This window comes from Phyllostomus hastatus, unplaced genomic scaffold (assembly GCF_019186645.2).
Source record: "Phyllostomus hastatus isolate PE091 unplaced genomic scaffold, TTU_PhHast_1.1 phas_scaffold_93, whole genome shotgun sequence".
Taxonomy (NCBI): domain Eukaryota; kingdom Metazoa; phylum Chordata; class Mammalia; order Chiroptera; family Phyllostomidae; genus Phyllostomus; species Phyllostomus hastatus.
Genome location: NW_025334042.1, coordinates 23,314,838 through 23,535,057, shown reverse-complemented (window position 1 = coordinate 23,535,057; position 220,220 = coordinate 23,314,838). Strand labels below are relative to the sequence as shown.

The window sequence follows — 220,220 nt, the reverse complement described above, 5'->3', positions numbered from 1 at the left end:
CCAGAAATGAAATGAGCAGGGCTGAGACCAGCTGGAGGTGGCGAGGCCCTGAGCAGTCTGCCCCACTCGCTGTGGGAAGATATTGGAGGGGTTGCAGCAGGGAAGCACCATGCTCTGGTTGTTATTTTTAAAGACCACACCAGCTGCTGGGTGGAGAATGGATTGGAGGGGAAAGAACGAGCAGAGGAAGGCCAGTCAGGAGGCTGTGGCAGGGGACGATGGAGGTTTTGGCAGTGGCTGGACTAGGGTGTTGGCAGAGGGATGGAAAGAAAGGACAGGGCAAACCAAACTGTACTTGCTAACAAATTGGAGGCAGGGGGTGAAGCAAAGGGAGGACTTGGTGATGACGCCAAGGTTTGGAGCTGGAGCCCGAGAAAACAGACGTGCCCCAGATGATGATGTCCTGCTGGGTGGTGATTAAGGAGCAGAGAGGAGGAAGCCCTGACAAATCTAATCAGCTGGCATAGAGCTTAGTGGGGGTGACCTTGCCATAGCGTCGTGGGAGAAGAGAGGTGTGCGGAATGTGTCTGCTTGGGGGAACGAGGAAGAAATGTCTTAGGAGGCAAGGTCCCTGGAGGTGGGAGTGAGGAATCTGTCTGAATATTGGTGGGACCCAATTCGAAAGTGATGTCAGAGGGGTTGATAGTTCAGACAGATTAGCTGTATAGGATGTGTTTACATGACCTGAAGTGGAATGAGGAGGGTGTACTGGATAATAAGTTTAGCTACAACAAACAACCCTGAAATCTCAGCAACGCAGCCCAACAAAGGTGCATCTCTCACTCATGTTACCGTCCGATGAGGGTCTGGGGGATGGAGGAGGTAGTTCTGATTCATTTATTCATTCATTCATTCATTCAACATAATTTATCACTGCTGTCTTCAACATGTGGCCTCTGAAGTCCTCACGGAATAGGAAGAAGGAACGGAGGCTATGTGGGAGGTTTCTGTGGACCCAGGAGCCTGGTGATGGTGCACATTGCTTCTGCTTTGACTCCATTGCTCAGAACTTGATCCCATGACCTTGATCTGGCTGCAAGGAATGTGGGAAGTGTTCAAAGTTCAGATTTGGAAGGTCACGTGTCAGAAGAAGAGCTGCTGACGGTGAGCATGAGCAGTCTCTGCTGCAGGCAGGGAACGTGGCTGTCTGTCCTGGAGGGCGGGGCAGGCAGTGGTATCTAGTTTGGGTTGGCATGGGAGTGTGCTTCTGAAAGTACCTTGGAAAAGAAGCTTCTGTGGGAGAAAGTATATAGGGTGCGTGCACACCCATGGGCTCCCAGGTCCATAATGCTTCCATTCTTATCCATTCTCATGGCCTTCCTCCAGGAAAAATCTCAATTAACTCACACCTTACCACTGAAATAACCTTGTGAATGCTCTCTCTGCTACAATTTTCTTTCTCATCAAATCTAACCTGGATACCACAGTCTAACTCATTTTCCCAAGACATGGCTTACATCATGCTACTCCTGCTTAATAATGATGATAGTAACAATTTCAACAACAGCAATAAAATTTTGTTGAGTTACTGTGGTGAGTGGTTTAACTGCAGAAACTCAATATACCTTAACCATTATAACAAGCCTGTGAGGCATCGTCATCATTCTCATTATACAGATGGTGCAACAGGGGCTCTGAGTGGTTCCCGTGCTGAATACAATAGCCACTAGCCATGTGTAGTTATTTTCATTAAAATTAAAAAAAAATTAGCCCTGGCTGGTATAGCTCAGTGGATTGAGTGCAAGCCTGCAAAGGAAAGGGTCGCTGGTTCGATTCCCAGTCAGGGCACATGCCTGAGTTGCAGGCCAGGTCTCTGGTGGGGGGGTGCATGAGAGGCAACCATGTATTGATGTTTCTCTCCCTCTCTTTCTCCTTCCCTTCCCCCCCTCTAAAAATAAATAAATAAAATCTTTAAAACAATTAAAAATTCGGATAGCCACATATCAAATACTCAGTAACCACAGGTGACCACTACCATTTTGGACATCACAGATACAGACAAACTTTTTTCCTGGTAGAAAGTTCTACTGAATTAGGGGCTCAGGGTCACAGAATAAGTGGTAACCCTATCTGATTATGAAATCCTTCAGCAGTTAAGAAAAAGTTCCCACAGTTAAGAAAAAGTTTCAGCGTCCTCTTAACCTTCTTGTACAACCTGGGTCCAAGCTACTGTTACATAATTATTCCCTCGTTATTTTCTTACACAATCTCATGCTCTAGCACCAGTTTGCTCCCTACTCTTCAACACTCCTAATATGTCCATTCATAATATTTTTGCTCTCCTCCTTTCTGTCTGCCAAGCTAATTAATTCCTACCTGACCTTTAAGGTTCAAACAGCTCAAGCATCTCCTGAATCAGCTCCCTTGTCTCCAGTCTCACTGCTTCAGCCTAAAGCACCTTTCAGACCCCCCTCATCATCTCCTGCCACAGCAGCTATTCTGCGGCTACTAATCATACCTGTGGACATTTACTGAGCACCTACTATGTGCGGGGCACTCTTCTAAACATCATGTTTTCATCACACTTGAAGCAGATATCACTGCTGCCCTCACGTTACAGGTGGGGTAACTAAAGCACAGGGAGGTGAAGGACATGTCTCTCTGCTGTCTGGTCTTTCATTTGCCTCTTCGCCCTCACACGATTACTCTGGCCACATTTCTAGAACACAGGACTGCTACTTCCTTCCCTCCCCTGGCTCCACAGGGGGGGGACAGCCTTCTTAGCCGAGTATTCAAAGCCTTTTATGTTGAGAACCTGCCTAATTTCAAAACCCACCGCTCCACCCACAGACCACAAACTACTTACAAATTCCCAACCTGACACGTTATTTCTTGCCTCCGTGCTGTCTGTGCACATGATGTTCCCCCTACCTGCAGTGGAATCCCAGCTGGCCGGCTCTGAAGCCATCCACGGCAGTGCACTCTGTACCTTTGGGCTTGCTCCCACCTCTGAGTGCCCAGCGCTCACTCTCTCCCTCAGCGGCTCCCAGGGAAGGGCTGGGTTCTGACTCACCACATTAAAATCACTTCTATATATATATAAACTGATTAAAATATATATACTTCCAAGATTCAAATGTAATGGACTAGGAACGGAGTCTGGGCTCTTTTCTTTTTTAAGAAGCCCCCAGACCATTCTGAAATGAGGCTAAGGGGGTTTATTTACACTGGTTTATATCACTCCTTTGGCAGTGAATTAATCATGCCCTGCCTAGACTTCATGTGCATGATTGTTATTTAACGTTTACCTTAATTCACTCGCATTCATTTATCAAAAACAAAAACAAAAACATTTATTAATTTACTAAGTGACTACTGTGTGCCCGGCGCTCACTGGGGTGTTGGTGTGGAGGAAAGCAGTACCTTCCTGGCTCGTGGAGATTAGTCCCAGAAGGGCATAGCAGGCAGAATAATGCTCCCCGCCACCCCAGGTGTCCACGTACTCGTCCCCAGAACTTGTGAGTATATTACTTTACATGGCAAAAAAGATTTTGCCGATGTGATTAAGAATTTTGACATGGGAAATTATTTGGGATCATCCAGATTCTTAATCACCAGCGTCCTTCTGAGGGACAAGGGGGAGGGAGCAGAGTCAGTGAGCAAGGCAGAGGTGTGACGCCAGCAGCAGCGGAGGTCCAACAACGTGATGCAGTTAGCTCTAAAGATGAAGGAATGTGGTTGGCTCGAGGCGGTGGGAAAAGGCAAGGAAGCAGCTTTTCCCCTGGAGCATCCAGGGGGGCAGTCCTGCCGTCCTTTTCATATGAGCCCAGGGAGACCCACTTTTGGGTCTACAGAACCATAAGATCATCAACGTGAGTTAGTGTGAGCCATCAAATTCATGATAATTGGTTGTAGCTGCAAAAAGAAATGAACGCACGGAATACTCACAACTTATTCTGTGAGGGTAGGTATGTGATGGGCCCCCACAGCTTAGATTCCAAGTGCTTTGAGGACTCCGTGTCAGATGGGGCTTTCCCTCCCAGCTCCAGGCAGGAAGCTGGACCTTCACCGGGAGCTCAATATATCCCTGCTATAGTTTCCACTCTCTGGAATCATCTGATTCTGAGGGTGGAGGTGATGTGTGGTAGGGGTTTGGGATGGAGGGGGGATGAGGCTTGTGGAAATGAAAGGAAAGGGGAGCTGTCAGTGAGGGTCAGGTATTTAAGGTTAGAAGGTGACGGTGGCAAGGATCCTCAAACTTCAGTGTGAAGTACCTTCTGAGGGTGCTTAACGGAAGTCTGGGAGGGAACCTGGCTGATAGGGACAGGGTGGAAGGAGGAATCATACTCACTGGTACTTTCACGTTTCTTATGTTTTGATTTTTATGTTTTAATTTTTAACAAAAAAATTTAAATCTCAAAGTTTAAACGAGAATGTGTCTCCTATTCAGAGATTAAATTTTAAAAGGAGTCACCGCAGCTGGCTTCTATAAACATGTATTGCCATGCCTCTCCAATGTCCAAATATTCGGATATGGTAGGTCTCAAGGTAAGCCCGGGATCTGCCTTTTTAACCGGTATTCCCCTGCGGATCAGACAGCCCAGCGACCTCGCGGTGCCTAACTCCCGGCGTGCCGTCTGCTGCTCCGGGCGCGGGGCGGCCTCCGGCCGAGAGGGGCGCTGTGCCCGCGGCGCGGGGGGCGGGCCTGGGCGGAGCACCGGGCAGCCGGCGGCTCCCGGCTTCGGCTCCGGATCGTGGCCCTGCACCTGTGACTCTCCGCGGCGCTCGCCCTCTCGCCCAGAGCCCGCAGCCCATGGCCCCGTCTCGCCTGCAGCTCGGCCTCCGCGCCGCCTACTCCGGCCTCAGCTCTGTGGCCGGCTTCTCCATCTTCCTCGTCTGGACGGTAGTCTACAGCCAGCCGGGGACAGCGGCTATGGGCGGACTCGCAGGTACCCAGAGGCGTGGGTAGCGCTGGGGGCCCGGTCGCGGGGGCGTGAGGAAGCGTTCTGCTTCCGAGGCTCCTCACGGGCGGCGCTTCCCCTGGGAGCAGGTGGGGTGTTTACCCAAAAACGTCCATCGGCAGCTCGGGCCTGTCGTGGCCCGAGCATTCTCCAGGTGCCACTGGCACCCGATGCACCCCGAGCCCCGGCACGACCCCGGGTGTGGACGTCCGGTCTCAGAGGTTTGCACACGCCACACCTGCGGGGTCGCAGCCGCCCGCTGCCCTATGACAGCCTCTTCCCTGCGCTAAGTGTGAAACCCCCCAAACACACATACACCTGTTCTGGAGGGTCCCGCCCCTCAAGTGCTTCTTCCTTGGGGGCTAGGTGAGGGCAGAGGAGGGTAAGTGGAAAGGAGGGCTGGGGGTGCCTGGGGAAGCCCACCTGTCTCCTTCTAGTGTGGACCGCACCCCAGCATAGTCCTCAGTGGAGACCTGGAGGAACACTCTAGGGATCTGATGGAAACTGGACATTTTTTTCCCCACCATGTTGGTGTCTCTGCCACCCTTGTGCTGTGGCTCCTCTACCAATCTGCTAAACAACCCGCCTTGCCACCTGCACGCCCCCACCCCGCACCTGGCCCCCCTTTCTGTGCCTCAAGGAGGGAAGAAGGGGAGGCAAGGACCAGAGTGAGAACAGCAGTGCGCAGGTGGGAAGCTAGGTGCTCATCAATGATCTGTACTCGCTGTTCACCGTCTGGACATTTCATTAGCCTCTCTGGGTTGTAGAACTGGTGTGAAGATGGAACACACTCTTTCTGCTTGCTAACTTTTTTTTTAATGCTTTCTATGTGTCAGGCACTGTGTTAAGCAATCTGCTTCCATCCTCATTTAATCCTGACTTTAATCCTATGAAGTTGACATTATTATTGTGCCCAAGTTACATATAAAGCTTAAACTGAGGCTTAGAGTAAATAAATAGCTTGCCAGGTTACACAGCTCCATGAAATAGTATGTGTGGGAAACACACTTTGAGGGAAAAAATGCATGTCAAGATAATGCTTTTACATATGATGATCTTATTCCATAACTAAAATCCTCTGCCCCATGAGCCTTAGATGGACTAATGACATATTTACTCATTGCCCCTGAGCAGCTTACTGAGAGCCGTCCCTGGGTAGAGAAAGAATGGGAGGTCAGTGTTGAGCATTCTGCCTTATAAGGGGGCGTACATAGCCACAGCCTAAGCAGTGCCAAGCGGAGCACCGGGGAGTCACCAAGGAACGGGGAGGGGTGCCCTGGCCGGGCTACTCTTGTGCCTGCCTGGATGTCCCACCACCTGTGGCTATCTGTCCTCTCTGGGGGCAGCCAGGCCCCCTCTGCTCACCCATCCACAGACCCCTGACTCCTCTCCCCCGCCACTCCTGCACCTTCACCGTCTACCGTGTTTCTCCTGGTTCTCTTCTCCTGACAGTTTGTTCCTGTTTCTTGTCCTCCCTGCTGCTGTCCCCTCAGAAAGGTGGTGTCTTCAGGCCAGACCCTGTGTGGTACTGATAAGGCCTGAAATGAGGGGCCGGTTGGAGGGGGGGTGCGAGGGCCGTCCCTGGGATCGGAGTCGGCCAGGCACAGTGAGCCCAAGCTGTCTGTGTGGCCTTGGGCCCTTCAAATCCTCCTGGGCCTCAGTTTCCTTATCTCCAAGGAGTGGGAGGAGATGCCAGTGAAGGAAATGATCTCAGAGACCCTCCCCCCCTTTAGGTATGAAATGTTGCAATTTTGTGTCCTCTCTTATTCATGTCACAGCTGCCTGTTGGAGGGCCATGAAATAGCCCTCTGGCTTGTGCTCCAGGGAGTCCTGGGATTTTCCTATGACCCAAGTTCTGCCCTCTCCATTGCTGCCTCTGAGGCAGGCCAGCTGTGGAGGTGCCTGCAGGGAGAGGCGCTAGAGCAGCAACCAGCTGGGGCAGGGGCCTGGGGCCTCCCTGACACTCTGGTTTTGGACATCCAGGAGGTGGCCATGGAAGAGCCCAAGCTGCCGAGTGGTGGTGGTGGAGGGGGAGGAGGGCAAGGGAGGGCCTGCCAGGCCAGGGCTATGCACGCGCCCTCTCCACCCTGAGTGGGCTCTGAGAGTCTGTAGCCAGTCAGACTTCTTCCTCTTTTGGGGGTGAAACATCAGCAGATTTACTGATTTGTAAGCACCCACTCTGACTTGGCATTTTTTAGCTCAGAAACTGCTGAGTCACCAGAAGGCAGCCCTAGTGTGTTCCTTGTCCCTGAGTACCAGACAGTGGCCGGGGAGGGTGCTGGTTTCTGGGTCAGGGTGAGCCTGCAGCCCCTGGGTCCAGTGGGAAGAGTGTTCACAGGTGGAGTTCTGCTCTCTCCCATCCTAGTGGCATCTGGGAAGAAGAAGCTTGGAGGAAAGGCAGTTGCAGAAGAAATCGTTTTGCTGTGGGAGCCCTGGGGAAACACACAATTTTGATCTACATCTAGCAGACAAGGAAAGAGACAAAGAATAGAAAAGTGGCCCCAGGAGTCTAAATGGCTCTGGGTTCTTCCCACAGGAGCCGAGCAGTGAGCTAGAGGACAGCTGGGGCTCTGGACCCCGCTTTTCTCGGGGGCAGGGATGGAGGGCAGGGTGCAAGAACATAGTAGGGCCCAGGCCCAGCGTCCCACTTGTCTGCATTTCCCTCTGAGCTCCCCGGACACCTCCTGTCTCCTCACCTCCAACTGAGCTGCTGGGGACACTTCCACTTGCCCTTGGCCTATTTATGAGCCCAGAGTGGAGCAGCTGGGAGGCGTGAGGGGTGAGGTCTGGCATGGACATGTGGGGTGGGAGGCCTGGGAACCTGTCCATTCTGTCCTGAATTGCGCAGACCAGGCGTCCTGGTGCCCAGAGTGTCCTAGGGGAGGGCTCAGGCCTGAGAGACAGTTAGTTGCCTCCTGTTTCAGGGGACCAGTGAGCACCTTTGGGTGGACTTAGTGGGGAGGCTTCTCTTCCACGGAAAGTGGTGAGAGCCAGGGTGGGTGAGAACAGGCCTGCCTCCAGACTTGGCTCGTGTTTCTCTGAGGTGCTGCCTACGTGCAGGCGAAGTGAGAGGTAGGGAAGGTTGTGCCTGCTTATTAACGAAGAACTGGGACCTGAAACACCTCATATATCCACCCTCCTCGTCCTCCTGCTCAGCCCTTTTTGGTATGTGGGTGTATGTGGGGTGGGTGTTTTGGGGACACTGCTTTTGGAGTGTGGCCAGCGGACTAAGAGAGGCATTTCCATAGGCCCCTATTTCAGCATTTCCTAGCCCAGAAATTGCTGAGTCACAGAGGAATTGCTCTGACCTCTTTATTTTTCTCCTGAGCTAGCTTCCAGAATCTCTGAGTGGCAAAGGATCTTAGAACTCAGCTACTCTAGTCCCCCTGCCCCCCCATGGCTTATTAAGGAGACAGAGGGTAAGTGAGGCTGTCCCAGACAGATGCCCGGCTGACTGTTCCTCAAAGGCACTCAGTAACAATGTCTCCTTCTTAGGGCCCTTTACAAAACCAGATGTCTCCCCCAGATGAACACTTAGGACGTGTGGGTGGAGATAGGGAAAGACTCTGGGAAGGATGGCTGGCCCATACTCCAGATCCCGCCAGGGACGATGCAGGCTGAAGATGTGGTGTTGCTACCCTGTCCTCCTCTGGCCTGCTCCCACTTTCTGCCTCAGCCGGAATGGAGAGAGGCTTGTTCGGGCTCATCCTGATTTCGGGGGTGGAGGGACCCACGTTCCAGGCTCTCAAACCCTGAGGAAGGCTGGGGTAGACAGGGGCAGAGCTGGGCGAGGGTGGGTGACACGGGGTGGGAGGGAGGCTGCAGGGGTTGGCAGGGCTGCACCCTCACTGGGGTGGAACCCTGAGTCGCCCAGTTTCCATGCTGGCAGGACCCTTGGACTTGCCCCTGTTTAGACTTGAAACAGTAAGGCTCTGAGAGGTCACGAACGGCACAGCAGTGCCAGGCCCCAGGCTTCCTGGCTTGCAGTCTCGTGGTTTGTGTCCCTTGCCAGGCTGCCTGAATTGTGACAACATCTCAGCTGGTAACCAGAGCATAGTTCCGTGACGATGCTCCCCTCTGCCTTTTGTTTTCCCTAACTTAAAAAATTATGAAATATTTTGGGCATGTGAAAAAGGATGGATGATTTAACAAACGCCCTTACACACCCCACCCAGCCTAAGAAATAAAACATCGTAGGTTCATTCGAAGCACTGGTCTCACCCCCACCTCTCTGCCGACTTCCCTTTCTTCTCTTTCTTGCTACAGATAACAAACCACTTTCTCCGACAGATGCCCAGCCTTCCTGTGCGCATGTGCGCAGGTCTCCTGACTGCTCCGACCCCCATCTGTGTGGGCCTCAGCCACTAGGCTGGAAGCTGGCCCGCCGCTGTCCTCATTCCTCTCTTACGGACACCCTGCAGGCCTGTCACACACCCTTGACAGTGGAATTGATATTTGTTCCACTCCTTGGGCTGTGTGGCAGGCACAGCCTGGCACAGAGGGTGCTCATTGTATTGGCTGAGCAGCAGCTGGCCTTGTAGGGGAAGCACCCAGCCAGGCCCAGAGGGTGGGCCCAGGAAAGGCTGGGGATGTCTGGCCTGCCCTTCGCTGCAAACTGGAGGGCGAGACATGGAGTGTGGCCTTGAGCAGGGCGATCTTGAAGCTCCAAGGCTGGGGCTCCGTGGGCCAGGGGGAGGGACATCAGAGTGGGAGGACTGCTCCCCACATGTGCGGCCCTCAGGGTAGATTGAGGGGAGACCCTGGAAGTGAAGGCTGGATTGCAGCAGTCCTCAAACTTCACAATGTCAGGGCCTCCTTACACTCTTGAAAAGTAGTGAAACACCAAGAGAATTTTGTTTATATGGGTTATATCTGTTGATATGTGCCATGTTAGAAATTAAAGCTCAGAACATTTTTAAGCATTTAAAAGTAATATTAAAAATAACATTGATGCTCTGGCTGGTGTGGCTCAGTGGATTGAGTGCCAGCCTGTGAACCAAAGGGTTGCTGGTTTGATTCCCAGTTGGGAATCGAAGGCACATGTCTGGTTGCGGGCCAGGTCCCCAGGACGGGGTGGCACATGAGAGGCAACCACACATTGATGTTTCTCTCTCTTTCTCCCTTCCCTTCTCTCTAAAAATAAATAAAAATTAAAAAAAAAACCATTGCGTTAACACAAGTAACATTGTGTATGTGCAAATAATCATGTTTTCCCAAACCAAAAGTTAGGGAGAATGGCATGGTTCTATATTTTTGCCAGTCTCTTTAATGTGACTTAATAAAAGGCAGATTCTCTTATCTGCTTTTGCATTCAGGTCCTAGTGAGAGAATGAGACTGAAAAGACTGACACTGTCTTAGCATTTTTATGCAAATAGGTCTGGCTGTGGGACCTAAAGGGCCCCGGGTGTCCCTGGGGTCACTGGCTGCAGGCGGGGAGGAGAGGGGAACTGCTGTGTCTCTCCCCCTGACTAAGCCTGTCCTGCAGGTGTGCTGGCGCTGTGGGTACTGGTGACGCACGTGATGTACATGCAGGATTACTGGAGGACCTGGCTCAAGGGGCTGCGTGGCTTTTTCTTCGTGGGTGTCCTCTTCTCGGCTGTCTCCATTGCCACCTTCTGCACCTTCCTTGTGCTGGCCATCACCGGGCACCAGAGTGAGGGCCGCTTCTGGAGGGGAGGGTGCGGGAGGGCCAGTGTGGGGCTCAGGAGTAGACCAGGACTTGGGTCCAGTTCCACAGCTTACATCCAAGGACTGGGCACATCACTTAACCACCTGTGCCTGGGTTTTCTCACTGTTAAAGTATGTTGAATGAGTGTACCCATCCCCTGAGGTTGGAAGGGTTCAAAGAAATGCTTGAAAAGTGCTGAGTACAATGTACCCTGCAGGTTAATTGCAGCACGATGTAGTGGGATGGGACGGCCCCCTGCTGGCTGCAACCAGCAAGGAAAGAAAGACCTGTGTCCCTGCCCCTAGGGAATCTGATTGTAAAGCCTGGGTTTGGTGACAAAAGGAGCATCATAGATGATACACACCTGTGAGTTGCACTGCCTGCTGCCTGCAGACCCTGAAGTGTCACACGGAGTGTCTCTGTAGGATTGGTTCAGCCTCTGTTGGAGGCTGGAGAGGAGTGGCCCCGGGCTTATGGGATTGGGGCTGGGGAAGAGGGCAAGGCCTCTCGAGTCACAGTCTGGCTTCTCTCCCCTGCAGGCCTCACAGACCCCAACAGCTACTACCTGTCCTGCGTCTGGAGCTTCATTGCCTTCAAGTGGGCCTTCCTGCTCAGCCTCTACGCCCACCGCTACCGGGCTGACTTTGCCGACATCAGCATCCTCAGTGACTTCTGACCCAGTGGGTGAGGTCTCTGTACCCTGGGGTCCTCAGGACCTGGACTCAGCTTCTGAGACATCGGGCACTGCCCCACCCCTGGGGGACCCCAGAACCATGGCAGAAAATACACAGCAGGAAGACTTTGGCCTCCCAGGAAGCTGTCCCGTCTACTTTGGGGGAGACCTGGGTGCAGTAGAAAGGGGCTCTGCCATGTTGCTCCTCATTGGCCTGGCTGGAGGGCAGCTTTTCCAAATGGGTCTATTTCCTTAGCACTCAGTGAGGAATCTTTGTAAGCATGGCCAGAGTACCGGTGAAGGAGCCAAGAGACCTTGACCTATGCCTGGGGCCCGGCGCAGGTGGTTTGTCCCCTGACATTCCAGGAATTCTTCCTCGGGCTGGGGCGGGCACCTGGGAAGGTCAGGTCAAGAAAGGGTCTCCGGTAGAGACCTCAAACCCAGCCCCAGCATCCTATCCTCTTGTTCCCCCAAGGGTCTTGGGCACATGGGCAGAGAATCCGGTGTCCCTGCTGCACCCAGAGCTGCCCTCCCACGAGTGTTGCTAGGCTCAGTCATCTCCTCCACCACCCAAGTCCTCCCTCTCACATGCGGCACCCACGCCTCAGAGCAGGACTCCCCAGTGAGGCCAGACTGAGGGTCTCGGGGAAGGTGCTTCCGCCCCCAGAAGGGCTTCAGGAGGGGGCAGCGAGATGTGGGCTGATGGGCCCCTCAGACCTGTGTCTGCGCACCGCCAGCCCTGCACTCCCACTCCCCCTTCTCACGCCTGCCCCTGGCCACACCCAGGTCACCCAGAACAGCCCCGGCCATGAGATGCCCCCCTACCTAGGGTTTATATCTTTTATCCTCTCCCTTCTGAAGGGCAAAATCTGCTCTCTGCCCATACACTAGCCCAAGGGCTCGCCTGACTCAGAGGGAAGGGACTACTGTTATGTGTCTTTTTATGTTAGATTGCCATTTTGCACGGTCTGCCCCTTTCCCACCTGTGTCACCCCCTCAGCTCTTTGCCTTATCTGTGTCACTGTCACTTTAGCAGAAATACAGCGACCATTTGTACCAGACAGCCTCTAGTGGTTTCTTGGGGCGGGGGGAGGGGTGCTCTGAGAGCAGTGGGCAGGAAGGCTGGTGGTACTGTGGTCTCATCACCTCATGACGCCACTTCCTTAGCTCACATTGTGCCCTGGAGGGCAGGGGAGGGTTGGCGTCCCAGGGACTGGAGACCCTCTCCCTCTGGACCTCTCGGCATGGAGGAACCTGCCGGCTGGGCTCTCCTCTGGCTCTCGGCACAGCCCCGGCCGGGGCGAAGATGCTCACAGGCACAGCCTCGGCCACCCCACGGGATTTAGTGTCTGTCACCCCAGAGGCCAGGCCAGATGGGAAGGGGATAAACCCACTTCCCTTCATCCTCTCCCGGGCTGTGTGGGCTTGGGGCCAAGCTGAGGTATGGAGGCTCTGCCCAGCCAGAGGTGCCCGGCCCACCCAGACCCTTGAAGACCGAGGCAGGAAGCCCCGACCTGCTGCCTCCCCTGCCCTCTCTCTGACGTTCAGTGTGCTCTAAAGAAGTCGTGTTTTACAGCAGGAACCAAACACAGTGTCTATTTCTGGGGCCTTGAACTGGTAAACAGAAGCCCCAAGAGGCGACGATGACATACCTGATCTCCCGCCTGGGACTGCAGCCCAGGAAAGTCGGATTGATACTCCTCAGGGTGACTTAGTGAGCAGGGTCTGAGCGACGATGTATCCCTCCCCACCCCCCAGTGGGCCCTCTGTCTATGGACTCAGCCCAAAGCTGCCGCCTCTTTATTACCCCAGGTGGGGCAGGCGGGGGCACTAGTAGGGTGTGTGAGGAACGGATTCTCCCGCAGGGCCGCTGCCACAAAGGACGAGGAGCTAGAGGGGGGCTGGCCCCTTCGCCTCCACGCTGCCTCAGACGCCACACGCCGTGCTGTGGAGCTGCACGCCCACCACACACCCCTCATCGCCGGGGTACCCTATCACATGCACCTTTAAAGCAAATAAAACATTTATTGTTCAGATTTTTTTCCCCATTTTTTTCTTTTTTACAAAAACATGCATACATACACAGGGTATGGTAGTCGTTGGGAAGACAGAGATGCGCACACACAGACACACTCACACTCACACACACACACTCAAATACTTTCCTTCTTGGCCCCAGGCCCGGACCCCAGGAGCCCTGACTTGGCCAGGGCAGCCTCCCCTCCCCCATGTCTTGCATCTACTCTCCCACCCCCTTTCCCCTTAGCCAAGCTAGTCCTATCGGGGCAGGAGTCAGAGCCGGGGCCAGGGAGACCCCGGGAAGAGAGCGTTCCTGGAGTGCAGTGGCCGGGGGAATCCCTGGGGGTCACACTGCGCTTCTGAGGGGAGATGAGGGTTTGGCACCATTGGATCAGGAAGCACAGGACTCCCAAGAGCACCCATCTGCTCCACCAGGGCACTGAGATGGTCGATGCAGAGTGGCCTCTGGCAGGGGCGGGGACCAGAAGGAAGGCCTACCGGTGACTGCCCTTGAGGGACCGTTGTTTCACTGCCCAGTGGTGGTGGCAGGGGACTAGGGGGAGGGGGGTGCCACGCCGCTTCCACAGTCATCTCAGTAAACAGGCAAAAGGAGCGACTCCTCCTACCCCTCCCCCTCTCCCCAGTGCAGCCCTCAGAGCCTAGGGAGGGCTACCCTGGCTGAGGCCAAGTTCACATTTCTATGTGGAGCCTGGGGCTGTGTGCAAAGTCAGGGGTCTGTGGGCCAAGAATAGTGGTCATGGGTGGGCCCAACTGAGCCAGTCCTCCTCTGTGCAGTCCTGAGGAATGGGGACCCAGCAGGGGCCCGGACCCCGCGGGGGCAGGCTCCATTCTTGCGAGAACCCTACTGGGGCCTGGCCGGCTGCCTCGCCTGCCTCCTCAGGGTCCTCTTTGGTCCCTATCAGACCCAGGGGCCTTCTCGGGCTCCTTGGGGCCACTGTCAAGAGGCTGTTCTCTGGCCACAACTACCTGCCCAGAGGATCTCTGAAGACCCCAGGAGCAGGTTCTGTTGCCAGAGGTGAGAAGAGAACCAGGTCTGATGGGTAGGGTGGGCCGGCAGAACCGTTCCAAAGCCTTAGAGATTCATAGGTTCTTCCTCCTCCGCCAGCTGCTCTGAGGGCCTGGGGGAAGAAAAGCCAGGGGCTGCACAAAGGGCCTCTGCACAGCTTCAGGAAGAGTAAGAAGGCTGGCATGGCTGTGCCAGAGTCTGGGACCCACAAGCTGGGAGGGCACAAGGGGCAGAGAGGCTGCTAGCTGGGGGTCTGGCATTACCTCTCTTCCGCCAAGATGCCCACAGAGAGGGATGCCAGTGCGGTCACTGCCTCTACTTCTGCATCGGCTCCTGGCACCCTGGGCACCCAGGACTCTGGACAGGAGGCCAGGCGCTGCATGCAGCCCCAGTATTTACCTGGAATAAGAAGTCGAGTAAGAAAGAGTGGGGAAAACAAGTCCCTCCAGCTGGCCACACCACACCTTCTAGACCAACACTGAGACTGCATGTCTCAGGCCATAGGTCTGAGAGTAGTAGGTGGATCCTCAGTCTGGGACTGGTACTCTCACCTGCCTCTACCCTCAACACAATGCCGTCCTCAGCTCGGCCCCCACAGCCCTGACAAGGGGGACAGAGCAGATTCCGTGTGGCTATGAGGTGGCCTAGAAGGTGCCCAGCCACTCTCCTAGCCCTTTGGCTGAAAGGTGGCCTCTGAACCATACCCGCAGGAGTGGGCTCCCTAGGAGCACCGCAGGGCCCACTTCTCCATGGACAGTCTGAATCGGAGAGACCTCACAGGTCCTGAGCCCTGGCCTCCTGGAGCACAGGGTTCTACTCACATCAGCCCCAAGCGATGGTCAGTCCCGCACACAGGACAGGGGCAGATGGGAGGAGGGAAGGATGCAGCACTGGGAGAGCTGGCTGTCATCACGGCTGCTCTGCATGGCCATCAGCAAACCAGTCGCCCACCCTGGGCTCCCATGTGGACATGCCCACCCTGTCTATTGTGAGAAGTCAAGTCCATGGTGCACACCCACAGCCTGGCCCAGCATGAGGGCTCCGTATAAAGTTCCAGCAGTGTTTTTATGTTACCTGCGTTCCCCTACTGAGCCCCACCCAGATGTGAGGAAATCTAATTTATTCGTTCCCTAGCATAGATCATGGGTCTTTACGTAAAATGCTCCACAGATGCTGAGCTGAGGAAGAAAATTCAAAGTGCTTTCCAAATGTGGGGTTATTCTAAGGGTTGGGGAAAACAAGTCCCTCCAGCCAGCCGCACCACACCTTCTAGACCGACACTGAGACTGCACGTCTCAGGCCAAAGGCCTGAGAGTAGTGGGTGTGGCCCCCAAAGCAGGCAGAGGTCCGGAGATCCTTGCAGCCAGGAATGAAGGTCAAGGTGGGAACCAGCACGTTTAGCAAGCAAGGCCTGGGTGTAGCCGTTCAGCTGGCCCTGGCCCAGGATGTGGCTGGAAATGGGAGGCCAGTCCTGCCTTGAGGAGGCCTCTCTGGTGGTCCCTGCTGGGTCCATCCAGAGGGCTCTGAGGGTGTCCACTCCTGGGGTGGCTGCCCCACCATTCCGGCTAAGGTAACGTTCAGGAAGCCTACTCCTGGCCAGCCCCAGGGCTCCTGGCCTGGCTGGCTCTGGGGCCCTGGTCACTAGGGACAACCCCCCAGAGGTCCTCCCAAGTCTGGGGTCAGTGGGTGACCCCTCCACACACTCACTGTGCACCCGGATCACAGCTTCCAGGGAGCGGATGGCGTTGAGGTTGGGCTTCTGTTTCCAGGCTTCTTCCGAGAGGGGGTCCACCTCCAGGAGAAAAGACTGCATCAGCCACCAGTCTCACGGACCCACAGCCCAGCTCTCTCACCCCAAGGGCCCTGGCTTTCGGGGCACAGATAGGCATGTGCCTAGGCTCTGCCTAGGGCAGGAAGCGCTGGCTCCACGCTTTAACTGGGGAAGAGGCATCCACTCTGTCCCCCTCATTCCAGGCCTGGCCTCCCCCACGCTACTGGTGAGCCCTTAGCGAGGTACCCCGCTTGTCTGCTCTTTGGGGCATACTGGGAGGGCCGGGCTCCTTGTCCCACAGAGGCATGGAGGGGGGCGAGCAGCTCACCTTGTTGCCCAGAAGAGCAGCCACACAGGCCTCAGAGGCATCACAGATGGCTGTGAGGTCATGGCCACCCTCCAAGGCCAGCACCACTGCACCTCCTGCCAAGCTCATCAGCTGCTGCGTCATGTACCCAAAACCTAGATGGGGGGGCAGTGTGGAGGAAGGAGGCAGTGGGGGTGGAGGAGAGGTGCACCCTCTCTACCTGTTATGTTCTGCTTGCTGTTTCCCTTGTAAATAATGACGCAGATGCAAAACTCCACCTTCCCCAGTGCTTTCACGGGAGTCCCATGTGAGACCTATTAGCATGCCTCACTCAGGGCACAGAGGGGCTAAGGGACTTGCACACGGGTCCACAGCCAGCACGTGGCAGGGCTAGGCCTTGAACCAGGGGCATCGACACCAGCTGGATGCCTTTTTCATGGAGCCACACCATCTTCTCTTTCTGTCCTGCAGGCCCTGTGGCCCCGAAGGCTGAGCGGGCTCCTTCCATTCTGAGAACACTGCTCCTCCCTATCCTCCCCCAGGAGAAACTGCCAGCCCAGCCTGGGAATGACAGTGAGGGTGGGGGAGTCCTGCGGCTGAGCTTCCTGTGTCCCCAGAGTGTGACTCAGTCAAGCCTGCCATGGTGAACAGAGCTGGCCATGAGGAAGGGCCCTGGGCTCACTAGGCTAGGAGAACTCAGGGAATTCCAGGGCCAGCCGCCACACTCCAGTCCTCACACTCATCCCCCTGGGCTGGGCCCTCCTTACATTTGGCGGAAACATGGTAGCCACCCAGTGGGGCCGGGTGACCCTCGGCAGCATCAAACCCAGCGGACACCAGGACCAGGTCTGGAGAGAACTCTCGGGCGATGGGCATCACGACTTTCCTGTGAGGGTGTGAGAAGGAGAGCTCACCACACCGTGCGGGAACGCCGGAGACGGAGGCTGAGGGCCTCCAGCAGGTGCCAGCTGCTCCCGCCAACTTTACTGTGGGCACCCTGCCCTCAGGACGCCAAGCTATCCAATCTCCCAGAAGTATCCGTGGAGCCCTTTGACTTCCTTGGCCTTGGCTGGCCACCCAAGGTCCCCAGCACAGCCTAAGGACTCAGCTACCCAGTGCTCTTAACTGGCACAGGCAGGAAGGAGCCAAGGATGGGGAACCACAGGGGATGAAGGGGGAGTAACGTGTGTGCCTGCGGAGTGCAGTGGGCAGGGCTCCAGGAAAGGGACAAGTCACAAAGCCTCAGGGACTGGAAGTGCTTGGTACTTAGCTGCCACCCACTTTGGACTGAGTTGACCACACCTCGCCACTCACCACCCAAGAGCTGACCAGGGTGACCACACTCTGAGACCCTGGCCTGCCCAGACCCACCCTCTCCTCCTCAGCCATTGCCGACAGCTGCCTCCCTCCATCCCTGACCTGCCTCTGGGGTCCGTGCTGGTGTCTTTCAAGGACTGGGCTATGGGCACAGAGTGCCAGGAACCCAGTCCAGGGCTCCTACAGAATTAGCTGTCATGGAGAATAGCTCCAGGAAAGCATTTGCCTACCTACTTCCAAGGTGCCCTTTCCCAAATGGAGTAGAGGGGCCCCCAAGTGAAATGCAGGGCCCGGAAGAAGTAACATCTGCCTGAGTGTGGTTGGTAATGATATGGGTGTAATAATATATACTTTTACTTTGAACATTTCACCTAAAATGCCATATGGTATGCTTGAGTGTAATATTGTTATGTTACAGAACTACATGCTTGTGATTCTGTAATAAAAAGGGGGTGTAATTTGTGCCAGACTCCTATATATAAGGGCTCCCCAAGAGTCCAAAGCTGCTCTCCTAGAATGGCTTTTATTAAGCAACTCCCCCAACATAGGTGTCATCTGCTTTCCCTCTTTCTTCACAACTTAAGTTTCTCATTTTCTATACAAAGCCCACCTCCTCCAGGCAGCTTTTTCTTTGACTAAACTGGCTGTTCTGCTCACTTGCTCCACCCTGCCTATTGCCCAGCACTTAGTTCAACATTGGCTCTTGGTAATGTGTGACTTTATAAAGCACCCTTTGACTTTTTTCATTCTGTTTCCTGTCTTCCCATCGGGACTGAAGGCTACTAGAGGCCAGTGCTGTTCCTTCTGTTTGCCTTGGTTCTGGGGAGGGCTGACAATGTCTGGTCATTAAACAAGGACAGGCTGCCTCCAACCTGGTGCTGTGGGGAAACAGGGCAGGAGAGGGCGGTCTTGATGGGCCGGGCCTCCTCTGGGGCCCCCAGAGCACCTACCTGAAAGCGGTCAGGTACTCAGGATCCCCCATTGGGGGGTCCAGACCTCCGGCCCAGGCGACATTGACATTGAAGCCCTCACCGCTGCCAGCTCCCACCTGGAAAACAGGACACGAGAGAGACGTGAGGGGAGCAGCGCCCCAGGAGAGGAGTGGCAGGATGTCTGTGCTGCAAGACCAGCTCGTGCACCCTCTTCACGTTCAGATGGAGAAACTGAGAATCAGAGAGGCCAAACAATCTACCCAGGACCACGCTGCTAGTTGTGACAGAGGCAGAGTGAGGGTCACGAGGGAGAGTCAACAGGGCTGAAAGGGATAGGCCCGACCCGTGGCTGGCTACCTCATCCACAGCCCCACTGCCTGGGAAGAAGTTGCCATCGTCATGGCGATGCAGGGAGATGTAGAGCACAGTGGGGTCCTGGTAGAAGGTTTGCTGGGTGCCGTTGCCATGGTGAACATCCTGCGTGGGAGATGGGCAGTGGATTAGGGAAGGTCTGAACGCAGGGAGATGGAGACTGGAACAGGTTGTAAGGGTTTGAGGTCAGTGACCATTCTGAAGGTCAGGACCCTAAACTGGGGGTGAGGAAATGGGGGTCCCTAGAGCTAAACTGTCGAGGGGCCCCAAGTAATCCATGGGCCATCTCTGAGCCTCAGTCTCTCTGTGTAAGTGCGGACGTGTGCATAACCTGCTGAAGGGGGGTGGCTATAGCACGAGACCCTGAAGGGGAGGAGCTGTGCCAAGGGCAGGACTGACAGTGAGAGAGTGTGGGGCAGGAGGGGGAACAGTCCAGGGCTGCGCATGTCAGAAATCCTCACGACTGCGTCTTGTCCAAGTGCAGGTGATTAGAGACCAAGCTCAGCTACTGAGGGGCAGGTACATGAGGCCCAGCCCGTCTGTCCTAGGAATAGCTGCAGCCTTGCACTTGGTTACTTCGCAGGACCATGCGTGGGTGCCAGTGTGAAAGCTCCTCCAGAGTGCTCAGCTTCTGCATAGGAATGTCCCATTCACACATGTCAGTGCAGAGTGGGACCGCGTAGTAGTTAGATGCATGTACGCTGCAGCTAACCCCCTGGTTTCAAATCCCAGTCTCCGGACGCATTATGTGCATGGCTGTGTGCAAGTTACTGAAACTCTCTGTGCTCACTTTCCTTATCTGAGGACCAGGTGATAGCCAGGATTAAATACATCGCCTGTGAAAACTCTCAGTGCGATTAGTGGTGTGCAATGCTATCTGCTGTTATTGTTACCGTCAGCCCCTAAAGGGGAAAAGCCAAAATGAGATCTGCAGAGAGAAGCCAAAAGAGGCCAAAAGGCAGCACTCAAATGGGTCTCCCCTCGTGGGGGTCTGTTGTGGCTGAAGGTCCATCCATTCACCATTTTCTCTGGGCGTCCTCACAGCCCCCGGGAGGTGGATGTTATCCTCACCCGCATCTTACACAAAGCGGGAACCGAGGCTCGGGAGGCCAATGCAGAACTAGGACATGAAACGACGTCTCCCGATGCCAGGCTTGGGGCTCTTTCCCCAGGGCTCTCGGGTGTGAGGGGCCTAGGCACCGGCACCTACCCAGTCCACGATGAGGATCCGGCTGGCCTTGCCCTGTTGCTGCAGCTGCCGGCAGGCAATGGCCACCGAGTTGAAGAAGCAGAAGCCCCTGGAAGGAGGGAAGAGAGGTCCTGACAGCACACTCCCTCCCCTGCCTCCACCTCTCCAGCCTCCTCTCTCCACCCACTCCTGGCCTGGTCCAGTCCCAGAAGGCTCACCCCACCCGAGCCTCCTCTGGGCCTTACATGGCTGTGGAATGATCTGCATGGTGTCCTGGGGGCCGAACCACAGCAAAACCGTTCTGGAAATGGAAAGAAGGCTTATCAATCAAACAGCCAGCCCTCTGACCCCATCTCCATGAACCCGTCCCCAGCCCCAGGCTCCTTCCAAGAGGAGGAGCCATAGGAAAACAGCTGACCATGGCCAAGATAGGTCTGCAGTGCCCTGATACTCAGCCCCCAGGCCAGGCAGCCTCTGCTGGCTGGCTGGACAGGAATGCAAAAGCCCCTGCCCTCATGTGTCCTGGCTGTTAGCACTTGGTAATAACAACAGCTGTTTGCTGAGCCGAACCTACGTGCCTGGCACTGTGCTAAACACTTTATAAACACTGGATTTCATCTTTACAACATCTCCCTGGGGTAAATGTTATCTAATCCTCACAGTATCTCCGTAAGATAAACAGTTTTATCTCTAGTTTACAGATGTGAGAAATCTGAAGCTTAGGCAGGTTAAGCAACTTGTGCAAAGCTGCCTGGGGTAAATGGTGGAGCCGGGAGTTTAAACCCGGGGCTGCTCCCTTAACTGTGAAGACCCACCAAGGGGCAATGACACTGAGGACACCGAGACCACCTGGGGCTGAGCTCCTCAACAATGGGGGACAGGGGGATCTCAGGACCAGCCCAGAGCACCAACTCGGTCTACAAAACTTCAGCACTGCAAAGAACCAATCTGCCAGTGCACAGAGGTCCAGAGACGCTCTGCACCTTGCCTACGGTCACACACTGGGCCTGTGTTAAATGATCCTGGATGTTCGTGACCTTGCATCTCTTAAAGATCAAAGGTCCTGGATCACAGTGGCTGGACTCTCCACCAAGTAGTTTGAGCCTGGTTCAAATCTCATTTTGGTTCCCAGAGCTCTCGATTTCCCTTCCAAAACCCTGTGGTCCTATTCCAGAGAAGTGAGATACTCGGGGTTCTGGGTCCGGCCTTCCCTGCTGCCCCATCCTGCTGCCTCTCCTGTGACTTGCCTACCTTCAGCCCAGACCTCCTACCTTTAGCTCGTGGGAAGCCACTTTGAAGGCCAGATCCGTTACGCTGCCAGCGGCCCAGCGGGCTGCATTGGAAGAGTGCAGTTCATTCCAGATGGTGTCAGTGTCCACCTGCGGGGGCCAGAGTCAGGGCCCGCATCATCCAAGGCTTCCCTCAGGAGCTAGGGCCCATGGGCAGTGCCCACCCCACGGCCAGGACCCCAGGGGCAGGGAGCTGGGCAGACAGTGCTGCCTCCCCAGTGCCCCCCCCGCCCCAAGGCAAGGCCTCCTGTATCCCCAGTCCCGGCACGATGTCTCCTTCCCAGCTTCAGTCCACATCACCAGCCCGCATCTGGCCAGCACTCTGCCAGCGGCATCGCGCCTGCCTCCCCGGTCAGAGGAGGGGGCATGGCGTTACCTGGGCGGGACTTGGGGTTTGGGCCGGGAGCGGGTTTTAAGCCCCAGCTGGCTCTGCTCAGGCCCTGCGGGACGGTCGGAGCTCGAGGGGCCGTCTGCACCACTGTCTTCCACTCAGGGCCCCTAGCCCAGGCTGGGAGGCCCCCCAAACCCAGTCCCTGGGCCTCAAGGCTAGGGAGGGGCCGGGGGGCATGATGGGGAGATGGGGAGGGCGAGGCGGACCAAGAGAGGCGAGGAAGGCAGAGAGAGTCTCAAGAGGCTGGAGAAGGAGAGAGAAAGAGAGAGACAGAGGGAGAGGAGGGAGGAGAAAACAGAAGCAAAAACAGTTGGAAAAATCAGAAAGTGGCAAGAAATGGGAAGTTGTGAATAGGGCGCTGACTGGCTCCCAACAGCCCCCCCAGCTACAGTTCCCACTTCCCTCCAGAACAGGCCTCCATCCCCTGCCTCACACACCTGGCTGGGAAACCACTGCAGGGACGTTTTTAGGCAAAGAGAGCACTGCTAGGGAGGCAGGAAGCCCCCCAGGCAGGGTAAGGAGGGAGGGAGGAAAGCTGGTGAGAGGGAGGGAAGCGCCTGAGTCACCAAGGACATTGGAGGCACCTCCACAGTCCCAGCCTAGGCAGCCCTGGCTCTGCCTGGAGGCTCACTCCAGCGGAATGGCCAGTCCCGACCCTTGGGCTCTGGGGTCTCACAAGGGAGAGGACTTTGGCCCTGCTCTTGGAGCCTCACTGGACATTTACCAAGCACAGCCTAAGTGTGAGGCACAAGGCTCCACACTCAGGAGATACTGGTGGGCTGAGGACACACCTGTCCACAAGGAGCACCTAGCCGGCAGAGGGGCATTATGGGAAAGCCCCTGGCCCGCCAGATCTGGCAGAACCACGAGAACAAGCAGGCAGGGGCTGGGCCTGGGGGAATGGAAAGGAGGAGATCTGAGAGCCCGTGCAATGCCCACTCAAGGCCCCCGGGCACACTTACCCCAACCCCACCACAGGGCAGCATCACAAACATCCGCTGTGCCAGGAGCCCTGTGGAGAGAGGCCCAGTGTATATGAGCTGAGTCCTCTCGGCCTCTGGCCTGGCCGGGAGGCAGGGAAGCCCTGAGAAGAGGGCTGGGGCGGGTGCACGGGCAAGGCAGGGTTGGGCAGTGGGGGACGTCGAGGATGCTTGGAGGGGCAGGGTGGGCAGAGCTGAGACGAGAGAGATGGGTTGGGTGGGCTAGGTGAGCCAGGGGAGGTACAGGGGCCCCCGATGCTATTGGGCCCCTACCTGCCAGCTTCCCGTTGTCCAGTTTGAGGCGGCTGAGGGGGTTGGTGCCATAGAGGAGCACGTGCCGCTCGGAGTGCACCGACTGCAGCTCCTCCAGGGAGGCCTTCCGGCCCCGGAGACACTGAGGAAGGGCCCACAGAGCTCCTGAGGCCCTGCTTGCCCCCTTCCCTGATATTACCTCCAGCCAGCCAGTCCCTTCATCGCACGTGGGCTCCAGGGCCTCTCCCTCCTTCCCTTCCATTACTCTCACCTCCTCAGTTCCAGAGCCCCACCCTGCCTCCTCACCTCACACTGGCTTCGGAGCCCGCGCTCCTGCAGCCGGGACCAGATGCTCTGGATGCGGCCCGCATGCTCTGGGTGCCTGCTGTTGTCTCCGCAGGAGCACTGATGCTTCAGCATGACCGAGTCATAGACCAGCCCTGGCGGGAGCAAGGGTCAGAGCTGGGGCCCCAGGGAGTCCCCGATGCCCGCCCCCACCTCCTACTGGAACCAGGCCTGGCACACACACCCCTCACGCCACATCCTATCCTGAACCTTGGCCCTTCACATCAACTCATGCCCCCCGCTGCTCACCAGGCAGCCTCACCACCCCACACAAACACCAACGTGACCGCTACATGGCCACTGCCTCCCTGACACATGGGCCCTCCACAAGTGGCCTAACGCATCCACCATGACCCCAAGAACTCAGGGCCTAGCAGAGGGAGGCCTGATATTGGGCTCTCACCTGGATGTCTTGACTCAAAGGCTACTGAGAAGGAGCAAGAGGAGAAAGAATTCCTCAGAAACCCCAAAACTGGGAGCTGGGAAGCCCACAGTGACACTGGGCCACGTGACAAGACAGATGCAGTTTTGGGGAAGTGACTGTTTCAGCAGGACACCTAGAAGAGGGCTCTGTGCACTGCCAGTGGGACGGTCCCTTTCAGCACGTCTCAGGACATCAGGGATCTTCAAAATGCTCACGCCACTTGACCCTGGGATGCCACTCCTTGAGAGTGACCTTTGGGAAACAGTCCCAGGGGTGAGTGAAGATTTATGGACAAGGGAAATCCAAATGAGGAAAAATGAGTAACCATATAATTGCCCAACCAGAAAGAAATCTTTAAATCAAAATAAAACACTATGGTGAAATACTATAAAAATCTCATTTCTAAATTAATTATGTCATGAAGTGTTCATAATACGTCAACTGAATGAAGCAGGTACAGTGTGTACATGCGGCCGGAACAAAGATGGACCGAATGCAGCAGCACTTAAGAGTGGCTGCCTCTGGCCCGGCTGGTGCGGCTCCGTGGAAGGGGCGCCAGCCTGTGGGCAGAAAGGTCGCTGGTTTCTCAGTCAGGACCCGGGCCTGGGTTGCGGCCCAGGTCCCGGGTTGGGGACATGCGAGAGAGAGAGAGAGAGAGAGAGAGAGAGAGAGAGAGAGAGAGACGGCCAACTGAGGTTTCTCTCGCACATCGATGTTTCTCTCCCTCTCTTTCTCCCTCCCTTCCCCTTTCTCTGAAAATAGGCAAATCTTATTTTAAAAAAAGGGTGGTTGCGTCTGGGTGGTGGAATTGGTGATTTTTATTCTATTTTTATGCTTTTCTGCATTTTTCAAAACTTCTAAAAATGCTTTTGAGCTCTTTTTAACAGGCAGAGCAAAAACAAAGACGACCATTTTTGGAAAGCCTGCACTAGCCGTCAGGAGACCCTGACAGCCCTTGGCCTGGCCTGACTGCCAGCTTGCTATTTGACCACAAGCTTGTCACCTCAGATTTCCTGAGCCCGGTCTTCTCATGTGCAAAATGAGAACCACCCCTGCCTCAGGGACACTGTACGATCTCACGAGACCAAGAGGGCGTTCTGCCACCTCGAAAAACGCCCTGTGTGATACCGTCAGCAGGTGTGCGCTGGTGCCTGAGCATCTGTGTGTGTCCCGCCCCCTTCCTTCTGCCCCACCCTAAGGCAGGTCTTACCTGTGGTGAAGGGCAGGGTCCTGGTGGGGGCCTCTGAGCTGGGCAGGACACGGGCCTGGCTGGCGGGCTCCGGGGTTGGCAGTGAGGCAGGCGCGGCTGGTGATGACTGAGTCCTGGACAGGGGCCGGTGACCGCCCTGGGCCAGGGGAAGCAGCAAAGAGTCTCCAGTGCCTACCCGGGGAAGCCGCCCGGCCAGTCGCTGCTGCTCCCACAGGAACACCTGAGGGACACGAGAGGTCTCAGTCTCCAGGTTCTCAGGATCCTGTTCCATGTGCCCAGAGTCTCAGAAACCTCCACTCAGGCCCCCTTCCGGAAGAGATTCCAGGATGCCTCTCATCTTGCCTCCCAGCCACGTTCTGGCCCCCTCCCTGCCTCACCAGCCCCCCAGGGGTCTTGCACCCTGGACAGACCACCCCGTTCCCCCAGAGCTCCCCGGGCCCTCAGCGTTCCAGGTGTGGGGTCGCAGGCCCAGCTCTGACCACGATCTCGTCTCCAAGGTCTGTGCAACTGCCCAAGGACATGGGACCTGCGTGAGCCACCGCACATTTGGGGACTGTCACATCTTATGGGCCCACTTCACATTTATGAAGGAAACTCTAACCCCCAGTACCTTGGAATGTGACCTGAATCGGGGACAGGGTCTTTACAGAGGCAATCAAGTCAACATGAGGTCATTAGAGGGAGCCTTAAACTAACATGACTCTTGTCCTCACAAACAGGAGGAATTTGGACACAGGTATGTACAGAAGGAAGACAAGGTGAGGACACCTGGAGAAGGCGGCAGCAATCCCCAAGCTGAGGAGAAAGGCCTGGCACGTCTCCTTCCCTCATAGCGCTCAGAGTGAACCAACCCCGCGGACACCTCGATTTCGGACGTCCCTTCTCCGGAACCGAGGCAATGACGTTCTGTTGTGTGAGCCACCCAGTGTGCAGTGCTGGTTACAGCAGCCCCAGCCAACTCTTACCCCAGGCCTGGCTCTCAGGGTGCGAGCGCCCTGGGTGAAGCGCCTGAGCCTGCTCTTCCCCACTTCCTGCCCTGGACACCTTCCCGGAAACAGTGTAACTGGTGAAGTCCCAGGGTAGAAGTGTGTATGGGCCATGAAAGGCTGGCCCCTCGGCTGGATGAGAGACACAGCTTTACCCCGAGTATGCCTGCATGCACCCCTGCCCATATGCACGCATGTGTGTGTTTCTGCACCTTGGCGTGGCTCTGGCGGGACACCCACGGTCTCAGAGCTGGTCCCTGCACTAATGTCCTATCCCCCTCCCTTCTATCTACGCCAGGCCCAGCACCCCCTGACCACACCTTCCGAGGGCTCACATGGGCACTGCCGTACCTGCTGGTGCTGCTGCAGAGCAACAGGGCCTCTGGCTTCATGCAGCCCACGGCCCGGCTCCCTGTGGTCTAGGCTGTCATCCCCCAGCGGCCCCACTCCCCCACCATCCGTCTCCAGGTCCTCGGCCGAGGGTATCTGCCGCAGTCGGGGCTTCTCACTCGGCTTGGCCGGCCTCTGAGGAGGGAAGGTGTCCACTGAGAGGCCACGCCGGAGTGTGGGATGCGGGGTGGGACATGGTGGGCTAGGTGGCTGGGATTCCAGTGGCCGTGCAGCTCTCGGCCCCAGGAGCCACGTCCTCACTCTGGCCTGCCAGGTCCCTGCCCTTCCAAAGCCTCCCTTCTCCTTTCAGCCCCCATGGGCCCAGTTAAGCAACCCCTCGCCACCTCCCCTGCCCAGTTCCCCTCACCTTGATCAGCTGCACGTGAGGTTTGAGCCGCTCCAGGCGGGGCTGCAGGGGGCCCAGTGATGGGGGGGCGGTGGCACTTGGGGGCAAAGGCTCTGAGCGGGTCCGGCTCAGCGGCCGGTGGAGGCCTGACCCGGAGAGCCGCTCGGTGGTCAGTAAGGACTGGGCAAAGTGGAAGGGCAGGGGCCCAAGCCCGGGCACTGGAAAGAACGTGGTGGGAGGGGCATAAGGAGGGAAGCATAGGGAAGAATGGAAAGAAGCAAGGGTGTGGGTGGGGGGGCAGGGATGCAGGGACTCACAGAAAGATGGGGGAGGGGCGGCAGAGGGGACAGGAGGGATGGGACCTGTCCCAAGCTTGGACCCTACCAGGGGGCAGGGATCTAGCCCCTCCCCTGGAGGAGCAGAGGGACTCACCAGTCAGCAGGGGGGTGTGAGAGACTGAGGGGTCCAGGAGGAGAATGGGCTGCAGGCGAGAGGGCAGGGCGCCCCCAGCCTCGGGCTCCAGGCCATGGGGCAGGAAGAGGGGAGCATGGGGGCTCCCTAGGACTGGCCCCCGAGGGCCCAGAGTTGGATGGGTCCTGCGGTCACCATCAACCTGGGGGAGGTGGGGAGAGGAATCACAGGGGAGCAGCTTCCAGCAGAGGGAACGGTGAGGGCGATGGGGTGAGGCAGCAGGAGAAGGGCGTGGAGGAAACTGGGGAGCTTGGCATGGGGGAGGGCACCTCAGCCACTCACCCTGGCAGGGGCGGGCAGCCCCAGTGTGATTGTGGGCAGCAAGGACACTGTCGGCAAGGCGAAAGGGGCCAGAGAGGTCTCCTGCCGCCGCAGCCGCTGGCCCAAGAGCGCCTGCCATGGGGAGCAGGGCAGGGGTCACTGGCCCCAGACCTTCACCCCGGGGCATGCCTTCCCCAGAACACCCAGGAGGCTCAGGTGGGGCTGCCCAGACCCAGCGGCCCCAGCCTGGTCTGGGCCCAGGGGCCATTTGCTGAGAGGACGGCTGAGCCTCAGAACTGCCTCGGGAGAGTCCTGCCAGCAAGGCCTTACCTCGGAGCCCAGGATGGGGTTGGGCCCATGCTCGCTGTCGTTGGGAGAGCTGCACCCTGATGCAGGTGTGCTGCTGCTGCTCGGGGAGGAGTCTAGGGGTTGGGGAGAGAGGGAGGCTCAGTGAGAGGCCAGGTGGCAGCCAGGAGGGCGGCCTCCGATTCCTGCTTTCTTCCCCACAGGGCAGGGGGAAGGCCGGCCACCACTAGCCTTTGGGCACTTTTTTTTAAGGCGCCCTTTCTGGGCAGAAGACAGTTCTACCAACAGAGTAGGGGCTGCCTTTCAGCCCCAACTCCCCGCTGGCAAGTGTGCCGGACATACCCTGTACAGCCAACCACCCACAGTAAGCCTGAGGAAGGGGCCCATCTTGGTGGGACCTGATCCAAAAGGACAAGATCAGTCCTCCCCACCCATTCTGCTGGTCCTCACCTCCAAGGGTCTCTGTAGGACGTCGCCGGAGGCTGGGTGGGGCGCTCTCCTTTCTGAGCAGTGGATTCTTCCTCCGCTCCAGGGACTTCTTGGGCTTGTAGCGCAGCTTCAGGTTGGGCTCAGAGACTGCAGGAGCACCAGTGTTCTCGGCCCCACACCCACCCTCCCCACTGGTGCCAGTTAGCCCTCCCTCCCAGTCATCCCATGTTCAAGGCCCACCCCCTTAACTCCCCAGGAGGGTCCCCACCTGCCTGTGCCACTCACCTGTCTTACGCAGAGGGAAGTGTTCTGGGGGGTCACTGGGCAGGCTGGGAACGGGAGGCAGGAAGTTGCTGAGCATGGAGCGGGCAGCTCCTTCCGTCTCCAAGGGCTCGAGAGTTCTGTGGGGTGAGTGCCAAGGCTGCTTCAGAGGGGTGGGATGCCCAGAGGCCCAGCAGCCACCTCATTCCTCAGGGCCCCTTCCTGAGCACGGACACCCACCAGGGGAGGTGGCAGCCAGCAGGGTGGGCAGTATGGGACTGGCAGGAACAGGGGTCATCTCCTGGTGGCAGCAAGGAGCCACCCACCCTACCAGCATTCCACGTGCAGACCTCTGGCCTTGACAGAGAAGCCAGGGTCCCAGACACATTGGGGACTGTCTCCGGTGGGAGGAATGCACTCTAGGAGCCAGGATATTTTTGTGCTTAGCGGGGACACAAAAAGAGAAGGGACTCATGTGGAAGAAGAAACCAGTGTTGGATGTGTGTGTGAGTGTGCACGCGCACAAGGAGGCAGGGCCTCAGGTAGGGGATGGGGCGAGATGGTGAAAGGAGAGTAGAGGGCAGGTAGCAGCTGGGAGAGGGACTAGAGCAGGTATTACTAAGGGAGGCAAGGCGCACAGATGAGGGGACAGGCAGCTGGGAGGAGGAGGAGGGGTACATGAGTGCTCGCAGGAGGACATATGGGGGGAGAGGGCATGGCAGGGTGCAAGTGAGCAGGAGGGAGAGGAGTTACCTGTACGGAATGCTGGGGCTACTGGGATGGACTGTTCTCTCTAAGGCTGCCTGCTGTTTCTTCAGAATCACCTCTGCCAGCTTCTGCTTGACTACGCTGCTGGCCACAGCACCTGCGGGGGCGGAAAGCCGTGACCAGGTTTTGGGTGGGTGGACAGGTGGCCTCCCTGTACATTCTCTGCCCGTGGCCTTGTCCACACCCCCAGTACAAGGTGTCCCAGGGATTCCTCAAGCAAGAGCCAAGTCCCAAGCCCCACCTCAGACTCCCCTGTGCCATTTCCATCCCCGCCCACATTCACAGGCAGAGCCCGTCGAGCAGAGGGAGACCCATGTTGGCATTGCTCCCACCCCAGCCTTTACATGCCCAGGTGGGCGAGCCATGGACGCTGGGCCAGGGTGGCCTCCATCCTTACTTCGCTTACTCTTGTCCTTGTTGAGAAGCTGCCGCAGCTCTTGCTCCTGTTGCCCCACCGACAACTCGGGCATCGGTGTGTCCATTGAGAGCTGTGGGCAGGGCCAGCCGCCCAGGAAGGGGTAAAGAGTTGAGGACTGAGATAAGGATCTGGGGGGAGGCTACAGGGAGGGAGGAAGTCTGGGGGCTGAGCTCAAGGCTGTCTCCAGGGCAGGGAGCTCTGTCTTTACCCTCATGGACTCCACCGAGCGCTGCTGCTGCAGGCCTGCCAGGAAGAGGTGGTGGTGCAGGTGCTGGGGGTGCTGCAGAGCCAGCAGTGCGGGCTCCGGCGGGGGCTCCACCGGGGGCCGCTGGCCCACCCGCAGGTCCATGGGCTGGGGCTGAGAGCCTGGCGCGTGTGCACGGGGCCTGGGGCAGCCTGAGGACGCACAGAGGGAACAGAGTCAGCTGGAACGTTTGTCCACGGGTGCACGGTTACAACCTCCTCGGCCTCCTTCGGGCTCACGTGACTCAAAATGACAAAACAGGCTCTAGGGTCCTCTTCCTCACTTTATCCTCACCACGGTCCCCTAAGGCACTTGTTTTCAACTCCACTTCACTCCTGAGAAAGGAGGCGAGCTAAACTCCACAAGGTCATAGTCTTTTGCAGGTACTGGATTGAGCCTTCTAACTGAACACACCACTTTGCCACTAAAAATGCTGCCTCTCCAGGCGGAAGGCTAGGGATATGAGGATTTAGAGGTGGACTGAGAGGTCTTCGATGGTACATTCTGAGCCCTGCCCTCTCCTTCCTGTCCGCCCCTCTGGAATGAGGATTTGGCCCAGCTACCCCCAATGAGCTGTGCTCGAAGAGATAGGGCCGGTACACAGTCCCCTTTACTCAGCCTCCTATCCCAAAGAGCCTCGCAGGCCCTCTCGGCCACCACCCTCCCTACCCAGTCCCAGGCCATAGGATCAGGAAGCAGTGCCTCAAACCTACAGCCAAGCCTTGGCTGCCACCCCAGGCCTGCACAGCCTATGTGCCCATGGAGCCTGCTCCTGGGCACCCTCACGCCAGCTTTGGGCCTGCCGTGGTGAGGACACGGTTCAGCTGCCTCTTCTCGAGTGTCCTCTGCATGCATGCCAGCAGCACCCTGCCAAGGCTGTGGGTGCAGGGGCTATTTATAACTAGCTGCCGGACCAGGTTCTCCACCAGCACAGCCAGCTGGGCCAGGCTGGGCTGAGCAGCCGGAGATACTCCCCGAGAAGGGGAGGCAGGTGGGTGTGGGAGCAGGTGCCTTCAGAGGGAGCGCACAAACACCGGAACCTTTCCAGAGAGGCCTCCTTCAGCTCATCCAATGCTGAGCAATCCCCATTAGGGCAGTCCCAGTCTGTCCTCAGGGCCTGAGGCCGAGGGGGACTGGAAGGCACTATGGCAAAGCACCAGCCGGGGAGCCAGGAAAAGCAACCTCTAGGCCCAACTCAACCATTACTAGTCATTATCTTTACATCTGCAGAACACGTGCACATGCGGCTGCAAAACCCTCCAACCTCATCACCCCCGTATGCCCTGGGAAGTACTTGTTACTATTCTGTTGCCCCAAATAAGGAAGCTGAGGCTCAGGTGAAGGCCCCCCAGCTCAGAGCAGATTGAGGGCCTGCCAAGGCCAGTGCTCCAGCTCTGTTTTCCCATTGACTTTCAGGAAGTTGTCTCCCCTCATGGGGGTTTGTGACTGGGCAAAGGGGAGGGGACTACAGTAGGCTGTCGCTCAGGTGCACTGGCTCTCACATTCTCACACTGTGAGACAGAGACAGGAGAAGAGCAGAGCAAGGAGGTGCCCCCACAACTCTCCAGATGCCGGGAGACCAGAGCTGGTGGCTGTGCACCCAGGTGTAGCTCATAGCAGGCAATTCACAGTTTTGACTCCCCGACCCCTTGTTTACACATCCATCCAGGGAACCCAAGGTCACGCTGGCTGAGTCTATGCCCCCAATGCCAACACAGTCCAGCCCCAGGAAGGGTCTCAGTCCTTCCACATCTGGTGTCCTGGCTTCCCGGGTGACTCCCCTGATGATGCCAGAGGGACCTAGAGGAAGCCACAGCAGGCCACCGAACTTGCAGCCAGTGGCTTCAGCTGCACACAGACCGTGAGCGGGCCCACCCCTCACTCCCAGCACTGCCATGGCCTCCAGAGCAGAAGGCTTCTGGGAATGTGGGAATGGCTCCCAGGGAGACTTAGCATGTGGAGGCCTGAACAACCTGGTGCAAACCAGCTTCTCTCAACTTTGTCTCCTACATCTGAACACAAGCCCTCCATCACAGCCATCAGCTCCCATCCTGTCACAGCCCACATGGCTTTTGTCCTCTGAGTTTTGCTCACAACGCCCCCCTCCTGGTGCTGGTGCCGTCCTCAGCCCTCAATTCTACATTTTTTTCCTTTTCCTTTTTTTTAAATCCTCACCCAAGGACATGCTTATAGATTAGAGAGAGGGGAAGGGAGAGGGAGAGAGGGAAACATCAATGTGAGAGAGAACCATCGATCAGTTGTGTCTTGCATGTGCCTCAATGGGGTGGGAGAGGTGGGGGGACTGAACCTGCATTGTAGGCATATGCCCTGACCTGGCATTGAACCGGTGACCTTTTGGTTTATTGGACGACACTCCAACCAACTGAGCCACACTGGCCAGGGCTCAATTCTACTTTTCCAGGTTGTACCCTTTCTTCCAAGCCCTGCTAGTCTTTACATTCCCCCGGACCCAGCCCAGCACCCCATGGATTTGATCACGCTGACAGTTCTGTGTCCCACACACATGGCGCGGGCAGGGACCACACCTGAGCTAAGCTCCAAGGGCAGGGACTTGTTTTTGTTTATTGCACCCTATCCAGCACCTAGAACAGTGCCCAGCACATAACAGGCACCCAACAGATACCGGCCAAATCAATGAATACATCTCTCTATCCCCCCAAAATGCCCAGGGAGGTGCCCTGGCACAGAGACAGGGTTCATTAATGTTTCCATTTTCTTTTCCTAGTTTCTGTATTTAATTTTTAGAAAATTTCACATCTGTGAAGACTAAATAACAATAGGTGGTGAATTTAATGTGTCCTGAATGGATGGATGAACACATGAATCAGCTGTCCGCTCATTTGGCACTGGTCACAAATTGCAGCCTACTATTATTTTTCTTTTTATTTCTGTGTCCCATCTCCCCAGCCTGCCTGTAAGCTTTTAGGCAGCCAGGATGGAAGCAAAGAGGATATCTGGCCTTCATTTCTCCTTGCCATGCGTAACTACTGGGCACCGGGCATGGACCCAGTGGGCCCTCAGTGGATACCGGCTGAAGTTAAGGAGAAGGCAGCCTGCATCCAGCCCCAGCCCCAGGCCGCAGGCCACAGGCCTGTCCTAACTGGAGCAGGAGGCAAGGAAGCTGAGAGAACCGGGAGGAGGGGTCGTCCCCCAACCGTCCGAGCAGCACAAGGCACCCTCCCATCCTGCAAGGGCCGCCGTGCCCACCTTGCAGGGCTGGCATGAGGACAAAGAGTCAACAGTCAAGAACATGAGCCCGATGTGAGACCGGGGCCTGAGTGTAAACATTAGCTTCCTACATGCCTTCCTGTTTCACTGCGTCCAGCAAGGACAAGAGGAGCACCCTGCCTGTCCTCTTCCTGTCACGCTTCCTAGCACTGGGGCCAGCCTGGATCCAGAGTGGCCTCCTTAGCTCCACTCCTCACCCCTTCCCCATGAAACCCCAACTTCACCCTCTCCCCTGCAACCCCAACCTCTTGCCTCTCTGGCTGATCAGCCAGCTCCCCTGCCCAACCACTGCTCAGCTCCTCCAGCTTCCATTGTCCTTTCCACCCTCATCTTCCACATCTCACCACAGTCTCCCTCAGGACCAAGGCTTACCTGTGCCAGGGGGCCTGGGGCAGTGGGCACCCGGGGTCACCTGGGTCCCATCTGTAGAGAGAAGAGAGATGGAGTGAAGGGGCTGTGGGGAGGCGAAGGGGGAGGAGTGAGGGCTAAGCCAGGCAGACACCCTGCCACTGCAGGAGGCCCCCGTCCAGCTGGAGCCCTCCAACACCCAGCACCTGTGCCAGCAGCTAACCGAAAAGAGAAGACTCCACCCCATTCCTTCCCTCCAGTTCCCATGCTGGATGAGAGCAATCCTCAACGCTCTCTTCCTCATCTGATCTGCTAAGCAACTCAGATAGTTCACCCTGCAATGAGGAGCTTAGACCACAGCGGGAACCCAAGGAGACCCCAGTTCACCCGACAATGCCCTCAGTTCTCCCAGTGTGCTCAGATACAACCTTCCCTGGGCCCTGACTCCCACAGCCCAAAGAGAAAGAAGAAGACTGGGAGGTGAGATAGCATGGCTGGTGAGACCTGTGGAGGCCGAGCTAAAGACTCTAGGAGGGAGAGGGAGAGGCAGGCGTGGAGAAGGGGAGCTGAGCCCACAGAGGCTCCACAGTGGGAGAGGGGCCGGGTCATGGCCCAGGGGTCGAGTCAGATCTGGTTGGGAGCTGTGAAGTGGTGGAATGCATAGTCCGAGGACCCCAGAGTAGGTACCCCTTTTCTCCTACTGCTCCATCCTGCGTCCTGCAGCCTGCTCCCCCAGAGAACTGCTCAGTCTTTTTCACAAATAACCTGAAAACAGAAGTGTTTCCTTGTGGAAATGGCCACCTGTCCCAGGCTCCAAAGCCCAGCCCAGTCCCCCCTCCCAACAGAAACCATGAAACCCTACAGTGGGGCCAGAGCTGGTCAACGGCAGAAAGGCGCTGAGGAGTAATGAGACTGGACGGGGTGGGGGAGACACAGATGAGTCCTGAGGCCATCTATCCAAGATGGACACTCTCCAGCCTGCTGTCCCAGCTCAGAGCCCAGGAGACAGGAGGCCAGGAGATTGGAACGCCGCCTGGAGGGGGCACTTGGTGGACACACGGAAACCCTCTTCAGGCAGAAGGAGTATTTTCTGGAGGACAATGGGTGAGGGCTGTGCTTTTGGGTCTGTCTAAGGGGCAGCCCCAGTTCCTCTTCCAGAGCTGAAAAGGAGAACTCCCTGCAGGCAGGCGCTGCTGGGGGAGGGGGCGACTCTCGCACGGAGGGACTCCCACTATCTGCCTGGAGCCGCCAGGGCTCCACGCTTTGAATGGCAGTGTTTGGTAGGGAAATGCCACTCCACCTATTCAAATTCGGCCCATCTTTTGAAGTCCAGTCCAAGCCCACGTCTTCATGAAGCTCACCCTGACCTCTCTTGGCTGGCCAGAGTGCCCATTCTGTGTCTACCATGTGGACACTCCATTAATTATCATCTCTGGGATGTCATTTGTAAGCCATGCCCATCCGCACACAACACCTTGCTGGGCACACAGCAGGCTCTGTTGGAAACTGGTGAATTGAACATAATGACTCTCTCCTGGCCCCCTGCCTAGGACACGGCATGAATATTTCTCAGGGTCTGTGAGCCCCAAGGAATACTGGTGTCAGAGGCAGCCTCTCCACCCCAGGACATGGTAACCTATATCCCAGGTCCCCCTATCCCTTAGGACCTCCTCTTTCTTCTGCAGGACCTGGTCCCCCAAGAGAGGTTTCCGAACCAGGCTCCAGCGTGCACTCTCAGAGGCATGTCAGTCCTAGGGTCCCTGCCTGCAGGGAATTCTCTCCTGCCTCCCTCCGTCCCTGCCTGAGGGCTGGTCAGCAGCATTCACGCTTGGGAACAGAGCCAGGTTCTCTGCGCACCACTCCCCCGGCAACCACGAATTCTGTACACCATGCACTCTCTGCACAAGAGAAAAACTAATGGCCCTGAACTCTGTGGTGTTTGCTACCCGGCCCCAGAGAGATGTTTTGTGGTGCTTATTGGTGGTCTAAATTCTGTTCAGAAAAGTTGCGGGCATGCACGGGAGCCCACACATGCGCATGTGCCCATGGACGTGCTGCCAACAGGGGCTGCCTCCAAAAGCAATTCCTGGAAGAAGTTCTGCTTCTCCCCTGACTCCCTGGCTCTGTGCTGACAACCTTTGAGTTCAGAAGAGCCCAGAGCAACAGAGACAAGACCTGGGGCACAGCTCTCCTGTGTCCCAGAGGGAGGACAGGTATCGAAAGTCACCCAGTCAGTGGCTGAACTGAAACCAGACAGTGAACACCCTGCATCCCAGGTTTGGGGATGCAGTTGGGACCCCTCTTCTCCTCGGCCCCTCTCAGAGCACTGTTACCACTAATTTGGGGTGAAACTGAAATACGACCGGGAGTGAATGGACCTTTCTCTGCACATCCCCTGGCCAGAGTGGAGACCCCTTCTTTTTGGAATCCTGGCAACCCCCCACTTCTAGGGTCTTGGGAAGCAACTGCAGTCAGGCTGAAGAGGCAGTGTACCTGGCACTGAGGGACCGGGCTGACCACGGCAGCTCCCCAAACCGGAATACCTGCTCTCATCCAGAATCAGACAGCCCCAGAAATCCTGCTTCGCAGGTGCACCCCAGCCCTCAGCAACCTCCAGAGCAGACACAAAGGCCACTCTTCTGTCCCCTGGGCACCTGCACGAGCTGGTCTCCCCTCCTACCTTGTTGCCGTGGGCCTTACCTGCCCAGCAGAAACCTGAGCCCTGCCTGACCACCTGCTCTCTCAGGTGTGGCAGGCCCTTTGTCAGGGAGAGGGCTTTGCCACCCAGAAGCCCCCTCCTGACACTTCCAAAGCCATTTTGCAGCTGGTGCACCTGCCTCGTCTCCTGACCACCTCTCAAAGGAGCAGCAGGAAGACCCGGGCCCAGCAGCCAGAGGGGAGCAGGCAGCCGCAGGAGGCCAAGCGCTGGGCTCCGGGCTGACCCCCTTCACACCCCACACGGCAGCTCTGGTTCCGCTTCCCCGACACAGGCGGCATGAAGCCTCACTCCGTACAGGGCTGGCAGAGAAGAGGAAAGCTGGAGGCGCGACAGCTTCAGGAAGATCCAAACACAAATAAACATGAGAAAGGACATCATGGTTGCCAGGCCTCTACGACACAATGAGAGGGCTGAGCACGGAGAAGCTCTTCTAGAAGGCACTCGGGCCTCAGAATCTGAGAACTTGAGGACCTGATAGGGCTTTCAGATTGTTCAGGCCGATGCTCTCGCTTCACAGAGGAGGGCGGAGAGAGGGAAAGGGGCTAGGTCCCAGTCCCCTGGCAGGTCAGCGGTACAGCCAGGCCAGGCCAGTGCTGGGGGAATCCCAAAAAGTCAATCTTGGGCGCAGGTACTAAGTACACCCAGGTGAGGTCACGCATCTGGGAGTTGAAAAGATGGAAATGGCAATGAAACCTGGTTCTCACTTTCAAGGAGTTTGAAATAAAACTCACAATTTTTTTTTAAGAAAAAGTTTGCTACTTACAGATACTAAAAAAAATTCAGAGTCTCAAAACATATGAAACAAAGTTTCTTACTCATCCAACTCCCTTGAACTTTCCTAGAATCAACTCTTTTTTTAACAGTTTCTTGTATCCCCCTTCCAGAAATTCTCTTACTCATTTTCTTGGCACTGAGCTGCTTATTGCTCAGATTTATTCAGAACTCAGGGGGCTGCAAGCTGCCTGGAAACTCTTGCCACATGAAGTGATGGAAGTGAGAGTCCAGAGAATAGAGAACATTGGCTTCCAGGTCAGATGGACCTGGGTTCAAACTCTGACTCCCTCAGTGACCAGCAGGGAGAGCCAGGGACACGATGTAACCTGGCCCAGCTTTAGCTGCCCAAGTAATAAGAGGACAAGAAAATCTGCTTGGAACCAGTCATCTGAGATCAGCAATGCTGTGTGTGAAGCACCTAGCATGTGGTAGGTGCTGCCTTAATGGTTGTGATTCATGCTGCTTGCCCTTGGACTGGTCCGCAGCCTCCATTCTGGCATCAGCATTTCATCCTCCCTCCTCTACCACAATCCACTTTCTCCTAGATGCTGCCCCCAGCCCCATCTCTTACCCCCTGCCTCTCCCACTAGTCTCATCCCTCTTTCTTCCATCTGAACTTGTATAAACTCATACTTGCCTACGTGCTGGAAGTTGTTCTAAGTGCCTTACATGTGCCAATTCATCTAACCCTCATGACAAACCAGTGAAGTGGTTACTGTTTTTATCCCCATTAAAGAGATCAGTCGACTGAGGCCCAGCAGTATTAAATAAATAACTTGTCTGAAGTCAGGTAACCTGGAAGAGGCTCAGCTGGGACCTGGGCCAGGCAATTAAGTTCCAGAATCCATGTTCGCAACCAATGCACCCCACTGCTCCTCCCCGGCACTTCCAGTCCACGGGCCATCACGGAGAGAGCAAAGGCAGGCCCTAGGTGGGCACAGAGGAAGATCGAAAAATCACACAGCCCCACAGAGACCGGTACCAGCAGTAAACCCTGCCCCTGCTGCAGGTCAGAGGGTAGAAGCTGCCTATTTCATCTTTGGGGCCCCATGAAGACAATCCTGAAGAATCACCTTTCTGGACAGCAAGTAACTGTTGGCTTCCCAGGTTTCCATGTCACAGTTTCAGACCTCATGGGGGAACATGAGGCTGGCAACAGGTTGAGGGGTCTTGGAGGAACATCAGTTTCATTTTCCCTGCTCTCAGATAGATGCTCTGCCATATCCCTTCTCTAGAAGCTCCCAAGTCCCTCTGAGGCTCTCTCATTAGCACCCCAAAGCAAGTCCACAGTGCAGGCAGAGGGGCCAGCTGCCCACGGGGACAGAGGCTGGACTCCCAGGTGAGTAGCCTGGGGAGAGGGGCCTGCCTGAACCATGCCTCCTGTCAGCCCAAGGCGAGGGGACTGCAGCTCAGCAGGCTCAGCAGCTGTGCGCCAGCGGGAGGCTGGATGTGAGAGGCACAGAGCTAGCCCTCCGCAGAGCTGGCCCTCTGGCCTTTGGCTTCGCAGCAAGCAGGCCCCTTTACCCCGCACTGGGGCAGGGCGGCAGCTATTTTTAGCTCTTGACACCTGGGTATTTTGCAGCCGCAGGATGTCCGGTTTGGAGTCTCTTTCTGGGAATCCCACATGCGGCTGTTGTAAACAGCCCCACGCAGTGGTGGCCAAGCTGGGAGCCTCGCCCCCCCCTTTCTGGTGTTTGAGATGAATCAAACAGGAAGCAGACGTAACCATGGCAGCGGCAGCTTGAGCTCTCCGGGGGTGGGAAAAGCGTCCTCCTGGCTCCTTGCCCCTGCCCCAAGTCCTCTCTTAGGCTCCCTGCCACTCCTCAGGGATGGAGACCCCTGGACCTCTTAAGGGAGAGGTCCCTCCCCAGGGAGAGCTGGGCCACTCTGACTGTGGGCAGCTGTCAGTTCTTGGGACCAGCACTCTCTGGAGAGCCTCACTGTCCTCTGGCAGAGAAAAACGGGGTTTTCTTCATGTCCTGCCAGCCTCCGGGGGCCTCTCAGACCTACCACTCTGTCCTCCCCTGCCTGCTCTTTGTGAAGGTGTGAGGGGGGGAGCAGAGCAGAGCTCAGGGAGGCCGGTACCCACTTCCTGTCACCCTGGCCTTCTCCTTACAGCAGGGGAGCCTGCCTGCCCCTTCGGGAACTCCTAAGCAGGCAGGCTCCCCCAGTCCCAGCCCCCCCATCCAAACTGCCCCAGGGTTCCTCAGGTCCGGGAAGCATTCCCACTTACTCTCACTCCCTGGCTCCGGAAGCTCCAATCCCTGAGATAGGAGGTTCACTAGGATGTCTAGCCATCTTTCCTACCTTAAAACATCCTGAAGGGTCTAGATGGGGGCCCCATCTATAATATGGGGAGAAGGGTTGAGGTTCTGTCGGCTTCGGCCTTTGTCTCCCCCCTCCCCCACCCCTGGTGCCCCACTTACACCAGCTGCTCCCTCAGTAAACAGGCCCAGCCCTCTTTCTCGAGGGCTAACACTCGCCCTGACAGGAAGAGTACTCGCCGCCCGGGCTGCCTCTCAGAGCCTCTCCTCCCCTCAGAACTCTCGTATTCATTCCCTTGTCCTCCGTGTTGTTCCCTCCGCCTCCAGGCCCTCCTTGGCCGGACCCTGCCTCGCTGTGTGTGCACGCCCCACTCCCACCTGCCGGCCTACTGGCCTCCCCCCACAGCCAAGGGGCCTTCCTTCCACAGCTCCTCTCGCCTGTGTTGCCCATGAGGCCACTGGGCCACTCCAGAGACTGCCAGGGGAAGGCTGAAGTTACTTTACTATATATTAATAATGGTCATAGTATAATTACAAATTCACACCGGTGGTGACTGACAACCGTGTGTGGAACGTGCACTGTGCTCTGCTCGCCGTGCTAGGCGCACCTCTCTCTCAGACTGCCTGATCCCGGCCACCTACCAAGCCTGGTAAGGTAAACACCGCCATCATCCTCTTTTCACAGAGGAGGAAACTGAGGCTCAGAGAGGTTAAGAAAATTGCCGAGGTCACTCAGATGGCAAGTAGGGCTTCTGGGATCCCAGAACCGAAGCTCGTAATCACTACGCTGGTGTGTACAACCGGTTCCACCCACCTCTGTGGAGGGCCCAGCGTCTGCAGGCCTGGGGCTGATTCCCAGTACCAGCGTGTTCCCACAGTGTGCTGGCCCTCCATCCAGAAAGCATCACAACAACAAAAAATAAAAGCAGAGAGAATAATCTCTGCCTGTGTCCCTCACATGTTTTCTTGTCTCCAGGAGGCACTCCGCAGCCCCACCTTCACTTCTGTTTCCATCTTATATTTTCCCTGCTTTTTAATGTACATGTTACCATTTTACTGTTTCCTGTGCACTGCCTCCAGCAGGGCATAACCAACCCAGCGAACCTCCCAGGGCTGCAGGGGAGGATCACAGGCTCTCTGGAAACCGTCAGGCCTGTATAAATGCGGGTTGCGTAACCACAGCAAGTCCCCCATCAGAGTGAGCAAATTCTCCCCGGCAGACACGCTCTCCTGCTCCCTCCCTCTCTTTCTCAGGACACACACACTACACCTGTGGGCAGGTGGAAGGGACGGAGCGCCCAGCAGTGCCGAAGGAACCACCCACCTTCATGGCAGGCTCTGGGGACTAAGAACACAGCCAAAGGGCCGTTGGCACCCTCGCCCCTGGGTGAGGGGAAGGTGGAGGCCACTGCGGGGATCCTGGCTTGCTCCATGGCCTGAAGTGTCATGGGTATGAGTCTAGCCACGAGCCATGGATGAATTCTGGCACTAACAGGGAAGCCGCATTAATATCGATGGCAGTAAATACACCCGAGACCGCCGCCCCACGGAGGCCTTGGTGTCCCCTCATTTTGCCTGTTGTTTTAGCAGATGGCCAAGGTCCACAGGGCCGATTCTGCAGATGATACGATTCCCTTTGGCGGCCAAGGCTGCCCCTGACTGGTGAGCCGTGTTTCCCACGGATCGCACACCCAGCCAGGGAGCTCACACAGCCTTCAGGGAATGTAACAGCCAGAGGCCTGGTCCTGGGAGCCGATTTGGACAAACCAGTTGTGAAGGACAATTTCTTGCCAACTGGGAATTCGGTGAAATGATGAAACAAAAATGCACCTTAGCAGAAGGCGGAGAGCACTGACTGGAGGAATAGCGCACACGGTCCCCTTGTTCTGGAGAAAAGGGCGGTGAGCGCAGGCGCGGCAGGGAGTGGGAAGGCCTGCATGAGGTAAAAGGACGGAGATCTCTGATGGTGGGGCTGTGGTGTTGCTCAGTTTTTGATTTTTGCTTGTCTGCCTCTATAGTGATAAAAACAGAATATATACACAGATGCGCACACACACACAAAGTGGCACGACATGGGTTGCAGGGTCAGGATACGACCTCTGCTTCCCTGGGACCTAGACCACCAGGGCCTTCATCGACTCTACATACCAGCTCTAAGACCACGTATCTCTTGAGGACCTGCGTGATCTACGACCCAGTGTCTTCTGCCTCTCTGAATCATTCAGAGGACCTAGCACAGGGCTGGGCACAAAGTCAGGACTTCATGAATGCCTGCAGGCTGAATAATGCTCATTTCCTGAGAGAAATGCCTTCTGCCTCTTCCAGGGCCGCTGTGCTGGGAATACTCACTGCTGACATCACTGACCTTCCCAGCCCTCCTCTGCCTCATGTTCCTCTTCCCAGCTGCCAGGGAGGGGCTAACATAAAGGTCACCCCAGCAGATGCTGGCAAGGTACTCCACGTCAGGGGCCATCGGGGGCGGTCCCATCCCAGTCCTTCCCCAGTGCCAGCTGGACGTGAGACCCCCAGTTCCCCCGGAGCCCTGCCTCACTGGTAGCAATGAAGTGAAAGAAAGAGGGCGTCCACCCTGTGACTTCTGGCTCCAGACGCCTGCTGCTCCGGGCCCTTATGGGTGGAGGAATCTGGAACAGTGAATTTGGCCTCGTTTTTTTTGTGAACTGGGGCTGGGCCCAGTTTCTGTTCTTCATGTCTTCAGCATTCCCTATCCCTGACCTTCAAAAATATGAAAAATAACATTAATAATGATGACGAATGTTCTGTGTACACTGACTTCACACCAGGCACGATACTAAGGTTACTCTAATGTTTAAAACAACTCCATGAGGCTGAACCCATTATCATTTTCCCATTGCAGGTGAAGAAAACGGAGGCACAGGGAGCCCCTCCGCAGGAGAAAGGAGGGCCCTGCAGAGCTCGGCTGTGCCTCCCTGTGTCTTCACAGGAAGGCCCTCCCGCCAAGCTCTGCAGCGGCACGGCAGACCCGCAGTGCTAATTAACATCTGTCGGGTACTTTAGAATCCACCAAGTGCTTACACATGCATGTGAGAGAATCTCCACTTGAAAGACTAGGAAACCAAGACTTGGAGCTCTTGGCAACCTCGCACCAGTTCCCGCAGCCATCGGGCCGGGATTCAAACCCAGGTCTTTCCTACCCGCCCCCCCCCCCATCCCCCGCATCTGACGTTCCCCCTGGCTCCATTCTCCAGATAGCCCTGAAGGCATGGAAGGAAGAAGCACGTCCTCCTGACCCCGGAGACCGGCCTGCGCCGCGCCCCTCGCACCACCGTTGAGGTGCCAGCACCTCCTCGGAGGCTTCACCGTGACTCACTCCTGGGACCCAGGGGAAACACAGCCCTGCGCTGTGGGCAAACACTGCCTGCCACCCGCCCCGCCTCCAACTCCCCGCCTCCACATTTGCTAACTGAAACCCGGCTGCTGCTATTTTTAACCCTCCAGCTCCCCCTTGCCTGGGGCTCCCCGCCTTCACCCCACCCCCACCGCCGCCCCAACTGGGTGCCACCAGCCTGTCATTCTGAGAGCAGTTCCACAACCTGAACGCCCCAGAGGGCGCAGCGGATGCCCGTGCAGGTTTGTGGGGCAAGCAAAACAAGCCGGTTTCAGCCCAGTCCCGAATTCCCCCACCCCGGGCTCTTTCCGACCCTGTGGCTCCCAGCCTGCCCCAACTTCTCCCTGCCATCCTGGGTGCTTGGGGGAGGGAGGAATGGAACTTTGAGGACTGGGGGTGACTGCAGGGCCAGAACCCTGAAAGGGAATAGGGCACCCCTCATTCTCTCCAGGGCAGGGGCTTGCCCTGAAGGCCCGAGGTCTCTAACCACCAGGGTTCCAATCCCTGCAGGCAACAGGAGGAAAAAAGGAAGTGGCCTGGAGACAGGGTGGGGAGGGTGAATTTAGCCCAGGGCCCTCCTCATTAGGAGAAGTCCCCTCCCCACCCTGCTGTGGGGGTTGTGGAGGGGCTAGGGTCGAGCTAGGCACTCAGCCCACGGGCCGTGCACCAGCAGCCTAAAGGAGGCCCAGGTGGAATGCCAGCAGAGGCGGGGGCAGACGGGCCTCTTCTCTTCCATGAGGGCTCCTCTAATTCTCAGCTAGGGAAAGGGCTGCACCCTCCTGCAGCCAGCAGTTTCTGGGTGCGGCCAGAAGGGGCTGGAGAGGAGAGGGTCTACAGGCTGCTTGCTGATGAGAAAGTGAACTTCCTGAGGGGGGAAAGGGGAGGGCAGCAGGGGGCCAGAGGGGAGCACTGCCTTCTAGCCGATGTCTCAGTCAGTTTGGGGGGCAGATTCCTCCTCACCTGTTCTCTTGCCCTGATGTGTTTGGTCAGCCTCGGCCCCGCCCCAACCCTCCTTAGGGTTCCGGACTCTCTTCCAGGACCTAGGTCCTCTCTCAGCCTTGACCCCCTCCCTCTCTCCTCAGGGATTCTTGAGCCAGGTAAATAAATTCCAGTGGCCACAGAGGCAGCCAGGCTAGACCCAGAGGGGAGGGACTTGGCACAGGAGTTCCCAGGTGGAGAGATGGGGAGGAAGGGAATGAGGTGGGAGGAAGGTGGGGCAGGAACGGGGTGGCACTTGAGAGCTCCTGCAGGGAGGCTGCCACCTTCCAACATCCAAGGTGTTCACGGGGCCCTGGACTCAGCACCATGAAGGGAAGGCTGGTCCCCCAAGCCACCAAGCAAGTGGCCTGGACGTCAGCCCTGTCCCAGCCTTCCCTCTTCTTCTTCCCCTAGACCAGGGGTGTCAAACTCATTTTCACCGGAGGCCACATCAGTCTCCTGGCTGCCTTCAAAAGGGCCGAATGCAATTTTAGGACTGTATAAATGTAACTATCCCTTAACTAGGAGCAGGGAGCTTGGTGCTGCCGCCGGGTAGAAACAAGGTGTAGGGTCAGATAAAACGAGGTAGAGGGCCGGATTCAGCCCGCGGGCCTTGTGTTTGCCACCTGTGCCCTAGGCCAGCCAACCTCTGAGGGCTGCTTGAGGCATGGAGACCCTACTGTATCGCATGCCAAGCAAGAAGCTGGAAGTGCAGGTTCCCTACCTGGACCCAGGCAGGTCCCAAGCCCGCTCTGAACACTCTGAGGGCTCACTTGTAGTCTGGGGAGGTGAGAGAGGGTGTCGGTGTCACCTTCTGAGGCCGGCCTCCCCTGGCCACCCTTCCTAAGGAAGTCTCACATTGTTATTCTCTATTGCTGCACCCAGTTCATTTCCTTCTTAAGGTTTATTACAGTGTGTAGCTGGGTATATGTACTCATTTCTTAACTTGCTTACTTGCTACTGTCTGTCTCCTCCACTAGAGTGGAAGTTCCCCGAGGTCAGACGTTCTGCTTATATCTTCACTGCCTACCTGTGCCCGATGCCTGGCACATGGCAAGGCTCAGCGAGCACCCAGCGAATGGATGAACAGCTGAATGACTGGCTCGGTACATGGGGCCTCCTTGTTGCCAACATAGTGTTGGTGCTCAACAGTTCCAGGATTTCCCTAGGGAGGAGGAAGCAGGATGTAACAGGAAGAGCAAGGTCAGGAAGTCTGGGACCCCCAGGGAGAAGTCAAGGCCCTGTGAGTGTGTGCACCGGCCTCACCTGGTCCCTGCCTCATGCCCGGGTGGACGCGTGCACACCTGCACACACAGTGGGCGTGTGGCTAAACCCTGGACCGGTCTTCAAAGGCTTGAGTTTTGTCTTGCTCTCCCTCTCAAGAACCCTGTCTCCTCCGACAACCCACATACCTTTTTCTGTCATGTATAATACGCACTTTTGCCTACATTTTTAAGGGGAAAATAAGGATGCGCATTATACACAGGTAGTACTAATTCTGTATTTATGTAAATGTTTCTAATTTTTTATTTATGCTTATGTGTTAAAAGTGTAACTGTAGAAAGAAATAACGATATCTGTATGCACAGATAATACCCTGGAATATGGTAATCGGTATTATACATAAGTAAAAAATTAAATTAAATTAAGTAAAACTTAAGACTAAAGATTTGGTTCCTGAAAGTTTGGGCCAAAAATGTAGGTTAGGTGTGCATTATACACAGCAAAATAGGGTACCTTCTAAAAGCCTTGTTCTCTTAAAAAAAAAAAAAAAATGAAGAGATTGGCCCAGTCGATGATCCTCAGGTTCTCAGGTCCTCAAACATGGCTTCGCACCAGAATTGCCTAAAGCACACGTTAAAACCCACTCCCAGGCTCTGCCCCTGCAGATTCCACATCTGTCTGGATGGGGCCTGGAGAACTTTGTTTTTATTTAACACACTCCCGGGTGACTCCAGAACAAATGGTCTGGAAACTGACATCTGAGGACCACGAATGGGATGGTGCTTTCCAGCCCACACCTGGACTTCTATTAAACAGCCATGTCTGCACAGGTCCACATCCCCCTGGAAACATGAGCATATACCCCACACAGGGCCATAACCTGCAAGGGTATACACGATACAGATCACACGCATCTGTACTACACGTGTACATACTCCCAAAAGACCCAGCACAAAGCCACCACATGGATCACAAATTGCCACAGAACTACATCTACAAACACAGCTTGGGCCCCACACACCCAATGTGCACACACACCCATCACATGCTGACCCAAACTACACAGACACTATCCTGAATTTATTTTGCCTCTGGGAACCCGTCCAGGACCAAAGGAGCTGTGCTCCGCTGACGAAAACATCCCTCCCGCCTCTGCCGTCTCCACCCCTACCCCGTGCCCCAGGCAGTGTGCTGTCCACCTCCACTCTGTAGGGGATGCTGCTGGAGGAGCGCAGTGGAGAGAGGGGATGACGGGACGCACAAAGCCCTTCCCGAGGTCCAGCAGCCCCTCTCTTCCCCTTCGCCCCACCCCAAGGAGATGCCAAAGGGCCTCCACCCAACCACCCCTCAGTGCTTGCTCTGCCCACTGGCCCAGATTCGCAGGCCCTGGTCCCAGCAGCCGAAAGGGTTAGGGAGGTGGCCAAATGTAGGGACTCCTCCTAATACTCAGGCCTCTAAGGAAAGGGCTGTCTGGAGGCACCTTCCTGCAGCCCAAAGGCCCAGGTCCCCCAGGGAAGGTTACTACAGAAACGGGGGGAAATATCACAGGGAAACACAATACCCGGCAGGGTCACCTGGTGACCAGGCTTCCTGCCGTGTTGCCCACCGCCCCCCTCATCCCAGTGGCCTCACGGCCTCCTTGTCCAGCCTCTGTTTGGGCCTCCTCTCTGATGCTCTGTCCTGCCTGCCCTGGGGTGGGGGATGCAGCCTTATGCAGCAAGTCTGCCCCTCTGTGGTTCCAAACAACATCCTTGGGGGTGGCCCAGAGCTGAGCCCCCCACTCCCAATCCTACCAAGGCCCCCACCACAGGAAATCAAAGCTTCCTGCCCCAGAGGAAGTGCCCCATCCAGTGAACAAATCCAACACACACACACACACACACACACACACACACACACACACACACACACGTAGTCCTGCAGCCTCAGGGAGGACAGATGCCCTCCCCCCAGCTCCTAGGCCCCCTTTAGGCCCCAGTCTCTAGTCTGCTCTAGTCTGACTATGGACAGGCCAGGGCCGAGCTGTGAGGGGCAGGCATGGGCAGGACCTGAGCCAGGCCAGGGGAGGAGAAGGCCAGGAGAATGGGCACCGGCAGAGTCAGGTCTGGTTCCAGCTCCAGGTCTGGTTCCAGCTCCACGGGGCCTACCATTCCCTACTGTGTGAGCCTGGGCCTTGCATTATTAGCTCATCTTCCCTCAGGTCCCTGCCAACATTTAAATTACCAGCTAGTAATGAAAGGCCAGGAGAGAGAAAACAAAGGGGAGGGAGGGGTTACACAGGCTTCTGCCTTCCAGGTCCTTGGGCAAGCATGCCTGCAGCCAAGAGAAGGCCGTCACCCCCACCACACAGGAGCTTCTCACTCCCATTACCAGGATTAAGGAGGGGATGGAAGAAAGTTCCAACTCCCATTCCCAGAAGCCACCAAGGACGAAAGCTGGGGCCGATCACCCAGAAGGAAGTGGGGAGGTGCATAACAGTCCCCACACTGGACAGCGATCCCTCTCTTTATAGTCAGCCTCTCCCACTCTGTGCTCTGGGAAGCACACCTGAAATTCTCTCCCCATTTTATTTGATGGGGAAACTGAACTTCAGTGTCAAAGCGGACGGACCAGTTTAGGTGCTTGGGAGGGTCTGTGTAACACCTGAATGCCACGTTCCAGCCTCAGGATCCCAGCTTAAGACCTGGTGGCCAGAGAGACACCCATCCACAGGCTCAAGCTAAGAAACACAGAGGCCTCAGGAGAACACTTCCCCAGGCCATTCCAGATGTAACGACAGAGGCAGCTCTAAGCTTGGCCCTGCTGGGAGCCAGGCACATCAGGGGACCAATGGCAGGGGAGGAGTCCCAGCAGGTCCAGGACCTGGTTCCAGTCTCAGTTCACTGTGCACAACAGAGCGGGCCTGCTTTGTGCCTTAGTTTCCCTCAGAAGTGACTGCAGGAAAGAGGAAAATTACTTATTAATTGAGGTGGGTAGAGAGGACAGAGAGCAAAGAAGGAGAAGGAGATGCTAAGCAATGAGGAGCTGTGAGACGGCTTGTAGAAGCTGCAGAAGGAGCCTGGGAAGTCTAAGCAGGTTGGCGTGGGGAGAAAAGTGTATGTGGCAGTTGAAGCCACTTCGCAGACAGGGTCCTGTTGGGGAGAAATGGGCTGCCAAGGTGCCCCATTATGGGGTAGGAAACTGAGTCACAGTCTTCCTTCCCACAGTCTCTCAGCCCAGTGCCTGAGCGGAGATTTGGAGGAAGACCTCTGGGTCCAGGTGCAAATCCCAGCCACAGGCTGGACAGTCCAGATGTTGAGTGTTCAGGGCCACTAAGATCCAATGTCCCATTCGCACTCTGGAAATTGGCAGACCAAGCTGGGCCTCAAGCAGATGTTGAATTGGTGTGTGGAGAGGGATGGGCAGCAGCAAGACAGCCAGTGTTCAGATGCAGGGGAGAGGCTTCTGGGTATGCAGGACTGACAGGAGGGACAAGGGGACGGCCTGGACTCGGTGGGAGGAGCAGCAGTGGTTGGCGAGGTCAGATCCAAATAGGCAGCCAGAGGGAAGGAAATGGGGGTGGCGGGATCTGGGTGGCCTACAGGCCTCAGAGGGGCTCTCTCCCAGCCCACAGGTCTAGAAACTCTGCCTGTCAGAGCCCAGCCCAGCTACCAGATTTTCAGCCTGCTCTAATACTCCCCAGCACTATCTGACTCCAGGCTTGGGGTAGGGTGGGGGGTTGCACATCCTGTCCCCCGCCACTCAAGACAGAGCCTGTGGTCCCCACCTCTGCCGGTCCCTCTGCAACTCACTTGGGCACAGGTGTCTCTTCACCCTAATGGGTGAGCAAGGGTGGGAGGCGGTGCCCAGGCAAACCTCCCAGTTCAGGTCCCTCCATCCAGGGGATCATCTTCCCCCAGCCAAGGGGTCGGTGCAAGGCCATGCGGGGATTCATGAGATGGGGGTACTGAGGTCCAGTGCCGTGAACCCAGCCCCAACTCAGTGGGTCTTGCCCTTTGCCCTCGCGCTTCCAAACCTTCCGCTCCGGAGCACCGCCCCCTCCTGGGGCCGCGGCGGCCGTTCTTTCCTCCCCAGTCCCCTGGTCCGTCCTCCCCAGGAATGGGAGTGATGAGACCCCAGGCTCGAGCATCGGGCGGCCCGGGGCCTCCAACTCCCTCCCTCGGGCCTGTCGCTGCCCCAGGGCGGGCGGATGTGGGCGCCCAGCGGGAGGCCCGAGCCCTCCGGCCCCGGAACAAGCCCCGGCCAGGAGCCTGCCAGAGTCCCGCGGAGCCGGGTGGGGCGGGCGCGGTCGGGGGGCGCACGCTAGACTGGGCCGCGGAGCAACTGGAGCCCAAGCCGGAGCCCAAACGGCAGCCCGAGCCCCAGCCCGAGCCGGGGCGGTTGGTGCTGGGGCGCGCGCAGGGCGGGGCGGGCGGAGCGGGGGGCAGCAGCCCGGTACTCACCAGCGCCGGGACTGTGCATCCAGGGGCCGGGGCCCTCAGAGCGGGGGGCTCATGGCGGGACGGGGGGCTGGGGCGCCGGCCTCACATCCCCCCAGTCGCCGGAGGCTGCAGAGCGACTGTGAGACGGCGAGAGGAAGGGAGGGGGCCGGGAGGGGGAGGGCCCTGGCAGCCCGGCCAGCCGGGTAGGATGACAATGGAAGGAAATGCTTTATCTGAGGCTGAGAGCGGGCCAAGGGGGAGGGGGGGGGAGGGGGCCGGCGCTGGCGGCCCTGGGACACACCACCCCGGCAGACGCTGCACCGCGCGGTGGCGGACAAGCCGCGGCCGGGGAGGCAGCGCGGGACCCGGAACGCGGGACTCGCCCCGATCCACTCGAGGTAGCCGCGCTGCGTGCGGCAGCTGGAGCCGCGGCGCACCGACCCGCGCACAATTCCCGGAAACCCGGCTACCTGAGCTCCTGCTGCCATGCATACACAACATGGACATACATCCATGTTTACACAGGGCTAGAGTCACTTACGCGGACACACTTCAGGGAAAGACCCCCGCGCACACAAGTACAGACAAGTATAGTCCATAGCAGTCACTTAAGGACAGTTGGACACGCGTGGAGTCCCAAGTCCCACGCAAGGAATCTCAGACAGACCCCCTCTTCTTGCACGACTTGCCTGAAAAAGTTCCAGGATTTGATTTGAATCCTGCCCAGCTCTCCCCCTTTACCAACCCCCATCCCAACGCCTGCTGAGGGGAACAGAAGGGTCCAGCCTGTTCCTATTAAAAGAAAAAGGGGATGGGGGCGGTGCGGATTTTAAGTTTCCTTTTTAAAGAAATTTCTCGAGGGATTTCCTTCCCTCCTCTCCTCTTCCTCTCTTCCTCCCATTCCTCTCCCCCCACCCCAACTCTCCCCCCTCCTACCCCCCTCCTGGTCCCTATGAGTCAAACTTCAGCAATGTGCCCAGTGTCTCCCAGTGCATTACAGCGGATCACAGAAATGTTCCAGTCTGTGAGTCGGAATGCAGCCGCCTCCAGCCCTCCCTCAGCTAATAAACTCAGCTCCTGCCGCCGTTGCGCAGCACCCCTCCCTGACTGCCCCCCCCCCACTCCTTTTAGCAGAAGGAGGTCAGATTCAGGGGTCAGAGGCTGAGGACCTCACCACTCTGCTCCCGGCCTAGCCTATCAGTTCTGTCGCCTCTGGCAGTCTGCTGGGTCGGACACCGTGGCTTCTGGGAAAGGGAGAAGTCCACCACGTGGAACACTGGGGCTCTCCTCTCCTGTGAGGCATCACCGCTGGAAGGCAGAATGCAACCTCCATCTCACCCATCCTCTCCTAATCCTAAAAACCCCAAGAGCCTCAGGATTCCACAGAAGGAGAAATTGAGGCCGAGCCAGTGGCAGAACTGTGACAGATAGGAAACAAGAGCCCACAGTGGCCTAGGAGGGCTTGGCCGCTTGGAGGTCCAACTTCTGACCATAGACTCCTAGTTCCCACAAGTGCAGATCCAGCCTCACCTCTTGTTGCTACCTGGGATTTTTAGCAACTGACTGTCTACTTCAGTCCCTTTCCTGTCCCAGCACTCACTCAGCAGGCAGTGAATGCATGTTAACTTATCCTCACAGTTCTCTGCTGGCCTTCAAGCCCTCCTGCTACATGGCACCATACCACACATACCTGTCTTTTTTTCTGCTGTTCTGACCAGTGCCTGCTGGTACTTAGAGCTCTATAACGTTAGTTGCTACTATTACTATTTTTGTGTCAGCCAAAGTGGGCCGCTGGCTGCTCCCCTTCGTGTTCTCATTCTTTCCCAATCCCTCACCTTGGCTCCCTGTGTTCCCTCCAGTCCCTCTCTCCTCCTGTTGAAATCCTTCCAATCCTCAAGTCTGTGCTAACTTCTCCGGGAGCCTTTCCCTGAGTCCCACAGCCAGAGGGCTCTTCCCTTCTGTCATAGGACCCTAACCATGCCGTCAGTCTCTCTACACTGACCTTTATCCACCCAGTCTGTCTACGCGTCTCAACTCTCCTTCTCAAGAATGTTCAAGAGTGGACACCCCTGAGCCCAGCTACTGCCTTTGTCATGGCTGTGTTTCTTGTCGTGTCTTGCTAAGCGCCTCACACAGAATTCAAGTTCCCTATGGGTAATTTGCTGAATTGGGACAGATGTTCAAGGACCCTACCCCAGCTGGGCACCTGTTTCCAATATACCCCTTTCTTCCCCATGAGTCCCCATGCTCACTCTGCGAGACACATGTTCTTCCCCCTCAGGTGTGCTCTTCCCAGCCCTCACTGCCAAACCAGAGCAGTCTCTTTCCAGATCCCTCCTCTGTACCCACAGCCTTCAGAAAAAATGCTTGGTTACGTCAGAGTCTCAGCCTTTCCCCTGCTGTCTCTCTCCTTTTGCCCCCTGATACCCTCTCCTAAACCCCCAGGACTCCTATGGTTATTTCTGGGCTGAATTCGGGCCCTTGTTTGCTCTTTCCTTCCATGTGTATCAATGTATTTATTTGTGAGCCTTTTTTTTTTCTTTTTGGCCTAATCACTGAGTTCTGAGAGATCTGAGCCGAACGGTTATCTCCTGCCACTGTGTCAATCCCTATGGTACCCAGCACGTGGCCTTCTCCTGGTCTCCACCAGGACTCATTGCCCCCAAGATACAGACAGAGAGAAAGACAACATGTGAGGCCTGCATCTGGGAAGCTGGACTGTGCCCCTCCCTCCCTTGCCAGCTTTACTTGCTGCTTCACAACCCCCTCCCCCCATGTCAGAGTCTTAAGCCAGTTTCTAAGTCAGATGTCCCTTGCTGGGACATGTTAGAGAACCTCCAAGTACCCTAAGAGATAGGAGACTGAAAAGTCCAAGCTACCTCTCTCCTCTGCCCCGGTTACCATAAGAAAGTTTTTTTGGGTGTTTTTTTTTTAAGTTCTTGAGCCCAGGCTTCTCACAGACCACGCAGCTCAGCACCAGCCTCCATAGGGCCTGCCTGGACTCTTCCAAGTCTTCTTGGAATCTCCGGCCAGTACGAAGCCTGAAGGTATCCACTTCTGCTTCTTTTTCCTCTCCTTCCCCTCCTTCCCATACTTCACTGTTTTTGTTTGTTTGTTTGTTTGTTTGTTTTGTTTTGTTTCCCTAACTATTCACCATGTAGTAGCCCTATACTATCCCCTTGATGCCCTTGGCAAACATTAGATCATTTATTCTTTTTTTTTTTTAAATAGTAGCCAATTCCTGAGGCATGAGGTATCTTTTTTTAATTTTTTAAAAAGATTTTATTTATTTATTTTTAGAGAGGGAGAAAAAGAGAGAGAAAAACATCAATGTGCGGTTGCTGGGGGCTGTGGCCTGCAACCCAGGCATGTGCCCCGACTGGGAATCGAACCTGCGAAGCTTTGGTTCGCAGCCCACTCTCAATCCACTGAGCTACGCCAGCCAGGGCTTAGATCATTTATTCTAAACAAGAATCCTTGTTATGCTCATGATGAAAGGAGAGCCCACAAGGGTTAAGAAACCTGACCAAAGTTACACAGCTAGTAAGTGATGGGGCCTTTCATTCAACAAATACTGTTGGGTGTCCACCTGGTGCCGGGACACGAAGCTCCAGAAAGTCATCTGGTCCAGACCTCAGGGCTCGAGATCACCCCTGTCCCAGCTTGCTTCCTTCCTTCCTTCCTTTCTTTTTAAATATATATATATATTCTTTTATATATATATAAATATATATAATATATATCCACACACATATATATAGATATATATTCTTTCTTTTTAAATATATATATATATATATTATCTTCACCAGAGGACATGCTTATTGATTCTAGAGAGAAGAGAAGGGAGGGAGAGTAAGGGAGAGAAACACCAATCGATTGATCGGTTGCCTCTCTTAAGCACCCGGACTAGGGACTGAACCTACAGCTTAGGCATGTGCCCTAACCAGGGATCAAACCCATAATCTCCCAGTTTCTGGGACTCCTCTCTAACCAAGTGAGCCACACCAGCCAGGGCACAGCTTTCTTGATACAGTAACAAAGCCACAGTCCATCCCCAGGCCACACTATCACACACTCTCCACAAAGGCAATTCGGAAGCGCTCGGGCCCCAAAGCCCAGTGAGATCTCTGAGGACAGCCATCTCATTGGGCTGGGGTGGGTCTTACATTTCAGTTTCTGAACCTGGTGTCAAATGCCAATACTCAGGGTTTTAGACTTGCAGATTAATAGGGGACATACTTCCCCAACTCCAAGTAAAATGTTTCATGGGACCAGATATAATAAGTTGAAGGCAGGAAGGCAGGCAGGAAGGAAGGAAGAGAAGGAGAGAAGATAATTAGGATTTATTGAGTGTCTCCTTTGTATCATAGGCTGTTCAAGGCCCTTTCACTTACATTTCATCACTATCCCTATTGTTTCAGTAAGCAAACTAAAGCTCAAAAAGACAAAATGATTTGCCCAAGGCCGTAGAGCCAGTAAGTGACTTAATCCTGAATACGTCTGATTCAGAGCCTGTGCAATTTCTTCTAGCAGGTCAAAACAATGGGGAAGCTGCAGCCAGGTCTTCTGCCCCAGCGTAAACCTGGTTATTTGACGTCCCAGCTCACCTATATGTGACATCCTAGATGCCAAATTTTCTCCCTCACTACCCCCAGCCTTGCAGTCTCATCTCTCATTCCCGCCTTTCTCTGTTGTACTGCACAGACAGGATTAGGGAGCTACATAAGTTTTCTGGCTAGGATTGGGCGGGTGGTGGGTGGGGGAGCTCTTGTGTGGCTTTGGGGTGCAGCCAGGCAGACCCCCATCCAGGACTTCAGGATCTGAGACAAGAAGCGATACATCCTCCTAGTCCAGAATTGGATGGATAAATCATGCAGAGGCTGGGGCATGGCCACAAGCCCACACGGCTCTGGTCGGAAGGCCAGATGACCGTGGGGACTGTGGCAGGTGGAGAGAACTAAGCAAGTCCCCTCCCTGTACCCCTCCCTCCCTCCAGTGTCAACGAAGGTGATGTGGTTTCCCCTGTGGTTTGCTGCCCTAGACACCTGCAGTTCTGAGTTTGTTTGTGTGTGTGTGTGTGTGTGTGTGTGTCTATGTGCCAACAGTGCTGTGGGGGGACACAAGGGGAAAGCAGAGGGACAGGATGGGGAGGGGCAGGAAGCCAAAGACAGGCTCTCCTCAACCCTAGGACAAAGAAGGAGTGCTGCATGCACAAGATGGCAGCAATGACCCCCTTGGCAATTCCAGGTGCTCCGTCGGGAGCATCGGGAAAGAGCCTGAAGAGAGGCATTGTGGGTACCAGAGCCCCTGGGCTGGGCCTGGGAGCCAGGGAACCTGAGTTCTGGGCCTGGTTCTGCCATTAACTTCCTGGGTCTCACCTTTCTAGGTCTCGGTTTCCTGCTCTGTAAAGTAACAATAATTTGGCTACCTCCCTCAGTGGGCTGGTCTGAGACCACACAACTAATGCAAAACTTCGGACCACTGTGAGTTTTAGAATTGGTGTCCTTATAGCATAAAAAGTCTTGTAGCTGCTTACTCTAGCCCTGGGCACAGCACACACACACACACACACACACACACACACACATGCCACCGTGGAGATAAAGAACACTAAAGGCAAAAACAAAAACATAGCCTCTGCTCTCACATGGATCACAGAGTATCGAGGGAACAAAACAAACACATAAAATACTTGAGAGTCTTTGGGGAAGCCAACTATTTTAAAAATCTCACTATCTGTGCAATCTCGGCCAAGACATAACTTCTCTGGGCCTCAGTTTTCTCATCTGTCAAATGAGGGAGTTGGCTTAGATCATTTCTACTTATTTTTCTGAGTCTAAGACTGTTTTCTGATTTTGTGACTCCAATAGGTACATAGCAAAGAGGAAAGATTTGAGCAGATCCTGGCTGGAATGAAGCAGGCGAGTGTGGAGCTGGGTTTTACAGGAGCCCAGAAATGTGAGTCAGTGTGGGGGCAGGGGGGTGACATTCCAGGTAGGGAGAAAGGCATGTGCAAGGGCGAGGCAAGGAAGCAGAGGGGTGGCAAACAGATTAACAGGCTCTGGAATGAGGCTGGTGAGGACTGAGGGAGCCTGGGAGGAAGTCGGGACTGGCAGGGAAGAAGGGGCAGTCCCCAGGGCCGAGGCAGCTGAGACAAGAAGGTGGGGAGGAATATCAGTGGGAGGACACTCTCTCAGCCCAGAGGTCAGTGCTGAAGCCCATCCAGCCAAACTCCACCCAGGAGAGAGGGGGAGAAAAGTCCCTTTGCCAAGAGGCCTCACCCACCAGAGAAGGCCCCATTCCTCCCTTCCCTTCTCTCCCAGTCCCACCCCCAGCCTGGAGGTACGTGAGGGCCCCACGAAGCCAGAGCCTCGTGAGTGATGGAAACAGACAGATGAGGGCACTGGCTTGTCCCTCCGTAACAACAGTGCTAGTGCCAGAATAATAACAATCATCATCTACCCCTCACTCGCCCTCTGATAAAACCTCAAAGCACCAAAGCCTCTTGATATGGCCATTCCATTTACTAGAATCTTTGCTCCTAAGAACTGCAAGTGATTTATAAGATTATCTAGTTTATAGGTCCCCCAAACCAGATAATATATCAAAATCTCAGAAGAACCTGCGAAAGCAGATTCTTGGGCCACCTCACAGACCTGATTAGACTCTTTGGGGTGGGGGGTACCCAGTAATCTGCAGTTCTCAGGTAACTCGAAAGTGTGGTTAAGTTTATGACACCCTAACCTAATCCAAACCACCCCTCTTACAGTGAGGAAGCGGAAGACCCAAGGGGAAAATAAGGTGCGGGAGAGGACACGGTCAGTCAGTGAGGAGGAGCAGGCAGAACTCAGGCTTCTCAGCTTCCAGGTCAGCGCTCCTGCCTCTGTCGGCACTGCCCAGCCCTGCAGACGCCTGTGCCAGCAGAGATTATGGTCAGGGAAGCAGCCACCAGGCCATACTCTAATCATGAGCAAGAAGAAATTTGTCTGAGTTGCAGAATGTTTTTCTGTAGCTAGCTCACAATTACTCTGCCCCATGGGTCCTTGCAAGGGACACTGTGGTCCACCCACTGGTGTGCCTGGGGCTTCAGCTTTGCTGTGTGCCCCCAACAGGACCCTCTGGAGCCCCAGTGGCTATTTTGGCTGGAGGGCAGGGCCCCACCTTGTTACAAATTTTAATGGTTCCTCTTAGGAGGCATTTACCTGCAGCCACCAAATCTCCAGGGAAGACCTTGCAGAGGTGCTGGCCTAAGGACACTTTTGGGGTGGGTTTGGACTACACCCCTGCATGTCAGGGGAGTGGAGGCAGGAAAGGAGCACTGAGGTGAGGGTGGAATGGGATAAGGGTGGCTGTGAAGCTGGGGTGGGGTGCAGTGAGCGTCCTTGCCAAGACCTTGAAGCACCCAGCCCCACAGGACCACCACTATGCTCCTAGAACTTTGTTGTTTACTCGGTGCCCGGTTCTTGTGCACAGAGGCGAATGAAGCCGCAGTTCCTGCCATGGAGGAATCCATCATTTCCTGGAAAGCAGGATACAGCCAAAAATAAAAAATTTAAAACAGAGCCTGGAGTGAGAGAACTGTCAGACCAGGGGCTCCAACAACCTGCGTTGCAGAGATGCTGGGCTCGCCAAGTCTCAGAAGTTCCATGTTGGAAGGGACCAGACTGGTCACCAGTCCTTCTGGGCTGTGGCACTGGTCCCACTCGGACCTGCCACACTCTGTGCTGGGACAGTGATTCCATCTCACTTCAGCTTGACCTGAGTGGCTGGGGCTAGGAGGACGAGGGAGGCTGAGAGATGAGGCTACTCTACCCTCGGGCAGACCCTGAGCATGGGTTCCACGCTCCTCCACAGTGAGATTTTCAGGAATCATTAAAAAGCCTGTAGAGGAATGGTAAAGGGAGGCGGTGGTGTATTGTGGTTAAAAGCAATGATTTGAAGTTTGTCTCTTAACCACTGTGTCATCTTAAGCATGAAATCTGACCTCCCGAGGCTCAGTTTCCTCATCTGCAAACCTGAGTGTGGAGTGCCTACCATATTAGGGTTGTTGTGACCACTCCTGAGATCAGGACATGAAGTGCTCAGCACAGAGCCTGACGCATACGGGGCCCTGTTTGGGGATGGAGCTCAATGCTGACATTAGTAACAGAAGACAGTGTCCTGTCTCTCCTGTCCCTCTGAGCTGCAGCTTTCCCCTACAAGTTCATTTTCAATGATACTGACCTAACTCACGCAAAGAAATCCAAGTGGGTCTCTAGCCTAAACTGACCCCTCCGGGGTGTGCAGAGTGAGTTGGCTGGGCTGACGGAATGGGTACACTATTTGGAACCTTCCCCAACCCTCCCAGGGTCCTCTGGTATTGTCCTAGCTGCCTCAGAGTTGAGGGGAGGCAGACAGCTGCAGGGAATGCCCAAACTGACTGTAGACAGAGCCTTGCCTCCTCTCCCCAACCTTGGCAATAGCACATCTGGAGTGATCTGCACATCTGGCTGCATCCCTGGGGCAATAGCCACAGCTGCTGACATTTGAGGGAGGAGAGATCTAGCTCCTCAGCCAGGGCCTGGGGGGCTATAAATAACTAGCTAAGAGGACCAGGGGGATGAGGTTGACCTTTGGGGGGCGGGAGTGGCTGGCGACTTCCCCCACCCCCTTGGGTCCAGAGCCAGGGTTTTAGCAAAACAGGAAGAGGCAGCAGCAGCAGCTGCTGGGAAAGTAGGAGTGGCTCCTCTTCCCCCACTTGCCTGGGGCCTTCGGATCCCAGCCAGGACCTGGGAGAGGTGGAGTCATCTGGGCAGGAGAAGGGGGAGCAGACCCACGCAGACTGTGGCCCCAGCTCCTGGTGCCTTCCAATGCCTCCCACAGGCAAGAGAGAAGGAGGTAGAGAAGGGCAGCTCCGTGGGCTATGCCCTCTGTCCCTGCTCCCTCCTGTTCCCTTTTTGTTGCCCTACCAGGGGGACCACAGGAAGGACAGACAGTAGAAATGGAGCATAAAACACATCTGCTGACCCAGCCAATGTATCTACAGGCCCAGGGCTGTGACGGGCCCAGGGATGTGTCAAGCCTGCCTTCCTCTCTCATCCCCTCCCGGCGCACAGGTGGGCTGAGCCTAAGCCCAAGTGGGTAGGAGACAGGGTGCTACCCTGGAGGAAGGATGCCTCTGGGCTTCTGGAGAGGGGCCCAAGGCCTGGCCCCAGTGAATGATGGAGAACCTCCCCAGGAACTATGGGGCTGAGGGGGTCCAAAGCTCTGGGGTGGCTCTGGGTGACTGTTTGTCTGGAGTCACAGGGCATCCACAGACACAAGCTCTGGAGAGCCAAGCCCCAACTCAGAGGGTCTCGTGAAGTCCAGGGTTACAGGAGTTATCCTGGGAACGTTGCCTTGCCTGCGCCACTGGGCCCCCGGGGCCCCGCGAATCTGTCCTGTGGTATCTCCAGTGAGGTCTGCGCCTGCACCTGTCGTGCACTGTCCTCGCCCCTCATCCTGGAGCCCCGCACTTCGCCTGCAGGGCGGGTCTAGACCAGTAGCGTCCAACGAAACAGAATGTGAGCCACATATGTAACTTTAAATTTTCTTTAAAAAAAGTAAAAGTAAATGGGTGAAGTTCATTTTATAGTCTATTTATTTAACCTAATATATGTAAAATGTTGTCATGTCAGCATATAATCAAAACAAAAGAACTGTTAATATTTTACACCCTTTTTTTCATACTAAGTTTTCAAAGTGTGGTTTGGACCTCACACTGGTGGCCCGGTTCAGCTCTGACTAGCCAAATGGCAAGTGCCCAGCAGCGCCCTGGAGTGACGGGCACAGGCTTTCACAGCTTGTAGCTCAACCTCTTCTTCAGCCTTTCTAGGCCCTTGCTGGGGAAGAGGTTCAAGAAGTGGAAGAGGAGGCCAGTGAGGTCAATGCTGAGAGCTGCTTTGCTCTAGGTCTAGGAGGACAGCCACCTACTTTTCCTTTCAAGCATCTGTCTCTAGACCTGGAACCAGTCCCATTATACAGGCAAGCAGGGAAACTGAATCACAGAGCAGCATCTTACACAACTGGTCTCCTCCTCCTCTTCCCAGGACTCTTCATCTAAGCTAGAGGTTGACAGAATCTCGTTTCCTCTGTCCTGTTTCTCCTTCCAAACACCCACCCAGCCCACAGGTATTGGGCAGCAGAGCGAGGGGAATACAAGAGGAGATGCTAATGGGAGGGAAATGCAGAGTCGAGCTGTGGACACATGGAGTTGAGATGCTGGTGGGACCGTCTGGGGGAGGAGGTGTTGCGTAGACGGTGGCTCTCAGGAGCTCTGAGTGGTGGAGGGAAGAGCAGGACAAATAAAGATTCAGGATCATCAGTGAGGGCTGGACTTGTAGGTAGGAGTGGATGAGACCACCAGGGCGCAGAGAAGAAAGGAGAGGAGGGAAATGAAGGGAACCTGGAAGAAGGCTAAATACAGACACTTGTAAAAACACAGACTCCAGGTGGGCCCAGTTGGAGATTTAAACAAAGCAAGAGGAAGTACCGCGTCCGAATCCAAAGTGGGAGAACATGTAGAGAAGGAGAGTTTGGGCTCAACTGCAATCGACAATGCTTTAGAATCATTCTTATAGCGAGAGCTCACACAAATTGATAAGAAACACTAAAAAAGTGGTAGACTGAAGTTCAAAGCACAGAAACGACTCTTCAGGGAAAGAGGAAACACAGCTAGTCAGCAAAGGTAGGGAAATGTTCAAAGTGCCAATTAAAATAAGATCAAGGTAGAAGCCACTTTCAGACATCACTGAGAATGTGGTGAAATGCGCATGTTGTTTTCGGTGGTGTAACCTCTTTTGAAATCAGTTTGGCAACGTATAGTAAGAGCTATAAAATGTTTTTACCCTTTGGCTCAATCACTCCACCCAATGTACCCAAGCTAGATTTCTATAGCCAAAATTCAGGGAGCAGGGAGTGGAATAAGTGCATAATGGTGTTCACCACCACACTATTTGTAATGTGGAAAATTAGAAACAATTTGAACACCTACAGGTGGAAAATTGTGAAGTAAACTGTATTTCCACTTAATAGAAAATGATGAAGCCGTTAAACAGATGCATATGAATGCAAAATAGTATCACAGGAGAATATAGACTTGTGCACGCCCCGTGATAGCAACTGTATTAAAAAAACCCCATAATCATAGAGAAAAAGATTAAGAAGAAGTTCATGCAATAGGTAATGGTTATGTAAGGTGTATGAGTATACACATTCCTCTGGTTATTTAATAATTGTCAACATTGTAAAGGGCTGTGGAGAGTGGGGAAGAGGGTTGACCAGAAGCCTAGACTTGGCAACAAGGAGGGCCCTAATATCCTCATGGAGGTGGCGAGTTTATTCATTTAGCAGGTATAGGTAGGTACTGGGCTCTGTCCATGAGCCAGGCACTGTCATTGTGGGGATTAACTCAGCCCTGTTCTGATGGAAAAAGCCCAGGTTTTCTGTCTGGGTTCAAGAGTTACTCTGTCCACTGGAAGCTCTGGAAGTTCAACTGGCTTCTGTGCCCCTGCTGCCAGCAAGACCTTGTCCTGGTCCTGGAAGGGCAGCCCCCAGAGGACAGAACCAGGGAAGTCAAGAGCAGGTACTGGGGGGAGGGGACAGCGTGTGTGGGTAGCAGTGGCCCCAGTGAGGTTAGGGGAGGGCTGGGGGGATCACCAAGGAGCGTAGGGGACTGAGGGCTGCTCTGCTCTGGGGAGGGGTTGGCGGGCTGTGGTCGGCCACCTGCCATTTCACATCACCCGGACTGAAGGTGACATGAGATGTAAGTGGGCCATCACCTCCACCACCCCCCACAGGAACTCTACCTGGGCCCCCACCTACTGGCACCATCCGGCCTGGGAAGCATCCTGCTCCTCCCCCCCTCAGTTCTCTTCCTACAATGACAAACCAGGGCCTTGAAATAACACGTCTTTATTTACGCCATCATTTCCACATAATTTGCCTATGATTCATTTGTTGTCAGGAGGTATTAAAACCTCCAGCCCTAGCTCCTAGGCACCCGCCAGTCCCTGGCCCACTCCCTCCTGCGGCCCACCACTCCCCATGCCCAGCTTTCACCCTCAGCCCTGCTTCCTAAACCCAGCATCCCCCAGCCCCTCTTGCACCCCCATCCTGGCTCCTCCCTCTGTGGCCTTTTGTGGGGAGTGGGAGGCAGGGGCTGGGGCTGTGAATGGCCCAGATCACATCCATCTGCTTCCCCAGGCCAGACCCTGGCCAGAGGAAGGCCTCTAGCCCTAGGACTTAAGCTGACCTTATGCAAGCAGGAAGCCCTGGAAACGGGAAGAAGCTTCTCTTTGCCTAGAAGTAGGAAGCTGTGGAACCCCCAGCCCCAGAGGCAGCCTCTTTCTGCAACCCCCCCACCCCCTCACTTCCTCAGGCTGGATTTTCCTCATACCTCAGGGCTGCTGGTCCCTAGGTCCCTCCCCCTCACTCTGTTTCCCACAGGGCACAGGGGTATAAAATTTCCACCGTGTGTGCACGTGTGTGTGTGTGTGTGTGTGTGTGTGTGCGCGCTCGCGTGCATGTGTTGGGGGGTGAGAGGAGTTGTCTTTCACACCCTCATTACCCCAATGAGGCTGTAAGGCTTTGGGGGCCCCCAGTCCTCCCCAGGGGAATCTAGGTGAGCCTGGGGAGCTGTAAAGTGGGGGAGGCGGGGGAGGAAGAGAGCGAGGGGCGAGAAGGGGACTAAGGGGGCTGCTAGAAGTGGGGTTGGGCGAGGGGAGCTGCTGTGGTTGGGTTATCTGATGTGAGGAGCCAGGTGTGCTCTGGGGGTGGGGAAGAGCTGTCTGAGAGAGAGGCAGAAACTGCAGAGTGCCAGAGACACAGAGACAAGAAAGACTGAACTGCACCAAATCAAGAGGGGACGGAGGGAAACCGGATCCCTCCCCCTCAGAGACCAGCTTTCCTCCTCAAGCTCTGGAAACCACCCAGGGGCTGGGGGCAGTGTCCTGGCCACCCTGTTCCTTGGCCCCTCAGCTCCCAGGACACTGGCTCCTCCAGCTCCCCTGCTCCCAAAGGAGCAGGCAGCTCCCCCTCCACACCATGTGATGGTAGAGGTGGGGGTGGCCAGGGGCCGTGTGGGGTGGGGACTGGGGCCCAGCCTTATCCCTGAGAATCAGAGCAGTTGGAGACGGTTGAGGCCTACAATCTCGGTTGGGGGTGGATGGGTGGAGGAGGCTTTGCAGGAGGAGATAATGGGGCAGAGCAGAGCTCTGGCCTAAAAAAGGGGGCCCTAGGGCCAGGAGCCCCTCAACCAGCTCTCCCCCACCAGCACCCGCTGCCTGGAGTGGCTCCTCTCAAGACAGAAGCTGTCCTACTGCACATGGGACTGGGAGGGGCGTGGTGAGCGGGGCTGTGTGCATCGCTGGGTGCCCTCTTGGCCCTTCAACAAGAGGGCCCACCTGTGGGTCCCTGCATCTACCTCCTCCGGCCCCGACTAGGAATGTGCATGTGTTGGGGGGAGGGTGCTTCTTATAAGGAGAAGGATGTCTAGTTAGAGGAGAGGATCCTCAGATCGTGATGAAAATACTAACCAAGGCAAATATTTATCAAACATTTACTACTTGTCAGGCACAATTCTAAACACTGTGTATTAAGTCATTTAGCCCTCACAACACTTACGTATTGGGTGCCACTGTGACCTCTGCTCTGTGGAAGAGGCAGAACAAAGACAGGTTGCCAGCAGCCCCACAGCGAGTTAGATCCTGCTCCCCTCAATGCTGTTTCCGCTGGTCTCGCCTGCTACCCTAGATGTGCCCCGCCAGGCACCACACTGCAAGCCTTCCTTCGTGTTATCTCCACAAAGGCTCTATGTCCCCATTCATAGAAGAGGAAACCGAGGCCCAGGGAGCTCAAGTCATTTCCCCCAACTTACACGGCTAGTGAGAGACAGGATCAGGATTCGGGACGGCCCGTTTGTAAAGTCCATGCTCTTAGTCACTACCGTGGCCACTTTCTTGAGGCTGGGGGTGGCGGGGAGGGAGGGCTGGGGGGAGCCCCTGAGCTCTGTCTACTGTTGCGTTGGGGCCCTCACAGCCGAGCACCTCGCTGGCTTGAGGTAGGAAGAGCTGTGGTCAGCATTGGCTCAGAGAATGAACTAACAACCCAGCAAGCAAACAATGAACGGTCATCTCCCAAGGCCACTGATATCCTGCCCACTGACAGTGTTCCCTCCCCTCCCATCCACTCCTCTACCACCTCAAGGCCTTCCTGTCAACACAGCAGAAGGCCGAGAGCTCCTTGGGGTGGGGTCCCTATCAGAGCGGAAGTGGGGCTGTCTTCTCTGTCACCCCCTTTATCTCCTCTGCCCATCCCCACTTTATCACTCAGGGCTCTTCCATCATCCCCTCCCTGCCACTGCCCAGGGGGCTCCGGGGTGGGAGAGGGGAAGACATTTAAATCAGTGAAACTGGGGGTGGGACTGGGGGTGGTGGGGAAAACAGAGAGACACCAGGAAGGGGTCTCTCTGGCTCTCCGAAGGTGATGCCTGCAGCCCTCCACGCCCAGGGTGGGCTGGCCTTGGTGGCTGAGCCTCTTCTGATGGGCTGCTTGATCAGGTAGGCAAATGGAAAAACAGGAACCAGGCACAGATGCAGTTGGGGCCCCTGTGCCCCCTCACCCTAGCCCCATGCCAGCTGCTGCAGATGTTCACAGGCAGCTACAGGACTTTTAATTAGATGGGGTGGCACAGGCCTTTCCAGATGCCTGTCGGATTCTGAGTGCAAGTGAAGAGGGCAGTGAGGAGGCTCCACGGAGCGAAATAAGGGCTGCCAGGCTGGGCTACATGTCATTTCTCCATCCCTTACCAGGATAGGGATGTCTAGGGAGAGTTCTGCCCACTGCCTGTTGCCTTTCTCCTCTCAGCAGCCAGCATCTAGGAGATTCTGTCTTTCTTCCCAGAGTCCAGCTCAGACAGAATTTGCAGAACAATCCAGCTTGGAATTTGATACTTGATCCACCCCTTCCTGCATCCCCTATATCAGATATCACTGGGACCCTGATCCTTGTCTCAGATATGGTTTAATTCCATGAGGATCTGTCCAGAGTTGGGATGAGACTATTGGGTCCTAACAAGGAGGGAATTGTAGAAGTATTGACAAGTTCCCCGAATTCCCGGCAATGCCTGGGTCTGAGCATCTGTTCCCTTCTGTGACTCAGTCTCTCCTTACACACCCCCTTCCCTGGCTGCCAGTGAGGTCATGAACAGCTGAACCAAAGCGCGCTGCTACCGACCTGCAGGAGGGCCGTAGTCTCTGGCTCTGTATCAGTGAATGCTGTACATGGTCCACAGAACCCAATTTTGGGAGACGCAAGGCCAGCAGAGACAGTCAGAATATTGGATGACAAAATGAAGATTCAAAGATTTGAGCAGGCTACAGTGTGGGATAAATCAAGTTGGACAGATATGAATAGGGGAAAATGCCAATTCTGCATTTTGGTCCAAAAAGAAAATTTGTTCACGTGCAGAAGGAGGGAGATGGGGCAGGTGCTTCAGGGAGAGGTAGTTAGCATGTGGGTGCTGAAGCCACAGGGACTCGACTTCTCAGTTTCCAAAGTTCAGGGGAAGGTGTTTAAATTTGCATAAGTCTGTTTGCATCTCCTTTTCTAGTACAGACCCAAGCAGAATGTTTTAAATTTGACATCTCTTGTGAAGATCAGGTCTTTTAGATGCGACCAGACGTGGGCAGCGTGTGGCCTTGTGTTCACTCCTTCAGCCATTTATTAGGCCACGTTTGTGCACTCCCTCCCTGCTTTGTTCCAGTCTGGAAGGGAGCCCCACGGCAGAACAGAAATTTAAAACCCACTACAGTGTACGCTTCATTCTACAACAGGGTGGCTGCACGAGCCTACTCAGATGTGGCAAGCAGGGGTATGGCACAGTGAAGTTCAGGGCAGAGTTTAGGGGAGGCTTGAAGCCTCAGGAAATGGAAGGAGTAGTGGGGGTTGCCCAGCTGAGAAAACTAGAGGAGACAGAGCCAGCAGAGGGCATGTCAGGCCAAGAAAACGACACGTAAAATGTACTGTAGGGGACTCAAAGTGTAGTCTGGGTCCCTGAACGCCACTTAGGGTTCTGCATGGCTGAACTATTTCCACTTTCCTTTTTACCCTCATTCCCTCACTTGTGTGCAGAGGCATTATCCAGAGGTCCCATGATGTGTGATATCCTAGCAGATGAAATGCAGAACCAGATATGAGAATCTAGCTGCCTTCTAGTAAGCCAGACATTAAAGAGATTCACAAGACTGTAAAACCATCCTCTCTTGTCACTAAATTTGTTCTGCTTTGGGAAAAAGGTTGTTTTAATAAAAATTACATTAACTTATAATATCATTGTAGTAGGTTCATTATTATTATTAAAATATTTTTCAAATTTCTTAATTTAAACTTCTAACATGGTAAATATGGATGAATATAATAACCCACAGAGACAAAAACTCTTTGGGGTCCTTATTTTTTGCTTGAGAACCCCGGCCCATGGAGGGGCTCGGTGGGAGACCTGCAAAGGGTTGGAGGTGTCAGTAGCTTCAGTTTCAATGCCTGGACAGTGACACGTGACCCTGGAGGAGCAAACAGACCCAACCACAGTGGGCTTTGAAGCTTGCCAAAGGAGTGAGGGTCCAGTAAGCATGAAAATGATGACACCACAAATATATGGAGCAAACCGGACCTTTGCAGCTCACTTTCATTCCCACTTCCCACCTGAGAACACAGACGTTTTAATTATAGGTTGGTTCCATGTGCAGGGAAGTCGGGTGGCAGTGGTCACTGAGGGAGCGAAGCTGGCAAAGAAAGACTGTAATTGAAAGAAGTTGTGGACAGTATTAACTAGAGGTCCACATGTTTCAGTTTTATGTGTCTACTTTCCTATCCCTTTCCCATACTTTTCTCTCCAAGCGGGGCTGGTTCAGTTGGGGCTCCTTTGGCTTATAAAATTTCATACCTGCCCCCTGGTGGCCAGAAGGCACAATGGTGCAGTCTACCCGCTGGTCTACCCGCTGGTCTACCTGCTGGGGCAGATATTCATGGAGCAGGAGCTCATAGCTCCAGAGACCTAAGAGATCAGCTGGGGCCAGTCCAGAGGGCCCTGCAAGGATCAGCTTTGAGAGGAGGAGGGCAGTGTCAACTCCCGATGAAAATGCGTCTCTACTCTACAATATTACTCTACAATGTAATAATGATGTTGGCCAGCGTCTGTGATTGATGGCTGCCTCCAGGTAGTGTGATGAATGCTTTACACAGGTTACATCACACAACAAACCTGGGGTTAAGAACTCTTACTGTTGCTGTTGTGGAGATGAAGATTCTGAGGCTCAAAAACATTAAGTAATTTGTCCAAGGTCATACAAGTAACAAGTGGCAGGGCCAGGACAGACACCCAGCAGTTTATGCTGTTAAATGTTATGCTTTGTGGCTTCTGCTTGTTCTGCTTGGTGACGGTCTGTCTTCTGCCACCAGATTGTGCCTTTCTCAGGGGGCAGTGACTGTCTTAGTCATCCCTGCATACCCAGCACTGAGTTCAGTGCTGTGTCTGTGCTTGGAAACACTGGAAGGACTACACAACCAGGCTGGACCTCAGAGGGAACCTAGGGCCAGCATGAAAGGTGCTCAGAGGCCCAGGCACCAGAGCTCAGACTGAGAGGGCACTTGGCTAACGTACATATCAGATGCTTCCCTGGCTATGACTCCAGAGGTGACCTGGAAAGCCAGAGGGCAGGTCCCTTATGCATTCTGCTCAGTTGCCGGTGTGAGGAGAGGTGAACACCACCAAGTGGCTACAGTGTCAGGGACTCCACAGAAGCAGAGAAAGGGCAGAAGTGGGGATGAGAGAGGACAAGCCTCCAGTTCAAACCTGTCCCTATAAGACAGTAGCACCACCTAGTGGTGGAACTCAAGATGATTTAGGAAAAGAACAGTCCAGAACTGGGGAGAAGCTAAAAATACCCCAGACTTCTGATGTTTGTCCCAGGGAGGGGCTTGGAATCCTACCCCAAGGCAGAGCAGCCCATTTGGAAAGGGCCCACCCAGTTGGAAAAAATGTGAAGAAATAATCTTCAGTCCTACTTGCCCTGGGCTGAAAAGAGCCACCTAGCTCAAGGTCACATGAAGGTCACATTCTTCATTGGGACAGCCAACATCCCATGGCTAGCTGATGAAGGAATATAAAAACTGGGCAGGGGCTTCCGGTCAAGATGACGGCGCAGGCAGACATGGCTCGCCTCTTCCCACAACCACATCAAAATTACAACTAAAATACAGAACAACCATCACTTAGGAACGTCAGAAATTGAGCTGCATGGAAGTCTGACAACTATGGAATCAAAGAAACCACATCTATCCAGACTGATAATAGGGGTGCAGACACGGAATGGGCTGGATAAAAATTCGGGAGGGATATCTCGGGAGCAAGGAGTCCAAGATCCACATCAGGCTCCCCAGCCTAGGTTTCTAGTGCCAGGAAGGTAAGTCCCCACAACTTCTTGCTGCAAATATCAGTGGGAATTGAGTTGGTGGAAGAAATTTCTGGAGCCCCAAGCAGTTCCTCATAAAGAATCCACAGACTCACCTACTCAGACTCACTCCCTCTGAGCTCCAACACTGACACAGTAGCTTAAAAGGAACCAGTGATATACAGGGAGACACTGAAGGATCTGGCATCAGGGTAAGCAGAGGCCATTGTCCCTTTGCTGAACCCTCCCCCCACAGAGCTAGCAAGCTGATGCCATGTCTGAGACTCCATCAACCTGGCTAACACTGTTTGCCTTGGAGATCCCCAGAGGCTCTGCCCCACCCAACTTACTGGCCCACCCAAGCTGCTTTTCCATAAAAAATGGTTGGTCTTGGCTCCTAAATCCTATCAAACAAGCAACAGCTGTCTTCAGTGAGCCCTAGTGGCAGCCAGATTAGATTCACAGCTTGGCTCCACCTGGGAATCTCAAGCCCAGCACAAGCAGCAGCCATCTCAGACTGCTTTACAGCTCAGTCAGGGTGGCCCTGGGCAAAACACAGGTTGGGGCTGACCTTGGCTTGCACCACCCAGGAAACGCCAGAGCTAGCACACCTGGTGAACAGCTACAGACCATGTTGGAGCACCAGCACCCTGCCCCTGCACAGCTGATCCTCCACAGATGACAGAAGTTGGTGGTCAGTAGTGACAGCCAGTCCTTGTAGCTGACTGGCCTGGGTAAATCCCTCCCATTGACCTGCCAACAGCAACCAAGGCTCAACTACAAGAGGAAGGTGTACTCAGCCCACGTGGGGGGTGCACCTTGAGCACCCAGCTCGGGTGATAGGAGAGGCTTTGCTACTGGACCCTGCAGTACATCTACTACATTAGGCCACACTACTAAGATAGAGTTAAAGCAGCTCTACCTAATACATAGAAACAAACACAGGGAGGCTGCCAAAATGAAGAGACAAAGAAACATGACCCAAATGAAAGAACAGATCAAAACTCCAGAAAAAGAGCTAAATGAAATAAAGATAAGCAATCTATCAGATGTAGAATTCAAAACACTATTTATAAGGATGTTCAAGGAACTTAGTGAGGACCTCAGCAGCATAAAAAAGACCCAGTCAGAACTGAAGGATACACTAATTGAAACAAAGGACAATTTATAGGAAAATAACAGTAGAGTGGATGAAGCCAAGAATCAAATCAATAAGGAAGCAAAAAACAACCATGAAGAACAACAACAAGTAAAAAGAACCCAAATAAATGAAGATAGTATAAGCAGCCTTTGGGACAACTTCAAGAAATCTGACATTCACATCATAGGGGAGCCAGAAGGAGAAGAGAAAGAGCAAGAAATTGGAAATCTATTTGAAAAAAAATTGTGAAAAAAACTTCTCTAATTTGGTGAAGGAAATAGACATGCAAGCCCAAGAATCACAGAGAGTCCTAATTATGATGGATACAAAGAAGCCCACTCCAATACACATCATAATTAAAAGGCCAAAGGTTAAAGATAAAGAGAGATTCTTAAAAGAAACAAGAGAAAAGAAGTGAGTTATGAGATGGTTGACAGATAGGAGTAGGGACAGGGAGAATGGGTGAAGGGGTGAGGGGATTAAGAAGTACAAATGGGTAGTCACAGAATAGCCATGGGAATGTAAAGTACACCGTAGGAAATCAAGTATCCAAAGAATTTATACGAACGACCCATGGACATGAACACATGGACATGATGGGAAGATTGCCTGAGGGAGTGGGGGGTGCTGGATGGAGGGGAGCAAAGAGGGAAAAATCAGGACAACTGTAATAGTATAATCAATAAAATGTGATTTTAAAAAAGACAAAAAAAAAAACTTGGCAAGGGCCAACCCAGTTTCAGAATTCCCAGTGAGGGTTGGTGGAGACCTCTGTGGAGAAGGCACTGCAGCCCAACTGCTCCCTTTCTACCCGATGCTACTTCCTTCCTTGCCACCGAAGCTGGTGACCTTCTCCCCAGTAACCTTCCTGCACTTCAACCTGCTTTTCAGAGTCAGCTTCCTCGGAACCTGGAGCCCGACTTGCAACATTATCTCATGTATCATGTGTGACATGGCTGAAGAGAAATTCAGAGCAGCTGCCTGCCGCAGGGTCCCCCACCTTCCAAATCCCCCCAGCAGCCACTGCTGCACACCCCACTATGCTTCTTGGTCACTTGGAGCACAGACACCTCCAGGAACCTCACAGGCTTCTTGCCCACATGAGTGCTAATGTCTGATAGGGTGTGGGTGGGCATCCCCTTGGACGCACTGAGAGCGCGAGATGTCACTCATCCCCTTTGGAAGGCTCCACGCTGCACAGACAGCCTCCAAGGAGCTCCAGCAGAAGCTAGAGACACAGTCTTGAGGGCTCTGGCCACTCCAGGCAGGCCTGTTTGCTCGGCCCCAGAATCGGTGTTTCCAGGCACACCACTGACCTGTTTCTGCCCCACAGCCTTGTGAGATGTTTTCCCTCTTCGTCTCTTTTAAGGCACCTGTTCACAGCATCCAGTAGCAGCATCACTTGATGTAAAAGGAGGATATTTGCTATGTTCCTCCTATGTGATGTTGGACAGTTTGGTGACTATCTGCCCAGCAGACCAACAGAAGCGTATGATCCACTATGAGTACCGGGCGAGATCGTGTTGAGCAGACCAGTGCTGTCCAACAGAACTTTTCTACAATGACAGAAATGTTCCGTGCCTGCACTGTTGATTCCGGCAGCCCTGGGGCCACTGAGTAGTGGAATAGGGGCTAGTATGTCTGAAGAGCTAAATGTTTGCTTTTATTTCATTTTAATTCATTGAAAAATCACACCTGGCTACTTTATTGAATAGCACACGTGTAAAACCAGAGCTTGGAATGTGAAAACTTAAAATCACGTCATCCCAACCATAAGGTTTTTGCAGGGGCATTCCTCTCAGGTTATCTGGAAAAGTTTATTGTAACCCACAGGCCTGGAGATTTTGTGTTCTTCCAGATCATCTATAAAACGCCAAATAAGGTTCTCCTAACAGCTTCTAAGAATTTCACCTTCACACTTATCCTGCCGGAGACATGTGCATTTAAGCAGCTGTTTCTAAGTCTGTCTATTTTTTCATGACAAAATGGGCCACAAGCCCTACCCTCAGTTCTTCTGCTCCCACCGCACCCGCAGTGACACACTCGGTTAAAAACCCATGGTTTGAAATCTTTGCAGATACTTCGGAAAAATTAAAGTAAGTCACATCCCCAGTTCCCCAGGCCAATTTACCCTAAATACACCCACGGGCTAGGCATGACTTTGCCACTTGCAGATTACTGTGTGTTTTTGGTGGGTTATTTTTGTGCTGTGTTTAGTGATTCTGCCCTTTATCATAAACCCCACGTCCTTGGGAAACAGAGCTAGGTGAAATGGGTCCGCTGGGTCCCTCAGGAATCCTGCTTATGCACAGAAATCATTTGCAATCCTCCGTCACTGGCACAGCAGCCATTTCAAAGACAAGACACATTTTGTCAAGATTGCTTGGTTTCCCTTCCTGATGGCAGCCAGTACATATGAGTGGATGCTTCCTTGGAGTTGAACACCGATCGATCCAGCCCCTCTGGTTCTCCCACCTCAGGGCCTCCTTTAGGGATGGGAGTCTCCCTTACATGCTCTAGAGTAGACCACTGGCAAGACTGTGACTTGTCAGGTCACTCCACTCAGGAGGAAGCAGCACAGTGCAGCAGTTCATTAAAGGCTTGTGGAGCCAGCTGCCAAGGGTTCAAATCCCATCTCTCCACCAGTGTGGCTTTGGGCAAGTTGTCCCCTCTGACAAATGAGGATGATGGCAGTCCATCTCCCCTGGGGTCCTTATAAGGATAAAGCAAGTTGGTTTGCATAAAGCATTTATTTACAGCAGTACTTGCCACAAAGTAAGTGCTATGTAAATATGATCCATTTTTTTTATCACCATAAGCAAAGCTTTCTTCATTGGTTTATTTCTAGCACACATTTTTTATTCTTTGGAAATAACTCAGGAGGCACTCTTTCAAGTCTGCTTTTCTGCCTCTTCATTCCCAGCTTTCACCGAGTCTCATACATTCCCATCCTCTCCCCTGGCCTCGCTCCGATTCTCCCACTCGTTTCCAGTTAGGCAGCAGAAGGCGCTGTCTCCTGGGATCTTGCTTATTTGGCATTTTGGTGTACACACTTTCCAGGATTTCTAGTAATATTCTTTAAAAGTTTTAGATTTATAAACATCCACCTTCACCTTCTCTCATTCCAAAGCAAAATAAGTGACAATCACATTTCCTACCAATTCAGCCCCATGAAACCTCGCTGTCCCTCTCTTTTGCCCCTCCCAGCTCCTAAACCTCCCTCTGGGAATGGGCGGGGCTTTGGTGGGGCCCGGAGCTGCAGCAGAACTGGCATTCTCCCTGTGTCTGCTCGGGATCCCTGGAGGAGGCGGGGTCAGTCACCAGTTGCCTAGAAGAGCTGGGAAGGTGGAGACATTACGAAGACAGATGCACTTTATTGATAAGGCAACAACATTATACGGGCTGAGACAGAGACCCCACCCATCTGGCCAGGGCCACATTGAGGGGTGGGGGAACTCTGATTCACATTGAGACACAGGCTGAGGTGTCCCCCACCCTCCTAACAGGTCAGTGAGGTGGCAACCCAGGGAAAGAAGGCAGAAGGTTGGGATCTAGACGTGCTCTGTCTAAAATCCAGCACTTTGCCCGAAGACTGGGCTCGGGAGTGGAAAGTGGGGTCTGAGCGCAAGCGCGGTGCAGTGAAAGGAGCCGGGACCACAGGTCCAAAGCCTGGGTCCAGGCCTGGTGCAGCTTCTGGCTAGTTACATGGGTTGGGTGAGTAGCGCCTCCCCGGAGTGTCCATGCTCTTTAAAAATGGGGTTGGATGACTTGAGTGATTTTCAGACCTTTCTCCCACTGAATAGCAAGCTGGACCAATGTATTTTACAGCTCAAATCAAACAAGGGTCTGCCCCTAATTTATAAAATAATGACAACAGCAATAATAATTAATGTACAGAATTTTCACAATATAAGTTCTCCCCCCCATAAATATCTCTTAATCAGTGGTGCATACTACCCGCTATATTAGAATGCAGTACAAAATGGAGTCTGATTCTAAAAACAACTCATATCTAATGAGCATAGGGTTCGGCCACAAGGGTGGTACTCCGTCTTCAGGAGCGTGGCTGTCGGTCGTTCTCCCACCTGGGGGCATGGATGGTTCCTGGGGTTCCCAGGGGACAGAGGAGGCAGGTGGAGGGGCATCCTACTGACACGAACCCCTCTGTGACGAGACATCAAATATGGCCATGTTCCCAAAACTCAAGTAACGATCTGAAGGACCCTCTGGGGCTCCTGGAAGAACCCTCTCAGCGTGGGTCCCACATACCTACAACTCACTCCCCGAGAAACTCCACCCCGGAGTAAACAGACCTAGAGTTTCCACCTCCTAGGGTGGTCTGGCTATGAAGAACATGGAGTTTGAAGTTATATACCCTAACTCCTAGACTGCCCCCAGGGCTCCATCTGACTTTGGGTGGTGGAGAGAGAATAAGGGGACCAGCCCCACGTGACACCACCTCTAAATGCGCTCTGACTAGCCACCGAGGCGAACCCACTCTCCCTGAGGTCCACACCCTGAGGTCTTGGAGCACCAGCTCCTGGGTTTCCAGGGAACAGCTATCTGAGAACTACACCTAGGTGGGCAGGGAGGGTGTGACTTAGGCTGTTGGGGTCTGGAAGTTCATCACCTCCATCCCATCCCACCAGGTGGAAAAGACATGGCCCCACTGGTAAGCAGAGTGGGCACTGCTTCTCCGGACTATGAGGTCGTTGGGAGACTGGGCCAGTCTCTGGGTCACCCTTGGCCATCCTAGAGCAGGGCCCCAAAAGCATCTGTGGCCAGAGTGGGAGGGCTCTGGAGCCTGCGGCAGGTTCTCTTCCTGGGGTGGGAGGTAAGGCACTGTCAGGGGAGGATGAGGGTGGTACCCATTGCTTTTCTGCAACCTGGGGGCAACTCAGTCCTGCCATGTGGACGGCTGGAAGAAATGCTCCTGCCTCAACTCACTCTTAGATCCAGGCTGCGAAGCCATGGGGTTGGTGACAGGGACAGCTGGGGCCACCATCCACCATTCTTCTATGAGGCTGGGGTTGCCTGTCCCCTACCACCTGGGCCCTGCTTTCTTCCCTCCTTGGGTGTCTGAGCAGGTGGGTTCTGGGCTATGGGGGGAAAAACCCCTCACCATAGTTGCTTTAAAGGAGAATGTTACCATGGTGATGGGATGAAGGTGGGCTCTGAGGGGTTAGGCAAGTGCACTTTGGCCAGCAGAAGGTGTGTAAGGGGTGACTTGTGAGCTTAGTCACCCTGGTTTTGGTCATCCTGGGCAGTGAGTTTCCTAGATGCGCCAGGGAGAGGAAGGCAGAGGGGGAAGGACCCATCAAGGCACGCTGCCCTGGAACAGAACACACAGAGTGGAGGCAGGATGAGCTGGGGGTAAAGTGGGGGTGGTGGCCAGTTCTTGATCATGAGTGGAACAAGGGGAGGGAGATCCCCACCAGGGTCTGGACATATGGACCTGAACTGGCGGAGGTATAGGTATCTCTCCCTGAGGAATGGGTGTGTTTTTCCTGCCTACCTAATCCCTGGGCACCAGCCAGCAACTACTTCTGGCATACCCAGGTAAGGCCCCACCTTTGGCCTTTGCCCTCTGCCCTCATTTCAGTCTCTGTCAAATAAACAGCAACTCCTCACAACTGAGGTCTTGAGGGGCTGGGGTCAGCCTGCGGCCTATAGGTAGCAGGGGCCTGGTGTTAGGTTGGGCAGGAAAGAGGACAGACAGGACAGGGAGAAGAGGTGGGAGGGGAGGGGCTATACTCCGGAGTGGGTAGGAAGGGCTGCTGGGCAGCAGCCAGCCCTAGGCCCAGGCACAGGTTCCCAGAGGAGCAGCCCCACCCAGGCACCACCACAGGCTGCTGTAATCAGGAGATCTCATTGCCAAACACCTCCAGCACGAGGGGTGTGAGCTTCATGCTGCACTCAGGCTGCAAGGAGAGGTAGCGGTACTGCTTGGAGTACTCCTCGTTGAGGCTTCGCAGGTCAGCCAGCTTCTGGATCATCTTGGCATAGAGCATGTGGCTGCCTGGGGGCGGGTGGCGGCAGCGGATATAGGTTTGCAGTGTATTGGACAGGCGGTCCTGGATGGCCTCAACCAGCGGAGCATCCTGCACTCCAGGACGGTCTGTGGGCACACGGAAGCAGGAAGAGGAAACACAGGAGCTCTGAGCTGGATCCTTACTGTTCCATGTCCCCACTACCCCTCCATCCACAGAGGCAGACTCCCAACTTCAGCATCCTCCTAAGTCACCCCTGCATGGATGCTGACCTGTGACATCACAGTCCTTCCTAACTACCTCAGCTACCCTCAACTACCATCCATTGCATTTAGGGGCAAGCCTCAAGTCCTTCTATAGACCCATCTGACCCTGTCCCCACCTTATCTCTCTCCCTCTATCTCTAGAGTCCATCTTTCCATTAGTATTCTGATGCAACATGCCCTCTGGCCTCCAGATTCACATTCACGTTCCCTGTGCCTGGAACTCAGCTCTTTGTCTTTGCCTAATTCTTACTGATCATTCAGATAACAGCTTAAAAGACCTTCAAGAAGGCCATTCCTGATGACTTCCTACCTCCATGCCCCAGACTATATCAGGTTCCCTCTTTCTATTATACCCAGCTATAGTATCACATACTTCTTTATTTTTTTAAAGCTCCTATCATATTATAAATTAGTTGTTAAATAGTATTTGTTTAATGTCTCTTCTTACACTTCATAGGGGAGAAGTCCTGTGTGCTGCTGAATTGCTATGCCCAGCACAGTGTCTCATACCTAGTAGGTGCTCAATAAATTATTGCTGGGTATATGTATGAATAAATGAGTGAATGCTGGCTGAAAAGGGAAGGTGAGTCCATGTGCATTCCTTGGTTCCCAAGCCTAGGACAGCATCACTGGGTAGAGCCCACTCACTTTTTCCTGAGTACAGTCCGGGCTAAGTCAGGGCTGCCTTACTTTGGGCCTCATCACTGACATAGCATCCTCAGGACCACAATAACCTCTTCCTCAGCCTGTCTCCCTCTCATCACCCCAAACAAGTAGAAGAGCTCATAGATCACAGCACCCTGCCTCCAAAATTAGTCATGTAAACTGTCTAGGCAGAACCATCCACCAGGCCCCAGGGTCTATTTTAACCTGCCCTCCTCAAGTGTCCTCAAGTGTCAAGGGGACCTCAGGTGTCAAGGAAGTTCAGTCCAGTTCACATAAAAGCACAGCCTGAATATTGGAAATATCCAGGTCTGCCTGTGGCCTGAGAAACCCCATCTATCTGGTTCCTAAGAATCCTACCTATGAATCACCAATGGCCTCAGTACACAGACACCACATGGGCTTTGCAAACCCAGCAAAGAGGGTGTTTCCTGGTCTTTCTGTCCCCTTGCTCACTTATCCCTCAAGATCCCTCCCTGATCCTCAGCAGGGCTTCATTGCTCATACCCCTCATGCCCCAGGCCCCTGGGTTCCTCACCGCTAGGCCTCAGCATACCTGGAGAGACAATGCAGATGGCCATGAGCAGGACATGCTCTTCCTCATGCAAGTTCAGCTTCTTTAGCCCCACCTGGAACTTGACGAGTGGCTCGATCAGCTCCAGGCTGTGTCCGGCTAGGAGACAGAATGGCCAGATGCTGTGGGCAGAACCGAAGAGCCACCCATCGCACCCCACCCCACATCCAACCCCGACTGGGCCTGACCCTTGCCCTTTTTTCCTTGCTGTTGCCTAATCAGGGCCCCTGACCCTAGGATTGGTAGGATCAGAGTCTGGGAGACAGAGAGGGTATAGGTAGAGCCCAGACACACCTTTTGCCACATCACTGATGCGGTATTTGTAGTCCTCACCACCACAGGTCCAGGACATGTCGTCCGTGGTGAAGGACTGGTTGGACCGCAACATGATGACCTCAATGGCACTTGACTTCAGCAGCACAATCTGGTCTTCAGAGGTCAGGTCTCTGCCAGGAAAGGGCAGAAGTGAGGGTCAGGTTATCGGTCAAGACCTTCAAGTCATGCAAATAAGTGTAGTGTTTTGACAGGTCGACACCTGCCAGGTGATCAGTATGTGCCCTGGATCCACCATGGAGGAACGTGAAGCCAGGTTGGAAAGAACAAGGCTGTTTCTTGAGGGAGAACAACTCAAGACTATATGTCAAGGTAAGAAATGAAATAGCTCAGTTACTAAAGACAAGGAAAACCCAGTGACTTACCAGGATCTCCTGGTTCTAAGCAGCCAGAAGTATTTTAGGGACAGGAAGACAGAGCCTGAGGAGGCTCCTAGGGTTATGGCATGAACATGGTGGTCTACAAATGCACGGCCATGGTCATCTTCAACAGCTCCCATGCTTTTCTCCCTCTCTCTCCTCCTGTCCTCCGGTCCCTCCTAGTAGTAAAGCTCAGCCAACTCCGCCTCCAGGATGTCTCTGCAACCCTTGACCTCATTCCCACTCCCACCAGGACTTCTCTGCTTAGAGCCCCATCACCTTTTTGAGTCGCCTCCTACTAGAATCCTGGAGTCAAACCTCTAGGGTCTCTCATTCATCTTTACTGCTGCTGCAGGGAAGTAACGCACTCCTGTGCTCAGAAATCCTCACTGACTATCAAACACCCCAGGATCAAGCTTGCACGCTATAAATTGGCTCCAACCTGTCTTTCCAGCCCCACTTCCCATTGCAAATGCCACCAACCCTTCATTCTAGCAACTACGGACAACTCCACATTCAGGTGCTGTTCTCACATCGTCATGCCTTTGAGCATGAGAGAGCTTTTGGCTGGGAATGCCCTTCTCCTCCACCTCATCTTTCAGACCCTGAACCTGGCGGGGTCTCCTGGGGAGCCCTCCACCCTCTGATTCCCTTCAGTGGAATCAGAGCCATTCCTTTACAACTCACTGTGCATTGCTTTTACTCTTGTTTTCCCCTTTCCACTTTGGCTCTGTTTCTTTTGTAGGCCTGTTTTGGACCTTAACTGTAAGCTACTTGAGGGCCAACACCACCTCTTAATTACATTAATGTTGCCCACACACTGATCACTTAGTCCTGAGCACAAGAGAGGGTCAACAAATATGCCAATGAGTCACACGGCCAATGACTGGTTCCACTATTGCGGTGAGAGGTGATGTGTTTCAGTGTCTTCCCCAGCATTCTTGACACACGGTTCCCACGCAGCCTCCACAGGGTTCCCCCGGTGCCAGCCATGAAGCTGTTTATTCTTCGTTAACAGCCTCTTATTCTATTGATCTATAACTCCCATGACGACACGCTCACCCGCTGCTCGCACTTCTACTTCTGTCTTCTCAAGGAACACAGAGTCAGACCTCTCCACTAGCCATGGGTTCCCTTTGTCCGTTTAAAAAAGCTGTCGTGCACCCCTTGCATCTTCCCCAGGACGGACAACCCCGACGACACGGCGCCTGGACACCCCGCCTTCCTTGTCACTGTTCTCTGGATGCTCAGTCCACATTTAAAAAAATAAAAACTCACACCACCCCCACTTGGGTTTTAGTTCATTATACAAGGTAAGCATAGTCATCGTTACATCTTTGGAAAATACAGAAAAAATAAATAAAAGCAAATAAAAACTACTCATAACCACAATGAACATTTTGGTACATTTCCTTATCTTTTTTTCTATGCAAATATCTTTTTTACTCCAGTTCATAGTAGTTCTGTGTCCCACTTCTTATATCACTAAAGTTTCTGTAGCCCAGTTCATAGAGGGTTGCATAATGTTACATTATATCAACACTATAAGTTGTTTAATCAGTCTCCTATCCACCTAATTTGGGACATTTTGGTCACTTCTAATTTTTTGATATTATACGTCCCTTTGTGGTGATTATCTCAGCACATAGCCCTCTGTTCAATGGCCCACTGAAAATGAATGCCTGAAGGGGTCACACATCCCGCGAGAGTTTAGCCAGAGAGACGGCAGGGGGACCACTGTCTGTTGTGATCTGGACATGCTACTTCTGTGAAAGCAAGTCTAGAATGACCTAGAATTACCACCCATGGTCTGGAGATGCAGGGCATTTCTAAGTGCAGCTCACAGCCAGGCTGAAGCTGATGGCGGGTGGAGGCAGAGGTGGGGAAATCCTTAAAAAAACTTGTTCCTGCTACGTAGACACCAGCATGGGCTCTGTCCTCTTCCCCAGACCTGTGTCACATTGATACCCAGATCGGTTCCATACCTGGGGCTGCTTCTGGGCACCTGGGTGGTGCCCTGGAAACATGTCTCCCTCTCGGCTTCTCCAGCCCCCAGGCAGAGTCCAGCCCCTCCCGCTGTATTCCCATGGTCCCTCCAGTGGGCCTCTCTAGAGCTCTTATCTTTTCCCAGCAGTTGTTCACGTGTCTATCTCTTCCATCAGCCACCCAGCCCCAGGGAGGACAGACTGTCCTTGTCAACTTTAATCCCTCAGTTTATGTAAGAAAGCAGTTGGTTGGATAGATGAACACGTGAATACAGAGCAAAGGGCATAGGAAGTACTATGACCCCCAGGTCTCAGGCCCAGGCAGGAGACCCTGGGAATGGAAATGACAGTGAGGTTGAAGACATTTAGCCACAGGGCTGGGCTCCAGCTGATCCGGCCTGGTCGCCCTTGCCCATCTCTTGGCAGGGAAGCCTGTGGTCCTTGGTTCTCCCACCCAGGACTGCTCCTGGGCCCACTTCCTCCGTGCATTTCTTTTGCAACAGTGAGGGAGGGAGATTTGTGGGGTGCAGACTGAGAGTCAGAGAGGGGAGTAGGAATTAGGAGCAGAGCCTGGGATCACCACACAGTGCAGTTTGCACCCAACACAGCCCATCCAGTCCTACCCCACTTAGGTCCTGTGCCCGCATTGGAGTCTCATCATGCACCCCCCCACTCCCAACTCACCCACACGGAAGTCCAATCCAGCCCTCTACACACCCTCCACCCTTGCCTGCAGGCAAGAAGATCAAAGCCACCAGGCACTAGCCGCTGTTCTTTCACTTCTTGGAAAAACAGAACCCCTCAGTGCAGAAACCGGCAGAACCAGAGAGCTAGTGGGCTGGCTCCACCTGGGCCCCACTGGAACCTGGGCCCTGGCCCCAGTCCAGCCGCAACAGCACCTCTGTCCAGTCACAGAGAGCACCCACATCAGTGTGCCCCCAAGAGCTCTTGCCAGGGCCTGCTCCATTTCTGTTAGAACACATTCTGCACCAGGACTTCTCAAGTCAGGCTGAAGAGAGAGAAGCCAATCCGAGCAGGTTCAGGACCAACCAAAGTGGCTTTGCATCAGTGACTGGACAGCTCCTGTACCCGCCCATGTGCATGTCACCTTGGCCTCAACTGCAGGGCTCGCTGAAGGAACTCTGGAAAATGAGGCTTGAAAGGGAAGGAACGGGGCAGACTTCAGCTCATCCTTGGGGAGAGAGACTGAAGGGCTGGCCATGAAAGTTGTATAAGGGCACATGTGCTGAGGTTAAGAGATAGGGGCCAAGGGCATGGGAGGAAAAAAGGGGGTTTGGGCTACATAATGGAGGATCCACAATAGGGTAGTCAGTTAAATGAGTGGCTTTCTCTTTAGGACACTGTTCCCTCGCATGCCGTCCCAACCACCACTTAGCATCACCGGACCTTAGCGTCTGGACAGGGCATCAGACGCCCTTTCGTCCCTGGCCGCACTAGGCAGGGAAGGATGAGTGCTGCGTGGAGGACAGCTGCCGCCTTGAACTAAGACGAAAGCTGGGTGCTACTGTGTATCCATCAGCACCTTGAAGTGTTTTTCTCTCTAGCTGTTTACATAAAACAAGACTTTGGAACACATGGAGTTTGCAAACAATAACACAAGAGTTGAGGAGAAGGTTGGAACTTGTACTAAGTGGAATGTGTTGTCTGTTCCAAGGAAAGGCTCTGGAGGGTAAATCCCAGGCCCAGCACAATGCGGAGCTCACAGGTGACACTGAGCGGCTTGCTCCTGCCTGCCTGCCTGCCTGCCAGAGTGGCCCTTGCTCCTTCTGCCACAACAAAATGTACAATGCAGTAAGTGTCTCAATGCCATTTGGTGTTTTTCTCTTCTTTACAATTTTTGCATTAGGTCCAGGGAAAGAGCACCGGCAAACCCCTGGTATCTGGAGAGGTGAGAGGCATGGAGTAACAGAGCCAGCTGTCTCAGGGCAGAAACAAACTGGGAGGTGCTGAGCTTAGCTTTGTGAACTGCCATTATCTAGCTTGTAATGAGGGAACTCCGACAGTAGCTGCTGACTTCCCTGCATAGCAGAGAGATTCACAAAACAATAAATGGTACCTCACTTCAGTTTCCACTCAGTGCTAGCCCACGTCAAACTGTGTTGCTGCTCCCAGTACGCCAGCTCTGACCCTGAGCACCAGTGTCGAGGGAACATTCTGCTCCTGCTGCTATGATGGCCACTATTGGCGATGACAATATTGCTTGGTATTAATGTATTTCTATTTCTCAACCACATTATGTAGGTGTTTTATGACAATGTTCTAAAGAATGAGGGTGTGAATGTATATACATTTAGATATAACTATTTCCCAACATATCTGCTAACAGTGTCAATTCTTAACTATTTTAAGAATATTTGACACTGCATGACTCTTTAAATATAAGTATTATACATGCCATTACCACCAAGACGATAAAACACCTGAATGAATGAATGGAATTTGTATGAATGACTCCGTAACAGAGGATCTCTACTCCAGTAGGCCTCCTTACACTTACCCCTTTGGGCAAAAAGTTCTCAGCACGGTTAGGAAATGGCCTTGAGTGAAGGGTAAACTGGGTGAAGGATGCCCAGATCACCTATGCCAGTTGATCTGTCTCCCTCTAGAACTCCTCAATGACCTCACAAGTCTTCGTGCCCAGCCCTCCATCCCCTCCACCCCTTCATCCTTGTTTCAGAATCGAGTGTGGAGGGCGAATGTAGATTTAATTTAAAGGCACAGTATGGGGATTGAACTCAAGCCAGCTGGTGTGGGCACAGCAGTGAACTAAGGGCTCCGGACCTGCTCTGACAACTGGCTCCAGCACTGGAAGGCCTGGCATTGACCTTCCGACCGTGCCGGGCTTCCGGTGCACCATCCAGCAAGGGTGGGGGGTGAATAGCTCTCCAGTGCGGCCTCCCAAGTAATGCTGGTGGGCAGCCCTTCCTAAAACACAGACCCCCTGAAGTACGGCATCCAGAGACTCCGATTGAGGAGGTCTGGGGTAAGGCCTCACTCTCTGTTTTGGGAAGAGGTGGATTTGTGATCTCTAAGTCTCCTGCAACGGACTCTAGGATTCTGTGTTTCCCAGACGTCCCCAAAGCCTCTTACCTGAACCCTGGGATCATCTTGGCAAAGCCAATAACCTTTTGGATGCTGTAACTGACCAGGTCAGCGAGGTGGGGCAGCATGGAGAGGTGGGACAGGTCGACGGTCACAGAAGATTCATCTGAGTCCTCTTCGCTCAGATCCAGGTTGGAGAAACTGGTCGCCCCCGTCATGTCTGAGGGAGGATGAGGGGTGAAAAGGAACCGCTGGAGGACACTGGAGCCAGGCTTCCTCCTGCGTGGCCCCGGGGAGGACCTCCTGTGCCTTGGCAGGTGGGCCCGCTGGGAATCCCACAGGGGCCACCTCTCTCCAAGGTCACTCGTCAGCCCAGGCTTTCCTCCAGGATTCCCCCGTCTCTTTTCTCGGCAGAGTGGGGCGGTCAAACCAAAGATCGCAGGTCCTCCAAAAAATGAGGCTTCCTCGAGCCATGATTTTACGTCCTTGCATCTTGTTTCTAATGATCTCAAGTCAAAAGTGAATTTGGAACCAATACGCTTGTGAGAAACAATGTTTAACCTCACTAGTGATCAAAAAATTGTCAAGTAAAACATCTGCACTCTCCACCTAGAGACTAGGAACAAATACGGTTCAACGTTGACACCAGCATTTATGAAGATGCGGGAGCCGGCAACCCTCGGGCAGCGCTGGGGCGCGGAAGGAGGCTCGGATCTTCGTGCGCCTCCATCTAGGAGGCTGCTGGCGGCAGGGGTCAAAACCCCGCAGAGGTGCGGACTCTTTCACCGGCCACCCCACTTCCTGGGATTCGTCATCAGGAAAACATTCCAAGTAAGTGCAAGTATTGCACTTACACAAGCACACAGTTACCTTAATGAGAAGCTGGGAAACAGTCTCATAGATACCCAGAGACAGGGGATTTAGATATGTTACTGTACATTCACACCCCAGTTCACTATGCAGGCTTTAAAAATAATCTAGACGTATGCTGACTGACTGACGTGAAACTATGATACAATGTATTCTTGTGGGAAAAAAGCAAATTACCCGTCTGGTCTGCGTGACACAATTCCATTTCTGAATATACATACGTGTCAAAAAAATGAGAAAGAGCGACGTCCCAATGCTGACAGTGATTGTCTTTGGGTGGTAGAACTAAAGGTTATATATATGATATATAGTTATATCTTATATATAGTTATATATATAACCTTATATATAATAATATATAGTTATATGTATAACCTTATATATAATAATAATTATTATATATAAATTACATATATATAAAATTTAGCTTTTAGTTTCTTTTTTAAAAAATGTTCTCATGTTGCTCAATTACAGTTGCCCCCATTTTCCCCCCATTGCTCTCCCCTGCCCTGCCCACCCCATCACCCACAGTTAGTCCTCCCCCCTTGTTTTTGTCCAGGGGTCCTTTATGCATGTTCCTTGATTTGACCCCACCCCTTCTTCCCCCCATTATCCCTGCCACGCCCTCCCCCCCCCCAGTCACTAACACTTTGTTCTTTACTCAATGTCTCTGGTTCTATTTTGCTTGCTTGTTTGCTTTGTTGGGTAGGTTCCACTCATAGGTGAGATCATATGGTATTTGTCTCTTACTGCCTGGCATTTTCCTAATGTCTACAATGAACATGTACTACTTTTGTATGATACTTTTTTTAAGTAAAAAATATTAACTAGTTTGAATTTTTAAATAAATATATGCTATACAGATTGTAACATTGGTGGGGGGTGAGCATCTCAAATCAACTAACCTATGAGAAGTTACCAAAACTCTTAGATAACATAAAATTATTATGAAAACCTGGGGTACAGACCAATGTATAACATACAGATTGACCCTCATGGATGCAAATGAGTGTGCTGTGAAGAGGCGGTGGGAGGGGATCCTAGGTGAGGGGCTCAGGGGGCTGGTCAGTCCACGCAGCGATCAGTGTCGAGGGGTGGGCACAGTGTCTGGCTCTACGGCCATCTCTGTCCCGTGGGCACTGGGACCCCAGCCACCTCTCGAGGACGTAGGCACAGATTCATCTGTGAGCCTGGAGGGCTCTCGTTCCCAGAGGGGAGGGGAAGCCCCAAGCAGAGAGCAGCGAGGCTGAGGCTGGGTGAGAGGTAGAGGATGAAGGGCAGGCGTGGGGGAGGATGAGGCAGGAAGATGAGGAGGAAGGTGAAAGAGGGACCTAAGATCCCCCAGGACTCCGGGGTAAGGTGGGCAGCAAAGGGACACATATGTCCTTCCACACCAAATTTCACCGTCCAAAACTCTCAGGCTCTGATGAATATAGTTCACAGCACTGTTTTGTATATTGAAAGTTGCTAAGAGAGTAATCACATACACACAAACCTTTGTAACTATGCGAGGTGATAGATGTTCATTTGGCAATGTATGCATATATCGATTCATTATGTTGTGCACCTTGAACTTATAGAGTGTTATCTGTCAATCATCTCAATAAAACTGGGAACACTAAAGGAACAAACAAACAAAAAACCCCAAAGGGCCCGGGCTCCAAATACCACGCAGAGGAATCTGGTTGCCCCCAGGGAAGGAGCTGGGGCAGAAGCCTGGCTTCGTGGAAGAGCAGGAGGCTCTACGGGCAGACCTCGCCCGGGGCCCCAGCTTGGCCTCTTCCCCAGCGTGGGCCCTTGGGCAAGTTCCACCTCTTCTGTAAGGAAGGGTTGTTCTGGGGACACAATGTGGCCCACAGTGTGGCAGTGCCATCCTCCCCCTGGCAGCCCAGGGCCGAGGTGGGGGAGCTCTGGGCTCCTCTCCCCAGCTCACTAGGAGGGAGGTGCAGCCCCGTTACCTGAGGAGGTGCTGTAATGATCGGAGCAGGAGGAGGACGACGAGTCCCCGGAGCAGCTGGGCATGTGTCTCGAGAACGGCCTGCATGGATGGCTGTCTCCACCCTCAGGCCCTCGGACCGGAGGCTGGAAGAGAAAGATGGAGTATCAGTAGCTCACATTTCTGGGCCACCTCCCTACCTTGGCCCTGACCTCTGACAGGAGGAGCCTTAAGGAAGTCCCATGGGGGATGCTCTCTGAAATGAGAGAGACAGAGCACCCCCACTGGGTCTCCCTGCTGGGTCAGGGTGGCCCGACCCTCCGTCCCACTCTCCCCGCCAGGTTTCCCTTGCGGCTCGTCCTCCCCGGCCAGCAGGCAGACGTACCCGGAACTGGCTGAAGTCGGCGTAGCTGGGGTCGTAGGTCTTGTGGTGGGCGTCCAGCAGGATGCTGATGATGTGCTGCTGCTCCTCCGACAGCCGGGGCCGTAGACTGTCCTTCAAGGCTTCCTCCTCCTTCCTTTTCATGATCATCTCTCGTTTCCGCTGCACCTCCTCATCCGTCAGGATGACTGTGGGCGGGAATAGGGCATCACGAGGGCTAGGCCACCAGCTCCCCCAAGAACCCTTCCTCTCTGGTTGCTAGAGACACACGATGGGAGGGCCGCTCCCCACCAACGCACACGCTGGGAGCTCATGGGAAGGGGTGGGAAGGGGCCTCCTGCCTCAGGGGAGGCCAAACCCACTCTGTGGGCGGAAAATTGGGTTTTCTGTGTCGGAAAGGCAGGCACATGAGAGAGGAGGGAAAGGAAGATTTGAGAGGTGGGTGATCTGGGCACCTGGGTTCTCACGTACACGTTGTGTGAACCTGAGCAAACCGAACGCTGGGCTTTTGTTCTCTCATTTACAAAATGACAAGTTTGGTCCATACACTCTCCTCCAAGGTCCCGTTTTTGTTCCTCCCTCCATAAAGTGTGTCTGTTGGCGGGGGGTGGGGGGCAGAGTAAAATGTCTGCCTTGAAAGACGGGCAGTTTTGAAAACTGAGTGCAGTGTGTGCCTGGCACAGAGCAGCTGCTCATATTCCCTAATCCTGACGGAGACACGACCGGGAGGAGAGGACTGAGCCACCACGTGGGCAGCCACGGGAGATGCTGAGAAGACCCCTCCACGTGGCCATTCCCGCGTCCACCTTTCCAGGTATGGAACTCAGGCTTCTCATCCACTCTGACCAACACAGAAAGACTTTGCGTCTTTGGTTCCCTGCAAAACAGTACCTCTCCTAGCCTGCCCAGTCTTGAGATTTCTGCCCAAAGAAGCTGTGGAGGCCTCTAGAAGTCCCCGATGACCGCACCTCACAGTTCTGATCTGGGAAGTTCTCTCCAGCTGCTAGGCAGGCGTCTGAAGATGCGGAGACTTTCCGCCCCCTTCCCGCTGCGCAGGGGGTTCGGGTGGTGCTGGGGCAGCTGCCCGGGAGGGCGGGGCTGGGAGCAGGGATGCCTGGCACGGAAGCCGGGCAAACAGACCTCTTGGCCGGGGCTTGCCGAGAGCTGACGGCGGGAGTGGGCACTGGGGCCCTCAGCCTGTAGCTACTTGCTCTGTGTTGGTGTTGCCAGGGCCTCTGCCCACAGAACTGGGGAGTTTCACAAGAGCAGGGAAAGGAACCAGAACCTCAGAGTGGGTGGGTTCCAGGCTTCAAGAAAGGCCCATTGGCTCAGGTGCCTTGGGAGGGAGAGAACGCAAGAAGTTGGTAGGGGTTGAGAGAGAGCCTGGGGGTGGGAAGAGTGGGCAACCAGAACCTCAGGCACAGCAGAAATGGGGCGCCTGCAGCAAAAGATGGTGTGTTCCTGCCACGGCTGAGGTAAGCAGCACTGGGAGGAGGACACGCCAGGTTACTGACTCACCTGCCCAACTTTCTGCCAACCCTCCTCCCACAGAGGGTGTCTGCTCAGACCCCAAGAGGTCAAGTGGATTGGGAGAGGAAGGAGCAGGGAGCATCCCAGCCGAGGCAGGGTGCAAGACTCTGTCCCGGAGAACCCAAGATTAGGAGTCTGGTCTTTCCTGCTCGCCCGAGGGGTGGGGAGAAGAGGCGATGAGACTGGAGCTACAGGCAGCTGGCTCTGCCAGTCACACAGGTGTCCACGGGCTTGGACCGCTCTGTGGTACCATGGCGTCTCTCTCCTGCTCAGAAACTTTTCCTGGGTCCTTACAGCTTTCCACATCCAAACTAAAGTCAAGATTCTCCATGATTTTGCTTCTTCCTAACTTTCCAACCTCATATTCCAGTACCTGCTCTGGTCATGTTGGAGCTGCTTACCTATAACCAGGAGCTGCTCACCCTTGCACCATATTCCCACTTCTGCTGGATGCCTGGCCAGCGGGGTCTTCTCTCCCCAGTAGCTGTGCAAGTTCTATCTGTTCTTCAGAGCCCAGCTTACAGATGGCTCTCTCTTACCACGAAGGCTTTCTTGGATATTGCCTGGATATGCACTGAGCTCTCCTTTCTTAATTCTGCACTATGTCCAGTTTTTCCTACATACATTGGCACCCAATTGCCTTCCACTCTAGAATATTTATTATTAGTAAAGTTTCCAATAAGTGCATGTAGAGAGAGAGCCTAAGGAGTTTAAGTCCCTCTTCACTAGGAATATAAGCTACTTTAGGGGAAGGAGCCACGTGTTGTAAGTCCTGTCCCCTGCAAACGCTAGCCCAGTGGAGCTTCCTGGATTTGGTACTTGCTCAGTAGTCTGATATATTGGACTCTCACACATCACATTGATGGCACCCACTATGTGCTAGTCATTGTCCAGGCTCAGGAAAGGACAGTAAGGGGTGTGCACCAGGACTGCATGCACCCTGCAGTGTCGGGAGTAGCTCCCACGAAATGCCAGTCCACTGGACAGCTGAGCCGACCTACTTTTTTATTTAAGTAATTGTTACCGAAACATTCTGTACACAGGATACCTTGTAACAGCACACCTGTGACATCATGTAACCTTTTCTTGGGGATTCAGAGGCACCATCCAGAACAATTACTGGACTTCGCAGGAACAAGGCTGTGGCCTCAGAGTTGTAGAGGGCTGCTCGCTTGCACTCCGTAACTCAGCCTGCTGTGCCTTTGGGTTCCTGCGCTACTTCGCATGGCTCTCAGCCTCCCTCTCTCTGTTAGTTAGGTGCTGTCTCTTCCTACTGCTGCCTGCCCCAGAAGTGCGCCTTCTCCCCCTGAAGAGTTACTCCCATTCTCTTGGGAGCTTGAAATTCTGGTGATCAAGTTTTATGTAATAAAAAGGTGTTAATAAAAATGGATAACATATGTAAAGGTTTTTATGTACTGGGCACAACTCCAAAGGATTCTTCTTTATGAACTCACATCTATTTAGTCCTCATAAGAACCACTTAAGGCAGGTGTTATTATCCCCATTTTGCAGATGAGGAAACTGAGGCCCAAAGGCTATGCACCTTGCTCAAAGTCACCGAGCTAACAAGGGTGGAGCTGGTGCTCAGGCGAGGCCAGGGTGGTTCTAGATAGAGTCCATGGTTATAACCGTGACCCCGCACTGCCCCCAATCAGGATCTGCTATGATGGCTCAGTAGGACCTTGGTCCTCAGCATTGAACACACATCATGTTCCAATCCATCTGAAGAGTGTGAAGAGTTAAAGAAAGTAGCAAAGTTTGTAAATGACTTCCTTTGAAAGGACATAATTTAAAAAGATTTCATGTTAACTTGTGACACCATTCCTCTGGATCACTCGTGTTAAATAGGGACCCCCGTCCTGTGTGCAGTACCAGAAGAAGAAGTGCTGGGGTTGGCTGGTCCAAACAGGGCCCCCGGTGCTGGGGCTGCCCCCAGGCCATGCTGTCTGGGGGCTGAGAAGTCCTAAGTCTCTCACATATGCAGAGACTGTTGTGATTTACAAAATACGTTATTTGTTCAAAGGGGTTATTCATTTCATAGGAGGCTGTCACTTTCTCAGTGAATTTCTACTAAAAATGCCACTACTGCCACGTAGGAAGACATGTGTTTTACGGTTAAAAACCACTGACCTAGAATGAGAACAACCAGATTCTGAAACCGCATCTGATGGCGCTCCCAAAACTAAAGTGCATGGGCTATGCACGGTTAAGTCCGCACCTAATGTCGTTGGTAGGTTCTATGCCTTTAAGCAAAATGTAAGTAACGAAAACAATGTTGCCGTGGGCTAAATGACATAAGCGAGATCTGGTTCCTACTGCATCGTTATTCGGAAATCTGCCCTACGTGGACTTTGTGAAACCCACATGTGGCTTCCCAGTAGCTTTTCCCATTCCTTCTAAGTTCCTTGCTGAGTGAGAAAGTGGCTTTGGGCAAGCTATTTGCATGCAAGAGAATCGAGTTAGGGAGGCAAGGTCTGAAAGCACAAACAACTTACAGTAAAAACATTTCAAACTGTCACTGGTGGCCTAAGGACAACATCAGGGAAGCAGACATACAGGTTTCTGAGATTTGTGGCACAGATGGCATCAGGTCTGGGGGCCTTCCCAATGCACAGGCCAGTGGGAGATGTAGTTGATACAAAGAAGCAAATGGGGAGCTAACATTCAGTCACTCAGCACATGTTTACTGAGCACCTACTGTGTGCCAGGTTCTGTGCTAATTCGGGGTAGAAAAGATGGACAACTGTAGAAATGCTAAACAAGTGAGCATAATAAGCCATTCTGTGTGAGACTGGCCCACAAGAAGCAAGGACTCAGCAATGAGATTTTGGGGGCTCCAAAAACATGAAGCCAACTAGGACTTGAAGAGAGAGAAAGGGAGGCTTTGGTGGGACACACTTCTCTTCAGCTGGTCCGGCAGGGCCGAAGGCAGTGCCCGGAGACGCACAGTGGGGAGCTCGGGCGCACTGCAGGCCCCGTGGGGCTGTGCTGGGCTGGAGCCCTTGGGCCCCGGTCGGCTGAAGACACACCTGGGTGAGAATGCCGACACCATCATCTTCCTGTCTTAGAGGCGTATTATTTTAATTCTTCTGAGTTTTCTCATCTTTTGGATCTTAAAAAGTATTCACATATTTAGGAATTATTGTAAGCATTTAACAAGAAAACACGCATGCCTGGCACATATCTGGCGCTCGGGAGGTGGGCAACAAACCTTGGTTCCCAGGCTCATCCCCTTCGCCTTCTCAGTGCCCCCCAGGGGAGGGCCACCTCCACGGCCCCATCAGAAGGGGCCTGGGTCTGCATCTCCCTTCACAGGCGGCTCTAAGGTGTCCTGTGCTTTACAGATGTTGACGCTGAGTTGTCCCCAGAAGCCTAGGCCTTGGGGACAACAGCCAGCCCTGGTGATCACAAAGGAGCCGCCACCTCCAGGATGTGAGCTGGGAGCTCCAGGCCTCGGCGCGCTGACAGGCCTCCCGGAAGTGGGCTGACCCGAGGAGGGAACCACACCTGCCCCTGGAAGACCTTCCCTTCGGGGCAGCGGACTAAGAGCTTAATGCTGGACCGGGGTCTCCATTCTCAGTGGAGCCCTGGGGCCCATGCCGCACTGGGCATCACCCCCTGCTCTGGCATCTGGAGAGGAGTGGGCACGGGGCCACGCCAGGCAGACAGCAGAAGGGGACATGGGGCTTCATTGGGGACGACCGAGGCTAGAGCTGGGGTGGCTGGGGCACAAAGCCGATTGGGGGTTGAGGGTGGACATCCACTGCTGGACAGCTGGCCCCCCACACGTGGCGGTCCTGGGGCCTGCTCATCACCGAGGATACAGCACTCTCCAGGGGCCCAGGAGGGACCTAGGGACACAGAGTTAGATTCTAGTCTCAACTTGCTTTCCTTTCTGGGTCTCAGACGGTTTCCAAGTATGTTTCCCCGTTGCTGGTTAATAGAACATCTCCTTCCTCCTGAGACTCAGGAGAGGGGCCTGTGGGACATCCGTGAGGCTGGCCTTGACCGGCACTCCTGCCGCAGAGGCTGACCGACTCCCAGCAGTGTCACCCTGTGCCATTATTGGCTGGCTGGAGCCTTAGGATCTGGCTCCCTGCCCCCTGCAGGCTGTGCATCGTGGGGGCGGGGGCTGTGGGCACAGCCTCTGCTCTGTGCCCAGCCTGGCATCTCACGCAGAGCAGCCGCGCTGAGCCGATGTGTGAGAAGCCCCAGGAGGCGCCCAGGCCTTGAGCCTCCACTGCTCCAGGATAAACACAGGAGTCGGGCGGGGCAGGGGACCGGGCACAGAGCGATGAGCAAGTCCGGGCCTGCGTGTTCCCGTGGGGGCGAGGAGGAACCCGGCCTGGAAACTTCTTCCAGGGCTGCTGGTGTCAGCTGGGGAGCTGGGAACAGGAGTGAGAGGCCGAGACCTACCAGAGGGCACCCTGTCAAGGTCTTAGGAGGGGGCCCCACATGAGGGCCACCACTCTGCCTCTGTTTCCCAAAAACAGAGATTTTTTTCCCCCATCAAAGAAGAAATGTCCCATCCCCTCAGCCCTGTCCATGACTTTTCCTCTTGTTCTAGATACATCTTCCTTATACCACTTCCTGCTCCCCCCCCCCCCCAATAAAACAGCCCATAGCCAGAACAGCCTTCACGGGTGCCTGCATCTGAGCATGCCTACAGCTTAGCAGGGCCTGGGCCCTGTCCCAGGGCTGGGGCGGGGTGGGGGGTGGGGGTACAGATTGCAGACAGGAGTGAGCAAGGGGCAAATTTGGGGCTAAAGGTACAGAGGGCATCCTTGCCTGGGCCAGCCCGGTGTCCTTGCCTTGAGCCCCCAGAGGGCCTGGCTAGCCCTTCCCAGGACCTACTAAATTCAATGGCTACTCTGGTTACCAAGTAACTGATATTAGGTCTCAGATGCAAAGTCCAGGGGTCAGAACAGGCGAAACTGCCCCACAGGTCCTCTCCTCCAGCCCTGGAGCTGGACAAGAAGTCCTAAAGGATTGCTCTTCTTTCTCTGTTTGGATCTAGAAGGTCATCCGAGAGTCTGGTGCTTCCCATCACAGAACCTTCCCACCCAGTGTGCCCTGGGCAGCAGCCCTCAGATTTGCTCCTGGGGCCAGGGGGGCTAGAAGGCTGGTGCAGAAGAGCCCGGGTGCCAGCCAAGTCCTGAGCATTTCTTCTCCCCATTGCTCTTCCCCTCCCCAACCACAGCAGCCCCTCCCCCAAAAGCCAAAGCGCCTTGGGGTCCTTGAGCCATGCGCTTTCCCCTCAGGTCCAGGGAGCTGTGAGCACAGTGATGCCCCCTTGGGGGAAGACTAACCCTGGGGCTCACACAGGCAGTTCCCAGCCTCTCCCTCTCACTGGCCTCACACCAGAGGGGCTCTCCCTGGTCTCCGAGACCCATACACCGATCCCACAGAGGCTCTCAGGACCCCCTGGAGCCTTTGATCCTGGAGTCCCAGCCACCCTGACTAGGCGGCTGGCCCTTATGCCAGCAGCTAGAGGAAGGGCGCCACACCTCTCTGGCCAAACCTGCATAAATGGTAGCCAGAGCCTTCCCTGTCCCCAGTCCCACCCCAACCCCCTGCCCTGGCCCCTGGACACTCACACTCCTTCATCATGCCGATGTCCACGCAGCGCTTGAGCCGACAGGCCTGACAGTGGCGGCGGTTGTCCTTGGTGATGCGGCAGTCTCCGTTGAAAGGACAGGTGAATAATGCCTTTCGCTTCATGCTGCGCCTGCCAAGAGAGGACATGCCCTCTGCTGGGTCACCCACCTTCCCGCTCCTTAGCCCTGGCTGCTGTGACCACGGGGACCTGGCCACAAGGCTCCCAGATCTACACTTCTCCCGAAGAAGGCTGGGGCCCAGCCCAGGCCCGGGCCACTCTCAGTGATACCCACCCCCCATGGGGCATGTGCCACCCATTCCTTCCTCCTCCTTCATCGCCTGCCTGCCCCCAGCACTGCTTTTATGTACTTCTACAGCACTCTATATCCCGCATGTTAATTACACAGGAAATATACGAGTGAATTGGCCTAGCAGAAAAATTTTAAAATACTGAAATCTGCAAAGTAACCCTCACTGCTTTTAAGGAGCCATTATGAAAAGCAAGGATGCTGGTCTCAGCCTCAACTTTCTGGAGCCCAGAGATCTATGACCAGGACATCCCTGGTCCAGGGACAGACGTGGGCACAGGTGCAGAGAGAAGGGAGAAAAGGCCCAGCCACAACTGTAGACATCAAGATAGGCCACCCAGAAGGAGAAGAGGCCAGATGGGCAGGCAGGAGCCCTAAGGTCTGGCCTTGGCTTTCCCAAAGGCAGAGGGAGCAAGGGTTCCATAAGAACAGAAAACTCTCAAAGGTTCTGAGTTAGGAATCACTGGGCATCCATTGTAAAAGTGTGTCTGTGTGTGTAAGCTCATTTTCCTAATTCCGCTTCCTCTCCTGCGTCAAGCACACAGTGTGGGACATTGACAGGCTGCATGAGGCCCGCCTCCCTAGAGCCTTCCCATCATCTGTGTCTTAGAGGCTCGTCTCTCTCTCCCCAGCCCTGGCATGGGGATGCCCACTCTTGGCAACAAGGTTTCGCCGGGGAAAGATGATGGCAGAATCGTTTTCTCCCCAAGTAGCAGCATCTTCCCAGGAGCTGTGCAGATGCCCAAGCCTTAGACACAAAGGCTCAGGCCTGACCTTTACCCCCTCCTGGAGGTGAGCTGGTGACATCACCCTCTCCAGATGTCACATACTTGTTATGTTTCTTGGTGGAAAATGACTCACTGTTCACATTCACGAGGACAGACACGGGGGTCAGGACAAACGCGCTTATCAGCTGACGTGGACACCGGGGGACCAAACCGACAGGGCCCTTGCGATATGGGGGAAGAGACCAGAGGATCAGCTCTGCCGGCAGTCACAGGTGGTTGGACTCTAAGATCCTTCAGGGACCCAAGAAACCATTAGTGTACCCCCTCGTTTTATGGAAAGGACCACTGACATCAATAAACTTAGCAGTGAGGTGATTCAGCAAGAAGTAAAGGCCCCCAAGTTGGAAGCCTTAGGGGTGCGAGGCTCTGCTCTTAGCTCCCTGGACCGAAGGCACTGTTTTATCCCAGAAACTCGGTGAGCTCACTGAAGCTGAGCCCATAGGCAAACAGCCCGGGGAGCTGGCCCTTGAGCACAGCTCAAGGTGAAGGATAGCCCAGTGGTCCAGGAAGTGACTGCTGTTGGTTTTCGGACCTTGGTCCCTGTCCCCTCCTGTCACAACCCTCATTATGCAAGGGACCAACCAGCAGACCAGGCTCTACAGGGAGGTGGAATGGCCAAGGCTATTGGGGGTGGTGTAGCCCCGGGCAAGTCCACCAGAGGCTGTGCCCTGCCCCTCGGCGACCACCCAGGAGAGACCGTATCCCAGGTCTCTGCCCGCCGCCCCCCCCCCCGCCCCCCGTTACGGAAACAAGAAGCCTGATCCCTCGAGCCTCCACACCTCCGCTGCAGCTTTCCAGAATGACAGGAGAGTGGGAAAGTACTTCGGGCACTATCAGGGACACCCCAAATATATCGCTGTCATCACTGCAGGGCACAGCTCTCCACTCCAGGACATGAGATTGGTCCCCACTTGACTACTTTCCACTCTGTGGTTTTTGAGGCTCTACCTGTTACCACAAAATGTTCAGGCCCCAGAAGGCCCATAATTCTCAAAACCTACTCAAAGACCAGAAGTTTCTAATTCAGATCAAGCTTTCATCTCTCTCTCTCTCCCTCCCTCCCTCTCTTTTCTACAACCAGGCATGTTCCCCGGAAGCTGAGGGGCTGCTCTGTCCTCCCACCCACTGTCCTGTCTGGCTCAGAGCTCTTCCCCTTCATTCTCCAAGGCCATGGGCCCCAAGAGATCACACATAGGCCACTTCCAGACACATGAGCTAAAGCCTCTCCCCAGCCCTAGCTCTGTGAAAAAAGTAGTGTTCTTGTTTCCAGCTTCATAGTGGCATGAAGCTTAGGAGTATTGAGAAAAAAGGAGGAGGAAGAGGAGGAGAAAGGAGAGATGAAGAAGAAGGAGGAGGAGGAGCAGGACTCGAAGAGGAAAGGTAGGGAAAAATTGAGGGAGGGAGGAGGAAAAGGGAACTGTTAACCACCTCTGGCCAGACACACTATCTCACAGTAGGGCCCAGACCTGTGGCAAAAATGCCACCTGTGCTTTTCACCCTCTGCCACACCTTCTCCCAAAGCCCACCACCCTTGCAGTGGGTCTCCACATTATATGGACAATGCAGAATGCAGCCAATAAGCTTATGAAGCTCTAAATTATTATTATTCAAAAAAAATACAGCCCTGGCTGGTGTGGCTCAGTGGACTGAGTGCCACTCTGCAAACCGAAAAGTTGCTGGTTCAATTTCCAGTCAAGACACATGTCTGGGTTGCAGGGTGGGTCCCCAGTAGGGGGTATGTGAGAGGCAACCACACATTGACGTTTCTCTCCCTCTCTTTCTCCTTCCCTTCCCCTCTTTCTAAAAATAAATAAATAAAATCTTCTTAAAACGATTTTAGCCCTGGCTGGCGTAGCTCAGTGGATTGAGTGCGGGCTGGGAACCAAAGCATCACAGGTTTGATTCCCAGTCAGGGCACATGCCTGGGTTGCAGGCCATGGCCCCCAGCAATCGCACATTGATGTTCCTCTTTCTCTCTTTCTCCCTCCCTTCTCTTTCTAAAAATAAATAAATAAATAAAACCTAAAAAAAGAGAACCCTATAAAAAAAAGGATTTTAAAGTAAAGATTTTATAGTAAGCATCTCTTCCCAAGCTAAATACAGCTACAGAGGAAAGGCCATGGAATCCTCGTGGGGAAGATGGAGCTCACACATCATATAGAACATCGTCAGGCTCTGGAGAGTGGCTCAGTGTCTGGGGGATGGAGAGCTCCCTCACCAGCTCCAACAGGCAGACCCAGGTCCTTTCTGGAGCCCAGATCCCAGAGCTGCTTCTCAGGTGTGTCTGTCCCAGCATGGTTGTTTGCTGGGACACAGGTTCCACGGGCTCCATGGCCTAACTCTTCCTTCTTCTCCTGCCTCCTCAGAGCACCTCCACACACGTGGCTGTCATCTAGCCTCTGCCCATGAGGAGTCAGGGCGGCCACACTGGCCAGCCCTGGCTCTGTGCTTTGTCCTGACGAGCCACACCCCATCCTGCCTTCTTCCCAATGCTAATTGCCTATGAGCTGGTTTGGTTTTGAGAAACCAGAGCCTCGGGTTTCCATGGAAGCCCATTGCCTCTGCTGCCCTGAGCCTGGACCCTGTCATCCTCTGGATGGCTGGCAATTATACCTCTGCTCAGGAAGGGGGTAGGGACAGTGCAACAAGGCTAAATATAGATTCAGTTTCTAGAAAGTCAGGGGTGAGAGAGGACATTGACCAAATCTCATGCCAGAGACCAGTTCATCAAAACAGGAGAGACAAGCAGTTCACGAAAACATAAAGTGCCTGGGGCCAAAAGAGTCTCAGGCCTGGGACAGCAGGCTCCTTCGCCAGTAGGTGACCCTGCCAGCAGAGACACACCCAAGCCTGGGGCCAAGTACCAGCTCCGGGCTTTGTCTCCGCTGCTGCCTGAGTGTCGCAGAAGCCTCAGAGTGTGGTCTGGATACAGGACCCTGAGGGATGGAGCTCCTTATATGAAAGACCCGTGTGGTCTGCTTGGTGGAACCTACATGGGCCATTTGTATGTGGCAGCATCAATGGGTTCTCAGCAGGTGAGTTTAAAAAAGCAACTGTAAAGGTGTTAGCTAACAATGTGGCAAAGAGCACAGATCTCCTTTTTTGCAGGGAAATTTGGCCGTATCTACCAACATGTAAAATGCACAGGGTCATTAACACAGTAAATCCATTTCCAGGAATCCAGCCCCTAGGCCCAAAGACGCAGGCACAAGGGTGGGTACCATGGCGCCGTCGGGAGAGCCACAGATGGAGCCTAAATGCCCATCAGCACCAGAGCACAGCTTTGCAGAGGAGGCGACTGTGGACAGGACATAGGAAGAACACTGCAGCAGGAACAGGCTCGAAGAAGCATCCTTTCCTAGATGAGAGCAAGACCAGTAGAATATACTTCCCTCCCCCAGCCGCCCCCCACCCTTTCACATAAACAGTCTGAAAGCAAACACAGTGAGCTGGCAACAGTGACAGCTCCTGGGGGAGGAGAGGGGGGCCTGAGAACTGGGTAAGGAGGAGACTTACTTTTCACTTATATGTCCTTGTGAACTGCTTGCATCTTTTTTAAAAAAGATATTATTTATTTATGTTTATAGAGGGAAGGGTGGGAGAAAAAGAGAGAGAGAGAGAGAGAAACATCAATGTGCGGTTGCTGGGGGATATGGCCTGCAACCCAGGCATGTACCCTGGCTGGGAATCGAACCTGTGACACTTGCTTGCATCTTTTTTAAGAAAAATCATACACATGGGTTATTTACACGTAAAAAAATCTATCACCCACTATAAGTATATAACGATTTAAAAGGAAATACAAGCTTTGATAGATTGATCTGTTTGGATTTAAATCCTAATACACAACCTTGGGCAAGTTACTTAATCTCCCTGTGCTTCAGTTCCCACATCTGTGAAAGGAAAGCAACCTTTCACAGTGGGTTGTGGTAAGGATTCTGCTGTAAAGGAAGTGGGACTGGGCACAAAGTCAATGAAGGTCAGTAAAGGGAAGGGAGAGAAGCCGGTGGAAAGAGGCGGCGGGGCGGGTGCTGATGGTGGCTGGAGGAGACAGCACTAACCATCCCGGTGGGAGCCTGAGAGCCCGGGGCTGACCCGGGTCTCACACCTGCCCTCTGGGGGCCTCATGCAGGGCTCTGCAGGCACCGAGTCTCAAAGCATGTTGTTGCTCCTGACATCTGGACCCGTAACCCTCATGCGGGTTACAGTGACCACTGTCCAGTTTCTCTGAGCATGAGATGGTTCCTGCAAGCCTCTGACTGCAGTAAAGGTCACTCAGAGCCCCTTGGCCCAGCCCTTCCTTCTTCACACTGCATTTTTAACTTCTGCTCAGGGACCTTCTCTCAGAGACCCCTGATGACACACCACAGTCACGGGTATTCCAGGGTCCACGACGGAGGAGAGGAAAGGGTTATCTATTTTTAGAAACTAAGACATTAAAAAAGGACAATAATAATAACTGCAGTTTACTGAGAGCTTTTCATGCCAGTCCTTCACACAGTGTCTCTAAGGCTCTCAACACTGTTCCAGAGCAGGTATTCCTCCTGTTTTCCAGGTGATAAGAAAAAGCACAGTGACATAATTTGCTTCATGTCACACAGCTAATGCATGTGACAGCTGGGATTAGAGTCAAGATCTGTTTGATTCCAAAGCTTCTGGCATCCTTAATAATATGGTCCTTATCACAAAGCTACCAGATCTCAGTCCCAGAGAGAACAGCAATAAAAAATATGCCCTCCTCCGCCCACGAGCGTGAAGAAGAGGTTGTTCAGGGACCTCTCCTTCAGGGATTCGTCCAGACTAACAAGCCTGGATATAGGCATACCAGAGATGTGTGGCTTGTAAGTGTGGGCAACGTGTGCAGTCCTCTCCACTGGCCCTACACTCTGCCGTAGCACAGAGGGGATGGGTGCCCATGGATGAGAGTGCTGAGTTCCCGAGGAAATGGAACACTGGCCGGGGAAAGAAAGGTGAGGTCTTTACTGTATCCACCCAGCTGTCTTTCTGGACAACTCCAGTGATCTTCCTACCCCAAATATTCTGGCCTTCTCTGCCCCAGCTCCCAACATTACTCTCAGCCTATCCATAGACAACCTTCCTCTTTCCCTTCCACTCACGCCCTTGAGCGGCTGTGGGGGCAGGCCAGCACCTCGAGGACCCGGACAAAGTTCTCTCCAGCAACACTGACTTCTTGGTGACTCATTCACTTGTGTCCGTAGAGCGGCCTGTGTGGCCGATCTTCCCCGCCACTCTATTTACTCTGTTGTCTGCTAAGCACCTTGAATTTTAAGTCAGTGGACATCTGCCCCATTTCTCTGCTTCCCTTCACATCACAGTTTGTACAACGATCAGCTGGGCAAGCTTCCTGAAAGCCAGAACATTCCCTGTGTTCCTGGCTCCTCACAGGCCTTTGGCCCCTGAACTCCACAAGACCCATAATTAACAAGGTCCCTGAGAACCTCGGGGCTAGCAGTCAAGAAGGCGTTTCTCCACACCGCCTTTGTTGGCTTGGCGCTCTGCAGCCCGCAGCTCCACGGGATGCAGATTAAGGCGACGTCAGTGGGGAGGATGAATCCAAGATGGAGAGGCAAACAGTGGTCTGTTTCTCAGTCTGGCCTTCCAGGACCCCCTCTTAAACTTCACCATAACCTTCATTCTCTTCATCAAGGGGGCCCTCTGATTTTCTTCTCTGTCTTTTATACCTTTTCCTTCATATTAGAGCTTGAACAAAGCCATTCATGACCAGAGATTTACCCACAACCACAGATCACCCACTACATAATGTGCTTTCTACTAGACTTACATGCCTCCCCGCTCTGGCCCTCACTCATGCTCTGGTTGCTAACACACAGCCATCCACGAGCCTGCCCATGCACTGGAAATATCATCTTTCTCTGAAGATGCCCATGGATTCCAAAGGAGCAGCATGAATTAGCTTGCAGGAGGACTGGCTCACGATCGTCTCCAATTCCCAACCACACAGCAATAGAACTGTCTGGCCTTCATAATCACACTTTGCTTTGATGGTGAGTCTTTGACCTGCTGGGATGACTGAAGGGCCCCCAAGTGTGAGAAAGCTGTGATGTGCCTCACAGGGAAAATGCATTGCTAGAGAAGCTTTGTTCAGACATGAGTTCAACACTATGTCAATCAACACTATACATTAAATAAGGTGTCTTTAAACAGCAAACACACACAGAAGAAGGTTATATATTGACCGACTGATGAAAATCGATCAGAGACTCACAGGAAGCGAACCCTGCATTTTCCCCAGGAGCTTCGATTACGGGCTTTGGACCTGCGGGAAGGACTGCAGCCAGCTCCCAGAGCAGTTTAGTTTGACTGTCTTAGAAGTCAATTAAACACAAAATGGCCAAATGGCATTACTGGTCCCCAGGGCTTGGGAAACAGCCGGTGACCCAACATGAAAGTGATACTTTTCCTTGGGTGCTGTCTTGACAGGGTTGAGTGAACTCCTTGAGAGAAAGGACTTGGTTGCACGAATCCTTGTGTCCCAAGGCTGCAGTGCATGACACACAGACGGCACCCACCACCGACACTGGGGCAGGCTTCACAGATGGAGGTGCCAGGGGGCTTCTCGGACGACTGCCTGAACTAGACTAAGGTGAAAGGATACCAAATAGAATCTGAATGAAGCGAAAGAAGAGATGTAGGGGGAGAGGGAAAGAGAAAAAGATAAATTATGTAAAGACAGTCCATTCCCTGTGATGCATGGCAGTCAGATTCTATAACGTCAACTCCAACACTGAGTTAGTGAGTGCTGAACCCTTGCTCCCAGGGGAAACACAGGGTTAGGTTCCCGGGAGCCTCTAATCACAATATTTTTAACAGTCGACCAATATATAACCTTGTTTTGTATGTGTATTTTATTTAAATACACCTTATTTAATACACGTGTGCATATATACATATATATAGTGGATGTGTTGATATTGAACTCATGGTTGAACCACGCTTGTCTTACACATGCATTTTCCCCGTGAAGCACATCACGACTTCCTTGCACTTAGGAATAGCTCTTTACGCCATGCTTGGGGGCTATCTGAAACAATGAAATCACCAGCAAAAAGTACAAAAGTGCAAAAAACTTGTCACTAAGTAGACTGCAAAAAGGACACACTTACAGCACCAGAGCTGAAACGGAAGGCTGGGAATGGCTACATTGGGAGACTCGTTTTCACCACTTTGCGCATGCCCACAAACAACCACAAAATTGCTGCAAGTATCGATTTAGGGATTACAAGTAAATTTTAGCAGGTGGGCAAACTGGCAAATACAGAATTCACAAATAATGAGGATCGACCCTGTGTGTGTGTGGTTATCAGACAAAATTCAAACCGAACCACGACAGAGATGTCGGCCCTTCAGAAAGTGCAGCTGGGCTCAGTCACCAAGGCAGGGACAGCACAGATATAGGCGGACCGAGGACAGAGCAACAAGACAAAAGCATCGCGCTGCCCAGAATGCCAGGACCTGCAGGCGGGGGTTTTGGCCATCAGCCAGCAACAGACTCTAAGGGGTCTCGTAGAAAGGGGCTAAGGGTGGGTTATGGTAGCATAACGTGTCCACGGCGACACAGCCACACTGGCGGTCTATGGTGATATGGCTGTGCCAGGTGTCATCCCTGTCCATTTTGCCATCTCTTGCACTTGGCTCTGGGCATGAAAGAACCTGTCTTCCCTCCACCCAGATGCCTAACACAGCCTCGTCTCGGGGATTCAGAGCCTGCATGTGTGTCTGAGGGCAGCAAGCACAGGCACACAGAGATTCAAGCCACACTAGTGAGAAACTGACCTCCTACTTGTCATAATCCAGCCAGCAACCACCTAAGGGCCCCATCCTCCTGAGCTGAACCCAGCATGGGTGGCCTGGGAAGAGAGGGGATTCAGGGGTGGGCTCCATAGATTAATTGAACAGCCCCAAGAGCTGCTGGAGACCTTTGGGTTGCAGATTGGTGAGAGGCGGCCCGCAGGCCTTCATATTTCCGACTCCCAGCCCAACGTCTGAAACATAGTCACTCACTGAAGTCTGAGGAGGGAAGGTGTGAAATAAAACAAAAAAGGAGGGTGGGTGGCTGGAGAAACTTTTGTTTATTTTATAATAAACAGGGCAGGGTTCTACTAAGAACATCAGTGTTGTCCCCTCACACTCAAAAATAGTGTACTTGCCCTGGCTGGCATGACTCAGTGGACTGAGCACAGGCCTGCAAACCGAAAGGGTGCTCATTCAATTCCCAGTCAGGACACATGCCTGGGTTGTGGGCCAGGTCCCCAGCTGGGGAGGGTGTGAAAGGCAGCCACACGATGTTTCTCTTACACATCAATGTTTCTCTCACCCTTTCTCCCTCCCTTCCCCTCTCTCTAAAAATAAATTAATAAAAATAAAAAATAATATACTTATATTGTATTTTATGCTTTTCAGAGCACTTTTATATACAACCTTGTTAATCCTCAGGTTAACTATATAGTACAGGGACTAGATATTAATGTACCATGTGGCTGGCTGAGGTAACAAACAGAAGTCAAGAGATTTGAGCAAGGACATACAACTGATGAGCGGCATGGCCCCCTGTAGAGCCCACACACTTCTGACCGGTTTCCCGGGAGGAAGCAGGCCCTGATGTGTGCTCCCAGACTCCTCCACTAGCCGTCACAAGCAAGCACCCCATTCCCAGGCCCTCGCAGGAGAGGGTCCACGGGGCACCCGGAACACACAGCCTGGGCTCTGGAAGGCTCACCCTGTAGGAAGTGCAGGCTTCAGGCCAGAACAAGAGGAACAAGAGACGTGGCAACAGACCCGGAGCCAGCGATGCTGCTGGTCTGGTTCCCCGAGCTGGTGAGCAGGCTGCCGGGAAGCCAAGCGGGCAACCCGTGCCAGGCCAAATAGGCAATTAGCACCCACAGAAACCCCGCTGCCCAGCGATTGCTCAAGGTAATGAAACTCCAGGCCTGCTGATTCCCGGGATAGAAGGCAGGTGAGCCCAGGAACCCCTGAGCCAGAGGGGAGCACCGTAGAGGTCCTGAGGCCTCTGACTCACTCTGGCCTCAAAGCGAAGAACACTTCAGTTCAGGGAGCCAGGCCGACCTCCCCGTCCTTGTTCTGGCCTCGGTTTGCTCTTTACGCTTGTGATGGCCACCACCCTTTCCTTCCCTTTGCTTACAGTCAAGGCTGATGTATAGCTCTTTTCCAGGTGCCTTCTTCCTGGTTTCTCTCCCTCCAATACACACCCAACGCTAATTCCTCACGGCTCCCAGTCCCATCCTGTAATTCATCACTTTCCCACCCTCCCTTCCTGGCTTTGAATGGGAACCTCCTTCATTCTGCCTTTCCAGTACTGTCCCCATACTGTTTGCAGTGGCAATGCCGGCCTGACAGAGGAAGAGAAGGGGTTGCTGGTAGAGAAACTGGCGCTGACCAGACAGGATGCCAGCGCACCACTGACACTGCCTGTGCCTTCTGGGTTGGCTTTCCGACCTGGACCAAGCAAGCCAGTGGTAAGGGAGGACAGGGGCATGGACCAAGCATGGAGGTCCGACCAGGGGTGCAGTTGTCCTCCTTCTAAAAAACAGCTTGATTTGGATGGGAGGGCAAATGCTAAGGTAAAGGTCTTGGGCGTCCCCAAGGGTTAAGAAGCTGCCCATGTCACCTGAGGAGGAACGTCACTCTGGAAGAATAGACACGCGGGTTAGTGCAGGGGTTGTGGGTCAAGGTGTAGTGGGAAGGTGGGGACTTACCTAGTGACCTCGAGAAAGCATTGTCTGAGGGGTCAGAGGATGCAGACGTAGTGAGGAGAGGGGTGGAAGAAGCTTCCCCTGAGGGAACTGGCATGCTTCGTGGGCACAGTGAGGAAGGAGACATGGAAAACTCAGGGTGTCCTTTACAGGAAGCTTGCCTCCTCTCCTCCTTCTTGCCCTTGGGGAGGACTCACCTGAAGAAGCCTTTGCAGCCTTCACAGGTCATAGCGTTGAAGTGGAAGCCCGTGGCTCGGTCTCCACACACCCCGCAGATTCGAGGCACATTCCGGTCAAAGTCCCCAGGGTCAGGCAGGGAAGTGCTGGCCGCCATCGCCTCCATCCCTGCAAGAACAGCAGGCAGGCGCCGGAGTCAGGGCCAGGGCCAGCGGGCATCCTTTGCATCCCCTCCCCCATCTCCAGGGAGCTCGGTGAAACTGGGCAGCTCACTGGGGCCCAGGCCCCAGCAGGATTTTTCTGGTGCCCTCATGACATGACTCTCTGTAGCCCCTCTTCCCCTGCTGAGCAGAAGCAGGGCTCCCTCTCCCAGATCTGGAGTGGATCTGCGGGGCACTGGTGACGCTGCTCATGGCGTGGCCTGGACTCAGACTGCCTGGCTTCTAGGGCTGCCTCTGCTGCGTACTAACGGGGCTACTCTGGGCTACTCCTGGCTACTCCGGGCTACTCCGGGTGAAGGGATCAGCCTCTTCATGCCCCACTGTCCTCTTCGGAACAATGGGGTTTTACTTTAAGGGGTGCAGGGAAGGATGAACACATGTGCACCACTGGCATCAGCAGCAGGTCCGAGAGTCTATGCTGCCCTGGGCCCCGCTCCAAGAGAAAAAGGCAGACTACCAAGGGCCCGAGACCTCAGTGCGGAGAGAACCCCTCAGTCCCTCTGTCCTTGAGGGTGAGGGAATGAAGGACTTACATGCCCACATCAGAGCCCTGGCCATTCCTGTGCCAGCTCCTCACAGCCGTCCCACTCAGGACCCACGGGCCCCTGCTGCGCTGTCCCAAGGCAATCAAATCTTCCCCTCTTTTTTTCCCTCCAGAATAAAATTAACACATTCTTTCAAATGTCCTTCTGAGCAGTGTGAGTCATACACAATTAACTGATTTTGTTTTCAGAGATGGCTTTTATAAATAAGCATTATCATCTAGCGATGGATTTCGTACTTGAGGAAAGGGGAAAGAGACAGAGGGAACAGAATGTAATAGCTCTGAGAAATCCTGCTCAGACAGCAGCCGACTTAACACTTCCATTGAGCAAACTGGGCCTTGGCTTCACCTGCTGCCCCTGACCCTGAACGTCGTTGCGCTCGGGGCTGCTTCTGGGGTGCCTTGGGCCTCCCTAAGGAGGCTGCAGACCCTGCCGCCTCCCAGTTTCGTCAGAGTCCCTGCCAGGGTCATTTCAGGTGTAAGTGGCCCCTGGGCCTCCCAAGGGCAGGGTCCCTCGGGCCAGAAGGAAAACAAGAGAGGAGGCCAGTGGTGGCGGGATAAGCTCCCCGCTCCCTCCCGCCCGTGGCACCATGTCCACCCACCCCGGGGGTGGGTGAAAGAGAGAGATGGGGGGGGTCAGGGGTGGGAGGAGCTTGGAGGCTCTGAGCTTCTTTTCCAAGACCAGGCACCTGACCCCCGAGCCAGGGTGTGGCACATGGAAGCCCCTGGGAGCCGTATTTCATTCCGTCCTCACGTCGCCCTTGAGAGAAGGGCCACTAGCACTCTCTTTACGGATGAGGCCCCGAGAAGCCCAAACTCTAGCAACTGTGATTATAAAACGCACAAAACAAATACTTAATTTTAAAAAAATTCCACAAAGAGCTTCAAGCCGCAGGCAGGAAGTAGGACAGATAAGTATATGACACTGCCATTCCCAAAGGGGTAGAGGGGCCCCTGATCACAGACAGACGTCATAGGTCCCTTGACTTTCTCCTTAACTCTTCTTCTCCTGGGAACTTTAATGTAATAACAGTGACACTGTTACCCTTCCCTATCACAGCTAGATTGACACTTGTTAAACTATATTGTTATACATATAAGGGAGAGAGAGAGAGAGACTTTAGAAAAAGCACAATGCAATGATTAACAGAAACCTTTCAGGGGGTGAGATGGGAAAGGGCATGTAGAGGCATTACATAGTAGCCGCATTCTATTTTTTGAGTGGTAGGTATATGGTATCTTATAATTAAAACACTATTTTATGTTTCATATGCCTGTGTGTATATATAAAACACTTCACAAAGTTAAAACCATTAAAAACAACAGACAAAGTGGCTGAGGGTCTACGGCAGCGCCCCTACAACCCGTCCCGAGTCTAGGCTAACTCCCTGGGCTGCCAGAGCGCCGCGCTCATCTGCCCTGTGGGTGGGGATCCCAGAGGCCCCATGGCACTGTGGGGCAATAGGAGAAACTGTCTAGGATGCCTGTGGCTTAACCCCAGGTCAGCTGAGGTGTCGCAACTCCCAGTTAGCGTGACATTGCCACAGAGTCTGCATCATCTGGGAGCCCAAACATCTGTTGGAAAAAGAGAAACCGAATGTGGGGGTAGGGGAACATCAGTCGAACCCATGTAAGAAATGTCAGCATCTCCTGGGCTCCTTAGGGCACAGGAGGGAGAGGTAGTGCCTTGTTGTTAGGGAGGCTCCTGGCTGGGGGTGGGGGCCCAGGCCCTGGGTCAGGCAGGAGAGAGGGCTGGTTCAGGTGGCTAGAGGCTTACTGTGAAGAGGAGCATTTTCAGGTGAGCTCCCCAGCTCTGAGCGCCTCTGACCCCCACTGCCACTCCCGCAGGACTCTGGGTCTCAGCAGCGGGTTATTTCTGATTCTGCTGACGCAGGACCACCCTGCATGTGCAAAGCCCAGGGTGGTGTCCTCTTCCTTCCCCTGCCCACCAGCTTCCCACAGCCCAGCCCTGTTGCTGCAAAATGGAAAACCAGGGAGGTTGTGGCCGATGAGGAAACACCCACCTGAAGGAGCAGGCGTGCAGGTAAGCTGAGCCCAGGGGTGCCCTTCTGTGAGGTCTCGCAGACACTTCCGACCAAAAGGACTCTGAAGGGAAAAAAGGGGAAACATTTTATCTACAGGTGAGCCTAACCTCACAGCCAGTCCTCTAAGGAGCCCAACAGGCTGGTGACAGAGGATCTTTCCAGGGACATTAGTTCCCAGATCAGGGACTGAAACTTGACAGAAGTGACTTATCAAGGGCGGGTGCGGCTGGCAGGGGTGTGGGGGTGTGGACCAGGCAGCAGCCAGGAAAGGCCTTCCTGTGAGGCAGGGAGTAGCAAGGAGCAGCGAGGGCAGTGGCAATAGCCACCCTACCAGAGGCTCTCCCTTCACTGCAAGGGTGTCAGGAGGGAGGAGGGCTTCTTCCTGAGGGGTCACTCTTGCCCCCACAGCCCCCACCCCAGATGTGAGGGGTGCTCGGAGAAGCAGAACCACGGTGGGGCGGGGGGGTGCCGCCCACTGCTGAGGGCAGGAAGGAGACACACACCCCATGCAGGACAAAGAGGAGCCTCGGGGAGCTGGGAACAGTGCGTACTGGGGTTTGGCCCAGGGCCTGGACGGCTTCAAAGACAGGTGTCGGGAACTCCTGTGCATGGAGACCCAGCGTAGGCGGAACAGTGCTGCGAGGGTTAAATACAGCTACGCACTTTCAAACAGGATGTTTTCTGCCACTTTTAGCTCTTCCCCAGACATTCTCAACACCCCCGGCCTCGGTGAGGGCTGAAGGTGACTCTGCTGCCCGGAGTCTGGGTTTGAGTAGCATGATAGGTCACCAAGGTGGAGCTGGCAGAACTTCACCCCCACCCCCCACTTCCACCCGCACCCAGCCCTGCTGATCCACCCGTAGACACACACACACACACACACACACACACACACACGTCCTCCCTTCACTGGTGCCAACAGGAGCTGGCTGGGGAGATAGAGAGATCCGCACGCACTGGACCCTGCAACCTGGCAGACAGAAACCTTTAAATCAAACCCCAGATGGGAAGGTCAGGAGCCCCAGCTTTGGTTTCTCTGCTTTCCGATGGCCCTACTAGCCCCAGTCTAAGACCTGCGCCCAGCTCCAGGGCTGCCAGCCCACTGAGCCCACTTACCACCCTCCTGGGCACTGCCAGCCCCTACGGGACGTCCAAGGAAAATGCCGGTGGATCAAGCTGAGGTAACCTGAGCTGGTCTGGCCTACTCCCAAGGACCTTGGGTGGGAGGAGGCATACCTGCTGCAGACAGGTATGTTGTCACTTACCCCCAAGCGAAGTTCTCCTTTGCACTTTCTACTTCTACTGCCCAAGGCCCCAGCTGACCACACCCTTCTGGATTCTACCCGTTGGCCTGATTAACCTCCCAAACTCCTTGCTGGCTCCCAGAGGCTGAGGTGAGAGCCAAGTGGGAACAGGAAGGACCACTGCATTCCTGTCCTCTGCCTCTAAGATTTTCAGAAGTCAGACATGAGATCCAGGTAGACCACCACCCTTGAGCTTAAAAAATGAAGTCCGTGGGGTCCCTACTGGGTGCCAGCCTGCTACGCTCACACACGTGACCTCACATAAGCCTTCTAATTTCCTGTGAGCTGAGCAGCAGCCCCCTTTCACAGATGGCAACACCAGAGTCCAGGGCACTTTGAGTGACTTGACTTACCGAGGCTTCCATGGCTGGGCAAGTGGTGGTGCCAGGGGCTAAACGAGGACAGGACAGTTGCCGTGCCTAGGTGCGTCCCTCGCCTCCTGCCGACTCCTCCCACCCCAGTGATAACCATCAGACACTACAGCTCTGCGCCCGGCCTCGCTGCGAGTTCTTCACCTACACTCTCACTTAATCCTCGCAATGACCTTGCTGGTGGGCACTGTTATGACCCCTATGTTAGGGGTAGGAAACTAAAGCACAGAGAAGTTAATTGTCTCTGGAGCTCAGATTGGACCCCGGGCAGCCGAGCCCTGAGTCTCTCTGCTCTGCTGCCTTTCCCAATACCTGTCATCTGCCCAACCCTAAGTCCTGGACTCCTTTCACTTCCCCTGAGTCAGGGAGCGATGGAGAGAATAATCCCCAGGCCCCGAGGGAAGAGCATCTTTTCCTCCCAAGGCTCCAGAAACCAGGGCATGGCTGGCCTCAGCCAGGACCCCCATTCTGCCAGCCAACCCCTGTTATCTGGGTAAACACCATTCCGCACACCAGCCTCCCCTCCCCATGCACTACTGTGCACTACTGGATGGTCGTTGTCAGACGATCTTAGTTGTAGCCTACAGCATGGAAAGTGGGGCAAAGACACAGGACACAAAAGAGGACAAGTGGAAAAACACCATTTAATACCAGCCCCCTTCATCACGTCATAACCCTCACCCCCAATTCATGTTCTGAGTACACGGGACAACCCACTGCTTTTGCTGGGGCTGTCCCCAAAGCAGCCTCGTCCTGCCTCTGTTTTAGAAATACCCAAAGCCCCACACAGAGCCACTGAGAAGCAGAGCTCTGCCCTGCAGAAAGCCCCGGGGTTCCATTCCTCCGGGGTCTGCACCCGTCATCAAACCCCTGCCTGAACTTGACCCCAGGCCTGACCTTGCCTTAGCAAGAAATGAAGAGATAACAGGTTTCCTTCCAGTTATACAAGCCAAAACCACTGCCTCTCCTACACGTCTGCCTATCAGCTCACACATCACACACCCCATCTTCCAGCGGTAAATGGGCATCCCCTGCAGAGTCTCACCAGGCAGCCTCGTGGGGCGGCGGCTGCAGGGCGTCCTGGGCAGAGCCCTGGCGAGACAAGGACCCAAGTACGGCCAGGCTCGGTTAACTCCACCACATCCACTGGGCCCGCCTCAGCGTCCTGGGGGTGCTGTCGCTGTGACTCTGGGAGGACAAATGGTAGAGAAGAGCTCTGACTTCTGAGGGCTTTTTCAGCTCTGAAAGTGTGCAACTAACTCCAAGGCCAGAATCCCCATCATGATGGGGCCTTAAGACCATCCAGGAAGTGAGATTCCCTCACCAAGCTTTCTCCCTGACCCCCTTCCTTTAGGAACCAGGTGAGTCCCAACTTACGTGTTAGTGTAAGTGAGGCCCACTCACCCTCAGATGCTAAGGAGCAGAAGGGGCATGAGTGCAGTGGCCCCTACTGAGCCCATGGAGAATAGAAACCCAGGAGAGGGGGCCTTGCACAGTGGGGCTAGGACCGGACTGATCGAAACTGGGCTTCTCAATTGTTGACCTTGACTCAAAGCTCTCCCTCTTTCTAGAAAGAAATGGAAAGCTAAGTGATATCCCAGAAGAAGGGGAGACAATTCTTCTGCTTCCTAAAGTTGATACACACAGAGTCAGCCTCCCGTGCGGCTTTCTGCAGAGCAGACAGGCCCGTGGCACGCCAGCCACAACTGCACGTGTGAGTGCGCACCCTGACCCTGCCGTGTCACCTCCACCAGCCTCTCAGCTCTGCCCGCAGAGGGCCGCACACTGTGTGACCCTCCTTATTTTTTATTTGCCATCTCTTTATGCTAATGTAACTTAGGCACAGCAATATCATAGCCAGCCAGGGTGATGCCCTCTCTTCCTTCTCTACTATCCTTAACATATACCCACGTTCTTTTTCCAGAACAGTCTCAGCAGAAGAAGAAGCTGAAGGGGAATAGACAGAAAATGAGGGCAAGGGGAGAGGAAGTGTTCTGTGTAAACAGAACCTATCCAAACCATTTCTTGCCCCCATTGCTTCCCCATGGACGTATTTTTTTTAAGCGTTATTTATTTTTACAGAGAGGGGAAGCGGGAAGAAAGAGAGAGACAGAAACATCCGTATGTGAGAGAAATGTGGATTGGTTGCATCTTGCGGGCCCCCAGCTGAGACTTGCCCCACAACCCAGGCATGTGCCCTGACTGGGAGTCGAACCTGCAACCTCTCTGTTTGTGGGATGATGCCCAGCCCACTGAGCCTCACCAGTCAGGGCTCCATAAACACATTTTAAGTATGGGCGATAACGATTGAAGATTATTTTCTATAGACTACAATGTCCAAAGTAAAACCAAACAGATACCAGTCACATCAGAACATCTAAAAACTGGAAGGAAACTTAACACTACCCAGTCTAACCATCTCAGATCCCTCCATAATATTCCAGCCAGTTTTCTAGCCTGCGCTCAAACATTTTTCCTGATGGAGAATATCTCCCATGACAATCCGCTCTCTTGAGATGGCTCTATGTTTAGAACAGCTCTCTGCAGCCACCTAAGATGAGCCCGAGACGAGCCTGGTGGGCCAGTCCCACGGCATCTCTGGAGGAGCAGTCTGCAGGGCCACCGCGTGGTGCCATGGTGAAAATTAGAAAAAGGGGCCCATTCCTCATCTGCTGGAAGGCTGTCACAAAAAATAGAAAAATGTAGAATTTTTACGATGTGGGTGAGGTTGCAGGGGAGAAGCAGGGGAAGCTAGCCTGAGCTGCATTTAATTTGATTTTGACCTTGTAAACTGGCCGGGTATGGTCCTGACTCCCACAGGACAGTAAGTAAGGACTGAATGCAGACAGCATCTGCCTCCGTGGCCTTCCACCTGGAGAGAACAGTTTTCGGCCCAAGCAGAGGACCCTGGAGGAGCGGGAGCGGGAGCAGCTGCGGGAGCCCCGCCGAGCCTGCCTGCCTCCTCCCTCTCTGGCTCCCTTGCTCCGGAGGAGGCTGGCGCCAGCACTGCAGCTCTAAGAACATACATGGGGTGTACCGAGCTATTCAACGACTGACTGGCTGATGGGAAAGGAAGTGGATGATGACCCAGAAGTTTCACGAAGGAGTTTAGTCCTGGAGGCGCTTCTTAATTAATTGGCGGGGGAATAGATACCACCTTGGAGAACGTGATAAAGGTCACGACTGACACCCCATACAGTGTCAAGGGTTACAGCTCACTCATAGAAACCAGGCTACAAACTTCCCCTCTAATAGCCATTCACCAGAACTTTTTCTTGGGAGCGGTGGCTGGAGGCAGAAATGCACAAGGCCCTAGACCATGGGGCAGGAGATACATAGCTTAACTTTGATGTATTTCCATTTCTTATCTACAACAGTTATTCCTGCAAGCTGCTTTTTTCCAGTGGAAACTGCCCTCAGCTTTGTCAACAAGATTTCTGGGCTGATTACTTCTCTCCAGGTAACAGGCAGGCCATGCCCTGTCACTGCTGGAAAGTGTGGGCAATGACAGTGGCCAGTGAAGCACAGGGAACCAACTCATTCGCAAGCTGCAGCCCAGTATCTCTGGTTTTACAGCTGAAGAAGCCGAGGCCATTGGAGGGGAAGTGACTTGCCCAAAGCCTGACAACGAGGAAAAGTGATTCTCCACCTCCAGCCTGGCCAAATCCCAAGAACTCTCATGGTCAGCCTGAGCAGCTTCCAGGGGGACAGAGTGGGGTGGGAGAGAAATGGGCCCTGGAGGAGGGGAAATGTCACTCTTCAGAGCAGGAGAGCCGTGGGAGTCCACAGAGGAGGCCCTGCTGCAGACTGCAGCAGGACCACCCAGCACGGACTCTCTCCTTACAAGCAGTACAGGGAAACACAGAGGCAGGCGAGGGTTACCCTTGCTTTTGCCCGACCAGTCCAGCTCTCTGCTCTGGCCTCCAAGACCTGAAGAAATAGATGAGGACTCAAGACAGCAAATATTTTAGAGGGAAGTAGGGTATACCTGGGACTTTCTCTCTCCTCTGGGTTGCTTTCTTGGGATACTAGGATGAGGGCACTTTACTGGGGTATCTGCTCCAGGCAAAAGTTAATCAGCCAGGGAGGCTCTATGTCCAGTGACGTGGAGTCCAAGGAATGGAAAATGCGGCAGTCTGAAGGTGGAGCACCAGAATACAGGGAGGGTGAGTCCAGCCCTCCTCTGGGGAGACCCGAACTCTGCTATTCCTGAAGCAGGCGATGGGTAAATGGAATCCCCTCCCTGCTCCCCAAAAACCCCAATGGCCTCAGAACAGCAAGAGAGAGCTGCTTCTTTTTCCCAAGCCATCCCCAAGCCCAGATTCCTGGGGGCTCTACCCAGGCTAAGCATCCCCCAGCCCACATCCACCTGGACCCAAGTTGACCCCGGCCAGCCTTCTTTTCCTCATCATTCTTCTGGGACCAATGTGATCTCTGAATCCCTCAGACTCTTCCTGTGCTGTGTGAAGATCTGTACTCAGTCTCCAGTCCCACCAGCTCTGAGACCCTCAAGATCCTTGGCATCACATCCCATGCTTACCTCACAACCAACATGGCCAGCTTACCATGGCCTCAGTTACCCAGCCACTGACCAGCTTCCCCCCAAACCCATCCCTGAGACATGACAGCACCTCAGTCACAGGGCTATTGTGGAGACCAAGGTCTCTGGGTCGCACTCAGCACGGCTCCTGGCACACTGTGTTGTATATGATATAGCTCTCATTATTAGAACTATGGCTGTTCTCAGCACAGTAGTTGGTGAGTTTAGAGTCTGGAAAACGAGAAGACTTGCAGGGCCCGGAAAGGTGCTGTAGAGGCGGGAAGGCTGCTCTCAGTTCCAAATGCTCCACCCCAAAAAACATTGCGCAGAGAGCCACATTTCTGCTGAACTGGGAAGAAACCGACCACCCCACCCATTGACTGTGGCTTCCAAAAATCTGGTGCTCGGGGTGGGGAGAAATGGATCATCCTACTGTCTCTCCAATAAGCAGAGAGGCTGAGTCACGCATCTGGACTTTCCCTCTACAAGGAAGGTCAGGCCTGTGGCTCCCGGGGTGTCACTGGTGTGACTAACCTTTCCTGTGCTCATCACCCTTCCTTTCCCACTCTCACCCAGTGCTGTCTGTCTCCTGTGTCCTCTGTCACTAAGACCTTGTCCTACATCTATTACACATCTCTTCCCCACCTAGTGGGGCCTGAAGCTGAGCAATTCAATAATGTCCCCCTGTCTGTCACTTGGGCAGGGGTACCTCCTCACCCCACTCCTGCCCACCACTGAAGGTAGCAGAAGGCAGGGCACTGGGAAAGGCCTCAATGGGATGTCAGGGGCTGGAACCTGGAGGTGGCAGTGAGGGCTGTGGCTGCCCTGGCAGCAGGATGGCGCTGCTATGGCTGCTAACCTAGACACTAGGCTGACTGTGGCCCGGTGGGCCTAGACTCCTGGTTGTTTCCAGCTCCTGGAGGCTTTGAGAGGCCATTCACTTAGCTTGGGGTAGATTCTGAAGCCTATGTCAGGGTCAGCAAAGGAACCCGGGTCCTCTGAGCTGGGCGGGGCTAGGGTAACTCTCTACCTGGCAGCTTCTGTACCATAAGGGGCTGACTTACCCAAAGGATCCTCTCTGTCTTCTGGGTTATTAGTGAGGGGTGGACACTCCTCCTGTATTCCTGAAGCTTCCAGGGCCCAGGCCAAATGGGGGCAGGAGGGGCAGTGCACATTCACTTTAGGGGGCAGAGCAGTCAGTCACCCAAGGCGACACCAGCTGCTCCTCGGTTCCTGAATAGAATGATTTCTCCCTTGAGAGCTTCTCCAGAGCTTGTTCGGTGGGGTTCCAGCACCCTTCTGTGTAGATTTCCTCTTGGGGACCACCTTGGCCAGGGAGGCTAAAGCATTTCTTCTTGGCTTCACACTGTGGTCGGCATTGGTTCGGGCCTCTCATGCCTTATCTTTGAGGTGACCCCAGCCTGGTTTTAAGCACTTGACTAGCAAGCCCTGTACTAGAAGTCACGGACACAAAGGTGAGCCACACACATACACTGCCTGCCCTCTGAAAGTGTACTGCCTATTGGGGGAGACCAACAGGAACTACACTGCAGTACAGTCCGCGCCACAATACAGGTAAGCTCAGGTGTGGTGGGAGCACGTAGGAGAGCACCTGGCCTTGTGCTGGCAAGATTGAGAAGGTTCTTGACAGGAGGTGACTTCTTTTTTTGTTTTTTGTTTAAATATTATTTTTGTATATTTTATTGATTACGCTATTACAGTTGTCCCAATTTTTTTTACTCTTTTATTCCCCTCTGCCCTGCACACCCCCACCCTCCAGCATTCCCCACCTTGGTTCATGTCCCTGGGTCATACATATAAGTTCTTTGGCTTCTCCATGTCCTATAATATTCTTAACCTCCCCTGTCTATTTTGTGCCTATTTTATGCTTCTTATTCCTTGTACCTTTTTCCCCCTCTCCTTCCCCACTGATAACCCTCCATATGATCTCCATTTTTATGATTCTGTTCCTGTTCTATTTGTTTGCTTAGTTTTTGTTTCTGGTTTTTAGGCTCAGTTGTTGATAGTTTGTGAGTTTGTGATTTCTCAAAAAAAACACACAAAACTTGCAGGCAAGAAGGGGCTGGAAAGAAGTATGCAAGTCATGAAGGCAAGGACCTGCATCCAAGATTACTGTATCCAGCAAAGCTATCATTTAGAATGGAAGGGCAGACAAAGTGATTCCCAGATAAGGTCAAGTTAAAGGAGTTCATCATCACCAAGCCCTTATTATATGAAATGTTAAAGGGACTTACCTAAGAAATAGAAGATCAAAAACTGTGAACAGTAAATACAACAAACTCACATCTATCAACAAAAGGAGGTGACTTCTCACATTCTCAGATGAGGCATGAGGATCATGGTCTCATGTGGCAGTGGTGAGAAGGGTAACGAGGGCCCCGGGCAGACCGTACATGTGCAAGGGCTAAGAAGTGAAAGGGAAAGAGTGCCTGTGAGGCAGGGGAACTAGCTCTTCATGGCTGCAGAGAGAGAAAGGGCACCAGGAACAGATCAACCAACCAACCAACCATTTCAATAGGAGGTATATTCCATCCTTTCTTTTGCTGAGTTCTTCTTCTAGTAAACCCATTGAGTCCTGAATACCAGGCATTTTAATTATTGTAATAATATTTTGAAACCGAAGACTTTCAGACTCCATTCAGACCCCCATTCCAACCTGAATCAGCCTTGAGTGCTATAAAGAAAGTTAAAACGGGCCCCTCTCCCATAGGTTCGTTTGGAAAGGGCCCCCAGGTCAGCAAAGCAGCGACCCTCTTCTGCAACAGGTAAGCTCCCAGCTGGTGCACACCCAGAACCCGCCCCCATCCTCCTTTGGGGGCAATCCTTTATCCTGGCAAGAGCACCACGAGTAATTGAGCTGGATGGGAGAAGTAGAGGAGAGGGTTCTGGAAAATTCAGCACAGCTAAGTAAGAAAAACTGTTTTGTGAGAGAAAATTAAAAGAAAGAACAAGAGGTTCAACAAGGGCAGGTGAAAGTTGGCGAACAGCTCAGCCACACATCACCAGTTTGATCCTTATTTAACGCATCAGCTTGTCCAGGGTGGCCAGATACAGTTGCTGCGCACAGGGAGACCTGAGTTACCCACAGCTGACCCATCCCAAGCCTGACTCCACCAATCCACAGGGCCCACTCCGCTCTCCCGGTCAACAAGGTCACTTCCTTGTTTCCAGGAATCGCTCTAAGGAAGGGCACTGGCCACCAACACACGATGGTCACAAACAACTTGCACGTTGGACATGTGTGGGAAGTCCCCTACACGTGTGGGCACATGCCAGCCCGTCCTCTGAGTCAGGGTGCCCACACTCATTGCTAGCCAATGTGATACAAGCCCAGCCTTCCCTCCAGAGCTATGATAAAAGATAATGCCTTTGTTCAATGTTTTGGGCCAAAAACACCCTAATCTCTCGGGAGGATTCTTTCCAAGGGCCACCATATGGTATGAAATAACTGCTTTTGTGGTAATCCATGACATCTCTCCAAGCTACAAACCCCGTCCCCCAGCCTTATCCATTAGCCATCTTCCTCTTCCTCATTTTTCTTTGGTGCCCGGGGCAAAGATGGCACAGATTTGCTACACAGAGCAGCATTCAGTGCTGCTTTAGGAGGTACTAAACCAGAGTCTCCAGAGGAACAACCTTTCTCTCCTCAGCAGTCAGCTGTCTGCCTCCTCCCCTCCCTTTTTCTGTCCACCTGGGCCTCCACATGGGGGCCCAGACTTCCTTGTCCCTTCACTCAACACTCTTTCCAGCAAAGGCAAACATCCCTAGAGAAGGAATCTGATGCGCCAGCTCACAGCCTGCGCTCAGTGAAAGGAGCTGTGAGTGAAACTCGGCTCCATCTGGCTGGGCAGGCTCCACTCTGTCCATTGGAGTTGCTGCCAGGCGGGCAGCCTGATGGGCAGGGAGGAGGCCAGTGGCCGTGGCCCATCACTGCCCTGTGGGGAGAGGTGGCGGCCCCTCCACCCACTACTTCCCCTTTGCCCCCCAACCTCTTACTTTTCCCAGAACTCCCCCTGACCTGAAAAACACTCTGCAGCCAGGCTCTTCAGGAGCCTGGGATTGAAGTTTAACAGAGACAAAAATAATTCCCTAGTGAGCTATTTTCTGCCCAGCTTTGGGAACAATAGCTCAGGGTGACTAGCAGTAGGTGTAGGCATGGGAGAAGGCTGGCCGCTGGCCACCAGCGTCCGTTCAGGGCCTTTTCCATGCCCACTTCACACTCCCCCTGGATAGGAATTTCCAGGGGAGTGGAGACCTTAGTCAGGGGCTCAGGACTTACCAGCAGCCCCACCGACCTCCACTGGTGGAGCCCAAGGGAGGAGTGGGGACAGCAGGTGAGAGAAAGCCCGTGGGAGCCCGTGGGTCCCTGCACACTGGGTGTCAGTCCTCCACGCCTGCTGCTCTCTTTCGGGATGGAGGAGAGAAAACGAAAGCACCGCTCCTCACCGAGCCCGCCTCACAGGACTGCTGCACTAGCAGAGATGGGATATTCACGTGTGCTATAAAAATCGTTACACTCCATAAAAATGTTAGTTATGCGCTTACTAGTGTCCTCCCAGATATGTAAGAGAAGGAGGAGAACTAGGTTCAGTGTCAAGCAGACAAGCTGAGCAGAGGCTGTGAGAAAACACTCTGAAATAGTCCACACAGCACGATCTTCTCTGGCAGCGTGAGGTCCTCACAGCTGGGCGGGCCCAAAGTGCACATCACCAAGTCCTCCAGAACATTCCACTTTTTTTTTTTTTTTGCCTACAGATCCTTTTCTTCCTGTTAATTTTCTTTCCATTTTTTTTATTCAGACCTTTCTTTCTAATACATTGGGAAAATAACTGACTGGGAAAACAGAATGTGGGAGGAAAGAAGGAAGGAGGGACGGAGGGAGGATGGGAAGGAAGGAGAGGATTCATTGTGGGATCTCACCGGACTGAAAGATTTCATGATAACTCTACAGAAAAAAAAAATAGACCACTCGGCTTTACAAAGCGCCCATGGAGAGTGATCATCCATGCCTTTGGGAAGAAATCCTGCACAAACAAGAACCTGGCCCCACTCTATGTGACAGGCACCTGTTAGAGGAAGAAGCTGCCAGAGGACACGCTGGGGGCCTGCAGGCTGCACCTGACTGTGCGCACCTTCTGTGTGTCACCCGGCCCCCTTTGCTACCAGTAACTATACATTTTTAAAAATATTTTATTACTTGTTTTTAGAGAGGGGAAAGAGTGAGAAACGGAGGGAGAGAAACATTAATGTGTGGTTGCCTCTCACACGCCCCCATGGGGACCTGGTCTGCAACCTAGGCATGTGCCCTGACTGGGAATCCAACTGGTGACACTTTGGTTTGCAGCCCGCGCTCAATCCCCTGAGCCACACCAGCCGGGTAATTATACATTTTTAAATTAGTTGCCGCTATTTAAAAAGTAGAGAGACTGCACTTTTGAAAAAAATCTGGATGTCTAGTTTCCTATTAAAAAAACTAGATAATTTGGCCACACCGGGCTGCAGTTCCAGTGGCAACCCCACTGGCCTGAGACCGAGCTGCCTCTATAGGCCAGGCTACGCCCTCTGGTCCCTCCCGCCAGGGTTCGCACCCCTCTGGCCTCACTTGTTAGCCCCCCGAACCAGCCCACAGTGGCGGTGGAGCTCTGTGGTCAGAGACAATGAAGAGAACAGGCTGCCTGGGTGTGAACCTCCCGCCTTCCTTCCCTACCAGTGGTGTGACCAGAACTGACAACCTGGGCTCACGCATGTCACTGCTCCACACAGTACCTGCCTGGCTCAAGGCACCTGCTTGTTATTACACGCCTTTGGTTCAATAACTAGAAAGCATTTATCCGAGTTGCAGCCCAGCTCTTTAAAGATGTTATAGCTACACAAAGCAATTGCCTTTCACATCTCCTTTCTTGCTCAGGGGACTTGGCCTACCAACAAACATATTTCCATTCATGAAACCTCTCCTTGTTTCTCCGATGGGTTAGGTATAGTGTTGAATGGTGACGCCTGTGAGGTGGGCTTCAGACTGGCCCTCTGGGGCTCACAGCAGAGCGGGGTTGGACAGCCACAGCCCTGGCAGGTGGAGTTAAGCATAAGCTCCCCGCTCTAGGCCCTGCCCCAACCATCCAGGAGCTTAGCATTTAAGAAGAAACTGGGGATGTTCTTTTCCTTCTAGGCTACGAACCTTCCCAGAGCCCTTCTAGGAGACGCTCATGGCCCATTAGCTCCATTTCACCTCCAGGTTCCCAGGCTGCATACTTGACTTCTTCCACTGCACATGTGTTAACATAATTCCATTTCAACAAAGCTGTTCAGATCTCAGATGAGGTTCATTATAATGGAATTTTACCTGAGGCAACCCATCCCCCACTTCTTAACATCATGGCACCCAAGATGTTGGTGTGCTTGCCAAATAGGCTGGACAGAAGTAACTTCCCACCCCTGGCAGAGGCCAAAAAATTCAGAGCCACTTGGAACAAAGAACTCTGCCCTGAAGGTGTTTTCCAGCATCATCCTGGCCAGCCTGGAACTGTCCTACTCACCCTCCGCTGGCACCACCTGCTGCCTCTCTCCCGGCCCTCCTCAGACAGGGGTGGGGGAGGGGAAAGCTGAACTGAAGGACTGGACACCGTGTAGGAGAGACAGTGAGCAGGTGAAGAAGGGGCATACATTCAAGACTTAGGAAGACCTGAACTTAAGTTCTGGTTCTGATTTAGGAGCTCGATGGCTTTGGGTAAGAAATTTAGCCACTTTTTTGAACCTCAGTTGCCTCTTTTTTTTAAACGGGGAAAATAATATCATCTACTTCATAAGATCATTGAGAGGCATAAAATGCATGAAAACAGTTAACACAGTGCCTGCAATGCAGTAAGTTATAATAATCATTAGTTGATTATGACCGTCGGCTATCATATGACATGTAAGCTTCATAATGGTCAAAGGTTGATGCAGAGAGAGACACTGGGACAGAGTTGGGGGAGGGAAGGTGGCTGAAGAGTTGGTGGGGCTCTGCCCCCAAGCCCAGCATGGGCCTGGTGACCAGGACAAGGCCCCGAGCAGAGGTACTCCCTGCCTCTGGAGCTGACAGGCACAGACTAGATGAGTAATTACAGGATTGTGGGCTGGGGTGGCCCAGGCAACTGCCCAGCCAGCCACATTCTTTTGTTCCGTGAGTGGGCAGATATCTGTTTATGTGGCGGCCGGGACGCTGGGTATTTCTAACACCTCTTAAACCCAGCACCCCGGTTCTCTGTGGGCACTATGCTCCTTCCACATGGCACTGCCTCCATTCTCTCCCCTGCAGTCCTTCAGCCACTCCCTGCTTCTCAAATTGGACAAGTCAGAGGGTCAAAGAACAAGGCCAGACTCTGAACTCTCCTCAGAGTCAGAGGAGACTATTAAACTTCAGTTCACCTCACCTGGAGCCTTGAAATGACCAAGTCCTGGACAGACATAAATCTCATCACAGTCCCCTGCCCCGTGTGCTTTGATTAGCTAGCTCACCAAGGGTTCTGTGACTTCCACGTCCTTTTCTCAAAATTAATGCCCAGGGAAAGTACACGTCCCTCTCAATGCACCTGACAAAAATGCAATTCAGTGGGTGTTCATTGAGCACCTGGGCTCAGCACCGACACCAGGCCCTTGGGCGATCAGAACAGAATTCCAAGCGTGGGGGACAATGTAGAGCCCTGGGCTCCCTCCCTCACTGCTGGTGGAAGCCCAGTAAGGAAAGGCTTCGATGGCACCCAGAGGCTCTGCACAGGGCTCCCGGTCAGACCGTGGCAGGACCGGAGCGACCTGGGCACGACGCATCAGACAGGCACACAATTATCGTAGTGGGAAGGGACTTCAGAAACTCATCTGGTACAACTTTGAGAAATGAAGTCCGTATCAAGTATTGAAAGGACTGGGAAACAAAGAGCACTTTTATTCACTACAGTAAGGAGTGGGGTTTTTTGGTGTGTGTTTTGTTTTGTTTTGTTTTGGTACAACCACAGTGTGAAACAGTTTGGCATTGTAGAGTACTGCCAAACACGGAATTTCATTTTCATGTGAGCTAACAATTCTGTTCCTAGGCATGTGCCAGGAGAAAAGCTCAACGTATTCTAAGCAGCATTATCCCACCATAAGAGCCCCACTGGGAACACCCCAAATGTCCATCAACAAGAAGGAGGATGCAAAACACAGCATATTCTCACAATGGAACACAACACCGAAGTGAAGACCATGTGTTCTTCACTTTGAAGCTGCAACTGTGTGTATCCACATGGATGAATCTCAGAAACATATTGAGTCAAAAAAAAAAAAGTGCATCACAGAAAACATAAATGTATGTAAACTTCACAGACATGTATAACTAAATGTATTGTTTTGTAAAATCATACACAGATAACTTACAAAGAAAAGCAAGGAAATAACTAACCAAAATTCGAAATATTACTTACTGTGGGGTAGAGAGAGAGGAAGGAGATGCAAACAGGAGGGGAAGGGGGGCTTTAGGCTATTGTTCATGTTCCGTTCTCAGCTCAGGTGGTGGACACAGGTTTCTATTACTCTCTAATCGATATGTAAACAAATTATACACTCGTGTGTGTGTAGGATGCATTTCACAGTTGAAGAAATAAACAAAAACAACTGAAGAATCTGAAAAGTGAAACAACTTTCCCAAGCTCATCAGCTAACAAATGACAGGCAGAGAAATCAGTGAGCCTAATCCAAGTTGAGCCCAGAGAGACATCCCTGGATTCTAAAGGGACTTCTCCAGTGGTGAGTTTCTGGTCTAGCACATTTGACAACAACTGCAAGAATCTTTCCTTTTCACTCTTAAATTCCCAGTGTCTTGAATAGTGCTTGGCACACAGTAGGCCTTTGATGTATATCTACTGGATGACTGTCTGCACACGCTTTTCAAAGGCCTATTTCATGCCAGGAGGCACTTGATTCATGTTGTGTTTAATCCCTACACCCTCCTACAAGGGGGTTATTATAGCCCCCAGTTTATAGATGAGAAAATTGAGATTTGGAGAGATTAAGAAACTTGCCCAAGGCCACAAGCTAGAAAGTGATAAAGCCAGGATTTGAACCCCAAGTATGTCTAATGCATTCCATTGGGCTGCTGGCACGGCTTGTGATAGCACTGCCTAAAATTTCAGCTGTACACTGAGGAACCCTGGGATCCAGAGCTGAGGTCGTAGGCTGAGCATTTTCTCCTCTTTCTGCCTCTGTGCCTGGGCTCTGGCACTAGAGTACTTTGGAAGGCCAGGCCCAGCACCAGCCAGCAGTACAGAGCAGTAGTCAAGGGTCAACTTTGCAGCTATCAGAACGTTACTGCCCTTCTTTAAACTTTGTTTTCCCCATATACACGCTGGAGAGAATACTGGAACTTACTCCAAGTAGAAGCTGTGATGATGGAAGGAGACAAGCAAAGTTGTGGGCACAATGCCTGGCAGACACATTTATTGCTGTCAGATGAGGTTGGAGGCCACTTCTCCATCTGGGTGGGCTAGGTTCAAGAGCATTCTTTAAGGGGAAGCCAGGAGGGGAGGAGGTAAAGAAGGAGAACATAGCTCCCAGGTAACAGTGGGGAAATGGCCTTTTTTTCCTTGGTATACTTAACTCATAGAAGAGTATCGACACGATGGCTTGTTTGAAAGTGAAAGAGTGTTTCTTATTTGCCTTCTAGACCATTCAAGCCTTATTTGCTCCATGCAATCACTCTGCACAGAGCACCTCTCCCTCTGGTTCCTGTCAGCTATTTCTACCTGAGGAAGGTACCCAGGACTGCTGGAGAGGCGCAGAAACCTGAGGGTGCTGGCAGAGGGAGCCTCCTTCTGAAACACCATTGTCCCCAGAGTAACCTTTGGGCAAACCAAGCTTGCTCCCAGGTCAACCTGTTCAAACTAGTTAGTGAATCTAACCCTGCCGCTCACAAACATTCATTGCAGGCCTGTTCTGTGTGAGACATGGCCCTGAATGCCCTGCAGCTGTCCATAAATGCAGAGCTGGTAGGGTTCCATGGGGGTAAAGACCGACCCCAGTGTCAGTCCTAACACTTTCACTCACCAGCTGTGCCACCCAGGGACACTTCTCAGTCTCACTGACACTCGGCTTCCCGTGTGAGAAAAGATCATGCTAGCAGTTCTGTTTCTCGAGGCTGTGGCAGGCCCAGGAGGCTGTGCAGGCCGTGAACCTAGCACAGCATCTGGGACTCCCGAGCTGAGTGCTCAGGGAGTAGCTGTTCCTGGAGCTCTGACTCCAGTGCCAGCAGATGGCACACACTGGATGTGTCTCCAGCAAAGCCTCCGGCCTCCCGGGTGCCCCACGGTGCCTTGAGTGTCACACCTTGCCTAACACCTCAGAGCTTCAACCTGTTGTCAGAAGGCCAGTGAGAGGCAGCAGCTTCCCAGGAACCAGCTGCTGGGTCCTGCCCAAACTCCACTTTCCCGCTGGCAGAGCTGCCCACGCCCTGCTGAGGACCAGGACTCTCCCCTGCGCAGAATGGGGACTTTGTGTGGCATCAGGTTCTGGGAACACTGCTTGGTCTATTCCCGGGCACGGGACCTGCAGGGCAGGTTTGCAGAAGCATGACACACACTCAGACACACTCGGAAGCCTGCTGCTTCTGCCTCTCACTCTTGCCGTTTACCTCCCGGACACCCCTCCCCCTGCGGGTCCAGCAGGGTCTCTCCCCTTCCCACCTCCCCATAAGGCACCTCAAAAGACGGGACTTCCCAAGAGGTCTTCACTTGCCTTTGTCATCTGTCGCCATGAGAATGACTTCCTTCCTGCACGGGTAGACGGAATCACTGCAGGCTACAAGGAGGCCCCACCCCTCCACACTGACCTCCCAGTCACTCAAAGACGGTTCCCCTGGGGACTCTCCAGGGAGCCCACCCTGAGTATCTGGACCACAAGAACCAACAGCACAGAAGGGAGGACAGTTTCTCTTCCACATATCACCAGGGCAGGATGCAGTCACCGCCACCAACGCCTATGGCTTGGGTTGAGCAAGAACAGCCCGTCTCCACCCTGGACCATTTCCCCAGTAGACACACCAGACCAGGGAGTCAAACTCCAGTGGCCACCACACTGACCCCAACTCCTGACCAGCAGCTTCCCTCTGGCTCTGGCTTCCGCTCTGCTTCCTTTTTCCCTGGAACCCGATCACAGGTGACCCGTGCCCTTCCTCCACAAGGGCAAGGTTTGACTACCCTTCCCTTCCTGGTTGTTTACCTGATTTAGAGCTGGACTCTCCTGTGGAATGGTGTGACCCCCGAGATCTGGGAAGCAGAAATGGGGAAAGAGGGAAGAGGAAGCATAGGGCTGAGACTTGGCCCTATTATAAATCCAATTCCCCCAGGGGCAGCTGAAGGGGAACTGGCAGGCCTCGCTGTCCCTGTCTGAGGTAGGGGTGGGGCAGGAAAGCCAAAGGTGAAGCCGGTCACAGTCAAGGGTGAAAGGAAGTCACCAGAATGAGCGGTAGGTTGGGCCCTGGGAAAGGGTGGCTGGGAGCAGCACTGCCCTCAGGGGGGAGAGTGGAATTGGCCAGTAACACAGGGGAGCAGCCTGGAGTGGGGGGAGGGAGGTTGAGGTTGCTCTTGGAATTAAGCTACTTCCATCTTCCCTTCCTCATTAAACACCACCCTCCTTTTCTCTTCCTAATTAAACCCATTCCCTCCCATCTCCCCTCTGTGAACTCCACTAGGTCTCAAATGGCATTCACTAGAATAACTGTGCCACTATTCCCTGGACAGTTTTGGTATATTGTGCTGACATAACTATGAATGGCACCCCTTCTCACTCAAAAGTCTCACAGTTTAGGGAATAAATTATACGGTCACTCTCCAGCACACCCAGGCAGGCACTGACACAGGAAGGTCAAGGGGCAATTAGAGAGAAATGTAAGTAGAATGAGATCCTGGTGGTCCGGAGCATCAGCTAGGCTGCTTCTGCCCAGCTGGATCCCCTCAGAACTGGACAGTAATGGAGGAAGAGCTGCCCATCCAAGACTCAGAGCTTCTCGGGGAAGAGGCCTGGTCTGGTGGGCTCTGCTTCCTGTCATCCCTCGGGGGCCAGGTACTGTGCTGGGCATAGAAGAGGCTCCTCCTGAAATCCTGTCATTTCCTTACTTCCCTCTACCTGCACCCAAAATGGACTTGGCAGAGTGACAAATGGAGAACTAGAGTCCCATAACGCATCCCACCCAGTAACAAACCAGAATGCTGTCTCAGCTCAGACTTCCAGGGCTCCTGACCCCAGCTCTCTGGACACTAGAACCCGACTGCTAGACCTTGACGACGGCAGGTTCCCAGCAGAGGCGGATCTCAGCCAGGATGGACAGCCGCTGCCTCCTAAGGATGTGGGGTAAAGAACTGAGCAACGGGAACGTCCTGTCTGGGGCAACCGTTTGGTCTGGCCCACTGAGCTGCAGGCCTTCCTCTCAGAACACATTGGTTTTCTGGAAGTGAAGGATGGGAGTTCAGGGGGCTTCCTGGTGCTTCCTCTGGGACTTAGTCCCAAAAGGAGATCAGTTCTGAGGTTGAAGAGGGGAAGGAGACTGAGAAACCCTACACACCAATAACCAGTGTACCCCAAACAGCATCAGGCCGTCCACAGTATTTACAGAAGTAAAGTCTTGGCTTAAGAGCTCTGAGCAGTCAGGAAAGCTTTCTAGCTCTCTTCCTCTCACTCCTTCCTTACCCCACTCTCTGTTCTTCTTATCCTTTTTCTCTGCCGTCCTCCCTAATCCTTTACCATGGAAAGGGTCCAAGCTGTGGCTGATGAGGGGCCAGCCAAACAAAAGCCAGGGGACCAGCTGGAGTACAGACTGTGAATTCCCCAGCCTTTTTTCAGTTTGAGTCAGTACCACAGTCTGGTTGTGGAATCTTCTCAAATGGGTCCAGAGAGGCCAGTTGAGTGAGGGGCCACGGGCTCTGGGGCCTCTATTTCTGCTCATGGATCTGAAGCACCCAAAACAAAAGCTGGAGAAAATATTACAATCTTACTATCTCCAGGCTGAACTGCACACCATTCCAGAAGGACCCACAATCCCTCCAACACTTGGACAAGGTAGAGATGAGGAAGGTCCCCCAATGCACAGCACTCTCAGTTCATAGAGGTGAGGCTCCTGGGTCCAGAAAATCCATTTCTGCCTCAGCAAACCACCCGTAGTTTCTAGCCTGGCTTAGAACCTTCTTTGCCAGCATCATGGTTTCCCTAGTCCCAAACCTTCCTGTTTCTTGTGCACACCCACCTCACTAACAGAGATGGGCAGCTAATAAGATCCCTAGGCAGGACATGAGGGGCTCGTAAAGTCTCTGGTGCTGGGATGCACTTCCTGATCCTAGAAGGAAAAGAGATGTGGATTTACCACAAAGCCATAATCCCTTCACAGACAACCCCTTCTGGAATCATATCATTGCCATCCCATAATCATCGCTGTGTTGGGTGTTTTCTTCAGAAGTGGCCACCACTAGCCATGAGGAAGATAGCCTTCCAGCAGGGAGCTGGAGCAGAGCTGAACTCTGCCCAGAAGAACTTCAGCAATGCTCCGAAAATGCCTGCCCAACTGCCTGCCTGGGCTCTGGCCCTTCTGGCTGCAACTGAGCCCAGACAGGAGGCTGACTCACTCACCACAGAGAGGAGGAGGAGGAAGAGGAGGAGGAGAAGGAGGAGGAGTAGATGCGGGAAGGGCCGGGGCTCAGAGACCCAGGGCTCCCTCAGCCCAGACAGCCTGGGTCTCAGCCTCAGTAGCCCATGGGGGAGGCTGGCAGTGTCTACTGCTCCCTTGAGACCACATGCTCCCTCCTAGATACTTCCCCTGAATCCTCCTCACTCATGGTCCACCACATGCCAGCCTCTCACTTCCCAAACAGAAACTACTCCCTGAGCCCCCTCCTCTATTAGATGCCTTTCCCTGAGTTCTGCTGGACATTTATGGATATCTCCTGAAAAATAAGTCCAGTGCCCTAGGCCAACTATGTCTAAAATCATTGGTTGTTAAAAAAATAAATAAATAAGTCAAGTAAAGAAAAATACTCTACTTAAAAGATCCAGCTCCGCGACAGCAGGTGACCATACCTGGGTCCTACGAGATAATAAGGGTACACACACTCCACTCTTAGAAACTTAGCTCCATCAGCAGCCAGTCTCTCCTTTTCGTATTCCTCCACTCCACGCCAAGGCACCTCAACAGAGGAAGGAAACAAATGCTTCTTGTCGCCCAAGTGCTGAGCACTGTGCAAGTGGAGCATTTCTGCGTTAAGCTGCTTGAGCACCAAAGAGGTCGCTGCTCCCTCGTCAGCCTGGCACAAACTTCAGCTGTTCCTCAGATCACAGTGTCCCTTCAGTGCCCCAGCCTCATGGCACGACAGCCCAGATCCTAGTCACCAAGTTTGCCCCTGTGACTTAGACTATAGTGCTTGCACCGGGGCATTCAGGCCTGATATCCCGACGCCCACACATGGGCCTAATGCCGACATTAGGACCCCCTTCCCCGCCGCGCCCGGGGCCTCACCTGGTCTGGCGAGCTGGTGGGCACGTTGCTCCGCGCTCCCGGCGCCTCGGGCTCGGCTGCTGCCTTTTGACAAGCAGAGACAGCCCAGCACCTGGCCCCGCCCCCGCGAGGCCACGCCCCATGCCCGCCCCCGCTCCTTGGCCCCGCCCACAGGTCCAGTCTCTGCTTGCCAAGAGCTCCATCGATACAGCAACCATCTTGGACTTGGAATCAACCATGGCACTGTGGTTTGAGAGACTCTGCCCGCTGTAGTCCTCCACGACTGACGTCCACAAGGCAAAGCATGCTTCTGTCCTCCGTGCGTGAGAGTTTTCGATGTTCATGTATGTGCACATCAGCGCTTCCGCCTGGATCATCTGTGATGTATCCCCCCACTCCCTGCTGCTGTGGTTCCACCCAGCTTGCGGCGGACGCCTCTTCAGGTGCGTCACCCCCACCTGGGCTGACCCGGCCCGGACTTCTTCGTCTTCGCGGCGCTGGGGGGCGCCTGCTGTCGGCACCAACAGTTCTCACCGCGCTCCTGGGAAATCCCGGGCGCCGCGGTTACTTCTGCAGAGCGCCAGGGAGCTCAGCTCAACCCCACACGCTAAAGTAAAAGAGCAAACGGAAAACGTGGCAGAAGTGGAGTTGTATCGTCGTCCCCACTCGTGACCCGACTGACCACGTTCCTGGCCCGTCGCGAACCTCTTCCAAGTGAGCTTAGTCTTAGTTTCCCCGGGCCCTGGTCCCCAGGCCCCCACCTCCCCCCAACCCTACCAACTGACGATTAGTGTGAAGAGAAGAGCAGAGGAAGAATACATCTCGAAACCTGGAATTGTAAATGGATGCGGAAAATTCGCCCTAGAACATTTGGGCTAAAAATTACTCTGTTTCTTTGTCAATGTGTTAGGTAGGCACCGCTCTAGATGCTAGCGGAGAGATGAAAAAGACATGGTTTCCTCCTTAAAGTTCACTGTCCAGTGGGAGATTGTATACGGAAATAGTCATCACAAACTTCTGTTCTACAATAGAGATGCCCACCAAGTCACCAAGCAGCTGGTGACCTCCCTTAGGGAACAGATTGCCTTTAGTAAAGGAGGAAACTATGGTTCAGGTGGACACATTGAGCAGGTGGGAAATTAAGGCATGGGGAGGTTAAGTGATTTGCCCAGCCTCACGCAGATGAACGATGGTACTAGAGCCCAGCAAGTCTGCTGGTGCAGTGGCCCCTGCACCATTTCTGGGACAGCTCTGCTGGACTGTATGATAACCAGCCCCTCTCAAACTCTCAGTAATTGGATCAAGGAAAATGGACTGAGTCTGAACAGAAGGAAGAACCTTCAAATGGTGAGGATTGATAAGCACTGAAGCAGTTCATTAAGGGAGTACCATGGAAACTTTTTCTCTGGAAAGCTTTAACAAAATAGGAAACACACTGTTTGATTGAACTAGGGAATGGACCAGAATCTGTTCTGAGAAACACATGAAGGAATGTGCCCCTTTAGAGGTCCTCCTAATCTGATGGATGGGTTGTCACCTGCAATGAAAGTAAAAGAATCTCCTTGCCCAAAGCATTATGGGAAAGCCAGCAGTAATTCTCACAGGAAGTAGAGCATAAGAGGAAATCTGACAATCAATACTTTGGGGCATTCTTAGGAAGTACCACAAGCCTCTGGAAAGAGGTAATGCCTCAGAAGTCACTTCTGTGGAGCTTTAGTGGCCAAGCAGGTGAACCTGTCCTCTTGAAAATAAACCTTATCAAAAAGTGATAGAAGATGAGTACTCAGTGTTCCATAGTATTGACTTTTAGTCTCTTTCCACAGCTCTTCAACTGATGAGTCAGGCGGAGTAGGACATTCTGCACTGTACAGCGGATGTGCAGAGTTGTCAGAGCCATTGAAGTGCTTCCAGCTGGGGAACTACTTGGACCCAGGTCTCCTCTCTGCACTCTACACTGTTCCATGCTGCCTCTCAAAAAAAATTATGTCCGTGAGCTTTTTACCTGTTGGACCATGATCTAAATAACCCAGCCTTGGAGAACGCAGAAGCTCTGGGTTTGGCAGATTTGCAGGATTATAGATATCATCACACACACCACCCGCCTCTCCCGTACATGATGTCATCGGTCCCATTACTGTGTCCCTAACCAAGTTCTTTTTATCTTCCCCCAATGGCCCGAACTTCGAGCTCTCACCTGTCTCTCCAGAGCTTTTCCTCTTTCAGATCCCACCTGTCACATCAGGCCTCTCCTGACATCTTCAGGTCAGAATGACCTATCAATTCTCTGGTCTTCGTAACATGCGTTCTAAGTATTGCATGTTTTATCACCTCACACTCGGTCATCTTGTGTTTGTACTGAACAAAGATGGATCTTTTCACTTCAGCTTTATTCTTAGAAAGAAGGTTATTTTGTGGAAGTAGAAAAACAAAGTACATGAGATTCACTTCTCCCAGTTTTGTCGTAATCACAAATTGTCTTCTGATCTCGCTTCTTCCTAGACAGGGACTGGGAAGGGAGGTTGCTACCCTGTTCTCAGCAAGACCTTGATGGCAGACAGAATTCCTGTACTAGAATTAATAGCTGTAAACTCCTCTAGCTTGACAGCTATGATACATGTACCAGAACCTCTAATGAAAACACCAATTTTCTCTTCCCTTTCCCAAAGTTAACATTTCTTGTATTCTCACTTGTCCCTGGGAGGGGAAATCCTTATAGAATGTTCAGATTGTGTTTTTTATCCATTTTTATCTCTGAAAAATCACTTCAGGGACCATCTACTGGGCACTTGCTCTGCGCAGGATACTATGTTTTATGTGGTGCTATAGACTCAATGGCCTGTATAGAAACAAAGAGCCCTTCCAGGTGTGACCTGCCCAGCGGAAACGATTCCAGAGATGCCAGGCTGAGGCCACCTCAGTGAATTTCATTTCACAAAATCTGCGGAAAGGCAGAGTCTGGCCTTTCAGCCTCTGTGCCAGGCTCCAGGTGCCTGTGGGTGGTTGGGCAGGCTGCTGTCCTCAGCTGGGGGGCTCCTCTTCGCTGCAGGCTGGTCACTGTCCTTGAAGCACCGCGTCTTGCCGAGGTGCCAGTGCTGCAGCAGATCACCTTGTCCCTGAGAGGCTCCCAGAGACCCTGTCCCCAGGGACAGAGGTTTATAAGCTGTCCAGAGGCTGCTCTCCAGGTAAAATGTGCCCTTTGAGCTCTCCCTGGAGCACTCCCATCAAACTGTTTGCTTTTCCTTTTTTTAGGGCCCTTTTTTCCCCTTAGAAATTTTATGGTTATGAGCATGGTGAAAATGAATGGAAGACTCTCACTCAGCCAATTCCCAAAGAACATTCTGAGAGACACAGAGTCGTTGATTCATAGAGGCAGAAACCACCAGGCCTCCCAGGCAGCTCCCTTGTTTTAGAGATTTAAAAAAATAATAATTAAGGCCAGTCCAGAAAGGTTAATTCATTTATCTTTTCTATGCCGTGTGAGGACTGTTCCCTGCATATATGTTCCAGGTGGTGAAAGTGGAATGAATAAATGAAGGAAGCTGTAAACAATGAAATCAACCCAAACAAAAGTGTCTTTCCAGGACAGTGTTTTTCAAAATTTTAACTGCAACCCATACTAAGAAATATGGTTTTATCATGACCTAGTATACCCCTGCCTATATATAAGTTTTATTAAACAAGAGACACCCTGCTCTGCTTTTTATCCTTTTCTATTCCCTTCCTTTTGTCTTTTTGTCTTTCTTTTGGGGATCTACCTGGTTGATTACACAGTCCATAATGGATAGTGACCCAAAATTTGAAAAAGTCCCTCATTACAGGATGCCCTCATTTAGCACCTGCAATGCGAGATTCCCAGAAAGGCCTTTGAGAGACCAGTCCAGCTTACGCAGAGCATCCTCGGAACCCCATGGTGGCTCCATGGTGGCTCTGGGGCTTCAGAGGACTCTCCCTTCAGGGCCACGTGGTCAGGGTTAAGTCACTGAAGCAGGATGAACCTCCCCAGTGTTTGCCTTTGTGGTCTAAACTTTGCTGTTATCCTACCATTCTCCTTCATGTTCCAGGTTTGGGGGGTTCTTTCAGCCTCAGGAAGTTTTATGGCATCTGAGAAATCCTAACTCCTCCAGAACAGGACAGCCTGGGGAGTTGTGTGCAAAGCCATGAGAAGTGAGTGTCCACAGTCTCAGCCTGACCTAGAGAGCACCGGGCACCACTGGTTATTCGATCCAAATCTGTCTGGCTCCAGGGCTCCATTCCCAGTAGCCCAGCTCATGTCTCCATCCTCGGGGTTGTTGGCACTCGTCTTTACCACCTGCTCCCACCTCCTCCAGCCCTAGGCTGCCAGTCTGCTGGCCCTCACGCAGCGTCTGCTGGCATGGTAGAACAGAGCCTTGGGGCCAGATAAAGGAAGGTGTCTACTCCCACCTGCACTTCCAGGCAGAGGCAGCTCCAGAGCTCTCCCAAGCTCCCAGGTATTTGCTTGGCTCCCATACAAACCCCAGCAGACAATAATGACTCTTCGAGCCCCAACCCCAACCACAGAGACCGGAGAAATAAACTAGAGGCTCAGGGCCCTTTCCCATCTATGACTCCTGTGGCTGTAAGTTTTACAACTGCTACAATGACTCTAGTAGGAAATAAAGTGACCCCTATCCCCTCACCCTTGGAGAAGTCTGATTTTGTTCCTCTAGGGAAGAGTGTCTTGTGGGAGAGCCCAGTGAGGGAGATGAGATAAAAGGCTCTGTGGCATGGGGTGGGTATCCTGGGAGCAGGAGAAAGCATCACATTGCTGCTGGAAGGGTCAGAAGGGGAAGGCTGACTGTTTCCAAACGAAGCCTCCCTTCCCAGAGGAAGGCCGCCAGGGAAGGATAGCGATGAGGCAAGGATCTCCTTTTCTTCATACCAATGAGCAGGACCCTGCGAGCCTCGCCGTGGGCATGCCTGCTTCACTCTCCAGAACAGAAAAGGACATTCCATAAGCAGCCCAGGAATGTGTTAAACAACTCTCCCCTGGGGCCCCAACTCCAGAAAGGTGTGTGTGCTGACAGCTCTTCTCCTGTGCCCTTGGTCTCTGACCTGAAACAGACATACTGCCCAATATGAACACCTCTCTCTGTTGTACTTGCCTCCATGTCTTATGCCATTAAACACACTGCTATTGTTGAAATCGATGTTCCTGGTGTCCACCTCCACCTCCAGCAGAGTTTACTCTGGACCACACGACAGTGGTGTAGTGTTGCTTTGGATCACCCACAGGTCCCATGTCCTACAACCGAGAAGTGGTCTCAACATTTTGGATTGTAAAACCCCATTGACAAAAAAACTTGTCATCCCCATATACAAATGTGATTTTAAACGTTCTAGCATTAGCTCACATATCAAGTCACACTACACAGTTAGGGTGAGATTTATCACCAACATGAATGAGTATAATTTGTATGTCAAATGATGTTCTTGATACTTTTGAAACATTTGACTGACTCCCCTGACACTCCTTCTTCACACTCAGGTGCCTCACCCAACAGACCTCAGATGCTGACTGTGGGTGCCAGTGTCAATCTGTATGTTAAACATAGTAAAGCTTAATTTTTAAGAGGTAAAATATCAGAAAGCAACCCTTTGATACTGTCCTCCAGTACCTGGTGGATCATATAGCTTGTCCTCCCCTGGAGACCTCTGCTCTAGGAAAGAGAAAAGTAGGCTTTAGACTCAAAGGGTGCAGCCAATTTCAGTGACCCATCCAAGTTTATAATCAGTGAGTTTCAAAGCAGAAACTAGAGGCCATGTCTACTGCTTTAAAATCCAGGTCTCACTCTTTTCACTGCCGTGTGTCTCCTCTTCCATCTGCTTAGTGGAGAAATAGAAGCACACTCTGTGTGTATATGAGAGAATCTGTTGAAGGTGGAGAAACTAAATGGTTGGCTCATTTAATCAGGCAAGAGTCTGAGGCAAGATCCAGGTAGAATTCACTGTGATCTGTGTCTGGGACCATATCTGCTAATAGTCTGATGCCACAGGCCCCCAGGCAGATTAAGCCAGAGCCACAGTCAACACAGACTCTCTAGGCAATAACTACCAGCAGGAAAGGGGGAGGTGGCCTACTGTGGTAAATAGGAATAGGACAGTGCCTGTAAATTCTTAGTTCAAGCCCTGGCTGGCGTAGCTCAGTGGATTGAGCATGGGCTGCGAACCAAAGTGTTGCAGGTTCAATTCCCAGTCAGGGCACATGCCTGGATTGCGGGCCGTGACCCCCAGCAACCACACATTTATGTTTCTCTCTCTCTTTCTGTCTCCCTCCCCTCCCTCTGGAAGTGAATAGATAAAATCTTTAAAAAAAATTCTTAGTTCAGCCACCAAAACCTTCCTTCAACCTATATTCACAAGAAGCACTGTCACTCGGATGAGGCTCCTGGAACCTGGGAAGGAGGGATAACCAGCTTGACTGACTTTTAAGCAGCAGCTTCTAAGCTCAGAAAGAACATGGTGAAGAGGTCCGAAACATCTGGGCTTTCCATCGCTCCTTAACAGGTCTCATCTCAGTGGAATGTTTTACCCTTTAACCTTCCTCCACCCACTCTTCTCTGTGGAGAAAAGCCAAGTACTCCTTCTTAAAACTTCCTTTCCCGCCTCCCTCTGCTCCCCAGTTTACCTCCCATACCTCCATGCATTATTCATCACTAGGCTGCTCATCTGTCAGTCACATCTGTCAAGTGCTGAGGAGTTTAAGGGCCATCCAGAGCTGGTGGTCAATGAGTCTATGACTTGGAGCTGCCCAGAAAGGGGAAGAATATTCCAGTTGTCAACATTTCCCCACATTCTTCCTGCCCAGTGAAAGGGGCATTTCCCCCTTCCTGCCCAGTGAAAGGGGCATTTCCTCTTTCCCTCCAGTGAAACCCAAAACATGGGCGGAGATAGGTCAAGAGAGAACATTGAAGCAAGTAGTTTAGGTATCCAGTCATGAAAACACAACTTATGGGCTCCTCACAGGGTTGGGATGAAGGTTCTGAAGGATGCTGGACTCAAAACAGTAAATTACAGCAGTTGAATTTGTGTTCTATGTCTTTGACATAATCTTGGTGTCCCAGCTCCCTGTCCTGAACCTTATGCTAGATCTCAACAGGAACTGGAAGTAAATCCCACAGACATATGTCAAAATATCCACTATTGCTTCCTAGAGATGACTGGAGAAATTCAACCATTTTCACCATTGTTGGGAGCTGAAACTCTCAAGAAACACACATCTCTTCATCGCCTTTTCCTCCCCTGTATTCTCCCCCATTCCGTGAGGCCTAAACTTTGTACTGATACTATTAGTCGTGACAACACTGATAGAGAGGTTTATTTTGTGGCTACAGCTGGTTTACTTCCTTGTCACAGCTCTGAATGTGAAGAAACACAATTCCTGCTTTGTGATTAATAAGAGGCTCCCCTCCAATCCCTTGTTATCTACTGCATAAGGTTATTCATTGCTATTTGATCTACAGCAATTAAAGATTTATTGCCATGTTTCTTTCTCCAAAGCAGCATACACCCTTGAAGTAGAGAGCATTTGAGGACAAGTGATGTTGGAACCAGAACAATTGACAAAGAATTGCATGTATCAAGGTTGCATTACTCTTATCTCAACCCCAGACTTGAAAAAATGTTTTATTTCTAACAGTACAATGGACTAAATACCCTGAACAACCTTCCCAATTGAAACAACAATTTTAACAACAACAATTTTAATCAAACAACATTTCATCATAAGTGTATTACCAAGCTGGCACAAAAGAAAGGAATCTGCAGAACTCAAAGTAAAAGTAGGAACATAGGCTGGTAAGCAAGGAACAAAGCTGGTCTCTGCTCTGAGAGAGTCTTTCAAACCCTGGGAATCATGAGCTTTCACTCTGATGGCTGCACACAGCACAGGAAGGGGAAATGTAGCTGAGGGATAATTCTGCAATAAAACTGGGCCTTCAGAAGGTACATTCCAGAACTCTCTGTAAGGAGAATGAGAAATACACATTTCCATAGAAGGTGACAGCACGTAAATTGGCTTGGGTCATCCTGGATGGTAGGAAAAACAATAAATACCCCCTCAGAATTCACAGCCACAAGCTGGTGCTCAGCTGGGTTTGCTGCCCAAATTCATGTGCCGTATGATTAAAAAAAAAATCAAGTAGAAAAATTAAAATGATCCCGATGGATCTGCTCAGGTAACTGGTTGGATCAAATGTAAATCTGCTCTGCAGGATTTATTCAACCTCATCCCAGCTCACAAAGACTTGCCATAGATGAAACTTTAAGGAAAATTATAACTCATTATAATGAGTCACAGAACACACATGGAGATAAGTCACACTGAGTGAGAATCAGCACAAATAGACCCACAAAATCTTCAGATGTGAAAATTTTTAGACACAGAATAATTTTAGACACAGAATATAAGTTTAATAGGTTTTTAAAAGCATAAAAGAAGCCAGAAAAGTGAACAGAGAATGAGACTATAAATATTTAATTAGACTTGGAAAAGGACCAAGAAGAATTTATAGGAATAAAAAATAAGTGTTGAATCTTAAAACTCAGTAAATAAATTAAATAGCTGATTTGACATGGCTGAGGAAAAACTTAGTAAACTAGAGATGAAAAAAAAATCTAAATGTAGACCAGAAAGATAAATATGGAAAATGTGAAAAGTTAAGAGACCTAAAGCAGAGAGAAAATGTAATTGTGTCTAATTAGAGTTCTAGGATAAAATAGAAGAACAGGGAAGAGGTAATGTTCAAAGAGACAGTGGCTGCAATGTTTTCAGAACAGTGGAAAACACGACTTTTTCTGGAAGCCCAGTGAATGTCAAGATAAATGTAAGAAATCACACTTAGGAATATGATAGAAATCTAAACATCAAATGAAAAAGAAGATTGTGAAAATTACTAAGGAGAAAGATCACCCATAAAAGACCTACAGAAGAATAATGGTAACTGAACTCATGGCTGGCTTCTCAGCCGCAAGGATGGGGGCCAGGAGAACAAGAGATACAGCAGCATCTTCAAGGTGCTGAAAGAGAATGGCTGTGGGCCTAGAATTCTCTGTCCAGTAAAACCCCCTTTCAATAATGAGGGCAAAATAGAGATATATCCCAATAAATATTAAGAGCATTTATAACAAACACATCTCACTAAAGGAAATTCTTGGAGATTTGTTTCCAGCAGGCAAACGATCTTACACTGACCATTTGACACACAAGCTGAAATGGGGAGTAGATGCTGGTGAGCACATAAATAAATCTTAACAAATACTAACTGTTTAAAACAATAGTGATAATGTCTAATTTACATGTGGTGGAGGAAGACTAGAACTAAAAGAATGCATAAGAAACATATCAAGGTCGGACAGTGGTGTTTAGGGTTAAAATGCTCTAAGATCTTTCTATTGTTCAGAATGAAGATACAGAAATTAACTGCACAACATTTAAAAAAATTTTTAAAAACCCTGAAAATTATGTGAGGAAATAAAATTCTCTGTCTTCCTCCAGCTTTGGGGAAAGGAAATCGTTGCCCAAATTATACCATTTTTATTAATTTGAAGAATTTTATCACCAAATCTAAAATTTGGTATATAAAGTAGACACTAAGTTAATATTTTTTGGCCTGTGAAATGGAAATAAATTTATCTAAATATAAAAGAAGAAATTAACTGCCGTCTCCATTAACATAGGAATAAATATAAAAATAGCTAAGACAACCACCAAATATAGACATAGAGTGTATAACAACCTCAAACCAAGAAAGGTATATTTAAAGAATCAGATACAAAAATTAAGACAAAGTACTTAATGAGATGGGAGCAATAAATCAAAATATGTTAATAACCACAATAAATTGAAAGTAAATAAATTTCCAGTAAAGGATGAAGATAGATTGGATATTTAAAATTCCAGATATGTACTGCTCAGAGTCAATCAGGTGGCTAAAAACTAATTCTAAATTTGCATGACTTAATAACAGCCTCAAAAATAAAGAGCAAAATGACAAGATGATAAGAAGATGGTAAATCCACTATCATAGTGGGAGATTTGAACACATCTCTCTCAGGAGGTAGTAAGCTAAGGGTAAAAGTTAATGACAATTGAGAAGACAATTAACAAGCTCAATCTAGTATTCACTGAAGGGGCATTGTGCACAACAGTTGGAGAAAAAATATTCTTTTCCAGCACTACATGGAATGTTTATGGAAATTGGCCACATGGTACCCCATAAAGCTAGTCTCTGTAACTTTAAAGGACTGCTTTCAAAGCAATTATATTCTTTGAACATAACTCAATTAAAACAGCAATAACACCAAAGAGAATAAAGTAAATCATGCTGTGGTTACAACATCACAACTTAAGTAGCTTGACAGTTATTTTTTGCCCTGGGTGCTGACAGCCCTCCAGGGTAGCTGTCCAGGGTAGCCAGCTGCCCACTGAGTGTAGCTCAGTGTTCCAGACTCCTCTGGCCTGGCGACACCTGCCTCTCAACACGTGTTTCCCTAATCCCTGTGGAAAGGGGATGCACATGGAGAAGAGCATGCTGCTTTCCTAAATGCTCCCGCTCACATTTCATTGACCAAAGAAAGTCACTTGGCTATGAAGCAACTTCAGGGGTTGGAGAATTGTAATCCTCCCACAGGTCTGGGAAGGGAGGACAACTGGAAATATTGAAGAACACTAAGTAATCAATGACAAAATGTTCAGGAAATGGAAATGGGAAACGTTCTTCTGAAGAATAAATTATGGTGGAAAAGAGAAAATGCTAAGTACTTAATAATAACAATATTATGTATCCAAACTTACGGATATAGCTAAAATAGTACTTAGAGGGAAATATATAATTCTAACATTTTATTTACCATTTACTATGTGGCAGGCATTATTTCATGCGCTCTGTGTATTTTACTCATTTAATTTTTATAACAACCCTTGAGCCAAATATAAGTGAGGAAACTGAAGCATGGAGAAGCAAATGAAGCCACACAGCTAGCAAGCCCCAGAGCCAGGGCTGCATTCAGTCTGGCTTCAGGATCCATGTATGACAGCCGCAAATGTTTACACTAGAAATTTTTAAGTTCAGAATTAATGTGCTTAAGCATCTTGTTGAAAAAGTTAGGGGAGGAGCAAAATGGCCCCCCAAAAATATAAGAAAAGAAAAAATAAACAAAGTAGAAATTTAGTTGAAAAAGATACACTAGAGAAAAATCAACTAAGTCAAACGTTGGCTCTTTGACACAACTATACTACAGACAAACCTACTGCAAGACTAATCAAGAGAAGAGGAAGAAGGTACAAAGAAACAATATTAACAACTACAGGGGGTCTAATTAGAGATGCTGTGTGAATTAGTTAAGGAAATATTATAAACAACTTTCTACCAACAATTTGAAGTTTTAGAAGAAATATATAAATTCCAAGAAAAATACAATTTGCCAAAACCGATTAAGAAGAAATAGAAACCAGAACAGTTTATTTTTAAAAAATGACTTGACGGCTAAAAATGTTCCCACAGAGAAAACACCGGACCAAACAGCTCAATCACAGGGAAGTGTCGAAGCCTGGGTTCCTCCAGAAAGCAGAGCCAGAGTCAAGATCTTGGGTGTAGGAGGGTTTTTTTGGAAAGTGAAATGTTTAATCTTGGGAAAGGGAACCAGGAAAAATGAAGCAGAAAGCAGGAACAGCCAACACAATGGTGTCACCCCTGCGGGCAAACAGGGCTCTGTCCTGCCAAGTGGAGTGCGCCTTAGAATTGTTCACGGGGGGGGGGGAGGAAAAGGAAAGGATTTATCCACCCCCCACTGGTCAAGGCAGTGTTAATTTTCTTGAAATCCCAGGTCTGTAAACCCTCGAGTTCCCAGGGGTCTCTTCGGGTTCCCCTCACAGCAGGGTGGGGAAACCCTAGGACAGAACGGCAGAGACAGGCGAGGCAGTTGAGGCAAGATGCCATCGGTTAAAGGGTTGCTTTCAAACCAATTGCATCCTCTGACCATAATTCAACTAAAATGGAAATAATACCAAAGGGAATAGGCTAGATTATGCTGTGGTTACAACATTAAACATTGAGTAGCTGGACACACTGACGTTTTATTTTCTGCTCAGGTGCAGACTGCTCTCCAGGGTAGCTGTCCAGGGTAGCTGCCGCTATGTGTGTTCAGTGTTCCAGACTGCTCTGATCTGGTGACACCTGCATCTTCACACCTGTGCGAAGCTGATGGTCACTGCAATTGCTGGAGGGAAAGTGGTGTGAGGTGAGGCACAAGAAGTGATGCACTCAGTAAGTTCTAACAGACATTCAAAGGACCCCATTATTTCCATCTTACACGAACACTTGCAGACAATAAAGGACATTGCTCAACTTATTTTATGAGATTAGTATAACCTTGTTACTAAAACCAGGCAAGAATTGTATAAAAGAGGAATATTAAAAGCTAATCTCACCCATTAATATGAACAGAAAAATCTTAGTCCAAATATTAGCAAGTCAAATCCAGCAATGTGTCATATGAATCCAGCAATGTGTCATACACTAATGGTTTAAAAGGAAAAGGACAATATAATTGTCTAAATAGATATCAAAAAAAGGTGTTTGATAAAATGCAATGTTAATTCTTGACTTTTAAAAAAATATGTTCTAAGTCGGTATAGATGGGAACGTCCATAACCTGATAAAATATATATTGTAGAAAAGAGCATACTTAGCAACAGTGATTTGCAATATTTCTATTAAGATGTAGCACAAGATAAGAATGCCCCTTATTAGCAGTTCTATTCAACCTTATACTGTAAGTACAATCCAGTTGATGTTAAGTCAACAAATATAAACAGAAGTTATGAGGACTAGAAAGGAAGAAGCTAAACTGTCATTATTTGTAGGTGATATGATTATCTGTATAGAAAATCCAAAATTATTCATTCGTATGCATTAGAATTAATAATAGTATAGGATAATCACTGGATAAAAAGTTAATATATAAAATCAATTGCTTTTCTAGATACCATCAACTACCTGATAGAAAAATTTTAAAAAAGTGTAAAGAAGCAACATATAATAGCAATAATATAAAGTTTGGGAATAAATCTAACAAAAGGTGTTTAAATTCTTTAAGGAGAAAAATATAAAACTCTATAGAAATGTATTAGGGAACATCAAGTAAATAGGGAGATACACTATGTACCTCTCTGCTTATGTTCTTTGCAAAGGTGACTCAATATAATGATGATGATGTCAATTATTTACAAATTCAATTATTAATTCAATGCAATCCCAATAAAAATCCAACACAGTGTTTCTTGGAAATGGGTAAGCTAGTTCTAAAATTTATTTGGAAAATCCAGTGCCAAACACAGACAAAATACTCCTAATTTTAAAAAAGAACTAGATGGGTTACTCACTCTACTCAATATCAAGTCACAATTTAAAACTCTTAAGAATTCATATTCTGGGAGATCGAGACACACAATTAGACCCATGAATCAGAACTGACACACAGACCCACTCATGTACAGAGTCCTCTTTGTAACAGAATGGGTATTGCATGTTAGTAGGGAAAGAATAGACTGTTCAGTACGGAAGGCTGGAACAAACAACTATCCATATGAAAAAGGATTAAATCGGATCTCTACCTCAAACAGTATACACAAATCCTGTACAAATTGATTAAAGGCTTAAATGGGGAAATGCAAACCTAGAAAACACTTTGAAGATAATATAGATAGAAGATAATATAGAAGATACTGATAGGACTCTGACATTAGTAAGGGATTTTTTATACTTTGGGTTATAACCCAATACTCTAATTTATTTCTTGTGCAAATTGTTCCAACTTTAGCCACAGGGAGCTCTGAAGGCTTCTGTGTCCTTTTGACATGCCCCATCATTGTGAGGTTCTTGAGCACTTCCTTACTTTCTGGCCCTATCAGACACCCAGGCGCATCTTGTATATTTCCTGCCTAGCCCTATAATCAGCCATTTCTCTAAGATCCCTGGCTCCTTTTACTGGAGGATGGTATTAGAAATTAAGAACTGGGTGTTGCGTGTGCCCCTTACTGTTGGGGTATTGCAGACCTTCTCAGCAGACAGAGCTACAAAATATATCTGTATATACGGTATATGTGCATAAACACATCTGTAATTATTTCTACCCCTATCCATAGTAAGTGTCAATATATTAAGCTAAATATGAGTTCATATTAATGTCTCCAGCTTTCAACTGGAACCACATGGTTTGTTCCAGCTTTGTCTCCTTGCTTATCCGTGACCTTCCTTTCCATTAATGGGAAGCTTGGCTTCCACCATCAACATTCCATAAATAAATATCAAGGATAAGTAAATATTAATTAGTGATTGAATAAGCAAACAAGTTGGGGAGAACAGACAACTCTCCCATACAGTAGAATTCCAATTTATAAAAACTGTCCCCTCAAGGAGGTGGAGCATAATTCCCTACTCATTAAGTACAGTAGGCCCATTATGACCTTCTTCTAAAGAGTGGAGTGTGGAAAGGGGTGAGGAATGTCACTTCACGGTGGGGAAACCTGACAAACACTACCTCGTGCAAGTGATCAAGGTTAACATCTTCAGCGATGTTAATAGCACATACCCTTGATATGATATTATGAAAATGGCACTTCACCCTCTCTGGCCCCCTTCCTGAAAGCCCATAACTCCTGTCTAACCATGAAAAAAAAATCATACAAACTTAAATCAAAGGACATCCTATAAAATACTTTACCAGTACACCTTAAAAAGGTCAAGATCACCAAAGACAAGGAAAGTCTGAGAAACTGTCATAGTCTAGAGGAACCTAAGGAGATTTGGTGACTACATGTAATGTGGTAACCTGGATAGGATGCTGGAACAGAAAAGCTAAGGAAATCTGAGTAAAATATGGGCTTTTCCATGGGATGTAAAGGACAGTATAGGAAACAGAGCAGCAGAAGAACTTACATGCATGACCCATGGACATGAACAATGAGGGGGATTGCCTGAGAGAGTCGGGGGTGCTGGGTGGAGGGGAACAAAAGGGGGAAATCAGGACAACTGTAATAGCATAATCAATAAAACATAATTTTAAAAATAAAATATGGGTTTCAGATTTTCATAATTTACCAATATTGGTTCATTAGCTATGACAAATGTAGTGCAGCAATGGAAGATGTTAATAAGAGGGGAAACTGGGCTTGGGTAGATCAAAATAATCTCTATTACTCTTTCAACTTTTCTATAAATCAAAAACTATTCTAAAATTAAAAGATATTGAATGTGCCTTGACTGGTGTGGCTCAGTGGGTTGGTCATCATCCTGCAAACCGAAGGGTCACTGGTTTGATTCCCAGCAGGGCATATGCCTGGGCTGTGGGCCAGGTCCCTGGTTGGGGGCATGCAAGAGGCAACCAGTTGATGTTTCTCTCCTTCCATCTCTCCTAAGAGTAAGTAAACAAAATCTTTTTTAAAAAGTTTATTGAATGTTTTCAAAGGGAAGTTTATTAAACAAGAAAGAAAAAGGGTAAACTAAAAGAAAAAGATTCACAAATTTGACTATATTTGAATGGAGAGCTTCTATTTATTAAAGAAAACCACCAAAAGTGTGAAAAGATAAGCCAAACAGTGGAACAAGATATTCACCACACAGACAACCACAAAGGACCAGTATCAAGGATATATAAAGAACAGCTGTGAGTCAATAAGAAAAATACAAACTATTACATAAAAAGATAAGTAGGATACTTGAATAGGTACCTCATAATAGAAGAAACACAAATCATCCCTAAACATATGGAAAGAAAAAGTCCAACTTCCTTAGTAATCAGGGAAATACAAATTAAAACCACAATAAAACACCACTTCACACTTCCCCGATTAAAAGTAAATCAACTCAAGTTTCAGCAAAGATGTAAAGAATCAGGACTCCCACCCCTGCTGAAGGGGTTATATTGGAACCACCAATGAGAACAGCTTATCCCTACCTAGTGAAGTTTAATATGCTCAAACCCAACATCCCAACAAATATCCATATTTGGGTATAATAGGAAAGTTGTGGAATGTTTAAAAAAACAAACACCATAAATCAGTGAAAAAAATGAAGGCAGTACAATAATACATATCCATATGGTTCAATCTCAAAAGTATGACATTGAGCAAAAGAAGCAAGTGACAGAAGAATGTATACAGAATGGCTTCATTTATTTAATGTCCAACCCATGCAAAATTAGATCATATGATAATTAGAGATATATACACAGGTGGCAAAACTACAAGGAAAGACAAGGAAATCATTAACACGAAGTTTAGAATAACAGTAAACTGGCGGGGGAGAAGCACACAGGGGGCTTCTGCTAAACTGATACTGTTCTCTTTCTTAATCTAGGAATATGGGTGTGCGCTGTAACATGCATTAGTGTCAGACTTTGACTGTGTGTGCAATGACAGTGTGCTCTCTTCATATTATTAAGAGTGAGCTGAGAGCGTTCGGTAGGTAAGATCCCTTTCTTACTTCTTCTCACTAAGGCCGGCTCCATTATCCAGTCCACCCAGGTTTTGATTTTAAATTTGTGTTTAGAGTATTTTCATTTTCTGTCTAATCATTTCAGGCAATTGTCAGCGTGGTCTTCAGAGGTAATTGCCCTCTGAATTTCCCAGGCTTTCCTGGGCACATGCGTTCAGATCTGCTCTCCTCCATTCCCTTTGGGGCTGGAGTTGTTCATGTTTGCACATCTCTCCACACTCCCCAGCCCCGGGCTCTGTTTCACAAACCCATCCTGTTATGCAATGCTGGAGGTTCCGTGTTTCGTGTGAACTTCCGATCGCCATCATCTGCAGGAATGATGTTGTCCGCTCACCACATCTGTCTTCTATTACTCTGCTCTGTGTTCCTTTCCTCTCAAGACAGAAAGAAAAAATGTGTTTAGAGGACTTCACCCTGATCTAAGATTTAAAAATTCCTTTTCCCCATCTTACCTTTGAATTCAGCAAGTTAACAATCAATGTTCTACCTCCAGGTTTTGGCAGGCGAGGATAGTGGTTAGTATTATGGTTCTGGACTCAAACTGATCTTCATTTGAACCTCGGGCCTGCCATGTAATAACTGCATGATCCTGAGCTAATGGTATGACCACTTGAACCCCCAGCTTCTTCATTTATATAATAGGGATTTTTTTCTACTTCACAGAGGTGTCACGAATATTAAATTAAATAATGTACACAAAGCACTTAGCAGGTTGTCTGAAATGTAGCAAGCACTCAGTAATGGCAGGTATTACTCCTTTGGATTTTTATTTTAATATTATTGATTTGCTTTGAAAATTGAGTTCTTCCTTGTGGTGAAACTATTCCTTGTTAACTTTTCTAGGCTCTGAAACAGACGTTTCCCCAAATTTCTTACCCTTCCCCTGTCACCTCCACTGCCTTGGCATCAAAACAAAGTTCCAGGAAGCTAATGTAAAATCTCCCCAGGCTCTTGAGCTGCCAGAACATTCTATACTATTTCTCAGTAATTTCTTGCAGTGCCACATTCTTCTGCTGGTCTTGAGGTTCTTCCTGATCTCTGATTTCAACTCCCTTTGCTGGGCTCCTGCCTATTTGCTTGTTCATTCCTCGGGGAGGGTAAGGGATAACTGGCCTTTATCTTGAACTCTGTGATGATAGCTGAAAACTCTCCACCCCCTTTCTTCTCTTTCCCACACAAAGGAATTTTGATTGGTTTGTCCCTCCCTCCTCTCTTTCTGTTGTTCAATCACCCTGATTTCAAAACTTTTTAGGATGTAATTTAAAAAGCCAACCTTCAAAAATCATTGGCATTAAAATATTTAAAACTTACAAAACCAATAATTTACATACATAACCTTTTATAAACCTTCAAAACAACTTCTGACAATCAGGACATGTCTTAGTATTAAAATAAAAGTCAAAAGAGGAAAGAAAAGAAAATACTCTCCCATTTGCTTGCTGAAGTCTGCCACTCTAGTTTAGAGCTTTATTCTGTTGGAATAAACCCCTGTTAAAACACAAACTCCCCACAAGAAGGTGCAAACATTCCGAGAAGGACACACTTTTAGGCCGGGTTTTGCGAACCATAGTCCCTAGCATACAAGTTCTATGAGGCATTAATAGATAATTTTATACTGGGGGGGGGGGGGGGAGGGGAGGAAGTTCTTTGATCAAATAAGGCTGGGAAATGCTAGGTAATGTAAAAATACCTTTCTGAGGATGACAGGGTCCCGAGTGACCTGGTCCCTTCCTACGTCTCTGCTCTCGCCTCCTCCTGCTCTAGTCCAGGTGCACCAACCTTCTGTCTGTCAGACCCCAGACATGCAAAAGCCCACTGTGGCCTGAACACCCTTGCATCTCCTAGCACCTCTGCCAGAAATGCTCGCCCAAGATCTTCATATAGCTGGCTTCATTTGCTCACTACAGTCTTGATTTAAATGTCACATGTCCAGAGAGGGTTTTCCCTGATCATGCCATTTAAAACAGAGACCTCCACCCCCACCACATCACTCTTCATAACAATATTTAGCAGTGTGACTCTGGGTATTATTTGCTTCTGCTCCCCCAATTAAAATGAATGGCTACCCTATTCATTGCCATAGCTCTGGTGCACAGAATAGTGCCTGGCACACTGAAGAAACTCAATAAATATTTGAATGAGTGACAGGTACATTGGAATGTAACTAGCAAAGTGGTTGTTTTGCACCTGGCAAGGATTCCTGTGCCTTTCCAGCAGTTCCTTATTTGGATGTCTCAGTTTTGTCTTCTTTCTGCATCCATCAGGGGCTGTAGTCAGAGGAGACTAGGAGAATGCCAGAGAGATAGTTCTGTCCACTTGCTATCTTCTAGAGAGAAAATCCTGAAATGGCCGTGAAAATGTCTTTCCGAATTTTTTGGCTACTTTTGTCTGGGTAGCAGACAGATGAACTGGGAAATAAGGGCTTGGTGGTGGGGAGGAAGCAAGAAAGCTACCAACCATCTGGAGAAATTAAAATAAGATCTCATCCTTGTCTTGGATGAACCATAAGCAGGCCCAGTACTTTGCTTGAAAACATGATTTTGCTAAACATTGCTAAATTGACTTAATGGGTCAGAGGGGAGAAAATGATCTTCGTGGAAATCAGTCCCCACTTAGACTGTGTACTAGCTGCAGAAGTATTATGATTAAGCTTAAAATCCAGGTAGCATGAACAAATTTTTCTGGAAGGAGTTGTAAGAAATTGCCAACAGCGACAGTCCCTGGAAAGAGGAGCTCCAGGTGGGTGAGGCATGGGTGGGGAAGGTCTTTCTGGTTCGATCTTTCTGTTCAGCATCGGCTGTTACCGCATATATGTATTACATTTGTTACTGTTTCAATGTCGGTGCATCAAAAGGATGCATTTCCTTCACTGAATCGCCTCTCTCCGTGCTGGTACCTGGGTCTGGGGTGGGAAGGAGAGGAACTGGAAACATGCAAGAAGAACTGACCTGGGAGCCCTGCAGGAGGAGCCGGGGTCTGGCCACTCCCCCGGGGCTGGAGCTTGTTGCTTTAAGTGAGGTGTGTGGCAAGCCACATCTTATTGTCTTATTGCTAAAGAAATAGAAGGATCATGGCCTCCTCCTCAGCTGGTGGGAGACTTGCAGGAAATCTGACACCCTATTGTTGAAATGTATGATTCTCCAAACAGAAAAGGACTGGATTTTTCTCCTTCCCTGTAAAATCTTGGTGCTAAACTCAGAGACCTCACTGTGTTCCTATCCGTCTGAAATTGGAAAAATTCCCAGACCTCCCAGGCTTTGTCCTTTGTGACCTGTCCTCCAGGACATTCTTGTGAGAGAATGACCACTGGACTGACACCATTGAGGACAAACTTCTTGGATGAACAGAGAATGTACTTTGGTAGGAAACAAAGGTATAAAACGTCAGTCTTGCCTCCTGGGAGTAGTAAACACACACTGAGTCCAAAACTTTTCCAAATCAAGTTGGAAGAAAAAGAAAGGGCCAGGCGGGGGTAAGAGAGGGGAGAGGTAGTGGGGAGGAGGTGGAGCAAGCTTCTTAAAAAGTCTTCAACATCTTTATAGAAATGTGATCCTTCAGACCAGGTGACCTTTCCGGTGGTTGTCATTACGTCCTTATAGCCTCTGCCCAACCCTCCTCCCTCCATGTTTCTTGACCACCCACTATGGGGTAGGCATTGGTACAATAAAAGCTACAAAGAGGAGTAGGACATGGTTCCTCTTCTCAAACTGGCCAATGAGACAGAGTGGTGAGAGGTCCAATGGCGTGTCAGGGAAGTGCTGGGAGAGCTGTTAATTCCGAGCGAAGGGACCAGGAGGGCTTTGCAGCAGTGGTAACCAATGCGCTAAGGAGGGAAGCTGTGGTGAGCAGAATGTTAAGATGGACCCACGGCCTTCACCCCTGTTGTAACTCCTATGACTATAGGGCAACAGAAGAATCCATGTGGCCTCATCTAATCACGGAGCCCTTTAAAAGCAGAGGCTTCTATCTAGCTGGTGGTGGGGGACTAGGTCAGAGAGAAGGTCCCAATGTGCCGTCGCAGCTTTGCCAGTGGAGGGACCACATGAGAAGACATGAGGGTGGGTTTAGGAAGCTGAGAGAGACCCCCCGGCTGACAGCCAGCGGGAAGCAAGGACCTTGGTCCCGTACACACAAGGCAATGAAGTCTGTCCAGAGCATGAATGAGCCTGGAAGTCAATTCCCCACACAACCACAGAGCCTCCAGATGAGAGCTCACCCTGGCTGACACCTTGATTTTGGCCTTCTGAGACCCTAAACCGAGAGCCCAGGGGAGCCCACCTGGGCTTCTGATTCACACAACTGTGGGATCATAAGTAGGTGTTACTTTAAACCATGGTGTGTGTGACACTACACAGGGAGGGAAAGGGATACGCAGTGGTGTTCCCACTCAAAGGGCAGTGCACGCACACAGTGGTGCTCGAATGCTCTGGGACTCCGGGGAGAGCACATGGCTGAAAGACTCAGGGTGCATGAGTGCGAGGGGGTGGCATGGAAAGTCCACAAAGGTGAGTGCGAGCCAGACTGGGAAAGTCGCTGAGTGTCCTGCATGTTGTGTGTGTGTGTGTGGGGGGGGTTGGGTTTTCTCTTGAACGCCGCATTCTACCCAGCCCCCACTTCCCCTTATCAGTGATGTCACCGCCTGCCCAGCATGGGCAGGCACTTCTCCTACCTGATGAATGTCTCGAATGTTCATACAGTTGTTTATGCTTCTGTCTTTCTTTGTTTAATACCCACCTGCATCGTTCCTGCTCTTCACTCTTGTCCCTCGTCCCCTCAGGCAGAAGGATGCCCAGGAGCCCTGCCGGGTGACGGCAGGGAGAAGACGTAGCTGTGTGGCCATCGCCTTGACACAGTCCTTCTGTCTGAGTCAACAATGTCCACCACCAGGCCCCAAGGAAGGGACTGGCTGATGGCGAGAAGGAGCAGAATCAACTCCCCCAAATGGAAGGAACAGAGTGGACCAGACCTGGGTGTCTCATTTAGGCAGTAACATTAGAAGTATGGGCAGCGAGGCCCTGAGCATTGCCCCGGGATCATATCAGTCAGAAAAGTGCCATCTATTTGGGCAGTGGAGGAGGTAAGATAGCCCTAGCAGGAAATACAACTTACCCTAAATGATTCAAATGAAGAGACTTTGAAGAAAGGTCAATTGACAGATGTGTGGGCAAGGTAAAGGGGAAAAAAGTGGAGTGTGGGTATGAGAGTAAATCTTTCTGCCCTGGCTGGTGTGGCTAAGTGGATTCAGTGTGGACCTGTGAACCAAAGGGTTGTGGTTCGATTCCCAGTCAGGGCACATGCCTGGGTTGTGGGCCAGGTCCCCAGTAGGGGGTGCACAAGAAGCAATCACACATTGATGTTTCTCTTCCTCTGTCTCCTTCCCTTCCCCTCTCTCTAAAAATGAATGAATAAATAAATAAACTCTTTGTATGAAAAAAAGAAAGAAAGAAAGAAAGAAAGAAAGAAAGAAAGAAAGAAAGAAAGAAAGAAAGAAAGAAAGAAAGAAAGAATCTTTCCCACTTCCACCTCAATGGCCTGAGGGATAAGGGAAAAATAGTAACCAGAACCCAATGGAGCTGGAACCATGGAGCATGGGCCACCTCGAAGGAACCTTAGTCATGGAGGCATGGACCTATTGCCACAGGATTACTCTCAAGCAAGGAGGAGTGGAGAGAAATACCCAGGCTCTCCCTCCTGTCACCCTCTGAGGCCCTGAAAGTGCCTCTCATGCTTGGACCCAGTCGGAAGCCAAATGGCAAGGGGACCTAGGGAGATGCAGTCAAGAGGGCTCAGCCTCCGAGAGTGGATCTGGTACACTGCCCATTCTTCTAACGTTACTGCCTAAATGAGACACCCCAGGAAGGAGTGAGGACCTGGGAATGAGCAGTGTATGAGGGAACCAAGAAGTGCATTGGCCTTGCCATGATGTTGACTTTGCCACGACCTGGGCCATGTACGGGCTCGACCATGAAGACTCTTAAGCCTGGGACCCTCCCTATAGCCATCCCCTTGTTGGTGGGGCACAGAGGAGGGATGATCTGAAAGGGGGAAAGATCCCCGGGATAGCAAAGCTCACATCTGGGCCCCCCAGTTCTGGGACCCTCTATGACACTGCAATCACCTCCCATGACAGGAGAGGGTTTGGGGAAAAAAAACACAGGGGTATTGTATGTCATTGTGGGACCTTCTAGCCTGAGGACAATAGGGGCTTCCCAGAGATCACAGCCTGAACTATTTAGGGTCTACACACTCAGAGTGGTGGGAAACCATGCTTGGAGCTGTGGGCTGACCAACTGTTTCTGCCAGGGCTATAAGGCTGTGTTTTGGAGGGAGAGGGGTAGCAGAGAGATTGCGCAGGGGAAGGATGTGGTCAAGTCCTCCTTTAAGAGCACAGCTTGTTATCTTTTGGGTCAAGAAAATTATAGGGGCTTGATAAATTTACTAGAACAGCAAGAATCACACTGTTTTATTCCACTTTAAATAAGGACATTTCCCCCCCAAAAAATATCTCCCTTAGTCTTAGAATGATCCTAGGAAATTTTCTGACCAACCAGAAACTTAAAAATTAATTCTGGTGAAGAGCCACAGTCAGTGCTATGGGACAGATGGAGACCTTGAATGACCCAAATCCCACTGCACATGCCACCCAGCTTCCCTGCCTAGTTTGGACAGCCCCCTGCTCCCTCTCAATGATTGGCTTAGAAAGGTTAGGTATTATCTTTCACCTCTGGGCTAACCCACAGGTGGCCCAGCCCCTGGGCTCACCCAGGCAGGCTTCTGAAGCCCTGTGGGACTTTATGGACCAGGTCAGTGACTGTGAGCTAAGGTAAGGCAGGCGGAAGCCCCACATAAAGGGCCAGGGAAGGTGCTAGGCACAAGAGAGTACTCACCCTTGGGCCGAGTGCAGTGTCCCCTCCCTGAAGATGATTCTGTGTGGCCTGGCCCGTGGGCTCTGAGTCTGGACACTGGGCCCTCTCCCTCAACCTCAAGCAGCTGGTCAGGGCAGTTCTTCCCAGGAACACAGCCCGTTGACTCCACTCCATGACCTAAACTCCCTCTTGAGCCCAGAGAAAGCCCCCGCAGCACAAGTCTGGTCCCAAACTTGCACAATCGGGCCCTCTTCCTTGGGTCCCCAGACACGGGAAGACCAGGCCAAGATGGGGGTGGGAGGTCTGGGTCAGCACGGCCCGGGGGGAGAGTGGAAGCTGAGCCCAAGACCACGCTGCCTTGTGGTATCTGCAGCCTGCCCGAGAACACAGGCGAGACGCACACAGAGGCGTCACATCCCCTGCTGCCCAGGCCCTCCATGGCTCCCCAAGGACTCCTGGGGCCCAGAAGCTTGGCATGAAGCCTTCAGCCAGACTTTGCACATTAAGCGCAGACTAGAAAGAGGGCTGGGGCTGGGGGGCTGGGTGCTGGGGGCTGGGCAGAGGTAGCAGCCATCATCAGATCCTCCTTGGTTTGTTGCGAGGGCCAGACAGGCCTTAAGAGCGTATCACCTTCACTATAAGCAAGAGAAACTCGCTGTAAGCAACCAACCCAAAGCTGGGGGTCTCGGGGTACCATCAGTACCTCCATCCACACCCTAACCCCCAACTCCTTGCCCCAAGGCCCCCTGGAGCAGATTCTTCCTTCTGGAGGCACCAGGTGCAAGAGTGCTCTCCCCATCAGGAAGCCAGCTTTCAATTTCCTAACCTCACTTTGTGAGGTTCAACACCCCTCCCTACACTCCCCTCCTGCCCCATGACACACATACACCCTAGCACAATTACACACCTCACCTGCCACGGCGGTAATCAGTAATCGCACCAATTACTCTAACTGCCGGGTGCTGGGGAGGAAGGGACCCACCCACACACCCGCTGCTGAGATACTTTCTTCCAGAGCTCTGAGCAGGCCTGACACCCTGGTGCTCTCGGGAACTCGGCGTGCCCACTGCTCCCAACAACCCATCTCCCCGCTGCCACCAGAGGAGACAGGACCCAAAACAAGTCAAGGGGGGCAGAGAACAGAGCACTTCCCCATCTCCAAGATGCTACAGAAAGACCTCGAGTCCATCTCAGCCAAGCAAGTGGGCGACACAGGTGTGGTATCTGCACAGAACACATGAAAAAGATCTGGTTTTGTACTGAGCTGCCTGGAGAACCCCGAGATCCAGGGTGATCAAGGGATCCTAAAATGTAGACCCATACCACTCCATGCGGTGGGCTGCTGCCCCAGCCTAGTGTTTCTGCTACCCTGGGCCCAGAACCGAGAATGCCGTCCTTATCTAGCTCTGCCATCCGGGTCGGTCCTGACCAGCTGATGCTAGCTGGCTTGTTTGTATCTGGGTGTGCTTAGGACAAACCAAAGTAAGGGAGGAAGTTGCCAAATTATTACCTGATCCTGTTGTAGAAGTGGGGGCCAGAGAGCTCGCTTGGGATCAGCAGGTGAAGAAGCTTTGGTCTCTTAGCTTAAGCAGCCACAGATGTTGTATGGATGTGCACGCTCTCACAGTTATTGCCTTTATCCTATCCGTGAGTACTGAAAACTAAGGTGATTGACTAGAGGAAATTGTTTAGAAATTGCTTCAATGTACCATTTGGGTCACTGATTTGTGTGAACCTGTATTTTGGTTCCTAAGCATGAGTTATAGTTCCTGAGAAACCTCTTGTCCCTGAGAACACCTGGCCTCCTCCATTATTTCCCACCAACAGGAAGGCTTTTTCCAGCAATGGAAGCTACCGCTGACCCCCGGCCAGTAGGGTCTCTGATGAGCTGGTCTTCAGATCCTGACAGTTCATTGAGGGCTGAATGGTGGTGGTGGCCCTTCCTCACTCCCACCCCCAGGCTCTGTCACCCCTGCCTCCCTGGGTCCCTGTCCTTCACCTGGCACCTAATCAGGCTCTTAGAGAGTCCCCTCTTGCTGGGCTGAAAGGTACCGCGGCATTGAGCAAAGGTTAGGTTCTCTTTTGCTCTTGGGGACTCCCTTGACTTGCCCACATCACATCCCCAGCAGAGTCCCCATGCACTGCTGCACATCAGGGCCCTTGCCTCCTACCTTTCAGGGCTTTCTCCAGACCACAGATCCTCACCGAGCCTCCAGTTTCCAACCCCTAAGCCACTAGGGTGTGACTTTCAGAAATGATGCCATCTCTCCACTCAAGCTCAGTTTCACCTTTGGAGGTCTGACCTCTGATTGAATGGGGAGATAGCCTGGACACTGCAGTCCCAGCCCTGGGTGGGCAGAAAACATGGGACTCACAACCGAGTGAATATGGGTGCTTCATAAATCCACCAGTACCATTTGGTCACAGATCAGTGCCTCTACCTACTCTTCCCCTGTGCATACTGTCACCCCCAAACACAAATATTTGCTTTGTTAACATCGGTAAAAGCAGAGACACTCCTGCCAATGGGACTCATCAGAGCAAATTCCTCCCTAGCCTATTAATACTGGAACCAGCAGAGGAATCTGTGGGCACGTGTGTGTGCGTGCCTATGTGTGCAAGGAGGGAGGACTGCAGAAGGAACTGTGAGAAACCACCTCAACACAGGAAGAGGAAGACAGAGGAAGATCCAGGGGGACAAAGCCTAGGAGAGCAGGGGCTTTGGCTGAGACTCACAGGTGCCAGTGGAGCTCGTTGTGCTGCACCCAGTCGGCCCCTTCATACGTCCCTCCCATGTGCTGCACGGTACGGGCACCCCAATCAAACACTCCCTGTTTGGACCAAGCAGTGGGGGACAGAGGAGAGATCCAGGGCTAATAGATGCAGGTGGCTGTGAAGACAGCTGCACCTTCAATGAAAGATAAAGGTAAAATAAATGCATGATAAAGTAACTTCCAGGACCAGGACTCAGGAGAATTCTGAGAAAACAATTCACATTCATTTTCCTGGGAATGGCCGTGTCAACTTCAGTTGCTCTGGGTAGCTCCTGCATAAAACCCAGGGACACTAAACAAGTACATATGCATCAGGACAGTGACTGGCACAGCCGTGCTACCGCACAGAGACTCCCAGACTGGATTCTGTCATAATTTGGAATCACAAAAATGTGGAAAGTAAAAGGATATAAAAAGAGTTTCTGTAGCAACATTAATATCAGAACAAATAGACTTTAAAACAAGAAAAAAATACAAGCATTGCAGGGATAAAGAGGGTCATTACTTAAAGATGTTATACCAGGAAGATATAGTAATAACTAAATCTGTGTGCATTTCACAATATAGTCTGGCAATACATAAAGCAAAAAATTGACAAAATTACAAGGAGAAATCAACAAATCCACTATTAGAGTGGGAATTTTTTGAAAATGTTCAGCAGCTTTATTTGTAAGAGCTAAAAAATGAAGACAACCCAAAGTCTATCAATATGTGAATAAGTAAACAAAGTAGAGTAAATGCATGCAATGACTGTTAGTCCACGATAAGCAGGGATGAACTATTGAGCCATGCAAGCAAAAATATGAATTTCAGTTATGCAGAGTGAAAGAAGTCAGATTTTTTAAAGAGTACATAACATATGATTTCATTCCTAATATTCTACAACGTCCACATTAATTCATAGCTGCAGAGAGTAGATCAGTGTGTGTCTGGGGATAGAATGGGGGACAGGGAGAGACAGGATTAGAATGAGGCACAAGAAAACTTCTGGGAGTGATGGATGTGTTCATTACCTTAATTGCATCTAGGGCTTCACACATATGTTTCAAAACTTATCAAATTGTATACTTTAAGTAGGTGTCATGTATTGTATGTCAATTATGCCACAATAAAGCTGCTTGAAGAAAAACAAACATTGTGCCATGCTTTCATGAAAATGAAGAGACAACTCTGGCTCTCTGCTGTGAGATCCGGTGCATCAGGGGCTTGCTTCTCCGCAGCATTCACCACTTCTTGGTTATGGGCTAGTGTGATGTTTTATTACTAGACAATATGGACTTTAGGAGTAGAATCTATCTTGGTCTTCCCCCAGCACGATACCCTAGAGTGGGAGATTGCCTTATCTTTTTCAGAAACTCAAAATTAAGGAGTCAAAACTAAATAAGAACATAAGTCATTTTAATAGAACTTATTGTTGCATATTGATCTGAAGGGCATGTATAAAACCTTGCACCCAGAAACTGGCAAATACATAATCTTTTCAAGAACATGTGATACAGTATATACAAAAGTAAACCATAAAACAAGTCTCAAAAAAAGACCAAAAATATTTGTATAGGTTCTGTGACCACATGAAGGAAAATAAAAATTTAACCTCAAAAAGATAAATAAAATTTTATTTGGCAAACTTTAAGTGCTCTCTTAAATAATTTATAGGTTAAAGAAAAATAATTAGCCCTGGCTGGTGTAGCTCAGTGAATTGAGCATGGGCCTGCAAACCAAAGCATCACCAGTTCAATTCCCAGTCAGGGCACATGCCTGGGTTGCAGGCCAGGTCCCCAGTAGGGGGCGCACCAGAGGCAACCGCACATTGATGTTTCATTCCCTCTCTTTCTCCTTCCCTTCCCCTCTCCCTAAAAATAAATAAATAAACTCTTTTGAAAAACAACAAAAATAATTATAATTATGAAATTTATAACCAAATAATAAAGTATATATGAAAATTTGTGGACACAGTGAAAGCAGTGTTTATCAGGAAATGTATAATTTAAAATCTATTCATTATAAAATTAAGTTGGACTTCTGGTCAAGATGGAGGCATAGGTAGATATGCTTCACTTCCTTGCACAACCAAAAGAAGGAAAGCAACCAACTTAAAAACAAAAAACAACCTGAACTGCCACAAAATCACACTGTATGGAAGTCCAACAACCAAGGAGTTAAAGAAGAAACATTCATTCAGACTGGTAGGAGGGACAGAGATGGGCAGCTGTGGCAGAGAGTACTCATGGCAAGGTGGTAGCTGGCAGACAGGGCGGGTGAGGTGGAGGCTGGTGGAACAGGTAGTCCCACATTAGTGTGCAGAGAAAGTGTGAGGAACAACTGGGGAGCAAGCCAGACCATGCAACCCAGGGTTCCAGTGCAGGAAACCAAAGCCTGAAAACCTCTGACTATAAAAACCTGTGGGGTTTCGGCAGTGAGAGAAACTCCCTATCTCACAAGAGAGTCCATTGGAGGGAACCACAGGTTCCTAAAATGTACACAAGCGCACCCACCTGAGAATCAGCACCAAAAAAAAAGGAACAATTCACTTGTAGGTAGCAGTGGTGGGCAGTGACTGAAAGCAGGGAAAGAGCTGAGCAAGGGGCATTGTTCCCTCTCCGACTCCTCCCCCATATACAGTGCTGCAGTGCAGCAAAGTGGGTTGCCCCATGCTGGTGAATACCTAAGGCTCTGCCTCTTACAACATAATAGGTGCACCAAGACAAAGAAATATGGCCCAAATGAAAAAAGAGATCAAAACTCCAGAAAAAAAGAACTAAGTGATGAGAATATAGACAACCTATCAGGTGCAGAGTTCAAAACACTGGTAATCAGGATGATCCCAAAATGATTGAGTACAGCCACAAAATAAAGGAAGAAATGAAGGCTATAGAAAGTGAAATAAAGGAAAATATAGAGGGAACCAACAGTGAAGGGAAGGAAACCAGGACTCAAATCAGTGATTTGGAACAAAAGGAAGAAATCCATCCAACAGAATGAAGATCCAACTAGAACAGAATAAAGAAACAAGAATTCAGAAAAATGAGGAGAGGCTGAAGAATCTCTGGGACAACTTTAAATGCTCCAACATCCAAACCATAGAGGTGCCAGAAGGAAAAGAGAAAGAGCAAGAAATTGAAAACTTATTCAAACAAATACTGAAGGAAAACTTGCTCAATCTGGCAAAGGAAATAGATTTCCAGGAAGTCCAGGAAACTCAAAGAGTCCCAAAGAAATTGGATCCAAGAAGAAATATACCAAGGTGGATCATAATTAAGTTACCCAAGATTAAAGATAAGGAAAGAATCTTAAAACAACTAGAGAAAAGGAGGCTGTTACCTACAAAGGAGGTCCCTAAGACTATCAGCTGATTTCTCTAAAGAAACTTTGCAGGCAAGAAGGGACTGGAAAGAAGTATTCAAAGTGATGAAAAGCAAGACCTACAACCTAGGTTACTATATCCAACAAAGCTATCATTTAGAATGGAAGGGCAGATAAAGTGCTTCCCAGACAGGGTCAAGTTAAAGGAGTTCATCACCACCAAGCTCTTATTTATATGAAATGTTAAAGGGACTTACCTAAGAAAAAGAAGATCAAAAGCTATGAACAGTAAAATGACAACAAACTCACAACTCTCAACAACTGAACCTGAAAAAAAAAAAAACTAAGCAAACAACTAGAACAGGAACAGAATCATAGAAATGGAGGGTTATCAGTGGGGAGCAGGATGGGGAAGAATGGGGGAAAAGGTATAGAGAAGGAGAGACATAATTGGTAGGTACAAAACAGACAGGGGGAGGTTAAGAATAGTATAGGAAATGGAGAAGCCAAAGGACTTATATGTATGACCCATGGACATGAACTAAAGGGGGGGGAATGCTGGAGGGAACGGGGGTGCACGCTGGAGAGGTATGGAGGCAGAAATGGGACAGCTGTAATAGCATAATCAATAAAATGCACTTAAAAAATAACATTGTATGTTAATGATCCACATAATCAATTAAAAAAATCAAGAGGATATTCAAAGAAAATAAAACCAAATATAAAAAAATAACACAAAATAAAAAAAAATTGATGAATCAGGAAACAAACTGGTTTCCTGGTTCAAACAAACTCAAAAGCTGATTTCTCAGATTACTAACCTGACAAACATAAAAAGAAAAATAAAATAGCAAGGCTCATCTAGGAAGAAGAAAGAAAGAAAAAAGAAAGAAAGAGGTGGCCAAAACAGCCCTGATGGCAGCTAGAGGCCGTGTAACATGCTAAGAGCCTGAGAGAACGCCATGTCCTTAGAGGAGACCCATCTCTCCCCCTCTTCCCATCTGGCCACAGAGTGTCCATGTCTAATGTATCTTTGGATCTTCAAAGGCTGGGGGCCTGGTACATAGTAGATATTCAGTGTATGTGTTGTATGAAATCAAACCCCCTCCCTGGGTGGGCAGTCCCTGGCCCCAGTATTGGAGCCAGCAGACTCTGTGGACAGAGTTCTCAACAGAGTGTCCACATGTCACTATTTGCTCCTAATGTTAAGTAAAGCACCGAAGTTTAGGAATGCCACACTTTAAAAAATAACAATCCGAGCAAATCAAGATTATCCTTATAATAATATTCTTCTCCCCTATTTGAATGAGATTGGCGGGAACAAGAGAGAACAGGGTAGAGCCACAGCTGGGCCTGGGGCCTGGGAGGGCGCTGGTATCCAAACCCCGGGGGGCATTCGGGAAAGCCTGTGTCCCACACGGAGAGTCCTCTGCCACGGCTGTCCTGGGGGAAGCAGACTTTGAACCCCTGGTTGATAATGACAGCTGTGTCCAAGTTTCCACGTGGCCAAGAACCCCAGACCCGCCAGATTCTCATGTCAGCCTATGAAATCGTAGGAGCTTCTCTCAGCTCTCGCAGCCGCCCAGTGGGTTAGGAGCATGCGCAGGAACACAGCAAGGTTGGAATGTTCCTGGCTGGAAATGGGAATGGGCAAGGCAGACAGATGCAGGACACCAAGGTCTAGGATTTCAGAGGTAGGAGAGAAGCCTGCTAACCACTTCCAAAAATGCCGCCCCTTCCAGGCATTGCAGCCTTAACTATTCCTTTGTGGTTCTAACCCTCATCTTGGCTTTGTCTTCCAAGGAGCGGTCACCCCTAAGCCTTATCAGCCATTGCCAACTCCATGAATCTGAGTATCAGGCACTTTCCTGACCTGAGGTTTGACGGGGGCGGGTTGGGTGGAGTGAGCTGAGGGCAGGAGGGCATGAGGGCGTGAGGGTACTGGCTGCCTGAGGGGAAAAGAGGGAGGAAAAATTGCTCAGTGCGGAGTTCTGTCCAGGGCCATCCCACAAGCTGGGAGGAGGAGGAACGACTTCCAGAGCCCTAGCGCGGCTGGAAGTCAGGCGGACTCCCTGGGTCACGACCCCAGCACAAGCTGACCTGCAATCAGAGAGCGGAGGGAGACGCACGGAGCAACTGGCTCTGCAAATAACAGCTTCCCGTGAACGCTCTGCGCACCGGATGCGAGGATGCTCGATTATCACTCCATCAGTCCACCTACCCAAGAGTCTTTGAAGGTGAAGCCCGGCCGCCCCGAAACAGTAACAAACACTGTAAGGCACTCTCTGATATAGGGAGGGCTATCTCCTGCAGTCTCACAACATCCTTTGGGAGTGTGCGTTTATGACTGTTATTACTTCGCAAAAAGAGGAAACCGGGTCTCAGCAAAGATAAGACGGGATGGACGGACCTGGACTTCTCAGTCCAGACCCAGTATATTTTATGCCTTTTTTTCTTCAAGTGTGGTCCCTGGGCTAGCAGCTTTGGCCAACCTGAGAGCTTGTTAGAAATAAAGAATCTCAGAGACCTGGTGAATCAGAATCTGCATTTTAATAAGGTCCCCAGGCGACTCACACTTAATGGGCACTCTAAAATTTGAGAAGCCCTGTTTCCCCCCCTCATAACACCTGATAATCTACTTGAGTCACACAGTCTTGGAGTGGGAGGTGTCTCAGTATTTTAGAGCTGGAAGGGACTTCGAAAAAGCACCTGGACCTGCTTTATTATGATGCAAATGACGACGCCCACCAATTTTCAAAGCAAGTCTCTTGCAGAACTGAGGTGAAAACCCACATCTCTCTTTGGTCTCAGAAGCCATCATTATACCTGCCCTCTTCCTATTTCTTTCTTTCTTTTCTTTAGGTTCGTATTTACTGCTATTTATTTGGGGGTCTGGTCTAAAAGCAGCCTTTCTTTGACAGGTATGTGCAATTTAGGCTAATAGTTAACTTCGCTGCATTTTCTGAGCACATATTAATAGGGAATGAAAACAATAATAAGAACAGAAGCAATCACGGCCTTCGTCTAGTGTGTCCTACTTTTTCAGTGTTTTATGTCCATGGTTCAGTCACATGATAGGCAGCTGTAGAAAACCAGCCTCGTAGGAAAGATTGGTCCTAGATAATGTGGGACAGTCACTGGGTTGGTTACAAATACACATTAGAGGTAATAATGTGTGGAGGGATGGACTTAATAATAATGTGTGGGGAGATACCTGTGTATCTGCAGGGATGCGGGCCACCCCAAAACTGTGTCCGTCCAGCATCAGTGCAGGACTTTGGCAATTTTCTGGTTAATTTGCTAACTCTAGATGGCCAAACCAATAATTCAGGCCAGTGGTAGATTTTCTGAACCTAAATATTCTGGTTTGGCTCTCTGCATTTCCACAGTTAACCTGATACTTGCCAAATCACTGCCTCATTCACATTCTATAGAGGGGAAAGAAATGCTCATGTGAGTGTGAATACATATGTATTTTAACATGTGCATTTACATGTAATTCAGCTCAGGTCATTTTGCTCAGCTTGGGTCAAAGGAGATAACATGAACTCAAATATTCATCCCACAGGTCTCTCCCAACATCTCTAGAAATGTTTGGGGTGGGACTGGGGTTGAACTTGTGTTTCTCTTCCCCCACCTTCCCAGTCACTTCTGGCTCCACGTTCTTGCTTGTGTGGAATTTTTTCTCTGTTATGTCTTGCCTCGCGTGAACATTTCCACTTTCCATCTGCATTGAATCAAATATCTAATTCAGTCCATTTATCAGGATTCATTCAAAACATCACTTATCAAGCTCAGTAAGTAGAGGCAGGAGACGTTCCCTGTAGATATGCAAGTAAGCGAGGGGCAGTTCTTCGCCACACAATACCATAAATCATACCATTGATTACTAGAATCTTTGTCCTTAAAAGTCTTTCAGCTGTTCCCTGGCCCCACATTCTCACCGTGGGGAATTGTCTTCTACTTGGGCCCAAGCCTCCTATTATGTTATGGCTCCTTCCTCATGCGAGCGCCTTCTAAGCTAAACAGCCCTAACCCACAAATCCCCTGCGATTATCTCTTTGTCTCAGCCCAAGCCCGTCCCATTCAAGGGCTGCCTTCCTCAGCCCGGAAGGCCAGTCATGATGTCTGTTCAACCAAGGGCCCACAGATGAACTTCCCGCAGACCGTCAGTGGTAGGGGGCACTCTCCTGACACACCAGCGCCTTCTGCTACAGGGAAGACAGTTGGCTGGCATCCAGGTGCTGGTGTAAGTGTGGGAATGTATGGATAAGCATGGGAGAGAGAACACATATGTGCAACTGTGCATGTGTGTGACTCTGTATGTGCATGCCCGTGCAGGGAGCAGCCCTAAGAATTAGACCAAATGTAATTAAGAAAATGTATAAAGTGTGTGTCTAGACTCACTCATTAGGTGTTGGGTCCAGTGCTGAGAAATCCCGCATGTCGGTCCCATGAAGGACTCACGGAGATCCCCCACACTCAAGCTACATCCCCTTGGAAATTAATTAACTAACTGGGAAGCAACATAGAGACACGGAAAATAAAGGTGCAGAGCCATGGGAAACTGAAAAGACAGAAAAAGAATTAGTTGAACTGCAAGTTCCAAGGTCACGTGGGTTCTCAGAGGCATGGGCTATAGCCGGTTGCCACAAATGCCACGGGAAGGGAAGAGCTGGGTGGAAGTTTCTACTCCTTAGGCACAGGAGACTCTGGGGATGAGCAAGATGGGCCGTGCAGCCTCTCCTTCCCAGGGGCTTCCGATGCCACTGGAGCCTACCTGTCGCAGTCGGGGAGGACCGGGCCCTTCGTCCTAGAGGATGAAGGGGAGCAGTGGTGCCCTCTTGGAGCCCAATCTGATCTGAGAGTCTAGGAGACATGGGATCTCCAAGCAAAGGAATGTGAGCCCAGCTGGAGCCCCAGAGTTAGAAAGGACAGGGGCCCTCAGGGTGGGAGGGGGTCAGGTGGGGTTAGCATTTCACCAGCCCCTTCTAACATCCTGCTTTTACTCCCAAGGGCTTGGAAGTTTGGGGAAACCAAAGTCAGTAGACAATATGTTTACGGTCACTGGGAGCAGCTGGCAAGACCAGGACATGTATAATGGCTACCCTCTCACGTGTCCAGGCAACTCCTCTCTGGGCCTGGGTGTGAAGAGACTGTTATAGGGAGTCTGTGCTCTGGCCCTTGTTGAGTCTGTGTTCCTGCCCCACTCGCCTCCGGCAGCCCCCAGCCCTAACGTGGCTCTGACAGCCGAGAGCCTCCAAGAGGGAGGAGTTCTGCTCCAAGGGATCAAAACACGAGGTTCGCATCCCATTCCATTTCTTACTTCCCGTGAGGTGTTTGCTAAGTTACAGAACCACCTAAACAGTTATCTCTTTGTTTATGAAATGTCAGCAAAAATGCCATTTCTCTTGCCCTGACAGGTGTGGCTCAGTTCATTGGGCACTGTCTTGCAAAGCAAAAGGTTGCCGGTTGCATTCCCCATCAGGGCACATCCCTGGGTTGTGGGTTTGGTCCCCAGTCAGGGTGCATTCCAGAGGCAACCGATCGATGTTTCTCTCTCACATTGATGTTTCGCTCCCTCTTTCTCCCTCCCTTCCCTTCTTTCTAAAAATAAATAAATAAAATCTTTTTTAAAAATGCCTTCTCTTATGGTTGGAGGATGAAATGAATTAAAGGAAGAAAGGTGCCCAGCCCTGTGTTTGGGGGCAGTGGGTGCTGGTGAGGCTTGCCTCCCAGGGCTGGGTCACAGAGCCTGTGCTCCGGCACTGGGCACTGGACACTGAGTGGAAGGGACAAGCCTTACTCCTCTCTGTGCCCTCCATACCTGGCCCAGGTCCCAGCATGGTCTAGGGCATCCTATAAGTGGATATTGAAACACACTAAATGTGACAAGTCAGAAGTCATGAAAAATGAAGAGTCTGACAAGTTTTACCTGTGACCTTAGAAGGGCAAGGACCCGAATCCCCACCACCACCTGAGGACCCAGTCCCGCATCCCCCGGCCCCATCTCAGTCACAGCGCCGCCCACTGGTACATCACTGACGTGCTCTGCTGTTACTTGATTAGGTCTCATGACAGCTCCCACTGCCTCCATTGGTTCTCCATGCTGTCCCTCAGTCCCTTATCCCGTCAGGCTCTGCCCCCCACCCCACCCTCCTCACTCGCCTGGTTGCCAGATAAAATGCAGTATGCCCAATTAAATTTTAATTTTGGATACATTTATACTAAAAAATAATTTGTTGTTTATCTGAAAGTTGAATTTAACTGAGCATCCTGTATTTTCATTTGCTAAATCTGGAAACCCTACTTAGGGAGTGTCTTTCTACCAACCATAGTCTTCTTTCCTCCGTACCTCTCTTCCAGAGCCACCGGAACCTGACCGACCTGGGCAGCTGAGACCGTTCATTCGGTTACTCATTTTGGTAGACACGCAGTAAGACGTCGGTATGAGATAAACGTGCCAGCGTGTCTACCAAACAGCAAGCCCTCTCCTAAGCAATGGGGGTATGACCGTGAAAATGTTCTAGTTCTGCCCACACAGAACTTACATTCGACAAAAGTAAAAGCAAGTAAACAAATGAATAAAATGATTATAAATGTGGTAAGTGCTAAGTGTGAATAAACCAAATAGAGGGTTGAAATAGAAATTAAACCAGGGGGTTGGTGTATCTCCCCACATATGCCCCTCTCCTTTCTTGGAGAGTGAATATAAACTGTGAAAGGAAAGGAAAGGAAAGGGAAGGGAAGGGAAGGGAAGGGAAGGGAAGGGAAGGGAAGGGAAGGGAGGAAAAAGAGAAGAAAAGAGAAGAGAAGGAAAGGAAAGAAAACAGAAAAATTAAAGGAGGATGGCCAATTTTTGACAGGACAGTGAGGAAACCCTCTCTGAAGAGATGGTACTCAGGCCAACCTGAAGGATGAGAGGGGCTGGCTGAGGGTCGTGGGGAGGGGAGATCCTAGGCCCTGAGTCAGGACAATAACTGATTGTTAGGAACTGGAAGAAGACCCACATGCCTGGCCAGTGGAGAAGGCATGAGGTGAAGCTGGAGAAATGGGAAGAGCCCTGAAACACTCAGTAACATTGTGAACACACACACACACACACACACACACACACACACACTGAAAGGCTTATGGGGAAAGGGTTTTAGGGTTTGAATGATGAATCTTAATGCTTCACGGACACTGAAATGGGGGAGCCCTGAGTTGGAAGCAGAGAGACCTGTAACGAGGCCACCGCAGAATCCAGGCAAGAGAGGGTGGTAGCATAGGAAAAACGGGCTGGTGGTGGCGACTGAGAGAAATGGTGGACATAGAAGAACCCTTTGGAGGTATGATTTTCTGAACTTGATATAAATGGGATGTGAAAGATGAGGAGGAATCAAGGTCCACGGTCGTTAGCAACTTAGAAGGTGGTGGTGATGTAGGTAAGACTAGAGGGTAGTGGGATGAGATCCGAGAGTCCTTGTTGGGGCAGGTGAAGTTCACGATGCCTGGGAGACCTCAAGCACAAAGACCAAGTGGGAGCTGATCCTGGGAGGCAGTGCTCAAAGAGGAGGAACGGGCTAGAGTCGGAAACGTGGACTTGCCACCGTATGGGTGGTGTCTGCAGCCATGGAAACATAGAGATAGAGGCCCAGGACCAAGTCCAAAGACACTGGCATTAGAGTCACATTGAAGAGGAACCTGCCAAGAAGCCCAAGTAGGAGCCACCAGCAGGGCAGGAAGGAAACCAGGAGAGCACCTGGTTTGTGAGGGACCTGGGAGGGGAGGGCTTCCGGGCGGGGGTCAGCTGAGTTTGCGCTGCTGAGAGAAGGGGTAGGGAGGCCGAGAAGTGTTCACCGGCTCTGGCGGAATTTAAGATGGACAGGTGCAGTGGAGAGGGTGGAGGTGCGGAAGACACAGGCTGGGGGTGAATGGGGAAAGTCTGGGGAGGAAGTGGCAGGTGCTAGTGTCCCTGTCTGGTGAGAGTGTAGCTCTGGAAGGAGAAGTGTGATGGGCCCTGGCTCGGGGGGCCTGGGTCTCAGAGAGGGAATTTTTTTAAGATGAGAGTTAGAGCGTGTTCATGTGCTGGTGGGGATGGTCGAGGAGGAAGCAAGAGAATGAAGATCCGGAGGAAAGAGGAGTTAACCCTTCCTCGGATTCGGCCGGAGTGACCCTGCCCTTGGACCTGGCCCTGGGCTCCCAGCCTGTCCAGGGCGGGATGGAAGGGAAAGGCCTCCTGAGGCTTGCGGTGGAGGAAGCCAGGCCAGGAGGGCCTGCCTTGCTCTGGAAATAGAAAACCGACACTGGTCACTGAGTAACTCCTGGAAAAGGGGGCAAAGGCACTGGCAGAGGCTGAAGGAGCAAAAATAATCTGTCCCGCTTGGGCAGTGAGGTGGATCGGATGTGGGTGGTGGAGAGGCCTGGCCAGCAGTCCCTGGGCCCGCAGCACCCCTTTCTAGCCTGCAGGGGTGAGTGCTGCTTTTCCCAGTCTTGCTCTGGCCCAGCCAGGTTCCCGGCTGACAGAGCATCCTCAGGGGAAGGTCATGCACTCAGCACCCAGCCAGTGAGTGTGATTGCCTCTGCCACACGGCACTGCCTGCTCCAGTCTCCAGGCCAGTGCACCAGACAGACAGACAGACAGACAGGGCAGAGCCCCACCGAGCCCCAGCCGGGCCGACAAGGCCTGAGCACAGGAGTCCAGATGGGCTGCCCTGCCTCCCTCCACCCCACTCACCACCCCTCTCTGACCACTGCAGCTGGCCCAGTCTTTAGTCACCTGCTGCCCCACCGGGAGGCAGGCCTTGCCTGCACCAGCCTCTCCCAGATCTCCCTCTTCTGAGCTCATCACCTCCCCTCCGACACCACACATCCCCCCAACACATGCCTCCCCACACGGCAACATCACAGGCTCCTCAGATGAATCTATGAATTGATGAGGGATAGGTTGGTTTTCGAGTACAGAAGCTGCTGATGAAAATTTGGGCTTTCTCCCTCTTTGCTTCAGCACCTCTGTCCTCCCTCATCTTGGGCAGAAGTCTCCCCCATCTCTCTCTGCCTCACCTCTCCCTCCCCAGGCTCACTTTTAAGGTGCAGAAGGCAAGAGACACATCTGCTCATCCAGCAGACAATGCCGGGAGATGAGGTGGGGCCTGAGGGGGTGCTCTGCTGTGGGTTTAACCCCAGGCCCACCCCCTCCTCTCCCAAAGCCTGCTGTCCCTGAGGAAGGAAGGTGCCGGGTTCCAGAGAAGGGGTGGGGGGCGCGGGGGGGTGCTCCTCTCTGCTGAGGAGGAAAGGGAGATGAGAACCACTGACCTGAGAAGTCTCCCTGAACTCTGGCCATGAGGGAGAAGGGAGGGGGGAGGGCAGCAGAGCCAGCCGGCGCTGGGGAGGGAGGCGACTGGCAAAGTGGTTTCCCTGCCACAGACTTCTGATTGGATCCTGTGGTAAACAGACTCCCGGGGCCTGCCCCGAGGAAGGAGAAGGGCTGAGAACCACTTGCAGTTGGGACACTAGGGGTGTTTGGAATAGGGGAGCCACAGCCCTGGACAACAGGAAGCCAACCGTGCGTGAGGGGAGGCAGCTTACCCAGGAAGGACCAAGGACCTCGAAGGCTGTGCCCACCCTGTTCCCCTGCCCAACCCCCACAGGAGTGCAGTCTGTCTGTAGGTCAACTATGAGAGAGGGGTGGGGGAAGAGAGAGAGAGAGGGAGAGGGGTCAGGTCGATCCTTAGAAGTCCCGAGCTCTATATCCTGGCTGCTGACCCAGCCACCTCCCTCTGCACTACCCCCACCAACACCTCCCTCCCAAGCTGATGGGAACAAAGAAGCCGAAAGTTTCCAGTAGTAAAAATCAGGGAAGAGCAATCAGGAACAAAGATCAAGGCTTCGGATTTTCCATGACACTGGGGCAGAGGCGGGGGCACCATGCCCCCTGGCACAGCGCCCATCACCCGTGCGTGCCCTCTGGGAGGCAAGGAGCTGCCATCTGGGCGAGAGGCAGCGCCAGCCTTGCCATCAGCACAGTGCCTTCTCCTTGGCCCGAGCGGACCCTCTGCTCAGAGCCCCCTGAACTCCTGGTCCCTCAGTCTGGCTCCTCCCAGCTCTCTGAGATCAGAGAGTCTCAGAAGCCAGGAGCTCACCCAGCAGCCCCTTCGAACCTGCAGCACTGCACAGAGGTCCGGGGTCAGGAGGGAGAGGGGGAAGGGGACAGAGGACAGGAGAAGACCGTGGACTTTGGGTGGGTGGGGTTGTAGGGCAATCTATTTGCAGATCAAAGGACAGCTGGGACTGGGCTACCTCCCAGGGCCGCTGACTGTTGAGGAGCCAGTCTCCCTGTCGCTCCCCTCCTCCTGTGCACCCTCATCTCTCAGCTTCTGGGGACTTCGGGAGCTGGGACACAGAGGGGTCTCCCCAGCTAAACACATGGTGGCGCATCTATTCAATGGAGTGCTCTTCAGCTGTTAAAAAAAAAAGTGAAATATAGCCATACATACTGACAGGAAAGATGGCGAAGGTATATTAAGTAAAAAAAAGTAATTGAAAAATAGTAAGTAGATTCCGATACTATGTTGTTAAAAATTAAACCTAAAACTACTGCATTTGGAAATTATGAGATCACTCTGGGATCATTTGGATTAGAATTAGAGGAGAGACTTTCATGTTAGAATTTTTTATGATGAGCAGGTACAATTTTAGAATGAAGAGGAAAAGGTGCGGAGGGTGGGGGGAGTGCTTCAGAGTGATTCCAGTGTGTAGACAGAGCTGGGTGTGCACACAGATGTGCCAGGTGCACACACACGCATGCTCACACCAAGCATACCTGGACCACCAAGGAGGGCACACCTGGTAAATCTGGCAAACGCCTGGGCACACACCTGGCTTGGGCACACTCCCCACAGCCCTGGGTGCCTGTGGCACGTGTCAGGCTGGGCCTGAAGCTCGCTCCCGGCAGGGATGCCACCCCACCTCAGCTCCCAGCTCCGCTTGCTTCCCAGACCTCTGTCTGCGCTCCTCTGGGCCCCCATCAGTTCCTGCCAGGTACTCAGAGAGCAGGACCCTGGGGAGGCGAGAGGCAGCCAGTCCAGGAGGGGGGTACCCGGCCTGGCTATGAAGATGCCTCCCCCTTCTCTATGGCCCTGGGGTGCCGGCCTCCAGAGCTGGGGCTGCCCCAGCATTTCCTGTGGATTCTGGTGTGACTGAGAAGCTTTCCTGGGGGCAATCAGCCTGTCCAAATAGGTTTCCCATTGTGACACTTACAGGTTGGGTGTCCTTGAACTAGTTATTTAGCCTTCCTGAGCCTCAGCTTCCTCATCTGTGAAATGGGAATAATAGGGTTATTGTGAAACTCAGAGATGATAGCATCTGAAAGACTAAATGCTTCGGAAGACAAACAAGGAAATGACGATCACAAAAGTCAGGTAACAGTTCCCTCCAGGGAGGAGAAGGGGGGCCGTGACCAGGGAAAGGTGCAGGAACTTTTGAGGTGACAGCAAGATTCTATTTCTTGTCCTGGGCGATAGAAACATGGGTGTTTGCTTTATAATTATTTATTAAACTATTATATATGTAATAGTTTATATATAGTGTGACTCATAGTAAGAAAAAAATGCTTTGGAAATTTTCATGTTCTGTGTGAATGTAAAATGGTATTAGGAAGCGCCCATTCCCGTCTTCCCACCCTCTGAGTAGCTTCTGGGACTCTCAGGTTCCGCTGTGATCCGAGTTAGCTGGCGGCAAGGGCCAGCTAACAAGCAGAGAGTTCAGTTATGAATGCAGACCAGTGCAGCTCTCCTTGTGGAGGAGGCCTGGGAGGGCCGAGGAGCCTCCGGGGTTTGGATGGCTACAGGGGAGGCCTTGAAGGGAGCTGTCAACCCACTCAAAGCAGAGTGAGCTCTCCCTGCCCCACGGTTCCTCCCCGCTGCAGACAGCTGAGAGCTGCAGGCACTCAGACTCCCTGGATAGTGTATACTCACGCCTGCAAAGCTCCCTGAACCCCAAACCACCTCCTTTACACACCCGCCCACAACCCCTTAACCCTCAGCAGCACAGCACCCCCATTCGTCCTCAGCCCCAGCACTTACCTGTTCCACGGGTATCCCACCTTGTGCTGGAATGTCAGCTCCCCACCTCCCAGCCTTTCCTACCCACCCCCTTCACCCTGCCACTGGCTCCCCTAGGCTGTGAGGCACTCCTTGGCACCTACAGCTCTTCCAGGCGTCACCCCATTGCCAGCCCTGACTCCCGTGGAGGGAGCCCTCAGGAGAACTGGGTGTGGAGGGCAGGGCTTCCCTGTCTGCCTGGGGCCTGAGACCCCACGCTGGGCCCCAGCCCTGCAGGCACCAGGCAGCCCTCAGGGCTGAGCCCACCCTGCCATCAGAGGCCACAGGAATGTCCATGTGGCCCTGACCAGGAGCACTGCCTGGTGACAGCCCACTCCCTACCCCGACATCTGACTCGCTCCCTGTCTCTTTCTGACTCGGTTTCTGTTCCGCTCAGTGATTTAGTTTCTCTCCCAGTCCTGGTTTTCTGTGCGTCTCTGTCTCCACAGTCCTCCCCAGCCAGCGCAGGGGCAGCGGGCACCTTCCCTGGGCGCGTGGGGTAGCCCCCGGGCCTCCGCCCCTGGCTGTCAGCCTGGCACTGCCGGCTCCTGCTGGGGAGGTCTCTCCCGCTCAGGCTCAGGCCCACGGAGGTGATTGAGGTGAAGATTTCCAAAAAAAGTCCGAGGGCTTCAGCGGCACAGTAGGACCCAAAGGGAGGAGGAAGCTGATGAAACCTGAGGTGCGTGAGTTCGGGACAGTGTGGTCAGGACGAGCGGCTGCGTAATAACAGCTAAGGAGAAAGCTGAGTTCTGGAGAAAACAGGGTCTTGGGTGACGTAAAGGTGGGTTTCTGGGATAGGTTCTGATATGAAGTTCTTTCCAGTGTCTAACCTCAATCCTGCCTGTTGCAAAACTAGTTCTCTTGCATTCATTTAATTCTTGCATCCTCAGAACCCGTTCGGGGCATAAAGTGGAACATGCACAGGAGGTGCCTGCGAGGGCAATCGCTCTCCTTGGCCCGGAGCCACCAGTGTGTCCCCTCCCCACCCCTGACCCGAGAGCTCCCCAGTCCTAGGCATGACCCCGAGCCAAGCTGTAGGCCACCGCAGCTCCAAGACAATCTTCCTTTCACTAGCTTATTTATTATTCTTTTCCCACCTCTCCACCTCTTCTCCACCAGCTGCTTAAAATATTTTTCAAACAGAAAAATCCAACCGCAGCTGGAAACCAACCCTAAAGTTAGTCCAGAACGTGGGAGCTGCCAGGGGAAATTTGCTGGAGTTCAGGCAGGGCTGTGGGAGGAAGGGCCATGGCCATGGAGACAGCCCCACTCACTCCGCAGGGGACCGAAGCAGGGACAGTGGATGAAAGGGGAGAGCGCTCAGGTCCCGTCGTCATTCCACCGAGGGTCAGTGAGGACTCCCCATGGCCGGGTCCGTGCTGAGACCACGGGGCGACACAGACTGGTTGAAGTAAGAGGTTGAGCTCCTCAAGAAGTCATGGGCCTCGTTAGGAGACAGGACACAGGCACAAACACCCCAGCGACACAGCAGCACATGCTTAGAACGTGTTTCCTATGTTCCAGGCCACAGACTCATTTAGAGCCCTACCAACCCTGTAAGGACAGCACTACTGTTACCCCATCTTAGAGAAGAGGAAACTGGGGCACACACTGGGCACACACTTCTCTAAGTTAACAAACTGTCAACTTCTCTAAGTTAACAAACTGTCCCACCACCACACAACCGGTCAACGGTGGAGTCAGCCTCTGAGCCCAGGGGGCCTGTCCAGAATCCACACCCTCAGGTGCTGGGCTCTGCACCTCCACGTGTATGATCATTCAAGAGTGAGGCCCTGAGAACTACACACCCAGGAGAGAAGTACAAACAAACCAACAAAAGAATTCAAAGAAGGGAGAGGTGGTCTCTGGCAGGGGTCAGAATCAAAGAGTGCTTCACTGAGGCAGTAGCATGTGCTGCTTCTGGGAGAACAGTGGAGATGTTGAGCCTATGTCAGTGAGGGGTCAGAAGGCACATAGCAGAGAAAGCTGCATCAGGAGCAGAGGCAGAAACAAGACCCAACAGGCGTGGCTCCCAGTGTGCCGCCCCCAGCACTCAGGGGGCTGTGCTCCAGAGGAACGCTAGACAGCAGTAAAAGGAAGAAACTCTTGCCTTTGGCAACAGCATGGATGGACCTGGAGAACATTATGCTAAATGAAATAAGCCAGTCAGTGAAAGACAAATACCATATGATCTCACTTATATGAGGGATCTAACAAACAAAATAAACTAATGGCCAAAAGAGAACCAGAGGCACAGAAACACAGAACAGACGGACAGCTGTGGGGGGTGGGGGGGGGGACTGGTTGGCGGAAGGGGAAAGGATCAAAGAATGCGTTGGCATGACCCACAGACATGGACAGCGGTGTGGTGACTGCCTGAGGGACTGGGGGAGGTGGGTGGAGGGGCCAAAGGGGGAAAATTGGAACAACTGGAATAGCAAAAACAATAAAATATAATTTTTTAGAAGAACAAAGGATAAAAAAAAGAGGTGGTGGGCACAGCAGCCCCATGCCCAGGGAAGGATGCACAGCCAAGGGTGAGGGGGGCGCTGGCCACGCCCCATCTCCCAGCATCCCGAGCTGCTTTCTCACCTCCCTCGGAGGCCTGGCTGCCCATTTGACTCCCTCACTCCCACCATTGCTACTGGCCTGCTGGCAATCCTGTTCACAGGTGAAAGACAAAAGCCACAACACTGTGAAAACTCTTTATAATACAAAATGGGTGGCACCGAATGTAGGCAAAAGGCACCAAGCCGTCTTGGTCGGGATGGAGGGCCCAGTGGAGTGGCCGCACAGCTGTGTGGCCCCGAGAAGCCACGAGATGGGGTGGCTGGTCGGTGCGCTGGGCCCCTCTCCCCGCCCTGCTTCCACTCATCTCTGTGACCTTTCCCAGGTCTCGTGGCATCTCTGGGGCACGGTTCTCTCTCTGGATCTGTTCGGGGAGCTCCCTTTCGGGTCCAAGGCCCGTGAGCTCAGACTGCTCAGACCTCTTCTGCACAGCTGAGGACTTGCCATAGAGTGACCAGCTTGCGGAACCTCAAGGCTAATCCAAAGATGGTGGCAACACTGCCAGGGCACAGGTCCAGCTGGTGTCCTGCATGTCTTTACCCGCAAGCTCCTAAAGTCCTGCCTCTACAGAAGCCTTGTCGCGATGATAGCTTCTGTTCATTGAGTGTTTGCTGCTTGACAAGCACGATTCTAAGAGGCTCTCATGGAACAACTTATTTCATTGTTCTAACAGTGTTACTTATGAGGAAACTGAGGCACAGGTGAGATGCTGAGCCAGAGTCCCCATGCAGGCCACCTGGCCCGAGCAGCTGCTGGGAGGACACAGGAGCAGGGCGCCTGCTGGGGTGTTCCTGGAGGGCAGAAACGGTGTCCTAGTCCTCCCATCTTCCAGGGCCCCGATTTCCTGGAAGATTAGGGGAGCCTTGACTGGCATGGGGTGGAGAGGGGAGATGAAGCTGTGAGCTCTAAGGAGTTACCGGTGTCCAGGAATTTGTGCCAATTTCCTCCCCCATGACGGAAAGGGCTCTGAGCCTCTTCCCAGCTCTGGACTGATGCAACTCTAGTCACAGCCTTCAGTGGCAAGGACCTATCTGTCCCAAGGTGGGCATTACCTGGGTGTACCCTGACCCCAAAACAGGGAGCTGGCTCCTTCCTGTCCCACCAGGCAAGGGCAGGGCAGGCCAGCTCCGTGCCTGCTGCTGCAGTAACCTAGCCTTGGGTGGGCTCCTTCCCTCCGATCCTGGCTGCCTCCTGAACCCTTCTGTGGAGCAAAGCAACCAACCCACACCTCTGTGGGTTTTAAAGCTGAGCCTCAGGGGGAAAACTACTGGTCTGGAGGCCACAACTCCAGGGCCTCCAGCGCCCCCTGGTGGAGAAACAGAGCTGCACCCAGTCTGGCACCCCTGTCTGAGTCCACTCTTCCCTGTCCCTCCTCCCTTCCATCCTCCCTACTCCTTTGTCTCTAGTCATTCACCCAGACTCCGAGTCCACTGGGTGCCGGGTGCGTGCCAGGAGTTGGGCCTGTCACTATGACACTGCCCCTGCCCCAAGGTGCTCCCTATTCATTCACTCAGCTCCCTCACTCAATCAATGAAATATTTATGAAGCTCCTCCTCTCTGCCAAGCTCTCTTCTGGGCTCCAGTGGCACCATCCCAGCCCTTAGGGGGTTTACAGTTTAACAGGACATTCGGGCAGGTTCACAATGACAGCGGAATGGGACAAGCACAGATGCTAGAGAAGAGTTTGGAAGAGGAGACAGACGGGGCAGTGTGGTGTGTGCAGGGGCGGCAGGAGGCGGTTCTGCAGGGAAGATTTCGGAATGACATCCGGGCTGAGCTTAGGTGGTGGTGTAGGGTCTCTCTGGGTGCAGGAAATGGGCTGTGGAGCGGGGTGGGGCACGGAGAAAAGAATACCCTGTGCACAGAGGACAGAGTGAGCAAGCACATAAAGTACCGGCATGTTTAGGGAGCTACAAATAGTCTTGTGTGGTAAGAGTGTGTGGTTAGTGGGAAGAGGGCAGCAGGGCGTTGGAAAGGGCCTCGCAAGCTGTGGAGGGGGCTGGGTCTCCTCCTGCAGCCTGTGAAGAGGCACCGAAGGTTTTAACAGATAGAACAATACGACCACATTTGCACTTTAGGAAAGAGACTAGACCACTAGACCAGTGGAGCACGGAGGAAGGGCTCGTGGCTGGAAATGACGCAGCACTTGTATCCCAGCTGTGTGACCCTGGGCAAGCCACTTCACGCCTCTGAGCCACTGAGGCCACACCTGTCAAAGGGGGTTGATCCCCAGCCTGGAGAGCTGTTGAGAAGACTACACGAGATAATGTGCAGGAGGTACCTACTATAGCACCTGAAATGAAATACTCAGTTATAATTTTTTAAGCCAAAAAGCCACTGCTATTACCTAGGCAAACAACGTAGGGACCTGAATTTAACCATGGCTGTGAATGGGCAGGAGACACCAAGAGCTACTTCAGACTGTTGACTTTGGGATGGGGCTCGGTGTGGATTTTGTTTTTCTGAAAGCCTCCTGGAGTTCATCTCTGCCTTCTGTCCGCAGGCTCGGCCCTGTGGCTCCCTCACCCCTATAGCCCTCCCGTGTTTTCACTGCCTGATCTGTACAGGGTGTTCCCTCACTCTGGGCTTGTCCGTCTTCCACTTGTCTGGCTGGATCTCAGGCGGAGGCTCCTTGGGGCAAAGCGGAGGCTCTGCCGGCTGAGGCCCCAGGCACAGTGCCCAGCCCGCAGCAGACGGAGGCAGGAGATCAGCGGCGGTGACAGGCACATGTGGGTCTGTCCAGCCCCCAGGTTTGTCTCTGACGCTGGCACAGGGGTGGGAAGGGCAGTGCTGGGGGAGGGCGGCCACGAAGACTGGTTGACTGTTGCCTGGGTTTCATCAAACACTTACTGCAGAGTTAAAATCCAGCAAGCCCCCCGCCCCCAGCCCGACCTAGCCCTCAGGCGTAGCTTTCCAAACTCTCCAGCACAGGTAGTCTTCCTGCAACACCTATCCTGAGGCTACCCACCCCTCACAGATTTCACACTCGGGAGGAGGTCCAGAGCTTTGAGGCAGGGGTGTTCAGGGGTGGCAGTTTTGCGGGTGGGGGGAGAGGACCTCGCAGTTTGCATGTGTATAGTTTGCATTCTGATGTGACTTGGAGGGTGGGTTCATCTCAGGTTGCCGGCACTGCAGGGACTTCGGACAATTATGAAAGATCAGGTCCCCCACAGCCATCACACAGAGCCCGGGGACAGTTGTTAACAGTGTTTAGGGTCCGGTGTTAGTCTCCTCAGCCTGCAAGCCCCCCTGCAGGAGCCTGGTTCGGGTGTTCCCTTGGTTGTTAGCTTGTGTTCAGTTTTTCCCTGTTCTTCTGTCCCCTGTTCCAAAGACATAACAGCCCTCTGGGTTACTTAGATTTCTGTGGGGTAGAAATATTTCTTCAAAGACTGCTTTAAGACTCACTTGAACCATCTTCCATCAGTGGCTTGGTTTGTTGGGGAGGCAACACCAGGCATTCCTGAGGTGCCGTTGAAGAGAGGAAGGAAAACATGAGGAAGGCAGGGAGAGGTGGAGCCAGGTCAGGTGGGAAGGGACCTCTAGTACGGACCCTCTGGCAGGGTCGTGAGGACTGAGACCCTTCCCTAGCATGGCACAGGGAAAGGCTGCACTGTGCCTTGGGCATGCCCCACCCTGGCCACCAGCTCTGCCAGCCTTGGCAAAGATTCCTGGGCCCTGAGGTAGCAGTAACACCCAAATCAGAGGCCTATGTGGTGTCGGACAAGGAGGAGAGAGTGTGACTGGTGCGCTGAAAGGCCCTTCCTTCCCTTATTTCCTGGGCTCTAAGAAGCAAGTCTCTAGGACTCTTGAGTGACCTTGGAGAAGGGGAGGCAGCCTTGATAACTGAGAAGATTAAATTCCATGCCAGCCAATCAGGATGGGGCTCTGAGTTGGATTTAAATGCACCAGATCTCATCTGGTTTCCATTTTTAAAAAACAGAACATCTTTTGTCCACCTGCGTTTATGGAGGGAGACTCTTACCCCTGGCTGCAGCCTGCACTCAGAACCCTGCAGGGGCTGCTCCGGGGTGCATCCCCGAGCCCCACCACTGTGACCCCTACAGTCAGCCTCCTTCACGCCTCTCAGGAAGGAGCCAAGGAGCCCCTGGCCTTGCAGACCACTGTGATTTATAGTGGCTTCAGGGGTCCCCTTCACCAGGCTGTGGTGAACCGTCACAAAAGCCCCTGCACCCCCCCCCCACTGTATTGCCCCTCACAGGTGACCTCTGAGCAGAGCCATGTGCCTACAACTGCTGTGGGCACAGCACCCAGGGACAGCCCCCACCTACCTACACAAGCGCCCTATGTGCCACTCCTCTCCCTAGAAAGGCTTGGAAAAAACTCTCTTCCTGTGACCATTCTTCGTAGGAAATGGCAGAGTGAGAAGAGACAGGACTTAGGAGCAGAAAACCCACATCCAGTTTGGACCTTATGGTCAGAGCTGGGGCAACCTGCTTCCCTGATGGTGTCTCTGTGTAAACTGGACATGAGAGCCGCTTCCCCGTAAAGGAAGCACCAGGTAAGGGACAAAATGTGGGGCTGCTGTGAGAGGTTCTTCAATGCATGGGACCAGCTTCTCCCCCTTTTCCCTTGAGTCCCCCCTTCAGAGAACCAAACCTGGGGCTCCCGAGCACAGGGCCGTTTCCTCTTCCTTCGGACAACACCTGGGCCAGAGCCCTGCACACCAAGCTCTCCGATCACACTGGAATAAACACAGAATCCACGACACAAAACGGTTGTGTGGCCCTAACCTCCGCCTGCTGTGCCATGGCGGCTGCAGTGGTGGCGCTGAGGCCTGGCACTGCCCCTGCCTCTCCAGCTCTGGAAAGTCTCTGCTCTCTTCGGAAAGCGTGCCGAACAAGGAAACATCTGGCTCTAGTCCTGATTCTTTCACCAGTGGGGTGTCATTTCACCTCAAGCAGGTTTTCCCAACCGTGTAATAAATAAACGGGGCAGAAAGAAGGACATGAACAGAGCTCCCAACTCTGAGCCCACAGTTTCCCTGTCGGTGCAGAGGGAGGCTAACAGAGTCCCAGACATTCCCCTACTCAGTCCTGTCCTGTGTGAGCAGAGAGGGCGCAAAGCTAAGGACCTGCACCCCAGAGCCCGTCAGGACAGCAGCCTTTGAGGTCTTTACTCCCCTCAACTTGTAGGGCCAGGGGGACATAATGCACGTGGAGGAAGTGGGAATGCTGGGGGTGCAGATCTGTCCAAGCCCACCCAGAGAGGCCCAGTGAGCTCACGTCTGCAGCAACCTCACTGCTCATAACCAGGATGATGAGATAAAGCTGGAAGCCAGGCACAGGTGAGAAATGATGGGTGTCTCTTTAGGAACGTGGTGCCCAATTAAAACTGCCTCCTGGATGGTTCAGGTGGATGCTGGGACTACTCCCCCGGGCCATGCTGGCCAGCCTCCAGGCTGAGTCAGTCTGCAAGCATTTACTGAGAGCCTAGTGTCGAGTTGCATGCTGGGGAGACAAGAAGGAATAAGAGCCACACCAAAGAGTACTGTCCATCTGTCCAAGACACTTTTGAAAGCAGATTGTCAGAAAGCCTCAAGGGTCCTGCGTGGTAAGCCCCCAGGTCCCCTTATAGCCTCCACCAACCAAAGCGCTGTCTTTTCCTCCCCACAGGCCCCAGCTCCTAACCTCTTTCTCTTCCTTCCAAAGCATCCATAGCCCTCAACCTTCCTCTAACCTACTCTTCTTCTTAAGTTGGTATGAATCAGACTGCTGTCTCCTCATCTTCCCTGCTTCTGGGACAGTCTGGACAGCCCTCTGTAATATCCATCCATAGTACGGACATCAGGTTGATTGTACCCTGTCCTTGGTAGGGTTCCAGCAGAGGCCACAAAGTGAGGCGACATCCATGTTACTAAAGGATGGTCTCATTCCCAAGACTCCCTAGGTGAATTCCCTGTCACAAATGAGTCCAGGACAAGAAAACCGAATGTGGAACAGGCCTCGGTCAGGCAAGGGGCCTTCTCCTCTCTAGGGGTATGTGCCCTAAGGGCAGACATTAAACAAGGATAGGAACCTAAGCGTGGTCTACATGGCATGTGGTTAAAGCAGTCAGACTGCTTGTGTTAAAATCCAGGCTTTCCCCTTTACTCTGTGCCTGTATCCTTTAGGTTGCATCCCACCATGAGAAACAGCCAAATAACCCCACAGTTTTGAGGGGGTATTTCTTTTTCTCATGTAATGGGAAGTCGTAAGATAGGGAGTCCAGGGCCTGAATGTGGCTCCAAGTGCCATAAGGAAACCAGGCTTGTTTTATCCTTCTACCCAGCCTTTCTTAGCATGCACTTCTTGCCTCATGGTCACAAGATGGCTGCCCCACCTCCAACATCAAATTCAAATTTCAACCAGGAAGAGGAAGGTCAAAAGACTAGTTGAGTCTCCTTCTCTTTTAAGAAGTTTTCCTGGAAGTCACACACAACTTCTGCTTACATCTCATTGGCTTAATTGGCAAGAAAGGCCGGGAAATATATTTTTAATTGAGCATATTGTTGTCCCCAACAAAATCAGATGTGTGTAGATAAAGGAATATAAACTGGTATAGTGCTGGCAAGGAGAAAGGTGAAGACTGGATTTCAAGACGGGAATGTGTGGACAGAGGTAGAAAAAGGAGGAGCAATGGTTCCCTGTTGCTTCTGACAAAGGTGTCTTGCTTGACCAAAGTTTAGTCAGGTTCCTGAACCTTCTTCCCTAGGCCCCTCTGTGCACTTATAGTAAAATCCAGTATTAGCAAGAATTGTCAACCCTCGCTATCTGGTTACCTTCCAATCTGATAGGATTCCTCATTTCCCACCAACCCCAAGGGACGTCTGATTATCCCGCACGTCTTCAGTGAGAATCCTAGTAGCCAGCATTCCCCTGACCCCTAATGCTTCCTCTTTGTAATTTTCCATTCACTGACCCTCAGCAGAAGGAGGAGAGACGGGAGTGGCAAAGCCCTGAAGGAGCCCAGCCTCGCCGTCCATTGCCAAGCAGGCCCCTCATTCACTCAGTTGAGAATCTCTCCTCTCCCCAGCATCATCCTGAGTAACCTTACCTGCCTCATGTCCGCCCTCACTTCCTTCTGCTACGGGCTAAGCTCAACGTGGCAGCGCCTACAGACAAACCGCACTACAAATCCCTACGTGCGTGCCTTTTTTTGCGTGTGAAGGGCAGGACGAGGGAAGGTTTGGTGTCTTCTGCATCTTTGTACCTTCGGTGTGTCTACACAGCCCCTGTGCTCAAAAACATAGTTGAGATTGCCTTTGACCGCCGGAGCCTCCCTATTCCTCCCCGGGCAGAGAGAAATTCAGCTCAGGAAACTCGCCTGGAGCCTTTCCCAGCGTTTCTGCGTAATCGCGGAGCTACGCGCGCGCTCTCTCTCCCCGTCTCTGCGCGGTTTCCTCCCCCGCACTCTGCCGCCCTCTAGCGGCGCTGAGTGCTGGGACGCGAAGAGCGCACGCGCGCTTGCTGCCATTCCCCGGATTGCTTGCTGGACATTCGGCGCGTGCGCATCGAGTGCGGGCAGCTCCGAGGACTCCAGAGGCAGGTAAACGCGGTGACGCGGGGAGGTGGCGGCCAGACAGCAGCTGCTGGGGGCTCGCACCTTGCAAGTCCAGGGACTCCGGCTTTCGCTCCGCCCTAAGCGAGTCTGGTGGGCTCCGAGCATTGTTTTTTGCAAGGGGTGGGGCGCGGGGGTGGGGGCGTGACCTGAGCCTGTGTCCCGGGGCTGAGAGGCGAATGAGAGGATCTCTAAGGCCTGTCACCAATTTGGTGTCTGTTGTTTGTTCAGGAAGATTTTCTTGAGGAGGGCTCCGAGTTTGCAAATAGTTTGGACGGGAAGGGGCAAAGCTGGATCAGGGGGGAGCTGGGCTGTCCTGAGTCCTGGGTCGGTGAAGACCTGGGCAGGTTGGCCAAAGCGGCCCTGTTCCTCCGACCCTAAGAGGGGGTTGGGGAGCACTGCTACAAGATGAAGTCCTAGCAGAACTTGTGCAGGTCTTTGGGATCACACTCAGGACAGCAGATTAGTCATTTTTGTGTTTTCACTTGTCCTACTGATACAGTTTCTTCTCTCCTTGCTCATTGTGGCCACTAACATGCACTCACTTGACTCTCTGCATCCTAGGACATGACACAGGTGGCACATCTCCGCCATGGGGTCCCAGCATTCCGCCTTCACTCTCCCTTTCTCCTACAAGCGAAAGAAAGATGACAGAGAAGATACGCTGGATGCACGGGAGCAGGAAGAAGCCATTGCCCAGTTCCCGTATGTGGAGTTCACTGGGCGGGACAGCATCACCTGTCTCACATGCCAAGGGACAGGGTACATTCCAACAGGTGAGAAGCTTTGGTCATGAGAAGGTTGATTCCCTGGCAAGGATCTGTAAGTACCCACCGGGCTTCTCCTCTCTCCCAGACGGAGCTGTTATTCTAGCAGTAATACCATAGTTGTAGATGGTGCCCTGAACAGGAGCCAGCTCAGCTGACTTGATAAATTTGGGCAGGTTCCACAACTTCTCTTGGTTTCCTTATATTTGAAAGCCTTTCTTTTCTTCACTTCCACTGTTTTGTTGTTTCCTTGGTTTGGAACATTTGGTTTAGTTAAAGAACAAAAATTCAATCAAGTAAATTTGAAGATCGCATTGGCTTCAGCGAGTGATTCATAAATTGAACAGCATCCCATGTAACAAATATAGAGAAGCCCCAAGGAGCTGTTCAGAGTGGAAGGCTTTTATAGGCTGAAACTGGGTGGGACATGAAAGTCGTTAGCAAAAGGAAAGAAAGAATTGTTTCAGGCAAGGGGGATTGTTCTTGGCGGGGGGGGGGGGGGCGGGGGGGGCGCGGGATGGAGAGGGTCCACACGACAGATTGCACCATTGCTGGTGACCAGAAAATTCCAGACTGACTGATTAAGCTTACATTCCTAAAGAAGATTGAGACTGCAGTTGGGTCAGGTATTAAGTCTAGGTTCACTGTCATGGGCTTCACCACAGATGACTGTTTTGGGCCTCTGGTTGTCTTTTAACAGTTTGCTGTAGATGGGTGGACAGGCACGTTTCTTTATTGTTCTCAGTTAAAAGGCCTGGCACAGCTTTGGTTGGTGGGAGGTAGGGGACCACCCAGGAAGCTTCTGTTCAAAGGAAGCAGATGGTAAATCATTCACAACGTGTAAAATCTGAAAACTATGTATATCAAGTGGGAGAGAAAAACAAATACTCTGGAGTGCAGCCCAGATTAGGTGTGGGACCATCCCTCTTGGAGGTGGTCTTCAGAAAGTCATAACAGTTTACATAGAGAGTCACAAAGATTTAGAGCTGTAAGAACCATCTCTACTCCAAAGCTTTCGTAATGGAGATGAGGAGACAGTGACCTAGGGAGGTGTTGCCTTCCCCAAGGCTATACAGGAAAGTCAGAACAAGATATTTTGTAATTTGTGGCACTTTCTATAGATTTGCTTGTTTATTAGACCCAAAATGTGAAACTCGTGTTTTAGAAACGTCTAATTCCAAATATTCTGTGGCAGGCTAGTGCGAGACATGAAGGAAAGTATTGCCAAATCATAGGATTTATTTGACCAAAAATAATTGTTGGCTCTTTTGTAGAGCAAGTGAATGAGCTGGTGGCTTTGATCCCTCACAGTGATCAGAGATTGCGCCCTCAGAGAACGTGAGTTGCCTGCCTCTCTCCTGTTAATACCTACTTCTACCCCTAGTCCCTTTTTATACGTATGAATGCCAGTTTCCTTTTCTAAAACTTTGATCTGTTCTTGTAAATTCCTCCATTTCCTTAATACTATTCACTCAAGAAAGGTATCTGCCCCTTTCACTATCTGGGGTGGGGGCAACTTGAAGCTAGGAACACTCTGAGGGCCAAGTGAAGGAACTGAATTGGAAGGAACTGGAGAAGGGCAGCATCCTGGGAGGTTAGGAGACGTTCCTGTCCTCGCAGCTGCTCTCTTCAGCGTCCCCTCCCAGAATGCAAACAGCAGAGGCTTCTGCCACTCCGCTCATTCTTGCCCTGTTGGTGGCTCCTAGCCCTCTGTACTTCCTGCCCCTCCCCCGTGATTCCTGGTTTTGCAGTGAACCTTAACTGATTGGACCTTGAAATCTGACTACCCGAGTGGGTCATGTGCTCTGTCATTTGCAGCAAACAGTATGTCCTCCTGTCTGTCCTGCTCTGTCTCCTGGCATTTGGTTTGGTGGCTTTCTTCCTGTTTCCTCATTCAGTTCTTGTGGATGATGATGGCATCAGAGTGACGAAAGTCACATTTAATAATCAGGACTCCCTTGTAATCCTCGCCATCAAGGTAAGACTTAGGGCCTCCCTTCCTGGGTTGTGCGCCTGTGAGTCTCGGGCCTCTGAGGAAACAAACTTACACTCGCAACTTGCCCTGTTGCAGGCCACCCTCAAAATCAGGAACTCCAACTTCTACTCCGTGGCAGTGACCAGCCTGTCCAGCCAAGTTCAGTACATGAATACAGTCGTTGGGTCACATGTGACAACTAACACTTCCCTCATTCCACCTCGGAGCGAGCAATTGGTATGCTGTTTGTTTGGGTTTTTTCTTTTTTAGGATCCTTGCACCATAGGCCTGAGAGTAGAGCAGGGGCTGTGGGGGTGCCGTAGCCTCTTTACTTTCCCTTTCCTCTCATTTCCATTGGTAAGAGCTGGTTGATGAGAAAGACCTGATGGGCTCTGTCATTATGAGAAATTAGGGGGGGGAATCACATACCCCCTTAATGGTAGAATGCTCCCAGGTCTTTGGATGCTGATGACAGTAATGTTCTGTGTCACTCCTGCGTGGCCACAGGCCAACTCTGGTGTTTTCTTTTCAGGTCAATTTTACTGTGCAGGCGGAGATGGGAGGCCCGTTTTCCTATGTGTAGTAAGGACGCAGTTCTCTGTGTGTGATGTCCGCTGTGGGGGGTGTGGCTGTACTCCGTTGATCAGGGCCGGTCCTGCTGGAAGCTCCAGCCTTTGGCCCATGGGTTTCCTAGCTGTGGCTGTCTTGAGCTTTTTTTTTGGCGGGTGTGGTCTTTGATAATGTGACTGAAATGCTGAGATCTCTAAAGGAGAACCTTCAGCCACTAGAACTATTCCTAAGCTCCAGCGTTTATATATGATGGGTTTGAAAGAACAAAAAGTATCACGGGAGGGTGCAAGGACTCCAGGGGCTGATGCGCTGTGGTGAGCTGAGGTCGGGGTAGTCCGTGGGGGGAGGGGGTCCCCAACAGGGCTGCCTGCCCCTCCGTTTGACAGTGCAACTCGGCACTCTCCTACTGATCCTCCTCTTTTTTTTTTTTTTTTTAAACTAAACTGACTATTTCTGTATTTGCTGTTGGGCAGCTTCTTCTGCACGTTGCCTGAAGTCCAGGTGCACAACATAGTGATCTTCATGAGGTATGTCACTCTCCTCCCTGTTCCATGGCCCTGGTGTTTGAGCCTGGACCATCAGGCTGTGTGAGCTTGCCGCCTCTGCCCGGGAGGTCCTGTGGGACCCACAACACGGGGCACACAGCTAAAGAGGGGCGCCCGCCGCCTCCAGGCGCAGACACAGTGAACTCTTGGTGTCCGCTAGGTGCAGTGTCCATCCCCCTTTGCAAACCACCAGAAACACAGCAAGCAGTTAGGTATGCGGTGGAACCTCAGTTCTCAAACTTAATTCATTCCAGAAAACTATTCGAGGAGCCGATTTGTTTAAAACCCAAATCTCCTTTGTTTATCGCCTGAGAGACACGTGACTGATCATACAGGTGTCAGCATGGAAGGACTGTCAGGTGGAGAATCAAAAACCGAAATTTTGTTGGACAGCCAAGATGTTTTCTCTGTGAACAACTTGGTCAAGAACTGATTGTTCCAGAACTGAGATGTTTGAGAACATTTCCTGTGAAACAGGGCTAGTGTTGTGACCCTTTAGAACCTTAATAAGACTCATAAGGAACAAAACGCTTTGTCAGGCATTTGGCTGGACTGACTCTCTAGCCACACAAAAATACCACGTGTCTCGGACCTGTGGGGCACTCCTAGAGCCATGACTGTCACATCTGCAGACGACAGGGGTCTCTGCAGACACGTGCAACATGAGGGTGTAGAGCAAGGTTTCCCAGCCTTGGCGCTGTCGACACTCCAGCACAGATGGTTGCTTGTTGCAGGGTGCTTTCCTGCGCACTGTAGGGTGGGCACCTCACAGCACCCTGGCCTCTGCGCACCCGATGCCAGTAACACTCGCTGCCTCCTTCCCCCTCGGTTGTAGCAAACCAGAATGTCTCCAGACGGGGCCGGAAGTCCGTGGTGGGGTAAAACTGTCCCCAGTTGAGAACTGAGGCTTCTGTGGAAAGTCAGTGGGCGGCATAGCATCCCTGTGGGTGCAGAGAGATTCTCTTGCGTAACCGTGAAGATGGGATATTGGGTGTATACATGGATTTTGTTGACTGAGTGTGCAAGACATTATTTGAGCAGTTTTTCTTATTTCATCTCAAAAACAGAATTCTTGGTTTCTTGTTCCTAGAACTTCAGTGAAGATTTCATACATTGGCCACATGACCGAGAGCTCTTTGGAGACGCATCACTATGTGGATTGTGGAAAAAATTCCTCAGCTGTTTAGAAACTGCTTTTGGTTCTTCCATGGCAACACCTGTCAGAAGAGACACAGCATCTGCTTCTAGGGCCCGTACCTGCCCCAGGTGGTGGAGGTGGAGGAGGAACTGGTTCTGTTAGTCCCCAGCACACACCCTCCTGCCACTTGAGAGGAAAACTCAACTCCCTGGCACCACTGATGTTTCTCATCAACCAGCAGATCCACTGCCCAGCACCCAGTCTATGCCCAGCAAATAGTAGACACTCACGGCTCAAAGAATTTAATTCAGATCTTCTCAGCTGTTCCTGGAGCATTATGAATTGGAAGCCTGCCATGGGACTAGGTTATACACCGTGGTGGCACGGAGCCGGGACTGTCATTGCAGCTGCACAGCTGTGTTCAGGACCATTGCTGCCCTGGCGGGGCCACAGGGGCGGGGTGTTGGAATGCATAAAGAGAGCACAGACCACGCAGTGTGTAAAATCGTTTCGTCTCCCAAATGCCTAGTAACTTTTTTTTAAGAAGCAGAACTTTTTTTCCTTGTAGAAAGTTCTAATTGTTTTTACTAAGAATCTATGTGGGGCTTGCTTTACCCTTCATCCATTGGCTGGAACATGGATTGGGGATTTGGTAGAAAAAATAAACCCTGCTTTCGATTCCTCTTTGTCTCCTCTGCTTGCTGGGATATCTTAGACACCTCTGGGGGAATTGTGAGTGAGTTGCCGGCTAAGTAGGTCAGTACAGGCTGGGAGGGGAAGAGAAGGAACCCTCATTGTACCATCGCTGGAAGCTCCTGTCAGAGAAAAACAGCCTCACCTTTCTCCTTCTGCCTCCGCTGGTGACAGGCCGCCCTGTTGCTGTTCCTGAACGGAACACTTTGCGCCCCCTGGAGGTTGGAAGAGGTAGGACAGAGATGCCAGAGGGGTGAAGCTGCTTCCTGGAAAGGAATAACTCCCCACCAACTGGCTGCCATTCGGGTTAAGAGGGCCTGGTTTGAGTTTGACAGTTTCATGAACTGTCACCAAACCCGGCCGTCAAACTGGACAATGGCAGAAGATGTAGTTGGGAAGCTTGAGTACCCAGATTTCAGAACACAGCCAGGGCGGACTCAGGAAACAGCCACTGGTGGTGCCGGGGGATCCGTATCAGTCCTCATTCCTCTAGCCTGATCTGCAATATTTGCTTAGTGATTCTGACACCCTGAGCCTTTATTTAACTAAGGCTACATTTGGGGACTATTGACCCGCTCACATTGACTGTGATGGGGTAACCCGAACGCTGAGGGTTGAAAGCTGCCTTTCAGGGTTGCTCAGTGGTCTGTGTGGACACAGTGGTGGTGACCGTTCCGCGTGTCGGTGATGGGCCTCGACCTGCGTGCAAGCGGGTGTCCGCCCTTTCTGAGAACACTGCCCTGAGCATGTGAAGGTGCTCGCATGGCTACAGTGTCTCTTCAGTTTTCCCGTTTTCCAAATAGCCTCGAGTATATTTTTCGTGTGATTTTTGGAAAGACTACTCATATAGGTACTTAAGTTTTAATAATTTTTGTGACTGGGCCTCAAAAACATTTCTTCTCAATATTACCTTTAAATATTATATATACACATATGTATATGTATATATATATATATATATTTATTTATATTGTAGAGGGAAAGGGAGGGAGAAAGAGGAGGAGAGAAATGTCCCTTGGTCGCCTCTCCCACGCGGCCCCCTGACCTGCACTTGAACCGACGGCCCCTTGCTGTGCGGGACAACACAAACCAGCCGAGCCACACCAGCCAGGGCCCAGTATCACCTTAGATCCAGCTATGATATTCAAATGAAAGCATTTAATTGTTTTCAACAGAGCCCTAAGTCTGACCTCATAATGCTACGGCTTCTCAAACCTATTTATATTCTCGGCATCCCAGCTGCACCTCTGGATGCTCTGCATAGTGTGCCGCGCCGTCTGTCAGTTCCCAAACACACGCATACAGTCTGCTCTCGGCAACACCGGGGAGACAGGGAGGGGAGGCGACGGCTCCGGTGTCATTGCCGCCATCATTGGATTTCTGATGGACTGGAATTTGGAAAGAATGTGTTTCCTGGAAATGAGGCTTCATCAGAGATCTCTTTTTCTCTGTAGCCTCTGGCGTGGCCTCTCCTATAACCCCTCCCTTTGCTCTCTAACCACTTACACTGTGTCACCTGGTTGAAATCCCCATTTGTTCATTTACTCATTCCAAAAAAGTATTTGTTGAGCACCTGCTGTATGCTAAGGATTGTATTTTCTGATGTGTTTTGTCTGGAGTCATAGCTAGAAGTTTAAAACGTTATCACCAGCCTTTTATACTCACCAGCCCCCATCTCTTCCTCAACCCTAGTTCCCCCAAAGCAGGATCCCCACTGTCCTTGGCTCCACTGTCTATGGGTTCTAAACCCAAGTGTGAGACAAATTACTGAAAGAATCTTATAAATGCCCTACATGAAGCCTAAGGGGTCTCAAGTATTTCCTCTGTGCAAAATAATCCTCACTCTTTGTGTTTATAAGTAAGAGTCTTCATCACCTCAAAAGCACTCTTTTAAGGTTCTCTCTGTGTTCCTTCAGTTGTTTAGAAAGGGAAACTATTTCAGAACTTGTTCTGTCACTTACTCAGGATCTAGGGAACTTGAGTCTTAGCTGGAGCTCTGACTCCTAGTTAAAAGCCTTCAGATGTTTTCGTAGAAACGAGAAAGCACAAGAGAGGAAACGTAATATGACTGAGGCCTCACGATTAGTACGCCAAGTTTGTCTGGGCAATCCCGCCGGGGTCAGCATTTCTGTATGAGAGGATATTCTTACTACAGAGACCTTTGGCCTTTCCTGGGGCATCGGGGACCGCAGGGATTAACGCAAACCTGGTCGCTCTCCCCTTCCCCTCTGGTCCAGGCCAAGCCAGGGGCACCAACAGTAAGTTGCATGGCACCGCATTTCAATTTGACCACAGGGAGGCACGGTTTGCTGTTCCTCTGCTTCTCTTCCCTTGAGCTCCACCTCTGGTTCACTCCTTGATTACTGTGTCACAGTAACTATAATTTCCAGGTGCCCAGGAAGTGGGTGGGCAGCGAGGGATCACCTTGGTATCCTGGTTCAAATAGGACTTTATTTACAAAGGTCTGAGGTTCTGGTCACAGTCTGCTGAGCTGCTTTAGTAAGAATACGTAGCCTGATGCCGCTGTGGGGAGCTAAGTGAACTAGGAAGTGGGATGGGCTCTTGGAGTGGGCTGGACTGGTTCACACCTCACTCCCCTCTGCGGGTCCACTGGTCTTCTAGGGAAATGTTTCAATGAGCATCTCTACCCCCTCGCTGCTCTCCCCTGTCCCCCATTAGCTCTCCAGATAGATGGAAGCATTATTTTATTTTAAAGAGTATTTTGGTATTTTTTCCATTACCATTTTTCCCCTTATACCCCCCTCCCTGCCACAATCACCACACTGTTGACCTTGTGCGGAGGGATTGAGCTAAAAGGAAATGGGACTTGTGGACAGTGGTTCATTTTAAATTATGAACTAGCCCTCTCTAGTGAAGGTGGCCACTTCCTCATTTTTGCCACACATACAGAAGTCATCAGAAAGCAAGGGACACCTGAGGACAGGGAGAGGCGGAAGGCTGCCTATTCATAGGCCTGATATCGGGAGGGAGTCCAAGGAAGCTTTAAGTGTAGGAAATGTAGGACGGGGCCAGAGGCACAGGGGCAGGAAAGAGGAATAAGGGGTGAGTTAAGCGTTTAACACTCCCACCTCTCCTTGACCTGAAAGTCTTAGAAAAAGACACAAATAAGTAGGCCACCAAGATTGTCTGATTGTGAGCGCTTAGCATGGGCTGCTCCCCTCCTGCCCCCTCCCGGCACACCCCCCCCCCAGCGTCTCTAACCTCTCCCACCCAGCCAGACCGTAGCCTGCAGTGTCCCATCCCCTGAGCTCCGAGCAGACCACTCCTCCCGCACTAATCCACCCGAGTCCTGTTCCGTGTTCACTCTCAAGAACAAGGCCATCCCTCTCTGTGCCTCCCTTCCCAAATCTCAGTCTCAGGCCCCAGTTCACCCCTGGGCTCCACACAGTGCCGAGGTCTACGAGAAGGGGCAAGTTCGTGTTTGCGTGAGGTCACTGAACCAGGCGGTGCGGGGGGGCTTCGGTGCCCTTCCCCATTGGTTGAGAAGTCAACAGAGGCAGGCTTTAGGGTGGCTGTCAGATCATGCTACAGCATCAAGGACTGACGGAAAATGAAGAATAAAACCCAAGTCGATGTGTACTTTCCAACAATTTTTTTGTTTTTAATATCAATTGATGTTTTAAAAAATACAGAGGTGTTTGACACAGAATAGCACCATTGTGTGGGGGACACAGTTCCTGCGCCCCGCACCTGAAGGGGGTCTTCTCAGCCTGGGCCGGGGGTCGTCACTCAGGGGGCGTTTGACTCACACCAGTTAGTTTCCTGCCTCTGCTTTGACCCAAAGGTCTCGCAGGAAGACAATAAATAAATAGAACACCGAGATTTTATTTTGCAGTCTGCCCAGTTCAGGTCTCTTAGAACGAGAGGGGAGAAGAGTCCAGACTGTGAACGGTTGGGGTGAATGGACATCAGGTCAGGTCAGCCATTCAGTGCAGAGTCCTAGAGTGACTGGGATTGGAAAGTACTTGGGTCCTTTAGGTTTGCAATGGGTCGTGTTGTTTCTGGGTTCAGGTTTTTACAAGAAGCAGACAGGCCCTATGTCCACACCAAATTCCTGCTCGGGCCCTCCGATGTCCATGGGTGCAATGTCAATGATGGGGAGGCGCGAGGTCTTCTGCGACCGGTACTCAATCATAGTCTTGCCCCACTTACCGGTGTGTTTCTGGGGGACGAAAGAGAGGAGATGCTATTCAGCGGATGCCTTGCCATCCAATACCAGCTGCCCAGGACCCCAAAGCTGAGTGTCGCAGAGCACCAAGTACAAACACACTTGGTGCTCCTTAGGCCTCTTCTTAGCTGGCCAGGACCCTCTCCACCTCCACTCCTATCCTTCTCAGCAGGGCCTCCTCCACCCTGCCTTTCTCCTCTTTCCCACTCCCTACTGTGAGCTCCCCGCCTGGGACCCCCCATCACTCCTGCTCATGGTTGGCCTGTACGCATTATGGCAATCCTCCTCCAAGAGTCATTGGACACACCGGGTGAGGCCTTATTTCCCCTGGCCCAGGGGAGAACACATACACCTCTCCCTCACCTGTCACTTTGCATGTCTTCTCTGCATAACTGCTCACACTCATGCCTCTCGTGAGCCCATCACTGTGGGACCACAACACCGCCACCCACTCTAGCCTGAGCCCTGGGCCCGCGGCAGCTCATCTCCCTGGCAGCTCGCGCCAGCCGACTCACCGTGCAGCCATCCTTCAGGACGGTGTACGTGAACCTGCTGTTGCCCTCAGCCCGGATCTCCACGTCGTTGGAACCCTGAATGAGCAGGGCCTTCTTGAGGTTGCCAGCTGCTTCGTCCAGGTAGGCGATGCTGTTCTTGCAGTGGTAAGTGATGTTCTGGGAGCCCTCGGTGGACAGCAGGCGCAGGAAGGTCATCTGGACGTTGGCAGTGTTAGGAGCCAGGTTGTCATCCCCATAGCTGAACTGTTAGGGTGGAAAGCAGTGGTATGAGGCCCTGGAGTGGCACTCAGTGGGACCAAGGGCTTCAGGGACTGCCGAGGGTTCAGGGTCCAGAAGAGCTGAGGAGGGCTGGGGGTAGGTTGCTGGGAGGACACGTTTGCTTCCAGGGCATACAGCAAGCCTCCAAGGGCCTCCTCCTCCATTTCTAAATGCAGGAAAACATGATTCTTCATCTTTCATTCCTTACAAGCCCCAAAGGAAACTGGTGAGAATGTGGGCAAGGTGCTAAAAACTTCCAAGGAGAAAGAAGAGCAAGATCTGAGAAGCCACCTCTGGCCTAGAGCAGCCGGGCACTCACGTGGAAGCCACCGTTGATGGTTTCTCCAAACCAGATATGTTTCTTGTCCTTGCTCTTGCTGCTCCACCAGTTCTTCTTGGGAACGTTTGCTGGGTTGGGGTAGACGCAGGTCTCGCCAGTCTCCATGTTGCAGAAAACCTTCATGGCGTCCAAGGTGCAGCCCTGGTTGGGGTCAATCCAGTAGTCTCCTGCAGGGGGAGGAGGCGGCACCCCGTCAGGGCTCAGACAGGCACAGACACACCCTCTAGAGAGGGCCAGAGACAGAAAGGCCTATGGGACACCAAAGGGAGAGGAGCAGGGTGTGAGGGCTGCATGTGGCCCAAGGGAGGGGAGATGGAGAAGTCAAGGGGCAAGGAGAGTGGAAGAGGAAAGTTAGGTGCTAAGCAGGGGTGTGAGTGATAGGACAGGATCAGTGTCTGCCCGGTGGATGGAACTCTACCCTGAAGTCACTCGACATGTAACCATGGCAGGGCAGAAGCCGGGGCCACAGTTTATTGGCTGTGAAATGGGGAAGCAGGCACCTGCCAGAACCTTCCAGGCCTGCCTGTGGCCTGCCCTGGGGTGCCTCCTGGAAGGAGTCATGCCCAGTGGGCTGACTTCCTGCTCTCTGGGGCGGGGGTCCCGGCCTGCAGGCTCACCGCTCTTCCATTCAGGGTGGCAGAGTTTCAGGTCCCGGCAGGTGCGAGCGGGGTTCTTGCGGGAGCCCTCGGGGCTGCGGATGCTCTCAATCTGGTTGTTGAGGGACTTGAGTGTGGCATCCACCTCGGCGTCATGCTGCCTCAGGTTGCCGGCTGCCTGGTCGGCCCGCATGTACTGCATGGGGTCGGGACCTTTCTCTCTCCCGCCTAAGCCGGCAAAGGCTGACATGTCAATGCCAGGGCCAGGGGGACCTGGAGGGCCAGGAGGTCCAGGATTTCCAGGAGGACCCTGCAGCAGGAAACAGAAATCAGCCAGGAATTGTGAGAAGACGTCCTTCCTCTGTCCATCCCCACCTGTTAAGATGCACTTGAGTGTTTTCTTCCCAGACCCATGGGGGAAGGAGTACAGCAGGCCAGGACCAAGAAAACCATATAGCACCTGCCCTATTTCTTCACTAGCTCCTCTCTTCTGTGTCCCAACACCAATCAGGGGCCCTCTGAACCTCCAGGGAGACCCCAGAATAGAGGATGCCATCACCACTAGCTGTAGGCTGGTGTCCCAAGAGGCCAATAGCACCAGAAAGCTCAAGCCTCCAGGATGCTGAGGACATGCCAGAGAGCAGGGCAGCAGCCAGGACACTTACCGCAGGGCCTGTTTCGCCTGAACGTCCACGGGGGCCAGGAGGCCCAATGGGGCCAGGGATTCCATTAGCACCATCTTTGCCAGAGGGACCGACGGGGCCAGGAGGACCCTGCAGGCCAGGAGAGAGACAGGCAGTGAGAGGGCAGCCATCCGCAAAGGGGAGGTCGGGGGGAGCCGGGGCTGGGTAGGTGCCCGCCCTGATGGTGCTAGCCACGCTGCTCCCAACTCTTCCCCGTTCTGGGCCACGGAACCCCAAACTGGTCTCTATTTGTCCAAGAGCCAGCAGGACAGCTTCACACTCCCCTGCCCTCCTTAGCTCCTCTTTTGTAAAATCCTATTCCTTGGGAGCTCCTTTTTTCTCTTCACTCTACCTGTGACCTCAGGGGCTTTTCTGGCCAGAGCCACACTGAGACAGTCCTACTTCTGCTGCTGAGCGAGGCCCGCTGAGCCCAAGGCTTCCCCAGAAGCAGACAATCGACACCTGGCCAGTGCCCTGGCTGCACCCCTGAGGAAGGGTTCACTCATCTCACTTACTCTAGGGCCAGAAGGACCAGCAGGACCAGAAGCACCTTGGTCTCCAGAAGGACCCTGTGCAGAAGGAAGAGGCAAAGGTCAGAAGTCAGCACAGACAGGGCCCCTCATCCAGGATGGGGAGCCTCCTTGAATGCACATACATTGTAGAGAGAGAAAAAGAGTCGGAGAAGTAGGTGTGTGTCCCACCCCCATTCCCCTTCCACTTGCCCCTCCCTGCAGCCCTGAAGAAGTCCTGGGAATCCCTTAGGATGATCCCAAGCTGTCTAAGCAGCGTGGGAAAACTCAAGCGGGCCGGAGCAGAGGGGGCCTTGGGGAGCCCAGCACAGGCAGCAACACTCACAGGAGGGCCGGGAAGACCCTGCAGACCAGTGAAGCCACGGTGTCCCTTCAGCCCCCTCTCGCCAGCCTCTCCAGTTTCTCCTTTGTCTCCTCGGGGGCCTTGAGGGCCCTGGGAACAAGATAGACAGACACAGGCTGGGTCAGCTTAGGCTGGGCAGGAGCCCTCTGCTGGCCTCACATGAGCCAAGGAGTCCAGGACGCCCTGGGAACCCGCTACCCTCCCGGCCTGCCCCTGTTGGGAGCCCAGGTCAGGACACTCAGATACTCACTGGGATTCCTCGGGCTCCCGCTGGTCCTGCTGGTCCCATGGGTCCTTGCGCACCCTGGGAGGAGAGAGGGGGAGCGGTGTCAGAGCAAGGCCCGGGCAGGGACAGCCCTGCTCTGTGTCTGCCCTTGGGCCAGGCACCAAGACTGCGGCTCCCATGATACTCACAGCTTCTCCTCGGTCTCCCTGCTTGCCAGTTGGGCCGGCGGGGCCAGGAGATCCAGGGGGCCCAGGGGCTCCAGGAGCACCCAAGGGACCAGTCTCACCACGATCACCCTGTCAGGAGAGAGGTCTCAGGCTCAGAGAAGGATGTTTCAGAAGAGGCAAGGAAAGAATGTCCTTCCAGACTGACAAAACTCTGACCCCATCCTGCAGACCTACTAGGCCCAATGGAATATCCTCCCAATCCAACTGCCCGTAGAGACACCCAGATATTCACCTTGACTCCAGCTGCACCATCTCTGCCGGGGGGGCCGTCAGCACCAGGGCTTCCCTGGGCAAAGGGAAACAAGATGCCGTTAGACCAGCCCCTGCCCACCTCCCGCTCGCTCCCTCTGCCCTCCCCTCCGTGCACCCAGGTCTAAGTCCCCGTGCCCTCCTCCCTCCCATCACCACCTTCCCTGTGCACCCGAGTGCCTGAGTCTCTCAGCCACGGCCCACCCCGTCACCCCCTTCCCCAGGGCAGCAGGACTGGGCCTGCCTGGCCCGGCACAGAGACGCTCAGGGCTCCTCTCCCTAGTCAGGACCAGCCCCCAGTGGGTCCCACCATTCACCTCTCGTCCAGGTTCACCAGCAGGACCAGTTAGGCCAGGAGGACCCACGGGGCCAGGGGGACCTCTGTCTCCAGATGCACCAGGAGCTCCCTGCTTGCCAGGCTCACCCTGAAGGGACAATAACGATGATGAGCATGGACTCTGAGTGTCCCTGCCCAGGATCCTACTGAGCCTTTCTGGGGAAAGGGCTGAACAAGGGACAGTTCCGAGGGTGCTGTTCAGGTGGAAGCCTTGGGGTGGCATTGCTTCTGCGGAGGCTGGGCCACCGTGTCAGGAGCCCCGAGTGAGGAGCTCCCAGCCTGAGTCTAGCTCGTCCAGAGGACGGTGCGCCTCACTCACCGACGGGCCGGGCAGGCCGGGGAATCCTCTCTCACCACGCTGCCCGGGGAGACCAACGATGCCCCTCTGACCAGCCAGACCCTGGGGGCCTGGAGGACCGTCGGGACCCTAGGAGAGAAGGGGGGACATGAGAACTTAAGAGCTGACACAAAGCGCCCGCCCACCCACAGCGGCCTGCCTGCCGGCTCCTCAGGAGGCGGCACTCCACGTACATGGCTCTGCTCTGCTCCCCACCCTGCACCCCCATCCCCTGCTCCCTGTTCCCCCAACTCCGTGGTCTGTGAGCTCAGAACCCTCTCACACCCTGGGCCCTGGGCTGGGCCCTGGGCTGGGCCCAGGTCTGACGAGGGACTTACGGAGGGACCATCATCTCCAGGCTCTCCCTTCTCGCCAGGGAGTCCGGCAGGACCTTGGAGGCCAGGGTCACCAGCTCGGCCAGGGGGGCCACTGTCTCCTCGAGCACCTTTAGGACCATCTTTTCCAGAAGGACCAGGGGGACCAGGGGGTCCAGGGTTACCCTAGGAGGAGCAAATGCAAGAAGTGAGAACTCAACTCACCCTTGCCCGTCTGGGTTGCCAAAGCCACTGTGGTCCCAGGGACAGCAGTTTCCCTTTCGGGGAAAAGCAGTGTGATCCCCACCCCCACCCTAGGGTCCCTCTTCAATCTTCTCTCCCAAGTGAGGGCTCTGGGCAGCCAGCCCTGGCTTCTCCAACCCCTGCATGGTTTGCTTTTCCTGGTCTACTTGGAGTTCCCCTTGCCTCCTTCCCTTCGGCCTCAATCCCCCCTCCCACCTTGGCCCTTCCTCAAGGACCAGCTCAAACCCAGCTCCTCTGCCCCCTCAGCCTGTGCACCTGCTCCCCCTGTTTTGTTGTTGTTGTTGGTGGTGGTGGTGGTGAGCTGGGTGACTTTTCCTGACCACTCCACCCTCCACTGCACCTCCCTGAGGGCACGATGCATGACGAGCACAGGCCCAGGTGCAGAGCACGCTTGAGAAATGTGTGTCCACGACCAAGGCAATCACTGGCCCCTCTGGCAGCCCCATCCTGCCCTCCAAGCCAGAAGTCTGAGGGGTCGAGCCCCAGCCAGCCAGCTGGGAAGGATGCCCATGGCCAACCAGAAGGGCACCCCCCTGCTCCCAGATGTCTACATGGGGAGTGGGTCCCCATGGCCGATTAGCTACTCCTCCCAGAAGAGGAAATGGACACAAAGGGGGTGAGCCTGGGCTCTCTGGGACCCTGTCAGGAGCACTGAGTAAGACTCTGCAGCCCCTGCCTGTGCCTCAGCACCCAGAAGAAGGAACCAGCCAGGAGTGGCACTTACATTGGAGCCTGGGGGTCCGACGCGGCCAGCAGCTCCGGGGAACCCGGTGGCTCCCTGTGAAGAGAGAGGAGAGCCCCTGAGTCCTTCAGTCCCTCAGGAAGCTGGAGGATGTATTGTAGGGTCTTAGAAGCTGGAGTGCAAAGGGGTGAGGGGAGCTAAGAGAGGAAAAAGGGCCTGGGGTGTGGCCACAGGACCGGGCAGCTGCCGCTCCTCCGCCTTGGGGCCCTGCAGGGGACACTCAGCTATGGCACTCAGCACCCAGGGTTGGGTCTCCCGGGATCGCTGTGCACCAGCAGAGGGGGCGCACTCCTTCGGGATGGACTCAGGCTGGGGCAAGAGCAGGACTGAGGAAGAGGGAGCTGGGCGAATCCTAGAACGCTGCAGTGGAGCCTCTGCGTCCTGGCCTTCTTTGTGGAGTCGGGGTGGGGTGTGGGAGAAGCTGCTGCACCCACAGCCCCCTCCCTGCCAACCTGGGTCAGGGCGGGACGGGGCCTCACTCACCGGGGGGCCTTGAGCACCTCGGGCTCCTTTAGGACCAGTCACACCGGTGGGACCCTGGGAAAGGAGGAGGGAGAGAGAGGGTGAGGCCTGGTAGCCCATGGAAGGACCTGAGCCCCAACAATGGACCCCTGAGGGCTAGGCTTTCAAACATGCAGCTTTGTTGGCACTAAACTCCCAACCTAGAGAAGCTGTCACAGCTGGGCCTGCCACCCTGGCCACCAGGTGTTCACAGGGCCAGCCATGTCTCTCCTGGCCACGCCACGCCCCCAGGAGACTGGCAGCTCTGTCCAGGGCTGTGCACACTCAGGGAGGCATAGCCTGCACTCTGCCCGTCCCCCAACCCGCCACCCCAGACCCCACCTCACACCAAAAATAAAAGCCAATTTAGCCTTCATCCCTAAGTACAAACTCCTCTTCTCCCTCCAGTGGCAGCAGTGGGCTCCACAGTCTGCTGGGTGGAGGGCCCTGAACGCAGGTGGGGCGTCCTCCAGCCTCCCAGCCATTCTCTGCCTGCCCACCCCTCCCTCACCCAGCGCGCAGCAATCCCTGCTCCGTGGGAACTGTCCCTGAGGAGCTTGGCACTACCCACCTGAGGCCCAGGAGCTCCGGAGGGGCCCTGAGGACCTGGGGCACCAGCGTCACCTTTCTGGCCGGCCTCTCCTTGCTCGCCCTTGGCACCTGGCTGGCCATCAGCACCCTGTCCCAAGAAGGAGGAAGCGAGTGAGTGGGGAGGAGGGAGCCAAATACTTGAGGTTCTTCCAAAAGGGAGGGCCCGAGTCTCTGAGTGAGTGTGAGTGCACGTGTGTCCACCCTGGGCCTGAAAGTTGGGCCGAAGGGTGGTTATATCAGCATGGAGAGGAGGGAAGAGACCATTTCTCTCTTCTTTAAATTCTGTCCGTCCCTCCCCACAGGCTGCAAGGTGCCCTCAGGTGGGTGCCGGGTGCAGAGCTGGCCTGAGTGGAGTGGGTGAGAGGGAGGGTCGACGGGGCTACTCACAGGAGGACCTGCGAATCCAGCGGGTCCCGGGGGCCCAGTCTCTCCACGTTCGCCCTGCGAGAGAAGCGGGTGCAGGAGGGGTAAGGCCACACACAGTGCCTGCCTGCTCTGTTCCCTCCTGCAAGCCCAGAGCTGGGCCCAGCCCAGCCTTTTGCATTGCAGCCCCCAGAGAGACGGCATCCAGAATTAGCTTCAGAAAGCTCAGCCCTAAATGGAGGGACCCAGGTCAGAAAGCCTCTCTTGGTCAGAGGATCTAGTGACTCAAAGGCCCTCCACCCTGATCACATCGTAGGGGCGATGTGCCTTCTCCCTTCATTTCTCATCTGTCCTCCCACCCCCGACCCAAAGGGCAGGGAGGGCCAGGCTGACAGGCAGAGCCGGCTCCCTTGCTCCCAGGGGCCTGGGGACAGAGGCAGGCTCAGGGGGCAGATACTCACAGGGGCACCGCGGGCACCAGCTGTTCCTGCAGGACCGGGAGGGCCAACTTCTCCCTAGGGTTGGGAGAGGGTAGGGGTCAACGTGGGGCCCTTTGAGAGCGAAGGGCACCCAGAAAGCCAAGACAATGGACAAGGGCTCTCAGTGTCCCCGACCCATAGCCTTGCTCCTTATTGTTTCCGGCCGCGCGTGCACCCTCCTCAGGGCCGCTGCAGAGCGCGCTTTTGCCCCGGGTTCATCCGCTCCACTCGACAGGACACACGGCCAATGACTTTGCTTCTAAGAAGACCCCCGTCCTTTACCCCTTGCAGCCCATTGTGGGCAGAAAGGTGGCAGTTTGTGAGCAAGGAGAAGAAATAAGGGTCTTGGCCAAGACATGAGAAGGGGACTCAGTGGGGGAAGGGAGCCAGGACTCACCTTCTCGCCATTGGCACCAGCAGGTCCAGGGGGGCCGATGGGGCCTGTCAAACCCTGGGAGAGAAGAGGCGGAGGTGAGGAAGTCAGGGAGAGTTAGCCAGGGGCTTGGGGCCCAGCAGGGGCTCCGAGACCCCCACACCCAGTGGACTGCGGCATGCCCTCCATGGCCCCCGAACTCCCTCTCACCCTCCCACCCTGTGGCCCCCAGTGGTGACAGGGAAGACCCTGTGGTTGCCCAGCCCAGACAGCTGAGCTAGAACCAGGGACTACACATGTACACAGCCCCTCGGAGTACAGGGCTAGGAACCTATAGGGTCCCTGCACCTGTCCCCACCCAGTCCCCAAGAAGCCAGCAACCAGCATCCACTTACTCGTCCACCATCCTTCCCGGGGGCTCCCTCAGGGCCTTTCTCACCAACATCACCCTGCGGGAGAGAGAAAACGGGCCACCTCAGGGAGCACGCACAGAAGCCCCTGGCCCAGGGGGAACTGCTGCCACCTCAGGGTGAGTGGCAAGGACTAACCAGAGTGAGGTGGAGGGAAGGGTGGGGGAAGGAAGTCCCTACAAGGTAAACAGAGACCTTGGAGGGGTCTCCAAGTTCCTCAAGGCAGGTAGCAGGGGCCTCACCCGTGGGTGCATGGAACTGTGTGCGGGGGCGCAGGAAGGACAGCTTTGGGGGAGGCGCGTCAGCCTGGCACTTACCCTGTCTCCCTTGGGCCCAGAAATACCAGCTGCTCCCCTCTCACCAGGCATGCCCTGCAGACCTGGAGGGCCCTGAGCCCCAGGGGGGCCAGCGGGGCCAGATGCACCCTGGGGGAGAGCGAAAGAAGAAGTCTGTGGGGGGCAGCACCTCCCCCGGGGGCCCAGGCCCTGAACACCCCTTTCTTTCTCTTCCTCTATCCAGACCACCTTTCTATTTCATCGTTCACTCCTTCCTCTCCCCCTTCCGCTTCCGCCCGCAGCAAGCCTCCCAGGCCAGCCCAGAGGACCCAGCCCGCAGAACGGCCTCACTCACTTTGGGGCCATCAGTGCCAGGAGTGCCGGGGAGACCACGGGCCCCCTGGAGGCCCTGGGCACCAGGAGAGCCACGTTCACCTGGGAAGCCTCGTTCACCCTGTGGCAGAGACACCAAGGAGCAGTTAGACAAAAGAGATGGGGTGGAGGCCCAGGGAGAAGCAGGGAAGTGGGGAGCAGAGCGGAAGCCCAGGGCCCAAGGTGGCTGTACTGCTGGGGGCACTGGCAGAGCTGTGCAGGGCGAGGCCGGGCCCAGGGACGCCAGCGGGAATGGTCATCAGGACACTCACTCTGGGGCCCACGAGGCCGGGGGCTCCAGCTTCACCGGGAACGCCCTGGAGAACAAGAAGCATGTGTGAAAGACTGAGGGCTTTTATGTTCGAGTCCTGGCTGAGCATCCTTCCTTCTCAGAGAGCTGGGGTTCAGTCCAGACACCCGGGCCTCACGGAACCCCTTCTGCCCTCCTGCCCTTGTTGCCAGGGCATCAGAACAGATCTTCCCATCTGAACAGGCTGCAAATTCAAAGAGGCCCATACTCACCTGGTCTCCTGGTTTTCCACCTTCACCTGGGGGACCGGGAGGGCCAGGAAGTCCCTAGAAGCCAAAGCGACAAGCATTAGCAATGAGGTGAGTTGCCCCCACCCTTCAAGGAGATCTGGCACAGGGCCAGGATGAGGGGTACAGGGAAACCTCAATCCCCTGGCCCCCTTTGAGGGGGCGGGCCCTCCACCCACAGTGCCTGCTGAGCACGGGGCCAGAGAGACGGGGACTGCAGAGAAAGCCGGGGACTCTAGCTGCCTACCTGGAACCCAGATGGTCCGGGAGCACCCTGCTCGCCTCGCTCACCAGCAGGTCCCTGCAGAGGAAACAAAGATGGGCTGAGCTGGCGCTCCAGAGCACCTGAGAGCCTCAGCCAGAGGCCCTGGAGGGCAGCCCCAGGAGGGCCAGACCAACACTGTCCGGCATAGCCCGAGCAAGGTGTGTTTGCCTGCACTCCCACCAGTCATCACCAGGGCGGGGCCCACACCACCGCCTCGTGGTGGGAGACCTTGCCTTGGCTCGGCGGTGGGGGGGGGAGTCTTATGTCCCAGGCCAGCCCAGGTCCACATCTGTCAGTTCCATTACCCAGCAGGCCCGAGGTGCCCAGCCACCGCCCCACCAAGCCCCTGCCCACAGGTCCACCTAGAGAAGCTGGGCAGGTACTTACAGCGGGTCCAGGGGGGCCTGCAGCACCTGTCTCTCCATCTTTGCCAGGAAGACCCTAGAGGGGAGAGGAAAGGGTGAGGTCATGAGTCACTTCTCCTCCTTCCTGCAGCCCCCAGCACCGGGCAGACACACTCCGTGGCCCAGGGTTTCCAGAGCCCCACTACACTGCACCTGAACTCCACGTGCACCCCTTGCCTGCCCTCCCCTCCCTGGCCCCTGTTTGCTCAACACAGGGGTCTTCCTTGTCTTCCTGGGCGGCTGACCGATGGCACCCAGAGTCCCCTTGTGTGGGCTCCCAAGGGCCCAGAGCAGATGGGCTCAGCCTCAGGAAGCTGTGCTGCTAACCCTCGACCCCGGGAGCATGCTGCGGGGGGGCCTATGCCCAGTGGATGACCAGCCAGCACCAAGGCACAGCAGTGGGGCGGGCACTCACCCTCAGGCCAGGAGCACCGGGCAGTCCTTTCTCACCAGCTTTCCCAGGCTCACCCTGGAGGAGAGAGAGCAGGACTGTGAGGTGGAAGGCTCTGGTGGGAGTGGCAGGTGGGGCAGGCTGGGGACGCTGTGGTGTGGGGCCTGACGCACAGCAAAGGCTGACACTGAAAGTCAGCACCTTCTCTCCCGCTCAGAGGCACAAACTGCGGGCACTGCCCCATGAGACAATGCCATGGCTGAGAAGTCTCAAGGCTCTAAGGAGGCCTGGGCTTCCCAGACCACAGGCCCTCCTGTAGGACACAAAGGCACAAGGGACCCCACTCACACTGCCCTTTGGTTAACTCGGTTCAGGAGCCAGCCCTCCCCCCAGGAAGGGAGGTAGTACCAAACAGAAGGACATGGGAGGGCAGACTGTTACTTACATTGGCACCTTTGGGGCCAGGGAAACCCATGACGCCAGGCTGCCCACGAGCCCCCTGAGGACCTGGAGGCCCAGGGCGACCGTCTTCGCCAGGGGCTCCCTGAAAGAGAAGACACCATTCTCAGAACAGATACTCTGACCGCATCTGTCCATCCAATACCTACCAAGTGCCTACTGTGTGGCCAGTACTGGACTGGGCACCACCATACACAGCGAGAGACAGTGACCCAGGCTGTGCCCAGCAGCCCACACATGTGGGCCACGCACACAGACCCTGCCCGTGACAAGGCACTGTGTAGCTAATTTTGCTTCTGAAAGTGCATACTGGGCTTTGTCTACCCCCAAAGAAAGGCCCAAATGCACAACGTGGTGATGTTTTCAGAGCTCACAGACACTGTCCAGGCCACACCTGACCCCAGAACCGACCATCAGCCCCCTCCCCAGCTGTCAAAATTCACAGGCTGTCTCCGCCCAAACTCCTGTCTCTCTTCTCACCTGCTTCCCCAAGGGTGCCCCCAGCCCCTCCCAACAAACCAGATGATGGACTTACAGAAGGACCAATTTTGCCTTGAGGACCAGCATCACCAGGGCGGCCAGTGAGACCCTTCGTTCAGGAGAGAGGGAGATGGATGTCAGAGCAGGTCCCGGGATCTCCCAATCCTGGCAGCACGGGGTGGAAGGGAAAGGTGGGGAAGGGCACAGGGGTCTGCTCAGAGTCAGAAGCCAAGGGCAAAAGCAGAGCTGTACTTACCCGGGCTCCAGGAAGGCCAGGCTCTCCGGGTCGGCCAGGGTCACCGTTGGCTCCCTTGGGGCCAGCCAGGCCACTGGGCCCTCGCTCTCCAGGGGCTCCCTGTACAAGAGGAGGCAGGCTGTCAGCGGGAGGCCATTGGACTGAGGATGCAGGAAGGGACCCCAGCCCCTCTTCCCCTACTCACCTTGGGACCTGCCAGACCATCCTGACCAGGGAAGCCTCGGTTGCCAGGAGCGCCCTAGGAAGAAGTGGGAGGAAAAGCAGCGCGTTGGAATGGCCCCTGATCAACTGTGGCCTCAGAGAGCCTAGCTGGGCTCTAGGGGGTCCATCCTGCCAACCATAGTTCCAATGGAGCAGTAGCTACAGCCTGCAAGATTCCGGAAGGTTAACTTCTTGGGCCTGTCTCCATCTATCTGGGAAGGAGCTCAAACTATGTCATGTCGCCTGGGGGTGGGGGCACGAATGAGGAGAAGGGCCCTATCCCACGGTGGTGAGTGGAGGGAAGAGGAGCCTGGTAGCCAGAAGGCCACATCACTTGGCAAGAACAGAGCCACAGCAACTTGATTTCCATCTGGGGTCACAACCAGTGAAAGCAGGGACTCCTGGCCGGCCCACTTACTCTTTCTCCAGGGGGACCGATGGGCCCAGCACCACCAGGCTCTCCACGGGCACCTCTTTTGCCTTCTTCACCAGCAGGACCAGGGGCTCCTTGGGGGCCGGCGGGGCCCTGAGAACCAACACAAAGAGAGACAGATGAGCCCTCACTGGGTCCTATGCAAGCACTGACCGGCATGTGGAGGAAATGGCCTTGGCAACTATTTCAGGGCAGGGGGTGGAGGGGGGGCGCTTATGGGAGGGAGGCCATAAAGGGTCTGCCATGGAAGAACAGAAGTGGCCCAGCGCGGGGAGAGAGGGTGTAATGTTAAAACTGTTCAGACTGGTCAAGCCAAAGCTGCAACATCTTCTCAAGCCTGTCCCATCCCCTTCTCCGGGCACAGCCTGGGAGGTCCCAGATGAGGGGCTGGGGCTACAGAGGCAGTGAGCGGTGGGCGGTGGGTGGTGAGCGGTGGGCGGTGGGCAGGGCCGGGGCATGGCCCTGGGCCCAGAGAGCAGAGGCAGTGTGGAAAGACAAGGGCTGATGGGCAGATACTCACAGGTTCTCCCTTGGGGCCTTGCTCGCCTTTGAAGCCAGCAATACCAGGCTCGCCCTTGACAAAAGAGACAGGCAGGTTCTCACACTGGGCTCTCTCTGTGCACCCTGCCCCCATCCCCAGGAACCCCAAAGGCCCCCGCCAAAGGACAGGAGTGCGAGCTTGGGAGGGAGGGAGGGTGGGGTCTGACTCCAGGACGTCAGTGGAACTTGGGGTTCACTCCAGGCTCTTACCGTCTGACCTTTCGGGCCCAAAGGACCAGTTGCACCTTGAGGGCCGGGAGGACCACGTGGCCCAGGGAAGCCGGGAGCACCCGCGATGCCAGGAGCACCCTGTCATCGTGAGCAGGAGAGAAGGGCATCAGGAGCAGGTGCGAGGGAGGCCCAACCCCACCCGGAGGAGCTGAGTCTGAAGGCCACACTCACAGCAGACCCTTTGGCTCCAGGAATTCCGTCTGTTCCGGGGTTACCCTGGAAGAGGTGACAAGGTCGTTATAAAGCAAGCAGCAAAGGATAAACTCCCAGCTCTCCCAGGCCACAGGATCCAGGGGCAGGGCCGACAGCCGCCCTTTCCAGGCACCAGCCTGCTGAGTGCGGGGAGGACAGGCTCGGGGGCGGAGGGAGGCAGTGTGTAGAGATGGGGGCGCGGGAGCAGGCACGGGGTCAGAATGGCAGTGTGATGACTGGGGCTCCGCCTCCCTCAGCGCTAAGCATGGGGTCAAGGCTGCCAGGGGCACAGACCGCAGGCCTTCAGGCTGAACAGAAGCTGCACTTACAGAGGCCCCAGCCGGCCCGGGGGACCCAGGAGTGCCAGGTTCACCGCGAGGACCTTGAGCGCCTTCAGGACCACGAGCACCGGTGGGACCAGCTTCACCCTGGAAGAGTCAGGAAGAGATGGAATGAGGAGAAGATGAAGGGACAGAGACCTCCTGCGGACAAGCAACAGTTTGGGGCCAGCTGTATGCACGCACCAAAAAGCCAAACTACCACGTTCATCCTCCCTGCATGTACCATGTGGGGCCACCTGACCAAGCTCGCTGACCTGGTGACTTCCTCCCCTGCCTCTCTGTCTCCATCTCCCCGCGATACTGTGAACCACCACGAGCAAATGCAGTTACATGCCACAGTCACCAGCGCCGTAGGGTGTTGGTCTCACAGCACCCGCTGGAAAGCCTGCGTGTGGGGTCCTGCCTTCCTGGTGTGGTGGGATGACAGGTGGGTGGCTGAGACAGGCAGGCACCTCCACCTCCCTTTCTCTACCTGTTTTTCTCATTTTTGAGGACATGGAGGACCGTGGCCACCTCAACTCAGGACACCACTCCACTGGGACCTGGCCAGTGTGTGAACGCTGCCACACCAGGCGCTGGGCCAGGCCCATTAGAATGGAGCTAGAAAGCAGCGCAAATACAAGCGAGGACCGGCGCCCCACTCTACTTGTCCAGCTCTGACTGGTTGAATTCTCCTGGGCTTCTGGCAGCCTGCACCCCCCTCCCAGGGGCCCCTGCTTTTACTTTCATTTTTTCCTGAAAGTTGCAACTGGCTGAGATCTGGGCTCTCTTGATGGCAGAGTCCCTGGGGAGGACTGCTGACCCTGGGGGAAGGCAGAGTCTCCTCAGGTTTCTTCTCAGAACATTCTTGCTCACTTTTGCAATTATTATTTTCTAAAAGTCAGGCCCCCTCACCTTCCGCTGTCCCTCTTCACAATGGGTCTCCTTTACCCGGCTCCCAGGGCCTCAGACACTGTCTGGTTGCCATGGAAACCCCGGGGAGAGGAAAAGCAACCTGATGCCAGTGACCACACGGAGGCTCCTTATTCATCTCCTGGCAGTGACAGGAGAGAATTCCCGGGGACTTGCGCACTGGAACCCCTCCTGGGCCAGGGGCCATTCCCCGCACTGGCTGGCCTGCCACTGGCCTCTGTTAATCTTCAGAAGAACTCAATTAACAGGGCCTGGGAGAGCCAAGCACCCGATGGAGCAGTGCAGAGGGGAGCTGCTCCCTGCCCACTTCCCTCCAGCTCCTCCTGGGTCCAGAGCTGGCTGAGCTTTGCCTTCTTTCCTTCCTCTCTGGGTCTTCTCCTCCCTCTCAGGTCTCCAGTGTCTCTCCATCTTTCTCTGAAGCTGTAACTGTAGTACCCCTCGCTCTTTATCTTTCCATCTCCCTTTCCCTTCTAGGTGGTGACTCTGCAAAATGCCTGGCTCTTCTCTTTGGAGAGCAGCAGCAGGTGGGGGTGGGAGACATTCCTCAGAAGGGAGGGGGCATCGTCCAGGAGCTGGTCAGCAAAGGTTATGGGGGAAAAGGGTTCCTGACTCGCCCACCAGGGCACTCACCTTGGCACCGGGAGCCCCAGGGAAGCCAGGACCGCCAGCAGGACCCACGGGACCCTGGAGGAAGCAAGGAGGTACAGAGATGAACGCCATTCTGGGAAGAATCTCTGCAGACCCCAGAGTGAGCCACCCCACATACCTCACATTCCTTCTCACTTCTCCCAGGTTTTTTAAAGGATTTTATTTATTTATTTTTAGAGAGAGGGGAAGTGAGGGAGAAATAGAGGGAGAGAAACATCAGTGTGTGGTTGCCTCTCACATGCCTCCAACTTGGGATCTGGCCTGCAACCCAGGCATGTGTCCTGACTGGGAATCAAACCAGCGACCCTTTGGTTTTCAGGCCAACACTCAGTCCACTGAGCCACACCAGCCAGGGCCCTTCCCACCTCTGTACTGATTTGGCTCCACATCCCCTGTGGCTAAAGTCCCTGGACAAAAACTGTCCCCACTGCCCGTGCCCCCAGGCCTGGCTTCAGAAAGCAAAGCAAGACTCTGACTACACGAGGGGAGAGCAGCAGGTGCTTCTTCCAGCTCCCTCTCTACCTACCCCTCCTCAAAAACACTGCACAAAAGGTGGCCAAGAAAAGCAAACCATTGCTTTAAAGGTTGTTATCAACAAGCTCAGGCTACTGAAAAAGGACTCCTCCTCCCCTCCAGTAGGAGCCTGAGCGCACACTCTGCTCACGCTGAACAAACATGGGGCTGCACGGGGCTGTGGGCTGGGCCTCGAGGGCAAACCTGCCGTGGATGAAACACTTACCGGAGGCCCTGCGGGGCCTGGTTGACCGTCGTTGCCCCGGGCACCCTGTGAGCAAGGAGAAGGAAGCGGATATTGTGAGAAGTGCCCAGGCGTCCAGCCCCTCCGTACACACAGCCAGCTGCACAGAACTGTGGGTGGCACTGTGCCCAGGGGGTCCCAGGGCTGAGCGTGAGGCTGGTGTGGTGGGAGCTGGGGCACAGCTCCGGGGAAGGAAGGGAGGGGCCCCAGTGCCCCTCTGTGGTGGCCGCCTGCATGGGAACTTGGGGTCTTCAGAGAGCTCGTTCTCAGCTTAAATAAAGCTTGGGTAGTTCCCCAGCTATTCCATCGTTCCTTAAACTTCAGTGCAGATCTCAAACATCTCCAACTTCAAGGCCAAGTTATCATTTAAAGACTCCGAGAATTGGGCCAAAGGAAAATCAAATCGCCAAGGAGCAATGTTGACCAGGTCCCGCCCGCTCGCAGCGGGAAGACTTCCAGGGCTTGGGCAAGGCCTCCCCTTGGTGAACTCCAGGCTGCCTCTGCACGCTGGCCCCTCCCTGACAACCTCCTCCTGAGGAAAACAGAGATGCTTGCTCGCTTGCAGGATGTCTGCCACCAGCCCAGGAAGGGGCCCCAGGAAGGGGCCCCAGGAAGGGGCCTCAGGACGGGGACGGGGCACCCAGTGCAGCCCAGGGACCACATCTGCGCTGGTGCCCCTGAGACTCCCACACACAGAAAGGCAAAGCGGCCAGCTTTTCTCCAGAGGACTTGCACTTTGAGGTTTTCTCCCCAGGTTTGTGGTGAGCACCCCTCAGTTTGTCTCTCAAGGGCCCGGGGAGCTTGTCCCTGAGGAACCAGGAGGCTGGGCTGAGCTGGACCTGGCACCTGGTGCTCGTCAGGGGGCCGGTGGAGGCCAGAAGGCAACCTTTCCCCATCTGCCTGCCTCTGCCTCGCCACCAAAGCTGAGGAGGAAGGATGCTTTAGGGGGAGCTCATGTTTTAAGTAAGACTCAAATCTTCTTCCTGGCTATGGCCCATTTCTCCCAACTGAGACTCTCCAGATTGGCATTAAACAGGGAAGCAAGAGAAGACTCAGCAGAAGAATGTCAGGGGGAACATAAAGCTTCAGCATTGGCCAGAGCCCCTTCTGGGCTGGCCAGGCTGCTCTGGGAAGCTCTGGGGTGCCCTCCCTCCAGGGCAAAGCCCGGGGAGAGGCCCAGCTGGGCACGAACAAAGGGGCGCTGCAGTGCTGCTCTGAGAGGCCAGAGCTGGGGTGGCATCGGACCCTCTCCCTGCAGCGAGCCTGGGGGGAGGGCACAGTCTGGCCCAAGGGGGGGAGGGGGCGCGTGACACAGCAGGCAGAGGCCAAGCCAGCCTAGTCCCTGGCCCAGCCTTGACACCAGGCCTGCACTTGGAACTCTGTAGCATTGTCGACCTTCCATGCCAAATCCCATGCACACCCTGCCAGCCTGACTGCCATGGGGACTACCATGGGCCAGGAACCAGGGCCCAGTGTGCCCAGGAAGGAGGGACTCCAGGGCAGGGATGCAGCTCCTCTCTGTCCCACCTGGGGGCAGCCACCATGGCTCCAGGCCTGGCCAAGGAGCCGCAAACCAGTTCCTGCTAATCCGAAGAAACAGAAGTGTTTCTTGGCAGGCTCAGCACTCACTCTCTAATCCCCTCACAAAAAGTGACCCTGGGACAAGGCACTTCAGCCGCTCTGGGTGACAAATGGGGGTCGAGGCTGCTTGTTACTTCACTGATCTGCTTTTGAGAACAATTTCTGCCAAACAGATACATTATCTGGGAAGCAGCACAACTGAGTGAAGCTGATTTACTCTGGCCAGCCCAGCGAGCACCCAGGAGGAGGGGCCCCGGCACACGGGTGGCTGGGCCTGAAACCAACAGACAGCATGATCCTTCCCCACCGCGGCTCTCATCGCTTCACTCACCCCATGACCAGCGCCTACCAGGGCTCTCTGTTGCCAGGGGACCAGAGCTAAGCCCCTGCACTGACATCGGTTGCAAATCCCCTCACTTCTTATTCCCCACATTAACGAGAGGCCACCAAAGGCTGAGGCTGCCAAGCACTGTTCGTCTTAAGCTATTAACCTTCCTGTGCCTCAGTTTCTTCTTCTCTAAAATGGGGAGAATAAAATAATCTGAGGGAGAATTGAACGAGACAAGGTATATGAGGCATTCCTCCTAGAAGGTGCCGGGGAAATGGTGGCCACTGGTACCATATCGTCACAACAGCAGCAGCAGTGTCACACACAAACGCCCGGTCAGATACCCTGGGCTGTTACATGTTCTAGGGCATCATCTGACTCGATCAGAAGAACAAAGAGTAGCACCCTACTGTAGCCGACTTAAATCTGCCCCTAAATTCAAACTGGATTGCCTGGGGAGTGGGGAGTGCTGTGGAGGGGACTACCTGAATAACCCAGACTGGTTAGCAGAGGGCCCTGCCTTCACCACCCACCCGCCCCCAGCCTGCCCCTCCTCCCATTGAGCACCCCAGCCGGGGAATTTGTGGCACCCGAGCAAACCCTGTGGGATGGCCGTGCTCTCTGCCCCTCGCCGGGCTATTTTTCGAGTCAAGTGAAGTAACTCTATGTGAAAGTGCTTGGAAACTCTGAAGAGTGGTGGACAAACGGTGGCTTTTGGCCTTGCCAATTACTCACCACAGCGCCTGCAGGGCCGGTCCGTCCTCTCTCGCCAGGCAGACCACGGGGACCCTGGAACACACACCAGGACCGCACGAGCGTGAGTTGTCTCAACGACACTCTGTGCCGTCACTTGCACCTGCAGGCCTTTCCCGGACCCCCAAGGGGAGGCAGTGTGCAGGCATCAGAGCACACCAAGGTCTGCTGCCCAGGAAGAGCACACAGAGGTTTGGTGACTGACCGGCACCCGGGTTACAGGCTCATCTTGCCTCTTGCAATAGACGAGGTGCCCGAAGTGTTGAGAATAAACAGAAGTTTTTAAAATTCAAACACACATAAAGTGTGTTAGGGCTATTTCAAGGAAATGTGGGCAAAACCTTGACCAAATCATCTGATTGATACATTTGGCCTTGTGCTCCTAACGGAGATCAGTCTACAACATTGGGTAGCTACTTTGCACAAAGGAAGCACTGGCGTTGGTGCAGGAGCCGCCTCCAGGGCTGCAAGAGGTGTGCGAAGGCTGTCTGGAGGCCCTGCAGGGGGCGCTCGCACTCACCATCGGGCCTGGAGAGCCATTCTCACCGGGGGAACCGCTCTCTCCCTGGGAAAGAAGATGCGCAAGGTTAGTGCCTGGGACCCCACTGCCAGCCCCAGAAAAATCCCACAGAAGAGCTGGAAGCTCTGGTCATCTAAGCCATTACTGACACCTCCAAGCACCAATCCTGTGAGGGACAACTCCCCGAGCTCTCTTCATGCATCAGGATACAGGACTGGCTCTTTCCAACCAAAGCTGTTCGGACACCCTGACTCCACCAAGCTCAACAGCATCCCCTTGACTGGGAGAAAAGACTCCCACACCTCCCTCTGTCCCCTGTCCCAGAGTGCATCCTGGTCCTTACCTTCACACCTGGAGCACCAGCTTCGCCTTTAGCACCATCCAGGCCTGGGTAACCCTAGGGGGCAAGAAAAGAAACATCTATCACACTTCTAAGGAACCCAGATAGGAAGAAGTGCACGTGTCTCCAAAAGCTTCTCTCTCCCTGGGGACAATCCCTTCCTTCTAACACCCTCACCCAAGGTACTTACTCTGTGACCTTTGACACCAGGAAGGCCTGGGGTTCCCGGGAAGCCACGAGCACCCTGAAAACCCAAAGAGATGTCAGGGCCCAGAGCAGAAGAACCCAGCAAAGGCTGCCTGAGCTGCTAACAGCCTTGGGAGCCAGCTCCCTGACCGCCAGGGAGCAGTGAAGAAGCCCAGCCCTTGGACAGTTCTTTTAGTGCCTCCCAGGACCCCCCTCACTTTGCCTTACCCCACTTTACACAAACCGGGCAGAAACAACTGCCAGGCCTCCCCTGGGGACCTGTGTCAGGATTATAAACGTGATCGTCAGATGCCGGTGTGGTACATGTGGGGTCTGTTGGGATTTTGTTTTAGAAGTGAGCTAACTGAACTGGAGGAGTGCAAAGGGGGGCTGGAGGCTGGGAAAGGTGGGGCTCTACCTGAGGGCCAGGAGGGCCTCGTTCACCAGGTTTTCCAGGCTTTCCAGCTTCGCCCTGCGGGAGAGAGATGGCCTCAGCTTCCTCGGGAGACTCAGCAGCGTGACTGGTGCTCCCCAGACCACCCTCGGTCCTCATTCCTTTGCCCACCTGCTGACTCCTCTCCCTCATCTCCTTCGCATTCCAGGCTTCCCTAAATGCCTTTCCTAGGTCATAAAGTATTCTTTGGGACAGCTACACATTGGGTGGGCCAGCTCCTCCGTCCCCAGCAGCCCCCACTTCCCCTGGTGGGCGATCTCTCTCTGCTCTCCTGCGCTCTGCTGACAGGGCTCGAGCTCCCTCACCGCGGGAGACTTGGACCGTCTAATGCCTTTCCTGGGAATAGCCTGAGTGGCCTCCCTTGTCCTTTTGCTTCGTTTGCATCCTTTGTAGACACCCTGACTCAGGCTGAGCTTTTCCTAACTCATTTACAATTAAGATAATGTTGGATTATTGAATGCTTCTTTCTTTGTTTTTTCTTCTCTGTATCTTTTCCCCTGGTATTCTCCCTCTCTCTTCTCTCATTTCTCAATTTCCCTTCTTGGAGCTAATGGTGTTTTAATTATTTCCCTCTCCACTGAGTCCGCTGCAGTCCCCAGGGCATGTGCAAGCTAAGCTGCAAGGAGGAAGGTGGACAGCACAGAGAGTCCGAGTTTCAGACAACTGGTCTTGCTCTTTCAGATGCCTCCCCCCCAGGAGCCAGCCAATCAGCACCCCAGCACAACTCCCTTCAGACCCTGTCACAGAGGCAGCCACTCCTGTGACCACTCGTATATACTCACATCGTCACCAGGTTTTCCAGGGGGGCCTGGAGGACCACGGGGACCCATGGGACCCTACAAAGGATAACAGTTTAAGAGATGGTTGAAGGGGGAAGACACCAAATCAGTGGACAAAGCTTTAAGACTGTAGTTTTGTTTTGGGGTGTTTTTGGAAGCTAGTTTCCCTCTAAGGAAGAAAGGTGGAACAACCCCATTTTGTGCTAAGAGAGAATCAAGGTCCAGAGCAGAGCATAGGGGTGAGCAGCAGATAGCACACGGTAGGGATGGACCAGAAAGGGGACAGTTATGGCAGAGTTCCTGGTGGTCCCTGGCACACTTGGTTCTCTGTCAGAGCTCCCCCAAGGCTAAGAAGCGGCATCTGGACATCCGCTGGGCCCTCCGCCGTGGGGAAGCCCAGGTGATGTATGCAGGTGGCAGTGACAGGACTGGGGTCTGGGTGGTACGTCCTGGAGGCTCCCCAGGAGGGGCAGGGCCCGCGCTGGTACTCACAGACACACCGGGTTCCCCCGGTTCACCAGGGTTTCCTTGAAATCCTTGAGGGCCCTAAAAAGTAAGAACACAAGGCTGACCCCCATGAACTGACAGACAGCTTGAAAGCAGCTGCACTGTTGCCAGGAAGAAAAGACCGGGTACTTACGGGAGCACCAGCAGGGCCTGGCGGTCCTCGCGGTCCCATGGGGCCCTGCATTGGGACGGAAGATGAGGAAGTTACTGGGTATGCTTCATCGGCGGCCTCCAGAGTGCCACCTCCTCCCAGCAGCAGCCCAGACAAAGGACAAGGAGCCACTCTGTGGGCAGGGGGCCTGCAGTGGCTGCCCCTTCTCATTTCCCACTCCCCACGCAAAAATCTATTTATATTTATAGGCACCATTTGGACAGAGAAGCTGGCCTTGCTTTCTCCTGGACAGCAGCCATGTTTACTAAAGTCTGAGTTTCATTTAGCCTTTGCCAAGTCAGAGCTGCAGGGCTGAGATTTCCTGCTGGAAGTCTTGTGGATACTGGAGAGCGGTGGCTGCTGTCTGCATTCTTCAGTTCTCATTCCAAAAGCAATAGCAACTGGCCTTCTAACAGATCGGCCTATATGCACCTCTCCATCCTCATTCTTCTTAGTCACTCCAGCGCATCATTAAAACTGGCATCCACAGCCATTAAGGACCAAATGCTTTGGGCTAGTAAATGGGAAGGTTACATAACCGATGGAGAAGAGCTGCCCTAAGCAATTATCTGAAACGTGAGGTTGTCAGAGTCTCTGCCTCTGCGGAGGGCCCCCTCCTGCCATTCTGGCTGCAGAGAACTGGTGTCTTGTCTTACCATTGGTCCCTGCATTACACCCATCTGGGCGCCACCAGCCTTCTCATCAAATCCTCCAGCCATCTGGGCAGCGAAGTTCTGCAAACAAACCCAACAACATTAGGCGCTTTCTCAAGCCTTAAGTTTTCCCTGCTTGGCTGGGCAAGCTCTGTCCACACAGAAAAAAACTCTATTTAGATAAACTCTAATTGTTGGAGCTTAACCTTGCATTGATCAGAATTACCAATGATTCCTGAAATATAGTTTTGGAAATGTGTTATTAGATGACAGTGGCATAATAATTGCCCTAGAAAACTAAGTGTTATTTGGAAGAGTATCAGTTACCTGCATTTCACTTTTAAAGGTGAGGGTCCCCCCCGCACCTCCAAAGATTTTAATGCCCAGCGAAAGACTAAACTCAACAGTCTTGAAATATTCTAGCAACGGATGTAGTAGGCATCTGCGAGTTTAAAGTTTAAAAATTTAAAACATAGCAGCCATCGAAATGGCAAACCTACAAACACTGGGCAATAATATAATTTGTTGCCTGGTTGGATTCCAAACACGACTTGAGCTACACACCTTCACTCAGTGGGGCTCTTTCATGAGAATGAATAGTTGCTTGGAATGTACTTGGCAAGGTCCAAGAGTAAATGTCTTCCAAGGACAGTGGTCACTCTTCTTCCAGGGAACTACAAGTGCCCAGTCATCCTCTCCCCCAACCCCACACCCACTCCCAAGGACTGACCACACAGTACAGACACCAGGGTGCCAGGTAACTGAAGACTTTCTTTGCAGAAGCCCAGTGACTGAAAAAAGTCAACCCTCAGTGCCACAGCCTCATGCCTAATATGTGGTCCCACGAAATGACAGGCCTGGGGGAGAGGCCCACGGACAGGCTGTGTACACACTGCTGGCAGCCCTGGGAGCCGGCCAGGTCAGTGTGAGCAGCAATTTAGAAGCCGCATTTCTGGAGGGACGTCCTGAAGAGAGGGGACATAAGGATACTTACTCCACCAAGGCCAGGGGGACCAGGGGGGCCAGGAGGGCCAGGGGGGCCAGGATTTCCAGGGGTCCCGGGCTCTCCATCTCTGCCACGAGGTCCGGGGGCACCCTTGGGAGGGAGAGAACAAGGCGCCGATGTGAAGCAGTGTTAATGCTAGAACCACCTGTCCACTGGCGGCCCTTGCGGTGGTGGTCAGGCGAGCAGGGGGCCTTAGAGGGTTGGGCAGCGTTGTTTCTCCACTCACTTTTTCACCTTTGTCACCACGATCACCTCTGGGTCCTTGTTCACCTGCAGGTCCCTGAAGGTGAGGAAACGTTGAGATGACAGCAAGGCCAGGGGCCTGCCAATCAGTAAGCCGAGGGAGGCGTGGAGGAAAGGCTTCCTCCCTTTCTTACCTGAGGCCCAGGGGGTCCTTTGGGTCCTACAATCTGAGAGAGAGACCCACAGAACAGCACGTTAGAGGGGGCCACAGGAAAACGACCCACTTAGCAATAGAAGCAACGTGGTGTGAGAATGACTTTTACTTACATCCTTGATGTCTCCGGGTTCTCCTTTCTGTCCCTGAAACATGACACAGTCTCAGGATGGAGCAGAACAAGCCCACCAAGCCCCAAACACCAAATCCTGCCCGGCAGCCCCTGCATCAAGGTGCCCTTGAAATAGGCCTCTGCTGACGTCTAAAAAAGGGCCAGCTGCATGAGCATAGCATTGCTTCTGAAGAAGGAACTCTCAAGGCAAAAGTAAAAGGAAAAGAGAGAAAAAATCCCTCACCTTTGGTCCTGGTTGCCCTGCAAGTAGAAAAAACAGAGAAGGAGAATGTAAGATGTGTGAGCTGGAGAAGTGCAAGTTCTCCTCACTTACAGGGGTCAAACCCAAGACAGGACACAACCAAGGAAAGAGGCAGCTTCCTGTTGTTACTCCGCTGAGCCCTCTGTTGGGATGTTAGAGTGACTGGGGCCCTGGGGTTGCTGAGACCCCATGAAGGACAGAGGTGCCCCGACTTTGTTATTCAAAAAAAAGCAGCCAGCGTGCAAAGGCAGGAGCAGAGCCAGAGGAAAGAGAACATGAAGAGCTCAGGGTCTAATCAGCCACTAAGAAAGCACCAAAAGCCAGCAGAAGGTTCTACCTCTTCTCTCCCCCATAGGGTAGGAAGCTCTTCCTGCAGCCCATCCCCTCCCAGAAAAAGAGTTAGGTAGTTAAAAAGGTCTTACATTCAAGCTGGGTCTCCTTGAAGCAAGCACAGAAGGGGGAAAAAAAAACAAGCAGAGCATAGGAGTTATAAAGGGCATTGCAGCCAGAGCCACCCCAAATCAGTGACCCCTTCCCTTTGTAGCAGCAACAGTAAAAGCAACCAACGCCACACGCAGAGGCCCCCTCAGAAATGACCTGGGAACTGGACCCTAAAAGCAGCTTCCCCGAGCAGCTTCCCAGTGGTGAAGTGTTAAGGAAAGGCAACCTCTCACTCCCCTTTCAACTTCTTCTCTACTTGAACAGGAAGAAACAGTGAGGCCACTCAGGCGGCCTAGACATGGGTCCCCATTCACCCTGCAGGGAGACAGGGCAAGGGCTTCAGTGCTGGGGAGGTCACTGGCACGCGTGTCATCCGCAAGCACTGACTCTCGCTGGGCGTTCGTAACTGCGCGTTCAGAGTGTGGGCGCAGGCGCTGCCCCAGCCCCATCTCTACCTTCACCGCTAGGACTGCGGGAACCCAGCTCTTCTCTTACTAATGTGGTTCTTAACCAGCAGTCAATTCCAAGAGAGAGAGAAACACTGTTTTCTTTCTCCGTGTTCCCCGTCTCAGAGAGGGAGCCTGTCCCCTGTCTCTCACTAGCTAGCGGAGGCTTCTCCTCACTGAAGACCACTACCTTTGGGGGTCTTCTGAGAAGACCAGGTGTGAGTCATAGAGGAGGAATGAATCATCTGTGGTTTGGCCAGACACAGTATTCCATCTCCACTGTGGCTCTAATACTTTGCAGGGATGGTTTCAAAGAGGGCATTCTGTGGAAGCACAGCCATGCGTCCCTGAGTCAGGGAAGCATGTCTCAGAGGTGTTAGGTGAGGAAGGGCCCTTCCAGTGTTTTGTGCTCACTCAGTTTCAACCTGCAAGTGAGAGGTGGCCTTTCCTTTGAGCCTCAGCTGCTGGGGTCCCATGAATAGCCAGCACCTCTGCTCTGCAGAGGTGACCAGCATCCATGGGAGGGCATTTGCTGCACCTGCAAGTAATTTATTTATGTGGAACAGGAAATAAATAAATTACAACCACTGGCAGTGGCGAGGTCAGTTGAGCAGATGGGGCAGCACTCTCCGAAGGGGGTCTCAGGGCTGAGGCAGTCTTTCATGTCTTCACAGATTATGTCGTCGCAGAGGACAGTCCCAGTGTCACAGACACAGATCCGGCAGGGCTCGGGCTTCCACACATCCTTATCATTATACCTCTGCCCGTCCTGCACACAGCTGCCAGCCTTCTCTGCACCAAGGGTGGAGCAGGAGGAGCAGAGAGCGAAGGGGAGGAGGGGGCGGGAGTCAGAAAAGAAAAAGAGAAAGAGGTTGCAGTCAACTTGACATTATTCAAACGCTGAAGAACGTGGACTCGGGCCACCCAAACATAAAGAACTTGAAAGTTATTCTTCTAAGACATCCTTCATTCTTCTTTGTATTCAAAAATACCTATTGCACTATGCTGTCTAGTCACCAGTGAAAATCCTGACCCAGCACTGAATGGGGTGGGGGGGTGGGGGGGTGGGTACTGTACTGACCATACAGCATTTTCTTCGTGCATCCAGCCTGAGGGAGACCTGATGATGTGGGGCCGGGGGCAAGCTGAGCGGCAGCAGGAGGAGATAAGACCCTGAGTGGGAGCTCAGGGGCCATGAAGATAGGGGAGAGGAGAAAAGGGAGACACCCCCCCACCGCTGCACCCCCCCCAGCACAGGAACAGAGGGCTTTTTTCTGCCTTCCTCTAGGAATTATGGGGTTTGCCAAATACCACTGATAGCTAAAATTCAGAAAGCATGTAAAAAATTCCACCCACAAAAATTAGAACCTGTAAACAGCCAGGTTCCATCCCTGGATATGGGGTGGGACAGCGGAAAGAAGGTGCTCTCAGAATTAGGGTCTCGTCCCATTCTTCAAACTGCATTAGGACTGGGGCCAGTTGGGACAGGAGGAGAGGCCCAGTCAAACAACACACTTGGGACCGGCGCAGGCTAATAAGACCCCTTGGGCGGCAAGCAGGGCCAAAGCGGCCCCAGCGTGGACCTCCAGTTGTAGTCTTCCCTGGAGAGGGCCTGCCTCTGTCTGAAGACAACACCCCAGTCTGCAGGCCAGGGGGCTTCGAATGCTGGGCCTGGGCGCGCATTAGCCAGTGCAGCGGCCTGGCCTCCACCACAAATGCAGACCAAGAATGGCAGGGACTAGTCCCTTCCACAGAGCCCTGCCTAGTGGAATCCACCCTGCAAATGAAACCTGTGCTGACAGGAGCGCGCTCAGAGCGCGCCAAGGGCTGAAGAGCCCGCACCACGTGCTAGGGAGCGCCCAGCGCTGTTTTTCTCATCAAAACCCCCAAAGCAATGGCAACTGCAGGGGATGAATAATAGGAAAGAGCCACAAGCCGGGTGGGCGGAGACAGACACGGGCCTGCCCCCGGCTCTTGAAGCAGACTCTGAAAATCTAAAGATAAACCCTTCTCTCTCCTTCTCTCTCTTCTCTCTCTCTCTCTCTCTCTTTTCTTTTCCACTAGGAGAAGTCCACTCAGCCCTTACGCAAGACAAACGCGGGGAGGGGAGGGAATCCCACGGGATACACAGAAGTCTCTGTGACACACCCACCGCTAAAAATTGCTGGAGCTGTAGAAAGCCCGCAAAGGGGAAGGGGACGGAGGAGAGAGAGGTTAACAGTCTCAGGTCCGGATTAAGGAAGAGCCCACTCTCACCCAGAAGGGCCCGAGGGTGGACAGAGAGGGAAATGCTGGGAGAGGGAGGCGCACCCTGCTGCGGATCGGGTTTCCCCTGCGGGGCGGCGGGGATGCGCGGGGGCGGGGCCGGGAGGCGCTGGGTGTGAGCTGCTGGGTGACCGAGGAGGCGGCTCTGGACAGGGCTCGCCCACAGACACTGGGAGGGTGAAAAGTGGGATTAAATGACTGCCCCAGAAAGGAGCCAGCTCCGTAACTGGATCCCCTAGGTGTGGACGGAGGAGCCCAGCACCACCATAATTGCCGTTCCAAACGGCTGCCGATAGCATCCCGGCGCGCCCGATCGGGTTCCGCTCATTACCGCAGCGCCGTATAAGTGATTCTTTGTAGCAGGCCAATTAAAAAGTTACCTCTTTCGGGGAACTGCTTCGCCCCGCCGCCGGGCCGCGCGGGGCCGGAGCCCGGGAGGTGGCGGCGGGCGGGCACAGGGGGGCATTGTGGGAGAGGGTGTCGGGGAATCCGGGGAAACCCACCGGACCCGCCTCTCATGAATGGGGCTTTTCTCGAGCGCACACAGAGCCCGATTCACAGGTCTCCGCAAGAAACCAGTTTAAATAAATACGGGCAGCGTTTCAGCCCCATCTGGAAGCCATCGCTGCCAATCTCCCAACGCAAACAAGCCTCACAAAGGAGGATTGAGGTCTCTCCCCGAGCCGAGGGGCACTTTCGGAGAGGAGGGCTGTGAAATACAGATGTGGGTCAGAGACGCCACCGCCAATAAGTTCCTCAAACTCCTGGAGAGACGGGGAGGAGGGGCGTGCCCGAGCCCCAGAGTTCCGACATTCCTGGAGGCTACGCGGACTGCGCCTCTCCCCACGTCCCATTTTAGGTCAGCCGACCCGGGGGATGGGGCTGTGGAGCCGAGAGGTTCCGGGACGCACAATCCGCGGCTCGGACGCGCTCCCCCTGGGGAGGAGGAGCCAGGGCGGGAAGAGCTGGGCCCGAGAAACTGTGGAATTCACTCTGTCCCGGGAAAGCGGCGGCGGTGAGAGAGCTCTGCCACTTAAGCAAGCGCCTCCGACGCCAGGTGGAGAATTTGGGAATTATTTCACAGTCACCTAGCTAATTCCATTGCGCACTAAAACAAAGGTCCGTCAAGAAAACAGCTTTGTGGGTGTGTTCATGTACATTTAGGGCAAAAAATATAGTCAGTACGAGCCGAAGCCATTATTAGACACAAGGTACTCCAGCAGGTGCCCCGGACCGCACCGCCAGCTTAGCGCAGCGCGCGGCGCCCGGGCCAGGATCGCCTGCCCCGGACTCCCTGCGGCTGCGCCGCGGGCTCCAATCTTGCCCCCGCCCGAGTCGGCCGCTCTAAGGACCGTAAACTCCTCCCGGGCCCACAGCCTTCCAAACCTCTCCCGAGACAGCCTGGTGGCAGATGAGACAGTGTAGAGCCTCGTCGACCGAGGACTTTGATTCCCCCCTCCCCCCAAAAGAGTTTGCCCTGCGATTGATTTACAATCTGTAACATACAAAGACAGGGCTGGAATCCCAGCCGTCGGAAACGTGCCCAAACACGTGGAAAAAAAAAATCTCTCTACCTAATACACTTTCCAGGCTTCGTCTGTCCTGAATATAATCCCAGACAGCAGGACTTTACCGAAGGAGGCGATGGCACGGGGTGGTCCGAACCGCCTTGGGATCAGATTGTAAAACTGCCATCTTTAACCATATTCGTTTGAAATAGTTGCAGCAATCGACCAAATACACACACACGGCCCGAAGCCTCGCTCAGAAGAGTTTCACAAACAGAAAAGGAACTCACTGTAGTACCTCGGGAGGGTTAGCGGGGAAGACCGCAGGGAGGGGGCGCTATTCTCCGGGGCCTTTGAAGAGCACGGTCTGGTTGGAACCTTATCGCCTTTCAGAGGGCCTGGCCTCGGGAAGTTTCAGGGGGAAAGCCGAGACGCGAACGAGGGCTGCACCTTGCTGCAGGGCCAGCCGGGAGGGGGAGGGAACCTCGAGAGACGCTGAGGTCTCAGAGCGCCTCTCCGAAGCCTTTCTTTGTGGCCTCGGATTTCAGCCCACCAGTGCCATTGCATCTCCTTTGTCTACCTCCTCTTTGACCCCCCCCCGCCCCCGCAGCAACCAACCCCTGGACACGACTGCGAAGTCCACCCCTTGGCGCGTGTTCGCCCCTTCGCCAATACTCTTTCTCTCCTACTTCTAAGAACGATGGGCCACGACCTGTTGTGCGGACTTCAGAATGCTTCCGCGAGGCGAGATGTGTGTGTGAACGTGTGCACCTAATCGTCAAAGCTGGTGATAAAGAGCGCGCTTACATCTGTGCGCAAACCTCTCCGACCCGACACTTTGCAGCTTTAATATTTCTACTCACTGAAGGGACCTGCAAATGCCTTCAACTGGGACCCGCCCGGAGGGCTCTCGGACAGAGCCCCTGCCCGGCAGAACTCCGCTCCGTGAGCTCCCGCTTATCGTGCGCCCCAGTCTTGGTGCCCTCTGACCTCAGAAGCCGCTGGAACCCGGACCTGCGGGCTCCAGAGCTGCTGAGAGCCGGGTAAGAGGATGCGGAGGGACGGCACGGAAGGGTGGCAGGCAGGGACTGCGGGCGACTTACGGACATCCTGCCCGTGACACCGAAGGACAGCAGCGACGAGCAGCGTCAGCAGCACCAGCATCTGGGGAGCCCCGAGGCGGATCATGGCTCACCGCGGGGCCTGGCAGGGCCGGGCCCGAGCGGAGCGCAGCGAGGCGGCAGAAGCACGGCGTGGGTCCGGGTCTCTACCGCGCCCTCATGCAGGAGGCCCTCGGAGCAGGAAGAGGAGGGAGACCCGGCAGCCCAGCAGCGCTCTGCGTCTTCTCCCCGCCGCGGCGCCCGTTATATGCGCCCGGCCCCACTCGAGGCTGGTAAACTGGCCCAAACCGCGGGCCGCCCCCGGCCCCCCGCGGGGCTGTAACCTGAGACCCCGCCCCCGGAGCCCGCCCAGGCCCAGCCAGAGCCCGCACCTGCAGGGGCCGAACCCCCCTCTCTGCTAGCCCGGCTTCCCGCCCCCCACCCCTAGTGAACCGAGTGGCCTGATCGGGCGGGGCGCAGAGTCGCCCCCCCCGGCCTCCCCCCCCCCGCTGCCGGGGGCTGCGGCGCTGCCCCCTCTGACCACAGTTGGAGAGGGGGGCCTCCGGCCCCTCCCCTCGGAGTTCTGCCCGGATTGGAGGGGCGGGGGGTGTTTGCAGAGGCACAGGCCGCGAGCCCCAGACTGGGATGGAAAAGACTTGGGAAGGAGGAGGGAAAAGCAATGGAAAGGAGCAGCGGGGGAGGGGATACTGCGTTGGACCTTGGGGGGCAAAGGGTGGGGGTAAGACGCATGGGGAGCCCGCGAAGGTATCTGGAGTCCTAAATCTTGGAGACTGGCAAGCAAGGCCAGGTTTGGGGGGCCCTTTCTGGGGTACCTGGCCCCCCGGCTCCCACCTGGAAGTGCAGAACGACAGCCTCCCAGCCCCTCCCCCACCCAGCTACGCGATGAAAGAGCCTCCTCTGGAGCCTGGACAGACGTTGGCCGGAGCGGATCGCCAGGAAAGGGGCCGGTGTGTTACAGCACAGAGGGAGACCTGTGCGAAGGGGGGGGGGGGGGGAGGGCGGGACAGGTCCTGGGAAGGGGGCTCGGGGAGCCAGAGAGGCCGCGAGAGAGCCGAGGCTAAACCGTGCACGCTGCCGAGGTGGGAGACCGTCTAGTTCCAGGCTCAGACGTGGTGTCTGCTCTTCCTGGCCCGGCTCCGGGAGTCCCGGGGGGGAGTGGGCGCTGCCGACCTGGTTGAGCAGCTCTGGCCAGAGACAGTTGGTCACCGCCGCAGCCCTGTCCAGGGAGCGAGGAGGCCGCTCCAGCTGGACAGAGCTCCGTGAGCCAAGGGAGAAGCCAGAATTTCCTAGTGGGCCTCCCGGCCCTCCCCTTCCCACCTCACCTCACCTTCTCCGGTGAGGGCCCTCTGGCACCTCGGCCCAAGCTCTGCCTTCTCCCCAGGGCTCAGCTGTGCTCTTTGCCTGGCTCCTGGCAAAGATACCAGGGGAGAAAAGCCCTCAAACGAGCCTTCTTCTTCTTGAGGACATAGTTTTATGTTCCTGAGGGTT

General features: G+C 52.9%; 5 protein-coding genes across 10 annotated transcripts; 2 read left to right on the top strand and 3 right to left on the bottom strand.

The window, feature by feature from the left end:
• Positions 1–4,646: 4,646 nt before the first annotated feature.
• Positions 4,647–12,304, top strand: SLC48A1 (solute carrier family 48 member 1). Its single transcript, XM_045829019.1, has 3 exons — positions 4,647–4,889; positions 10,388–10,555; positions 11,110–12,304. The coding sequence occupies exons 1-3, from the start codon at positions 4,754–4,756 to the stop codon at positions 11,244–11,246; spliced, it is 441 nt and encodes a 146-aa protein (XP_045684975.1). The 5' UTR covers positions 4,647–4,753; the 3' UTR covers positions 11,247–12,304.
• Positions 12,305–13,248: 944 nt separating this feature from the next.
• Positions 13,249–49,460, bottom strand: HDAC7 (histone deacetylase 7). Of its 5 annotated transcripts, none has more exons than XM_045829014.1 (26): positions 49,314–49,460; positions 33,570–33,620; positions 29,913–30,100; positions 29,684–29,774; positions 29,272–29,383; positions 28,543–28,658; positions 28,279–28,404; positions 27,853–27,944; positions 27,544–27,654; positions 27,223–27,403; positions 26,812–27,008; positions 26,406–26,579; positions 25,069–25,288; positions 23,396–23,529; positions 23,111–23,231; positions 22,820–22,869; positions 21,449–21,556; positions 20,423–20,478; positions 20,199–20,286; positions 18,974–19,093; positions 18,635–18,732; positions 17,135–17,253; positions 16,389–16,522; positions 15,997–16,081; positions 14,553–14,688; positions 13,249–14,401 (listed from the first exon to the last, which is right to left on the bottom strand). In XM_045829014.1, the coding sequence occupies exons 1-26, from the start codon at positions 49,330–49,332 to the stop codon at positions 14,356–14,358; spliced, it is 2,973 nt and encodes a 990-aa protein (XP_045684970.1). In that variant the 5' UTR covers positions 49,333–49,460; the 3' UTR covers positions 13,249–14,355. The 5 variants fall into 5 exon arrangements, with proteins under 5 accessions (XP_045684970.1, XP_045684971.1, XP_045684974.1 ...); XM_045829015.1 differs by having other exon boundaries at positions 29,693–29,774; XM_045829018.1 differs by lacking the exon at positions 49,314–49,460 and adding an exon at positions 43,630–43,729.
• A 22,183-nt stretch (positions 49,461–71,643) lies between these two features.
• On the bottom strand, positions 71,644–127,114 carry VDR (vitamin D receptor). The gene is made up of 10 exons (XM_045830079.1): positions 127,030–127,114; positions 106,267–106,348; positions 103,498–103,645; positions 92,452–92,582; positions 85,328–85,512; positions 84,965–85,088; positions 82,185–82,356; positions 76,691–76,842; positions 76,379–76,495; positions 71,644–75,021 (listed from the first exon to the last, which is right to left on the bottom strand). Exons 3-10 carry the CDS (start codon positions 103,641–103,643, stop codon positions 74,762–74,764), a joined length of 1,287 nt encoding a protein of 428 aa, XP_045686035.1. The 5' UTR covers positions 103,644–103,645; positions 106,267–106,348; positions 127,030–127,114; the 3' UTR covers positions 71,644–74,761.
• A 51,478-nt stretch (positions 127,115–178,592) lies between these two features.
• On the top strand, positions 178,593–184,349 carry TMEM106C (transmembrane protein 106C). 2 transcript variants are annotated; one of them, XM_045828951.1, is made up of 8 exons: positions 178,593–178,661; positions 179,238–179,449; positions 180,715–180,778; positions 181,259–181,418; positions 181,512–181,652; positions 181,948–181,997; positions 182,459–182,512; positions 183,621–184,349. In XM_045828951.1, exons 2-8 carry the CDS (start codon positions 179,266–179,268, stop codon positions 183,715–183,717), a joined length of 750 nt encoding a protein of 249 aa, XP_045684907.1. In that variant the 5' UTR covers positions 178,593–178,661; positions 179,238–179,265; the 3' UTR covers positions 183,718–184,349. The 2 variants fall into 2 exon arrangements, with proteins under 2 accessions (XP_045684907.1, XP_045684908.1); XM_045828952.1 differs by having other exon boundaries at positions 178,647–178,766.
• A 3,655-nt stretch (positions 184,350–188,004) lies between these two features.
• On the bottom strand, positions 188,005–218,849 carry COL2A1 (collagen type II alpha 1 chain). Its single transcript, XM_045830051.1, has 54 exons — positions 218,715–218,849; positions 214,424–214,630; positions 212,934–212,950; positions 212,691–212,723; positions 212,558–212,590; positions 212,407–212,460; positions 212,169–212,270; positions 211,178–211,255; positions 210,504–210,548; positions 210,356–210,409; positions 209,867–209,920; positions 209,049–209,102; positions 208,635–208,688; positions 208,448–208,501; positions 208,105–208,149; positions 207,567–207,620; positions 204,905–204,949; positions 204,148–204,201; positions 202,594–202,692; positions 202,244–202,288; positions 202,052–202,150; positions 201,822–201,875; positions 201,287–201,394; positions 200,852–200,905; positions 200,668–200,766; positions 200,467–200,520; positions 199,918–200,016; positions 199,497–199,550; positions 199,065–199,118; positions 198,660–198,713; positions 198,398–198,451; positions 198,148–198,192; positions 197,859–197,957; positions 197,546–197,653; positions 197,214–197,267; positions 196,843–196,896; positions 196,428–196,481; positions 195,991–196,044; positions 195,584–195,691; positions 194,995–195,048; positions 194,494–194,547; positions 193,530–193,691; positions 193,174–193,281; positions 192,835–192,942; positions 192,501–192,554; positions 192,230–192,337; positions 192,066–192,119; positions 191,798–191,905; positions 191,458–191,511; positions 190,925–191,032; positions 190,281–190,569; positions 189,643–189,830; positions 189,066–189,308; positions 188,005–188,544 (listed from the first exon to the last, which is right to left on the bottom strand). Exons 1-54 carry the CDS (start codon positions 218,797–218,799, stop codon positions 188,398–188,400), a joined length of 4,464 nt encoding a protein of 1,487 aa, XP_045686007.1. The 5' UTR covers positions 218,800–218,849; the 3' UTR covers positions 188,005–188,397.
• Between the last annotated feature and the right edge of the window lie 1,371 nt (positions 218,850–220,220).

Bases quoted from the DNA above. Each gene is read 5' to 3' on its own strand.
- SLC48A1 (XM_045829019.1), top strand. From the start codon at position 4,754: ATGGCCCCGTCTCGCCTGCAGCTCGGCCTCCGCGCCGCCTACTCCGGC. The intron at 4,890-10,387 runs GTACCCAGAGGC...CCTGTCCTGCAG, and splicing joins GGCTATGGGCGGACTCGCAG to GTGTGCTGGCGCTGTGGGTA. The intron at 10,556-11,109 runs GTGAGGGCCGCT...TCTCCCCTGCAG, and splicing joins GGCCATCACCGGGCACCAGA to GCCTCACAGACCCCAACAGC.
- HDAC7 (XM_045829014.1), bottom strand. The intron at 27,009-27,222 runs GTGAGTCCCTCT...CGTTCTTTCCAG, and splicing joins TCACACCCCCCTGCTGACTG to TGCCCGGGCTTGGGCCCCTG. The intron at 23,232-23,395 runs GTGAGGAGGCAG...GCCCTTCCTCAG, and splicing joins GGCTCCGAAGCCAGTGTGAG to TGTCTCCGGGGCCGGAAGGC.
- VDR (XM_045830079.1), bottom strand. From the start codon at position 103,643: ATGGAGGCGATGGCGGCCAGCACTTCCCTGCCTGACCCTGGGGACTTT. The intron at 85,513-92,451 runs GTGAGTGTCCAG...TCCCGCCCACAG, and splicing joins CATCGGCATGATGAAGGAGT to TCATCCTGACGGATGAGGAG. The intron at 76,843-82,184 runs GTAAGAGGCTTT...CTTTCCTGGCAG, and splicing joins AAGATGATCCCAGGGTTCAG to AGACCTGACCTCTGAAGACC.
- TMEM106C (XM_045828951.1), top strand. From the start codon at position 179,266: ATGGGGTCCCAGCATTCCGCCTTCACTCTCCCTTTCTCCTACAAGCGA. The intron at 180,779-181,258 runs GTGAGTTGCCTG...TGTCATTTGCAG, and splicing joins AGATTGCGCCCTCAGAGAAC to CAAACAGTATGTCCTCCTGT. The intron at 181,998-182,458 runs GTAAGGACGCAG...GCTGTTGGGCAG, and splicing joins GGCCCGTTTTCCTATGTGTA to CTTCTTCTGCACGTTGCCTG.
- COL2A1 (XM_045830051.1), bottom strand. From the start codon at position 218,799: ATGATCCGCCTCGGGGCTCCCCAGATGCTGGTGCTGCTGACGCTGCTC. The intron at 198,714-199,064 runs GTAAGTACCTGC...TTTCCTCTGCAG, and splicing joins CAGGCCCCCCTGGACCCGCT to GGACCTGCTGGTGAGCGAGG. The intron at 196,045-196,427 runs GTGAGTATCTGC...CTTCTCTCGCAG, and splicing joins CTGGTGCCCGCGGTGCCCCT to GGCGAACGTGGAGAGACTGG.